Raw genomic sequence first — 242,431 nt, forward strand, 5'->3', positions numbered from 1 at the left:
TCTGCACATATCTGTCCAATTTGCCCAACACCATTTATTGAATAAACTATCTTTAGCCCATTTAATGTGCTTGCTGCCTCTGTCAAATATTGACTATAAAGGTGTGGGTTTATTTCTGGGCTCTCTATTCTCTTCCATTGATCTATGTGTCTGTTTTTATGCCAGTACCATGCTGTTGTGATTCCTATGGCACATAATATAATATAGTTTTGTTTGTTGGGAGATTTTTGATTACTGCTTCAATTTCACTAGGTGTAATCTGTCTATTCAGATTCTATCATTCTTTCTGATTTAGTTTTAGAAGATTGTATGTTTCTAGGAATTTATCCATTTCATCCAGGTTGTCTAGTTTGTTGGCATATTGGTGTTCCTATTTTCTTACAATACTCTGTATTTCTTTGTGTCGGTTGTTACTTCTCTTACATTTCTGATTTGATTTATTTGGGTTCTCTTTTTCTCTTGATGAGTCTGGTTAAACGTTTGTCAATCTTGCTTATATTTTCAAAGAATGAGCTCTTAGATTCATTGATCTTTTCTATTGTTTTTATTTTTAAGACTCTATTTTGTTTATCTCTGCTGGGATCTTTATTATTTCCTTCCTTCTACTCACTTTGGGCCTTGTTTGTTGTTCTTTTTCAAGTTCCTTTAAGTGTACACTTAGATTGTTTATTTGAACTTTTTCTTGTTTTTTGAGATAGGGCTGTAATGCTATGAATTTCCCTCTTGGGATTGCTTTCCCAGAGTCCCACAGATTTTGGATTGTTTTGTCCTCATTTTCTATTGTTTCAAGTCATCTTTTGATTTCATTCTTGATCTCGTTGTCGACCCATTCATTGTTTAGTAACGTGTTGTTTACCTTCCATGTCTTTGTGTGTTTTTCAGTGTTCTTCTTGTAATTGAACTCTAGTTTCATAGTATTGTGGCCAGAGAAGATGCTTAATATAATTTCAGTCTTCTTGAATTTATTGAGACTTGTTTTGTGTCCTAATATGTGATCTATCCTAGAAAACATTCCATGTGCACTTGAAAAACATGTGTATTCTGCCGCTTTGGGGTGAAATACTCTGAAGATGTCAATTAAATCCATTTGATCTAGTGTGTCATTTAAGACCACGGTCTCCTTGTTGATTATCTATCTGGAAGATCTCTCCATTGAAGTCAATGGAGTGTTAAAATGCCCCCACTATGACTGTTTCTGTCTATCTCTCCCTTTATGTCCGTCAAGATGTCCTTTACATATTTAGGTGATCCTGCGTTGAGTGCATAAAAGTTTACTAGGGTTATATCCTCTTGTTGGATTGTTCCCTTTATCATCATGTAGTGTCCTTCTTTGTCTCTTACTATAGCCTTGGCTATAAAGTCTATTTTGTCAGAGATAAGTACTGCTACCCCAGCTTTTTTTTCTTTCCATTTACATGAAATATCTTTTTCTGTCCCTTTACTTTTAGTCGGTGTGTATCTTTCTATCTGGGGTGGGTCTCTTGGAGCCAGCATATATATGGTTCTTGTTTTCTTATCCATTCAACTACCCTATGTATTTTGGTTGAAGCATTTAAGCCATTTCCACTTAAGGTGATTATTGATAGATACGTATTTGGTGCCATTTTATTGTTAGACTATTTTCCTCTCTTGCTTTTTCTTTCTGTTTTTCTTCTTCTTCTACTTAAAACAAACCCTTTAGCATTTGTTGTTGTAGTGGTTTGGTATTAACAAATTCCTTTAGCTTTTTATTGTCTGGGAAGCTCCCTGTTTCTCCTTTGATTTTGAATGATAGCCTTGCTGGGTAAAGTAGCCTTGGTTGTAGGTCCTACTTTTCATCACCTTGCATATTTCCTGCCACTCCATTCTGGCCTGAGATGTTTCTGTTGAGAAATCAGATAACAGTCTAATTGGTACTCCCTTTTGTATGTAACTACCTGCTTTTCTCTTGTGGCGTTTAGGATTCTCTCCTTGTATTTAGGCCTTGCCATTTTAATTATGATGTGTTTCAGTGTAGGCCTCTTTGGGCCCAACTTGTTTGAAACTCTCTGAGCTTCCTCTCTGAGGACTGGTGTGTCTTTTCCCTTCACCAGATTAGGGAAGTTTTTGATCATTATTTTTTCAAAACGGTTTGCAATTCCTTGCTCCCTCTCTTCTCCTCTGGTATTTCCGTGACGAGGATGTTGTGACACTTCATATTATACAAAATGTTTCTTACGTTCTCTTCATTTTTTAAATTTTTTTCTTTTTGCTGCTCTGCCTGTTTTTTTCTACCTTGTCTTCCAAATCACTGATGGACCCTCTCCTTCATCTAACCTACTGTTTATTCCTTCCAGTATATTATTTATTCTGGATATTGTATTCTTTATTTCTTACTGGTCCTTTTTATGGTTCTATATCTTTTTTCACGCTGTTGAGTGTCCTTATAATCATTATTCTTTTTTTTAAAGATTTTATTTATTTATTTTTAGAGAGAGGGGAAGGGAGGGAGAAAGAGAGGGAGAGAAACATTAATGTGTGGTTGCCTCTCACGCATCCCCAAATGGGGATGTGGCCACAAACCAGGCAAGTGCTGTGACTGGGAATAGAACTGGTGACCCTTTGGTTCACAGGCTGGTGCTCAATCCACTGAGCCACACCAGCCAAGGATATAATCATTACTCTTAACTCCCTATGTGATAAATTGCTTGCCTCCATTTCATCTAGTACTTCTGGAGAATTCTCTTCTTTCATTTGGGGTCTGTTTCTTTGTCTTCCCATTTTGGCTGCTTTTTTGTATTTGTTTCTACACATTACGTAGATCTGCAAAGACTCTGGTGTAGGCTTTTGTCAGACGCTGCTTGTGACTGGCCCAGGGCAAACTCTTAGAAGCTATCAGTGATCTACAGCATGTGGCTCTCTCTGCTGGGCCTGTTTGTGTGCAGAAAGCACCAGCCTATGTACCAAGGCAGGCTTTTATCAGCACCAGGCCTAGGGGAGATTCAGCTAAAGTCTCAGACCTCCCAGAGATCCACCTTAGTTATTAAACTAATTAGTGATATAGCGTCGAGCTGTACTCAGCAGCCCAGCTTAAGTTCCACAGTGTGGGGCAGAGTAATTCCATGGGTGGGGCTATTGCTTCCCCTTGGGCTGATGATGGGTAGAGGGGAGTGCTCTGCCTGAGCAAGATGGCTCCTGCAGTATGGGGGATGACTCAGCACAGGGATCCTGGCAGCTGCTCCCTCAGTTCTCTCCCCAGAGCCACCAGCCCCAGACTCGCCTCAAGCATCCACCCTGCCTTCTCTCTGCTGGAGCCTAGGGTAAGTGGCTGCAAACAAAATGTTGTGGGTTGACCATTTACAGGCTCTGCATTTCCACCCATCTCTCCCTGGCAGAGACCTTGCTGCTTTTCACAGCTGGATGTTTTCTGGGCTCCTTTCCCAGCTCTGGTGCTATAGGCTGAGGAGCCCAGCTTGGGGTTTAGACCCCACACTTCTCTGGAGAAACCACCCAGCTACTCAAATATCCCTTCAGAACTTCAGCTGCCACCCATGGGAGCCCAGCCAGCCCTCTCGTTCCTCCTCCGCACTCCGTACCAGTCATGTTGTGGTGAAGTGGTCTCTTCTGTCTGTCTTTGATTATAAGGCTTCTGTCCAGCTAGTGTTCAGTTGCTTCTTCAGGATGATTTCTCTACAATTTAGTAGTAATTCCAGATTGGTCCTGGGAGGAGGTTAGTGTAGCTTCCACTTACTCCTCTGCCATCTTGGGTCCCTATGGATAGTGTTTTTGGATTTATATATTTTGGGTTACACTTGAATTTCAGATAATTTTATGTTAAATAGTATGATAACTTTATATTTTGTAAAGTTCCTGGGCCTCCACAGAGCCCTAAGCCTTTTCTTATATACCTCGCTCTTTTTTTTCTTTTATTTATTTATTTTTCTTTTAGTTTTCTCCTCTTCCAACTAACTCCCCCCCATCATCCATGTAATAGGATACAAGAAAATAGCAAAGCATGATCAAGAGATCATCCTCTATTAAAGATGATAATAACATGAAAAAAAAAACAAGAAATAAAAACAAAACACAAGGGATTATGTACATTGTGAACAAACAAGAAATTCACAGCAAGGGCAGACAGCCACCATTTCCCATTCGTGCCTCAAGGGTTGGACATGTGCAGGCAGGTCTGGTACTGCAAACTCTCCTGCATTCACACCTAAGGACTCTTGTTTCCTACTTAATAGAAGGAAGACCTGGAGGAACACGATTGGGAGAAGAAAACAAGGAAAGAGAAAAGAGGTAAAGACGACAGGAAACAAAGGTCCATATTGCCCTTCAGAAAGCAGACCCCTTTCGGGATATTAGGAAGGAATAAATATGAGGAATTTTTGTGGAAGCTTAAAGATTTATTTAGCTTGACATTTCAATAGAAATTGAGACCAAAAAATATTTAACTAAATAATATGTTGCTTAATTTTTCCTGCTGTAAACTATATATGTAATAAAAGTAAGACAAATGAAACTATGGGAATAGAAACCTAACCCTCAATTCAAATGAGCACAGTGACTACAAAACATGCTAGAAAGTGACTTATCAATGAAATCTAAACTAGAGTTCATCAATATGTCAGATCATGGTATTGTTTTTTTTCTTCAGTTGATCATATTCCATGTTTTCACTATATCTGAAACACAGCAAATCAAATGTTATAAAAATGCAAAGGTGACTAGTAACGGCAACTGATTTGCTTTTAGATTATTGAAACTTTTTTCAAAATTGCAATTAAAATAATAAAAACCTGTAAAATTAGAACAAAAGCTGTCACTATTTCAAAATATAACTTCAAGTCAATTTTCTCTCATTTAAAAAAAATTGGAGACTCAAATATAAAAACATAGTTTATTTTTTTAGACTTTGGTAGTTTATTTTTACAAAATAGCAAACAAAATTGGGTTCTTTATAGTATTTCAGAATATGTAATACATATCGAAATATATAGCACTTAATTACAAACACATAGCAAAATCAGCATCACTTAAACGGCAACCGTATTTTTCATATCACTGGGAATTCTCAAGAAATAAACCGTTTTTAGCTTGGCTATGTAAATAGTCTTTGATGCTTTATGTCAGACAGTATTTACAAAAGCAAGTCTAAAAACTACCACCACTATAAAAGTGATGAGCTTCAGGATACAATTTTGTTTCATGCCATAATGCAGACTTAAAATTATGGAAAGCCAAAGGGAATTAATCACTTCAGTGCAACTGCAGTAGGTGGAACTACTTAACTGTGATTTAAAGATGTACACTCAGAGTCCAAAAGAAATGCTTTTGAATCTTCAGTTGTTGGTTTCTTTATGATCCAACCATCGCTTAATCAGGTGAGATTATGCCCCCTGATTATCTAACTGTGATACAGTGAAGTTGCATAGGGACTGTCTTCTTCTCTGGGAAAAAAAAAAAAAAGAATACAGCATAAACCAGTGTTTAAAAATGTATTCAGGACTTCCAGTCAATATGGAGGCACAGGCAGATATGGCTTCCCTCCTCGTACAACAACATCAAAATTACAACTAAAATATAGAACAAACATCACTCAGAACCATCATAAATAGAGTTGAATGGAAGTCTGACAACTATGGAATTAAGGAAATCACATCCATCCAGACTGGTAGGAGGGGTGCAGATGCAGAACGGGCTGGTCACATCCACATGTGGTGGACAAAAATTTGGGAGGGATATCTTGAGAGCAAGGAGTCCCAGCCCCACATCAGGCCCCCCCGCCCAGGGTTCTATTATCAGGAAGATAAGTCCCCACAACTTCTGGCTGTGAAAATCAGTGGGGATCGAGTCAGTGGAAGAAACTTCTGGAGCCCCACGCAGTTCCTCTTAAAGAATACACACATGGACTCACCTACTCAGACTCACTCTGTCTGACCTCCAGCACCAGGGTAGCAGCTTGAAAGGCACCAGTGGCATACTGGGAGAAACTAAAGTCTCTGGCATCAAGGTGAGCAGAGGCCATTGTCCTTTTTCCAAACCCTCCCCCGACACAGCCAGCAAGTTGATGCCATATCTGAGACTCCATCAACCTGGCAAATGCTGTTTGACCTGCCTTGGAGTTCCCCAGAGACTCCACCCCACTCAACTTATGGGCCCATCCAAGCTGCTTTTACATATGAATGACTGGTCTTGGCTCATGCTTCACAACTTCATAAATCTTCTCAAAAAACAACAGCTGGCCTCAGTGAGCCCCCAGGCCCAGGACTAACAGCAGCCAGCCTAGATTCACAGCTTGGCTTTGCCTGGGAATCCCCAAGCTCAGCACAACTAGCAGTCACCTTGGATTGCTCTATAGCTCAGGCAGGGTGGCCCTGGGCAAAACATAGGTTGTGGCAGAACTTGGCCTGCACTACCCAGGAAACCTCAGGGTCAACACACCCAGTGGACAGCTACAGACCACTGTCAGAGCACCACCACCCTGCTCCTGCACAGCTGATCCTCCATGTAGGGTGGAGGTTCGTGGTCTGTGGACCCAGCCAGTCCTTGCAGCTGACTGGCCTGGGTAAATCATTCGCATTGATCTGCCAACAGCAACCAAGGCTCAACTACAAGAGGAGGGTGTACTCAGTGCACATGGAGTGTGCACCTCAAGTACCCAGCTTGGGTGATAGGGGAAGCTGTGCCACTGGACCCTACAGGACAACTAGTACATTAGGCTATGCTACCAAGACAGAGTCAAAGCCCCTCTACCTAGTACACAGAAACAAACACAGGGAGGCTCCCAAAATGAGGAGACAAAGAAACGTGGCCCAAATGAAAGAACAGATCAATACTCCAGAAAAGGAGCTAAACAAAATAGAGATAAGCAATCTGTCAGATGCAGAGTTAAAAACACTGGTTATAAGGATGCTCAAGGAACTTAGTGAGGACCTCAATAGCATAAAAAAATCTAGCCAGAAACAAAGGATATGCTAATTGAAGTAAAGAACAATTGATAGGGAAACAACAGTAGAATAGATGGAGCTGATAGCCAAATCAATGATTTGGAACACAAGGAAGCAAAAAACAACCTATCAGAACAAGAAGAGAAAAAGGATCCAAAAAAATGAGGATAGTAAAAGCAGCCTCTGGGACAACTTAATGAATCCAACAATCACACCATAGGGGTGCCAGAAGGAGAAGAGAACGCATAAGAAATTGGAAATCTATTTGAAAAAAATAATGAAAGAAAACTTCCCTAATATGGTGAGTGAAATAGACATACAAGCCCAGGAAGCACAGAGAGTCCCAATTAAGATGGATGCAAAGAGGCTCACTCCAAGATACATCATAATTAAAATGCCAAATGTTAAAGATAAAGAGAGAATCTTAAAAGCAGCAAGAGAAAAGAAGTTAAGTTATCTACTGGGGAGTTCCCATAAGACCACCAGCTGATTTCTCAAAAGAAATTTTGCAAGAGAAGGGATTGAGAAGAAATACTCAAAGTTATGAAAAGCAGGGACCTACAGCCAAGACTGCTCTACCCAGCAAAGCTATCATTTAGAATTGAAGGGCACATAATGAGCTTCCCAGACAAGAAAAAACTAAGGGAGTTTATCATCACCAAACCATTATTATGTGAAATGTTAAAGGAACTTATTGAAGAAAAAGATTAAAGTATGAACAATAAAATGGCACTAAATATTCATCAACAATTGAAACTAAAAAACAAAGTAAGCAAACAAGAACAGAGACAGAATCATAGATACAGAGAGCATTTCAATGGTTGCCAGATGGGAGGGGGCTGTGGGGAAATGGGTGAAAAGGTGAAGGAATTAAGAAGTACAAATAGGTAGTTACAGAATAGCCATGGGGATGTAAAGTACAGTATAGGAAATGGAGTAGTCAAAAACTTATGTGCATGACCCATGGGCACGAACAATGGTGGGGGTTTGCCTGAGGAATTAGGGCATATGGGTGGAAGGGGGCACATGGGGAAAAAGCAGGACAACTGTAATGCCATAATCAATAAAATAATTTTTAAAAATCTGTATTCAGAAAACTAATACACTCTGGCCAATGTGGCTCAGTGGACTGAGTGCTGGCCTGCAAGCCAAAGGGTCACAGGTTCGATTCCCAGTCAGGGCACATGCCCAGGTTGCAGGCCAGGTTGTCAGTAGTGAGGCGCATGAAAGGCAACCACCCATCGATGTTTTTCTCCCTCTTTTTCTCCCACCCTTCCCCCTTCTAAAAATAAATAAATAAATAAAATCTTTAAAAAAAAAAAAGAAAATTAACAACTACACTTATCATACAACTTAATATCCACTTGCCAAAGAAGTGCCGGTGTCTATCAACTTATTGTGCGTGCCTTGAACGTTTTATGACACGCAAGTACGCAATGAGGTGTACCTTACTGACTGCATTTTTTGATTTCTCAGTTATTGTAAGAAAGGATGGCACTTGCTATATGTTTATATTTATTTATATATGAAATTTAAATCAAGATTTAAGTATTCTTTTTATACATTTATATTTTTAATATTTCATCTCTTAAAAGGATTTGAGATGCCTACAAGAAAGGGGATACACGTAAGATGAATAAATAGAAATTAAAAATCAGGATGAAAGAGAAGGACACAAATAGATTAACGATATGAAATCATACAGTGGTTGAATTAAGCACCAGTTTTAGTTGCAATCTTTCTGGTAGTCAGGGCAAAAAAGGAAACACGGTCGGTTGAGCCATTCTTGAAATCATAACGGAAGAAGGAAACCAATATTCTAGGAGAAAGAAAGGTTTGCCCTAGTACCAAATTAAAGAACAAAGGAAAAAACTCCATGAGATCTCATGTAAAAATCATCTGGGAACAAAAATTGCACAATGGCTTTGACAAATTTTATAAGGGTCAGTATTTTACAAAGTATTCTCTAGGGCACCGCTTCCTTGGAGGGTGTCAACTAGATGTCTCTACCTGGCTGCTGTCCAGAATCGCTAGCTGGACGAGTTATGCTATTAAAGCAAAGAAGCAAACTTTTCATAATAAACCACAATGACAAGGCATTGCAACAGATAAAGTCTTACACAGAATGCAGTGGCTCTGTTTATATCTCATATATTAAAAATGCCTTTCTGGAATTAAAATATAGTTATTCAAAGCAAAAAAAGAAAAGAAAATTTGATCAAGTAAAAATATCTTAAGAGCATATTATTCAGCTCCTGACACTTTACCAGAGTATTTTTACCTGCTTTCTTCTTTTAGTTTCTTGGCTGCCTGTGTTGATAACTTAATCTGCAAGTCTAGTCTCTGCAGGAAATCTCTGGCTGACACTTCCTCAGGCGTCACAGGCTGAACATCAGGTGCTTGAGGACTGGGAGGGGACGGGGCTTCTGCAGCCGCTACCAGCCCTTCTTCATGAGAAAAACGGCTGTCCACAGTTTCATTTTCGGGAGAATCAATTGAGTTAAGTCCATTAAACGACAAAGGCTTCTCCGAGATAACTGGGATGTTCAAAGTCTTCTTCAGAAATATACAGTCATTGGTAAAGAGTTTATTTGCCCTTTTAATCTGCTCCATCTAAAATATAAAAAAGGAAACAGAGAGTTACGAATAAATAAAAGCGGAAGTAGGGCTCATTACACACCACACAGGTAAAAATACGGGTAATGTATGCAAATGTATGCAATGCTCTCTCTGGATCTGAGATTTTTAATTTGGGTGTTGTCATCTCCTAAGATACCCCCAAGTTATTTCAAGAAATTCTGTCTCTTAATTTTAAAACAGGAAAGACTAATTTCCCCCACTATAGTAACTGCACTGCAAGAGAGCTTTTACCGAGCAGCCTTAAATATCCAAATTTAAAACAATACGGAATTTTTAGCATTTGTGTAATAAATTCCACTCCTATTTTAAAATTTCTACTATCTGATTTTTTTTAATTTGCTAGTGCTGTTATTTTACTTATGGGGTATTTCCTGTGTCTCCTGAATTATATGTGGCAAGCACAATGGACGCAGGCAGTGGTACAGGGACAAGCACCACTAGAATTTGGAAGGACGGTGTAGGCTGGGGCTGCGGTCATTAAAAAAGGCCTCACAGAGAAGGTAGGGTTCTGATTTTGATTCTTCTACCTTTAAATGGACCTTGAAGAATGTTTAGAAGTGGGACAGTTAAGGAAAGGAGGTGGGGAGCACTTTCCATAGTATCTCATTTTTTCTACTTAATGGAGTAGGTACTTGAAGAGGTGCTTGCACTTTACAAGTAAAAGAAACCACAGTCATAGAGGTTGTGTCCCACGGAGTCATAATACAAATGGCAGATGGAGAAGCTGGAGTTTAACACGGGTTTCTACAACCTCAAACTCTCTCATGGCCTTTGGATGACTCCTCCAGTCACAGAAATGGGGATAGGAGTCGGGGATGAAGGCGGAATGGACTTTACATACATTATTTAACCTCATTTAACCTTCACAACAGGTCTGCAATCTAGATATTAGCATCTCCTTTTCACAAATGAAGCTGAGTCAAAAGAGTTAAGTGGCGTGCCTCAGTCCACAATGCTGGTAAGTGCACCTAGGACTCAAACTGTGCTGGTACTAAGTGTGTGGAGAAGTGCCTACTCTGTTTTTTTTAACTTTATTTTTGTTGTTGAGACTATTACAGATGTCCCCATTTTCACCCCCTGTGCCCACCTCCACCCAGCCCCTGCCCCCCTTCCCTCTGGCCGTCAGCACACTGCTGTCTGTGTCTGTGGGTCACGCAGATGTGTTCTTTGGCTAATCCCTTCCCCTTCTTTCATCCAGCGCCACGGCCCCCTCTCTGCCCCGACAGACAGCTGTCAGTCTGTTGCATGTATCCATGCTCTGTTTTTATTTGTTTGTCAGTTTATTTTGTCCATTAGATAAAATACATACATAAGTGAGATCATATGGTATTTATCTTTCTCTGACTGGCTTATTTTGAAGTGCCTACTCTTACGTCCATCGCACCATATTATAAGGTATCTGCAGACTTCTCCACCCAACTAGCCAGGACTCGCACCATGCTAGGCTCTCTGCACTCACTGTAACATCTAATTTTTACCATGACTTTTTCTCACGAGGTACGTACTGAGCCAGTTTGGGAATCTGACAAACTTGGTTTCAGATTCCGGCTCTACCAAGACTGTATGAACATGAGCTCTCAGTTAGTTTTCTCACTGAGCCTGTTTCTTCCTGTGTAAAACAGGCATCTATTCTCAACAGGGTTGTCAGAAGGATTAAATGAGAGTTTATACACATAGGTGCAGAGAGGAGATAGACAGATGATAGGTGATAGATAGATGATAGATAGATAGATGATAGATAGATGATAGATGATAGAGAGATAGAGAGATAGAGAATAGAGATAGAGACTACTTAGCAGAGTACCTGGCAGTATATGGTACTTCCCTCCATTTCTAATGTAGAAATAAAGGCGCAAAGAGATAACTGACTGGACAAAGTACATATGGTTCTTTAAACACATGAGCCGGGATTTCCATCTGACTCAAAGGCCCATAATACACCAGGACAAAAGTTCATGACTAATGGGAACAAATTACGGAGATCCTTTAATGCCAAACTGATTGAGTGAAAAAAAATCGGTTTCTACTTCAAAGAGCCTGAAAAAACATTAGTTAAACAAATGCATTCTGTTCCTCCTACTTTCCTACTGTAAGTTGAATCCACACAAATAATACATTCAAAGCCTTCTTGTAAAGACATTACATTACAGTATCCTTTGTGTAGGGTGGGTGGCCTTTAGTGTTCTTGTTTTTAGTTAAAGGAGAGAAGGCAAAGGTGAGAAAGAGGGAACATGAATAGGCCAGTGCATTTTAGAGATAACATTAAAATCTAAAAACCCTAAGTATCTCTGGTCTAGTTTAGGCGCAGATGTAAAGAGCTGGATAACTTGAATACTTTATCCACAGCAGATTCAGGTACAGTCTAACCTGTCTTTAGTGTCCCTTGTATCTACCACCTAGCACCAACCTCTCCACCTCTCTTAGCCCATGGGCTTCCACTGACACGGAGCTCTCCCCTGGCTCCAGGGTGAGCCTGTGACTCACTCCAGTCCTTTGGTGTGTCACAGTGCCCTGGCTTTCATGAGAGGTCACAGTCCCATCTCAGAACAATTCAGGGCCACTGGGTCTGGGAGGGTAAAGTTCCTCTGTTTTTCCTTCTGGAAGGAGATGGGCCTGGAATTGCTAGCAACCCTCCTTCCTACCTCCTGGACCCTGACAAGGAGGCCATCTTGGAGGACAGCAGTCAGACCTGCATCAAAGCTTGCAGCTAGGATACCCTGGGACCTTTCATTTCCATTCGCCAATAAATGCCATTTTGTTTGGTTTTTTGCTTCGGCCAGTTTGAGTTAGGTTTTCTGCCACTTGTGAATGAAACAGCCCTCACTGACACAGTGCCCTCTGAAACGCTTATCGGCAGGGGCCTCCAATTGCTAATCGTCATTGTTTTCTGGGAATAATAACGGAGGACAGATCATCAGGATCTGACTGCTGAGGCAGGGCTTGGGATCCGTAAACTAAACTCCTTCAAGATGAGAGCTGTTACTTGTATAGCCCACAATCTAACAAAGATTGTATACATACTAAGTGCCTAGGATGGTTGGATGGTTTGATAGGTGGATAGATGGATGGATGGAGTAAGTCAGAGGGACAGGCATGGACGATAAACCCAGAGAAGTAACCAGAAATGGATAGTAAGTTGTGTTGTGTGGGTTATTCTCTAAGCCCACCCTGATCTCCCGATCCATCTCCCACTCTTCTTGAGCCTGTTCTGAACCCCAGGAGGCTGGAATCTTATCTGTACTACCCAAGCCCCCTTGTCCTTGGAATTCCTGTTGGTGTTCCAAAGGAAGACTTGAATACTTCAGAATACTTGAATACCAGAACCACCACACCCTGACTCCAGCCCTGCATCCCTCTATGACAAAATTCCTGCCAGGCAGCCCCCTGTGGGCTATACTGCTCCTTCCCCTGGCCTTAAGGCCTGGGGGTAATATCACCCTGATGATGTCAGTCTCAGGTGCTTCACCATCCCCTGTTGGGTCCCTTAGTTGTGCTCATACTTCTGTAAATGCCCTTTTATTAAACTCTCCTTGGCCACACCTTCTGAGTCCACTATCTACATCATGCCAGGATCCTGACTGATATATACATCTATCAATCACAGCCAGGTGGGGGGGCCAATGACAGGGAGCAGGAGAGAAGGTGACCGTAGGAGGCTGGTGTAGTCAGGGAGTCCACAGGGATTAAAGGGCAGGGCTCCCCTGGCTCTTGTTATGCTGATGTATAGTTGATTCACAAATAGAACTGCCTCTTTAACTAGCCCGTGAGCTTCCTTACATTGGGGCCGGAACTGGCACCTTCTCGGTGTTGTCCGTGAGCATTTAAGGTACATGTTGACCTTTATAGCCACACTCTAAGATGATACACATGAGATACCAACATCAAGGACACCAGAGATACCAAGACATAGTGAGCATCAAGGTGGAAACCAGTCTAAGGATGGGCAGTTTTGAGTAGGAAGGTGAAATGGTAAATGAGCCTAATATAAGGTAGTAGTTAGAATGTGGCTTTGGGGCCACGTTTTCTGGGCTTAAACGATGGATTTGCCACTTTAAGCATTCTCTATACCTGTTTTCCTCTCTGTAAACTCGGGCTAAGAAATGTGCCTTACACACAATATGATCCTTATGAGGGTTAAGTAATTTGACTCGTGAAAAGCATTTAGACCAATGCATGCATTGGACATGCACTGGACTAAAAATGTAAAACACTGTTTAGAATTAACATCACTGTTACAGTATCTGCACCGATCAGTCTTCCTCCTACTGATGCCATTGTCCCCCCTTCCTTTCTCATAAATACCCATGGCCTTCTTCTCCTAATCAGGCTTCTTTTTGAATTAACATTTCCCAAATAGTTATTCTTATTGATCTCAATAAATGCATGTCGCCTCTCTTGAAAGGTCTTTTGTTTTTAGGTGAACACTCTCCATTCCTCAAGAAAGACACACCCTTCCGAAGACATTTCAGGATAAACAACTAACACTTACATAGCACTGTGTGGCTTGCAGAATATTTTCATATATATACACAATGCTCATTTGATTATCATTTTTCAGAAAAGAGACTCAAATATTCTAGAGTTGTCTCCAGATCATTTTCCAGCAAGTGCCGGATCAACCACCCCACTGTCTCCTGTTAAGTTTCAGATTTTGGTGGTAATCAGACTCCTCCACTGCCACGTGCTAAGGGGAAAAGGATTTAATTCTTCTCCAAGCTATCTCAGAAGGATATATGACACTCCATTTATAGGAAATATCCAGAAAAGACATATCTATAGGTTAGGAAGTAGATTTGTGGTTGCCTAGGGCTGGAGAAGGGAACAGGGAGTAAGGGCAATGGGCCCAGGGATCTTTTCAGGGTGATGGAACTGTTCTAAAATTGGATTCTGGTGGTGGTTGTACAACTCTGTAAATTTACTAAAAGTCCTTGAATTGCACACTTGAGATGGGTGGATTCTGTGCTATGTAAATTATTTCTCAATAAAGCTGTTTTTTAAAAAAGAACACATGAGAATCTATTAAACCCCGCCAAATACTGAAGACGATTCTACCATACCTCTCACTACAAGGGGCACTATTTATTTATGGTTCTCTTCCCTTTGACCAGCAAGGGTCAACAATTTCCAGCAGCAGCAGGGGCTACAGTTATAAACATGAATGATTTACTACACTTACATTTCTAACTCCCAACACTGCTTCCCCTAAAGTGACAATCATTTCACCTTTTCTCAGCAAAGTGACTTCTGTTAGGGGAAGCGTCAAGAAGTGCCTGGGCTTGGCAACTCACTGGAAGAGAAAGAGAAGACCCTGGTAATAAAACAGGAAGTGACTACGGGCACTGGAGGCAATGTGGCCTCTGGAGAGGGGAGAGGACGGGCAAGTCGACAGGGGAAAGCAAAGAGATGAAAAATATTTATGCAAATAATAGGTCCCCTCGCTGCCTCCTAACCACTTTCAGTTTCTGTTCTGAACACTGTTACAGGGTTTCCAAACAAAGAGTTCACAGTGGCTGCCTGAAACTTGTTACTTTCCTCCAGAGGCTTACATCCAACTAAGGAGAGTAACATCACTGCAAAAGCCATAGCAAAACCTAGCAAACTAGGTTAGGAGAAGGGTCTTAATGACTCAATGCAGATAGGCACAGCCAGGGAAATTCCGGCCCAAACAAGCTCATGTCTGAGATTTGAACTTTACTCAATAGTTTCTCAACTCTGCCCAAAGAGTTTCTGTTTCCCAGAAACATTTTCTAAAATGCCTCTTACTCTGGTAAAGACATTCAAATCTAAATCTATGTTTAATTCAATATAAAGACCCAATGCTGGGGGCGGGGGAAGAAAGAAGCACCGAGTACCAGCTGCAGCAGTAGTTTTCTATCTGCAGGTTAGAGAGCCAGCCTCAAATCCAGCTTTGCAGTTCAAGGCAAGCAGAATGCATCCCCTCATTCAACCTGGACCCTGGGCCTCATCTTTAGGGGTCTGCTCAACTCCAGGGCCCAGTGACTTCAGACCAGTCAGGCTTTCCTGTGGATTAAATCCACACATATGTGGAGGGCCCACCATGTCCAGACTCAGGCTAGACACAGAATATACAGAGATAAATCACGAGCAACCTGGCTCTCATGCTGCTGTAGGCTGGTGAAAAGCAGTGGCTGATAAACTCACTGTGAATAAAAAGAGGACACATGTATTATCTTGTAGCCCCAGCATCTAGCACAGGCCCTCAAACAAACCAGCCTCAATAAGCTAAGTCAAAAAAAAAATGAATGTCAGTTGTTAACAACTATAAATGACTTTAGAAGAGTTGGTGGGAAGAGTCATTAAGATATTTTCTAAGTCACTGGCAGAAGAACTGGAGTCCTGGCCAGGTCCGCAATTTTCTTTCATATACAGAAGCTTCCAGAATCCCTTGGCCCATCTCTAGGGCAGAGACACTCAAACAAAACAGTAAACAAATAAGCAGAAAATGTATAGCATATCGACAAATTACCCAGAATCCAACCACTTCACCACTTCCTTCTCTACTGCTTTGGTCCAAACTACTATCCCCTCACCTACATTATTGCAAAGCCTCCGTTCTATCTGCCTTGGCACCCATCCCCACCTCCACTACTCTCATCCCACACCAGCCTATTCTCAAGCAGCTGCCAGACTGGTCTTTTTTTTTTAATTATTGAGTTTAGAGAGAGAAACATTGACTCGTTGTTCCACTTACTTATGCATTCATTGGCTGATTCTTGTATGTACCCTCATCGAGGATCAAACCCGCATCTTCAGTGTATTGGGACAATGCTCTAACCAACTGAGCTACACAGCCAGGACCAGAGTGATCCTTTTAATGCACAGCTTAGATCAAGTCACTCTTCTGCTCAAACTCCTCCAGTGCTTCCCAACTCATTAAGAGAAAAAGCCAATTCTTACAATGGCCTTTAAGGCCCTAAGTTATCTGGTCCAAGTACACCCTGTTGCATTCTAAGCACCAGCCATACTATACCTGGAACTTGTCAGTTAGGTTCCCACCTCAGGGCCTTTGCACCACTTGCTGTTCCTTCTGCCTGGAATATTCTTCACAGATATCTGCATGGCTTCTTCCCTCACCTCCTTCTCAGTGAGGGCTCCCATGGCCATACTATTTTAAATTGCAGCCACCTCCACCAGCCCTCCCTATCTCCTTTCCCTGCTTCATTTTTTTCATTTTGCTTATCAATACCTGACATATAACATATTTTGTTTACTGACTGTCTCCACGGACTAAAATATAAGCTCCATGATGGCATGGATTTTTATTCATTCACTAATGTATCACCAAAAAGATAGAAGCTAGAAAAAAAGAAAAAAGAAAAATTAGATGAATGATAAATATTGTTAGGAAAACAAGGCAGGAAAGGGGAAAAGGGTTGCAACTTGACACAGAGTAGTCAGGAAGGTCTCATGGAGGGCAGTTAAGCAAAGACCCGAAGGCAATGAGGGAGCAAGTTGCACAGCCAACATCAGCTACATGATTTGTAGGGCCCAGTGAAAAGAGCAAATATGGGGCCCTTGTTCACAAATTATTAAAAACTTCCAGGTGGCAACAGCAGAGCATTAAACCAAGTGCAGGGCTCTTATAAACATGGGGCCCTATGTGACTGCGCAGTCGCACACCCATGAACAGGGCCTGCATGCAGCTCTCAGGAAAAGTGTGTTCCAGACAGATGGAACAGCAAGTGCGAAGGCCCTCCAAGAAGGGACAGTGCTTTGGGAACTAGCAAAAAGGCCATGTATAAAGACATAAAGATTCCTGAGTCCCTTTTCCGAATATTCTGATCCAGTAGGTTCAAGGTCAGCCAGAATCTTTTCTTTTTAGTCTGTCCCAGGGCATTCTCCTATCCAGGCAAGTTTGAGGAACACATCTATTTCCACATCTTGGGACGCACACTGCTGCTAGTCATTGAGTTCCACTTCAGATAACCAGTTTCCAAGCTGTTCTCCTGCTAACCCAGGACTAGCAACCAGCTCTCCATCTTCGCTTCTTGTCAGAGTCTTTGTTCTGGGAAACTCCTTACACCTAAAATACTACTGGCTTTCATCAGTGTCCCCCACTGAGGGCCTGAGATCCTGTCTAGACTCCCAGCTGGTGGCCGGGGACCTGTCACCCACAGACAGGCTTCCCTGAGAGTTCCTGCTCTGCTAAGTAAGCCTGTAGAGATATACTCTGCCCTTGCCAGACATGGGATGTTCGAGTCAAATGTTTGCCTGGATTCACTCTTAATTTCCAGGTGCACCACGTTAGGTCTCTAAGTCTCCAACGTCTCATTACATTCTCCTTTAAACAATAGTTTAAATATATTGATGATCTTGGCAGTCGATATTAGAAACTTACTCAAATTCTTTCTGCTCAGTTAGGGAAAAAGGAAAGCCTTTCTGCCTTTATAGCTTCTACCTAAAAATCTCAATTTACAATGAGTAAATCCAGTTAATAGGTGCAGATATTAATTAAAGCAAGAACATCACTTCACTGTTACATATTATTACTTTCATTAGTTCTACATAATCGGTGGAAAAGTTTCTAAAAATTTCATCAGTTGAAATTTCATCAACTCTATAGGCCCTTAACTATAAAACTGAAATTTATGGTTCAGGGCCCAAAGTAAATAATATATATGTAATAAGCCAGTGGTTCTCAACCAAGAGTGAGTTTCTTCCCAGGGAACATTTGGGAATGTCTGGCTGGGGGTGGGGGTTCTACTGGCATCTATAGGTAGAGGTCGGAGATGCTGCTAAACATCCTACAGTGCACAGGACAACCCCCCCCCCCCAAAGAATCATCCAGTCCGTAATATCAATAGTGCTGCCGTGGAGAAACCCTGTAACAGGCTGTTCGTGACTATAGATTCTAGTTCATTATATTTCAGCTTAACATGTTAAAGTCAAGTCTTTATAAAACTAATGAAAAATGTGATTTACACTTTAACAGGAAGGGGTAATAAGGTTATGAGCAACGTTATCTATACAAGTGAAGAACAAGGGTTAGAAAGCATTTGATCTCAGGGGGAGACCTGCAGTGAACAGTTGTTTGGAAGCTCTAAGCAAGTCTAGTGAAACCATAGAGGGCAGTGGGCTGCAGAGACTGACGTGGGTAGAGAACACGGAAGTAGCACTTCTCTGGATGTCACGGATTCCTGGGTGCAGTCACCCTGGCCTAGGTGCTAAGACCCATAGAGACTAGACAGAAAAGACTTCCCTTCTTCAGTAAGAGACCTGATGTTAAGAGAGCTCTTGATAACAAGAGGATAAAAATATGGGTGGAAATCAGAAGTAATATCAAGAGAAAAGCAAATGTTTTATCACTGTGCAGATTCAAGCTGGCCTCAATGAATAAGCATACTTGGAAAATATCTTTACCTCTCATCTATCTCCTCACCTGTAAGAAGGAGATTAATTATACCTATCTCAAGGCTTATGAGGAAAATCAAATTAAATAAGAACAAGATGGAACAGGACAAATGTAATGCCTGGCACCTAGCAGGCATTCAGCAGAAGGTAGCTACTGTCACTTGCCAATTCTTTCCACTGGCTTTGACCCAAACCAGGCCCCATTAATGCACTTAACAGTTGTAGTTCTAAGCTCACATTTAGAAACTTCTAAGAGGGCAGAATGGGACAATCTATGGCTTGATAATGTCAGTACATGCCTGCTCCGCAAGATCTTTGCTCTCAAAATGTTTACATGACAGAAGGACCTGCTAGGTAAATACACCAGCTTGTATGTGCAAAATAGATTCCTCAGTCTCTGTTGTTTGGTCAAGGGCCAGAGTTTCACTTTGAGAGAGAGAGATATAGAGAAGATCACCTTTCTTCCCATAGCTGTCTAAGGTGCTTCAGGAAAGAACGTTGAAAACTGATACAAAACTCAAATGCAAAAAGGCCATCACATAGCTCAGAGTTAATTATAAGGAATTTTAATGAAACAATATGTTCCCTCAGGTTTCCATGCTCTTCCCAGAGGTGTAATGCAATATACCCAAGACAGACACACTTATAAATTTATAATAAACACAACTCTCCAGCTCACCCAGACCACAGTTCTTGGCTGCTGCTTAGCGACAGATGTCACATTCACAGCTGCCAGTGAGCCCAGGGGTGAAATTTCACTTCTAAATAAAGAAGCATAATCGATAGAACCAGGGCATCCTGCGGGAACAATTACCATTCCTGACTCATCACAGTGCTTGTTTACACAGAAAACAAAATCCTCTGCCCGAGTGCACAGGTCACTTTGGCTTTGAGTAAACATATACGTGGCGGCAAGAACGGACTGAAAATCGGGCGACCGCGGCTCCCGGTGATGCCAAAGCCCTGGTCCTCTTTGGCTTCCCTCACGCGACAGATCAGTCGGAGTCTGGGCAGGGCACCGGGAACTCGATGCACCCACCAGGGGAGGGAGCCCTGGCGGCCCGCCCCTCTGGCCTACAGGACCGGTTTGGGCGACCGTCGCCGTCGCCAGCGTCGCACGCGGAGCCAGCGCTGGGGGCCGAGCCTCCCGGAGACAAACGGCTGCCTCCGCGACCCCCACTACTCGCACGCCCCGCCCCAGACGTCCTCCACCTTCCTCCCCCGACCCTCCCCGCTCCCTCCCCCCACAGCCACCGCAGCCCGCGCGGCCCTCCCTGCTCACCGTGACTCCGTACTTGAGCGCGATGCCCTGCAGCGTGTCGCTCGCGCGAACCCGGTGCTCCACATGCCGCTCAAAGACGCCGGCGTTCACGCTGGCGGTGCTGCCGTACGAGCGGGTTTTGGTGCGGGCCAGGCTCAGCGACAGCTCGGCCTCCTCCGGCTCGGAGCTCGAGCGCGAGCGCGGCGGCGACGAGCGGGCCGGGGGCCGGGGCGCGCGGGGGCCGCCTTCCCGCAGGGTCAGCACGGGCGAGGAATCCGCCATGGGTCCTGCGGAGGCCGCCAGGTCGGGAAGCGGGCCAAGAGGGCGGTGCCTCCGCCTCTGCCGCCGCCGCCCCGCTTCCTCCTCACTGAGGCTGCGGACGGCTGTGCTGCGGGGGCGGCGGGCTGGAGGCGGCTGCGGGAAGCTGAAGGCCTTGCATGGCGGCACCCGCCCCCCCCCCACACCCCCCTGCGCGTCCCGCCTTCCCCGGGCGCATCTGCAAAGGGAAGGGCAAGACCAGCCTCCGCAGCGCCCGGCCGACTGCCGCGCTCCCCCGTGCCCACCGGGACGGGGAGGCCCAGTGCTGCGAAGAAAGAAACGGAGCTAAGACCGGCCTATCTTTAGGTGTCCTCGGCCCCAGGTGAACGCCGCACCAGGCCGACAGAGCCTGGTTGGAGCCCTGCCCTGACCACAGCAAAACACCAAAGCTTTTCTCTGTCCCCCCTTACTGATTCCCCAGCAGGCACCAGCCTTCTCAGACCTTCAAGTTCTCTCCGTGCTAAGGGTACTTCGCTCTCCCCGCTCGATTCCCTGGGTGCCTCTAAGTGTAGGTCACAGAAAACACGTATAACCTCTCCAGGCCCATCTGAACAGCCTGGATAGTCCAGTCCTTTCAACATTACACCAGGGGGATAGTGCTTCCAAGGCCTGGTGGGTGACCTCAAATTAACCTCCAATTGTTTGGGTTTCACCCTTCCCTGCACACCAGTACCAATGTCAGTCCTGGGCTGCCTTCAAAGTCTGACCAGCTACGGTCTAGTCTACTGGCTTACTGCTTAGAATTTACTATCTGCATCCATCTTTTTTTCCTTATTGATTTGGTTTCCTCTTTAATACCCTGAAATCATAACTCGCCAAAGTATTATCCTTAAATCTACCAAGGACCTCTTGTCTGTATTCTTCATCTTGAACACTCCGTACTCAACATTCTCGCATGTGATAAAGTATTCTACACAGGGTGGGTGTGCACTTACTAGAATCCAGTGCCCGGATTTCCGTTGTACTCTGGACAGCTCTCCAAAATGAGGTACCTGATAGGCAGATTAGGAGACCAGAAGTTTGATTCATTGGCTGAAGTTTCCGCATGCTTCTGTGTTGGACAGAGGCATAGGACCTAGAGCTCAGGAGACAAAGGATGGGAGAGGAGCAAGTGGTCCCCACATCATTCTCCCACTCAAAAATTCTTTAGTGGCTCCAAATGGACAATAGCATTAACATAACTCTCACTGGCATTCAAGCTATTCTCTCCATTTTTATTATCCATTCTATGGCCATTGCCAATCTACAACTCATCCTGTCTACTCCATATGCTTCTGCCAAACAGCCACGTGAATTTGCCCCTTTCTACTTTCATGCCTTGCACATGCTATACTCTCTATCTGCAATACTACTCTTCCAATATCTGTCTACATATTTTTATTTAAGGCTTATCCCAAATGATACAACCTCCATGAGATAGTTCCTGATTCTTACTCATCCCCTTCCCTCAAATGCCCAGTTGTTAATTGTTTTTCCATTGAACCCCAAGGTGGTATGTAACTCTTGCTTAGCATTTCATTTTGTTTTAAGTCAGGTGCTTGTCTGGTTGCCTCTATACATGCTTCTGGGAGATGAAACTAGATCTACTCATCTTTTTAGCTCGCAGTACCTAGCTCAGAGGCTTGAATAAAGCATCAAAAGTGGTTGAACTGAGGTGTAGTAAAAAGACCATGAAAACTACATTAGCTTAATTAGCAAGAATCTTCCATGCATGAACTCTTGGGTGGTACCCAGTGTGCCCATCCCAGGGCCCAAGAAAACCCGAGTTTCAATATATAGACAAGATCAGGTAATACTTCAGGAGAATAGAAGAAATTGCCCTCAAAGAGCTTACAATCTAGTAGTGAGAGAGCACATAATGTGTCTTCCAGTAAGGAAAAGTTTACTGAAGAGCCTGGGAATTTTTATTTAAATATTAGTAAACTTGTTTAATGATATGTTATTAGGTGTTCTTTGGAAAGGGTTCCATGATGAATTAATTGGGTAATGTCCAACAGTGGGGCAAAGGTGTAAATGGCCACTGTCGTGAGAAGGTATTTTCAGACTGCAGAACGATACATACAACTCCACAAAACATAACAGAATTTATTATAATTTACTTACAGGAATGTAGGGTCAGAGCAGACAGGTGACCCAGCAGTTCTGCACAAATTATTCTCCACTACCAGATCCCTATTACAGTACTTTTTTATAATGTAACTCAAGTACAGATGACTGACGAGACAAAAGGACAAAGGATGCAGTATGAGCCTGGGGCCATATCTCCTGGTGGCCTTATGGTAGATGAGGGTTTATTATCGGTTCTATCACCAGCTTGATAATGATCTGGGTTGTTATTCCATTCTGGCCATTACTAACAAAAATACTTATGACTACATCGTATAGAACACAGGTAACCATTAACTAGACACCGGTATGCTTACAAAGGACAGTAGGGGTAGTTAAAGGTAACAGCGTGATGCATGATGCAAAGACAGAGTTGGCTTTTGTTCACAACCACATCTATGCAGGGAACTATTGCAAGCTTTATTTCCCTTTTGGAGACTCACAATGCATATGAGAATACAGAAGGTTCTAGAAGTCCTGCAGTAAAGTAAACTACTGCATGTTGCTTGACACCATAATCCCCAAACTCGTTTGACCATGGAACCCCTTTTTTTACTCAGAATTTTTTAGGAGAACAGGGCAGAAGTTGTGACAGACCTAAATAAGGGACCAGGAAGATGACTTTGAAAAGTCAGAGATTACCAAAAGACAGAGCAGTAGGTACCTAAGTAACAGAAGGGGCAGAAAAAGAGCCGAGAAGGAAAAAGTCTAGGTGGTGATCACTTAATTCCTTTATAAAACGATCAAAGCCTCTGTAAAAGTGCAGGGAAAAGTTTCCACAAGGGCATAGAGATCCAACAGCCACCCCACTTCTCTCTTACTAGGGCTGATTTTAAGCTGTCCCTGGTTGTCTTCAATTTCTGCAGCCACATTAAATCCTGGGTCATAAAATGCTCTGAAATAAATCTCACATAATTCTCAGAATTTCCCCCGTGATTTATTTTTGTGATCGTCACTGTAGTTTCCTTTAAATCTAAGAAATTAATCAGCTTGAATTAATACTTAATTGATATTTTTATAGTTAGGGTTCTTTGTGAATTGTTTTTCCTTAGATATCTAGGTTGTTTCCAAATAGCTAGTCTTCCTGTGAATTTTATAATGATTTCCCCCTAATTCAAAAAAGAAAAGTTAATATCTACAATTTGTGTCTTAGATTGAATTTTTTGTATGTTTATTTTTACTTCTTCAACTTTGGCTTCATGTATACCTACAACACAGAGAAAACCTCACAATTAATGGTGAGTTATTAGAAGCGTTTTCTTTGAGGCCATGAATAAGAGAAGGAAGCCTTCTATTACTACTTCTACTTAATTTTGTTCTGCAGGTGCTGGCCAATGCAATAGGAAAAGGGGGAGAAATGGAAATGAAGAGTGAAAAGAAATGAATTGTTTTTTACCTGTAATGGACAACACATAAGTGTTTACAGGCAACACAGATAAGGTCTGCACGGGAACTGTTCAACCTTCAAAGTCAAGAGCAACATGCAAATGCCAACTGCATCAATCAATCAGACAATACAATAGAGGAAAAGATGACCTTCTAGATACCAGAAAAACATTATGAATAAACTTAACAAAAGAGAAACATGCTTTATATGGAAAAAACCATAAAATTCTATTAAAGGACATGAAAGAAGGTATACATAAAAGCAGAGATATGTATATGGCTAGGAAGATACAAAATGATGAAAATATCATTTCCTTCTCAAACTAATATATAAACTCACTGAAATTTTTACCAAACTCCTGTGGGATTCTTGTGGAAGGTAAAGGGCTAAGAAGAGCCAAGACATTAGAATGATGAAGGGGGACTTACCTTCACAGCCATCAAGACATAATAAAGTGATGAGAAGTAAACCATTGCAATAGTGCTGCTGGGATAGACAAATGCAACACAGAGGCAACAAAGAAAGCCCAGAAACAGACCCATACATATCAGAGAAATCGTCCTATGACAATAAATGCTGCTGGTACAAGCAGTTATCTATGTGGGAAAAAAGTGAAGTTAAATTTCTGCCTTATACCATATGCCAAAATCAATTACAGATTGATTACAGATACAATTGGGGAAAGCAAACCTAACACTTGTAGAACGGAAACAGAATCACAAATGTATGGGTTTTCATATGTGACAAAGGTGGCCCTGCAGACCGCCAGGGAATGATCTATGGAACATAGGATGTCGGGACAATTGGTTAGCCATTGGGTAGGATCTCTGCTAACCATGCACAAAATTTCATTCCAGATGGACCACACACTTAAATGTGAAAAATAAAAATTTAAAACTTTCGAAAGAATATATAGAAAAGTATTTTTATAATCTCAAGAGAAGAAAGGACTTCTTTAGTAAGACCAAAAAAATAAAGCTTTACTCATAAAAGAAAAGATTGATAAACATAACATTAAAGTTAAGAACTGCTGTTGCCCTGGCTGTGTGGCTCAGTTGGTTGGAGCATTTTCCCGTACACCAAAGGGCTGAGAGTTTGATTCCCAGTCAGGGCACGTTCCTAGGATGTGGGGTTGATCCCGGGTCAGGGCACATATGCGAGGTGACCAGTCATTGTTTCTCTCTCTCTGTCTCTGTCTCTCTCCAGTGAGCATATCCTTGGGTGCAGATTACAAAAAAATTAATTAAATTTAAATTAAATTAGAGACTAAGAAAAGATATAGGTGCCCAAGAAACCAAACATATTTGAATAAAATATTTGATTTATCCCTCGTTACCCAAATTCCAGCTAATTTTTATATGAAAATCAGGCACCAATAGATGCTGAAAACTAGGTATTCTTCAACATTTAAACTCTGGCTATCTGAATTGAGAAACTGCATAGATTCTGTTAGCAAACAATGTTTTATTTGCAACATATACAACTGTAATAAAGATTAATATCTAGAGTATTTAAAGGGCTAACTCCTACCTAACACACAAATAATCTAATGGCATAACTAGAATTTTATAGAAGAAAACATCCTGGTGTGAATAAACACATGAAAAGATGCTTAATCTTATTAATTATCAGAAAACTCCACATTAAGACAACAAAGGGTAACCAATTTACACTCAAAAGATCGGCAAAAGTTAAATTTGGCAAGACCAGTTATCAGTGAAGATATGAATTCTATGCACTGTCGAGAGAAGTACAGTTTGGTACAACCACTTTGAAAAACACGGCCATTATCTCGCAAAGCTGTGCCTGTGCATTTCCTACAAGTCAGAAATTCTAATACCAGAAACTCTATGTGCCCTGTTGAAAACCTCATACCTATATGTCAGGAAATGTGTGTGAGAGTGTTCATTGCAGCATCCTTCAGAATAAAAAACAAACAAACCTGGAAACAGTATAACAAAAAGCTGGAAACAATCATTTAACCATCAGTAGCAGAATAGATAAGTAAATTATACTATACTTACTGGTATACGATAATATATCTTAACAGCTTTATTGAGAAATAATTCACACACCATACAATTATTCATTTAAAGTGTGTAATTCAATGTTTTTTACAAATTTGTCTACCTATTAGTCTTTTAATCCTGATAAATTACATATAAAATTAGCCACTTTTTAAACCATATTTAAGTATTCAATTTAGTGGTATTAATTATATCCACAAAGTTGTGCAAACATCACCACTGTCTATTTCCAAAACTTCCTCATCACTCCCACCAGAAACTGCTACCACAAAGCAACCACTACCCACTCCTGCCTCCCCCAGACCCTGATAATTTCTAATCTACTTTGTCTCTATGAGTCTGCCCATTGTAGACATTTGTACAGGTAGAAACTTACAATATTGGTTGTTTTGTGGGTAGCTTATTCCACTTAGCATAATGTCCTCAAGGTTCATCCGTGTTGTAGCATGTATCACAACCTCATTCCTTTTATGGTTGAATGAAATTCCATTGCAGAGCTACATCTCATTTTGTTTGTCCATTCACCTGGTGATGGACACTTGGGTTGTTTCCACCTTTTGGCTGTTACAAATAATGTGCAATAAACATTTTTATATAAGTATTTATATATAAGTATTCACGTTCTTGCTTCTCATTTCTTTGGGTAGATACCTAAAGGTGGAACTTCTGGGTCATAGGTAATTCTATGTTTAGCCTTTTGAGGAACCACCAATTTTCCGTAGCAACTACACCATTTTACATTCCCACTGGCAATGTACAATGATTCCAACTTTTCCATATCTGTGCAAACAAATATTTTTTCCCAGTCTATGGCTTGCCTTTTCATTCTTTTAACAGTGTCTTTCTCCAAGCAAAATTTTTCAACATTAGTAACGTCCAACATCAATTTTTTGCTTTCATGGATCTGCTTTTGGTGATGTGTCTAAAAAGTCATTGCCAAATGCAAAGCCACCTAGTTTTCTCCTATGTTATCTTCAAAGAGTCTTAAAGATTTTTGTTTTGCAGTTACATCTACAATCCATATATTTTTTGTGAATGGTAAAAAGCCTGTATTTAGATTTATTCTTTTGCATATTGATGTTCAATTGTTGCAATACCATTTGTTGAAAAGACAAGCTTTTCCCCATTAAATTGCCATGGCTTTGTTGTCAAAGATACATTAACTGTATTTGTGTGAATCTATTTCTGGGCTCTCCATTCTATTCCACTGATTTATTATTTCACCAACACCACATTGTCTTGATTACTGTAGCTTCATAGTAATTCTTGAAGGTGCCTAATGTAAGTCCTCTGACTTAGTTCTTCTTCAGTATGGTACTGGCTATTCTGGGGCTTTTGCTGCTCCATGTAAACATTGGAATAATTTTGTTGATGTCTACAAAATAACTTCCCAGGATTTTGATTGGGATTGCATTGAATCTATAGGTCAAGTTGGGAAGAATTACTATCCTAACAATACTGAGTTTTCCCATCCATGAACATGAGATATCTCTCCATTTATTCAGATACTCCTTGATTTGTTTCATCAGAGTTTTGGTGTCCCCTTCATCTAGATACTATACATATACCTAAGTATTTTTTCTCCACTTGTTTCTCTGTGCTAATATAAATGGTGTTGGCCTTTTTCAAATTCCAATCATAGGAAAGCAATTGACTTTTGTATATTGACCTTGTGTCCTGCAGCCTTGCTATAATCACCTATAGCAACCTCACTCCAGGAGGTGTTTTTAAATGATTCTTTGGGATTTTCTATATAGACAGTTATGTCACCTATGAACACATACAGTTTTATTCCTTCCTTCTCCATTCGTATACACCATCCCCATTGCCAAGCCCCCGTTCTTATCTTAGTGCATTCACTAGGACTTCCAGTACAATGTAGAATAGGAATGGAAAGAGGAGGTGCCCTCACCCTGTTTCTGATCTTAGGAGGAAAGCATCTAGTTTCTCACCATTAAGTATAATGTCAGCTGTAGAGTTTTTACCAATGTTCTCAATCATATATAAAATTCTCCTCTATTTCTAGTTTGCTGGGAGCTTTTTATCATAAATGAATGTTGTACTTTGTCAAGTGATTTTTCTGTACCTGCTGATATGATCCTATGATTTTTTTCTTTAGCCTGTTGATATGATAGATTACATTAACTGATTTTTTTAATGTTGAACCAGCATTATATACCTGGAACAAATCCCACTTGTCTGTAATGTGTAATTCTTTTCATACATTGTTGGATTTGAATAATTTTGAGGACTTTTGCATCTGTATTTATGAGACAGATTGGCTTGTAATTTTCCTTTACTTGTAATGCCTTTGTCTCGTTTTGGTATTGGGGCAATGCTGGCCTCACAGAATGAGTTAGGAAGTAATCCTTCTGCTTCTGTTTTCTGGAAGAAATTACAGCAAATTGGTATTATTGCTTCCTTAAATACTTAGTAAAATTCACCAGTGAAACTATCTGGGCCATGATAAATCTCAAAAGATTAGGGAAGAAGTAAAGTAAATGGAGTCTAGAAAATAATACAGTAAATCAACAAAATTAAGTTAGCTCTTTGAAAAGATCAACAAAATTGGCAAACCTTTAGCTGGAATGACCAAGAAAAAAAGAAAGATGACTCAAATATCAAAATTAGGAATGAAAGAGGGTAAATCACTACCGACCTTACAGAAATAAAAAGGAAAATAAATTCATATTATGCATAACTGTATGTCAACAAACTAGATAACTCAGATGAAATGGATAAATTCTTAGAAAGGCACAAATGAATGAAACTGACTCAAGAAGAAATATAATCTAAATAGATGTAGAACAAGCAAAGACACTGAATTAGAAATTTTTTAATTTTCAAAAAGAGAAGCCAAGGCCCAGAAGGCTTCATTGGTGTATCTACCAAACATTTTAAGAATTAATACTAATCCTTCATAACCACTTCCAAACAAATAGAAGGGGAGGGGAACACTTCCTAACTCATTCTATTGATGTAAGGCAAGTGTTACTCCAATACCAAAACTAGTCAAAGGCATCAAGAGAAAAGAAAATATAGACCAATATTTCTTACGAATATGAACACAAAAATTTTCAACAAAATACTGGCAAACCAAATCCAACAATATACATTAATAAAAAAGGATTATACACCATGACCAAATGGAATGTATCCCAGAAATGAATATTTAATCTAACATCTGAAAATCAAAGTGATATACCATATCAATAGAATAAAGGAAAAAAACACATGATCATCTTAACAGATACAGACTAAGCCTTTGATGAAATCCACCACACTTTCATGATATAAGCGTCAAACAAAGTAGACAGGAACTTGCACAAATGAAATGGAAAGGAACTTTCACAAACTGATAAAAAGAGTGTTTACTAAAGAATACCATAAAGAAAATGAAAAAAAGAACAATTCAAAGAAAGGGAGAAAATAAATGCAAATCACATGTCTGATAAGGCATTTACAACTAGAACATATAAAAAATTTATAAATCAGTAATAAAAAACAAATAACCCAATTAAAACTTAGGTAAGGGATTTAAAAAGACATTTCTCTATAGAAGATATAAAAATGGCCAAAAAGCACATGAAAAAATGATCAACATCATTAGTCATTAGAGAAATGCATATCAAAATTAAAATGAAATACCATTCCAAATTCTCTGGATGGCTATAATTTTTAAGATAGACATTAGCAAGTGTTGGCAAAGATATAGAGGAATTGGAAGCCTCACACATTACTGGTGAAAATGTAAATTGGTGCAGCTACTTTGGAAAACAGCCTGGCAATTCCTCAAAAGGCTAAACATAAAGTTACCATATGACCCAGCAACTCCACTCCTAGGTATATACACAAAAGAAATGAAAATGTCTATCTATTAAAAACTTGTGCACAAATGTGCATAGCAGCATTTTTCATAATAGCCAAAATATGGAAACAACCTAAATGTCCATTAACTGACAAATAAAGAAAATGTGGTATGTCCATACAGTAGAATGTCATTTGGTAATAAAAAAAAAAAAAGAATAAAGTACTGATACATGCTACAACATGGATGGACCTTGAAAACATTACGCTAAGTGAAAGAAGGCAGTCTTAAAGACCACGTGTTTCATGATTCCGTTTATATGAAAGGTCTAGAATGAGCAAATCCAGAGAAGACAGAAAATAGATTAATGGTTTCCAGGGGCTAGGAATGTGGTGGGAAGGGGAAGTGACTGCTAATGTATATGAGGTTTCTTTTTGGGGGTTTGAAAATGTTCTAAAGTTAGATTAGGTGACAGTTACATAACTCTGTGAATATACTTTAAAAAACTGAATCGTACAGTTTAAAAGGGTGAATTTGTGGTCTATAAAATATATCTCGATGAAGTTGAACTTAAAAATGTAAGAAAGCTCCATCGCTCAGCTCTAACCATTATCAATTCATGACCAAGCTTGCTTCATCGGTACCCCACCCTGCCCCCCTACCACCACCACTCTCACACTGGATTATTGTAAAAACAAACCCCAAACATTATTTCTTCCAAAAGATTCAGTATTTTTAGTAATATTTAGTAGTATCTCTCCACAAGAACTCTTAAAATTTAAAATAATACCTTAATATAATTAAACATCCTATGTACACATTTCCCCCAATTGTCCTATAAATATAGATTTTAAACAGCTGCTTTGGACCTGGCCTATGTAGCTCAGTTGGTTGGGCATCGTCCACCAAACCACAAGGTCAAGGGTTCTATTTCCATTCAGGGCACATGCCTGGGTTGTGGGTTTGGTCCCCAATCAGGGCACATGCAGGAGGCAACTGATCAACCAATTAACTGATCATCGTTTCTCTGTCACATCAGTGTCTTTCTTCCTCCTTTCCCCTCTCTCTAGATCAGTAAAAGAAAATGTTTTAAAAGCCAGCTGCTTTGTTTAGGTCAAAATCGATTCACTGTATTTGGTTATTTCTCTTATGCTATATATCTATAAGCTCTCCCTTTTATTTTTCCTGCAATTTATTTATTGTTTGTCTTACAGAGTTGCCCACATTCTGGATTTTGTTGATTGCATTACTGTGATGTCATTTAACATGATCACTATTACATGGTGATTCACTTTTAGATACTTGCTGCCAATCACACTACAGACATGACTTAATTCACAGTGCCTCAACACAGCCACCAATGCTGTAGTGCTTACCATATTCTTTGCAGCATATTTGACACAAATCATCAAACGTAATCTGTGTAACAACCATATATGATAAGTATTACAATATTATACCCAGTCTACAGATAAAGACACTGGGCTTAGAGTGGTTAAAGAAACTTGGTCACAGTCAAGCAGGCAGTAAATATCTGGGTTTAAATGCAGGTCTTTCTAATGTTAAAACCCATACCTCTGTTTATTACATGATAATATCCCCATCCTTTGCCTGTGGGTTGTGGTTCTTGTTTATTTTTATCAACTCTGGGAAATAGTCCTTTAGTCCATCCAAAGAACTTACATTCATCTGTAACACTGAGGATGCTTTCAGATTCAAGTAACAGAGAACTCCATCTCCAGTTGACTCAACAATAAGGATATTTATTATCTCACATAACAAGAAATCCAGAAGTAGGGCAGACCAGGGCTGATTGACTTACTGACTCAACAACATCACAGACCCAGTTCATCCTATCTCTTTACTCGGACATCATCAGTGTGTGGCTTTGTCCTAAGGCTAGATCCCCTGATGGCTCTAAGATGGCTATTCCAGTCTCGGGTAACACAGCCATATGCAAAAACATCCCATGGAGACGGAGGCATATTTCCCTGTATGTCTGTTTAAGAGCAAGAAAACATTTTGCAAAAGGCCTTCAGCAGACCTCTCCTGAGGTCTCCCTGGCCAGAACTGGGTTACATTCCCACCTCTAACCTCTCACTGGACAGTCAAGAAGGATCCTATTCCCCTTGCCTGTGACAGGTAGGAGTATACCTCTGAGATGGTAATAGGGTCACCTTCCCTATTGGGTGAACACCTGTGAAGGCTTCCATAAAGAAGAAGAAAGAGGATGGAATGGATGTTGAGCAGGCAAGCAACAGTATCTACTACATGTTTCTAATGAGATATGCTACATTTCCTTTGTGAATAATAAAAATACTCCATTATAACAGCCACACAGAAGTTTTTACTTTCTATTAAGTGATTTTCACTGTTGTTGTACCAGCTTCCTTATCTGCATGAGGAAGAGACTAGAAAAGATGATCTGTGAGGTCCGTTTCAGCTCTAGGAGTTCTGCCTCAAATTTACATTTTCATTTTTTAAAAAGCAAAGTGAAAACTTAAACCTACTAGATGTAGTCCAGAAATGATGATGGGTTTCAGCTGATCATAGGTATGGCTGACATCCTTTTCTCCCTTAGAAATTTTTATTTTTAAAGTACATTTTATTGATTATTACAGTTGCCCCATTTTTTTCTCCCCTTTATTTCCCTCTGCCCTGCACCATCCCCCCTCCAACCAGCATTCCTCCCCACCCTTAATTCATGTCCATGGGTCATACATATAAGTTCTTTGGTTTCTCCATTTCCTATACTATTCATAACCTCCCCCTGTCTATTTTGTACCTACCATGTATGCTTCTTATTCCCTGTACCTTTCCCCCCAATCCCCCCACCTCCACCCCTTCCCCACTGATAATCCTCCATGTGATCTCCATTTCTATGATTCTGTTCCTGTTCTAGTTGCTTGCTTAGTTTGTTTTTGTTTTGTTTTTTTATTTTTAGGTTCAGTTGCTGATAGTTGTGAGTTTGTTGTCATTTTACTGTTCATAGTTTTGGCCTTCTTTTTCTTAGGTAAGTCCCTTTAACATTTCATATAGTCAGGGCTTGGTGATGATGAACTCCTTTAACTTGACCTTATCTGAGAAGCACTTTATCTTCCCTTCCATTCTAAATGATAGCTTTGCTGGATACAGTAATCTTGGACATAGGTCCTTGCTTTTCATGACTTTGAATACTTCTTTCCAGCCCCTTCTTGCCTGTAAGGTTTACTTTGAGAACTCCGCTAGGCTTATTTTTTTTTAAATTATTTATTTATTTATTTTTAGAGTGTTGATGGGAGGGAGAAAGAGAAACATCAATGTATGGTTGCCTCTTGAGTGCCCCCTACTGGGGACCTCGGCCAGGCATGTGCCCTGAGTGGGAATCAAACCATCAACCATTTGATTCACAGGCTGGTGCTCAATCCACTGAGCCACACCAGCCAGGACCTCAACTGATAGTCTTATGGGAACTCCTTTGTAGGTAACTGTTGCCTTTTCTCTTGCTGCTACTAAGATTCTTCCTTATCTTTAATCTTGGGTAATGTAATTATGATGTGCTTTGTTGTGTGCTTCTTTGGGTCCAACTTCTTTGGGATTCTCTGGGCTTCCTGGAATTCTATTTCCTTTGCCAGATTGAGAAGTTCTCCTTCGTTATTTGTCAAATAAGTTTTCCATTTCTTGCTCTTCCTCTTCTCCTTCTGGTACCCCTATGATTCGGATGTTGGAATGTTTAAAGTTGTTCTGGAGGTTCCTAAGCCTCTCCTCATTTTTTTGAATTCTTGTTTCTTCATTTTGTTCTGGTTGAATGTTTATTTCTTCCTTCTGCTCCAAATTGTTGATTTGAGTCCCAGTTTCCTTCCCTTCACTGTTGGTTCCCTGTATATTTTCCTTTATTTCACTTTGCACAGCCTTCATTTTTTTCCTCTATTTTGCAACCATACACAGCCATTTCTGTGAGCATCCTGATTACCAGTGTTTTGAACTCTGCATCTGATAGGTTGGCTATCTCTTCATTGCTAAGTTGTTTTTCTGGAGTTTTGAACTGTTCTTTCTTTTGGACCATATTTCTTTGTCTTGGCACACCTGTTATGTTGTAAGGGGAGGAGCCTTAGGTATTCACCAGGGTGGGCAACCCATGTCACTGTGGTGTGGTGCTGGATGTGGGGGAGGGGTCAGTACTTTCAGTCACTTCCCCCACTACCTACAAGCAAATTGGGCCCTTCTGGTGCTGATTCCCAGGTGGGTGAGCTTGTGTACATTCTAGGACCCTGTGGGTCTCTCCAACAAACTTTCCTGTGAGGCTGGGAGTTTCTCCCACCACCACAACTCCCACAGGTTTTTTCAGTCAGAGGTTTTTGAGGCTTTATTTCTCCTCACTGGAACCCTGGGTTGTGCCATCTGTCTACTTCCCCAGTTGTTCCTCCCGGTTTATCTGCACGTGAACGTGGGACCGTCCAGTCCCCCAACTGTCACCTCACTTGTCCTCCAGCTGCAGCCTTGCCACGCATCCTCTTGCCCCAGCTGCCCATCTCCACCTCTCCTACCAGTCTGGATGAATGTTTCTTCTTTTACTCCTTGGTTGTTAGACTTCCATACAGTTTGATTTTCTGTCAGTCGTTGTTTTTGTTTTTAAATTTGTTGCCCTTCTTCTGGTTGTGCCAGGAGGCAATGTGTCTCTACCTATGCCTCGATTTGGCCGGAAGTCCAGAAATTTTTAGACAGATTTAAAGAACTAAATTGACTGAAACTTATGGTATCTGTCCCTTAAATTTGAACATTAAAAATAGAAAGGTTATCTGTTCTACCTTCCTCACTCATCCATTAACACCTACTAGTTTTCAGCCCTCCTGGTATAGACAGAGATAGATTAGAAGTTCTTTTCATAATGTTTCCTTTAGTTTGGTGCCAACATCCTCCTGGAGCTTATACATGGCCCTGGGACTGTCAGATAGCTCTTGTATCTCTGCTTTGACTGCCAACTATGACTTTGAAATCATTTTTGTGCCTGCTTGCTTTCACAGTCTTTATCTGAATAATACTCCATTCATTTCATCACACACAGACATGTTACACTACTGGGTATGTTTGCTACATCAAATCTTTACTACTTTCTTATCTGCATAAAATCGCTGCCCTAGCTGGCATGGCTCAGCTAGTTGAGTGTTGTCCCACACAGCCAAAGGAAGGCTGCCAGTTCACTTTCCAGTCAGGGCACATGCCTGGGTTGCAGGCCTGGTCTCCAGTTAGGGTGCATGTGAGAGGCAACCGATCGATGTTTCTCTCACACAATGATGTTTCTCTCCCTCTCTTTCTTTCTACCTTCCTTTCTCTAAAATAAAATTTTTTTAAGAAATGCTTTATTATTTTCAGTGCATGCCTACCTTCAGTTTTCTCTGGGAAAACTGCCAGCTTGATCTGTAAGCAGTCCCATTATTTAACAGAAAGCTATGATTTGTAACAAGTCAAAGATATCATGTCTGTTACACAGGACATTAGGAATAACAACAGGAAAACATGGAAATGTGATTTAAGTTGGCTTGATCACACCTCCATTTCATTTAACTCTTTCCAAGATCAGACTTGTCATTCTGGTGAGGGGGCCCAGGGTGCCATCCATTACCGCAGTTGATGGTGGAAACCACACTGGTCTCTCAGTCAGCAGTGCCTGTGAGCCGCTGCTCATCATGCTAGTTCCAAAAGCCTTAGAGAATTCACGTTATTTTCTGGTGCGGCCCACCTGCTGGGGAAAGTATGGCCCTGTTCTGAAATACAGAAAAGAAAGACAGTGCTGTGGGTGCCTCCTTGGGGAATGCCAGAGTACCCAGGGTGGAAGGAGAAAAGATAGGCTTAATGACCAGTCAGATGACCTTGGGTAAGTCATATCACCTGCCTGTGCCTTTAGAACTCTGACTGGAGAAAGCTCTTCACTCCATATCTCACAGGTTATTGCAAAAATCAAGTGAGAACATGAATAGGGAAGTATTTCACACATGCAAAGTGGTGTTATTCTTTTTGAATAGGGAATTTCCTCTGCAGCACTTTTGTTCCCACATCATTACTGCACATGTCATGCAGATTATGATGCTGTTTCACCTCCATTCACCCTTCGCCTAGTTCAGGCAGAGATTACACCAGAAATGTTGCTGACATCCATCGTTTTTCTTTTTCTTTTAAAGGTTTTATTTATTTTTAGGGAGAGAGTGAGGGAGGGGCAAAGAGAGAGGAAGAGAAACATCAACATGTGAGAGAAACATTGATCGGTTGCCTCTCACATGCACACCAACCAGGGACCAGGCCTGAAACCCAGGCATGTACCCTGACTGGGAATCAAACTTGCAACCTTTCGGTTGACAGGCAGACACTAAGTCCGCTGAGCCACAGCAGCCAGGGCCTTCATTTTTCTTCCACTATGTCTCTAAGATGCAAATCCCAACACAGTGTGAAACACTGCATAGTAGCTACTTACAAAACTCAACATACCTTAAACTGTCCAGACAAATGTTACAAGCAGGAATTACACTAGAAGTATGGGTTCAGAAAGGAGATGGAGTCTAATTAGAAAAAGCTCCTGGAAGGTTACCCCATTATGCTGCATAGTTCGGTAATTAGTAATTTCCATTTTTGTCCTTTGCATCCCACTTACATGCTTCAAATGCTTCAAACACAAGCCCGTATATCATTGTAGCTCCCAAGAACCTGGCAGAGAGGACATTGTCAGGGATGAAGTGAACCAGCTGAACACCTGACGGTAAACTCGTAAGTTTTTAACATTTATTGGGTTAGAGAGAGGGAAAGGGGGGAAGAGAATGACAAGAAACATCAATGTCATTGAGAAATATAGATCGTTAATCTCACGTATACCGACTGGAACAGGATGGAACCCCAACCTAGTGTGCATGTGCCGGAACTGGGAATAGAACCTGCAACCTACTGATTTACGGGAAGATGCTCCAAGCAACTGAGCCACGCTGGCCCAGATATCTTTAACTCAGCCTTATATGCAAGGCTTTCCAGGTAAAAAGTATGCCTGGGAAGGTCCTTCCAACGCCCAAGGAAGGAACCTTTCCTGAGCATGTGCTAAGTACCAGACACAGGCGCTTTCTCCTATGGACCTAATAGTGTTTGGTCCTCAACACTCATGCGTTACGTCTACCTTACAGATGAGGATACTAAGGCTGTCAGAGGCTAAGTTGTTCAGCCACACATCTAATGAAGCCACCGCGTGCGCATGGGGTCTCACACACCCTCGCGCCCCAAACTTCAGATCTGCTCGCTCACTTCCTTACCCTCAAGCATGTATCCCAGAGACTCCGCACGCTTGCGCCCCAGGCCCGCGTAAATCCAGTAAAACCTAGGGCAAGCCAAGTCTGTATCTGAACCTGCTCTCTATCTGAACTGAGTCTTGACAAGACTGCCACGTTAAGGTGTTCACTCACCCAATTGCTCCCCACAAGACTGGAGAGTCCTTGCCACCCACCCTATCTGTAGTCCCTCGCTTCTCAACAGAGCCTGCACAGCTTTTCCCCAAGGCTGAGACTCTCCTCGCCTGCAGAGCGCTTACGGGGTCGGGATGTAGATTCTGGGAGACAACGCTTGCCGGGCAGCGCGGGAGTGGAGGCGGGGAGCGGGCAGGGGGTCCAGCGTCCGCGCGGCCGCGGCGCGCCGCCGGGACTACGCTTCCCAGCCTGCTCCGCTGCCGCCGCGCTCCCGGGCGCCGCTCCCGCCCACCCGCCGTCCCGGAGCCGCCTGTTGATCGCCGTGCTCGCCTGGCTGCGGCGACGCCCCTGCTAGTGGCCCCGCTACCTTGGGGCTGACCGACCGACTGACGGCTCGCCCCGCCGGCTACGGGATGGGCGCACGAACGGGTGAGCGCGCGGAGGGCTGGGAGGGGGCCGGCTGGGGCCAAGCACTGTCTGCAGCCCCGGTCTGCGGCGCAGGGGCAGCCGCTCCTTCCCCGGGGCTGGAGGATGCTCCGCAGCGTCGGCGGGGTCGGCCGGCAGGGCGCGGAGAGCGGGGCTGCCTCGTGCCTCCTGCGCTGGGCTGCGCAGAGGAGAGCTCTGCGTGGGGATGCGCGGGCGGGAGGCGCCTGCGGGCTGTGTGTTCCACGCCCTGCACTGCGGCTTCGCAGCCTCTGCAGCCCGCCGGGCCGCTGCAGGGAGGGCGCGGTCTCCTGTCCTCCCCGGGCTGCGGGGTTGGGTTTTTCCACGCTGGGCTTTGTTCCCCACTTTCTCCTCTCCTGTGAACATTTGACAAGCTCCTGGTTCCTAACTGATGCCTCGCTCTGCATCGTTAAAGCGGGGAAGGGTGGACTCCGGCTGGCGTCTTTCTCTAAGACCCCTGGAGCTGTCATCCGCAGGGAGTTTCCGCCTCTGAGCAAGCAGCATTCAGAGAGCGGCCTGATGCAGGTCCTTGAGACACTTACATTTTCCCTGGTTAAAGAAAAGGTAATAAGTGTTCTCTTGAGTCCTTCTAAATTTACCCTGTTGAGCTGCAGAAGCTTGATTTTTTTAATGCAGTAGTAATAATATTAACACAAGTCTTAAGTCTTCTCATGGGAATTTTTACTTAAAGTATTCACAGGTGGGAAGGTGATGCAGGCCAAATGCAAATTAGCAATGAAGTGCCACGGCATCCTCTTGCCCATTAGACGCCCGAATCACGGGGCACTTGGAAAAGCCATGAAAAGAACGTCGGAGCAGGTGTTGTTAGGACAGGTTCCTGTCTTAACTCTACGATTAAAGAGCTGAGGGACTCTGGGCAAGTCCCTTCACCTCTCTGAGCCTCTTGCATGTAAAATGGGACGTTTGGGTAAATGATTTCTAAACCTGTGTTCTCCCAAAATTCTCGTATCAGAACTGAAGGGAGGAGGGTGCTCTGTTCAACACCATCGTGAAGACCCTGATTGGGACGGAGCAAGTGGCTTTACCCGGGAGACGAGGAAAGATTTTTCCGGGCTTATGCAATCTAATTTTTTAAAAAACAAAAGTGATTTCCTCTATCTGCTCCCTTTATCTCACCCAGTAAATATGCATTACCACTGTTTTAATTTTTGTCGATTACTGTAAATTTGTAGGCAACGTGTTGTGTTTGTTTTTGATTTGCTGAAAGTGGAGTGATGAGATCTGCAGGTAAAGGGAGAAGCAGATGGCCCCCCAGGGTGGGCTCAGAAGTGGGCAAAAGCGCTGCGGGGAGGAAGCCCCAGCAAGAAGTAACCAGAGAGCACATACACTGAGGAAAGACAGGGCTGGGTGCTGATGGGTTTATTTGAATAATAAATACTACACAATAGAAGGAATGAGAGAACCAGAAAACCAGTGCAGTGCAAACCCTAATGTAACTGATTGAGACAAGGACTCATCCACAGTTACAGCACCTTTGAGTGAGCCCTGACCAGTGTGGCTCAGCTGGCCCGGCGTTGTCCAGGTCCCCAGTTCAGTTCCCCGTCAGGGCACCATGCTTGGGTTGCAGGTTCCCTCCCCAGCACATAGGAGACTCAAAGGGTTGATGTTTCTCACATCAGTGTTTCTCTTCCTCTCTTTCTCCCTCCCTTCCCCTCTCTAAAAATTAATTCATTAATTAATTAAATCTTTTAAAATTTCTCAGTGAATAGTTATTGGAGAACAGGATTTTCACATTTGTTCAAAGCATCTCACCACAGATTGTCTAGGAAACATGAGGCCTTACAGTGAAGAGATGAGCAAGTTATCAGTCCAGCCTGGTGATCAGGCATACTAGTGCCTAGAATGAGTCTCCTGTTGAGATGCAGTAAGAAGGTCATAACTTCACCCATGTGTGTTCCTGCCAAGAAGACTGGAGGAGGGGGGAGTATTGTAGGTTAAAGTACTCAAGTGATGTAACAACCAGTTGGGGTGTGTGAATGTTGGGTCCTAAATCAGAAAAAAAAATAGCTGTAAAAGATGATTGGGGACAATTGGGGAAAGTTGAATGTGTCCTGAATATTAGATAATATTATGGAATTACTTTTAATTTTCTTAGGTGCAGTAGTGGTACTGTGGCTATGTAGGGCCCTGTCCTTAATCTTTCGAGATGTGTGTCTTAGAGGCAAAGTGTCTTGACATCTGCAACTTTCAGCCGGTTCAGGAAATAAGTATAAAAGTCGGGGAGCAAGTTCAGAAGTACGCGAAGTGATGGTGTTTGGTGAATCAAAGACAGTGGTATAGACGTGCTTATTGCATTATTCTTTTAACTCTTTGTAGATTGAAACTTTTTAAATTAAGAAGTTGGGAGATATCAATAAAGTCAGTAAGTACATAAAGAGAAAGCACCGTAGAGGACTGGGTGGTTGGTGACGGACAGCTGCAGTGAGACTGTGGGGAACGCACAGCTGGGTCCCTTTCTTGGTTCATTCTGGCTACTGTGAGTCATTTTCTTAGGACACCCATCTCCTAACAGTAACCTCAAGGTATTAATAATTACCAAACCTTAGAAATTGCAGCCCTACCCAAGAACCATCTTGAAAGCACCGCCCCTTCCCTCTCTGTGTTCAAGACCTGTGTAAATGCAGAAGGCTCCAGGTGGCTGTTCCTTTTGTTTTGCGTTAGAGAAGTGTTGGAGAAAGAACAGGTCCAGCTTTTTGACAGAACAGAAGATGTAGGGTTTCCTCTCATCCCCTTTATTTGTAAATCACATGCAACCAAATGTGTCCTTATAGACTATTAGTGGTTCAAAAAGGTGCGTAGAAGGCATGTGTGAAAGAGACTTCCTATATCCAGACCAAGAAAACAGAAATAACTCTTAATAATGTTATACAGAACCTTTTGCTACAAGAATATTTTTGCTATACCTGAAATATATATATAAAAGATACTGCTTTTATGTTTGCCCTCCTGTTTTGGCATCAAGCTACCCCATCTCTTGCCAGTATTCTGGATTCCTCCGGTGACAGCTGAATAGAGACGGAATGAGAAGGTCAGCCCTAGGACTGTGGATAACAGGAGTTCGTGAAGGAGAGTACAAGGCTAGCCGTGCCAAGCTTGTACATAAGGAGTAAGAAGCAAATCTGAGGCATCAGCCCTAAGAAAAAAACTGGAAGCCTCTCATCAGAGTGGTTGGCTAGGTCTAGAGTCTAGGGAGCTGGGTTGCTCTTTGGCCCGTATATGCAAGGACAGCCGTGTCTGTTGTGTATTGCTGACAGCCATTTTGTCTAGGCAGGGCCTGTTCCAAACCAGTTGCTAAATATTTTGCCTATCATCTTGTTAAGCATTTGTGAGTCACAATAGCTATAAGTTATAACAAAGCACTGGTCAAAATCTGGGATACAGATGCCAGAGAACGAGGCAAGATAGATGGGTCAAAAACTATATTAGCAGGCAGAAGCCACGAGGGTACATGAGTCGAAAGATAAAAGTAGGGAACCCATCGTGCTAGTCAGGAAGTGAAAAGCTCATAACTTCCTAAAGACAAGGTGAGAGGAGATGACTAGCATCAATAGGCAGTTAAAAACTAGACCTGGCTGGTGTGGCTCAATGAATTGAGCACCATACTTCAAACCAAAGGTCACTGGTTCAATTCCCAGTCAGGCCACATGCCCAGTAGGGGGTGCCCAAGAGGCAACCACACATTGATGTTTCTCTCCCTCACTTTCTCCCTCTCTTTCCCTCTCTAAAATATCTTTTAAAAAAAAACCCTAAAAGACACAGATACCCAAGTGGAAGACAAGGAGGTAGACAGAAACAGGGACTCCTGGGAAAACAGAATAGGGCCAGACAAAGGGAAAAGGAAGCAGGAAGTAGAACCTGACCAGAGAATTAGAAACCAGGTGGCAGTCTGGGCAGACAGTAAGACTTCTGTGCTAAAGAGCTTCCTCCCCAGGCCAGGAAGTTTCCTGACTACTACTTGCCCTACTTCTTGCCCAGGTGGAAACCAATCTCATACTTTTGAAAGCCCACTTATGGTGCTTGCTACACCTGGCAACACTGACTCATAGGGTGCTGCCTCTCTATATTAACAGATAATGACAGGGATAACAGGGGGAACAAATACCCCAAATAGGAGATTATGCCCTGACCAAGGACAAATGAGAAGTGGCTTTGACTGAGGGTTTGCATGTGGTAGGCGCTGAACCCAGTACGCAGTTATCACACTTAGCATCCCTCCACCCTCTGAGGTAAGTACTGGTTTTTTGCCCATTTTGCAGAGGAAGGAGCAAGGCACGGAGAGGTTGTCACCACTCACGGATCTGTAACCATTAGACCAAGGGCTCTTTGACTCCAGGGCTCATACATTTAGTCTTCTGTGTTCTGAACCTGGAGAGGGATGGTCGCTAGTGGGCACATAGTTTTAAAAGGAGACTGTTTTCAAGCACAGTTTGAGCTATGCCAACTTTTGTGCCGTAAGATTGGCAAGTTAAGAACAAATAGTCTCAGATACAGACTCTCCAGTCTGGCAAGATCTCTTCCTCGTTCCCTTTAGCTGGTTCCCTCTGATTGCCTTGTCACATTTTTGCCTGGCATGCCTCCTTGTTCCAACCTATTCCCTGTCCTTTATCTCCTGCAAGAATTTTATATAATATAGCAGAAACCATTTGGCTGTTTAAAAAGAAGCAGACTTGACTGACTGTGCCATCCTCGAGTAGCTAGATTCCAAAATACAGGCCGTGTGCTCTGTACACATCTTTGTGTTTACCCACAGCTAGAAAGGAGTTAAATATAGATGATCGATTCGACTTTTATTGGAGGAAATGTTGATATGCTGATTTTATTCTGTTTTGTTTTAGAAAATGTAGATTTTGCTCTAGTATAAATTGGCCCTTGTAAAAATTCTGAGATATTGAAGATATGTGATAAAGAATAACAACTTCTCACCTACCGACTGCCCCCACCTGGGATTAAATCATCACCAGTACAGTTGGACCCCGAGTCCCCCTCTTCAATCAAGTCCCCCGCCCCTCCACTCCCAGTGTGGCCTGTCCTTTCTGTGAATAGTCCTTTGCATCTTTCCTAGATAGGTGTGTGCTCCGAAGCAATTGGTGGCACTGTTTTGCCCATTTAAAAAACTTTTCACCAGGTTTTTACAAGTAGTGTCTGTTGACTCTTTTGTAAAACTTACTCTCAGGTTTTGGTGGCGCCGCTTGCTTTGGCTTTGGTTGTGAGTCCTTGCGTCTGGGCGGGGCCCAATGGTGGGTACTTGCTGTTGCATCTGATTTTCCCTTTTCATACCAGAGTTGCGCAAACAAGGTAGTGGAAAGAGAAACAAAGAAAGCCACTGTCCTTGATTTCCTTCTCAGGGCTTATATCTTTGGATAATGTAAAAAGTTATTTGAGGGCCCAAGTCATCCTTCCTTCAGCTCAAGTCCCTAGTCCCGGTTTCCATTTTCCTGGCTGGCTCAGGGTGGGCGCCCACCTGGGCTCCCGAAGCCTTATCTGGCCTCGCTTCATTCCAGTGTGCACGTTAGTATCTTGTTGCGTGTTGAGCACCTGCCATGGGACAGACAGTCTTCCGGAGGTGAGGCTGTGGCAGTGCTTTGCAAACTTTCCACTGTGGCATCACTAACAGGGGGAGAGGACAAATGTGAACCCTTCTGGGCCCTGGGTGGGGCTAAAGCAGGCCAGCCATGAGCCAGACATTTGAGACTTGATTTTAAAAGCTACATGAATGCTGCATTCTTCTCCATAGTATATCTGTATTTGTTACTAAAAAATCATAACTAGCCTTTCCCTAAATCTTCAATTCTAAATTGTAGTCCAGGAGGATGCATGCACCTTTTATTTTTTCTCCTCTGGCTTTGAGATTCTCCCGGTACATTGCCACAACACATGCAATTTGTTTCACCAGGTAGTTACATAGTATTAATGTGTTATTGTAACTACTTAAATTAATGCATCTCTCACTGCTAAACCATAAGCTCAGTTGGGGCACAGGATATCATCTGTTTTGTTTACTCCTATTGCCCAGGCAGTGTCTGGAAAACGTGGGCTTTCAATATATATTTGTTGAATAAATATACAAACCTGAGCTGGAGAAGGAATATAAAGAATTTTGACATTGTCCCTGCCCCCTGAGAGTTTGTGGTGTAGTTGGAGAGAGAACTGTATATGTAACCTACATGAAAAGATAATGGGAGAGCAGGGGCTGAACTGCAAATTGTTAACAGGCAATTCAGATCAAGGAAGCAGAGCAACTTCTGTGGACCTAGAGAGCCTCAGAAAATTCCATGACAGAGCAGGAGGCAGTGGGTGTAGTGGAATGAGCTCTGGACCAGTGGGTCATTTGCCTCTCCGAGCTCATTTCCTTCATCTGACAGTTGTTGCACAATATTTGTTGGATGCCTACTCTAGTTCAAGACCCGTGCTGAGAGCCAGGATTATAACTGAAAAAAATTGATACAGTCCCCACCCTCACAGACATTAGCAAGGAAGACAAAGATAAAATACGCAATTGCAATAAAGTCAAGGAAAGCTCTGACCAAGGGGTGTGCCGTGGGGATGGGGGAACATGGCCTCTAAGGAGCTGAGGCTTACATTGAGGCTGGAAGATGAGTAGAACAGCAGTGAGCCGGGGGAGGAGTGGATGAGAGTGCTATGAGCAGAGGGAACAACATAAGGCTGGATCCAGGAATTGGAAGTGGTCCAGGAGCCTGGAGCCAGGAGGAGATGGAGGGAGTGCCGCACAGGATGAGCCTGGTGAGGATGACAGAGGCCAGACTGTGAGTTTGAACTGTCCTCAAGGCAACGGGAAGCCTCTGGAGAATTTTAAGTAACTAGAGCAGAGTTGTTGAAAAAGATCACTTTGGTCATTTGTATGGCGATTGGATTGAAAGGGGGTAAGAGGGATTGGGCAGTGCAGTAGAGTGAAGTAGGTGGAGTCTTGACAGATTTAGGTAAAGATAGGATTTGGTGATGGATGGCTAAACAGGAGACAAGAAAGAGAAGGAGTCAAGAATGCCCACCCATCCAGGCTCTGGCCAGGTAGCTCAGTTAATTAGAGGGATGTCCCGATACACCGAGGTTGCGTGTTCAATCCCCAGTCAGGGCACATACAAGAAGCAGCCAGGGAATATGTGAATAATTGGAACAACAAATCGATGTTTCTCTTTTTCCCTCTCTCTGTCCCCCTCCCTCTCTCTCTAAAATCACTAAGTAAAAATTTTTAAAAAGAGAGAGAATGGCTGCTTAGTTTCTGGGCCAACTTCCTGAAATGAGAAACTGTGAGGAGGAGAAGCCGTAGGAGAAGCCATTCGGAAGGAAAGATGATGAGAGCACTTCTGATGTCTGAGGAGCCTGAGGCAGCCAAGTAGAGATGTTGGTTCAGCAGAGGGAAATACATAAATCTAGTCCAGAGCAAAGATACAGATTTGGGGATCTTTGGGGTATGGATAATAATTAAAATTTTGAAGGAGATGAATTCCCCCGAGGAAAATGTATAGTGTGAGAAAAGTTCTAAGACAGGACCGTACAGCCTGCCAGCATTTAAGGCAGAGGAAGAGGAACTGTCAAAACAGATCAAGATGGAGAGAGGAGGAGAAAAACCATCTATGTTGCTGGACCGGATGATCTTTAAGGCCTCAGTCGGCTCTGACAGTCTGTGGTCATGACGGGGCTGGAATCTGAGCCAGGTCTCAAAAGCAGAGCACATGGCTTATTCATGAGAACAAAGAAGGGAATTCCAAGTAATATTACTATATCAGCTGAGGTCCCAATAAGAAACAGAGGACACAGGCAAACTGAAGAATTGGAAGGAATTTTAATAAAGAGGCTATTTATAAAGATGTAGGGAGGGTCTGAGGAATGCAATAAGGCAGAACTCTGGCCCTGGACACAGAGAGACCCTTCACCACCCGCAAGGACCGAAGTCAACCAGGGGAGGGCAGCTGTACAGAGGAGGCTGCCTGATGGGAGCTGTGGCCTCAGGACCCACCTCCCTGTCCTCTCCACCTGCCCTCCAGTTTCCTGCTAGTGCCTCCTATTGGCCAAACAGAAGCCAAACAGCAAGGGAGCCCACTGATGCAGTATAAATGCATCATCTTCCTGGGGTGCCGAGCAGGATGTGGAAGGGCAAACAAAATATCCAGAACAATTATGTTGGAAAATTGAAGTGTACGGATAAGAGAATATATTAGTTTCCTATTGCCACTGTCACAAATTTGGTGGCTTAAAACAACACAAATTTATTATCTTACAGTTTAGGAAGTTAGAAGTCCAAAGCAGGCCTCGTTGGGCTAAAATCAATGCCTTCCTTTCTGAAGGCTCTGGAGCAGAATCCACTTCCTTGCCTTTTCCAGCTTCTGGAGCCCACACACATTTCCTGGCTCTCAGCCCCTTCCTGCAACTTCAAAGTAATTGCATCACTCTTAACCTCTGCCTCCGTGGTCACATCTTGTTCTCCGACTCTTCTGCTTTCCTCTTTCCTCTTTTAAGAGCCCCTGTGATTAATTGGACCCACCCAGATAATCCAGGATAATGTCCCTATTTTAAAATCTTTGATTTAATTACACTGGTCCCTTTGCCATGTAAAAAGTACCTTCCCAGGTTCTGGGGATTAGCACGGGGACATCTTTAGGGGGGCATTATTCTGCCTGCCACATAGAGTGTGAATAAACCATTTTGACTGGATTGGAGGTCTGCCTAGGAAAGTAATGAGAAAAGAAAACAGGAAGTGCAGATCAAAGCCACATTACAGGAACTTTGGATGCTAGACTGTCTAAATTTTATTCTGTAGACAATAAGGAGTCATTGGAAGTCCTTCACCAGGGTCATGGCTTGTTAGCACCGTTAAGAAAGATGATCTGATCGTGGTGATCTGGGTGGCTCAGAGGGAAGAACAGAAACCTTTCAAGATGCAATTAGAGTAGTCCAGGCCCAGAGAGACAAAAGTCTGAAATGAAAGCGACAGGAAGGGATGGTGCGGAAAGTCCTGTGCGGTAAGATTCTACAAGAGGTGTCGACCAACTAGACCTGGACTGAAGGGCAGGAATCTGAGCTTTGGAAGTGGCTGACTGGTAAATTAATGGTATGATCTAGATTTCTAGAAAGTCAGGAGAGCAAATCTGTTTCAGGGGAAGACGAGGAGTTGGGGTATACTGGTAGAATCCTGGAATAGAAATACAAATGGAATCGTGTCAACTCTGGATATCATCAATTGTAAAACACACCAGTATTTTATGTACCACTAAGAAAAAATTAAAATGTGGTACATGCCTTTTTATATGTAATTTTTGCTTTATTGAAAGAGCTGTTTTGGACTTAGAGCTTTTTGATGTTTTTTAATTGACAGAGAACAAACTGCACGTATTGAAAGTGTACCGTTTGATAAGTTTCGACCTGTGTGTGTGCCTGGGAGACTATGACCACAGACAGGGTAATGAACGTATGCATAACCCCCAAGGTTCCTCGTGCCCCCTGACAATCCCTCCCTCTGTCTCTCCCTACCTCTCTTTGATCCCTAGCAACTACTCATTTACTTTCTGTCATGTAGATGAGTTTACATTTTCTAGAATTTTAGATCAATGGAATTATACCGTGTATATTCTTTTTGGTCTGGCTCTTTTTGTTCAGTATAATTATTTTGAGGTTCATCTATGTCATTGTGTGTATCAATAGTTCATTTGTTTTCATTTCTGAGTAGCTTCCATTATGTGAATATACCAAATTTGTTTACCCATCCACCTACTAATGATTATTCCGGTTGTTTACAGTTGTTGGCTATTGCAAATAAAGCTGCTATGAATATACATAGATTTTTTAAAGAACATTCCTGTGCATACATAAAAAGGAAAATGCAAGTGAAATGAATTGGTTGATATTCTTAAATGTCTTCCTGTTCAGATTCCAACTTTTTGAATCATTTTTTGACTCATAGTCATCTGTGTCTGGCTTTTTTTTTTGACACAGTACCTCCCCTATGCCATCAAGAATGGTATTTTTATAAAAGTTATTGATATTGGCTCTTAAATCATTCTATAATTATACAGAACCATCCTAATCGGGACATTCCTTTGGGAGTGTTGCTAAGTACACCTGAGTCACCACCTCACCCACTCCCTCCTCACTAGATTTTAAAAGAGTCCCTGGGATTTTTTCCAAATCCCTGATACCTAGTCTGCTAGTTTTGGAGCAGGTGCTTTTGATGTTTACGTCTGTGTAGGCAGTGACAAGTACATCTGGACTGCTGCTGCGTCAATGGTTATTGTAGGACCATCGACTATAAGACACATCTTAATTTCAGGATGTTAAATGTGGGAAACTGTGCAGCTTAAAATCTGCTAGGGCCCTGGCTGGTGTGGCTGAGTGGATTGAGTGCCAGCCTGGGAACCAAAAAGTTCAATTCCCAGTCAGGGCACATGCCCGGATTGCAGGCCAGGTCCCCAGTGCGGGGCAACCACACATTGATGGTTCTCTCCCTCTCTTTCTCCCTCCCTTCCCCTCTCTCTAAAATAAATAAATAAAATCTTTAACATTTTTTAATTAAAAAAAAATAAGATCTGTCAGGTAGTGTATAGTTCAACCAGTTCATTCATTTGGTGGCTAGGAGCCTGGCAGATTGAGATCCTTGGCCAGAGCCACAATAAATGGGTGGTAGCAGGGATCAGAACAAAGTGTAAAAGATCCAGTTGTTTTCTCTGACTTTAGTGGGATGGGTTTGGTTTTGTTTTTACTGGAATAGAGCAATTGAAGCAAAAAGAAGGTAGGCTGATGAAAAGGAGAGTTACATTATGTAAGGAAATGACCCATAAATGGAAAACCACAACTTGAATATGGTGAGCAGTTGAATTAATAAAGAGAAAGGAATGACATTCTTTACCTGCCAACCCATTTTTCGTTCTTACTGTTTGAATTACCTTGTTCAAAACAGGGCTTCTCAGGTCATTTCTCTACTTCAAAAATTTGCAGTGGCTCCTTATCTCCCAACAGAATAAAGCCCAGGTTTCCTGACAAGGCATGTAAGGAAGGCTCTTGACAGACGTCTTCCGTGTCTTTAGTTCTTTCCTCTCTCCTCCCCGTAACCCTCCCCTGTAGACACACCAAGCGGCCGTGTGCTCGCCGACACAGCATGTACTCTCGCATCTCTGTGCCTCTGTTTGTGCTGTTCCTTTTCCCTAAGAATGACCCTTCCCCACTCATGTCTACCTTACAACCTTTTCTGTCAACCTCAAACTCAACCTCTTTTTCACAGTGTCCCCTCAAATCCGAAACCCCCTTATCCAGTAGTTATTTCCCCATGTGCTTTAAACCTACTTTATACATTATTTCTATTATAACACTTATCAAATGATATTATCCTCTCTGTGTATCTCACTGAGCCACGACCTCCTTGTTTATCTTTGCATTCCTGTTTTCTAGAACTCTGCCTAGCAATTAGTGGGTATACAGCAAAAACTAACTGCCTTGAAAGATCTGACTGATATTAATACCTCCTAAGGAAAAAGAGTCGTTTGGACACATTGTTATTTCCTGAATGCAATTTTATCTTTCTAGGGACTGCCTGTAAAATCTTCCGCAAAAAAAAGAAGGAATTGAGTAAAATCTTCATTGTGAGTGGAGGTTTAGGGGTGAGATGGTATGAAGAAAGGGGATTGAAAGGAAAACGGACTAGGAGTGTAAAGAATTAAGCAGGGTGGCCCAGGAAACAAGGAAATGAGCCTTAAAAGAAAATGGGGGCGGAGGAAAGAAGAAAGAGGACAGAAGTGGAGAGGCGATCATGCAGCCAGGATTGTAGAATCTTGACTTAGTTTAATGGCAGGGGAGTCACTGGACAATGCTTCCTCACATGGACATTGCAAACTCTCTTTCCTGAATGAACCCCATTTTGTATTCTTCCCATCACTTCGTCTCTGAAAAGACACAAGTGTGCTTCTCACAACTGCCTTACAATTAGTGCATTGTTCCTCACTGTTTTCTGTGGAAAGCCGGAAGAGGCAGAGTAAGTAGTACGGTGGAAAAGCACTCACTACGCTGGGAGTCAGAAGGCCTGGCACATCCCAGTCCTGACACCTCAGGCAAGGTGCTACCCTTCATCTCAGAATCTCTATCTGTAAAGCTGGTTAGTAATGTCCGTCCAGGCTTTCTTTCCAGGTTGCTGTAAAGATCAAGTAAGTAAAATACTATGTAACACTTTGTAAGTGGTCAGCTTGCTCTGCAAACGAGGGTTATGTTACCTTTTTTTGTTGAATTAATCATCCAATAGGGAGACTCCCACTGGCCCTGTTTCCGTTTGTAAGTCCTGTCTACAGAGGGAGATAACGGTGTTTCTTTCTTATTAGGAGTGTTCTGAAGTCTCAGCAAGCTGGCCCGTGTCAATGTTCATGGCCCGTGGAAAAGGCATATAAGAAACCATGGCACTCCCTTTTCAAAAAGAGTTGGAGAAATACAAGAACATTGATGAAGATGAGCTTCTTGGCAAACTCTCAGAAGAGGAACTGAAACACTTGGAAAATGTTCTCGATGACCTAGATCCTGAGGTTAGTGGCCTGGAACTGAGCCGCGGGGTTAGTGACGGTCTGGGATAAATGACGGGGCATGGTCCTTACACAGTCGTGTAGAACTGCCTTGGCTTCAAATGCAAGATCTGTGTTCTTCCCTGATTGGCTCTGAGCCGCTTAGTTCTACAAACTTAGGGAGAACCTCAATAACCACATCTTTAATAGGATATGGCAAATGTATTTCTCAAAACAGCAGTTTAATGTAAATAAGGAAAAAATAGAGTCCATTGGTTGACAAAAGACTGGTCTGACTGGGGAAAAGAAAAGGTAAGACAGAAAGGGAACAGATCTTACCGACTTTCTTCTGTGAGTCACACTGTCTGCTGGGCACAAACGCCCCTTAGGTAAATTGTATCTTCACTGTTTCATACGTGAGGGGACAAACTAGGAGAAGTAGTTTACCTATGATCTCATACTAGTAAATGTCAGAGGTTTTATTTAAACCTGGTCTTTAACCCCAAAGGCAGATCTTTTTTGTATCTTGCTTCTTTAAAATGTATAAATAACTTGAAATCTATGGTGATCAAACAACAATAGGTAGATTAGAATAACTGTAACAATTATATCAAGTACACTTAAGTGGAGATTTTAATATTTTTGTGAGCTCTTAAAAAGCTAAGTACTGGGTTGGCCAAAAAGTTCATTTACTTCTTTTCTGTAAAATAAAAGACGTATTTTTCATTTTCATCAATAACTTTATTGATTTGGGTAGTTTCAGTATGTCAGCTGTCTCCTGCTCTTGGCTTCTAGTGGGCGGAGGCCAGGGCTGCTGCTAAACATCTTCCAAAGCATGAGACGGCCCCACAGCAAAGAATTATTTGGCCAAAGTGTCAATAGTACCAAGAAATTTCGCAAACCACTTTTGACATCAGTCTGATCAGTCACAGCACCTTCTCCATACACTGCAGAAATCTTTTCTTACATTTCAGTTGGGTTTTTACCTTTCTTGAAATAATATAGCATAATACACTGAAAATGTAGTGTATCTTCTTCCATCTTCAAAATTAAAATGGCTGCACAAAAATTCACCAATTTTGGTAAGTTTTTTTAATGCATGCTGATATGACAGCTGTCACAATACAATCTAACAGAATTGTTTCAAATGAGGTTAAAGGAAACTAAGCACTAGTAGAGCCATCGTATGGAGAAAAACAACAGATTTTTGGCCAACCCAGTAACTTATTACAGTGTTTGTTTAACAAGCACTTTCTTCAGCCCTGCTGGTATTATCTTAAACTTAGAATCAGAGGCATCCAAAAGAATGATTTTACCTTAAATAAAAATGGCACTAAAATTATTTCTGTGGTATTCTGATATGCCAGACACTTTGGATATTGTGTTTACTTTTAAAAACATAAGTATTCTGTTTGTATTTTTTATTTATTATTTATTTATTTTTTAATCCTCACCCAAGGACATGCATATTGATCTTAGAGAGAAGGGGAGGGATAGAGAGAGAGGGAGAGAAACATGATGTGAGACAGAAACATCAATTGGTTGCCTCTTGTTTGTCCCCCGACCAGGGACCAAACCCACGACTTAGGCATGTGCTCTGACCACGGAGCGAACCTGTGGCCTTATGGTTCACAGGACAACGCTCTAACCAACTGAGCCATACCGGCAAGGGCTATTTGTAGTTTTCACACTTGAGGAAGGAATCTCTAAGCTTAATCAAGCAGGTATCAACATATACCATAATATTCACTTTAAGTGCTTGGATGTTTCCCCAGAAGAGGGCTAAGAAATAAGAGAGTGCAGCAATATTGGCTCCTCTGGAGAATCTCCATACGCCTGCCTGGGAGCACCTTGGGTGCAGTTCCGGCCAAACCTAGGTGGGACCTGTGAAGCTGTGAAGGGAGGCTGGCCTTTTGCCAGCACATGTTAGAAGGCAGCTGCAGAAGACCCAGAGGCCGCCCCAGCCATCAGTGTTCTGCCTGCATGTGTTGGGAGCCCTCCTCTCAGCAGAGGATATTAGAGCAAGTAGGGTGTCAGACATGCCAGAGAACCCCACCATTACCTCACACCCACATCCCCACATTTCTGCACAGGTGTCCTTTTCCATGCTTCCCCCATATACAGCAGAGTGGGGGTGGATAACAAAGTATCAGTTGGGTAGACACCTTCCTTCTGGCTCACACCTCTGTCTTTGAATCAGAGTGCCCTGCTACCAGCTGGATTCCGACAGAAAGACCAGACCCAGAAAGCAGCCACTGGTCCGTTTGACCGCGAGCATCTCCTCATGTATCTGGAGAAGGAGGCTTTGGAACAGAAAGACAGGGAAGACTTTGTGCCCTTCACTGGAGAGAAGAAAGGTAAGGACCTCAGGTAGCACATCTTGGGGCAGAGGTACTCCTAATGTATTGTCATAGAAGATCAAACAAGGGAACTGACATAGGAATGGGAAATAAGCCCATGAATTGGATTCACTATTAAAAAGAATGAAGGCTGATGGATACATGTCAGTGTAGATATTTGTCCAGACCCATAGAATGTCCACCACCAAGAGTGCACTCTAATGTAAACTAGAAGCTTTGAATGATGTTGATGTTGATGTAGGTTCATTGATTGTAACAACTGTACCACTCTGCTGTGGGATATTGATAGAGGAGGTTGTCAATGTGGGGCCAGGGGGATATGGGAACTCTCAGTAGTTTCCTCTCTGAACCTAAAAGCTGCTCCCAGCCCTGGCCAGGTAGCTCAGTTACTTGGAGCATCATCCCATACACCAAAAGGTTATAGGTTTGATTCCCAGTCAGGGCAGATACCTAGGTTGCAGGTTCAATTGCTGGTTGGGGAGCATACAGGAGGCAACTGATTGATGTTTCTCTCTCACATCAATGTCTCTCTCTCTCTCTGTCTCTATCTCAAATCAATAAACATAGGTTTGGGTGAGGATTAAAAAATAGTAATAATAATACATTTTTAAACTGCTTCCCCAAATAAACTTTATTAACTAAATAAAAAAGAATCACAGAGGCAAATTAAATGAATGCTTAGAGCGTGATGGTACTCAAATTAGTTCTGTTAAAAAAAAAAAATCCTAATTCCCAAAGGAGAAGTTTTGGAAGTGTGATGTAGCGTTGTGCCTGAAAGAGGGTCCCATAGGCATGAGTGGTTTATCTTAGCCCCGTGCTTCACCGGCTGCAGAAGTCTACTCCACGTCTAGGCATTGGCTCTGTTCCTTTAGATGCTACCGTTAGAGGCTAGTGCAGCCATTCATTCATTCAGCCAGCATTTACCTCCTCTGCACAGAGCCAAGTGCCAGGTGCTGGGGCCACAGTAACACCCTGCCCTGGGAAGGCTCTGAGACGAAGTTCTGAGCTCTCTCCATACTCGGAGTGAGCTCAGAATTAAGACATGAAAATCCTCCTTCGCTTTCAACCCTGAGCCCCTTTGGAGGAAGAAGCGGATACCAGTTGCCTGTCCAAATTTTTCAGCTATAGACAGCAACTTGGGCCCACGGGCACTAACGAAATCACTGATAACCTCATGCCAACCACAGTCTTTTTGAAACATAAATCAGATCATGTCGCTTCCCTGCTTAAAGCCCCAAATCCTTACTGTGGTCCTCACAGTGCTGGAAGAGTTTGCCCTGCCCACCTCTCTGAGTACCTTCCCTCACTAAGCCCCAGCCCCAGTATCTTCATTCAGTTCCCCAAACCTGCCGAGTCCTTTTCCCATCTCAGGGCTTCTCGTGGGCTCTTCCCTCTGCCCCACATCCCTGTTATTTACATTCTAAGTCTTAACTTACATGCCCGGGCCTCCAGCTTTCCCTGACCTCTCAGTCTAAGACAGACCCCTTCTTTCTGCCTTGACACGCACTTCCTGCTTTCACAGCACTGGGACTGTGTTTATCCCTTTGTTTATTTTGGGTTGTGTGCGTTTTCCACATCAGATTGAGATCTCCGCAGCGAGGCTGTGTCTCTCTGGCATCCTGGCACAGAAACTGACACAGGGGCGGCACTCGATAGATGTGGGTTCGAATGAATGCCATCTCTGAGCGTCTGTATCACGGCCGCGGGGGTAGGAACACAGCTCCCCCGCCCGCATGAGTCACAGCAGTGCTGCCTCCGAGCACACAGCGCCTGGGCTCTCCTCTGAACCCTGCATCTTTGACGCATCACGCAGCACTGATCTTGTCATCTTATTAACAAAGTAAAGTTGAACAGTGACAAACCAGGCAAGTAACCAAGGATTGCCATCGAAATATGGAGCTCTTTCTATGGCAGCATGGTTGCTATGGGGCTAATTTAATTGTGAAAGAAAAAGTAAATTGTAATGTCAAATTTCCAATAAAATTCCAGTGAACATCCAGTATCAGCGTGGTGACAGAATGATAGAGGAAAGCCGTTGTCTTCTGTTCTCAGAGTAGAGGTCTGAGGAGCAACTGCGGTCAGTTCCCTCTCCATCCAGGTTAATCTACAGATGGTTCACAGGGGCGTTAGGAGTGCGGAGCAGTCTGGGTAATAAATGGGGATACAAAAGGGTGTGCACTGCACGGGTAGCTTAGGAGAAGCAACACAACTGAGCAAAATGAGCAGAGAACAAGTTTTCTGAACAGAGCAGAGGGCTCGGGCTGAGGAGTCTGCTTGGCCGCAGGAGGGAACAGCTGGTGGATGCTCTGGAAGCAGTGGGAAGCTATGGCGAAGGCCGCAGGAGAGGGGCCGCACAACCTCGGCTCCCTCAGTTACCGGGCTACGGTTAACTCTGCACTGTAGCTTTAGTCGCTGAGAACTTGTTATTTGGTTGGACGCCAGGGAATGGATGTGCAGCAGCAGTTGTCCTGAGTACTGATCGCTGTGGCCCACCTGTGCAGCTAGTGTTTAGTGTAATCTTAAACAGCACCAGGAATTAGGAATTTAGAAATCCTCATTTTGACTCTGGACCCAAGATCATCTGGATGACTCTAGAGCCAAGAAAAAAAATGCTTCGGGCTACAGATACTATGAAATTAAGTCTGGATAAGCCACAGTGTCTGAGATGCTATTGATTACTTGATTTTTTTTTTCCTTTTCTATCTCTGGCCATTCTCCTATTTTGTTTCTCAGTGTGTTTTCTTTGTTTCTGCGAAATGTGGCTGCTTATATGATGGTCAAAGGTAGAAACCTGTGGCCAGGGTACCCTAGCCTGAGCCACAAGGGGTGGGGCCTCTTTGGGGTGCCCAGTTCTGCCTGGCTCCTGTTTCCTTACCCAACCATTTGAAGATCTGGTGAACCATCAGGAAATACGCAGCCGCTGTGACCAGGGACGTGTCCTGGAGAGTTTTCATGAGGGAGAGGTACTGACTTTGGGTTTGACCCTTTCCTTTCCCATGGGAGTGGGGAAGGTCAGACTAGCCAAGGAGACCTGGAAGGAACTTGGGCCCCAGTTGGCTGAAGCTGGAGCCAGCTGTCTGTTCTACCCATGGCAACAAAGAGGAGAAAAATTGGAGGGGCGAGTCTTTAGGGAACTCTAAAGATTGAAATGGGGGAGACCAATTTCAGAGATCATGCCAAGAAGTAAAAGAGAAACCAACAGTCCAAGCCAGGAGGAATTGGAAAGAGTATGAGCAGGTCTGGAGTGTTGCTCTGGTGGCCCTGGAGTGTCTTGGGTTCGCCTTTATAAGCCCGCGTGGGATGTGGGTGTGCAGGTCGGGCTGCAAGTTAGGATGAGGAAGTGTGCCATCCTCCCAGCAGTGTGATTATTAGTCCAGAGGTTGGGTGGGGCGGGGGCATAGTGGATGTCGGCACACTCAGAAGTGAGCTGGGGCAGAAGAAATGCAATCCACCTGACAGCATGGAGTGGGAGGTGGTGGCAGAGGATGCGTGCGTGGGGCGGGGGGGGGGGTGCGTGGGAAGCACAGACTGCCTACTGCTCAGACCTCCACGTCTCTGAGTATGACAGCCCTGATTTTTTTTTTCTTTTAAATCAGGCTTGCTTTGATAGCTCAAGGGAGGTGGCTGTATCCCCAGGTCCTCCCTGGTCAAGTGATCCTAGCTGTAGCATCCTACTGGCTACAGTCTCAGTTTGCCCCTCAGGAATCCCCAGGGCTGTTTGGATGAATCTGGCCCGAATATCTGCAGGGTCCAAGACAAGAACACAAGTAGAAGCCCGTGTGCCATTTTTCTTACAAATATTTAAAATTAACAAACTATAAAAATATGTGATGTCCTCATACAAATATATCTAGGCCAGCACTCTTGGACTTCCAAGAGTTCCACACAAGGATGTCTGTCCACTGCTCGGACCTCAGGCACATGTGGCTGACGCCTCAGCCTCCATATCCAGGCTTCATTCCTACTCACCCACGAGCAGCCTCCCCTTGGCCTGGGGGTGCGCATCCCAGCAGTGTGACGTGCTTTCCGGGGGGTGGGCACGGAGAAGGGATTGACGCAGGCCCTGGAAGCAGGCTCGGGGCTCTTCAGGCAAAGAATTCCACAGTCCCAGGTGCCTCGGGTGTGGTCTCGCAGGCAGCCTCTGTTCCGGATGGGAATGGCCCTTTGTCCCACGACTCTTCCCCGGGTGAGGCAGAAGCAGTGGGGGGGGGGGGGGGGGGGAGGGCGGGGGGTGCAGCCAAAGGAGACCAGAGTTGGGCTATCCATAAAGTGTGGAGTCCATGGTAGGGCCCCCTTGCCCAGGTCTAAGGGCAGTGCCGCTGATGGATGGCAGGGAGGGAGGCAGAGGTCATTTCTCTCTGTGTTCGGAGACTGTGGGCTCCTTGGCTCTCGGTGTTGCAGAATGCAGGATTCCCCCTCTGACCTTCCTGCCTTCTACTAGTGGACTATTGGTATTGATACTGGCATCATCCCAGCCATTAAGGACTCCCAGCTGGTTGTGCAGTGACTTAATGACTCGGCTTCTAATGGCCAGAGCTGCATTCTCTGGTGGGGCCACTTACCCTAAAATAAGGCAGCAGCATACAGTGGTTTTTGTTTTTCTTCTGATTTCAAGGGAGAGTCTTTATCCCCAAAGAAAAGCCCATAGAAACCCGTAAAGAAGAAAAAGTGACCCTTGATCCAGAACTGGAAGAAGCTTTGGCCAGCGCCTCCGACACAGAACTCTACGATCTCGCAGGTTAGTCCTCAGCCCGGGGCCACTTTCCTGTTTGGCTCGGTGACCTTCAGACCAGCCCCCTGGCAGGAGCCAGCCTTTAAACTTCTTAGCTACCGATTTTTATTGTAATGCCTGGTTGACTTCAGCCTTTGAGGCCGTAAGACTTGCCACAGGTGACTCAGCCTTGCTGAGCAAACATTCTGCTGTATTTCAGCTCCAAACTGCCCCAGTATTATACCCCACCCACCAAACTCAAGAGTTTCTGGGAGGAATCCCAGAGAATGAAGGTGAAGGAGTACTGAGAACTCACACAATAAAATAGCAGCCCTTACACTTTCCTAGGAGTTTTCACATTTGGCACTTTATCACCACGAAATTTCCATGAAGTTCTTGCTCTTCCCCAGTTGTTGTTCCAGTTTGATCCCCACCAAGGGGTCTGTTAAACCTGACGATGGAACAGGCGTAATTTGCTGTTAACGTTCACAGTACAGGAAGTGCACATTCAGCCCAACCTGCTTACTTTTCTCTACTTTCCTAACAATAGTAACAGTATAACAAGGATTCGTATTGTTATTTGAATTGATTATACATGCAGATAGAAAAAGCCCCCAAAGTACAAAAGAATATGTAATGAAAGTCTCTCACCCTAGTTGCACAAGCCCCTCCCATTTCTTACATATCCATGGAGAAGGAGTCCGTGCACACACCAGCATCTTTGTGTATTGACGGGATGCACGCTTTTCCAAATGGGATGCAAATGTGGATTACTAGGGTCATTAGGTCATCACAGGAGAGAGGTGCTTTAAAAAACATTCCTCAGCTTTAGCAAGAATTCTCACATTTTTATTCCATTGGAAGACATGTTGTTATAATCTCCTTCCTCCCAGGAGAACCAGCTATGCCTTATCCTAATAGCATGTAAACCATTCCAGCTACATTTTCATTCCTTCTGTGGTATCTGTGGTCTGTATTGAATTCACATATTTGAATCCCTCTCAGCAGCCACGGCAGCAGGCGAGGCACCTGTGCCGCACAGTTAGGAAGGTACTTAGCAGTGACCAGCCTGCTTAGCCCTGTGGTTGCTGTGGAGGTATCGTGTTATGCTTACTGTTTCTCCTCAGGGTTGCCGCCTGGTCTGGACTGGAATTGCCCAAAGGGAGAATGCAGGGCTGGGGCTTAAATTCCCAGGAAATGCCTAAGAAGGAAGAAAGAGATAAACCACTAGGGTGATAATCCCAAAAGAAAACCGTCTTGTTTATTTGACTTAGCCTGTCTTCCTCTGCCAGTGCTCCCTCAGCACTCAGGAGGAAGGAAGCCCATTTAGGGTTGGTTGCATATCTTCTCCAGGGTGAGGAGAAGTAGAGCAGTCCCTGAGTGAATGGGCTGCCAGGCTTTGAAGGAGTTCAATGCCCTGCCCCTGTTACTGCAGCAGATCCAGAGCAGACCCAGAGCAGAAAGACAGGTGGCCCACCTAGGGAGCATCAGTTGACCTCCAAGACAGCAGCTCCCACAGTGGTCGTATTTCAGTGTGGTCACCACCCAAACCAGTCTAGTTTTCAGCTTGCCTGGTCTAGAGATTTGATCTTTTTATTGCACATAGCAGCAGTCAGATTGGGGCCAGGCGGTAAGGATTGATCTACTAGCCAGGTTCACAGGAAACAAAAATTAAAACTTGGCAATGGGAGCCAAATTGTAATTAGAAGTTATTAGTGAGTGTGGGGCCAAAGCAAGATACATTTTTGGGATGGTCTTAGCGGCCTGTGCTTATGAAATCGGGCATTTTCTCCCTAGACAATGCCAGGAACACTGCAACAAATTCATATTCACTAAGTGGAACTTGTAAAGCACTTAGAACAGTGCCTGACACATAGGAAGTCATTTAATCTTTGTAGCAGATAAAGTATAATTATTGGTGTGCTGGCCGCCTCCCTTCTTCTAATGTGTAGATTACAGTACAGTGATACTTGTTAACAGATTATCTATTTAGGGATCCTTCACCAGGTGACCACCTGTGATTTTATTAGCAAAGGGAAAGCTGGGTGTGCAGTTGCAGCTTCACCCTGCGTGGTGTGCCTGCTTGTTTCTCCCATACTGTGCTGCCCCCTGGTGCAAGTTCTGTGTACTACAGGAGGCTCAGAATCTCAACATGCTTATTGAACCTTCTATTGCGGGCATCTCTTTGATTTCCCACCCTGGGATGCTCTAGGTGAGAAAGGACAAATTCTTTTGGTGAGGCTTACATTGAAAGAGATTTATGATCCTTTTGCTCTTTGCCTCTGAAAAAATGTATGCCATCATCTCTATGATGTTAGAGCTTAAAATATCCTTCAACTAAGTCCTGCCTTCACATTTTACAGTTGAGAAAGCTGAGGAGTTGAATTTACTTTACTGGAGGTCTCAGCAGATTTTCAGTTATTTGGGGCTATAATTGGATCACTGTCCCCAAGATCCTAAATGGTGTCACAGGTATAGATGTAGAAAGACCTGTGAAGATGTACAGTGGTCTTGGAAGAAAGGTTTCATATTTTTTTATATATGTATGTATATATACACACACATACATATACACACATGAGCTTATTTAACATTATATATGTATATATATGAACCTATTTAACACAATCTGTATGAGCTTATTTAAATATTACGTGTATAATAAGCCTATATATAAGTTTATTTAACATTGTACATTACCAAACTCTATGCAAGGGAATGGGGGTCTGGCGATTGATGAACAATATTGATATCCTAACATGCTTTCCCAAACTTAAGGTCTATTTTACTGATTTTCTTTGCTTTCAGCTGTTCTTGGAGTACACAATTTGCTCAACAATCCAAAGTTTGATGAAGAAACACCCAACTCTAAAGGTGGCAAAGGACCTGTGAGGAGTAAGTGGACGGGCAGTCTGTGGTTCTGAGACTTGGGAGCCTCCAGGTCTGCTGGGAGGAGAGGCGTGTAGACTGGGCCTCCCAGTGAATCCAGACTTCTGTCTTGCAGGCTTTGAAGGTGGCTTTTGTCAGTTCACCAAGGATCACTGGGGTTGGGGCAGTCGAACCAGAATAGAGTAGTTGATAACGGGGGGGGGGGGGGGGGGGGGGGGGGGGGGGGGGGGGGGGGCTTTGTCTGGCTGTGTAACTAGTAACAATCAGTTGTTTTGTCCAAAACACACTTTCTTGGTAGGTCCCTTCAGTCAAAAGATAAAATTGCTGATAGAAAGGTTGCATAGTTCACACAGAATGCAGACAGAGTTTCATGTTTCTAGAGATGTTTTCATTAACTGTAGTATCTTAGATAAGTTCCTTTCTCTATTTGTGTGTCTTTGTCTCAGTGTGGATGCTTGTCATTAGAATTTGAATACCGACTTCCCCCAGAGAAGCAGGAAAGAACCACTGGCAGGGACTTGCTGGGATGGAAAGTGCCAGACCACTGTCTTCTCATCAGCGTTTCCTGGAGACAGTTCACTAGATTCTCCCACTTACTCAGCAGTCATCTTTCAAAGACCTACTATGTGTCAGGGGTGTTCTAGGCTTAGGTGCAAAGATAAAAAAAGATGGTCACTGCCCAAAGGAACTTACCTACTTGTAGTAGGGACAGACCAGTAATGAGGTAATTTTGGTACAGTGTGATCCAGTTGCTGTGAAAATTCACTGCAGAACACAGCTTTTCTGGGATAAATTATGTTTTATTCTCTTGGATGAAAAAGACGCTTCCAGCTCAGCAGCGTACTTGTAGATCATCATTTATACTGGGTAATTTACCCAGACAATGAGCAATATTTCTTTTATTTTCTTTTTGGTTTTTTATGCATACAGATGAAAAATGTTCAACATTAATATGTTTTAACAGCAAAGGGTAACATTCTGACAACATATTTTCTATTGGAAGTCTGGTATTTAACCTTCTTGGATTTTGTACATACACATGCATATCATTAACTTTATAAAAAAGATTTTACTTATTTTTTAGAGAGAAGGGAAGGGAGGGAGAAAGACACAGAGAGAAATGTGAGTCAGTGTGCGAGAGAAGCATCAATCACATACCTCTTGGACACCCCCAACCCCGGACCTGGGACCTAGGACCCGGCCCACAACCCAGGCCTATGCCCTGACTGGGAATTGAACAAGTGGCCTTTTGGTTTGTGGGAAGACACCCAACCCACTGAGCTGCACCAGTCAGGGCCACATCATTAACTTAAAAAAAAAAACCAAAACGTTATTTTTCCCCAGTTGCGTGGCTCAGTTGGTTAAGAGCATTGTCCCAAACACCAAAAGGTTTCGGGTTCGATCCCCAGTCAGGGCACATACCGAAGGCAACTGATCGATGTTTCTCTCACATCAGTGTTTCTCGCTGTCTGCTCCCCTTCCTCTCTCTTGAAAAATCAATAAATATATCCTTAGTGGAGGATGTTTTTAAAAACATTATTTTTTAGAGCAGTTTTAGTCTTACAACAAAAGTAAGAGGAAGTCACAGGGATATTTTATGCACCCCCGCCCTTCTGCATGGATTGATTTCAACCCATGTGGAAGTCACGGGTTGATAATTGGGGAAGTCTACCAAGTCTTTCATTCGTGGATCACGTCTTTGGTGTTATATTTAAAAATTCATCACCAAACCCAAGGTCATCTAGGTTTTTGCTTATGGTATCTGCTAGGGGTTTCATAGTTTGGCATTTTATATTTAGGTCTGTGATCCATTTCGAGTTAATTTTTATAGAAGTTTAAGGTCTGTGTCAAGATTCATTTTTCTTGCATGTGGATATCCAGTTGTTTCATCTTTTTTTATTGTATTGCCTTTTCCCCTTTTCAAAGATCAGTTGACTGTATTTATGTGGATCTATTTCAGGGTTCAATTCTGTTCCACTGATTTGTTTGTATATTCTCTCACCAACGCCACACTGTCTTGATACTGTAGCTTTATAGTACGTCTTGAGGTTGGGTAGTGTCAGTCCCTCAGCTTTGTTCTTCTCTTGCAATATTGTATTGGCTAGTCTGGGTATGTTACTTCTCCATATATACTTGAGAATGAGTTTGTGGATCTGTACAAAATAACTTCACGAATTTTGATTGGAATTACATTGAATCTAGAGGTCAAGTTGGTCAAGAACTGACATCTTGACAATATTGAGTCTTCCTATACATGAACATGGGCTATCTCTCCATTTAGTAATCTTTTAGTTTTTTCCCAAGAGTTTTATAGTTTTCCTAATGCTGGTCTTGTATATACTTACTCTGGCAAAAGTAACGCCTATTTGATTGTTCTTGGTCAGGTAACAATATGGGTGTGATAATTCATAGTTTTAATTTGAATGTTTCACCTACGATGTCATATGGTGTGCTTGAGTGTGATATTATTATGTTACAGAATTACATGCTTATGATTTTGTAATAAAAGATTTTGTAATAAAAAAGGAGTGTTATTTATGCCAGACTCTGTATTTTTGTCAGGTTTATACCTGAGTATTTTATTTTTCATTAGCTTTAAAAAATATATATGGTTCTCTTCTCTTACCAGTACATTAGGTTTGCTTGATTCTTTATGTGAATAGATGGCATCTTGTTGTGTGACTATGCTATGACCTATTCAGCCATTTCCACTGATGGGCATTGTATCGTGTTTCACTGTCACCAGTAATACGTCAGTGAGCATTCCTGAATGTATATCTTTATGTATTCATGCTGTTTTTCTATAGATTAGACTTTTAGATATAGAATTGCCGTGTTAGAGTTTCCACATTTTAAATTTTGACAGGTGTTGCCAAATTACTCTCCCAAAAAGCATGCACCAGTTTAAATTTCCCCCCATTGTTGCCAACTATGAATATCACGGTCTTTTACTTTTATTTCCTAATTAAATAGTATCTCATTTTTTATTCAGAGTTTAATTATTTTTATATTTTTAGTTGCATTACAGATTCTTTTGATATTACTTGTTCATTTTTAATTGGGTTTTTTATTGAGTTATAGGAGCTCTGTGTATATCGGAATGTTAACCCTTTGTTTGTTATATACACAAGTATATAGATATTGAAAACATTTTATGTTAAATGCTTTTGCAAAATTTTCCATTTTTTTGTCCTATTTTACTTCTCTTCCAATACCTTCCTCAAAACGAACACTATACAATGGATATCAGAGGAGGGTGGGGGATAGCCAAAAAGCCAGAAGTATGAAGGTTTGGGAGACAGAGAGATTCATTATTTCTCTTTTTGCATACCAGATCCCAGGGCTGGTTATTACAGTTATTGCCACCCGGGGGGGTTTTTTAGGTTTGAGTTTGCTGTAGGGTCTTCTGCGCTTTCGGCTCCATGCAGTGTCAGCTACTGAGACTTCTCATTGCGGATGAGAAACACCAGCCTTTGAAACTGTGACTCAGGCTCTCCTACCCCCATGCTCACTTAGTTGAGAATAATCTTACTGTCGTTGAGAACAAGAGTATTATTGGAATCAGTGCATGTGAAAGAAAGGTCATTTGGGGGGAAATCATTACTGATCTTAACTGGAGAGCCCTTACATTTTCTTTTTCAAATTAAAAACTTGTGTCTCAGATGTGGTCAAAGGTGAAAAGGTCAAGCCTATATTTGAGGAACCACCCAACCCCACAAATGTGGAAGTAAGTCTTCAGCAGATGAAAGCCAATGATCCCAGCCTCCAAGAAGTCAATCTCAACAACATCAAGGTATCTCATTACGATTGTTGTCAGTCACTTGATTTAGCGTGAGTTTAGAAAACTTAATGGAGGTTACTGATTACCTGTTTGAAATATTTTGAGTCACTGACTTTGAGGCAGGATATCTTATTCAAAAGAAGCAGCAGCTTAAAAAAAGTGATTTTTAGAATTCTTTGAAAACAATAACAGTTGCTGTGTTAAATATAGTGTATTAGTCATCTATCACTGAATAGCAGATTACTCCAAAACTTACAGTCTTAAGAGAATAAACATTTGTTATTTCACACAGTTTCTGAGTATCAGGAATCAGGGAGTGATGTAGCTGCGTAGTTGTGGCTCAGTGTTTCCAATGAGGCCGTAGTGAAGCTTTCAGCCAGGGCTCCAATCGTCTTAAAGGCTTGACTGGGGCAGGCGGAACTACTTCCAAGATGGTACACTCAGGTGGCTGTTTATAGGAAGCCTCAATTTCTTTTTTTTCTTCTTCTTTTTATTTTTAAAAAAGATTTATTTATTTATTTTTAGAGAGGGGGAAGGGAGGGAGAAAAAGAGGGAAATATCAATGTATGGCTACCTCTCCCATGCCCCCTAGGGGGGACCTGGTCTGCAACCCAGGCATGTGGCCTAGATTGGGAATCCAACCCGTGACCCTTTGGTTCACAGGCCAGTGCTCAAACCACTGAGCAACACCGGCCAGGGCAGGAAGCCTCAATTTCTTAGCACATGACCCTCTCCATAGGGCTGCCTGAGTGTCCCCACATTGTGACAGCCTGCTTTCCCCAAAGTGAGTGATCCAAGAGAAAGAGAACAGGCAGGAAGTATGGGGGAGCTTTGCCCGCAGAGCCCCCCATCTGCCATGGATGAGAATAAGTCTACCAAGGCATGATCTGCTCGGGGAGAGAAGGCGGCCGATCTCTCAAAGGAGAAGGACCAAGTGCCTTTTCCTCAATGGGCTTTTATTGGGTTAATTTGCACAGGAATACAGGTAAAGCTCATCAATCATTGTCAGGCAGTAAGGATCAAACAATAGATAACATACAAAGAACTATGAGGGCTTATTCTGAGTCAGGGTCAGTTAGCTAAAGGGCCATAAAACTTTGGGAAACAAACTCATTCATGCATGGACCCTTATCAGAAAATTGAGGGCATTCTTAGCAAAGCAGGTTTCACAGGATTTTATGTATTCTTTCTTAGGCCCAATCTCCCAGGGGAACCCACCCTTTCCAGCACAGGGCCGCACCCACCTCCAGCATTGTTTCAGTCTTCAGTGGAGCAGAGGAAGTAAGGCAGCCAAGAGATTAGGAGACTTCTTGCAGACAGAATGAGGACTCAGGCTATGTCAAAGCCGAGGGGTGAGGGTCATCACTTCCTTTTTCTGTAGCCCCCCAAGTCCTTCCCTGAAGGCCTCTCTGTGACCATGCCTGTCTTAGGTCGTCCCTCCCTTGAGGAATCTTACCCGTCATTGGCTAATGGGTCATGCACTGGGGGCCAAGCAGGGTGAAGTAAAGTGGGCAGAGGCAGCGCCCCTGCCAGGGAGATAAGCTTTGTCTCCTTAGTGGCTTATGGTCCCAAGGTCTCTCACTCAGCCTTAGCCATGGGGGTTACAGCTTCTGAAACCAGGCAGGGCGGTTCCCAACAAGGAAGCCACCATGCATTTTATGACCTATTCTCTGAAGTCATACATTGTTGCTTCCACTCTATTCTATTTGTCAGTGGGGCATGTCACTCTCAAATGGAGAAGTGTATGTGTGAGAGAGAGAGAACATTGACATCTACTTTGCTTCTTCCTCTTGGGCCAATTTCTAGCATTTAATACTAATAACTGACTTTTATTGAGCATTCACTACGTACCAGATTTCTTGCCAAATATCTGAAATTCATTATCTCATTTAATCCTTAGAGCGACTTAAGTTGCTCGCAGTCACAGAACTAGTCCATAGCACATGTAGGGCTCATGCCAGTCTCTAGCTGTGCTCCACATTGTCTCCCTCCCCAGGGGTCAGTCTGTGCATAAATGCTGTAGGAGAGGGAGTATGATTCATTTTGTCTATTCTGAAGAACTTATTATTAGGAGAAAAACACCAAACAAGTAATTAAAACACAATGCAGTAAGCCCCCAAATGTTATGGAATTACAGATAAGGAAAGCTTTGATCGTGCCTATGAGAGCCAGTAAACAAAGAAGGTGATGTTTTAGCTGGGTCTTAAAAGAAGAGTAGAAATTAATCAGAGAAGAGACAAAGAAATTTCCAGGCAAAGGGAAAAGCATGTCTAAAGGTAGGGAGGAGAGAAAGACCATGACATATTTTTAAGAAGAGCAAGTAGCTCACTCTGGTTAGACTGTAGAGAATGAGAGGAAAGGGGGAATACGGTACGTGCATTATTTCCTGGTTAGTAAACAGAAAGGCGGTGCCAGAATGTCATGGTGTGTTGCTGTTGGCTGGGGACGGCTTGGCGGCTGGAAGAGGGGTGGTGAGTGTCTTTTAGAGGTATATCTTGCAATTAGTCATCTAAATATTTAATTTACTTAAAAGCTATGGGTCCTTAGCCTGGGGTAATGGTGCTGCTGATTGGTTTACAAACTGCCTGTATCTTCCCCATCTTAGAACATTCCAATTCCAACTCTGAAGGAATTTGCAAAAGCTCTGGAAACCAACACTCACGTGAAGAAGTTCAGCCTGGCGGCAACCCGCAGCAACGACCCTGTGGCAGCTGTGAGTGCATTCTCAGACATGTAACAAGAAAAGATCAAAGTCATTAGACACGCTTTAATTTGTTTTATTAACAATTCTTAGATCTGGTAGATTTATTTTCTACACTGTTAATAAGCAAAATTAGTTATAATGAGACAATAAAACAGAACCCAGTTGTTAAGCACTTTGAATTAAGTAGAATTTTGTTAGCAATCCACTTTCAGGAGAAAGAAACACGATTAGATAAGGCATTTGGCTCAATATATATTTGGATTTTGCTCTGGGCTTAGTATAAATATTCTAAACTTTTGCATCTTTAGTAACATTTTGTCACAATCAGTGGATAGTATAAGACCCCAAATCCTATCGGAACTTGGCATATATACAAATATTAAAGGAGCCCTGACAGTTGTGGCTCAGTAGGTTGGGCATCGCCCTACAAAGTGAAAGTTACCCAGTTCGATTCCCGGTCAGGGCACATGCCTGTGTTGGAGGTCCCCAGTCAGGGCATACAGTACAAGAGGCGACCATCCGATATTTCTCCCTCATATCGATGTTTCTCTCCTTGTCTTTCTCCCCCCCTTCCCATCGCTCTAAAATAAATAAATAAATAAGTAAAATGTTTAATAATAATAATAATAATAATAAAGCAACACGTGTTTGGGAAGATCTAAAATACCATTAAAAACAGACAGTATGAAAATGATGGTGCTGGCACAGGGTAGACGTTTGAAAAACACTTGTTAAATCGAAGAGTGTGCCCTCCACCCTCTCAGCAATAAAGAGTATTTCCATGAAGACATAAGCACTCCTGTAAAAGAGAGACTAAGCTACAGAATTGATGTTTTCACCAGCAGTTATTACATACCTAATTTGTAAGTTGAAAGCAGTTTTGAACTTGAGACCTATCATTAAATTAGAAAAAGAGCACAACTAGGTCATTGGTAAGGCGAAATGAACAATTTAAGGATTCTTGTCTGTGTATGATTTTGCATAATCTCTGCCTTTAAGTAGGTTTGTTTTCAATGAAGCAAAAATATTCACAATGCATTTTGTATGTAAGGGACTAGAGGGATGAATAAAGAAATGATTTGTCACTCTTATTTAATATATTATTTAGAGTAAAATGGCAGAGATGGGAATAGTTTATAATCCACTGTCAATACTACTAGTAAATAATCTAAGCTACTCTAGGTTAAAAAGATAACTTTCTAAGTGAACTAAATACATGCCAAATATAATAATCTGTCTGATACTGTTTTTCATGCAACAACTCTATGTGTTGAATGCATACTGTGCAACAAACACACCATACAATTGTGAGGAAGAATTGCTGTCCTCCCAGGTGTGAAGGGAAAAGCCGCTTTGGGCTTTATGCCAAGATGGCCCAGCTCTCGCCTGGATGCCCCCAGATGACTCCCCTTGCAGCTATGCCCTGGTCAAGAAAGAGCTTTTCTATGGGTTGAAAATTGCTTAAGAGCTTCAAGACACTTTTCTATGTAAGGTTCAAAAAGTGATTCAATGAGCCCTTGAGGGGTTACTGTGAATGTACACAAATTAAATGTATCTGAGACCGTGTTATCCCCATTTTACAGATGAGGCAACTGAGGCTCACAGAGGTTAAGTAACAATTTAAGCTAACACACGATGTGGTCAAGCCAGAAAGTGAATTTAAGTGATCTATAGTCAAGTTAAGTTCACCATGTGCCAAGTACTTCCTTAGAACCACATGTATACAAGTGAATATTAGTAGAACTTGCCCTCACTGAATGCCAATGTAGAGAAAAGGCTCAAATACGTAAAAAGTGCTCTTATTATTAATAAGGATGCCCCAGAAAAATCAAGAGTTTAGCACAGCACTGTCCAATAGCAATAAAATGACAGCCACAAATGTAAACACCTGTATAATTTAAAATTTTCTAGTACCTCATTAAAAAACAAAAAGCAATAGATGAAATTAATTTTAATTTTAATAGTATGTTTTATTTAAACCAGTATATTCAAAATAACATTTCAGAACGTAAGTTGAAAATAGGAAGTATTTTACCTTATTGTTTCCATATATATATCTTTGAAATCCAGAGTGTGGTTTACATTTACAACCCGTCTTAATTCAGACCAACCATTTTTCCAGGGCTCCATAGCCACATGTGTCTAGTGGCTACCGTTTGGATGGCACAGGTTTAGTTAGACTGTGCAGAAAACTGCATTCTCCCTGTGAAGTGCAGAAAGGAAAACTTACAGCACAGGGGACCTGGCCCTGAGCGGGTCTGCCTAGGGCCAGCCCGTAGTGTGTGGGTTCTTGACTTCGTGTAGGAAAGATTTCACACCACCAGTGCAGGGGACTATAAGTGTATGTTTATTAAAGCTGGGGACAGTGAAACAAGAGAGGACATAGGGTAGAAGAAGCAACAGGAGAGCCTGGGCTGGGCTGCCTTAGCTCACTGGGAGGTCAGAGAAAAGGGGGCCTAGCGGACAGGTTCAGGGGATTAGTGTGGAACGAGCTGCCAACTGCCCATTGCTCCCCTGGTTGCAAGTCTTGGGATCCCTTAGGGTTTAGGAGATGCCACGCCTGTGGGGGGTGAAGAGGGAGAAGGAGAAGGGAGAGGGAATGGCATGGGCTGCTCCCCAGAGGGAGAGCACACTCTGGGTCCTTTGTCCTGAGGCTTTTCTCTCTTGCAGGTGAGGATTCTAAGGGAAGTCTCAGGGGAGGGTTTCAGTAGAACACTCATCAGTTTCCAGGTGCCAGGGCAGGGGGTCGTTAGTCATTGCGGCTGGTCCTGTCATTGTCCACTTGGTTTTGCTGCTTTTCTGGGCCTGCAGCTGAAATATAACTGAGGCCTAGATGCTATCTCTAGGGAGGGGGCCTTCTGTATCTGGCTGTAAATTGCTGGGCCATTTTGTTCAGCTTTCTGTCTCAGTTGCCCTATTTTCCTTGCCAAGGAATGTTCCTAGCTTCTTACTATCTTGCCTCAAAACCTTGTCTTTAAAAATGTACTTTTGCTCTAATTATTTCTATAACATTTAAGAAATCTAGTCTTTGTTTTACTGTTGTTATCATCCCCAGCATATGTAATAGATGCTCAAATATTGGCTGAACTGAAATGAACTTGGGCCTACAGCCCAGGGTTATGTTTGGCTGGGTCTCCCCTGTTTTGTTCAGTATGAGAAAAGTGTTTTCTCAAGTTTAAAAGAAATTGGCAAGATCTGGCTGCTTGCCAGGAAGCCCTGCAGCTTTTTTTTTTTTAAGGCATAATTGCTCTGACATTTTGTTATTCTAATACTGAAAGTAAACCCCAAAGCTTGAAGAGTCCATAAGGTCTGATGCCTTCCTTTCTGGTGCTCTAATTAAAATGTGTACATTGAATTCTAATTAATGACCTAGTGCTGAAGAAATGCACTTTAACTTACATGGTATATACAGTAAGGACAGTCCAAATCTTTGAAGCTTCTTTGTAGTTCAAGCAACTGCTTGACTAAAACACAGGGTCATTCTTCTCGTCCAGTGGTTCTCAACTCAGGGCAGTGTTGCCCTCCAGGGGACATTTGGCAGTGTCTGGAGGTATTTTGGCTGTCATTACTGGGCGGGTACTATTGACATTTAGTAGGGCTCCAAGCTGGCTAACCCTTCCACACCCCACGACAAAGAATTCCCTGCCTCAAATGTCAGTAGTGCAGAGCCTGAGAAACCCGAGTTGGATTCTTTCTCCTCTTTCTTCTTCTTTCTTTTTTCCTCCACAAAAACAGCTTAAATAGTTTAGAAGTTCCTTGTCCTATTCCCCAGAGCAATCACTGTCGGTTTGTTTTTCATTCTTCTAATTGTCATCATTATGACTTTAATTAAAGTGTCTGTCAATCCTGGCTGAATGTTAGTCACCTGGAAAGCTTTTCAAAAATGCAGCTATTCGGGCCACCAGATTCTGATTTAATTCGTCTGGGGTGGGGCCCAAGCATTAGCATATTTGTTAGGCTTCCAGGTCATTCTAATAAGCAGTCAGGGTAGAAAAACTAATGTACATACATCTTTATTTTTATTTATCATCTTAAATAATTTTTGATCCTCCATTAGAAAAGATGAGGGCATTTCTGAACTCACTTTATCTTCCATCCCTCTTTCCTCTTCTGTCACCAAATTTTAGTTATTCTATTATTTTCACACATTGGAGCGTTATACATTTTGTCATTGTATTTATGTTATGTATATAGATTGACTCCAGAATTTAAAACTTATCACTAGCATGTACAATTATCAGACCACATTAAGTATAAATATAAACCGACTTATATTTATATTTATATATAGTGGCACCTCGGTACTCGTCGTTAATTTGCTCCGGAGCTTGTGATGAGTGCTGACATCTGTGAGTGGCGAGCAAGCAAGGAGTGCCGAAGCACTCTCTTTTGCAGGCAGCATCGTGACTGGGCAAGTTTCAGCAAGTGCAAGGAGTCCCCATCGAGTGCCGAGTGCTGAAACATTTTTTCCTCATCTAAACGCAATGAGTACCGGGTTTGATGGGGTCTGAAGCTGACGAGTACCGAGTTCTGACTGTATTCGGTTCCCCAGGGCCTGGAAATAGAGTGACTAATGTTTATCTGATTCTTCTTTCCATGTAACTTATTTTTTCTTGCTAGAAACGTTTAGGACTCTCTTCCCTTAGAGTTCTGAAATTTCACTTGTGTGTCCCCAGTTATAGTCTTTTTTTATTCATTCTTCTGAGCCTCAGTGGGTTCTTTCAGATAGAGACTTGTAGCTTTCTTCAACTCTGGGAAGTTTTCCCCTATTACTTTATAGTTTCTTCCATTCTCTTGTCTCTTTTGTTGTTGTCCATGTGAAACTCCTATTGGATGAATGCTGACCTTCTCTTAACATTTCTTAACGTTAATATCTCTTAACACTTCTCTCATTCATGATGTTGGCTTTCCTAACATGTCCAGCAATCACGAGTCGCCCGTTCACGTTTCTGAATGGAGAGCAAGTGTGATTTGTGTAAACCGGGATCATTTCCTCTCAAGTTGTGTAGATCTCATTCACCACAGGACAGGCTATACATTTTATTAATTAACCATTGATTCTGCCCTCCTGCTCAAATATCAGCTCCCTAGGATAGGAATTTTTGTTTTCTTTGCTGCTGGAACATAGTAGATTAATAAATAGTCTTTTTTTTTGATGGAAGGATGGATGGATGAGTGCTTTTGTAAGCAAGCAGGTGAATTGACCAGCAGCCTTCTCTGTAGTGAGTATATGAGGAGCTGGGGGCAGCCCGCGGTCCCCACAACTGCTGCAGTTAGCAGGGCTTCACTCTGCGAGAATATTTCATCCCTGGGCAATAGCTGCCTCTCATCCACACTGTATCCGGGGATGATCTGGAGGTGCCTCCAGTGTCCGCACAGCCTTTCTCTATGCTCCTAGCACTTCCACTAGTGGCTCTTCCTGGGAGATGTTCCAGCAGTACATGTGCCAGCAGGTGCTCTTTTTAGGGGAAGCCGCAGGGAGGGATGAGGCGCTCTCCACCTGCTCTACTTGTTCCGTCTGTTCTTGAATGAAACGGCCCAGTCAGAACTTACTCTGGCATCTTCGGCAGCTTTGTGCTAATTTCTCCATGAGTCTCTTTTCTGTCTTTTAGCAATTCTTGGAGATAATGACTCTCTTTTTTTGTTTGTTTGTTTTCTTGCCCTGTGAGAGTTTCAGTTGCTTAAAAATTATATCTGCTCCTCATGAAGTGGAAAATGGGGAGCAAGGAGGTGCACGTGCGCAATCTGTGCCCTTGACCTGGGCGTCTCCGGGGGCCACTACGCTGAGTGATGACTTTGAGGAATTCTGATTTCCAGATGACCTGAAATAATGTGACTAAATCAGTAGTGCCTAAATGCTAGCCAGTGGTAAAGTTTTTTTAAATCTATTCATACTGTAAGGCCAAACTAAAATTATTCTGAAATTATGTGTTTTGCACATATTTCCTAATGTTAAAATGCCTTTTCTCAAAACAAAATTTGGTCATGGTAATAGATGCCAGTGATTTTTTAAAAAATGTCCTTACTTAACAAAGTTGTTAATTCTATGTCAGTATCTTTCTTTTTCTTTTTTAATTTTGCAGATATGTGAAATTGATAAATCTGGGCTGCAGGGCTGAACAATTTTTTGAATTGTAAATTATTATCTTTGTTACTTGGAGGTGCAAGAATGATTTAACTAAGGTTTTAAGTGCTGTAAAAAGTACTTATTGAATTTGGGGGTGGAAGTTTAGGAAATAAATCTTTAGCAACCCTAATTATTATTATTGTTATTATTATTTTGCATAATAAGGCTTTTGCAGATATGCTGAAAGTAAACAAGACCTTGAAAAGTCTAAACATAGAATCCAATTTTATAACCGGAACTGGGATCCTGGCCCTGGTGGAGGCATTAAGAGAAAATGACACCTTGACGGAAATCAAGATTGACAACCAGGTAAGCTCACAGGGCACATGTGAAAGGAATGCCATCGTGGAGTGAGGTAAGAGACAAAGCTACATCGCTTGATTTGATGTTCTGGCTTTCCTATAAATTATAACAGCTGGTGGTCTGTGGGGTAAGTGGGGGAAAGCATGTTAACAATTAAGCAATGCACAGTTGGGCAGCCTGAGACATAAAGATCCAGTGAACCCCCAGCCCTGGGCTGTCAGGCCCTCGAGGAGAAAGAGAGGAGGTGGGGGCAGAGGTGTGACAGCTGCTTTGTTCAGCCATCATCACTGTTGCCTCTTAGCAGGAATCAGCACATTCCTGTCCCAGCCTTGCTGCTGCCTGTCCCTGGGACTATGGCTGCAAGGAGAAAACAGAGTGGCCACTCCCAGAGACAGAATTCATGTCCCTGGATGGAGGTTGCCGGAGCTAAAAGAAAGAGCACACCAGGCTCTTGCAATGTGGTGCTGGCCACAGAGCCCATTTAAGGGAATTCGGGTTCTAGAAGATGGCCTGGCTCAGAATAGCAGCAGGCCTAGCTCACAGTGCAGTCGCAGTCTCAGCTCTGTGGCTACATTTCTCGGGTTCCCATCGGCAGCCAAAGCATGCTGCTTTTCCCTGGAGCTACCACTTCCTGTCCCCTGAAGAACTCTCATTTCCAGCATCAGCCTGAAGTGCCTCTGGAGTTGTTCTGCTGGCTTCAGCTGGCTCCCGCTCCTGGATAGCAAGCCTCAGTTCTCAGCATGACACCGTGCCCTGCCTCTTTGGCTGCAGGGAAGTGTCTGCAGTGGGAATTGGTGAATCTGAGGGATCTACACACTGTATAGTAGGAAGAAAGGGCCCTGGAATGGAACTAAAAAGAGGAGACGGCAAGGAGACTTGTACTGTGAGCATTCTCCTGTGGGTTAGTGGGAGGGACAGTGGGGAAAGTGCCTGTTGAGAGTGTCCCCTCATGTCTGGGAAATTTCCTGGTCTAGATCCTACAAGATCTGATAAAGCCTGAGGGTTCTACCCACAACTTTTGCCTGGCGACCCAAAACAGGTCCTGTGGACAGCTCTACTCTCCCTTTTTGCTAACCAGGACAAGGGGAATGTTCAGTATCTGCCCTCCTCCTGAGGCTTGTTGCCAGGGGAGCAGGAGAACCCACTAGAAGACAGGCAGCCTTCCTCACCCTCCCCAGCAGGGATGACTCACCAAAACAGCTTTCCAAATGCAGAGGTGTGGAGGGGAGCACAGGGAGTTGACCATACACATTCAGGGGAAGTTTGACGCTGTGTATCTTGGTATGCGTCCAGCTGCTAGTACATTAAGAAAGAGCCATCGAGGAGTGGGAGAGCAGGAAAACAAGCTAGAGAAAAATATGAAAAGGAAACAAGTGTTGGTTCAGGGATATTTACCAAATAGATTAAGATCAGGAAGAAGTTGAGGGCTCTTAGTAAATATTCCCAGGAGATCTAAGACAGAAGTGTACACTTTATTCCAAAGTATATTTAACTTTTTGTGTTGGTTTAGGCCATAGTGAAATCTTATCTCTGAAATAATGTTCCAGATACTCTGTTCCTAGTTCCTTGTAAAATATTATCTAGTTAGGGTTGCCAGATAAAATTTGAAACCAGGCAAGCAGCAATTAATTTTTAGTATATGTATGTCCCATGAAATATTTGGGATATACATCTACTGAAACATTACTTAGAATTTATTAAAATTCAAATGTAAATGGGTGTCCTGTATTTTTGTTTGCTAAGTCTGACAACCTTATACCTAGTGAATGAGCTAGAATCCTAAAAATGTAGAATACAGCAGCTTTTTAAAATGCATGTGAAGAAGACCCTGAAGCACAAAGTCTCTCTTAAATCCCCTCTAAAGCATAAACCTGGGCGTGCCTCTTCAGTTATCTAGGAAGGGCTTTATGTGATTTTCAATTTTATTTTTTTAATTATATTTTATTGGTTATGCTACTACAGTTGTCCTAATTTTTTCATTGCTCCCTTCTCCCCCACTCCCTCAGGCAGTACACCCACCATTGTTCATGTCCATGAGTCTCGTGTATAAGTTCTTTGGCTGCTCCATTTCCTACACTGTACTTTATATCCCCACGGCTATTCTATAACTACCTATTTGTACTTCTTAATCCCCTCACCTCTTCTCCCCAACATATTCTCCCACACCTCTTCCTGCATACCCATCCCCACACCCCCTTCAATCTGGCAATAATTAAAACACTCTCTGTAGCCATGATTCTAACTCTGTTTTTCTTGTTTGCTTCATTTGTTCCTTGAGCATCCTTATAACCAGTGTTTTTAACTCTGCATCTGATAGATTGCTTATCTCCATTTTGTTTAGCTCCTTTTCTGGAGTATTGATCTATTCTTTCATTTTGGCCATGTTTCTTTGTCTTCTCATTTTGGCAACCTCCCTGTGTTTGTTTCTATGTATTAGGTAGAGCTGCTTTGACTCCGTGTCTTGGTGGTGTGACCTAATGTAGTAGGTGTCCTGTAGGGTCCAGTGGCACAGCCTCCCCTATTACCCCAGCTGGGTACATGAGGTGTGCCCTTTGTGTGGGCTGAGTACGCCCTCCTCTTGTAGTTGAGCCTTGGTTGCTGTTGGCAGATCAATGGGAGGGCTTTACCCAGGCCAGTCAACTGCAAGGATTGGCTGTGACCACTACCACCAACCACTGCCCTCTGCAGATGCTCATCTGTGCAGGGGCAAGGTGGTGGTTCTCTGATGTTGTCTGTAGCTGTCTGCTGGGTGAGCTGGCCCTGAGGTTTCCCAGGTGGTGCAGGCCAAGGTCAGCCCCCACCTGTATTTTGCCTGGGCCACACTGCCTGAGCTATAAAGCAATCTGAGATGGCTGCTACTTGTGCTGGGCTTGCAGATTCCCAGGCAAAGCCAAGCTGTGCATCTAAGCTGGCTGCTACTAGTGCTGGGCCTGAGGCTCACTGAGGCCAATGCTGCTTGTCAGAGAGGATTTAGGAAGTTGTGAAGCAGGAGCCAAGACCAGCCATTCTTATGTAAAAGCAGCTTGGGTGGGCCTGTACGTTTGGTGGGATGGAGTTTCTGGGGATCTTCAAGGCAGGTCAGACAGTGTTAGCCAGGTTGATTGAATCTTAGGTACAGCACAAGTGTGCTGGCTCAGTGCGGAGAGGGGTTAGAAAAGAGACAATGGCCCCTGCTCACCTTGATGCCAGACACTTCATTTTCTCCCTATATACCACTGGTGCCCTTCAAGCTGCTACCCAGGTGCTGGAGCTCAGAGGGGATGAGTCTGTGTGGGTTCTTTAAGAGGAACTGCTTGGGGCTCCAGAAATTTCTTCCACCCACTCAATCCCTGCTGGGTTTTGCAGCCAGAAGTTGTGGGGACTTATCGTCCTCTCCCTGGAACCCTGGGATGGGGGTCCTGGTTTGGAGCTGGGACTCCTTACTCCCAAGATATCCCTCCTGAATTTTTATCTACCTCACTTGGGTGGGGCACCATACTGTTCCACATCTGCACCCCTCCTACCAGTCTGGATGGATGTGGTTTCTTTAATGCCGTCATTGTCAAACTTCCATTCAACTCGATTTCTGACAGTTCTGAGTGATGGTTGTCCTGTATTTTAGTTATAATTTTGATGTGGTTGTGTGAAGAGGCAAGCCATGTCTGCCTATGCCGCCATCTTGACTGGAAGTCCTAATCCCCCAGTATGCCTCTGAAATGACATCTCTGTACTTATAATGAGAAAGAGAATGAAGTTCTAGATCTGGAAAGTTCCTTGCTTTCTTCTACAGATGAGGAAATTCAGAGTCAATACTTGATTCCCACCCACAATTTTGTTCACTGACTTATAGAGTGTTAGAAGTAAATCTCAGTTTCCTCATGTGTCTAATGAAGGGTTTGAAATAAACTAATCTCTAAGACAGTTTCCTCAGGCAGGGTCAGCAGCTGAGACCCATTTGGTATCACTGTAGTAGGCACCTGCACCAGAATGAAGGCCTGCTGAGAACCTGCCCCTGCATGGGCTCCAGGTAAAAACATATAATGACTTAACGGGGCGCCCTGTGAGAAGAACAAGTGGTGATGCATATTCATGACTAAATAAATTTGAGTAGGCAAAAGAGATTACTTAAGGAAAAAACAGAAAGTTATCTTAAGAAATGTATGCATAAGCTTCTGTTTCTCTTTTCTTTGTATTGGTGGCTTAAAAAAGAGAACCATACTATCCCAATTATAAGAACTTGTGGTGCCCCTTTGTTGCCCTGTTTATACAATGCAAAGGACCTCAAATCAAAAAAAGAAAAAAAGATTCAGGCTGAGAAAGAAAGATGCCCTGTGTTATATTACTTTATCCCTTTCTATTATATGCCCCTCTCCCGATATAATTTTCTTCAACTCATTTATATCACCATCAGCACGCCATCCTCCAAGTTACCCAGGTGCAGGACTCCAAAAGCTTGAGATTTGTGAGGGGAAGTAAAGAGACCATTATGTCTTCCCTCTCAGTCAGTGCGCCATGAACTCCTGCTGCCAGTGGGTAGAACCCCTTTGCCCAGTCCGGGGCCATAGCTGTAACTCTGGCAGTGCCAACCTTAGCTTGGGTCTCGGTCCTTAATTCAGTCCCATTGTTTGAAAGTGTGTCATGACTTAAAGGTGCTCATGCATCTGTGAGGTCAGTATCTCTTACTTTTTTGCTGCTTCTCCCTCCCATAGACCCGCATGGCTTAGAATGCTCATCTCTCCCCTGTGCATTCCAAAAACTGTTGCCTTATTGGAAGTACCACATTCTGTGAATATTTTGGTAAGAGACTCATTTGGCAGGTTGTTGGATGAAAAGAAAGATGAAGAGTAAAGAGTTAAGCCCTAGAACTTGCCTAGGACAAAAAACTTTCTCCATAAATTTTTCTCCTTTATTTACTCCATACTTAAATTTTCCAAATTTAAAAGGTATGTATATTTTGAAATACATTAGAAAGCAACCCAATTGCATGATACTGGCACAAGTGTAGACTGGCAGAGTAATAGAGTCCAGAAACACTCAAGTATGCCTGAGAATCTTGTAGTGAAGTGTTATTTCAAAGGATGGAGGGAAAAAATTAATTAAAAGGTGGTGGGGAAATTTGCTAGCATTTTGGAACAAAATAAAGTTTGTGTTCTATTTTAATTCTTACACTAAAATTCATCTCAGATGAAATCAAGATTTAACTATTACAATATGCAAAATCATAAAACCAGTGGAAAAAATATCAATAGAGACTTTTAAACATGACATAAAATATAGGTTGATAAATTTGACCATATGATCATATAAACGCCTTTATAGCACTCAAAAAGAAAGACAAACTGAGCAAAGTATTTTCAGGAAATCTGACAAAGGGCTAATTTCCTAATATATGAGAAATTTGCAAGTCAATAAAAAATACCCAGGAACTGGAACCTGGGAGAAAAATGGGCAAATGACAGATACTAGTAGTTTCCAAAAAAAAAGAAACACAAATGCATGAGAAAACTAATTGTTCTTATTCATAATTAGAGAGAAGCAAATTAAAGTGATTAAATGTATACAAGTGACATATAAGTTGCCCCTACTGTATTGACAAAGGCGAAAAGATTGGTGATATGCCATGTTGGTTAGGGTAGGGGAAACAGTAACTCTCAAACACTATTAGCAGGAATAAAAATTGTCCTTTGAGGGTAAATTAGTAATATATCTAAAATTAAAACATGCTTACTTTGGGACCCAGCTGCAATTTGCCTTCCAGGCGCGCTGGCAGAAGCGAAGACCCCTGCAGCATCGTCTGCAAGGCAGAAATGGAACGCAGCGTGCCAGGCAGTCATTAGGACCCGGCTACGTAAATTACGCTTCATTGCTATAATGGAATGCTGTGCTGTTGGGTGAGGTAAACGTACATTTACCAACATGAAAAGGTGGGACTAATTTAAAATTAAAAACCTGCTTCAGAACAATATGCTAGTAGAATCCATTTCTGTGGGAAAAGCGTAGACATACATGAGATTACATAGACATGTGAATGCATAGAAACTGTTTAAAAGACTACATACTATGTGCTAAACTGGCTTTCTCTGTGGGGAATGGGAATATTAGGGGAAGGGAGCTTTTATAGTTTATACACTTCCTTTGATTTTTTCTAAACAAGCCTGTATTTTTACTTAAAAATATTTAATGTATATGTCATGAAAAAATATACTGTGTCCCTTTTTACATTTAATTTTAAGTTCTTATCTTTACATGTCACCATTTTAAAAAATCTACTTTTAATGTTGGTATTATTCTGTGTCTCACCTTAAAAGACAAGACAAATCCCTCTTTTCAGAAACATAAGAAACTTGGGGACCTTGCTGTAGCCCAGGAACCCCTTTGGTGTTTGAGAACTCACCTGGCTAGGGTTCAGACCACAGTAAAGCCTCGAGAGTCTCTGAGTAAGACTCTCCTGAGAGAGAATGGCACATTGATTGATGTTCTTTAATTATTTCTGGACATGGATCCCAGAATAGAAAACTCACTAATCGTACTGATGGCTGTAAGACAGTTTCACTATCTAAAAACACCTGTTTAAACTACAGATACTGGGGGTAAATTACACACACCAGATAGTAGTTTTGCTGTAATTTTACATCTGGTGTCATCTTTTCCTTCCTAAATTATTGGCTTAGTCTTCTCAGGTTAGCACGCCGGTAGATTTGACTATCTGTCTGTTGGGTTTTGCTTCTCGGCAAGGAGCAAAGGAGTACGGAGGAGAAAATATCTCAAGCTACTTTGCTCATTCAGTTGGAGATTTTTGCCTCTTTGCTTTTTTGTCCAACAAGTAGCCATGAATCTTTCCCACACAAGTAACTCTTTCCTCTTTCTTCTTGTCATGCCACCTATGTGTCTGCACCTGCGACCAGAGACAGCAGTTGGGAACAGCCGTAGAGATGGAAATTGCCCAGATGCTCGAGGAGAATTCAAGGATCCTCAAATTTGGATATCAGTTTACCAAGCAAGGACCACGAACGAGGGTGGCAGCTGCCATCACAAAGAATAATGACCTGGGTAATGCAGCCATAATACGTGCTGTTAGCTGTTAGAAAAGCGTGATAATCATTCATTTCTCCACTTCACATGTAACACCTTTCCATTCCACAGGCCTTTAGTGCCAGCCCTTCATCAAAAGCACGCTATTCCATGGTCATGGGGACCCTCCTCATCAGTACAGTGTTTAAGTTTTACTGTAGGGTTCTCTCGAGAATGGTTTGTTCTGTTTCCCAGATAGCCTGTGATTTTTGCTTGGTTTCCTTTATGTATTTGCTTCTCATTTACTTACTTATTACATGTAATCGCCCTGTGTTGTTATCCACACCCGAAGGTGGATGGACACAGGGACACGGAAATTCCCAGGTCACTTAGGTTTGAGTCCTGACGGGGCCCTGTGCTTGGGTTTAAATATAGTTATGTCTGATACTTCGGCAATTTACACGTGGAATGAATTAATGGAACAATGATAAACTCAGAGGTAGCTTTTTAGTTAGCCTTTCCTTAATCTTTCCTGCTGTCCACTCTTTGCTGAGAATCTGTGGCATTTCTTCTGTTAGAATGAGGTGGGGCATGTCCTAGTCAACCACAGTACAGAAGAATGGGACAGATTGGAAAGGCTTGATCTGGGGACATCCCAGCCACCTGAAGCAGCATGGTAAAAGGACATCCGGGTGCAGACAGTCCACTTGGCAAGCAGTCAGCCATAGCAGGCTTCAGTCCCCTGTTTGAGGTTCAGGGTCAGAATGCCAGAGCTTAGACAGGGGAACTGGGCACACTGTTCCACCAAGCACAGTGCTGGCCATGGGGAGGATTCAGATACTGGACGAGACAGAAGCTTAAGATAGAAGGGGGCAGAGTGTCCAGTTCCCTGCCCACACGTGCTTAGCCAAGACCCTGAGGCCCAGCCAAGGTGCAGTGTGTGGTATCTAGTGGCCAGCCAGGCATGTGGCAGTTCTTGCCTTCAGGGTGCAGAGGCTGAGGAAGCAGCATCCCAGCAAACAGATCTTTGGGGAAGGGTGGAGGCAACAGTTGGAAGGCATCTAGGAAAAGCAGAGGGGGCCCACAGCTGAACAACATGGAGACCAAAGGAAGACAGGCACACCGCACAAGACATTTGAAGTAATCAGGGAGGCCATCCTGAGCCCAGGAGCAGTAGCTGTGGGCTACACCTTTGGTTGGATTTTCTGCAGCCTCGGCAGCAGTAGGCTGGGCCATTTAAAGAGGGGAGATGGGGCAGGACCACAGCCAGGGCACCATTTTTGCCAAGTTCAAGAAGCCGTCCTCCTACCCACTAGAAGAACCTGCAGACAGAGAAGTGAAAGGGGGAAGAACTGGCTTGCAGATACTGGGAATGGGCAGCTAGGCAACTTCTAATCTCAGTTTGCTTGCCATCTGAATCATCCCTCCCTTGGAGGTTGATTCTTAGGAGGTTTTATTTTAAACAGGCTTGAAATTTTGATCTTCCAATAGCAGACCCTCTTGGTCTTCAAGCTATAATCAGAGTTAATAGACTGTGGATGTGTCATCCTGATGCATTAGGTAGAGCCAACTGGTGACTGGGTTGCAGAGAAGCTGAGGATATGGGCTGTGACCCAGAAGTTACTTAGAAGTTCACTACCTTGTGGAGCTGTCCTGGGCCTTCTCTATAGAAATGGGAAAGTGCTCACCTCCGGACTGTGAACTGTCAGACATAGGTTTATGGCAGTGCACATCTCACAGGACACTGGATTACTCTGTCATCCCCAATAATGATCTCGTTATTAATGATCTCATTATGGGGAATGACAGAGTAACCCAGTAGATAGTTGAATACTGAAATTTAAGATAACTGTATCTCCAAGTGTGTGGGATTGTTATTCTCTGTGATTAATGTTGCTTCTCTGAAATTTAAGGAGTATTCCTCTACTCTGTCTTTTTAACCTTTATTTCTTTTTTACCTAGTTCGTAAAAAGCGAGTTGAAGGAGACCGAAGGTAAATTTCTACGAGAGGTAAAGATTCACCACGGCAGCCATTTAAAAACGAACAAAAACTCTTCTCCTTCCCACTGGGACTGTTTTATCAAAGGTTGTTCATTTTCGTTAACCACACAACTAATAATTTAATTGTTATTCTTTTTTAGCACTCCTTATTTATCTTGGATTTTTAAATATATACAGTTGTTTTATTTGCTCATGGGCACCTCTGGCAACTTGCACCAGTGGACAGGTGCGAATCTGTAGCGGACGACAACAGTCGGAAATGATTTCACCACTTTGATGTTGGCTTGTCTTACGTCGTTACGTAGACTTTTTTTTAGCCACTGAAAGGAGTTGACTATATAATTGTGATTGTGAGAGAGGCCTGTCTCTGTTTACATGCATGGCTTTGAGTTAGGCTCAGTACGTCAGAAGTATTCTGCTGGCCACAGAAGGAATTACCATTGCCAATCTCACTGGATGAGAAAATGTGACCCAACTGAGCACAAAGTCTCTTAGTTCCAGAAATGTCACTAAATGCACATGTGCCTGCTGATCAGAAATCAATGGTGTCATCTTCATAAAAACAAGACACAGTGTGATACTTTTACACAGCCTTAGTAAATAAGTAAAGAAATGATTATTAGCCCACAAATACAGCTTCCAGCCAGACTCACAGGCAGCAAAATGAACTGCTACATCTACCTTTACTGATTATTCACCATAAATTCCATCTTTTACTTGACTCCCTGGTGGATGACTTTTCACAAAGCTGTTTTAAAGTTTTCCAGACATGATGGCTATTTTTAAATCTTAGTAAGAGGGAGACTTTTAAAACAGTACACGCCCAAATAAACCAATAATGATTGCGCCTTAATCAAAGTTGTCTGATACACATGACTGCATTATTTTGGCACATTTTAGAAGCACTTATGGCTTTTTCTTTAGTGTAGCAAGATCACAGAATGAAATGTGAACGTCCAAGTTAATTATACAGATTTTTGTCTATGTGACACGATCCATCCAGACATTGCAAAGTCAGGAGAAAACGTGAATTGTCACTTACCCAGGTGTTTGTCATCTCAGGAACGAGAGCCGGGAAAGCACAACTGAGGTGCTTGCATGATAGTGAGCAGTAAGCATTAATCTTCTAACCCAGAAGCGCAGCTCGCAACCTGCACTAAGGAAACAGGTTTTTGCTAACTTGGTGCCCAAGGCTGTAATTGGTGGCGCTCTGACAAGTAGCTTAATCCCTGCTCTCCTCTGGTCCTTTCAGCTCCTTCTCTTTTTTCTCTCCTCTGTAATTTGAGCCTTGGCAAAGTTGGCATCCCTTGTGCTGGCGACACCTGGAGCTAGAGAGGTGCTGATTCTGGCAGAAGGTGGGTCCAGTCCAGGATCTGTTTAATAATTGAGTGTTCCCGAGTTGCTTGAGAGCAGGCCAACCATTAACGTAAAACAATTCACATATTATTCTAGTTAGTTTGTAAAGCACATGGAAACCGTTTAGGATAGACAGCCTTTCTAAAATTAGACTTTTACCTGTGTTTCAAGTACTCACATCTGTAGCTCTAAAATCCTTTGAAACATCTCATTTTCTTGAGAATGTTTTACTTTTTATTTTTTTGAGGGACTAATGAGCAGAACATGTTGACATTTTTAGAACCCTAAAACGTTTTTTATGTCTCCCTACCTATAAAAAAAATACAGTACATATTATTTAATGGTTTTCAGTCTGATTTTTTACCTTCCCTCCTAATCACTTAGGTGTGGAAGGTGGGAGCCAACTTATACAGGCTTACTGATGATTAAAATTTCAAGAATTTTGCAAACTGATTGTTAAACACAGCCATTATAAAAATTAAATGGCATATACTTACAACTAAATATGCTATATTAAAAACAAAAGTAGTACTCAAAAATTGAACTGTTTTCTAGGCTCCTAAAACTGTTTGCACCTGTTGTGTCTGTGTGGCTGACACACTGCGCAACGGTACACTGTCCACACCTCTTCCAACCGCAAGTTCGGTACTTCTTGGTGGTGGTTTGGAATTGGCTACGGTGGGAGTATTTCTACCGAGGAAATTACCAAATACTATAATCAGGGCTTTTCTCCACTAGGTTGCTGGTTTATGAACATTCATCAGCAATGTATACAATTTTTTTTGGTATACATAAGTTTTGGTTACCATGTTGCCAAAGGGAAAAACATTTCTCTTCTGTGTCTTTTTCCCATCATTTTAGATTCATTGCAGATGTATTTAAGTGCTGAGTCCCTGGCATGCCCCTTCAAGTAAGGCTTTTTCCTTTCCTTTCTCATTCACTCTCTTTCTTACCTTTACCCCTCAGAAATCTGGGATTCTACAGAGTGTCTTCTGCCGCCCCCAGGTGCTATAGACTGGGGGCTAAAGCAGTTTCTGACAAACGCTGGCAGGAAGCAAGAAAAAAAAAAATCAGAATTTGATTGTAACTGTGCTGCGGTTGTTGATAGTATTAAAGCAAGGTAATGGGGTATTATCAAAATTTAGCACTCTTTCAGCTTGTAAAATAGTTGGGTCACGTGTAATAGAGTCTATGAAATCAAATATTTATTCCTAATTCTTTTATCTTAGTATTACCTGCATTTTAAAAGTAGTTTGAAAGGTGACATTTTCATGAGTATTCACATGAGTATCTTTATGTTAAAGATAACTATTAGAAAATAAACTTACATTTTTGGGAGCCTATACATCATTTAATTAGCCTAGGACTTCATCTCTCCATCTGCCCAAAGTGTGCAGGTAGAAGCTCCTCCACGATCATGGCGGTGCATAATGTACATACGATACTTTTATATGTATGTGTTTTGCCAAATACTATGTTGAGATATTTGGCGACATCTGGACATCTGATTGAAGGGAGATAATCTCTCCTCAGGCCACCTCCTTCCCTCTTGTAGACCTGTACAGGCCCACGTTCAGGTCATAATCACTCACCTGGACCTGCAGGCTCGTATCACATGACTCCTGAAAGATGGCTTTTAGGAGACGAATTCCGGAAGTCTGGAGGTCATGTCATTAGTCGAGCAGTGCATCTCCCCGTCTGATGGAAGTGGGTGATGGAAGCCAATGCATCGTCAGCAGCACAATTAAACCCCTTTCATCTTGGTAGGGCGTAATGTAAATAAATGTAGTGTGTGTGTATCGCCAAATATCTGATATCTAACTAGGTATTTGGCTACATCTGGACATCTGATTGAATGGGGTGCTCTCTCCCCAGCTCCACGTCCCTTGTCATTTTTAGAGTTTCTGCAGGCCCAGGTAATGTGAAGTCACTCCCTGGACTTTAGGTCACCAACCACCAAATTTTGCAGCATGTATGGACAATAACCTTTGGGAATAAGTATTAGAAACCTTGAAATCATTTCATTGTTTCAGCCCCAAATCTCTCCATATGCCTAAAGTGTAAAAGTAGGAGCTTTTTCATCTTCATCAACGTAATCCAGCCCCTTCCTTCCATCTGTGTTAGGGTATACTACATGAACGTACGTAAATACTTTGTACATAAAGATCACCCAATACTGGAAGAAGCTATTTGGCTAAACCTGGACAACTGATTGAAGGGAGAGGCTGTCTCCCAGTCCTGCTTCCCTTATACCCCTCTCAGTGTGGCTACAGGCCTCGGTCAGGCAGAGAGTCACTAACCTGGAGGGGCACAAGCAGCTCGCCCATCTGCGAGCGCACAGGTCATTGTACAGTGAAAGCCCACCTCCATCTCAAAATTCAGAAATCCTAAATGCCTGTGTTCCTCAAAACGATTTCCCTAAGGGAAGGCTGGCACACCTGGTAAAAACAACAGCAGCTTCCCTTCCAGACAGAAATGTGGTCCCTGGCAGGGCACCAGCACTGGGGAAACCAGTGTGCTCTGTGTACCTCACACTTGAAACCTGGTGTTACGCAAGCATCAGCATGCTGTAAATGTAAGGTGGCCCTTTAAATTCACAAAAGAGAGCAGATATTTCCCTTTTTCATGAGCGTGGTGTACTTAGCCCTCTCCTAGGCACTGTGAAGGAGACAGAGGAAGTACAAAATTCTGGACTGATATAATTTGATATGTGTTTCTTGGGCTTTGAGGGTAGAGTGCCTTTTTGCAAAGTGGACACCATCTCTAGTGTAAGTATTTATAGCATCAGCAAAGACGGGCCAGGGCAGTAAGATGTGAATACTAGGTTCTGTGGTGTGTTACCTGTACTCAGTGGAATTGTTTCTGGAATCGGGTTTTAAGTCACGATCCTGAAGCTTCCTTCCTCTCGTACACTAATGATGCAGTAATAGCTACTTTCATTTTAATGAGCAGAGAACTAAGATGAAATGTTTTAGCTCTGCCTTCCAGTAGCAGTTTTCCCTTGTTGCTCCTTATTTCAAGTCTCCCCATCACATACTGTACCATCTTCAAAACTAAAGGACTGAGACACATGCAAAGAGAAAGTATGAGAATGATGGAAACATCAGGCTGAGCCCTCTGGATGAAAAGCACATAACCAGCCCAGCCCCCCCGCCCCCCCACCGCAACAAACTAGAGAGAGAAAAGTACGCAGAACCCAGGATGGATTCATTGTTTCTTGCTATCAACTCTGGATTAGATTGGATTTCGTTTTGTGGTTCAGGAGTTGGGTAAAGTGGAGAGGCTGTGTGAGGTGGAGAAGGAAGGTGGAAATTAAAGGTTTTAATTTGCGTAATGGCAGAAATAAGCTCTGCTCAGTTTACCTCTTGTCCCAAGAGCTGATAACATCAGTGATTGAATATTCAGTAGGTGAATGGGGATGGAGTTCCAGTGTCTAAATTGGGAAACTGCCTCTGGGTACAGCTGTAGAAAGACTGGAAGTGTACCAGAGGTTCTCCCAATCTGTGATACATCATTGATTTGGGAGAAGGTGAAGGAGACTAGACAGACATTTCTCTGGTATTGTCCATGGAAGTCGTTCTGAGCACACTGGCTTCCTTAGTTGGTATGGTGGAGGAGCACCATAATAACAGATTAGAGAATGACTCCTCATCCAACACTAAGTCACCAACACTTAGCAGGTATATGATCATGGGCAATTCATTTAATTGCCTGCCAATTACAGACTATACAGGGGGAAGAGCACTGGATTTGGAGTCAAGAAACCTGGACACTTGGCTCCACACTTCCTTAGCTGGGCGACTTTGAGGCAAGCCACTTAGCCTCTCAAGTCTAAGCTTCTTCAGCTGTTATAATGGGAATAATATCTTCACTGACTACCTCACAGAGTTGTGGTGAGAACATAGTAAGATGGAAAATACTATACTGGAAAGGACTATACAAAAGTGGAAGATCATTTTTATCATCTCTTCACTAACATTTCCACTGCCTCTTGAATCTGTTTTATTTTCTTCTGACCAACAATTACGTCTTCCACATTTTTTGAGTATGGTGACTAGAAGCATGAGTATGATGGAGGGGACTGGAATTACTTCATTTTTCACATAGACACGGGACAGGTGGTTGGTGGGGGCAGTGGGTGTTACATCCCAGTGACGTGTGTAGTCAGGCATTTTCCTGAGTCACTCTGGCAGTTCTTTGGGACATGGGTCAGGGCCCTTGCCGAGAGCCTAAGGCTGGACACCTGGGGGAAGGAGACTGATTTGAGGAGAGGGTCTAGGCACTGCTGCCCTCCCGTCAGCTCTGTCACCTCTCAGGATGAGACAGGCTATGACCCGAGATGTGACAGAAGGCTAGGAGAAAAGACTGTCCTCAGGGCTCACTTGTGATATCAGCTCTCCTGGGCAGCAGCTGCCTTGTGATCACCAGCAACCTTAGCCCTGCCCAGTATTATCTACTGCGGAGAAAGAGCTTGAAGCATAGCCTCGTGGGACTTTTCATAAGCACTTGGAGGCAATGACTATCTCATCAAACTTTGTACCTTCAGTAGACTCTAGTAAGGTGCCTTGTACACAATAGGTGCTTAATAAATGTTGCTTGAATTCAATTGTCCTCCAGCTCCAAAAAAAACCCCAAAAAAAACCCCAAAACATGCTCCATTTGCCACCATGTGGTGTTTTTGGAAAACAATACTGATTTGGCTATCAGCTGTGTGTGGCTTTGGGCAAGACTTCCATCTATCTTGTCTTCGTTTCATCCAGAGAATGGAGAGGAGTAGGTGCTCTCCTAGGCCCCCCCAGCTCCTGAACATTACAATCCTGTGGTTCTAAGATGTTTCCTTTGCAGTTTCGTCTCTCTTCAGAAGGCTTTGTTCAGAGGAACGGGTCTGACCTTCCCAGACAGTTAGTTGTCTGTTTGTCTTCAGCCGTTTTTACTGTCTTCAGCATAGTTCTCGAGGAACAGCCTTTTCTGAAAAGATATTTTAAAATACCTAATTTTTTCTCCTCAGGGTTGGTGGTGGAAAGGGGGAAATGCAGAGAAGGAAACTGAGCACAGTAAACACCATGTTTTTCATAGGTTTTTATTTAAAGTGTGTGTGTGTGTGTGTGTGTGTCTGTGTTTCTGAGAGCATATTGATTGGGTAACAGAGAAGCCAATCAGAAGTACATGTGCAGTTGAGAGAGGCTGGCCCAGTATTAAAAATTCCCCATGGAGGATCTAAATGTGGATAGACGGGAATTGGCCATATGATGAAATGAGATGGAAGAAAATGTGCATTTTAAGAAATTTTATTTTAATAGCAAACGTTGCCAGTGACAATCTTTAGTTAAGAAATTGTTCTGACCTAAAATTTTTATCTCTGCCACTTTGTTTTTTTCCCCAAAAAATACAACTCCACATGGAATATTTATATTTTAATTAAGCCTTTATCTTAATTCTGTTCCATCTATTCAAGGGAAACAAATAAGCATTCTTCATTGCATTTAAAAATGTAAAATACTCGCATGCTATCATTCTGTAATATTTTTCCAGTTAAGATGCTGTAATGTGTGATTTATGTGTACCTGTATTATTTTGTAATCTGGCTAAACCTATATTGGCGACACTTATTTGGCTAAGCAGTTATTGGAAAATCTATGGTTTCATTATTTCATTTGAAACTTTTCAATCAAAGGTAGACATTTATTATATTTGTTAAGGAATTAATGACTAATTTGCTTTTTAAATGTGAAATTGAACAGTGTTAGGGAATTAAATGTGTGCTAAAGCAAAATGTATGATGCGTGAAATACCTTTACCCTGATCCCAGCTGACACGAGTGAGTGCAATGTTTGACCCTGTGGAATTACCCAGCCAGGCTTCATGCTAAAGTAAATGTGTACTGTTTTAGTTAATCGGGATCTTTTTGCTTTGGAAGATATAATCTATTCATTTGTGTCTGAAATGAAATTTCCAAGTGCAGATGTGTACGGAACATTAGGAATGAATAAACTTCCCTTTTAAAATGAAAGTAAAGACTGATTTAATCTAGTTAATTTTTAGGCACATTGTCTCTTTAAAAATAAGTTATTGGCACCATGTTAGATGACTCTGTTTGCAGAAAGAACTACAAAGTCCCCTTACTGTGAAGATAAGGAGGAGACAGACAACCGGAAGTAGCCAGAGGGAGAAGTGAGAACTCATTATTATAACAAAAATGCACACATTTAGATAAACTTCTAAAATTTATCAGAATAAATGGGAGCAAGAATACAGATAACCCATATGGGTTGTGTTTCACCTTGAATTTTTTATATTAACTTTGGATTTACTTGTTTATAAGCTCTCCCGGGATAAAAATCATAAAGGTGCATTATAAAGGTTTGCCCTGGAAAATTAAGAAAACCTACTTTTTCTGCCCTCCTGCTGAACTCTGCTTAACTCTTTGTCACTGAAACTGATGACAAGGTCCAAGAAGGAGCATATAAGGCCTATTCTCATTTTCATTTACTGCTTCACACCTTACCATGGACAAGGAAGTATAGTAATTATTTTATGAAAAGAATTTCATTCTATGGGGCTGTAATGAATAGGAATCATAGGTACCAACTTTGGGATCACACTTGCCTAGTTTAAATCTCACCTGTTAATTGTGTGAATTTCTGCAAATTACATAGCCTCAGTTTCTTCATCTGTAAAATAGGAACCATAGTCATACTGCACAGTAGCACTGTTACGAGGATTAATATAGAAGAATGCTTGTCGTACAGAAGGCACTTGGGTATTACTATCCTAAATTCTAACCTAAATAAATATGCATGGATTTTAATGCCAACAGAGTTCTCCTTTTTATGCTGACAATGTTAGGCATTTAAGCAGGACTGACTCTTACTAAATTTAACATTTCCTTCGGGCAGACAGGCCCTCCTCTGTCACCCCACGTATTGACTAGAAGCAAGACAGAGCTGACTCGGGAGTTACTCCTGACCCACCCTCTCATTCAGCTCTGCTCCTGATGGCTTCCCTGATGTTTCAACTTGTTTGTACTTGCTCTGCTTTCTGGGTGGCCTCCTTTGGATTTGGAAGTCTGGCACGGGCCTGCTGTGGGTTGGACTTGACTCTGCTACGGACCACTCCTCTCTGAGTTTGATCATTGAGGCTTTTTCTGTGCTGTGTGAAATGGTGCCCCACACCCTCTCTGCCCCAGCTACCAACCCACTTCCTGCTCAGGGAACATGCTCACAGCCTCTAGCAAGCATCCCACATGTCACAGGACCTCGGCAGGAACTAGATGTACGTGTGCTTGAATTAGGTTGGGCTGTGCTTCAGGCCCAACCAACCTAATGATGTAGGAAAATCAGGCCTGTGCACGGCTCCAAAGGTTTGTGTGTTAGAGCGTGTCTTTAAATCCTAGACCACTGAATTTATCAATCCCGAGCAAAATTTCAGAAAAGCGTATCACCCACTTTAGTGGTTTATAAGCGCTTAGAAGTGAAGCAGTTATCTCCAAGAGGCAGCACAGATCCACTTAGAATAAGTAATAGGAGATCATGAGAATCTGGTCAAAAGAACAAATGTATTTGGATTTTAGCAAAACATCTAACAGTCCCAAAACATCCTTGAGCAGTGTGGGCTGCAACAGTGCAGCTAAATAGTTAAATGACTAGTTTAAAGTCTTTTTGGACTTGTGACCACAAGAAAGTGCTCATGAATGGAAGAATTTCAACCAGAAGGGCTTAGTAGCCACTGTAGGGCTCTTTCTGTGACATGTTTTTTGCAACAGTTTACCAGTAATTTGGATGTGATATTGATAAAATACCAAGTGGGTCTCTAGCTGGTGCGCATTGGAAGGGACAAGGAATACTCTGTCGGGCTTAAAATATCTGGACAGGCCAAAGTATAATCCTGTGTCTACTCAGATAAAAATTTAATACAGGTAACAATACAGTTGTCTACTTTTAATTCAGAAAAATCAACTATAAAAGATAGAATGGGAAAAAAATGACAACTATCATCTGTGTGGATGAAGACTTTGGTGCTGACTGAAAGCTAACTGTGAATGAGCAGTAGAACGTGCCGGCCTGAAAGCTAACTCTGTCTGAGGCAACACTGGAGAAAGAGTCTTTCTTGGCTCTTTGGCCTGGGCTTTGGGCCTTGCTTTTGGGATGCCTGCTTCAATATTATTTCCACCATCCTTAAACTTTGGCATGTTTAGGTATAAAGATTATTCTTACATGTTATTATTATACCAATATTTATATTCAGATACAGGCAGACGTTCTAGATGTAACCTGAGTAAAAAATCTCATTTAATTGTTAAAATTATAGAAAGTATAAATGTATAGTAATTATTGAATAAATAAAATGCTATAATAATTGCTAATTGTTAAAGGTTGATATTCAAAATCAATTGAAAACAAAAATTATTAAGAACTTTCAAGTAGATAAACAGGGAAATAGGCTGACAGTTACTATAAATACAGAGACTGTATTAGGTAGGTAACTTAGGGAGACCATTAGAGTTTTTAGCCAATAAATATTTACAAAACTTAATAATACAAAGAAGAATAAACAGAGATTACATCATAGCTCCGTTCTTTGTGGAAATGTTTGGGGCGCCCAGCATTTACAATGTAAAGCCAGAATTTCATTCTTACTAATTCCATTTGGGACGCAGATCTCGTGCATCCACTCTCCTCAGCTGAAGTCTGCCTCTGTCGAGACCCTAGGAGAGTCGAACAGCTGACAGAGCTGGGAAATTATCATTTCTATACTTGTGAATATTATATATATTGTTAGTATACAATGTTAGGCTTTGTAATTTTAACACAAACGTTTTAAATAAGGATATTAAAATAATAATTTAAATGTTGAGATAATACTTTAGGTTTATTTGTCTATCCTAGAAGTTTATTATTTAATAGTGATATTTGTCAGTAACTTGGCTTCAGCTGAAAATGTAAATTCTCAGCCCTTTGGAATTTGGCTGAAATGTGTATGTAGCGCACCTCCAGTGGAGGTGTAACCGGGTGTGAAAATATGAGGCATGTCAAAATTAATCCCCCCCCCCATGGCACTAGGGAAGTTTGGGAAATAGGCATTTGAGATGGACAGTGAACACGAGGCTTCTAATGGGCACAGGCGGGGGGTGATGGGGAAAGATATTTCAAGCCAGAGTTTCTTCAAATTCTCTTGTGTATAATTGTATGTCCCAGCCATGGTATTTGTCTCCTGATTCCTACCTCCCACTGCTCTAACTAACCAATCTTCCAGAACAAAATCCTTACCTCTTAGTTTCAAGTTTATATCTTTAGTTTTTCTCAGCTCTCCCATAAAATGTATTTCTAAAAAATACTTAAGTGTATCAAGGAAACTGTTTCCTAAAGGAACCTTTTGATAACAAAGTTGCTTCAGGCATTAATTTGCATATGATGATTCAGTGTGACATTGCTTTATGAGTTCCTCTAGCTGCAAGTTTAAAGGTAACACTAATTAGGGCTTGTAATACATTGAGTAGAATTGCAGTGTTGTTTCATCAATCACTTCCATTGTAACCCAACTCTGAAAACTAACAGGACTTTACTCTGTCCCTTCCTCAAATATTTTACCTAACAGTCTCAGATTTGTTCTCTTTCATATGTTGAATTTAAACTGTTTTCCTTTACTTGAAGTGGTATTGAATGCATGGGGAGTGGTGCCACACCGTTTCTATTTCAGAGGATCACCTTTCACTGAGTAAGCCCGTGCAGTGTTCAGCTCCTGCTAGGTCAGTCTATATAGTCAAAACAAACCTAAACTTCAGTTTACTTCTTGCTCACATTGCATGTTAGCCTCCGTGTTTGGCTGAGTCTCTGATGCATGTGAAGTCTCATTCTGAGACCCAGGAAGGACCATCCTGTGTTTAGGATGTGCCATTCTCTTGGTGGAGGGAGGCAGATAAGTGAGGAACACAATGACTCTTAAAAGCTTCTATTCAGCCCTGGCTGGTGTGGCTCAGTGGATTGAGTGCTGGCCTGAAAGCCAAAGGGTTGCTGGTTCAATTCCCAGTCAGGGCACATGCCTGGGTTGTGGCCCAGGCCCCCAGTAGGGGGTGGTCAAGAGGCAACCACACATTGACTCTTCCCTCCTTCTTTTTCTCCCTCCCTTCCCCTCTCTAAAAAATAAATATATAATAAAATCTTAAAAAAAAAAAAGAGCCTCTACTCAGAGCTGTCATATTGTCACTTCCACTCAACATTTCATTGCCCTAAGCAAGATTCACATTTGTTTGAAGAGAGAAGGAAAACCCCATTACCAGATAAGAGGCACTGCGGGTCACATGGCAGTGCGAGGGGCTATCTCTTCCTCAGAGGGCAGCAAATATTTGGAAGAACATTTCAATCTACCACAGACATTTAGTGAATTTAGCTTTTCACTTCTTTATGTAAATATAGTGTTCAGGTTTTGCCTTTTATTTTCCTCTACAAGAATTGTGTTTCTCTAATTGTAAGCTAATAATGGCAACCAATAAAAAATAGTCCTTTGGAAAGAGAACTATGTCTGCATTTCAGGCTGAGTTTCACTGGGTCTTGTCCTGTGGAGTCAACTCACTCTATACTGGCGTTTATACCTGCATCAGGTCACTGGCAGGCATTTACCGGCAAACTCTCTGGCTCTGTGCCCCAAAATGAGAAGTGGAGGGATGGGGAAGGATTCATTATTCATTTATTTACAAACATTTATTGAATACCTACTGTATATCAGACACTGTTGCAGAAGCTAGGGATAGAGGGATAAACGTCATGGTCTTTTTTGAGCTTATGCTAAGTACATAAGCAAGATGCTGTTAGCTAGTGACACATGCTATGAAGCCCAAAATGGGGAGAAAGACTGAGTGAAGTGATCATAGAAGGCCTTTCAAGAGTGAAATATGAGCAGAATCTTCATTAAAAGGAAGGCGTGAAGCACGCGTATTTGGGAAGAAAGGCATTTTCCTGTGGAGTGCAAAAACCTTGGGGCAGAATACACTTGGCAGGATTGAGAAGTCTGTCAGGGAGGCCAGTGTGACTGGAGCAGAGTGAGGGAGTGGGGAGGGCATAAAATAGTCGTGTAAGGACTTCCAGGGGTGGTAATTTGGGGTTTTATTCTAATATGATGGGAAGCCATGGGTGGTTTGGAGCAAGAGGGTGACGTCTGATTTGTTTTCAAAAAGATCATTCTGGCTGCTGGTATAGGGAATAGATTATAGCAAGAGTGAAAGCACCAAAAAAGGTTCTGGGCTGGTTTTTTTTTACATTGTTATCCGATACTTGGATGTTATTTTTAACACCCTGGTCCCATATGTGGTATTGAATGTACATGTTTGTAGATTCGTGTTTGTAAGCCTTGTGATTCCTATATGTCTAAAGAACATTTGTCTGAAGAAAGGGGGAAAATCAAACACCAAATAACATTATTTTGCAAAAAGAAACTAAAATAAAATCCAGACATTTGTTAGGAAAACCTTAGTATGAATAACAAAAGGAGGATATATATTTAATGTATGCCTAAACCCCATATTGGAAGGTCAGGATGGAAGCTTGTAGATTAATTCAATCAGACACTGCAGTGAAAGCCGTTTCTGCCTAAAAAGCAAAGCAAAAGGAGCCATATTGCAGAGGGAAATCCTTAAAACAAACCCTAACTGACCCTGGTTGGTGTGGCTCAAGTGGCACCCAGTGGACTGGGTGCCAGCCTGCGAACCAAAGGGTCGCCAGTTCAATTCCTGGACAGGGCACATGCCTGGGTTGTGAGCCGGGTCCCCGGTTGGGGGCATGCAAGAGGCAACCACACATTGATGTTTCTCTCCCTCTCTTTCTCCTTCCCTTCCCCTCTCTTTAAAAAATAAATAAATAAAATCTTAAAAAAAAAAAACCAACCATGGTCCTCTGCTTTGTTCAAGAACTCCATTTTGTTAGTTTCCCCTGGAGTGATGACCCAGTGGTGTGGCAGGAACTCATAGGAGACTTGCTAGTAAGCCAGAGCACCTACATACTAACTTAAGATGACAAATAGGACTGTAAAATGAACCAGCTATTAATTTCATCCAGTCAGTCAGAGTGCCATCTTCCTGTACTGTGTTAGAGAATTTTTTCATGTAGTTTGGACGTGGTCACAGGTTATTTCACTTTAAAGAATTGGATGGGATTTAGGAGATACATCAATCGATTTAACAGTGGAATGCACACTAGCATTTCAGTCAGGATACCTACATTTTATTACTGGATCTCCAATTACTAGATGTGTGACCTTATTATACAAATTATTGTACCTAACTTGCCTAGATCTTAGTTTTCTCCTTCATAGAAATGAAAGATACTGATACTTTCTTTTTAGGGTTATTTTGAGGATTGGATAGCTACTATAAGTGAAGTGTTGGCATGCTGCCTGGTGTGGATTAGTACTCAATAATTATTAGTTGAGCCTGAACGCTGTGGGAAGTTGCTCTCAGAAAGCTGTTACCACCAAGAATATTTGAGAAAGTGATTCACACTAAGATGCAATAGAGGGACTTCCAGTCAACAGGGCAGCATAGGTAAACACGGCTTGCCTCCTCACACAAAAAGGTGAAAATTACAACTAAAATATAGAACAACCATCACTCAGAAACATTGGAAATTGAGCTGAATGGAAGTCTGACAACTACGTAAAGAAACTACATCCATCCACATTGGTAGGAGGGGTGGAGACAGGGAACGGGCTGGTGCCACACGCACATGTGGTGGATAAAAGTTTAGGTGGTACTTCTCGGGAGTGAGGAGTCCCAGCTCCACACCAGGCGGCCCGGCTCAGGGTTCCAGTGCCAGGAAGATAAGTCCCCATAATTTCTGACTGCAAAAACCAGAGGGATTGAGTCAGTGGAAGGAATTTCTAGAGTTTCAAGTAGTTCCTTTAAAATAACCCACACAGATTTAATCAGACTCACTCCCTCTGAGCTCCACCTCTGGGGTAGCAGCTTGAAAGGCACCAGTGGCATGCAGGGTAAAACTTGAAGTGTCTGACATCAAGACAAGAACTAGGGGACAGCTTTATTCCACACAGAAATGCAGACCATTGTCCCATTTCTGAACCCTTCACCAACAGACCTACAGAGCCGGCGGGCTGGGCCATATCTGAGACTCCATCAACCTGGCTAATACTGTCTGCCCTGCCCTGGAGATCCCCTGACTCAGTCCCACCCAACTTACCAGCCCACCCAAGATGCTTTTCGATACGAATGGCTGGACTTGGCTTACGCTTCACAACTTCCTAAATCCTCTCAAATAAGCAACAGCCAGCCTCAGTGAGCCCCCAGCCCCTATACCTCTTGCTAAGGAGCCCCAGGCCCAGCACTAGCAGCAAACAGCCTAAATTCACCACTTGTGTTCAGCTGAGAATCTCCAAGCCCAGCACAAGTAGCAGCCATATCAGATGGTTGTGTAGCTCAGGCAGGATGTCCCTCAGCAAAACACAGGTGGGGACTGACCTTGGCCCACACCACCCAGGAAACCCCAGGGCCAGCACAGCTATTGGACAGCTACAGACCACATCAGAGCACCACCACACTGCACCTGCACAGCTGATCCTCCATGGAGGGTGGAAGTTGGTAGTCAGTGGTCACAACCAGTTCTTGCAGCTGACTGGCCTGGGTAAATCCTTCCCATTGACCTGCCAACAGGAATCAAGACTCAACTATAAGAGGAGGGTGTACTCAGCCCACGCAAAGGGCGCACCTCAAGTACCAAGCCTGTGTGAGAGGGGAGGCTGTGCCACTGGACCCTACAGGACACCTACTACATTAGGCCACACTACCAAGATGGAGTCATAGCAGCTCTACCTAATACATAGAAAGAAACACAGGGAGGCTGACAAAATGAGGAGACAAAGAAACATGGCCCAAATAAAAGAACAGATGGAGACTCCAGAAAAGGAGCTAAACGAAATGAAGATAAGCAATCTATCAGATGCAGAGCTAAAAACTCTGGTTATAAGGATGCTCAAGGAACTTAGGATCTCAACAGCATAAAAAGATCCAGTCAGAAAGGAAGGATATACTAATTGAAATAAAGAACATTTACAGGGAAACAACAGTACAGTGGATGAAGCCAAGAATCAAATCAATGATTTGGAACATAAGGAAGCAAAAAACTACCAATCAAAACAACAAGAAGAAATAAGAATCCAAAAAAATGAGGACAGGGTAAGCAGCCTCTGGGACAAATTCAAGGGTTTCAACATTCACATCATAGGAATACCAGAGGAGAAGAGAAAGATCAAAAAATTAAAAATCTATTTGAAAAAATAATGAAAGGAAACCTTCCTAATTATGTGAAGGAAATAGACATGCAAGTCCAGGAAGCACAGAGAGTCCCAAAGAATATGAATGCAAAGAGGTGCACTCCAAGACATACCATAATTAAAATGTGAAAGGTTAAAGATAAAGAGAGACTCTCTTAAAAGCAGCAAGAGAAGTTAGTTAACAACAGTGGAGTTTCCATAAGATTGGCAGCTTATTTGTTGGGAATTGCCCTGCCTGGTTTCAGAAGCTGTAAACCCCCATGGCAAGGCTGAGTGAGAGACCTTGGGACCATAAGCCACTGAGGAGACAAGCTTATCTCCCTGGCAGGAGCACCGCCTCTGCCCACTTCACTTCACCCTGCCTGGCCCCTAGTGCATGATCAGTTAGCCAATGTCAGGTAAGATTCCTCAAGGGAGGGACAACCTAAGACAGGCACGATCATGAGGTGGCCCTCAGGGAAGGACTTGGGAGGTATGGAGAAAGGGGGTGATGGACCCTTGCCCCTCGGCTTTGACATAGCCTGAGTCCTCATTCTGTCTGCAAAAAGTCTCCTAATCTCTTGGCTGCCTTACTTCCCCTGCTCCACTGAAGACTGAAACAATGCTGGAGGTGGGTGCGGCCCTGTGCTGGAAAGGGCGGGTTCTCCGGGGAGATCAGGCCTAAGAAAGAATGCATAAAATCCTGTGAAACCTGCTTTGCTAATACCCTCAATTTAAATAAGGGTCCAAGCCTGAAATGAGCTTGTTTCCCCCAAGTTTTATGGCCCTTTAGCCATCTGATCCTGACTCTAAATAAGTCCTCATAGTTCTTTGAATGTTATCTATTGCTTGATCATTACTGCCTGACAATGACTGATGGGCTTAATCTGAGAATGTGGGTCTTTGGAGCCACTGGTTGCTTACTGATTATAATAATGCTCTGTGTATTTTGACACATTTGCAAATTATTTTCCCAGGGTGGTGTGAGAGACCAGCAAGTAGCAAGCTTTGTGGGATCTATAGCGGTCCTAACTAAAAACAAGGGGGGGGAGGGGAAGTATAGAAGACCATTCTGCGTGGTGTGGGCCCAGCTCTCACTTGGAAAGGCCAGTGGAAAGCGAGGTCTGGCACACAGGACCCACACCCATGGATAGGTTCTCCAGTGGGGAATCAGGCCTGCATTGTACCTAGGCCGCTTTGAGACTTGCTTTTTGCTAAAACTCCCTCACCCTGAATTGAGGCAGCAAACGTTCACTGCATATCTTTAAAGTAACTTCCTAAAATCTATGCTAACCAGTTCAACCACTTTTCCCTTTACATTTGCAAATATCCTTCTTTTTTGATGTAATTAGCAACAATCTCTCCTTTGTTTTCTGTAAAAGGTAACCACCTAAAGCGAACCTGTGCATAGTAAATGAGGACCATCCTCAATGGAATGGGCCCAGAAAAGAAATAAAAACTCGTCAAGGCAAGGGTCAGGGCGTTCTTCTCTTGAGAGAGTGGCCAAGGCGCTCTGAGGTGCATGGAGGTGCTTGCCCCTTGAGAGAGTGGCCGTGCCGTCCCTTTTCCTCCACAGGACTCGGTAGTCCCTGTGTATTTGTCTTGTCTCAGCCACAACACCACAGACACTGTGGGCCGGTGTCCGCATCACATAAGACTGTCAGCTTATTTTTCAAATGGAACTTTGTAGGCTAGGAGAGATTGGTGAGAAATATTTAAAGTTGTGAAAAGCGAGGACCTACAGCCAAGATTGCTCTACCCAGCAAAGGTATTATTTAGAACCAAAGAGCAGATAAAGAGCTTCCCAGAGAAGAGCAAACTAAAGGAGTTCATTATCACCGAACCAGTATTCTATGAAATGTTAAAGTGACTTATTTAAGAAAAAGATGATCAAAACTATGAACAATAAAATGGCAAAATATACAAATCTATCAACAATTGAATCTAAAAAACAAACCAAGAACAGAGACAGAATCATGGATACAGAGAGTATTTCAATGGTTGCCAGATGGGAGGAGGGTGTGGGGAATGGGTGAAGAGGTGAGGGGATTAAGAAATACAAATAGGTAGTTACAGAAGAGCCATGGGGATGTAAAGTACAGTGTAGGAAATGGAGTCGCCAAAGAACCTACACATGACCAATGGACATGAACAAAGGTGTGCGGATTGTCTGAGGGAGTGTGGGGTGCTGGGTGGAGGGGGGCAAAGAAGGAAAAATTGGGACAATCATACAATCAACAAAATATAATTTAAAAAATAAGATGCAATAGAAAATAAGATGCAATAGCCACACGATTTAATGTTGTTGGTCTTCTAAGAGTATTTGCAATTTAGGAGGAGTTTTTTTTCTTATAAACTCCAAATCATCAGTTATCTTTATTGCTGTGATTAGTGGGTACTAGTTGCATGAAATTGCAGCATGTTTATTTTACCTAGGGTACTCCTTGCTCTGAGTGAAGAGGTAGATGCCAGGAAAGGTTTAGCCATTAGTTGGTTCGCACTCTGCAACGTACCTCAAGGAGGCATTTTAGTCCTCCTCCTGGCTACATTGTTGTAAGAGGTCTATCAAAGCTGAACAGTACTCCTGGGAATGGTTTACTCCTGAAAAGCAGGGTAAAAAATTCCGAGTGAGTAAATGAATGAATGGAAGGCCAGCCCTGTTCCCTCTCCTCAGAGCCACAAAAGGCAGTCAGTCATCCACTGTCCTCATGTTCCCTTCCAGGCTACCCATCAGTCCCAGTTTTCTTGTCTGAACAGCGCCCTCTCACGTTAGCCCAGCTCCGCCTCCAGGTGCAGAACTTGAAGTTGGAATGCGAGAAAGGGAAGGGCCGAAACTTCAGGGGAATGCAGATGCTAGCGCTGCGACATCATCCATGGTTGCAGGCCTAAAGAAGATCACTGGAGTAACTACGCCCTTGAGATGACATACTCCTGATTTATGCCCCTCTTGTGCCTTAGCTTTTGTTTGTTTACCAATCAGTTTTTTATAACAAGTTCAAAGGACTCGATGTCATGTCCTCGCATTAGCTACTTCAAGAGCACATACAATACAAACCCTGCCTCGTGTGTCTCTTTAGTAAAACTCAAAGAAAAGAGGAAATCAATGTCACAGAGCCTCTAGCTGCTGCTCATAGCTCCCAGAGGGTCAAGGTTAAATATTTCCACGAGTAGAGAGCGTTGTCCCAGGCTGGAGTTAGGCCCGGTATCCGTAGCTGCTTCCAAAGTCTTGCAGATCTTTTTGTAAAGACCAGGGCTCTGCGCTGAGCTTTTACCCCTTCGCTCGAAACTACAGTTCCCAGGATGCCCTGCGACCTGAGAATGCGCAAGCGCATGGGTGACGGAGGTGGGGAACTAGCCGCACCGACAGCGCGGTCGAGGTGGGGGTGCTGCTGGCTGTAGATCCGGCAACTCCCTGGGAGGCAGAAGTAGGCAAGACCGGCGGGTGCTGGGAACCGAACTGCAGGCAGTCCCCGCGGGTCTGTGAAGTAGTCATTGTCCCCAGCGGGCGCCAGTCAGGTGAGTCCAGCCCGGTGCTTTCCAGGAAGTCCGTCTACGGGCGCGGGCAGGAGTCGCACCGGCCATGGTGGCTCAAGAAGGAGAGGTTGCTGCCTTTCAGCCGCCTGCCTTGGTCTCCTTCCCTACAGGTCCCTCTCGGGGAGCGGGGGGACGCTGAGGGCTGCTTCGGGGCGACCGTACCCGGTGGGGCCGTGGGGCGCGCTGGGCGTCGCCTGCGGTGGAGGCGCGCGAGCCCTGAGTTGATGAATCAGTTGGGGGCCCGGCCTCCCCGGGGTCGGAACCGGCCCCTTCCCGGCGCTGCCCGCAGTGTGCAAGCTCTCGGTGCCTATCCGTCCTTTCCACCCCACCCAGGCTTAGCTCGGGGAACGATCTTCTTAAAAGGGCTTTCTCACCAGTGCTCCTTCGAAGGCTTCTTCTTGTTGAAAGTGAGAAGGAAAAAAAAAACCCTTTAGGGCACACCCTTTTTTTTTTTTAATTGAAATCTGACTTGTCTGGCATTTGCCGTTTTGATCTGTCTGCTCTTAGAATAAATTCCTGGCTTCCGTGCAGCGCAGCTGGGTCCGGCTGTGAAGTTTGTATATTGATTTCTTTTGAGGACGTGACTGGGTCGTTATATTTTTGCCTACGAAGATTGGTATGTTTCCCCTGCAAGCCTGCATTCTGATTATAAACAAATGAGAAACAGCCGCAGGACTTTTGTTTCTTGTTTTATGTTTAGTTAAGAATAGCGTTTCCAACTTGCCCTTGGCTTCTCTTAAAACCAAAAGTCATCTGGTAATGAACACTGCAGTAAAACTTATCCCAGGAGGTCATACTTGAACAGGAAATAAGCCTGTGGAGATTTAAATTAGTTATGTGCGGTCTCCCTTGGTTTGTAACATTTTCATGCAGCTCGTGTTTCTTTTTCTCAGAATCCTTTAGATTATTTTTTCAGCTGATTAAATTGATTAATTAATTGGCCTGTCAAAAAAAAGTAAGCTTAGAAAAATAGTTTTGTTCAGCTTCATTTACTTGTGCTAGTCTCTTCCCCGTCCTAGGCACCTTTTTACCCTATCACTTCTTTAAGAGCCCTCTGTCATTTTATTAAAATACTTAGAATCCCCTTTCTAACACATTCCTACCGAAGGAACAAAAAGGAAATTAAAATATCACATCCAGTATACTGTATTTTGCCATGTATACTGCGCACTTTTTGCCCAAATTTTTGAGGGGAAAATAAGGATGCACATTATACATGGGTAGTACTAATTCTGTATCTAGATAAATGTTTTTAATATTTTATTTATGCTTATGCATTAAGTGTAATTCTATAAAGCAATTATATCCATATGCAATATAATACCCTTGAATTTGATCATTGGTTTTGTTTCTAAATACAAATAAATAAAAAGTGGAATTAAAAAATTGAAAGAATTTTTCCTGGAATTTTGGGCTAAAAACGTGGATACACATTATACACTGGAGCACATTATACACAGCAAAATATGGTATTCTGACTTTCAGGTTGCTTACCAGGATTTTTAGCTTGCTCATCTTTAAAATGAGGTTGTTGGACCAGATGACCCCAAGATTATTCTGACCCTAAACATCTCTGATTTTTAAAAATTCATTTATATTGTTCATTCAAGAAACATAGGCCACATTGTCATTCCAAACCCTGTGCTAGGCACGAAGGAATAAAAATGAGTTCTGGAGGATGTTACTGACCTGCTCAATTTCCTTTAATCATATTTTTATGATTAATTCTAAAATTTTGTTAAAAACCCTTCAGGCCAAATTACTCTGTAATTCACTTCACCTAAAGTTAAATATGAGCAGTTCAAATCCCATTACAATGATTGAGTTTCACTCTAGTCAGAGATTTTTCAGGTCTCAGCTGCTGGCCCATTTAAATAAAACACAGGTTCTGTACAACAGAAAGGACTTGAATGGTGTAGGGTGGTACTTCTCAAATGTGAACGTGCATAAATCACCCAGGATCCTGTAGGTTTGAAGTAGGGCCCTAGAACCTGCATGTCAGATAGGGAATGCCATAGTTACTGTCAGAGAGAAAACTGAATATCCAGGGTCGGGAGATACTGTAGGTGCTCATAGCTTTGATTACATGCATAGTAATGGCTTTTTCCAATTACTAGTCTTAAAAAATAGTCCTGTTCACTCTAACAAAAATAATTGCTTTCACAAGTTTTTTCTGTTATTTCTACTCTCTCCTTCGCTTCGCCTTTCTCTTTGCTGAATCCTCACAGAGTTTTCTCCTCTCTCGTCCTCTTCTACTCTCAACTGTTTTCATTCATATTAATTCAGTAATTCATAGATTCAGCGTGTGTTTTGCCACGTCCTGTACAAATCATTGTCTTAGGCTCATGGTAAATACAGACATTAAGACATGGTTTTTGTCTGAGAACTCAACTTTCTTTGAGGTTAGGCACGTGTACCTGTTGATAGTTCAGAGGGCTGTAAGAGCCATCTGTAGGGAGTAAAAACGTGGTAGGAGTTCAGAGGGGGAGATCTTTTACAGTTGTGGGGATAGGAAACAAATGAAGTCATCTTTTTTCCACTCACCGATCACCTGTGTCTTCCCAGGCTATAGCCTGTATATTGTTTGAGTGTGTGTGTCATATCTACAGTAGAATACCGTGCAATTCTGTAAATTTATTTATTTGGACCCTGAGGTGAGCTGGGTGTATGAAAATCAGTTAGATCTGAGCAATATTATAGGGATGGTGAGAGGTGGTGGGGATAAAAATACACCTGGATAGAGACTAGCACAGGGAGGGGAAAGAGGAGGAGTAAGGAAGGAAGAGGAGGACCCAGTAACACAGGAGGAGGAAAGGGCTCAGGTGGGTTTTCAGGGGTCAGTCTGATGTTCACTGCTTTTGGTATTTAGGCTCTGTTATCAACTTTTGAAGATCAAATTAGCTGCCAGACTTTCTTCATGCTTTTCAGTTCCCCTTCAATTTAAATATTATGGGCTTTCTCTTAATTAAAATAATTGAGGAGAGCATTATTTTCTAGGCTGTTACAGTGGCCAAAGCACTGTTGTCTGTCATTGATCTTTGTTGCTGACATTTGATTTACATGCCTTATTCTCAGTTTTATCTCAAGCCTCTAAAATCACAACTATAAAATCATATTGAGAGGAAAATGGTATAAAAATAAAATTCTACTGGACCTCTAACAGTCCATTGGGTACATGTATTGCAATTCTGAAGACTCAAACTCAATTTTCTATTTATGAATAATTTAAACATGAACACATATCTACCCACACTTGTCTGTAATCCATTAGGTTGTTTATAATAGTGAAGGAATAGAGATGTGAATAACTAAAGTGGAAAAAATTGAAAATGTATGTGCACTAATATAAAATTCATTTGAAACAAAGTCTTTAAGCTGTGCCTTGAAGCAGTCCTACTTTGTATTTTGTGTGAGGTGTACTTAACACTCAGTATAATGCACATATCCTGTGTCCAGTTCAAGGAGTTCTAGTAATTTTATACAATAACTTCCAACCAAAACAAGCTAGAAAACTTAAAAAATTTTTTTATTTTTTAAAATATATTTTATTGATTATGCTATTAGAGTTGTCCCATTCCCCCCCACTTTTTCCCCTCTGCCCTGCACACCCCCTCCCACCTGCATTCCACCCCACCTTAGTTCATGTCCATGGGTCATACATATAAGTTCTTTGGCTTCTTCATTTCCTATACTATTCTTAATCTTCCCCTGTCTGTTTTGTACCTACCTTTTATGCTTCTTATTCCCTGTACCTTTCCCCCGTTCCCTCCTCCCCTTCCCTCCTTTCCAGCCATTCTCCTCACCTACCCTCCTCAAAGGCAGCCACTTTGACACCGTATTTCTGACACCATAGATTTGTTTTGCCTAGTAATGGACTTCACATAAATGGAGTCTTACAGTAATTTGTGCTTCTTTGTGTCTGGTTTCTTTCATGTAACTATGTTTTTGAGATTTATCTGTGTGTTTTATGCATGTGTTTTTTTTTTATCAGTAATTATTCATCACTGACTGTTGAATGTAGCCCAGTTTATCTATTTTTCTCTTGATGGTTGGCTTATTTCCAAGTTGGGCAATTATGAATAAGGTTGTTATGAACATTCTTTTACAGTTCTCTTTTGGATATGTTTTCATTTCTCTTGATAAATACCTAGAAGTGGAATTACTGAGTCATAGGGTAGGTAGATGTGTGTTTTAACCTTACTAACAAACTGCCAAAGTGATTTATGTATGAGTTCCAGTTGCTCCACATTTTTTTAAAAGATTTTATTTATCCATTTTTTTAGAGAGGGGAAGGGAGGCGGAAAGAGGAGAGAAACATCAATGTGTGGCCACCTCCTGCACGCACCCCCACTGGGGACCTGGCCCACAGACTGGGAATCGAACCTTCGACTCTTTGCTTTGCAGGCCAGCACTCAACCACTGAGCCACACCAGCCAGGGCTAGTTGCTCCACATTTTTAATGTCACCAATATTTAGTGTTGTCAGCCCTTTTTATTTTAGCCACATTAGGCGTAAAATGGTACCTCTGTGTGGTTTTAATTTGTCCATTCTGGACATTTTATATAAGTGGAATCATGCAATATGTAGTCTTTGTTACCGTCTCCTTTCACCTTTACGCACTGAACAGTTCGTTTTGAGAATCACTGAAATACAGGCGGAGTTCCTTCAGAGACGTGCACCCTCTTCCTGTCAAGATACACACTCTCTCCGCCACATACACCCAAACACCTGCACACACTCACCAAAGAGAACTCAAACACACCAAGACGAACTTATAGACTAAGGTAACTGATGCCCAGAGGCAACCCTTTACAATTAACAGTCTCCTGTCCGGCCTGCCTAACCACTGTCACTACAAGAACACCAAGTGAGCAGTTCCTGACATGTGCGGGACAAGGAGGAGGCTGGCTGGACGAGAGTGAGTGAGAGCCTGATGGCAGCTTGAATTTAAAGTGACTTCTGGCGTTCGAGGCAATTCTCAGAACTTTGGGTTAAGTTTTTTTTGACCAGCTAACAATTGCCTAGTAGGTATATATTTAATGTGTCTATAGGTACGTATATAAACTTGCAGTTGGTTCCCCAGCCTGTTGCACAGAGCAAGCCCTTTGAGCAGGATATTATTAATGATAATTATAAAGTAAGGGATTTGTATCTGGGAAATTATAACCAACAAAAGATTTTGTTTCCCTGGGTGTGGGGTTATCATTTTAATGTGGAATTGTTAAAGGATATTTACTTGACGTGCACATCTGTGAAAAGAGAGGAGGGCCCTCAGACGAATACATTCCAAGTCTGGCATCAGCAGCCGTTACCCCAGGGCAAACATGGCACAATTTGGTATAACACCAAGATTTATTTTTGTTCATGGTGGATTCACGTTAGTATTCTTAAATGACTGCTCTTTTTTCTTTTTTCTTTTTCTCTCTAATACGGAGACTGGGATGCTGTGGCAGAAGGGTGGGGGTGTGTTGGGAGGTAGGATGGGGGTGGGGAGGTGAGTAAGAAAGCTTGATTCTATTGGGAAATATCAATGAGTATGTGATTATTTGAAAGTCAAGGCCCCCTCCCCACCCACTCCTTTTATTTTTCTGTTGTTTGTCCCTAATATTTACTATTTCTTGGAGAAAATCACAGAACTATACACAGAAATGAACCACACCAGATTTCACATTTTCCCCTCTGCAGGGCCTTTGGTGCAGCTCGGCCCTTCTCTTAGTCATCAGCACACCCTCTACACCTGCCCCTAGTTTCGTGAGTCCCCATTGTCACTCCGCCTTGTCAAACCATCTCACGGCCTACCCTCCTAAGACATAGGACAACATCCCGAGTGAACTCCTGGGTATAGTTTGCTCTCCCCCGGAGAACAGTGCTTGTCACTGCATTCAGCCCCTTAGCCTTCTCTCCTGCCATGGCCTCTTTTCTTCCTTTTTCCACTGCCACAGCCTTAGTTCTGGCCTATACCTTTCTAGTAGGACACATTTCAAAGAAATGTTGGTTTAACAGTTGCTGAAAGATGTGGAAAGATTTGAACGTGAGAAAAAGGGGAAAGCAGTACTGCACACCAAGTGCAATGGACGTGTGATCTGAGGGCTGGAGGCGGAAAGCGTGGAGCTCTGTTTGCTTCCTTGGCTGTAATACTGGGCCTGCGAGAAACACTCCTTCCCCCTTGCTTTTCTTCCCATCCTTTCCCTGTCTCCTTTCCCCTGTACTTTGATTTGTTTGCTTAGTGTATACTTCTCTCCACCTCTGTCTAGCTAAATGTATCCTTCCCTGACCACCCACAGCGATCTCTGAACTTCTGTAGCACTAATTTCAGTACTACTTTTTGTCAGTTAATTACATATTGCCTTGATTTTTTTTTTTTTAAAGCCTGTCTCATTTTCCCAATTGGAGTGTATTAATCAAGGCTCTCAGGTCTCAGGGAACACAAACGCACTCAACCTAGCCTGCTAAGAGGGATGGTGGCAGGGCTGGCAGTTGTAGTGGTCGTTACTGTGTGGCGATGGAGCTCCCTGGAGTGACCGACCTACAGCTGGAACCCAGAGCAGCCACTGGGGAAGTCCCTATCCCTCCTCCTTCTGTCTTTGTCTTGCATGGACTCTCTTCAGCTTTTTTCTCTACCTCTCTGCACCCTTCCAGAATGTTAATTTGTTTTTTAAAAACTGTGCTTTATCCTATAATCTTGATTACTGAGTTTTGTTGCCATCTCCAACCTTGCACCTGAGGCAAGTGCCTCCCTCCCTTGCCCTCGCCCTTCTCCATTCTCTCCTGTATAGATTGGCTTTCTCATGGCTTCTGCTTCCCCCCTTAGCTTCAGCTTAAATGTGCTTGGCTTGCCGTGATGCTGTCTCCAGACTGGTTAATACATGATCTCTCAACTGAGGTTTTGTTGCCCAGCTTTCTAGATTCCTGGAGAATTGAATTTTATCTGTCTTGCTTGGGTTGGGGGTAACCCCTTTACCAAACATCTGTGAGGGAGAGGGCATTGTTCTGTGGTTGCTTAGGCTGTGTACTTCACAGGGCCTGCTTAAGGGTGGTCCCAAACAAGGGGGTTTAGGGTTGATTGTCCCCAGACATTTGGTACCAGAGGTCAGGCATCTTTTTTTGTATCTGCACTGCATCTGGCAGATTAACAACTAAAAAGTAGGTGTGTTTCTTATTTAGTATCTGTTTATCACTATGACTCGCTGACCATTTGACCATTATGATTAACTTTTGGGCATAATAGTCTAATCAGCAGTATTTTTAATATTTAAAATATTGGGTTGGCTAAAAAGTCCATTACGTTTTTTACATAAAAGACACATTTTTCACTTTCACCAATAACTTCATTGATTTGGATATTTTGAGTATGTCGGCTGTCACCTGCTATTGACTTCTAGCAGGTAGAGGCTAGGTGTGCTGCTAAACATCTTCCAATGCATCAGACAGCCCCACGGCAAAGGATTATTTGGCCAAATGTCCGAGGACCAAGAACTTCACAAACTACTTTTGACACAGTTGATCGGTCACAGCACCTTCTCCATACACTGCATATATCTTTTTTTGTGTTTCAGTTGCATTTTTACTTTTCTTGAAATAATAAAGCATAATACGCTGAAAATACTGCATATCTTCCTCCATCTTCAATATTAAAATGGCTGCACAAAAATTCACCAATTTCGATAAGTTTTATTTTTAAATGCACGCTGACATGACAGCTGTCACAAAACAATCTAACAAAATTGTTTCAAATGGAAGTTAAAGACAACTAAGCACTACTAGAGCCTAAACAAACTTTTTGGCCAACCCAATAAGTTCAGGTTCAAATTTATATCCACTATCGAGAATTTACATATCCTTGGTCAGACTCTTTAGCCCTTCCGAGTCTCAGTTTCTTTATGTATGAAATGGGGGTAGTTATATTCTGCAGAGTTATTATGAGGAGACATATATGATAAAAGTACCTGGCATATAATGGGTATGCAAATAAAAATGGATTCCTTTCTTTTTCTCTTTATTATATTGGAATGTAGCATATGGCCTCTTTGTTAATCTGAGAAACTCAGGTAAATGAAAGAAATATGTTTCTAAGATGTAAGTAAGATACAGACAGTTTTATTCTGTCACTTAAAAATGTTTAGAGTTGGTGTCATAACTGTTAATTTTAGAACTATTATCCTGCACCTCTGTTTGGGGTTTGTAACTGTGCTCTCGGCATCCTCCTCTCCTCTGCATTAGATTAAGTTGCCCTTCTGTGTGGCTCCCTGATTTCCCTTGTTGACTGTCACAGGAAGAATGTCCTTTAGCCTTCTTTCAAAGAACCTGTGCCAGAGCAGACCTTATGACCCTGGGGGTGGTAAACCAGGCTTCTTGGCCAATAGCAATGATTTCTCAGACTTCCCTTCTTTCATTAGTTCTGCTTTTTCAGTATCACATCTTAAATACTGCTTTTCTTTCTACCTCCAACCCTTCCATTTATTTTTTTCCCCCACAAACTATCTCCGCTAGCTGTGTGGTTTTCATTATTTCAGTTTTATATAGTTTGGATTTATTGTATGTATACATGTATTTTTTAAAAGCTATATTTTGGCAGTTTTCATTGTCATTTATAATGAACTCTCCTAACTTAATATGAAAAATTGCAGTTTTTGTACCAGAAGTTTTGTGCCTTCTGTCATGAAACCTGCGAATACCCTTTCTTTACTGGATTGTTGTTGGGTGCTTCCCCACATGCACATCTCCAGATCGAATCACCAAAGTTTCTTTCTTCAAACAATTTTAATGTATCTTTTATCAAGGTATAATGTCATAAAACTCATCCATTTTAAGTGTACAATTCAACCATACCAGAAACTTTTCCCATCAGAAACTCTTTGGGGCTCTGGTTTCTAAGGGGATAGTCATCGTGCCCTTTTCCAAGATCACTTGTGGTGGGTTGCGTGGATGTTGTTCCTGGCTGCTGTGGGGCTCCTTCCCAGCACCCCATCTGTTGGTTACTGCTTCCGTTACTCATTCGGGATGTGATGGCCCTTCATTAAGAGTGAGGTTCTCTACAGTTGGGACACGGGGTCGAGGTGGTGGGGCAGTGCCGTTTCCTTGAAGAATGGCCCTCCTCTGCCTGACTGACTAAGGGAACACATCTCTCTAGGTGTTCTCCACCTGGTGAGAAGTAATCTAACTCCAGGGCGCACTGAATTCCTTTGATTGGTTCTGTATTTCCCACCTCCCAAGTGAGACATCAAGACACGTTATGCAAAAGGTAGGCAGGTGCCTTCTCAAACATAACTGCCTCTCCATATTAGTCTGAAAATTAATTTAATTGCCGTATATGTCCCCAGGCCCCTGAGACTGTTTAGAGTGGAACCAGTGTTATATACCTAAGAGTCACAAGTGTGCTGCTTCTCTGGTGTGTACAAATGCTTTCACAATGTAGGAGTGAGGCACAGTCCACTGAGGAGCATGCAGTCATACCAGTTAGGGCACCGGATACCGGAATCAAGTACTGGGACAAAATGATATGGTGCACCCTGCACATTGTAACCTTCAGAGTAGAAAAGAGAGTAATTAGTAATTAGTTAGGGTTGGAGGAGCTAGGAAAGGCTTTGGAGAAGAATGTATTTGAGCTAGTCTTTGAAGGGCGTGTGGAATTTGGATAAGATGGAGAGGTGACATTTGGGGATGGGGTAGGGAAGATGGTTAAAGAGGAGTGCACACAGTTGTGGGAAACAAATGAGGTGAAGGTGTCAAGGTGAACTACCTAGGATATTTGTGAGACCTGGAGGAAGCCAGGCTGTTTAGAGCAGAGGATTGCTAGTGCTAATTGTTATTGAAAGTAAGAAGGTGGAATTTTCTCAGGATCTCCTGAGAAACTGTCAAGCTGCAAACACCTAACAAATAAGAAAAATTTCTAAACAAAGGGATGATGTGTAACAGCCCTGTTTCAGGAAGCAGAGTCAGGTGACTATGATCAAGATCTTTAGAGCAGGAAAACGTGAGCCTGCGTCAGGCCAGAAGTTTATTTGTCCCTGGGGGAGAGAGTTTGGTAAAGCATTGTTTTTACTTCCTCTCTTTATGAGGCTCCAGAAATGTGACTAGGTCCAGAGACATGGGGCTTTGAAGGGCTGCTCAGAACATCAGAAAAATTAAAGTTACTTCTCCTGATGTTTGCTTATGGAAAAGGAAAAAACACTGCCAAACTGGCCTCAATCCCAGTTTCAGAGTTTCCTTGCGGGGGAGGGGAGGAGGTTGATAATCTTTTTTTATTTCTCTTCCCACAACCAGTAAAAAAAACTGAACAAAAAACAATCAACTTAGGTACAAGGATCCAATATTTAAAAAATCACAGTGCAAAGAGTGCCAGAGTTTCAATTATTTAGGGACTTTGGTCCCAAGCTGTGGAACTTGAGAGAATATATAATTATATGTCACTTTAAATGAGTTTTGCTATTTGTCTCATAGATTGTTAGTCTTTTTTCTTAATGTTCTGAGATTCTTTTCCTTTTCATTGAATTTATTGGGGTGACACTGGTCAACAAAATTATATGCGCTTCAGGTGCACGATTCTGCTGCACACCTGTACACCGAATTGTGTGTTCACCACTCTGAAATTCTTTTTGTACGGCTCTTTGATGGCTAATGCTTTTGTTTTGCTTTTCTGCCAAAGCACTTTTTGTTATTACCGGTATCTGTGTGTGGCATGCATAATTCAAAAGTCAAAGACGGTATTACTGTTTTTTTCATACACAGTGTCACAATGCAACAAGCGATTGAGTTCTTTAAATTAAAAATAAAATAAATGCAGATGATACAAAACGCAAAGGACCACTAGGTTTATAGTGAACACCGAGTGAACACTCTCCCTGTATCTTCGGCTCTCCAGCTTGTCTCTGGTTCTGTCTGTCTCCTCAGAGTTATTCCCAAGGCACATTTTAAATGCTGGGTGATCTTAGACTTTTAGATTTGGAAGGATCTTAGGCGTCATTTCTTTACCTTCTTGTGATATTAGAAAACAGTGGGTCAGATTTGAGGAATGGATGTGGATAAACAATGGGGTTGGGTGGCCCCTCCAAAATCCCTTAGATTATCACTGTTTAAAACTAGACCCTTTATGAAGCCGGTTTCCCAAAGATCTCTTTCTAAATTCCAAATCTATTTTTTTTCTTTTAAGGTTTTTTCTAATATTTTCTAGTACTGTCCTATTCTTGAGTGTCTTGGTTTTCAAATTTAATTAAAGTAAAAGCAATATTTAGATGCTTTTAAATTCATTTTAAAGAGAAAATAAAGAACAAGGCAGAAATAAATTAGTACTTTAGTATTTTTACTGTATTAGTAAAATTTATATCTAATTTTGTGATTTTTTGCATTCATTTCTATGATTTATGATGTGAGAATTCATGTTATAAAAACATTTCTAATTTTATTATAGGAAGATAGGAAATGATGTAGAAATTTGCTCTTTTTAGTGACTTTAAAGGAAAGCATTTATTAATTTGGTCATTCCACTTTAACCATTTTTTTTTTTTTTAATACTTAACCACATTGGCCCATGTTTGACTTCACTGTTAACTTTTTTTGTTGTTTAATCTATCTGTTTTGGTTTTTCAAGTCACCTTCCTGAAGTATTTCATGTTACTGTTTTTGTGCTTTTCTAGCATGATTCAGCTTTCATATTTTTCCTTCTTAAGTATTGTTCATCTTAGCAGTGATGAAAATAAGTTAGCATTTTTCTCCCCAGAATATTGGGTTAAATAATGTTTTCTTAAGATCATAGACTTAGAGGTAGAAGAGAGACCTGAGCCCACTGAGCCCAGAGCTAAATAAACAGGCTTCATCCCGTTGCCCCTTCTCTCTCCTCTGCCCCTTCTCTCTCCTCTGTCGGATAGTGGCTGCCTGAGGCTAGGGCACAGTCAGCATCTGCAGGGGCGAGGCTGTTTGCTTTGCAGTGTCTGTCATGGACATGGAACAGTCCATATTCAGAACCGGGGCTATCTGTGTTTTGGCTATACCTCAAATAGCCCAGGAAGCTGAGAAGTGAAGTGACCTACTCAAAGTCACAGAGCCCATAATTCCATAGATCTGCTCACCCCCCAGTTCAGTGCTGGGAGCCAGGTGCTGGGCTTTTTTCTCCTAAAGAATTCTGGTCTTCCTTCTGGATTTTGTTTTTCCTTTCGAGTGAGAATTGAATTCTGTTAGGTACTTAAGTTTGTCACAGTTTGTTCAGGAAGGACTCAAGTGTTCATTGGGCCATCTAAAGATAGAGAGGATTCTCCCTATTTTAGCGAAGGAAAGAGGCTTGAGTTACAGCTAGCTAAAATTTAGAACCTTTATTTTTAAGACTGTAGGCTTTCCCCTTAAATGTTTAAAACGTGCTACCATCTTATTTCCATTACAATCTAACCAGACCTGTCCTCCCCCCACAAGAGGGAAAAGGTTGAATTTTGTTAGAAAGAATGTCTTTTATTAAAGAAAGATTGTTGGTTCATAAGACTTGGCCTGGAAGAATTAAACCACTAGTAGATGACACAGGGTAGGGAGATGCTGTGAGAGCTCTTTATTTTCCAGAGTTATCTACGTTTTGGCTGGGATTGTACAATCACAGACAAACAACTCAATACACACGTGGCAATAGTAACTATAGTGTATGTGTTAGTAGTTATTTTATGATCATTGACTTGGTAAATCTTCATATTAAAAATATCCTCTCTGACATTTTCCACATCTTGTGGGCTTATTTTGGTGGTTTAGATTAGTTCTTATAATCCCTCAGAGCACTTTCTTCCATGCTTTACCAAAACCTTTTTAAAAGTCTGTAGACTCTTAGGACAGCTTTCATACAAAATACTCGATGCCTTATTAGCTGTGAGTGATCAGATCTGCAAGTATTGCCCACTTCAGTCATGCCCTTCTCCATCTGCACACATGCTGTTCAGTGTGGTTGATTTCTCCCAGGGTAGCCTCCTCATTTGGAGGTATGTTTTTCTAAATAAACAAACTTTCAGTTGAATAATGATGCAGTTCTTAATCTTCATTGTGGTACAGATGTTGGCATACAGAATTGCTAGGGGTGGGGTTCTGCAGACCCCTGGGTGTAAAAAGGAAATGGAGAGCGAGGGGGCATCCCAGGGCTGGATTCTGTTCCGGGCGCCATGCGGGCTGTTCTCGAATGCTGGGCGGTGGCGGGAGAAGGTCTGAGGGAGAATCAGGTTTGCTTTCACTATGCGCCCAACTTTTCTGGTCACCACTTTTGTAAATTGAGACAAAGAGAAAGTTTTTCAAAAGAAAATTGAAAAACATTGTTCTTAACATTTAACATCAAATCTGCAATTCAATATTGTAGTCTCTGTTCCTTGTTTTTGCCATATCTTTGATTTTTGTGATCTCTTAAATTCCAGTTTGAGAAAAAGGAGACCTAGAACAAAATCTATACTATGCAATTTTCTCAAATTCTTTTCCTCTCATTCCCATGGTTCCTTTCCTCTCCCCATGCCCTACCCTCCAGGTCAGTGCCTCCCCTCCCCCAGAATAGTACATTAAATGAAAGAGGCACTTAACAGATGTATACAAATATACATACATGTATTGATTTGAAGGTGGGAAAATTGGTAAGTTTGAAAAAGGAGAGTTTTTTAGAATTAAGGGAAAAATCTGGTCTGAAGCCCAGGAAGTTCACAAGAGATGAAACTTGTGTTCAGTTACCTTTTGTTCACTGCATAAAACTCAGCTTGCCTTTAGCATGGTTTCTCTTAGACCTCGCCTCGTTTATTTTAGGACTTTGTGTTCAGTCCAGTGCTTACTAACTTAGTGGATTAAGAAAACTCTTGCAAGAGGAAGAATGAGTCATAGCGGTACTTCCCTTTGGGAGAGAAAGAGAAAGAAAACCCTCAGATCAGTCTCCATTATATACGAGGAATGGATTCAGCATTTTGCTTGATGGCTGAGCAGTGATAAGCTTTCCTTGCAAGTCACCTCATATCATATTTGTTTTTGCCCACAGTGTGACTGGTAGAAGGCTCTTTTAGGTTAACCAGCAGAGATAAAGAGTTCTGTAACCATATTACCCTGGGAGACTTCATTCATATGATGTCATGTCTATTTAAAATTTTTTTTGTTTGTAACAACTTTTAGAAAAGCTTCAGCATTTCCTAATGTACCCAGTCTATTAAAAAAAAAAAAAAAGAAGAAGAAGAAGAAAGAAAAGGAGAAAAGGAGAAGATTGAAAAACATGTGGTACTGAGAAACTGGGTGTGTTAAGGGTGTGGCCCTTGCACATTTGTCTTTGGTATGCACAGACTGGGCCCCTCTCTGACCTTACCTTGTCTCTGCTGCTGCAACTCCACCAAGAAAAATTAAAAGACGAGTCAGCTAGGACCAGGAGCTGCTTTGCCTACTTTGAGCCAGAAAAGGAAGTGGGGTACTCACAGGGGAGCCACAAAGTCTCTCAGTACAGTCTTATTGAAAGAGTGGTTTTGAAGTGGTATGAGTAACATGTTAACTTTTTTCTTGTAATAGTCACAGATATGACCTGCCTGCTTTCTACTTAAAGGTTGTCCTCAGTGCCCTGGCCAGGTAGCTTAGTTGGTTGGAGAATCATCCCTACACCAAAAGGTTGTGGGTTAGATCCCCAACTGGGGCACATACAGGAAGCAACTGATTGATGTTTCTCTCTTTCTCTCCCCCACTCCAACCCTTCCATTCTCTGTAAAATCATTAAACATGTCCTTGGGTGAGGATTAATTTTTAAAAAATTGTCTTTTAAGGTTGCCCTCAGTAACTTGCTTCCAATTAAACCTCTTTTTTGTTGGGGCCCTAACAAGTTTTTCTGGGCTGCCCTGAGACTTCAGACTCTGTTTTCCTACCTATGCTTTGGGGATCTACAGATCTCAGTTTTTTAAAAATTCAAGATGTTTTCAATAGCAATAGCAGGAAAAACAGGGCCATTTAGCTCATCTCATACGTGGGTTGGTTAGTTTCCGTGAAACTTTTACACAGCATAATCAACCACCATTTTCTCAAATTCTGCATGCAAAGCAACTACCTCACTCAGATTGCCCACATTTGGGTCAACCATAGCATCCCAAGAACTCCAACAAAACTCATTATTTAATGTACTGTCTTTCAGGCTTCATTGTAGAAGAGCCAGTGAATCAAACAGAAGGATAGATCTAGAATCCAATTTATTTCCTTTAAAAACGGTTTTTACTATACTTGTATATAGTATATACAAGTAACACATACTATATACAAGTAAAATAAAATGGTTTTCATTTTTTAGAAGTAAATACTGTGTACATAGTGCTTTGGATGAGGTGGACACAAAGTACATTTTTTGGTTATAATTAGTGTTATCTAGAATCATAAACTTATAAAAAGGAAATGACCTTATGAGACTTAGTTAGAACTCCCTTGCACTTGAGGAATCTGCTACACACTATCACTGGCAGATATTGATACTCTTCAGCAGAGCCAGGAATGGACAGATGACTTTCTTTATTCCAGCCTTCTGCATCAAAGAACGTTTCTCAAACCAGCAGAGATGAAACTCAAGCCTAACATTAAAGAGGGGGCAGTGTTTAGATACTTTTAAATGTTAAAATCTCCAGGCAGAGATGACTTATTTTTAAATTGTTTCCAGATTAATTCTGAAGCCAGATCCAAACCAAAAAAAAAAAAAAAGGAATGTTGATTTGAAATTTTTAACTAAAGCAAATTGAAGCAGAAACTTATGAAGTTATTGGATGGTGAACCATAACCAGTTCAAAAGATTACATGGATATTTATCTAGAGGGAATATTTTGATTCTAACTACTATTATCTAACATATGTCAACATGAAATACTTTTCTTTAAAGATAAACATACGCACTCACTAAAAGTCTTCTCTGCCATGGAAGGATAATGAGACTACCAGCCACTAGTCACCGTCTGAAACGAAAAGACAGGGGCTGCGCTGGTTAGGCACAGCCTCTCTGAGCGAGGATGACCAGTTTCTCACACAGGGTTTGGGAAGCGTGGAATTCCCCAACTGGCAGACTTTTCAAGGCCATAGTGACACCATTGTAGAAGCATGATTATTTGGGTGAGTCTTTTGATTGGTTGGCTGACACTTAGAGTAGTGTTTACTGAAGAGAATCTCTCCGTAATTGGCTGACCTTTGGAAGCGAGAAGCTGAAGGTGATTGATTTGCTTACAAAGGTAAATTGTTAGGGTTTTGTTGTTGGTTTTTGTTTGTTTGTTTGTTTGTTTTGATGACTTGTTAAAATGGCTGCAGAAAAATCCTTTTCTATGTTTGTGGGAACTTTAATTTTCAACATTAAATACATATAATTAATTGCACAATGCAAACATATACAGCAGGTCCTTGAATAATGTTGTTTTGTTCAACATTGTTTCCCTTAAGACATTGAGAGGGTAATGTAAGAACTTAACTCTTGTTTATATCAATTATCCTATTGGTAAAATTGGTTTCATTATATGTAGTTTTGCCTAAAGTTGCAGAACTTATTGATGACGTTAAGTGAGGACTTAGTGTATTTAAAATTCTTTTGAGGCATAATTCCAGGGTAAAGGGAAAAAATCTTAAGTGGGCAGCTTAATAAATGTTTTACTTATGTATATACTTGTGTAATTACAACCCAGTCCACAGCACATTTTCATCACCCAAGGATGTTGTCTAGTGTCCCTGCCTTTTCCATACCTCCTAATAGCTACTTCCCGTGGGTTAGTTTTGCCTGTTCTTGAATTTTATGTGCATGAAAGCATGTAGCATGCATTCTTTTATGTCTAGCTTTTTATATTCCTTTCAACATAATTCATGTGAGATTCATTCATGTTTTTGCACTTATCAGTAGTTGCTCTTTATCTCTATTTATGACTATCCCACAATTCCTTTGTGTATTCCCTTGTAATGGACATTTTAGTCATTTTCAGTCTGGGGATATTATGAATAAAGCTGCAGTGAACACTTTTAAAGATTACTTTATTAACATAAATAAGCATTTTTCTTGGATGTATAGCTAGGAGTGAAATTGCTTTGTCATTATGGTGTGAGTTGTTTAGTTTTAGTACATACTGCCAAGTAGGTTTCCAGTGTTTGAATCAATTTGCACTTCACCAGCAATTTACGAGTTTCAGTTGCTCCACATCCTTGTCAACACTTCAGCTAGGCCTTGAAGAATGTGTAGGGGTTTGATTGAGGGCAGAGGTAGATGAGAACGAATGCCTTCATTCCAGAGAGAGGGAATAAAAATAAAGGCATAGACACCTAAAAAATTCATATTTGGAGTATAGGCCGTGTGATTGGGCAGTGGCTGGAGATAATATTGGAAAGCTGTCTAGGACCAGGTTTTGAACTTTGTGTTTTATGCTGAGGAACTTGGACTTTATCTTGTATGTCAGGGGTTCGCAAATTTTTTTCTACAAAGGGTCAGATAGGGAATATTTTAGGTTTTGCACACTGTCTGTCTCTGTTGCATTTATTTAACTTTGTCATTATAGCAAAAAGAACAGCTATGGACAATACATGTGACTGCGTTCCAAAAAAGCATTATTTACAGAAACAGGTAGCAGGCAAAATTTTGCCCACTGACACTATCGTTTGCCTAACACTGCTATAGGTGATAGAGGGCTTTTTTTTTTTTTTAATTGTTTTTCAAGTACAGTTGTCTCCATTTTTCCCCACCCCACCCATCCCCACCTCCCACCCTTGATCTTAACCCCTTTGGCTATGTCCATGTGTCCTTCATACATGTGGTAATACGAGTCTTATAGAAGGTTCTTGAACCAAAGTACAGTGTCACATGCATTCACTAAAGAGAGAACAGAGAAGGGTGGAAGACCCTGAGCCTGCCCCCTTGAAGTAGTGATGAAATGGAGGAAACATCTCAAATAATGAGAATATATCTCTGAATCATGTAGTTTCAGTTGTGTATGTGCGGGTTTTTTAAATATAGTCAGTGTCAAGACCTTACTCTCTCTAAGAAATATGAAAGTAGAAGAAAATAGGTGGAGATCCAACAGGGGTGTCCGACCTTTTGGCGTCTCTGGGCCACACTGGAAGACAGAGTTGTCTCCAGCCACACATCAAATACACCAAACACTAACTCACACCGATGAGCCAAAAAAAAAAAAAAGGTTTTAAGTAAATTTACAATTTTGTGTGGGGCCTCATTCATTGCTATCCTGGGCCCCATGCGGCCAGCAGGCAATGGGTTGGACACCCCTGGTAGGAGAGGCTTTAATTTTTTTAATTATTCAAATAGAGAGCTAAAAGTCTCAGAGAAAGGAAATTGCTGAAAACCCATCTGAAAATTGGCAGGTCCTAGAAGTCTAGTGTGAAAAATAAGGAGGACTCTAGAAATAAGTAATACTTGAAAAGGAAGTTGGTTAATGGGATGAAGAGTTTTGCCCAGAATGTTCCAGGAGTTTCCCGGTGTTCCTGAGTAGAGCCCCCACTAACTAAAGTCAGGTGAAGCAGTGGCAGAGTAAAAAGGAAAGCATACCATGGCAACAGCCCCTATAGACTTTGGGGGCTATTTTAACCAAGGTTTTCAGCCTGTGAATAGGACAAGATAGGCTGCCACAAGAGTGTGAACCTCGTTATCGGAATTGACATGCCGTGAGCTTTCTAGAGCAGTGGGTCTCACAGTACCCTTCCGGACCTGGGCCACTTGGGAGTGTGTTAGAAATACAGATCCTCAGCCCTGCTGCAGACCCCGTGGTCAGGAGAATGAGGGCGGGGCCAGGAATCTGGGTCTCAACAAGCCTCTGCAGGGGTTTCTAAAAACTGCTACTCCAAAAATTGAGTAAGGAGGAAGAACTAAACAGTCTGAACATAACAGAATTTCAAATTTAAAAATTTTCTACTTCTTAACTTATCTGGCAAAACTTTTTGCTTATGTACAAACTTCTTCCGTGTGTGTGTGTATTTTAACTGTGAGAATATAATACTTAAAAAAAAAACTGTTCCTGTGATGTGTAAATTATCTTTGTTACTTTTTTATTTAATTGTATTTTACATTGGCTTGGCAATCTTAAAAAGTTCCTATAGACGCGGGAAAGATTTAAAATACTTCTCTAGCACATAGGATTCACTTCCTCATCGTTCAGAATTTGTTTCCCCTTCCAGTAGACGGATGTCAGAGCACAAGCAAGCAAGGCCAGGTTCTCCCTGGGACAGAAAGCAAAGCTCTGTTTCCAGAGTTTCCCTTCCTGAGGAGTTTCTGAGCTTCTGCTAGGAACGATTTCAGTACATAGACATTCCTCAATAGAGGAGGGGAGGAGAGGGAAGTATAATCACGTTAGGGAATCTGAGAATGTGAGCACCTGATGAAAGAATGCTACTGTTAAGTTTTCACTGACTTTAAATAGGATGAGCACCAGTTGTTTGCTTTGGATTGAAGCTTCTGGGAGACTTTAGTGTATTACCTGGAATTTCTTGCCCCTTGGCAAAATTTCATTATATGAATCGGAAATGGCATTCTACTGCTTCATAAAGAAAAAACCAAGCCAATTCCTTAAAAATTAAATAAAGATCACTTAAAAACATTTTCATAAAAAGCCCAGTAAGAGTTGAAAGAAAATGAAAAAGGGTTTTTTTAATATATAACTGATGAAGATTAGTATCCAGAATATAAAAGAGCATCTGTTTTTTTTAAAGGTAAACAGCAATAAAAAAATGGGCAACAGATTCTTCACAGAATAAGGAACACCATTAGCCAATGAACGAACATAGGAAAAGATGCTCCACCTTATAATCCAGCAAAATGCAAATTAAAACCACAGTGAAATAAAATTTCACATTCACCAGAAAGGTCAAAAGAAAAAGAAAAACCTGTTAATACCATCAATTACAAAGGATGAACAACCTGAATTGTCAGGTACTGAATCTTCTAGGACTGTAAGTAGGTATAATAACCACTTTGAAAATAGCTTGACATTACCTGGTAAAGTGGAGTATAAGCATACCCTTATATGAGTAACTTTGAGAAACTCCTGCATGTGTATACCAGGAAATAGGTAATAAGATTGTTTATAGCAGAAAAATAGAGGGGAGGAAAACTACAAAAACCTCAAATATATTCATGTATACTATGAATACTATACTAACTGAATACTATATAGAAATGAAAATGAAAGAAGTATAGCTTTAGGCATCAACTCAAAATAATCTTAAGTGAAAAAAAGCAAGCCGCAGCAGGATACATACTATATGAGCCCATTTATATACAGTGCAAAAAAAGAGGGGGTAAAACTAAAACTATTAAGTATAGCTACACTTAAGGCAAAACCGTAGAGGAAAGCCAGAGAGTAAGTAATTCAAAATTCAGTGCAGTGGCTGCTACTTTGGGGTATGGAAATGCCACTGGCCAAGGGAATGTGAGGGTACTAGTAATGTTCTCTTTCTGAAGATGGGAATGCATAGGCGTTCGTCTTATTTTTTAAGCAGTAGTATATAAAGATGCTCTGTGTGACAGATTTTACTTTGGGTTAAAGAGTGCTCTATTAGAGTAAACTATTTTAGTCTCTCCAAGGAATGCCATGTTTCTTACCTGTTGAACCTGGGTGGCATGTGTATATGTATACATTTCAAAATACACACACACACACACACACACACACACACACACACACACACATATATATATATAATGCTTATTTTGTGTATTTATGTATGTGTGTACACAGGCCTTATTTTGGATCACAGGCCAGCACTCAGTCCACAGAGCCACACCAGCCAGGGCTATTTATTGCCATTTAATTGTTCATATTTTTGAGCTTTTTCTTTTTCTTAAGTAAGTCCCTTTAGCATTTCACATAATAATGGTTTGGTGATGATGAACTCCTTTAGTTTTTTCTTGTCTGGGAAGCTCATATCTACCCTTCAGTTCTAAATGATAGCTTTTCTGGGTAGAGCAGTCTTGGAAGTAGGTTGCTGCTTTTCATGACTTTGAGTATTTCTCACTAATCCCTTCTAACCTGCAAAGATTGTTTTGCAAAATCATCTGACTGTCTTATGGGAGCTCCCCTGTAGGTAACTAACTTCTCTTGCTGCTTTTAAGATTCTCTCTTTATCTTTAACTTTTGCCGTTTTAACTGTGATGTGTCTTGGAGTGGGCCTCTTTGCAGCCATCTTGTTCGGACTCTTCTGTGCTTCCTGGATTTGCATGGCTATTTCCTTCACATAATTAGGAAAGTTTTCTTTCATTATTTTTTCAAATGGATTTCTAAATTTTTGCTTTCTCTCCTGCTTCTGGCATCCCTATGATGTGAATGTTGAAACACTTGAAGTTGTCCCAGAGGTTGCTTACCCTGTCCTTGTTTTTTTTTATTCTTTTTTCTTTTTGTTCTGATTGGTTGTTTTTTGATTGCTTATGCTGCAAATCATTGATTTGATTCTTGGCTTCATCCACTCTACTGTTGTTTCCCTGTAAATTTTTCTTTATTTTAATTAGTGAATCTTTCGTTTCTGATTGGGTCTTTTTATGCTGTTGAGATTCTCACTAAGTTCCTTAAAAATCCTTATAACCATTGTTTTGAATTCTGCATCTGATAGATTGCTTATCTGATAGATTGCTTATCTCCATTTTGTTTACCTCATACCAGAGTTTTGATCAGTTCTTTCATTTGGGTCGTGTTTTTTTGTCTCTTAATTTTGACAGCCTCACTGTATTTGTTTCTATGTATTAGGTAGAGCTGCTATGACTCCCTGTCTTGGTAGCGTGGTCTAATGTAGTAGGTGTCCTGTAGGGTCCATGGCACAAACTACCCTCTCACCCAAGCTGGGTACTTGAGGTGTGCCCTTTCTGTGGGCTGAGTAAATCCTCCTCTTGTAGTTGCGCCTTGATTGCAGTTGGCAGATCAATGGGAGGGATTTACCCAAGCCAGTCAGTTTCAAGGATTGGCTGTGACAACTTACCACCAACCTCTGCCCTTCATGGAAGATCAGCTGTGTAGGGGCAGGATGGTGGTGCTCCGACATGGTCCGTAGTTGTCCACTAGGTGTGCAGGCTCTGGGGGTTTCTAGGTAGTGCAGGACAAGGCCAGCCCCCACCTGTGTTTTGCCCAGGGCCATGCTGCCTGAGCTATAAAGGAATCTGAGATGGCTGCTCCTTGTCTTGGCTTGGAGGTTTTCAGGAGAAGCCAAGCTGTTAATATAGGCTGGCTGCTGCTAGTACTGTGCCTGGGTCCACTTAGCAAGAGTATGGGGACTCACTGAGGCCAGCTGTTTCTTATTGAGAAGATTTAGGAAGTTATCAAGCATGAGCCAAGACCAGCCATTCGTATGGAAAAGTTAGTTAACAGTTTTCGTGATCCCATGAGCTAGGTAGGATCTCGAGGGCGTGGCCAACAGTGTTAGCCAGGTTGATGGAGTCTCAGTTATGATGCCCACCTGCCAGGTCTCTGGCTCTCTGGGGCTAGGGCTCAGAAAAGGGACAATAGCCACTCCCCTCCTTTCTATTTGGGAGAAAGCTCTCCCTGGCTCTCACCTTGGTGCCAGATACTTCAATTCCTCCCAGTATGACACTGGTGCCTTTTAAGCTGGAGCTGGAGCCAGAGGGAGTGACTCTGAGTAGGTGAGTCCATGTGTGGGTTCTTTGAGGGGAGCAGCTTGGGACTCTAGAAGTTTTTTCCACCAACTCAGTCCCTGCTGGTTTTTGCAACCAGAAGTTGTGGGGACCTACCTTCCTGGCACTGGAACTCTGGGCTGGGGATCCTCACTCCGAAGATACCCCTCCTGAATTTTTATCCACCACTTAAGGGTGTGGGACCAGACTGTTTTGTGTCTCTGCCCCTCCTACCAGTCTGGATGGATGTGGTTTCTTTAATTCCGTAGTGGTCAGACTTCCATTCAACTCTATTTCTGACGTTTCTGAGTGATATTTTTCCTATATTTTTATTGTAATTTTGTTGTGGTTGTGCCAGGAGGTAAGTCATGTTTACCTACATCGCCATCTTGACCTGTAGTCCTCTCCCAGACTATTATTTTTAATTGAGAAAATACATTCTCAGGATACTTAGTAAGCTCGCTATCTTAACGTTGGGAGTACAAAGTGGAGGTTTACCAAACTTAGTAATGACAACAATAACAATAAATTTTTTTAATGCAAAAATCCAGGATAACTGCTAAACCTTTGGGGTTCTGGTAGAACAGGTGAAATCAAGACCTGGCTTGAGCAATTATTACAAGAATGCCTGACATTTAACATCTGCATAAGCACAGTTCTGTTAATTTGCTTTTTACTGGACTCAGGTGGTTGCTAGTCAAGTTATTAGCTGACAGACCCCTGTGATGAACCTTCCTTTCTTCTTAGGAGATCAAAGCACAAAAGGATCCATAAAATGTTACTGGTTTGAGGAGGAAAATATGTTAATTAAAATATTAATTGGGAAAACATGGGGGGAAGGAGGTAATAAAGAAAATAAATCTAAACTTTGAAGTACTGGGCGTTTTGCAGCCACGAAAAAATGTGCCAAATCTCTAACTCTAGAGAATAGTATTTTATTTACAAAAGGAACATTTTATGAAACAAGTGACCCACATGTATGGCTAGGACTTATAGATGTACTTTACTTTTCCTTCACACTCTTTGTGGGACTTATTTTAAGTACCCTTCCCTATAGAACAGCCCTGCGGTAACTGGAAGGATGTTGCTTACTAAGTCACCTCACAGCTCTTTGGGAGAGATCCACATAGGAAGGAAATGGTGAAGGTCCTTTTCTATATTCAGATTCTCCTGACCAACTTTGCTAATTAGTGGATGACATAGCTCAGCATGGTTTTGCATATTTTACAGGAACAGTTTCAGAATGCTGTATTTTTTCCTTTAAAAGTTGCTTTAGGCCCCAGGTAGTATGGCTTTGTAGATTGAGTGCTCGCCTACGAACAAACGAAAAGGTGACTGGTTTGATTCCCAGTCAGGGCACATGCCTGGGTTGCTGCAGGCCAGGTCCCCAGTTGGGGGTGTGTGAGAGGCAACTAATCAATGTATTTCTCCACATCAATGTCTCTCTCCTCTCCATCTCCCTCCCTTCTTCTCTCTCTAAACATAAATAAATATTTTTAAAATAAAAGTTCCTTTAAATTTTTTTTAATGCATGTTTCAAAAAATGTTTTTTTCCCAATGACAAGATGCTGCCCCTCCCATGGTGAGTGCATTAGTATACCCGCTATGTTAATACTGAGTCACAAATAATGTTCTAGTAAAACAACTAGTTGTACCTTAAACATATTGTGCTTAAGTAAAGTACTTTGGGAGCATTCATTTGAAAGCCATTGATGGGGAAAAAATGTATTTTAGCACAAGTTGTAACTTTTTTCCCCCAAAACTCAGTTATCAGAAAATCTAAATTCTATCAAGTAGACATTTTAATGGGTTTTAATTTTATTCTCCCCTTCCCCTCTTTTTTCCAGTTTATTTTTGTTGTTAATGAAAGACAAAAGATAAAAGCAATGAATGATCTATAGAAAAAGGTGGCGTGTGGTACATGGTCAAAGAATATATGACCTGTGGAAATTATATTTCACTTAAACTAATAGATATAAGTGGGTAGAGATGGTATTTTAAATGTTTTTGTTTCTTCTCTCCATAGATTTCAGAAAAAGGAGAAATCACTTCTGACTTTAACTGAATAGTAAGAGCTCAGTGACACTGGAAACAATGGCATTACCATTCCGGAAGGACTTAGAAAAGTACAAGGACCTGGATGAAGATGAGCTCCTTGAAAAGCTATCAGAAACAGAACTGAAACAGCTGGAAACTGTTCTGGATGATCTTGACCCTGAGGTAGGTGCTGCTAATGAAGAAAAACAAAATAATTTTTTAAACCCTTTGAAACTAAGTAGCTGCCTTTGAGCAGTTAGCTTTTCTGGGACTTTTCATTGGCACCTCTTTATTCAAATGAACTTTTTGCCTCCTCTCTAGTTCCCTACTTCTACCTCCACATCTTTACTGACATGACTGTTCCAAACTGCTTTCTGCAACATCCTTATTTTCAAACTTCTGAAATTTTCTCTCCTGTAAGAAATAGTTTCTCTCAGGGCAGGGAGGAAGGCTTTTGGTAAAATGCAACAGATTAGTTCTTTGATGTATGCCAACTTCTGTGCCTCTTCAGAGTTTATCTGTTCCAGATGGCTGCAGTGGAGAGTGTCTCTGGAAGGTTCTTTGTGACTTTGAATCTAACCAGTGCCTTTCTGAAAGATGCTGACCAAACAGTAATTTTCTGGTCATTGGTAGACTAGATCTAAATAGACTCTCAGCAATACTGCAGCCCGTGTGAGCAGACCTGAATATATATATATGTTTTGATTTGCAAAGTGGATGTTGTTTGTCTTGTAAATGACACAGGCTAGAGACCCTTGACCCTTGAATTGTAATGCCTGGGTATGCATTGGGGGAGAGGTGAGGCAGTGAGGAGAGAACTCTAGGTTATGGCTGCTTCACCTGAAGGTAATAGTTACTAGGCTTCTTTTCTTTACCAAGTTTCTTCATGCTAACACATCGATTTTTAGTGCCTCTTAGGATTGAAATAGAGTTTGTTTTATAAAATTGTTCTTGTTACTAAAATTTGTTTCTTGCTAGGATGTTTTTGAATATTTACTGAGAATACAGTTCTATTCTCAGCATTGCTTTAGCACTTGGATAAGGTATCAGTACCACAAATCTAATTCCTTAACCATAATTGCTATTATAAAGAAAAGTTCCCAGTTCACGTAAATCTGGGGGAATACTTAGAATAACAGTGCTGTTTGGATCATGTCTCAGCATTGTCTTCTACATGCAGTTCAGCCTGGTAGATCTATTTGAATCAAATGGTAGGGACCAAAGAGTTCGTCTAGCTCAGAGTTTCTCAACCTTAGCACTCTTGACATTTGGGACTGGATAATTCTTACTTTGGAAGCTGTCCAGTACATTGTAGGATGTTTAGCAGCATCCCTGGCCTCTACTCACCCTGTACAAGCCAATCGCATACCCCCTCTGCTTTAAAATGCACCTGGAATTTTGTTCTAATCAGGTGTGTGGTAAGATGATAGACAGGGAGACAACTGCCTTGCAAGAAGAGTTTATTACAGTAGAATAACAATAAAAAAGATTTAAAAAAGAAATGCTTTATAAAATAAAACAATTTTTTAAAATAAAATACTTTAAGTATTGTTTGTTTTAAAAGCAAGAGTTTATTCCTTACAATTCCCAATAGCAGGAGTCACACTAAGCCATGCAGGGCCACATGGGGCAGCGCCCAGGTTGGTTAGGAGCTAGGAACAAGCATGACCGTGAACCTTTATTGTGGTTTATAGGAGAAGTAATGGTGGGTGGGGCAGGCAGGGTAGGCAGAGTTTGAGCAGGTTTAGGACTGAGTGGTTTGAATAAATTCAGTGGGCGCTGGGCTACAAGAGTTATCTCTAGTTGTTCAGTACCTGGCCGTGGGTGATTTGGGGCAGGGAAATACTGGTTTGGTGTATGGGAGATAGAGATGCTGGGGGTATGGGCTCTGGATTGGTTGGTTTTCACATGATAGGCACATGACTCTTAGAAATTAGCCAGCTCAGGAGGGTGCAGGCGTTTCAGGGTTAGCAAGGCCCCAAGATGTCACAGCTTCATAAAATAAAAAACATGATTATATTGTGACAACCAAAAATGTTTCCAGACATTGCCAGCTGTCCCCTGGGGGATGAAACTACCACTGGTGGAGAAACATTGATCTAGAACTTGCCCTCTGTTTACCGATGGAAAACAAGTTAAGTGACTTGCCTCAGTTATTACATTTAGCAAAAGAATTGGTACTGGGTTCCTCACTGTCTGATTGATCCCTAGCAAAGTCTAGTGGTCTGTTAAACTAAGTGAGTCCCCTTTAACTCACCTTCTATGCTGTGTGTCTAAAAGCTGATGGTTTAGATTTTCTTATTTGCAAATACATGGCCTGCTTTTTGTATGGGAAGACTTGAGTTCTAATCTCTGTATATATTTTATAAATCCCCCAACCCTAGTTGCAACTCCCCCAGCCTCAAATACTGTTAGTTGAAACTAGAGGAGCAGTGATGTTTATTGACAGCATGCCACTTGTTGGGTGACATGTTTGGGAAGAGTGCCATTAAGGACCAGGTAAGAAAAGAAGAGGTCAAAGGCCCTAGCAGTTACTTCAGCCAGAGAAACACCACTGTAACTTACAAAGTCTCAGAAGGTAAACAAGAGAAGAAAGAATAAGGTTAGGTATGGTGCCTTGTTATATTTTGGAAGGCTGTGTAATGTTTGGTGGCAGTCTTGTTAATGATATTTTTAGTTTTTAAAAAAGGAATTATGATCCATTAACTTAAAGTATACTTCTAATAAAGCTTTTCATGGATTTATAGCCTCGAAAGCCAGTTAGCTATCATTTATTTTGTGGTCTAAGATTGTATTTAAGGAGCCAGAATTCCAGCTGACATATCGATTTAAAGTGTAAATTTCATACGGACTTCAGTGGGTGGGTGGAATAAAGCCACTCTTATCCCTACCACCATGAAATAGCAGTATGTACATGAATGCCTTTTTGATGGCCTAAAGGAAATAACTTTTATTAATTTGTCTTAATGAGCAATTTTCTTTCAAAGTATTCTCAACTCGTTACTCAATAAATATTTGGGTGGGAGGGATGCAGCCTATAGATACTAGGTACTGCTCGAGGCTTAGGGATATGAGTGAGCAAAACAAATGTGGACTTTGCCCTCCGGATGCAGGCTGTAGGAGTGGGGGGAGTTAGCATTAATCAAATAATCATGCCATACTGATATAAGAGCATATAATGGGAAGCTGGGAAAATCTTCCTTTGGGGGGAATGGATCTGCGGTCTGAAAAACGGGTAGCAAATAAGGATGGACAGGGCATTCTGGGGAAGACCTTGTGGTAGAAGGAAGTACATGGCCAGTGTAGGGGGGGAACAAGGTCTAGTGTGGCAAGATCAGAGAGGGTGTGGGATAAGGTTAGGATAACCCAGTGGGGTGGGAGGGACGGATGATGAGTTTCCGGAACTGATTCTGAGAAACCAGTGGGAGGCTAATGTGATACTCCTTCCCAGCTTGGATTGTAGTTTAGACCAAAGTAGTGGTATTATTGGAAATGGAGAAAATTAAACAGACCAGTGATATTTTTTAGGAAGTAAAAATGGATAGCACTTGATGGTTGGTTGGAAATTGATTCTTCCTGTGAAGCTCGTCTTGATTTCAAAGTCTGAAGCTAGAAACCTCGTCTTTCTTTTGTATGTTCCCATAGACAGTTTTTGGTACAAAAACATACTTGGTGTGGGGTGGGAACAGACTTCCTTTGTGTTTCACCTTTGTAGGTGAGCTTTCTGTGTAATGCACACCATTACATGAGGAGAACACAACGGTGAACTGTGTGAAAACTTGATGGATCTCAGCAAATGGCCAAAGTTGAAGTGCTGTATTTTCTAGTTATAAAATGAATATTTGTTATTATCATTATCCATGTAAGATCACCCTTCATAACAGCCGTAAGACACAGTCTCATTGCCAATATTGAGAGGTGTTGCGAAACAGGGTTGGCTCTTTGATGTGACTTTTGGCTTCCTCCCATTTTCAAAGCAAAGGAATACCCCAGGAATAGGGAGACAAGGCAAGGTCACCTCTTTGACTTCTGACAAGCAGAAGGATGGAGCTCCCGTTGTCTAGTCACCGTTTACTATTCCTGGACTCAGTGAGAATTCCAAGCAGAGGCTACAGGAGACAACTTTAATCCATCATCACCCCCTCCTCCATGCTCAGTCCCTGCTCTCAGAAGGACTGTAGCCATGGGAAGCCCAGGGACATAACTTATGCGCAGTGGTTGCTGCAAGTACATCCTAGTGGTTATACACACGCACATACATACACGTAGAGTTGACGCTTTCACGTTGTGTTTAATCTCCTGTGCCCTGCTGTGTGGTGTACGTGTTTTTATCATAAGAAAGTCTTCACACTGAAATAAAAGTCATTGTGAGGACTATGATATGTATAGTCACTTAACATCCTTTTGTAATGGAATTACTGTTATTAAGCATTAAAAAACTATTTTTTATTACCATTCCAGGACATTTTAAAAGTAAAAGGGTGTTCTGCTAGTAGAAGAGTATTATCTAAAGAAATGTATTTGCACCTATTTCAGTAGTAACATAAGTGAATACTACCTAATTAAAGAAAAAAAAAAGAACTTTGGAACACTTCACATTGCAGCCGTATGTCCTGTAGTGAAGTGTTTAATGCCTGCGTCACATTCTAATCTATAATTCTTCCTTATCTGAGTAATGTACGTAAGCATATAGCATTGGCGTTCTCGGTGGTCATATGGTTGACTCGTTCTCTTCGGCAGAATGCCCTTCTGCCTGCGGGGTTCCGGCAGAAGAACCAGACCTCGAAGCCCGCCACGGGGCCGTTTGACAGAGAGCGCCTTCTGTCCTATCTGGAGAAGGAGGCTTTGGAGTACAAGGACCGCGAAGACTATGTGCCCTACACTGGGGAAAAAAAAGGTAAACACAGAATTTCGAAATCATTATTTACTAGCACTTGATTTTTCTTTTTTTAGAAAGGTCTGGAGAAAAGAATATTTGTGGAAGTATATCGTTGATAGCCTTAAAGAATGATGGTGTTGACTTAAATTATTAGGTAATTTGGGCATTTTATTTATGTTTTTCATCAACTCAGCCAGTAAGTTCCTTCTGAATTATTGCTAGGTTTTATTACACAGCGACCTTATATAACACACTTTAGTACTCTGTTGTGACAGATACTGAAAGTGTACTGAGGTAAAATTTTTAAATCAGTAGTAAATCATACAATGGAAATGGCATGGAAGTGCTGTTCTCGTCTAACTTCTGTCTTTACGGTGGAATGCCGTCAAATAATTCAGGCCCTCTTTTCAAAGACCTTTTATAGAGGGTATTCTGTAGCCTTCCTTAGTAATTTATAGTCATAATTGTCAAGACTTTGTAATCACTATTTTCAGAAAACTTTGCCAGTCCAGCTCCCTCCCATTGCAGGTTTTGACTTTAGGTAGTTGCAGGAGAGCCTGAGTGCCGCTCTGTTTTTAAAAGCAACACTTAACATGACATGGGTCAAGTTTTTCAGCTTTCAGTACAGGTGGGCCTGGGAAGCCAGATTCTGCTTGCGCTCTTATTTAGGATACCGCGCAGGGGCACTGGGGAGTGGAGGGAGCAGTCGTAGAGCTAAAGATCAGCTCTTTCAAGCACTGTTTTCACATCTGACTACTTGGTGGTCTGGGCAGGAATCATGATTAGAACACAGTGCTTTCTCATAATGAGGCGTTAGCTTTATATTTGCAAAGGAAGCTCTTCTCAAGAATTTGGCCACAATTCTGCCACATGGCTACCCCTTAGCTGTAAGGGAAGCCTAAAATTTTATTTGAGCATTCCAGCCTCTGTAGTAGAGGAAGACTAGTAAATAACTTTTGAGTAGGTGTTCACAAGGTCTGCATCAGTCCTTTTAAAAATTATCTCTTATACCCAATCCCTCTGCTCTTTCTGTAGACCCCCACTCCCCATTTCTAGTTGAGAATCACTCCCTTAGCTACTTGGCACTAGTCATGGTTCTCCAGAGAAACAAAACCAAAAGGGTGTGTGTGCAAATATAAGTGTAAAGCTAGAGAGGGAGAGAGTTATTTTAAGGGATCAGCTTACGTGATTGTGGAGGCTTAGTAAGTCTAACATCTGTAGGATAGGCCAGTGGGCTGGAGACCCTGGGAAGAGTAGCAGTTTGAGTCCAAAGACTGTCTGCTGGCAGAATTCCTTCTTGCTCAGAGGAGATGAGTCTTTGTGCTATTAAGGCCTTTAGCTGATTGGATGAGGCCCACCACATTATAGCTTTACTTGAAATTCAAGACTTAAATATTAATTTCATCCAAAAACACCTTCATAGAAACAAACAATATTTGACCATATCTGGACACCATGCTCAGCCATATTAGCACATAAAATTAACCATCTGTTACAGGTGGTAACGTCATGCTCCTCAGGTGTTTGGGGCCAGAAAAGGATTTGAAAATCAGTACAAAGTTTTGAAGTGTGGAGAAACTATGCAAAAACATCAGTTCTTTTGTATTTGTCATAAAAAGACTGCTAGCTATATTTTCATCTGCACAGCCAGCCATACCTATGACACTACTTATAATTTTAATTTGTTTATATAGAACGTAAATTTATGATAAGTATTAGTTGATTACTTTTTACTACTATGTGTGTTTCAGATAGACTCTCGGGTTACACTTAGGAAGAAGAATGGAGATAGAAACAGAGGGGGAAATGTGAGAAAATGAGATTGCAGGAAAAAAAATATGGCACTTGAGGACAAGAAGAAAAAATAAGAGATGTGAAAGAAATGCATTTGTCCTAAAAGAAAGAAATTCATTTGACCCAGGAAGCTTCCCACTATGCTCTTGTTTCATAACCCCGTTACCTAGGAAAGGATCTTGGAGGATTAGAGGAGGTAGAGAAGAATTGTAGAAAATAAGAAAATATCAGAGTTGAGAAATTACAGAGTTGAGGAATGTGGGTGACAATAGGGATATCCTTAACTGTAGAATGATTGTTTTTGTTTCCTTCTTTCTCACTTCAGGTTTTAGCCATCTAAAACCTGAAAGAGATAAATGGAGTTAGTTGAAATAAAAAGCAAGTAATTTTGCATTCACAATCAGTAGTGTTTTTCTTTATACATTCACTGTTTTTACTGCTATTTATAGCTATACTTGTCTGTTAAATACTATTTCTGGGCAGCTATGATGTGGCGATTAAGACCAGGGCATTTTTAAAATAATGAACATTTTATTGAATTATAACGAGTTATAGAATATGCACAGAAGGATGCAGATTCACGAGTTCGGTAGTGAACACACCTGTATACTCACAAGGCAGTATCAGCATCTCTAAAAGATCCCTTTATGCTTACTCCAGTCTCTTGTTTCTTCTTCTCGAAGGTGACCACCCTTACAGCTTCTAATATGATAGATCAGTTATGCCTGGTGAGAAATTCATGTAAATGAAATCATACATTCAGGGGATCTCCCTTGCCTACTTTATAAAGTTTTTGTGAGAACTAAATTTGTTAAAAGGTACAGTGAAATAACTGTAAAGATCATTTACAGTATAATCGTTGTAAAAGATCATATGGTGATGTCATAACCAGACAGAGATTTCCATTCTGTCTTAGAGGAGTTGTCCAGAACCAGAGAGATGAGTTTTTGAGTTTCAAAAGCAGTGCATCTGATCGAAACAAATACCCCACCACCGTAGACTGGGTGGGGTCTAGACTTACTAAAAGCCATGTTACAGTGCTGTAGACCTGCCGAAGAAGGACAAATTCATCTTCCACATTGGGAACTTTGGTTGTAGAACTCTCCTTTGAAACATAGCTAAAAGCCAGCTCTAATCTTCTCGAATTCACCCTAGGCACTCATCCTTAAATTAGTTAGCCTTGGTTACCATTAGTCACTAAGAGCCCTCCTTTCCTTGGGTCTTATTCCCAAGATCTTGATCACATTCTAGAAGATCCTCAGAATAATTCGTCTGTGTTATTAGCAAATATCCCAGTCAAACTAGATGTGAATTCCCTCCTTAGCTCTGAAAATCCAGAAGGCTCCATGACCCCTTACCCCGAACACCTAGGTCAAGTCCCAAGTTTTTACTTAACCGCTTATCTCACAGGAGATAGACTTGCCGATTGAGGGTGCCTTCCCAGGTAGTAGAGGTTCTTCATTCCTCATAAAGCAGTTGGCAAGCCTTTCTCTCTTAAGAAAGCAGAGGCATTGTATTGTTTCGGTGTACTTGCCTGGTTAGAATTGTAAAATGTGCCATTGGTTTCTTGTTTTTCATACCAAGATGGCTGCTCCCAGAGTTTCAGTATTCGATGGCTGTATTAGCTTTCTGTGCCAGGGAATGTTACAGCGATGCCACTCAGTTCCTTGAACGTCTTCCAAAATCACATAAGGACCCTGTAAATTACTTTTAAAAGTCAATCAGATGACTACTTAGTGTTTTTTAAAAGAAAAAAATTGGAAAACGCTAAAGAAGTAGCTATCTGATTATTCAAGTCAACTTTCTCATGTTCTGAGACCAGTTGAATGACAGTTGATTATATTTGTTATTCTTTCATTTTAAGGCACACCCTCTTTCTGGAGCTAAAATGACATAGAACTGGCATGACAGAGGGAATCCCCATAAAACTGAAAATTGGATAGGTTAGGATTTTTCATTTTGACCACAAACAAAAACTATATACTGTAGTTTTACCGTGTATAATGTGTACTTTTTGCCCAAATTTTTGAGGGAAAAATAAGGATGCACATTATACATGGGTAGTACTAATTCCATATCTATATAAATGTTTTTTATTCTTTTATTTATGCTTATGCATTAAAAGTGTAACTCTAGAAAGTAATAACGATATCTGTATGCAAAATATGGATAATACAATAATGGAATGCAATCACGTTTTGTTTCTAAATATAAATAAATAATTGAATTAAAAGTTTTAAATGAAAGATTTTTTTTCCTGAAAGCTTGGTCCACAAATGTGGGGTGCGCTTTATACATGGCAAAATATATTACTTGTACCAAATTTTGTCTTTCTAGATCATCTCAAAATGTTTTTAAAAGACCTGATATACTAAGGACACTTGAGTGCTGTTACATATAGATAAATTAGTAATTTCATTTTGTGATTTGTGAAATAATTGTTTATAATTGTATATTTTACAGAATTGAAAGTGAATGTCAACTTCTAAGGAGAGATTAATCTAAGTGAAGTTCAAGGCATTATATCTTCAATGCATTTGGGGGAATAGCTTGTCCTACCTACACCAGCAAATGTTCTGCTTTTAATAGTGTAGTTTTACTGACAGAAAAAAAAAAGTATTAGGCAGCTAGTAAGGCACAGCTGACAAGAGATGTTTTAAGGATAGTTTTAAAATGCATTATTTATGGTAGAATCCATAATATACATCTGTTCATCTAAGTCTAACAAGCTCAGGGTGGGAATGGTATCAGGGTGTCAAGTAATCTCGACAAAGTTCAAAGGAAATGTCTTTTCTATGAGACTGTTATATTCAAAGAAACCAAAGGGTTGAGAAGATTAAAACAGTAACAATTCAAATATATGTTCCTTTTACTTGAAGATATAATATTAAAATGTTGGGAAGCTTTTCACCTCTTTCTCCTTGAAATTTTACACAATTTGTAACTGAAGCATTGAGCGAGACAGGGTGAAGGGGAGGATGGATGCATCCAGCTCTTTTCTCATTCCCAAGAATGGCAAAAATGCACAGATTATTATTTCCCATTATATTTTTACATGTCTTTAGTATTCTGTCTCCAGGATGGATGAGGCATAAGACACTTGCCATGATTTTGACACCTGGAGAAATAATTTGCCCAAGTCTTTACTGTTTTGCACTGACTTGCTTTGCTTCGCTTTGCCAGGAGTCCCCCTGCCCATTTCTAACAGCACACTTTACCCTTACTTAGACTAAGACTTTTTCCTGGGTGTCCCTGAGTTCATGGAGGGACTGTGCTGTGTCTTGCACACTGCACGTGTGGGTGTGCCAGCCAATTCCACTTGCGCTTCTTTGGCTCACCAGGTTGGGCTCCTCCCTTCCTTGCATAGCACAAGGGCCCTCCCTCCCTGTTGGCCTCTGGGGTAGAGCCATCTACGCTTTGCATTGTTTTCCTTTCTCCTCCCTAAGAAAGGAATGCCTTTGGGTTTCCTTCTCACGAATTTCATATGCCCCACCCTGCTTACTAAAGGTGAATTGAACCAGATTGCCTTCAACTAAGGATTTCCCATATACTTTTCAAGTTATTTATTTACAGTTACCTTAGCTTTCCAAAAAAAAATTACTGCAGTCACTCTTTTCTAAAAGAGGCTTTCTTCACCTTGCTGAGTACATGATTTCTTTGGAGGAAAGTCAGGTCTGACCCCATAGTGGACCAGAAACATGGCGGTTGTCACCTTTCCAAATCAACAGGATTATGTGACTGCCAGTGGGCAATTGTTTCCACTAGGTTCAGGGTAAAGACTGGCTCTTACTTTGTACTCACAGCTTATGAGTTCTAAATGTCCCTTAAATACGTCTAAACATTGGTCTTCCCAGGCACTGACGCTAATATTTGAAATGGGCTGCTTAAATGAGTCATGCAGATGCTGGCATTTCCTTTTCAGACTGCTCATTGTGTCTTTGAATGATTCACTCATTAATCTTTAGGGATAAGAAGTTAGCCAGATAGGTTTTTCATCACTCATGTTACCGTATTTTGCTGTGTATAATGTATACTTTTTTGCCCAAGTTTTTGAGGGAAAAATAAGGATGCACATTATACATGGGTATAATGAATACATACCGTGGGTATAATAATCCCGTATATATGCGCGCAAAAATGTGGGTGCACAGTATACACAGCAAAATATGGTAAGAGCTTGTTTTATGGGAAGCTTTCCCTGGATAACCATACCCACTCTGGATATTCTTTTCCCTCCAACATGTCTGTATGTAATTCATATACCATAGAATATGGCCTTTAATTGTTCCAGAATCATATACCATGGGGCTCTGTTAGGATTTTTTTTTAATTTTTAACTTAAGGTTGTTAGGTCCTCTGGATGAATTGCCCATTTTGTTATTATGATATGACCCTCTCTATCCCTGGTAACACTCTTTACTCTGAAATCTACACTGTCTGATATTAATATATTAACTAACCTTGCTTTCTGTTGATTAGTGTTAGCATAGTATTGCATGTCTTCTCTGTCCCATCAGTGCTTTGTTCCTTTTCCTTTTATTGTATATATCACGTCTCTACTTAACTCTTGAACATATGAAATATAATAACTTTTAATACCCCTACTTGCTAATTTTATCATCTGTCATTGCTAATCAGTTTTGATAGATTGATTTTTTTTCTTGTGGATCAAATTTCCCTGCTTCTTTGCATGCTGATAAATTTTATTGGATACCACACATAAATTTTAACTTGTTGGGTGCTGAATATTTTGGTTTTCCTGTGCATATTCTTGAGCGTCATTGTGGGAAACAGTTTGATGATCCTTTGGGGTCTTGCTTTTAAGACTTCGTAGACAGGACTGGAGCATTATTCAGTCTAGGGCTCATTGTTCTCTGGTGCTGAGGCAAGACCCTTCTGAGTTTTCAACCCAGTGTCCTGTCAGTTATGAGATTTTCCAGTTTGGCTGGTTCTATTCCCAGCCTTGTATGAGCCCAGGCACTATTACCTCGAATATTTGGGGGGGGGGGCGGTATTTTTTTTTCCCTATGATCATTACTCTGCTGAATACTAAGAGGTAGTCCTCGGCAGGTCTGCAGAGCTCACTCTCTGTGTAACTCTCCCCTGTCTGGTGCTCTGTCCTGCAAGTGCTGGCTCCCTTGGTCTTTCTGGACCCCAGCTCTGTCTCTCAGTTCACGAGTTCCCCAGACTCTGCCTGCGTCCCTGTGCCCTGGGCCACAGTGAGCTGGGCAGTGATCGGGCTCACTTTATTTCTCATCTCTTGGGGATCACTGTCCTTGGTTGCCTGGTGATCAGTGTCTTGCTAATGTTCACATATTTAGTGTATTTTTGGGTTGGTTTAGTCGTGGGTAAATCCTGTCCCTAATACTGCATCTTGGCCAGAAGTCGTCTCCAGAACCATGTACTAGAGATAGTCTATATCCCCAACTAGATTATAGATCCCCAAAGGAAAGGATCTCTTGTTTTATTCCTTATGGTGTTTTTCTAGCTCATCATCTAGTATACACAAACTCTGTAAACATTTGTGGAATATTTATTGATGATCATATTGCAGTATTGAGCAGGTGTCATAGGTGTTGTTGGGTCAACAGATGCCTTTCCAGGATCTGCCCGTCATCCTTTAGTTTGGTTAACTTGAGGTTTGTGTGCTTCCTGTCAAAAGGTGTATCCCAAGGTCCACTGTGACGATTATAGTGGCCTACTTGCCTTGAATCTTCCCTGGAACAACAAGGTAGCTTATAAATACACAAACCTTAAAATTAGGGCCTTTCACCTCTGTACGAATGAAATAACGGAGAGCTGTCTCTGTTTTAGTTTTTATACTTTATGTACTCAGCAAGGATGGGAGCTATGACTTAAGATATTCTTAACATTGTAATAGCTATAACCTGAAATCGAAGCAAAAGCGGTAAGAACTAGTGAAGAAAAGTCCTGGCAATAAAGTTAGCACAGTACGTAATATCTCTTACTGATTTTGGAACAATGATTAGGATCTTGGCAAGATATTCCTTTCCCCTCCCCTCTTGGCACAGACACGGGTTTGGATGAATGCCATACATTTAAGTTATTATATGAATTCTTATCTTGGTTCCTTCTGTTTCCTTAGCTGCCATTTTATAGTTGCAGAAACATTACTGAACTATTTTAACATTTTTAGCAACCAAGAGTCATAGCCCTATTTTTGTTTGTCTTGTTTCCTTGGTGGGGCGAAACATGTCATTCATATTTGTCAGAGATTTTTTTCTGATCTAGTCATTGTTTATTCTCATATTTTGCTGCAATGTAAAGAACTGTAATTTCAGTGTAAAAAAATCCAGAGTTAGCCCTGCCTGGTGTGGCTCAGTGGATTAAGTGCTTGCCTGCAAGCTGAAAGGTCGTGGGTTCACTTCCCATTTGGGGTGCACGCCTGGTTTGCAGGCCAGTGTTTATCGCCCTCTCTTTCTCCCTCCCCCTCTCTAAAAATAAATAAATAAAATCTTTTTTTAAAAATCCAGTGTTAGGGATTTTCCTAAATAAGGAAATTGAAGTCATTTAAATAGTATGCTGTCTGCTGAAGAATAAAAGTATTTTCTCAGACATTGTGTTATTTTCAAATAAATACAAATATAGTTAAGGGTATAGTTAACTATACAAATAGTTAAGGGTTTTGATCAAATTTCAAGGAGAGGAAAAGTAAAATTAGATCAATACAGGATAACTCATCCTAATCTTTTTTTTTTAAGATTTTATTTATTTTTTTAGAGAGGGGAATGGAGAGACAAAGAGGGAGAGAAACATCAACGTGTGGTTGCCTCCCACACGCCCCACTGGGGACCCAGCCCACAACTCAGGCCTGTGCCCTAGACTGGGAATCAAACTGGCGACCCTTTGACTTGCAGGCTGGTGCTCAACCACTGAGCCACACCAGCCAGGGCTCATCCTAATCATTTTTAGAGCTATTATACCAGTAAGTGCTTATCAACCTGAGTAGGTAAGAATCAGAACCATAAAAGAGCTTTTTCAAGAATATCCATGCCTGGCCAATCCTCACTCCCTGAGTTTAAGAACTGCTATTATAGATAGTTGGTAGGGTCTGATTTTCAGTCCTCCTGGGTTGCTAGTTTGTTTTGGAACTCTCTCTCTCTCTCTGTCTCTCTCTCTGTCTCTCTCCCTCACCCCCCCCCACACAAACATGCAAGGAATTCCAGGGGAAATAATAATAAAGAATTAACGTGTCTATTATGTTTACTATATACCAGTTCCCTTATATATGTTAAATCATGTTATCACAGTGAAATTGAGATTTCTGTAAAGAATAATCCATAATTTGAAAAAACATCAGATGCAATATCTTAATAAAATGGAATACTAATAATTGTGTTAATAGATGATTTTGAATAAAAGCAGTATCAGATTTGCCCATTTTCCTGCCCTTTGCAAAAACACAGGCACACTGTACATAATACCTCCACGGCTAAGAAGTAGCCCAACATTTCATGCACCCTATAAGACCCTGAGAGCAGAAATCAAATTAACCATTAGAAAGATCTATTCATCAATGTTTCATAGTAATTAAGATTTTTAACTTAAATCTAATTAATATAAGACTGATTTAAATGAACACATGTTTAGAAAAGTGTTTTCTGTTACATGGGTTCAATCCAACAGTTTGCTAATTGTGTCTTTCTCAGGAAACTGCTGATTTTGACTAAGAAATACAAACACCCTGTATGGCTGAATGTTGTCTCAGAGAATTATCTTTTTATTTCCTCTTTGCATTTTAGGGGTCCAAACACGAATTTACTTAAGACAACCAAAACAAATCCAAGTTTAATATATTGGCTCCATGGTGGTGTTTTCTTTGTTTTTTTTTTAACATCGTTATTAAAATGCAATCCACATCATAAAAGTTATCCCCTTGAAGTGTACAATTCAGTGGTGGTCCGTACATCCTTAGAGTTGTGCACCTATCACCACAGTCTTCAATTTAGAACATTTTTATCATCCCAAAAAACAACCCTGTTAGCAGTTAACCTCCATTCCTCGCTCTAATCTCTAGTTCTAAGAAATCACTGATCTCCTTTTTGTCTCTATAAATTTGCCTACTCTGGAAATTTCACATAAATGGAATCATATAGTAGGTATTTATGATTGGCTTCTTTCACTTAGCATGTTTGGAGTTTCATACAGGTTATAGCATGTATCAATGCTTCCTACCTTTTTATGGATGAGTAATATTTCATTGTATGGATATACCACATTCTGTCTCTCTTTCGTCAGTGATGGACATTTAGATTGTTGATTCCTTTTAATTATTGTGAATAATGCTGCTATGAACATTTGTGTACAAGTTGTTGTGTAGACACGTTTTTATTTCTTGGGTATATATCTACAAGTGGCAGTGCTGGATCACATGGTAACTATGTTTAACAATTTAAAGAACTGCCTGTCTGTTTTCCATAGTGGCTGCACCATTTTATATTCCCACCATCAGTGTATTAGGGTTCCAGTTTTTCCACATCCACATCAGCGCTTGTCTGCCTTTTTGATTATCGCTATTTTGGTAGGTGTGAAGTGATAGTGCATTGTGGTTTTGATTTTCATTTCCCTAAGAACTAATGATATTGAACATTTTTTATGTGCTGTTAGACAGCTGAGTCTTTGGATAAATGTTTCTTCAGTTCCTTTGCCCATTTTTAAATTGGTTTGTCTTTTTATTATTGATTTGCATTTGTCAATCAGCATTTGATTTATTATCAATAAACATTTTTTATATATTCTAGATATGTTACTTATAAGATATATGATTTGAAAAAAATTTTTCCCATTTTGTAGGTTGCTTCTTCACTTTTTCTTTTTCTTTTTCTTTAGATTTTATTTATTTATTTTTAGACAGAGGGGAAAGGAGGAAGAAAGAGGGAGAGAAACATCAATGTGTAGTTGCCTCTCGAGTACCCCCCTCCTGGGGACCTGGCCCAGAACCCAGGCTTGTGCTCTGACTGGGAATCAAACCAGCGACCCTTTGGTTTGCAGTCCGGCACTCAATCCACTGAGCCACACCAGCCAGAGTGTTAATTCACTCTTTTGATGGTAACATTTGTTCCACAAAAGTTTTTAATTTCTATATAGTCCAATTTATCTACTTTTTCTTTTGTTGCTTGTGCTTTTGTTGTTATATCTAAAAAACTATTGCCTAACTCAAGGTTATGGAGATTTACTCTTATGTTATTTTCTAAAAGTGTTACAGTTTAAACTTTTAAATTTAGGTCTGTAATCAATTTTGAATTAAAGTTTTATATGGTGTGAGATACAGGGATCCAACTTCATTCTTTTGCATGTAGCTACCCAGTTGTCCCAGCACCATTTGTTGAAAAGACAGTTCTTTCTCAATTGAACTGTGTTGGTACCCTTGTAGAAATTCAGTTGACCATAAATATAACAGTTTACTTCTGGGCTCTCAATTCTTTTTCATTGATCTAAATGTCTTTCCTTATGCACCATACACTGCCTTGATTACAGTAGCTTTATTAAGTTTTGGAACTGGAAAGTATGAATTCTTCAACTTTGTTCTTGGTACCTTGGATTTCCACATGAATTGTTCATCACTTGTCACTTTATGCAGATAGTCAGCTAAGATATGTTAAGGGTTTGTTGGAGTCTATCAGTTAATTTGGGGAGAGCCCCTTAGATTTTGTATTCTTAGTACTAAACTTAAGTTCTACCTATTTTATCCTTTCTTACAAAAGTAACTTTTCTTTATTTTTAGTTTTTATAATTAGATTTTACATGTACACATTAAAAGATAATTCTTATACTGTATTAGTGTTGAACTAACCATGAAGAAATATGAAGTAATTACTTTTTTGTATTGTTACAAATACAACATTGTGTATAGGCTAACTACTTCCACAGCACACTCTCTGTGCAGAGAAAATATGAAGAGGAAGGCCAGGAGAGCCCTTTTGGAGCTGTATTAAAAAAGAGAGCGAAATTCTATATCACAGAACAGTTTTTATAAGCGCTTAGAAATTTCATTTTGTTTTGTTGGTTTTTTCTGAGGAGATATATTTTGTAAGTATTAGCAAAACTTTATGTATGAGGAAAAATTAGATATGAATAATAACTCCATGGAATGTGGATGAGGATTCCAAAAATAAACATTTGACATTGTTATAATGCTTTGGATTCCATTGGTCCCTAGAATAAGACATAGACAGTTATCTGATAGCCTGTGTGGTTTTGTTCAGTAAGCAAATGACATAATCCAGTGGTACTCGACCTTTGCTGCTGTGCACTGGAGTCCCTAGAGCACTTGTGAAAATCCAGACGTCCCTTCCAGCACACCAGACCCATTAAATCAGGATTGCTGAGGCTAGGACTTGGCCATCAGAGTGTTTTAAGTTCCCTGGATGAATCTAATGTACAGGCACCACTGGAACCACTGTCGTAGCCGTCCAAAGATGCGCAACAGGTTGTGCTCAGGAAAACATAACCATCCTGAAATGGCAGTTTAAGGTATGCCGTCGGAGTTATTTGCACTGATAGTATCAGCCACTGTGAAAAGTACTATGGAATTACCAGGGGGTAATGATTTGAATTTGCCTTCGTGAACCAGTAATAAAGATTATTTAATAATGCCCAGAACTCTAAAATTTTGCACTGAGAAGATCATTTCTGCATACCACCATATAGATAGGCATTTGTTTGAGGGGAAAAGTCCACTGTTAAAAAGTTTAAGTTTGAGCCCTGACTCGTGTGGCTCAGTGGATTGGACATGGTTCTGCAAACCAAAAGGTCACTAGTTCGATTCCCAGACAAGGTTGCAGGCCAGGTCCCTGGTTAAGGGCATGTGAGAGGCAACTAGTGGAGGCTTCCTTCCCTCTCTTTCTCCCTCCCTTCCCTGGGAAAAAAAAAAAAGTTAATAAAAAAAAAAATAAATAAATAAAGTTAAGTTTGAAAGCCACCAATTTATTGGAAGAAGCATTGGGTTAAGAGTTTGGGAATCTGTGTTCTAGTGTTCACTCTGCTGTGTAACTTTGAACTTTAAATTATACTTTATAAAAGTAGTAGTGGAACTGGAGGTGATCACTAAATTATTTACTCAACAAGTTGGATTGCCTGCTGTGTGCTCAGGTGATAGTTGCACATCTCTTAAGAACATTGAAAAGCTCCCCCAAACAGAAGACACACAAAATACAGAATGTGGAAGTGTAGCTGTAGCGAAATGTTCGGGGAATTAAGGGAGCACAGAACTGTGCTTCATCGGGTTCAATATTAAGACAAATGTATTCATTCATAGGTCCCTTCTTCCCTACTAGCAGAACTCATCTCTGAAATACACTGAAAGCGGCAGATTACAGCTGGGGCTTGGTTGTGTGACCCAGACCTGGTTTGTAACACTAGGGGAGAAACCTACCTGACAGTTTTCTTTATAGAGTTGACAATTGAGAAAGTGCCTTCCCTTCCTTCCTTCATTCCTTTGTTCCCTTCCTTCCTTCCTTCCCTTTTCTTCCTTCCCTTCCTTCCTGACCTTGTTGCATGAGGACCTGAATGCAAGAGGTCCTTACTTAGTGTAACAAAGCTTACCTTGAGACTGATGGGCTAAGAACAAAGGCCTTATAGCCAAAAAGAAAAATGAACAGAGCCTGATCTTTAATGTCAGCATTGAGCTGCTGAACAGCCACATACCTGGGGACTTTTAAGTGAGATAAAAATACTCATGGTTTGAACCCTTGCTTCTTTAATAGTAGTCTGTGGATTAGCAGTATCAGCATCACCTGGGAGGTTGATTAGCACTACAGAATCTCAGCACTCATGTCAGACCTCCCTTAATAAGATCCCTAAGTGAATGAGATGCACATTAAAGCTTGAGGATCATCAGCTTAAATGCTTTTAATTGGGTATTCTGTTAAGTGTAGTTGAAAACATCCTAGAGGAAAGAAGGTGAAGGGATTAGTCAAAAAACATATATGCGTAACCCATAAACATAGGACAACTGTGTGGTGATGGCCAGAGAGAAGGGGGTGGGAGCTGGTTGGAGGTGGGCAAAGGGTGGAGGAATGGGGACATCTGTAATAGTCTCAACAGTAAAACTAAAGTTTTCGAACGTCCTTATTGTTAGGAATACATTGTGGATCGACCAAATGCCATTTTTTAAATAAGAAAATCCTTGATCAGAAAGACTTGATTCAGATGTAGAAAGTTGCAAAAGACTTGTTATTCTCACTTTAACAACCAAAACAAGCAGTTTACTCTGTGTAATCATGTTTGTTTAAAAAAAAAAACACACAAAAAACCTATCAGAACTTGAGAACACAAATCCAAATGATTCCAGAAAGTGACAAGCCCCCTTCATAAGAGGTATGAAGAGCTGAGGAATTTTGCAGAGACTATTTTTCTTCAAAGAACTAATTAGAAATGCTAAAAATAAAAAATACAATATCAGAAATTAAGATCCTTTAGATGGCTTTAACAAAAAATACCTGACCAGCCTTGGTCAGGTTCCTGGGAGCAGTTTGTATTGTTTGTATCGTGGAAGGATTCCTTATTTGCACTAACTGATAGTTACCTTGAACAAGAAGTACACAGCTCACCGCACTAATTATGAGCCCACAAACATTCCGTTTGATGGAGCACTGCGTCGATTCATCAGGCCACATATCCTCCCCCGTTTCCCTGGTAGGTTCCTGATAGAGAACAAAATAACTGGCGCTTCTGTTAATTCATACATAGGCCTTTCCATGTTGTTTAGTTAGAATTGTCACCTGTCTTGGGGGAGAAACTAGAGGCAACCTAGGTAACGGAGTCCCTCCCGTGTGTGAGTGCCTCTTGTTTGTTCAGCTTGTGCTGCACCTATATCATTATTCTTTACTATTCCCTTAATATTTTTAACCTCGCCTTGAACATGTAGTAATAAAATACCGACTTTCACATAACAAATTCTCTTGTTTTCTAGAATAACTAGTTTCTTAATCGGTAACCTTGTCAGTGTCCATCAGGCCTCAGGAACAGTGATGAAAGTGTCAGACTGCCACTCAGGGCATGCAGGAATTTCATTGCAATTAGAACCTGAATTTCTGGAATGCTTGCTTGTGCCATCCCCCAAGGGACTGGAACAATTTGTTGCTTAAGAAATAACGTGAAATTTCTTTTAATCTTTTTAAAGTTTTATAGATTTTTATGTTTACTCCTTTATTCATTATCTTTTGATTCAGTAAAGTAACTCAATCATAATTACTCCAAAAAGAGCCTATTTATATTTTCACAACTGGGAAAATTTCTTAGGTTTTTTCCCTCCAACTTCTATGGTATTACCCTGGAAACATAAATCCATGTTGAAGACGAAACTAACGTATTGTAGATGTTAATCTTCACTTTTTATTTTAGATTCAGTTGCACATACTTTTAATACTTTTTGGTAGAAGAGTAAAATGCTAATGAGCTTATAGCAGTAATAAATTAAGAAACCACTTTATTTTACAGGGAAAATATTTATCCCTAAACAGAAGCCTATACAGACTCTTACAGAAGAAAAAGTATCTCTTGATCCAGAATTAGAAGAAGCTTTGACAACTGCTTCTGATACAGAATTGTGTGACCTCGCAGGTATCTCCTAAAACAGATTGATTTGTGAATGAATGTGGAGGGGAGGGGAATACCAGACACACCTATATACATCTATACACATGATACAGACGCTTCCTTAGCCCAGCAAAATGCTGTTGAATCAGTGACCACATACTTGGCTTTATTTCTTATACTCTAAATCTGAAATAAAGAATTCATTTCTTTAAATTTTCTCAGTGGTGACATTTTTGTTAATGGAATTTATTGTATTGTTTTACATCTTTTCCCCATGTTGCCCATTTTGAAAGTCTTCATAAAAATCTTTCATTAGCTGGTGCTCAACTAGAAGCTGTCCCGTGTGAGCCCCGGAAAAGAGTCACCAGGGTCGACTGCTGTCCCATTTTATCAGAAAGAACCTGCTTTTCCAGTTACCAGGGTAACTGGAAAGCAGATGAGACTGTCAGCCCTGAGCTGTACTCATCACTTTCCCAACCTCTCTGAAGTGTGCATGGAACTCTCCAAGCCTCCCTGTTGTTTTTATCATTGCCAGTTCCTTATAAGGACCAGAATCTTCCCCCATCTGTTCCCACACACACCCATTTTCCGAGATAGAAAAACACGGCACATGGGAGATCTTAGTCCCAAGTAACCCTAAGAATAACACATTTGAAAGGATCCGTGAGGATTCTTTGGGAAGGACCCAGGAAAAGGACAATCAAGCTGTTTTGCCACAGCCAGAGCAGGTGTTATATCTGCGGGACAGTGAGGGTTGATGGATTTGTAAATTCATCAGAGTTGAATGGGCCAGGGGCACACTATAGCTTCTGCCTCGTTTTTGCAAAAGGGCATCAAAAACAAAAACCAAATTTATTTCTCCAAAGTGTCATTTGAGGGACATGCTCCTTTAATCTTAAATAGGAGAATTCAACTCTACTTTGAGTATTCTACTCTTAGCTAAAATATGATTGTAAATTATGACGAGAGTTAACAAATGTAAAAATACTGCAGGTTAAGTTGAAAATCTTCATTCTTTCAGATTATGTTGCTAGAAACCTTGTGAGGACAAACAGCAAAAATAGATCATTTTAAACTTTTTTCTTAGCCACCAGATGGAGCTACGTGTAGGTTTGCGTTTAGGGTTAGGCATGCTCCAGCTATGTGTCTCAATTCAGAAATGTGAGAAAAACAATAAGGGCATTGATGAAAACGGGATTGTAGGTGATTTTTAATCATGTTGTGTCCCCCTTTCTGGATGCAAAACTCTGTATTTAATTGAATTTTCCAGAGAATGTTAAAATCATTAATAGAAATTTTGGGTTATAAAAATAATTTGTCATGTTTAAAGCTGATGAAAATAAAAATAACTCTCTTTTTCTATCTCTCTAGCTATTCTTGGGATGCACAATTTGATAACAAATGCACAGTTCTGTAATATAGTGGGAAGTAGTAATGGTGTTGACCAAGAACATTTTTCAAGTAAGTATTTACAGTGCTTTGTAAATTCTAATCCTTTGTTAAACATATTTTGTTTTCTCCATGTATTAACTTCAGTGTATACATTACCAAATATTATGTGTATGTATTAGCAACCTAACAGTCCAGTTAGATGGTATTGATATAGAAAACCATTAAAAATAGAATATTAGATATTTTTACTTAATGAGCCAGCAATTGTAATACGAACCACTCTAACTTCACTAATAATACTGATGCTAAACAGTATGAGTGCTAGTCAAAGTTGACTTTTGGTTACATTGTTTTTTCAATGTTACTGATTTTCAGGAAATCTATAACAATGCTGACAGACTACATTATAAAATCAGATTAAGGAGAAACCACAGAACTATTCAACCCCTAAAACTTCTGGTCTGAGGCAAAATATTAAATAGCCCAAAGCAAAGCTTTTTAAAAAGTTTATGTGTAGGATGTTTTAAAATTACCAAAGTAATACATACTTTGTGTAGCACATTTAAAAAATACTTAAATGTATAAGGTAAGAAGTAAAAGTGTCTATTCATAGCCATCATGCCTTCTATTCCCTGCACCCCTAATTCTGTTAACAATTGGGTGTATGTCCTTTTAGACTTTGTACAGTGTTTGTATAAACTTACATATATCTGTGTGTGTAGTCTTTTTTGTTTGTTTGTTTACACAAATGGGATCATACTATAGATATTTCTTATAACTTAATTTTTAAAAAATAATACTGTGGGCTGATGTTCTGAATGCTGACTATGGGCCATGTTGTGTGCACAGCTCTTGAATAGGAAATTGTTCTTGTTTAATCCACAACAATCTACAAAATAGGTATTATTCTTACTATTCTTTATTTGCACATGAGGGAGCTGAGATTTTAGAATGATTGAAATAACTAACTTGAATGTCACGCAAAATCAGTGGTGAGGATTTTAACCCATGCTATACAGTAGCAATTGTCAACTGGTATGCCACAAGAATTTTTAAAATATACAATACCTGACTCATTAGTCAGGGGCGCTGACCTCTTAGACTGTCAAGTTAAAAAGTGACGAGAGCTAATACAACTATAGCTGTCCGGTGTGAATGAATCAAAATTATGCCTGTATTTTTTTGTAAGATCAGCAAAAATATATATTTTTTAGTGCACTGCAGAATTTTAGCAGTTAGTTTGTGTGTGCCGGGAGATAAAATAAGCTGAAAATCGCTGCTGTGTAGCATATCACTTAGCAACATGTCATGTTCCCTGGTTGGTACATGCAGAGCTACCTCACCAAACATCGGTATAACACTCCATTTTATGACTATTCTATGGTTTGGCCATTCCCCATATTTTTTAACTTTTTGTTGTAGAAATTTTCAAGCGTGCATAATAGAAGAGAGAATAATATATTCATCACCCAGTTTCAGCTCTTTCTAACATTATGCCAGCCTTTTATCATTTATTGCCTGCCTCTCTCCTCACGCTTTCTACTTTTCTTTTTTTCCTGGAATATTTTAATGCAAATCCTGTTCATTTGTATTACTTTACCCATAAGTATTTCCATATGTGTCTCTTACAAATAAAGACTTTCCTTTTAACATGCCATTAGCAGGCTTAAAAATTGGTAATTCTTTCTTATCATCTGATATCCAGTCTGTGTTCAGATTTCCCCTGTTCTCTCAAAAACTTCATTTCACAATTGGTTTGTTCAAATCTGGATCCAACTAAGGGTCACAGATTGCATTTGGTTGTCATTTGGTTTCAGTTTTTCTTAATTTCTTAATAGTTCCCCTCCTCAGCCTCTTTCCCTCTTTCTTCACACCATTTTTTTTTTAAGATTTTATTTACTTATTTTGAGAGAGAAGGGAAGGGAGAAAGAAAGAGAGGAAGAGAAACATCAATGTGTGGTTGTCTCTCACATGCCCTCTACTGAGGACCTGGCTCACAACCCAGGCATGTGCCCTGACCGGGAATTGAACCACGACCCCTTGGTTCACAGGCCGGCACTCAATCCACGTAGCCACACCTGCCAGGGCTCTTCACACCATTTTTAAGAAACTGGGTTATTAGGCTCTGACTAGTTTGGCTCAGTGGATTGAGTGTTAACTTGCAAGGCGAAAGGTCGCTGGTTCAATTTCCGGTCAGGGCGCACTCCTGAGTTTCAGGCTGGGTCCCCAGTAGGGGGCACATGACAGGCAACCATTTGATGTTCCCCTCCCTCGCTTTCTCCTTCCCTTTCCCTCTCTCTCAAAATAAAATAAAATCTTTTTTTAAAAAAAGGAAGAAATTGGGTTATTCTGTAGAATGTTCCACATTCTAGATTTGGCTGATTGCAACCGGGTGGTATCATTTTATATGTTGCTTTATTTCCTATGTTTCTGTAAACTGTTATTTATTTTCTAGAGGGTTGATCAGATTCAGGTGCAGCTGGCTGGTTTTTGTTTTTTTGGTGAGAATGCTTCCTAGGTGGTGATTAAATCACAGTAGGTAGCATATCAGGTCTGGTCATACCGCGTTGGGGGATGAGTTAAGGGTGGTCAGTGGGTTCACATTTCGGCAGCCTGATCCATCCATTTAAAGTTCCTTTCACAATGGTTTCGGCAATCCGTTGATTGGATCCATTATTTCATTAGGGAGCAGATCTCTTTAAATACATGCATTCTATGGAGTGGGGAAAGAAATCATTTGGCTTTTAGAAAATTTAGAATTGAGGAAGAATTTGTTCAACTTTCCATTCAGTGAGGAACCTCTTCTCCACCCCCTTGATCTGCCATGCTGAAGAAGACTGCCCTGTGGAGCTTAAGGGAGAGGGAGCCCACTCCATCCTTCTAGCAGAGCTGTTAGGAAGTTCTTTGTATTGAATCAAGTCCTGCCTCCTGGCATTCTACACCTCTTCTAGCCCAGCCTTTCAGAACAACCTGACATTTCTCTCTTCCACAAGATAAATCTGAAGACAACGAGTGTACTTTCCTTTAACATATACTTTCAGGCTAAATGTATTCAGATCTTTCTACTGTTCTCAGGAAAACACCTTTGTCTAAGTCGATCAGGCTGCTGCGTGTATGTGTGTGTTCAAAAAGAACATGGTGCTGTTAGAGGGAATTTACTGGGTGAGTAAGCAGTGTACCTTGTCTTAAGATGAGTTCTGCTCCTAAAAGCTGGAAGCTAGAGGAGGGCAGATGGGAATAACTAAGCCCGGCAGTGACCCTGTCAGTCTTTCCATGTCAGTTGTTCCTAATATTTTGTGGTCATTTGACTTGGAGAATCTCACGCTAGAGGTGTTCTCCCCAGAAAACTTGTCCATAAAAGTTTGCCTTTCCAGGTGCTCATAGCCCCCCACACACACATCAGAGCACACACACCTCATTAGAGGGTTCAGGACTTCCACGTCCCCTTCCAACTTTGCATAGTCGTGTCCTGGCCGTGTGTGGGGGCCTAGTATATGTGGTGAAGGATTGCGGGTAGGAGTGAAGGAAGAAGGAACTTTTGGAATTTCTGCCTCGGTAGCTCTTCTGTGTATTATTACCTCTCCGTCTCCCCATCCTTTATTCTACACTTCTTCCTAATAGAGTCCACCTCTTTCCCATGGTGTAGTCCTGCCCGTGAGAAGGAGAGGTATTCTGTACCTCTGTTACCTTACTCTTCTCATCAAGGCTGTGTTTCTTCAGGTCTGTGATTCTTACTGCCTTTACAGTAATTGTTAGTCAGATCTCAGAAACGGGTACGAAATGTTAAATAAAAATAAATGGGAGCATTGGCCTGTGTTATCAGATATGTTTTAGTGGTACAGATATCTTGTAATAGACCAAGAGGTAGTGAAAATGTTCAGTTTTGAAGGCTGATATATTTCAAATAAAATGTTGAATTATTTTTGCTGTATATTCCCTGAAGTTTTATTTGCACACTCTATGTGCCAACACACAAAGGATGTAGAAATTGTGGGAAGGAACTTTAAACTAGTCCGACTGGATATGTGTATGTGTGGTGTGTTAGCAAGTTGATGTATGCATCCACTGCAGATAGTGTCAGCCACTGAGACTCCTGCTCTTCTCATTGGTTACTACAGATGTGGTCAAAGGTGAAAAGATTCTTCCAGTATTTGATGAGCCACCAAATCCAACCAACGTTGAAGAGAGTTTAAAGAGAATTAAAGAAAATGATGTTCATCTTGTTGAAGTCAATTTGAATAATATAAAGGTAGGTGTGCTAAGCAAAGTTTTGAATTGCTGAGTCAGGTGGATCTAGGATGAGAGCGGGGCAGTCTTGATATAGTGTAAGTCTTTCTGTTACTACTTAAAGGTAAGGTTTTTGCTCCTAACACTGTGGTAACACAGATTCCTCCATGTTTCAAAAATTGAAGTAAAGTAGTGTTTCCCTGACTTGCCTTTGAAAAGACTCTCATATGGAAATAAACTCCACCAGCTGGTCAGTGTTACTCTCTGTGGCCTTCACAGTACTGCCTACTTTTAAAAGCATTTAGTGTTCTGGGTTTTCTTTTTTTAATCAGGTTCCCCGAGGTGTAATTTATATATAGTGAAATTCTCCCTTTTTGGTACCCAGTTCCGTGAGTTTTGGCAAACGCATACCTTTGCACAATCACTAGCACAGTCAGATGTGGAACATGTCACAGCCCTTTGTCCTCATTGTCTGCCTCCAGCTCCAGCCTCTATCACTGATCTGTTTTTCTCTCCGTCATTCTGCCTTCTCCAGAACGTCCTATAAAGGGAATCATGCAGTACAGAGCCTCTCGCGTCTGGCATCTTTCAGTCAGCATGATGCACGTGAGATTGATTCATGTTGTCGCCTGTATATCAGTAGTTTGTCCCTTTTGTTGCTGAATAGTGTTCTGTTGTCCGGATACGGTGTGACTTGTTTATCCATTCATCAGTTGATGGACATACAGGTTTCTTCCAGTTTGGGGTGATCATGAATAAAGCCACTGTACACATTCACACGCAGCCTTGCCCAAACATGTTTTCATTTATCTGGAGTATTAAATCCGGATTTATCTGAATTGGGGGGAGAGGGAACATTTGGAAATTTTAAGAGCCTAGGGAATAAGTCCTCCACACTCCTTTAGTGGGTGCACCCTCCTGTGGGTGGAGGAAAGAAAGCCTCTGGAAAAGTTAATGTCCCCATAGTTGGTCATTAATTTTATTAATTCTTTAAAAATTCTTTCTTCATCTCTGTAAATCAACAGGAATGATCTGAAAATAACCAGGCTACAGGGAATTGAAGTCTTGGGAGTACAGGGAAAAATTAGTGCCTTCTAGAACTCTGTCTTCCACGTTTCGAGTAGTATAGGGTCAATCTCTCTTAATACCTTGTAGCTGAAACTGAGGGACTAAGAACAGTATGTCTTCCGCCTCAGGAATCAAAATCATTAGAGTTGCGCTCCCACATCTTCCTTTTGGAAAGGTAGAAAATGGATCCACTTTGAATACTCAGGTGTTTCTTACAATATTAATAATCAAATGTAGACTAGTGAGAGCTTCATTAACATGAATACTAGAGAAATGGGGATAATATACTCAGCTCGAGGCCGACAGTTCATGCAGATGTACTGTGGTAGTGGAGTCGGGTAGATATGGAGGGAGCAGAGTTACTCGTTTTCATTTGTAGACCAACTTTTGTGTGTTTATATAATTCCTGAGAAGATTTTAATGAGAAAAGGTAAGTAACAAATATTTACTTGATTAATGGACCGAATGCCCTGAAAACTGAAATGTAATGTTTCCCATTATTGTCTTTCTAGAATATTCCAATTCCAACCCTAAAAGATTTTGCAAAGGCTTTGGAAACCAACACACATGTGAAATATTTCAGTCTTGCAGCCACGCGAAGCAATGACCCCGTTGCTATTGTAAGTAAGCTACTTTTTTTTTCTTTTTAATGTTTCAGTTACAGGCGACATTCAGTACTGGTTTCAGGTGCACCGCCTAGTGGTCAGACGTTTCTTTAACTTACACAGGTGCCCAGCTGGCACCGTACATAAGTGTTACAATGTTGTTGACTGTGTCCCCTGACTGTCTTGTAACTACCTATTTGTACTTCTTAATCCCTTCACCTTTTTCACCCAAACCCTTAACGCCCCTGTGCTCTGGCGACCGTCAGTCTGTCCTCGGGAAGTTAACTGCTGACGATGCTGAAATTACAACTACACACCCGGGTGTTACAGAGATGGCCAAGCTGGGGTTTTATGAGCGAGATTTACTCCCTTTTTTCAATTGATACTTAGCTCTCTGTTAAGCAGTACATGATTTACTGCTCTTTTATGTTTTTTCCTGTATTTCCTTTCTATAATTTATAATAACATAAATGGAGACATGCAGTATATGCTATTCTGCAGTTTAATTTTTCACTCAACAGTATGTCTTAGAGATATTCTCATGTCAGCACATAAAGTTCCGCACCAATTTCTCAACATCTACAGAAGATTCCATTTATGGATCTGTAATAAAGTTGGGTTTTGTCCATTGCTTTTTCTGTTTCTGTTGAGATGATCATACTGTTTCTGTCCTTCATTCTATTAATATGATATATTAGATTGATTGGTTGCTGTATGTTAAGTCCGCTTTGCATTCCTGAGGTAAATCCCTCTTGATCACAGTGTGTGTGACCTTCTTCTTCACTTGGCTCTAAGGACATCACTCACTTTTTAAAAAAGATTTTATTTACTTATTTTTAGAGAGAGAGGAAAGGAGGAAGAAAGAGAGGAGAGAAACATCAGTGTGCAGTTGCCTCTCATGCATCCCCAACGGGGACCTGGCCCACAGCCCAGGCATGTGCCCTGACTGGGAATTGAACTGGCGACCCTTTGGTTCACAGCCTGCACTCAGTCCACTGAGCCACACCAGCCAGGGCATATCACTCACTTTGATTCTCCTCCTGCCTCATCTGGATATCCCCTCTCTTGTCCTTATGCTGGTTCCCCCTCTTCTCCCCAGCCTCTAAACATCGGGACAGCTCAGGGCTTGGTTGCAAGCCCTCTTCTTTTCTTGGTCTGCATTCATTTTCTGGGAGATTTCATACTGTTTCATTGCTATGTATTATCTGTATGTGCTGATGACTACCATTGTTATCATCTCCAGTTCAAACCTCTCTTCTGAACTCCATACTCTCGTCCAACTACCTACTCAACAGCTTCATTTCGATGTCTAACTTCTAGACCAAACAGACCAAACTTCTAGTTTCCATCCCATCCTGCTTCTCTCACCCTCTTTCCTTTCTCACCAGATGGCAACTCCATTCTTTCATCTGCTCAAGACAAAAAGAAATGGAGTCACCCTTGATTTTTTTCTCTCATAACCTTAAATATATGTCCAACCCTGTCTTCGAAATATTTCTTGAATGCAGCACGTCTCACCATTGTCACAGCTACCATCCTGGTGTAAGCCACCACCTCTTCTCATCTGGATTATTGCAGGAGCCCCTGATTGAGCTGCCTGCTTCCGTCTTACCCACCCCAAAGCCAACTCTGCACAGCATCAAAAGTGACTCTTTTAAAGCTTAAATTTAAGTATCTCGTTCCTATATTCAGAACCTTCCAGAAGCTCCCTATCTCACTTCAAGTAAAAATCAAAGTCTTTTAATGGCCTTATAAGGCCTTGCATGAGCAGACCTCATCTCCCTTACTTGTTCTTCTTTCGTTCTGCTATAGCCATACAGCCTCCCTCTCTTCCTCAGAGCGGCCGTGCAGACTCCCAGCTCAGGGCCTTTACTCTTGTTCCTCCTGCATAGAACTCCCTCCCTACTGATATTCCAGTTTCACTTCATCACTTTGAGTCTTTGCTGAATGGTCACCTTTTAGGTGAGGCCTTTCCTCCACCCTGTGTAAAGTAGTAACTCCAGCCTACCCCCCGCACTCCCTATCTGCCCGCCTTTGCCTTTTTTTTCTTCCTCTATGGCCCTCTTTACCATCTGGCATTACATTTTGTTTACCATTATCTAGGCCCCCTGCTAGAATGCAAGGCCCATCAGGCATGTTTTATTTCTGAATCTACAGAATAGTACTTATCAAATAATAAGCCATAAGTGATACTTGAATAAATGGATGTACAGAAGGATGAATAAGGGATTTGCTCCAGGTCATATGCTGAGTTGTCACTGATGGAAAGCACAGGTGTGTAGATAATCTGTCCCAAGTTCTTTCTAGTATCCCTGCCCCCTCCCATTGCCTTTCTTTAAGTTGACTCTAAACTGAACTTACTCATGTTTCTGGAGTTTGACCTTGTGCTTGACCCCTCTAAGGGACTGTTTTATATAAACTCACTTATATTCTAACTTCTCCCTTTCTCCCTGCCTCCCTCTCTTCTTCCTCCTCCTCTCACAGATTTCTGTTGGTGGATTAATTACTGTGGTGGTTATGAAGCACCGAGTCAAATGCCTAGCACCACCGTATCCTGCGAGAAAGGAGTGGAAGCGGTGGAAGACATAGCGTTCCTCGAGGAACGAACATGTAGTTGGCCCCTTCTTCTCCGTAGTCTTCGTGCTCTTGCAGTTCTAGTGACCTGTGATCTTTTTCGGCCGTGTGCCGTAGGCAGTCCTTTTGGTCTCTGCCTTGGAAATTGTTCCATGATTTACCCTTATTTTGGCTTCACAGTAACCCAGCTGCACCAGCATCCAGATAAGAAAAGACGTCCCAAAGAGACGTTGAAGTTAGTCCTACACAGAAACTGACAGAGAGGATGAGAGACAGGAAAAAGAAACATAACAAAGGGTGTGAGTGAACATAAGGATGTAGACAGCAGAGGAAAATGTTACCAACAGAGGATTAATTACATGTGACAAAAAAATCTAAAGATCGTGACAGCACACGTACAAAGGGATACATGCGAGACCTGCGAGGCAGGCGTCAAGCTAAAGCAATCTAATGAGAAACATTAAGGCAGTTGTGTTAATTAGTATATTTGTTAATGGCATGTACAGTGTGTAATAGGTGCTGTCAAATTATAATCGCCAAATATTTTCTTTAATTTCTAGGCTTTTGCAGATATGCTGAGAGTGAACAAAAATTTGAAGAGCTTAAACGTGGAGTCCAACTTCATTACGGGAGCTGGGATTCTAGCACTCATTGATGCTCTAAGAGATAATGAGGCCCTGACAGAGCTCAAGATTGACAATCAGGTCAGTGTTCTGCGGCGGTAACGGTAACGGGGGGAGCTCAGCCCTCACTGCTGTATAGGGCTCAGGGGCTCGGGTATGTGGGAGGGGGGCTTCCAGGGAGCCGTTCGGCAAGGTGGTGGCATGAAAGGGGATGAGAGGACATTGGAGGCATCCAGAATATTAATTTCACGTTTTTGGTATATTCATGGAGTTGTGCAACCGTCACCACTGCCTAATTCCAGAACATGTTCTTCATTTCAAAAAGAAACTCCATACCCATCAGCAGTCACTCCCTATCCCTGCCTCCCACTAGCCCCTGGCAAGTGCTAATCTACTTTCTGTCCCTGTGCGTTTGCCTATTTTGGACAGTGGTCTTCGAGTCGGCCTCCTTTCCCTCAGCCAGATGCTCTGGAGGGTCACCCTTGCAGCACGTAGGAGTGCTTCCTCATTTTTATGGCTTACCAATACTCTGTTACATGTGGGTGGTGCCTGAGGTTGGAGTGTTAGGAATAAAGCTGCTGTGAACATTCATACTCAGGTTCTTATTATATGAACATGTGTTCTCACTCCTTGCGGGCATGTACCTAGGAGTGGCATTGCGAGGTTGTGTCGTAACTCTGTTTAACTTTTTGAGGAAGGACCAGGTGTTTTCCACAGCAGCCGCACCATTTTGTATTCCTACCAGCATGCCTGAGCGTCCCAGTTTTTCCACATTCTTGCCGACCCTTATTACTTTGTGTCTTTTTTATTATAGTAGTCCTGTGGATATGAAGGGTATCTCCTTGTGGTAATTCACAATTTTTTGATACCTGTATGATCTATAATGAACTTTAAAATTTTGTTTCTCTTGTGTACAATTAGTTGAAAGAATAGACCAATGGAATTAGCATGTACCTCAGTGTCTTAGACTTGACTTATTTTGAAAAGTATTTTGATCTAATTTATTAACACTATTCTTTATTTCTAACTATTCCAGAGGCAGCAGCTGGGGACGGCTGTAGAGTTGGAAATAGCCAAGATGCTCGAGGAAAATACAAATATCCTTAAATTCGGATATCAGTTTACTCAGCAGGGACCCCGAACCAGGGCAGCTAATGCTATAACGAAAAACAATGACTTAGGTAAGACATATGCAATATCAAATCCGATTTCTGAGTTATGCCATTAAGCTAATGTACTGGAGAAGCTTTTTTTACTTTTAAAACATATCTTAACAGAGAGATTACTTGGCCTTTATTTCTAAAATTTGTGTGGTCCTTTTTATACTGATTGAATCAGTTCCGTTTAAGTGAGGTTTTAGGTGATATTGGGTTGGTCGGTGGGTAAAATGTACTTCTGTGACAATCATATTTCACAGCTTTAAGTGAATGATTTTCTACAACAAACATCTGTACTTCCTATAACAAATATTTTCTCAGCTAAAATATTAGGTCACTCCTTGGAACTATTAAAATAAAACAAGTATTCAACATTACAGGAAAGTTTTTGCCCTTTTTATCAAACAAATGCAATTTTATATAATAGAGAATAATTATAGTTTTAATCCAAGTTTTTTGTGGGTTTTTTAAAAGATTATTTTTAGAGAGTGGGAAGAGGGGAGAAAATGAGTGAGAGAAACATTGATATGAGAGGGAAACATTGATGAGAAAGAGAAACATCAATAGTTTGCCTCTCATCCACGCCCTGTCCACGGGCCAAAGGTACAATCCAGGCTTGTGCTCTGACGGGGAATCAAAGTGGCGACCTTTTGCTTTGTAGGGATGACACCCAACCAACTGAGCCACGCTGGTCTGGGCTTAACTGAAGTCATACTCAGTGGTCTGTTAACGTTTGCTGGACTTACCCAGTCTCCCTAACTCTTCCCACTGCATGCATCTAGGTCAGTGGTCTTCCTCTCTTTCCTCGTTCCCATTGACCTAATGAGGCTGTGGCTTCTGCGTGAAATAAATTTTGCAGCCAAAGCTGGATTAAAAAATAGGGTGCTTATATTCTGTTTCTACATTTCCAAAAATTGACTCTTCTTTTAAGTTTGGTTAAGTTTGGTGGTCATTGAAATATTTTAAAAGTTGCATTTAGACAAGAATGTAAACCTTCTAAAGGGAGTAACATTTCAAAGTAAGCCTGTTCTTTTAAGTTTCAGCCATATTTGAATTTATATTCTTTAAGGGTTTAGAGTAGAAAAAATACACCTTCATTCCTTTAATCCAGACCAGTGTGAAAAGTACTAGTTCAAACCCTTTCTATTCTTTGATAAGTATAGTTCCCCATGAAATAGTTTCACCTCTTGCTCTTTAAAAGAGAAGATTGGCAGGTTTTGGTGTATTTTTTATTGTAAATGTAGTTCACAAAGTCACGCTAATTGTTTTAGTATTGGTTCACTAGTTGGTTTCTATATTGTCCTTCAGGTATTTAATTTTGCTTTTTAGAGTAATGTTTCTCAAGTCTGACTGAACTTTATAAATACTTGGAAGACTTCAAGAACATATAGATTATGGCTCTAAAAAGTTTTTACCTAATAATTTAGTTATAATTTATTGTAGTTATCTATTTTCAAAGAGTCCAAGCTTTTGGAGGGCAAGGGTATGTCTGTTGGTTGAATCCACAACTGTCTTAAAACCATGCCTGACAATATAGGTACTTAATAAAGATTTATTAGGTGAGTAAGGAAAGTGATAGAATTTGAACCCTGCTCAAAGTTACAATTGGCACCTAGCGATAAGCCAAAAGTGTCCTCTGAAACTATCTTGGCTCTCCATCCATCCGGGGCCCCACAAACTTGTAGCCCCAGCCGTCTCTGTGCCGCCCCCAGCAGGCAGGCGATCCCAGCAGTTATCGCAGGAGAGCTGCCTGGAGAGCTGCGTCTGACCACGGGGACGCCAGCTTTTGCAGGGCCTCAGCAGCCCTGCTCTTCAGAGGAGCCCTTAGGGCAGCACTTTGCTCAGATTTCTGTAAGAAGAGAAGTGGGGGGGTTCATTTTTGACAGATGGAAGATGAGGAAACAGGAACTATTTCCTAGGCTGCTTTAGGTTGATACTGGGCAGTTGAGTTGCTGTCCTGGGCCCGTGTGATAGAGGCCACTGAAGAAGTTGTGGTCTGACACGAAGCAGAACTGAGAGAAAGCAAACAGCTTTGTGCTGAGGCGCTCTAGACCCCTCCCAATCTGATTCATTCTTATCTAAAGTAGATTCTCAGATGGGAAGTGAGAATAAGGACATTCCTGGAGTGCGGATTTGCATGAATAAAAGCTCAGATTTGTGAGCAGGCAGGCCACTGACCGTATTTTGCCGTGTATAATGCACATCCATATTTTTTCCCTCAAAAATGTGGGCAAAAAGTGCACGTTATGTGTGCAAAACACGGTGCATGCTGAGCACAGCCTGAAAATTTGTGAGCTGTCATAGCAGGATGCTGCCTCCAGAGTAAACTCCAATGAGTACTTGTTGCTTGAAGCGAACATAAAAAAAGCCGCGTCAGCAGATTAAGAGGGCTGCTGGGGGAAGGCATTAAGATAGCATGGCAAAGAACTTAGATTTCTTTGGGATTTGTGAGCCATCATAGACAACTGAATGCAAGATTTCAGCGGTAGTTCCAGTGCTCTCCCTCCCAGGAGCACGCCCAAGCCTCCCCCCACCACATCCCCTACCCCCGCATTACCTTTTGCCTCTGCACCTTGTTTCCTGAGCCCTTTTCTTCTCCCGCTCACTTCTTCTACCTCTGTGACTTTCTAAATAAACTTTGTCTTATCTGAAGGGAAAAAAGGATAGTTCCAAAAAAGTTTGTATTACATTCTAGTGATAGGGACTTACTCCCAATTGACTGATCACGCAATACTGAGAACTTTCATTTGTGGAGTGGGTTTTGGAAAGAAATTGCCAAAGAATTGATAGTGGGGCCGAATTTCTAAGCCTCTTATCTGGAGGCTGAAAGGAGGAATTGCCAGAAGGTGACGAGTGGCACCACAGGACAAAGAGGAGCCAGAAGTGGCTCTTTGCCCCTCTTCTGCTGCACTGTGCTCCCAGCACTCAGCTTGATTCTTTTCAGCCGGACACTTCGATCTCTGCCTGTAGATCAAGGTGGTGAGCCTGAAGACCGTGTTTTCTTACACGCAGTCTAATGTGTAGTCCCTGGAGCGAGGGACCAAAGAACAAACCTTGAAACTTGCACAGAACCTCTTGGTCACACAGTATTTCTTCACCCTGCAAATAGGGCTGCGTCAGATCTTTCGTGCCCTGATTCTGATAGTGTCTTTCCCTCTCTCGTTTTCTTAGTCTCAACTATTCATTGAAATAATCCCACTACTCGCCATCTCTCCAGCCAAGAAGTGTCACAGCTGTAACAGCAAGAAGGTCGTGGTACACCTGCAGTACTCGGCTGAACTGAGTCTCATACCCTCTGTTTACCCGGCTAACCACCTGCTTTTCTCCACTGTTTGCGTTTGCTCCACTTTGTCCTTTCAGTCTTGCTTATGACACTTCTTTTAATAACATGCACTTGAACCCCTGAAATGCTCTGCCAGTAACATCCAAACCCTGCTGCAATTCAAAGTTTTCTTGGAAATGTTCTACCTTAAAGAATTACCTGTTTTGCCTTTCAGATACTTCTGTATTTCTCAGAGATCTATATACATGAAGTAGATTTGTTTTTGAGGACTAACGTCTCCATCTGATTTTTTTCCCCTTAATATTTCAGTACACCTGTGAAACTCGTGCTATATTAACATGAACTAAAACTAGAGTCGGGGGGTACTTAATTAGATAAGTATAAAAATGTTCATAGGAACTTCATACTTTAGTCCTCCTGGGTTTTGTTTTCTAGCTGACACTCAGCCAGTGGCTGGATGAGCTTTTGTGTACATGACTCGAATGTCTGGTCTCATGTGCTGAACGCCAGTAACGAGCCAGCAGCGAGAATAGCGGGAGCGCAGAGCATCTGCGGCCCAGCCAGGGGGGCAGGTGCCCCTGGTGGCTTTCCATTCCTTTGTCAAACAGAACTTCAACCTAAACAAAGGCAGTTGCCTACCTACTTGCTTCCATAGACAGAAGAGTATAAAATTAATAGACAAAAAAATCTAACTTATACTCTTTGGTAAGTGTATCAAAGTCAATAATGTGTAAATGTAAATCCTCTCTAAAAGCTAAATTGGCTTTCCTCACCCCAAAAAGAAGGCCTGCTAGGACCTTGGGACCATCCCACAACCGTGGGTGATGGCACTGAGTACTCTTTATCGAGTACTTCATATGTCCTCAGCACACTAAGTAGCGAGTCAGCCTTTAACTTCACAGCCATGAGTTACAGATATTACTGTTCTCCTATTGCAGGGGATGCGTTGGCTCAGAGAGGTTAATTTCCTTGCCAAAGAGCACACACTACAAAAAAGTGACAGCCACGATTCACACCATTTGTTGCTGACTCCAAATCTGTGCTTTTTGTCTTCTCTAAATAAGGTGTGGCCACAATGCTGAGGAGCCCTGGCCTGGTGGCTCTTGGCAAATGCTCTCTGGTGACTGATAGGTGAGAGTGAAGGTAGCCAGACCGTAAAGTTACCCTGCTGCTAGTGAGCACAGCCTAATGGTTTAGGGTCACCCGTCCGTGGAGAGACTGGGGGTCCTCGGATGTATGTACCTTTCTTTACTCCGTCAGCTGCACTAGCCGGCTGGCCTCCTGGCAGCCAGGGTTTGTGGTAGCCAGCTGTGGCCTGACCGCATTACCAGGGTCTGAGGTTTCCATCATTTTGCATTTGTTGTTTGGTCAGAACCCCGAGCCAGCTCACTTTGCAGGGGACAAGAGAAGGAAAATTTGGAGAGCAGTAGCAAGTCACTTTTTAAAATGAATGATGAAACTATTTTTGCTATGTTCTTTCACAGACTAAGGTAATAAATTGTAGGACCTAATCAGAAGAGCATGCAAATACATGTAATACTTTCTAATCCCAGCTTCATCATTTATTAATCATTTTTAATGGAGGTGTAAACTTTCTTTAATAAACAGATGAGGCAGGCACCATGACTTGAAGGTGATTGCTGACCATTCTGTTTTAGATTCTGACGTCGTGGCTGTGCAAGCGCAGGTGAGCTAACACATGTGGTTCTCATTTCGAAGCCCCTCACTTCTCAGCAGGCAAATGACAAGGAAGAAGAATGTGAATTTTTTATTTTAACGACCATGTGAACTGGAAACAGACATTTCATTTCAGACGACTATAGCTGGGTTATACAGAAGCTTGTTTGTAACAAGCAGGTTAGGTTTGTACAAATGAACAGGGATTTCTAACATACCTTCTTTTCTTTTTCTCGTAGTTCGCAAGAGACGAGTTGAAGGAGACCAGCAGTAAGCCCGCCACAGCATGTATAACCTTTGGAGGACTCTGAAAGGTCATCAAGGGCTCATGCTGGTGACACCAGATACAAAATTTGCCTGGGGAGAAGGGAAAAGACTGGAACTCTTTCTTTATTGTTTTTTTTTTTTTTTAACTACATGTATATTTTTTTCTAGTTTAAGTTACCAGTTTCAAATTATAAAACAGTAGGTGATATTTTATATTTTAAAGCATTATTTTTACTTTCTGCTAAAATCAGTTTAAATTTAGCTTAATTGAGAGGTTTATGATGGGTCTTGGTGAAATAAAATACAATTATAAGGAAGTTAGTCACTTATGTAGAATAATATGAACAATCTAAGGACCAGTCTTTTTTAAAAAAAAATCAAAAAGGGATGTTGGCTGATGTCCGAATTGCTGTCGCACCTCTGAGGTACACGGCGCTCCAAAGCTCTCCTTGTTTCGGGACCTGGAGAGGTTTCATGTTTTAGGATATATGAACTTGGCAAGAGTGTGCTTTTTGCTTCTCTCAAGAAAGCACAATGCCAGAATTTTTAAAACAGACGACTCAAAATCCAGTCATCTGCTTAGAAGCCAGAGAAATGTCTAGGAGAGAGAGAATGCATTCCAGCTCACTGCCCATGTCTGACATGTCTTAGCTTAGTAACACCTGAAGTTTTAAGAGTATAGTGATGTCTAAACTCTTTACAGTTTTTCACTTTAATAATGTGGACATTATTAATTTTTTCTGCAAGCCCATAGTAAGAAGCATCTGAGTAGGGAAGCCGTTTCCTTTCCTGTAAAAGGCAGGTAGCCAGCGCTCGGTTATGTAGGGTAAAAGGAAAAGGAAATCAAAGACAGTAAACGCGATGGTAGTGAAGTCTGAGGAGCACGCAAGAACGGTCATCTGAACTGATAGTTGCTGCAAAGTGAATTAGAAATAGGCACGCGTGTAAATCACGTGTTGCACACACAGTGGGGTGTTCATGTGTACAGTTCAGGATTCCATAAACAGTATTTAATCACCACTCACTGCAGATTTTCCAGCCAGTAAGGAAAGCTGATCTTCTTCATAAATCCAAGTTTTATTATCTGTTTCCTTTCATCTTGTGCTTTTTTTTGTCCATATCATGTCAAAGTTATTTCTCATAACAGAAGTTGCCTTCCTGTTACTCCAAGTGTCAAAGTGGACAATTGAACAGTGTACTGTTTTGGGAAGGCTGACTCCAGAACCGCCAGTGTGACAGAGGATTTGGACCTGTGTCCTCGCCCTGTTTCAGGGAGCCTCTGGGGCAGGAGACGACAGAGGTGTCACAGCTACCGAGGGGGGAGTCAAAGGAATCTAGCGACCTTGGCCTCAGAAACTCAGGCCTGGCTGTGCCATTTACAGGGAGATTTTCCTAAAGGGAAGAATCTCATATCAGAGTGGCAGAGGGGTTTGCTGTCAATTTTTTTAAATCGAATTACAAAATGTCTGCTCCTTCAGTTTAGGGTGGACAGTTTATCCCGGGAGCTAGGCAGCTGCTTGTGTACTGTGGTATAAACCTTCTCAGCAGGGCGTGCTTGTTTCTTTGAATCAGTATTCAACATGTTAAAAGGGGCCAGAGATTGACTTTGCACTACTTCCTTTCAGTTATAGGCTGCTGGGTTTTTTTTTTTAAGTTAGCAAGTTTTCTCTCTCTCTCTCCCTCCCTCTCTCCTTTTCATATACAACTTTGGAAATGTACTTGATTTTAGAGACTGCACTGTTCCCGCAGGGTGGGAAGCCAGCACGGGGCAGGTCCAGGAGGCTACCATTACCTTTGAGCAAAGCTGCCTGCTGGCGCTGTCCTGTCAGCCCGCACATTGGTAAAGACGTTATCCCTTCCTCCCGTGAGGTTTTTCCTTTCTTGACATAGCTAGGCGAGACCTTTCCCAGAACTGTGTGTCATACTCACGGGCAGTATCTTTATCACTTATTATTTATCAGAGTATGCAGAAGTTGAGTGTTTCACTTACCCCATGCCATTTCTGAGCTATAATAGTTCATTATATAACTGTAGAAAAAGACTTCATAAATAACATTAAACGTGAATGTTCATCCAATTGAATACAGAAAAACCTTTCAAGAATTGTAGTTACAGGGGAGAAAACTGATGTTTACTTTGATCTTTAAAAATCTGGCACCTCTTAACCTTTTAGTAACTTCTACAGTGCTCTAAAATTTGTAATAAATTAGAGTTGTGAAGTAGTCTTGACTCTTAAACCAAAGACCTTAATTAATCTTGTAGTTTAACTCATTTCAACTTCTCTGGTTATCTAGTCAAAGAACATTCTTTGAGTTTTTAAATTGCCATTTTCTAAAACCTTTTAACTACTCATTTTAGAAAAATTTATATTCATACTTGTCCAAAGTTCTAATTTTCTAATATGTCTACATGAAATTATATGTATTTTTAAAATATTAATTACTAATGTTGATATTATTAAAATGGATTTTGGTGCTATATACTTGTAGCTAGTATATAGAAGTCTAAAGTACCGGAAAAATACATTTTCTAAGGGTGCCTGTCATTTAAAAGACCAAATAAACATTTCGTGTTTTAAAAAATTAGCACATTGTTAGAGATTTCGAGGAGGATTATCTTGATTGTTAAATTGCAAATTCATATTATTTGAATGAAATAACCCACATACTTGCTTTATGCAATAGGTGCACTCTGGAAAAGTTACATGTAAATAGAACTTTGTATGTTGTTTTTCCATTGATAGTATCTTATGTGTTTTCATTTAAAACGGAATTCCATGACATTTAAACAAATTATAAAAGAAAAAATGTTGTGATAAAATGTTAGTCATATTCTATTCTAACATTATATTTAACCATTGCTGCCATTAAAACAAGATGAAAAGATTCATGGGGTTTCATACAATCTTTTGCTTTTAGCTCTGTGTTCCCAGGGCTGCCTCACCCCTCCTAAAATCAGGAACCAGCACTGCTTCCCAGCAGATCCGAAGAGCATGCTTTCTCTGGAGTCCATAGCAACTCACGTTCTCTGCAAATTTGTGTACTGTCGGGCTTTGCTCCTTCTTACAGTGCTGCTTCGCTCCTTTAAAAACTTATTTTTCCAGTTTTATTGAGACGTTATTGACACATACCACTGTGTTGGTTTAAGTTATTGAACATGATTTAGTGTGTGGATTTAGAGACATGATCACCACAGTAAGTTTAGCTAACATCCATTACCTCGCATAGTTTAAAAAATTTTTTTCCTTGTGATAAGAATTCTCAGCAACTTTCGAGCATACAACACAGTGTTGTTAACTGTAGTCACCACACTGCCCATTACACCCCCAGGACTTATGTATCTTCTATCTGGAAGTCTGTACCTTTTCACCCCCTTCACCCATTTCCTCCATCCCCCCCTCTGCCTCTGACAGCCGCCGAGCTGTCGTCTGTTTCTGTAAGTTCAGTCGTCTTAGATTCCACACGTAAGTGAGATCACACGTTATCTGTCTTTCTCTGTCTGACTTATTTTACTTAATGTCCTCGAGGCCACTTCACTTCCACGGAAACTAGACACACAGGTGTGGCTCCCGTTGCTGGCCTCAGACGGCAACGAGATTTGTCTGCTGAGAAGTGTTAGAGAGAGTGGCCCCTACACATGCGCTGGCGCACACACATCGCGTGCAAATGTTTGTAATTTCCAGTAAATGCACATTTTCTAGTTTTTAGTCTTTTGTATGAATTGTATTTGGTTTTAGTTATGTTTAAAAGTTTGGGGGGGGGGAAGCTTGAAAATCACCTTGTTTCGATGCATCATTTGTCACATCAAATAGGTATTTAAATACATTTTTAATGCTAAAATATCCAAAATGCTCTAGGTGCTTTATTTTTTCAATTTTATAAATAAGTGTTAAATTTTATAATACTGATGTCTAAATATTACAAAATACTACCAACCTGGTTCATACTAGTGCAGTGAAGCTTCCTTCGAAGATACGTACTACAGGCATTGAGAACTTACCACTTCATACTGGAATAAATAATTTCAATAAATTTTGTCAAATACCCTGTAGACTTTGACTTTTTAAAAATTTCTTCATTTTGGATGTTCTAAAGTTCATTCCTTACACACCTCTTCAAGAACAGGCTCATTAATTTCCCTGAATTATTCTATCCCATCCTATTCAGTTAAACATAAAATTGCCAATACCTGAACATTTTTACCCATAAAAATAGAAGTTCCTATGGTTCCAGCCAGTACTGTTCATAAAATTGCACTGAGTTGACATGTGAAGAAGCAGGGCCCTACGCTACAGCATCAGGGGCCTGACGGGGATCGGCCCTGCTGATAAAGTGGAGAGCATTCTTAAAGTAGAGCAAAAGCATCTCTTACCAGTCACCTTACCCACCGACCCAGCGAGAAAGTGAAATGTGTAACGGGTTTGAGGAAACTTTTAGGGGTAAGTGTCCATTTATAATTTTCACAGATCTGAAACTTAGGGGAAGAAAGAAATGCCCCTTGGATCTTCAATGTTGGCTGGTCTGAGGATGGCTGTTGGATTAGGTTCACTTGCAGGAAGCCTTGATGCCTGTTCCCTTTGGCAAGTTGGAGGCTCAGGTGCTGTCAGGTAACGTAGCTCCTGCGAGTCCCAGTGTCCGTGGTGTCAGGAACTGTGGCCATGGGGAGACAGTGCCCTTCCCTTCATGTTCTTTTAGGTACCAAACAAGTGGCCGGCCACATGTGGACCCAAACTCGCCAAACATCTTTTATCCTTCCAGTGTTAAGCTTTCCTGCATGTCTGCAAAGGTTGAGGGCCTCGAGATTCCAGCCTGATTCCCCCAGCCCCGTCCCGATTGCAGGCATGGCAGACCCTTATGGCCACCCCAAAAAGAACAGCTGACCCGTGTGACCTCAGTATCATGGAGGAGTCAGAAGACTCCATTGTGTCTCCCCTTCAAGGACAATTACAACTCAACAAAGGATCAGCACGCTGCTCAATACACAAACATGGCTAAAGATCCACACGTTGGGACACGTGAAGGGAGGCATGTTAGAATGAGTAGGAGAGGTGGGACGGGAAGGACGTGGATGGTGGCCACAGACGCAGTCCAGGGTCTGCCACGGCTCCAGTGACCGTAGTAGCAGTGGAGAAGTTGGGCTACTGCCCTCACACCATAGCCTGGACAGAAGAGGGGCAAAAGCAGCTTCCCTCGCAGAAAAGGCACCCCCCCTCCTCCCCACTGCAGCAGAGTCCAGGAGAGGTGGCAAAGATACAACAGCCCTGGCTGGTGTTGCTCAGTGGATTGAGTGCCAGCCAGGAAACCAAAAGGTCACCGGTTCAATTCCCAGTCAGGGCATGTGGTTGGGTTGTGGGCCAGGTCCCCACTAGGGAGCAAGCAAGAGGCAGCCACAAATTGATGTCTCTCCTGCCCTTCCCTTCTGTCTAAAAATCTTAAAAAAAAAAAAAAAAAAGAAAGAAAGAAAGAAAGGAGGGGGGGCAGAGAGGGGAGAGAGAGAGAGAGAAAACAGGCATCTGGGAGGGGGAGCTGAAGATAACAAGCTTGCCTTCCCTGCCCCACACTCCCTGGTGAAGAAAGTGGATAAGTTTTAATGGTGCCTGCGGCCTTTGCTGGCAGGAGGATAGAGCTGGCATATATGGAACTTGCCCTCCCTGCCTCACACACACCAGCAGAGCTTGGTAAAGAAAGCTGAGATACCCCAGCAACATAATCAAAAAGAAAGTACCCTACCTATCAACCTGGATTGTTGAAAGCAAAATACCAAACAAGAAAAGGCTTTATTACCTAAACTGTGCAGGAAGAGAAATAACCCATCATGTACCATGAACAACCAAGGTAATGGGAACAAAGTCTCCACGAACCAAAATGAAAGTCACGGGCATAGTGATTTAAGTGACGGAGAATTCAAGACTGCAGTTATGAAGAAACTCAACTCTATACAAGAAAACTCAAAAAGGCAGTTCAGTGAAGCTGAGAAATAAAATTAATGAACAAATGACCAAAGAGACTGAAACCATGAAAAAAAACAAATTCTGGAGCATGAATATATATGTACCCCTATGTCCATTACAGCATTTTAACAATGGTCAATACATGGAAACAACCTAAGTGTTGTTTGGATAAGGAAGAAGTGGTACATATATACCATGGAGTACTACTTAGCCATGAAAAAGGTGAAACACAGCTATTTGTGACAACATGGATGGATCCTTGAGAGTATTGTGCTAAGTGAAATAAATTGGACAGAAAAGGACAAGAACCATATAATTTCACTCATGTGAGACATAAAATGCAACAGGAACAAAACAAAAAAAAGTTAATACATACAACAGAATGGTGGTTACCAAGAGGGGTGAGGGTAGAGAGGTGGGGGGAGGATGAAGAGAGTAAAGGGGCTGAAATATATGGTGACAGAAGGAGACTAGATTTTGAGTGGTGAGCCCACAGTACAGTATACAGATGCTGTATGAGAAGGACATATACCTGAAACTAATGTTAATCAACCAATGTAAGCCCAGTAGATCTAATTTTAAAAAACGTAGGGAGGGACTTCCAGCCAAGATGGTGTAGAAGACATGGCTTGCCTCTTTGCTCAATCATATCAAAATTATAACTAAAATATAAAACAACCTTCACTCAGAACTATCAGAAATTGAATGGAAGGAAGTCTGACAACTACGGAATTAAAGAAACCATATCCATCCAGACTGGTAGGAGGGGTGCAGACATGGAATGGGCTAACCCCACATGGATGTGTGGTGGATAAAAATTTGGGAGGTATATCTCAGGAGCAAGGACTCCCAGCCGCACATCAAGGTTCCAGTGCGAGGAGATAAATCTCAACAACTTCTCACTGCGAAAACCACCGGGGATTGATTTGCTGGAAGATAATGCTGAAGAGCCAAGCATTTCCTCTTAAAGAACCCACCACTCATACTTACTCCCTCTGAGCTCCATCCACCACCAGGGTAGCAGCTTGAAAGACACCAGTGGCATACTGGGAGAAATTGATGTGTCTGGTATCAAGGCAACCAGAGGCCACTGGCCCTTTTCTAAACCCTCCCCCAACAGAGCTACAGAGCCGGCAAGCTGGTGCTATATTTGAGACTCCATCAATCAATCTAACACTGTTTGACCCACTGTGGAGATCCCAGAGACTCTGCCCCACCCAACTATGGGCCCACCCATGCTACTTTTCCATATGAATGGCTGGTCTTGGCTCTTACTGCACAACTTCCTAAATATTCTCAAGAAACAGCTGGCCTCAGTGAGCCCCAGGTCTGAAACTAGCAGCAGCCAGCCTAGATTCACAGCTTGGCTTTGCCTGGGAATCTCTAAGCCCAGCACAAGTAGCAGCCATCTCAGATGGCTTTACAGCTCAGGCAGACTGGCCCTGGGCAAAACACAGGTGGGGGCTGACCTTGGCCTGTATCCAGGTAACACCAGTGGACAGCTACAGGCCAGATCGGAGCACCGCCACCCTGCCCCTACACAGCTGATCCTCCACAGAGAGTGGAGGTTGGTGGTCAGTGGTCACAGCCAACCCTTGCAGCTGACTGGCCTGGGTAAAGCCCTCCCATTGATCTGCCAACAGCAACCAGGGCTCAACTACAAGAGAAGGGTATACTCAGCGCACCTCAAGTACCCAGCTTGGGTCATATGAGAGGCTGTCACTGGACCCTACAGGACACCTACTACTTTAGGCCACACAACCATGACACGGAGTCAAAGCAGCTCTACCTAATACATAGAAATAAACACGGGGAGGTTGCCAAAATGAGGAGGCAAAGAACATGGCCCAAATAAAGGAACACATCAAAACCCCAGAAAAAGAACTAAATAAAATGGAGATAAGCAATCTATCAGATGCAGAGCTCAAAACACTGGTTATAAGGACGCTCCAGGAACTTAGTGAGGACCTCAGCAGCATAAAAATGATCCAGTCAGAAACAAAGGACACACTAATTGAAATACAAAACAATATGCAGGGAAACAACAGTAGAGTGGATAGAGATGAGAATCAAATCAATGATTTGGAACATAAGGAAGCAAAAAGCCACACAAAACAACAAGAAGAAAATAAGAATCCCCAAAAATGAGGATAGTGTAAACAGTCTCTGGGACAACTTCAAGAGGTCCAACATTCACATAATAGGTATGCCAGAAGGAAAAGAGAAAGAGCAAAAAATTGGAAATCAATTTGAAAAAATAATGAAAGAAAAGTTCCCTAATTTGGTGAAGGACATAGACATGCACGTCCAGGAAGCCCAGAGTCCCAAACAAGATGGATGCAAAGATGCCCACTCCAAGACACATTATAATTAAAGTGCCAAAGGTTAAAGATAAAGAGAGAATCAAAAGCAGCAAGAGAAGAGAAGTTGGTTACCTAGAGGGGAGTTCCCGTAAAACCATCAGCTGATTTCTCAAAAGAAACTTTGCAGGCTAAAAGGGATTGGCGAGAAATATTCAAAGTCATGAAAAGCAGAGACCTACAGCCACAATTGCTCTAGCAAACTATCATTTAGAATCAAAGGGCTTTATCTGCCCAGAGAAGAAAAAACTAAAGGAGTTCATCATCACCAAACCATTATTATATGAAATGTTAAAGGGACTTATTTAAGAAAAAGATCAAAACTATGAACAATAAAATAGCAATAAATACGTATCAACAATTGAATCTAAAAAACAAACTAAACAAACAAGTACAACAGAGACAGAATCATGGATACAGAGAGTGTTTTGACAGCTGCCAGATGGGAGGGGGGGGTGTGTGAATGGGTGAGGAGGTGAAGAGATAAAGAAGTACAAATAGAAGGGGTGGGTAGGATCAAGGGTGGGAGGTGAGGATGGCTGTGGTGGGGGGGAAATGGAGACAACTGTACTTGAACAATAAAAAAAAAAGTGTAAATAGGTAGTTACAGAATAGCCATGGGGATGTAAAGTACAGTGGAGGAAATGGAGAAGCCAAAGAACTCATACACATGACCCATGGACATGAACAATGGTGTGCGCGTTGCCTGAGAGAGAGGGGGCTGCTGGGTGGAGGAGCGCAAAGGGGGAAAAATCAGGACAACTGTAGTAGCATAATCAATAAAATATAATTAAATTTAAAAATCATGAAAAAGTGGGAAAAAAGAATAGCTGAACTTACAATTGTGCTCGTACCTCTGTGTTCTTGATGAGCCTGTAACTTGCCTTTTGGGAGGTAGTGCTAATGATGGGTGTGTTTACTACACATCTGTGAAATTATTCTTGAAGTAGAAAAGGGAGGGAAATACAATGTAAATCCAGGTTTTCTGCTATTTAGCAATAAAACATTTTTAAAACATCTAATGAGTATTTAATTCTCAAAGGTAGAGGAATATAAACATTAAATCATGACATATTACATGGTCAAGTCCAAACACCACTGATTTTGAGGAGACTGACTTCAGAGGAGGTGAGTAACCTGCCCGAGATATTACCGATGGCTTGTTCAGTCAGTAAGTACTTACTAGGTACCTATTACATTCCAGCTACTGCACCAGTCACTACGTTAGAAGTTAAATCTTGTGTTTTGTCTCCCACTGCTCTGTGCGGGCTGTTTATTTTAAGCAGGCATTTTGGGTGTCTTTTTCCATGAGGTCGCTAATGTGCCTGCTCAGCATTGTGGCTGTGCATAGAAGATGCTGACTTGTCTCAAAACTGATGATTTTTCTTTACTTGGGAAGAAAAAGCTTTGGACAGCAGTCTTCATTTCCTTACACCTCAGCTCCCACATCTATAAAATTGGAATAACAGCCCGGCCCTTCACGTTGTTCTGAGGATTGGAGTTGGTAAGGTCCGCAGAGCACCCGGCAAAGCACCCAGAGTCCAGTGAACCCTCCCCTGCTGAACCTGCTCTTCGAAGGTCACAGGGCCATGCGGGCAATGGAAAGTTAGTGCCAGGCCAACAGAGACGACAGAGCACTGAAGAATCCGAACCCAGCGAGAAAGAGCAGGGAGCACATCCCAGAGGAGGTGTACCAGCAGGAAACCCAAGCTCACCTCTGGGCCCCCCAGGGGACAGGGTGAGGCCAATGGCAGGAGGGCACAAAAAACTAAGACCCAGAGCAAACAGTTACAAAACGGATTTTCTAAAGTCACGGACTTGCTTCTGAACATTCTGAACGTCCTTTATTCACAACTGGCATTATGCAAAAGCGACTCAATTCATCACTTCCAACAAAACAAGTCATTTCATCATTAAAACAAACTGTTGAAAACAATACAGACAATGAGTACACGTTTCAAGCTTCTGACATCCTCTTTCTCTTCTCCCCCCGCTTCCCCGTTTCTGGCGGGTTCACCTCCTGAAAAAACATGAGAGAGAAGAGGTAAAATACACTATCAGACGTTTCTGGAAATTTTATCAAAAGTGGTTCAGAGCTCACTGAGGAGAGCCGGACTTCACAGGAGAACTCGACCCCGCGCTGGCGACCCGTGTGTGCGCGGAAGCTGTTTCTAGCAGCTTGGCGGAGGAAACCCGTGCTTCCCCTGGAGGCGCTCATCGCAGGAGCGACACTCCTCACTGTGCTCACTAGGATTTCTGTCCGTTTCTTGAAATACATCCCTCTGCTTCCTTACTACGTTACTCTCTCTGTCTAAAATTCAGTTTTTTAAAGCTTATTGATTATTTTAAAGGACTGCTGGAGGTTTATGTGCTCTTAAATATATATATTTTTATGAATGAATGAAAATGAATGCCTCCCTTATACAAATGACCATTTTTTAAAATGTATTTATTTATTTTTAGAGAGAGGGGAAAGGAGAGAGGGAGAGAGACATTGATGTGCAAGAAATGCACCAATCAATTGCCTCTCACACTGTCCCTGGCACGCCTCCAACAGGGGACCTGGCCTGCACCCCAGGCATGTGCCCCGACTGGGAATCGAACTGGCGACCTTTCAGTTTGCAGGCCAGCGCTCAATTCACTGAGCCACACCAGTAAGGGCTAAAGGAAAAATATTTTAGTAACATGGAAATGAGGACTGATGCAACCACTGTGGAAAGCAGTATGGACTTCCCTCAAAAAACTAAAAATGAACTGCCTTTTGACCCATTGATCCCACTTCTGGGAATATATCCGAAGAAACCCAAAACACTAATTCAAAAGGACATAAGCACCCCTCTGTTCACTGCAGTGTTATTTACAATCACCAAGATTTGGAAGCAGCCCAAGTGCCCATCAGTAGGTGAGTGGATAAAACAACTATGGGACATCTACACAATGGAATTCTACTCAGCTGTAAAAAAGAAGAAAATCATACCCTTTGCGACAACATAGATGGACACGGAGAGCATTATATTAAGTGAAATAAGCCAGTCAGAGAAAGACAAATACCTTGTGATCTCACTCATGTGTGGAACGTAGCGAACAAACTGAACATGAAGAATAGAGACAGACTCACAGATGGAGAGCAAGCTGACAGTTGTTGGAGGTGGGGAAGGTTAGGGGTGGAGGGAGTGAGCAAAACGGACTCAAGGACATGGACAACAGTGTGGTGATTGCAGCAGGGAGGGGATTATAAGGGGGATAAGTAGTAATGGAAAAATACAATTAAAAAATATATTTTTAAAAATGTAAAATATATTTTTTAAAAATATTACACCTAAACAATAATTACTACCCAGTAATTAGTAATTACTAATAATTACTAATGGTAGTAATATTACTACCATTACACCTAAACAATAAAGACGCCCAGTTACCACAATGAACATGGTGGACCCCTTGCTCTCCTCACTGAACTCTTTCTCATTCTCCAGACAAGACCTGGTGTGTAAGGGCCCTGAGCCTTTCTCACAGGCCTTTCCATCTCCCTGGCACGCCCGCCCTGGCCGGTGTGCCCTACAAGCTAAGACTCTCCCACACCCACCCGAGAAGGACCAGGGCCGCTCCAGTCCTGCCACTGCTCTCATCTCACGAGGCTCAGCGACGCGCTCCTGGGCTCTGAGCTCCTCTTTAGAAGTTGGCTCCTGGGCACAGAGCAAACCCTTTGGAATTAACAAATTTGCTTTTACCTCATCGCTGGTGAGTTGCTTTGTTCTCAGTAATCCTTGAGCTGTTTCTTCCTCTGATCCCACGTCACTGTCTGATGAATAGATTCTGCCTTGTTCCTCTGAAAGCAAAGCAACTACAGTCGTGAGACTGACTGATCTTCCAAGATGAAGACCCTTTCATTACTGCATTTTTCTACTGCTGACAATCGTTACTTCCCATTGCACATTTTTCCTTGAGGAACCAACAATTTTTTTAGCGTTTTGATGAGAAGGTCTATACAAGGGTGGGGGTAAGAACTCTGCGCCGAAGTGCGCTTTCATGCAGCAAGCAGACTACAGGATGTGCAAGCAAGGGAGGCCGGCGATCCGAGCACTGAGGAGACTGCACCTGCGTGCACCCGCCGCGGCGAGGCGCTCTGGGCACCAGGGCTACTGCGGTAATCAAAGCCTGCACGTGTTCCTCCACGCCCACAGCTGTGCGCACGCTTCTGCCCAGCCCCGCGTAACTTCCAGACACGCTGAAATAACTCAGACTTGAGAGGTTTTGTTCTCAGGCTGATCGCTTTTAAACATCAAACACGCTTTAAGCACACATTTTTTTTTTACCTACCAAGTTTAAATGTTGGGTCCTTAATTTTACAAGAAGGCAAACTGCCTCTTGTTACAGTTTCCTCCATAAGGACAGAATTGTTTCATTTTCTTTCTTTTGCCTTATTTTTACAGTGGGACAGTGGCCCTAACAAAAACAAACCAACGAAAAGACCATTGTACTGTGGCCCTGAGTAAAGAACAGCAGGTCAGGGAATGAGAGCCCAGCAGAGCAGGCATAGGCCCTGTGGCTCTGAGGTGCTGTTACCGCCACACCCAACTCACCTCCGAGTTCCCCGAGGCACTGGTTTTTAATGGCTTCATCACTTTCTTCCTCCTCCTCCTCCTCCTCCTCATCATCATCATTGTCATCATCAATATCATTGTCGTCGTCGTCATCATCGTCATCATCATCACCGTTGTCACTGCTGGACTCCTGGTTAGGGACCCTTGGCCCCTGCTGCTTCTGCTTTTCCAGAAGAGGGATTGTCCCCTGGTGAGTAGAAGCCCGCAAACGTTCTTCTTCTTTCTGTAAAGATGCAAACAAACCACTGAACTTAAAAATGAACAACTTCTGTGCCTGCTTGAACCTAATTGCACTCTATGTCCTCTGTCAGGACCGTTCTCTCCATGACACTCCTGTTACCACGCAGTGACCTCCGTGTTTCGTTCCAGGGCGTGAAGGCCGCACACGGGCGAAGGGGCAGAAGGCTCCCCCACACTCACCGTCTCAGCAGAACTGGCACAGGCACAGCCTTGGGAGCTGCAACGTGCCCTCTGCTGCCAGGCAGGGCCCAGACAGCAGCAACCAGCCTAAGCAATGCTATCTGTGCCCAGCGGACGCCTGAGGGAGGCTCTTCCTGCCACCCCGACACAGACACCTGACTTGCCCAGGTTCACCAAACCACCACAGTGCCCAGACATTCCTGCCTGGGGCCCTCCACCAGAGAGCTAGCTCCCCACAGCCCCTGCCGACCGGAGGTGCAGGTAGGAGAGGGTCCCTGAGCCCCAAAGTAGGGCCTTCACCCCCTTCCATCTGCCTGGCATTCCCCACGTTGGGGTGCACAAGGCAGGGCCAGTTTCAAAGGAGTCAGGAATGTCCTTTTGACCTTCCTGAGTCACTTCTTATCTGGCTGACACAATTTTGTGACATCTGTCAAAGGCTACATGTTTTAAAAATTACCAGTTTTCCTCTGAAATCTCACAGATCGGAGAGAGAGCACCTGAGTGTCTGATCTGCTGTATCTCACCTGCGGCCGTTGACATTACTGTGGTTAAACACTCGTCAGAAGGTTAAGCCGGCTCCCTGATAACTACAGGAGATAAATTGACTATGGCAATAAAAATGGTGAATTAATATTCTGGAAAGCACAGCTATTAATACCCAAAAATCCCGGGATAAAGCTTAGCCAACGTACTTTAATCTTCTCTGTGCGCTGGCATTCGGGATCAAGACCAGCTATTGGTAAGATTCTAATCTTCTGTGCCCTTGAGTATCTGTTAGCGAGCGGCAGGGTCATCTTTTTAAGTGTGGCATAGTCTGTGGAGTGAGGTCTGCAGGAAGTGAACAAGAACGTCTGGTTACTGAGAACATTTGGAGGCGGTCGTACCACACAAACAGCTGTGGACAATGACCCCCTTTCCTTGAGCAGAACAGAGAGGCAGCGCGGCGTGTCCTGGTGCCTCTGAACCTCCCTTCTTCTCCGCCTCCCAAGAAGTTCCTCCCTCCGCCCTACCCCTGGAGAACAGGACGGGGTGAAGGGGGAGGGGAATCGGAGGAGGAGGGGAGGACCATGGCAGGGCCGGGGGTTTTACAAAGAAACTATAATCACAGAAGAGAAGGGCTATGAAATCTCAGTTCCATGAGGGAGGCGCAGAGGCTGGCAAAGGTGCAGTTTAAGAACTGAAGACAAGTTCCTCCCTCTGAATAAGATTGGAAGGAAGGTCAAAACAAGGAGGCAGGTCACAGTGGCATGGGGGCCTTGTGACAGCTCAGGCAGCCAAGATGGAGCAGGAGGCCCCGGTGCAGAAAGCACTGCCCTCCTGACTGAAGGGAGGTGGACGACAAGGACAGCAGAGCGAAGGAAGGGTGGTCCTCAGGAGGGAGCATCTGAAGGAGGAGGGCGCGATGTGAGACACGACGGCACATAAGGAATGAGGCCGCCGGTCAGTGAAGCGCAGAGCCAGCGCAGGGCGCGGGGCACCGCGGACACGTGCACGCTCAGAACCCTTTGACTTTTAGGATGCCGCGGTAGAGGAGGTCATCAGGAGGTTGGATTGAGCAACATTTATGGTACCAGGTCTCTGCACTGCGTGATGTTTTTAAAAATCCTTGCCCAAAGATATGTTTTTATTGATTTTGTGGAAAGAGGAAAGGGAGGGGAGAGAGAGAGGGAAACGTCGATGTGAGAGAGAAACATTGATTGGTTGCCTCCCGTATGAACCCCAACTTGGAATTGAATCTGCAACTTATATATGTGCCCTGGCTGGTAATCGAACCCTAAATCTTTTGCTGTAAGGGATGATGCTCCATCTAACTAAGCCACCTGACCAGGGCTTAAGTGATACAACATTCCTGGGAGGCGGGTGCTATAGTTCCATTTTATAGATGAGGAAAGGAAACATTAGTGAGATTGAGACTCTCCTCACGCTTCCACAGACAGATGTGAAGCAGGCCCTCTGAGCTATCCAGTAGTCTTTGAAACAGAACAAAAGATTTATCAAGTATAATTTATACACCATGAAATCCACCCATTTTAATATATAATTAAATGATTTTTAATTTAGACAGTTGTGAGGGCATTACCGCAATCTGATTTTAGAGCTTTTCCGCAACCCCCTAAGAAAAGCCTTGTGCACATTGTTACAGTCTTAAATGCTCCACCTCTCAAGGACAGCTGCCTGACGTGCCCTTCGGACGGAGGGCGTGGGAAGGAGCGCAATGCGGCGACCGGGGAAGGGGCCGGAGCACAGGCGTGCACTGCACTGAGCAGCTGTCTGCGTGGGGTCCGGCAGCCGCCTGTCACACCATCTAGCTCTTCCCTTTCCTGGACTGCACGCACGCACCAACGTTCTCATGGTCTGTTGGCTTCCCAGGTAAATTGCAGTAAAGAGAAAGCACACGCTGACCAGCAGAGCGGCACAGACGAGCTTTCCAGGCCTCTTCCCAGGCGCCTTGATCCTGGTGAATTAATACCGTGGCCCTCTGGTTTATACAGCTTTCTCACGGTGGTTTGTCCGCATGAACTGGCCCCCTGGGAAACTGCAGCTACTGCAGCAAAGGTGAACAACAGGATGGGAACCAGACCCTGGTCCTTGGGGAACTGCGCCTCGAAATGAGGTCACTAGGGCTGAGTTGGGCTTTTGCACAACCTCTCCCCCTTGTTGCTCTTTAACCGCAAATAACGACGCATCGGTAAGATTAGTTACCTAAAGGTGAGTTTGTATTTAAAGATGGCTTGTCCCCGAAGGCCAGTATCTTCTCTAACAAACAGGTGGGTGTGGTTGCCCTGCAGTGGGGCTTTGTAGACATCGAACACTTCACTGCCCAAGTGCAGGGACAGGCTGGAAATGAGAAACAGGCCCGTTATGAGGGTGGCTAGTTAACCAGGCCTGCAGCTTCCATTCCACCCCGTTAGCCTCACTTAGAACGCTGTGGGAGCGCAGGGGCCTGTCCTCATGCTGAACTCCTAAGAAAAGATACTGCACATAACTAACCTGTCTCCTTTCCAAGCAAAAGGTGGTAAAAATCCATCCTCCTTTCCACTTGAAATAGAGTCATTTTCCTAGTCTCTACCACTTCATTAGTAAAACATACAACTTTGTAAAACACATCAGTGCAAAATATCGAATAGCTTACACATGGGAACTAACAGGTAGATGAACACCATGGACTGAACCGCATCGGGGTCCGGTTCTCGTCTCCCACCGGCACAGCACTATGGCTGCCACCCCATTTTTTCTCTCAGCTTTCCCGACTAATACCAGGGGCATAGATTGTGTTCACGGTTTAATGAAACAGGACCCCAAATGAAGGTCCTACACAGACAACTTTGCACGCATCCCAGGCCTCCCCCTGGGTGTTTCGGTACTCTGCAGGCAGCTGGGGCTCACCTTCCATCTGACCACTTCACTATCCGAGCGTTGCTTTCTTTGATTTCATTTCCTGCTTCATCCTGGCGTGTCCTCCATCGGATAGTATTTTCCACCTGGCTCCAAGCACAAAGGCGTTAGAAACCCAGCGTAATGGGCTTCCATGTTTTTTCCCTCAAGTGACTTCTAATCATGTGCCAGGAATGCATGGGGATGATAGAACAAGCTTACAAACAGTAGCTGATCGAGTTACACTGACACCCTCCTGCTACAAAGGCCTAGAGGTACTGGTTAAACCAACCAGACGTTACGTTACATCTTTTCTGAGCCCCAGTTCATAGCAGTGGAAGCAGAAGCTAAAGACAAGGCAGGATGGAGCTGTTCTCAGCACGTGAAGCGCTCCAAGAGGAGAAGAGGAGGCTTTGGGTCCCCTCAGGTGGGCAGTTGAAGCTGAGACCTCCATCTGTGGCAGGGCCATGTGAAGGGCTTTGAACCCAATGAAAGAAGGCTAAAAAAGTGCCCACTGGCATAATAAAACAACAAAGCTCTGGGCATTACATTAAAAAATATTTTTAAAGAATAAACGAAGAATTAACAACAAATTAAAATCTGAGATTTGTGCTTTGCCCTGTTTCTTAGTTCAAGTTCACCCTACCCATATGGTAGGAACTCCAAGTCCCAGAAGAAGCCTCGAAGTGGGTGCTGCCCGCGGCTGCCACGGGAGCCCCGACAGAAGCGTGCGTGGAACACCGTGGGGCAGCGGCAGTGCTGGACCGTCCCGGGCCTTCTCGAGAGGGGCTGCCTGGACACTAGGCCTCTTTCTGTGCACAGTCTGAATTTCCATGAAGGACCTGAGATACTCCTACTGTGGGGAGTCGCTAGGAGGTAGCCCCTGTAAAATGTGCAGGCAGTTCCCTGTCCCCGGCTACATTACCATTTGTCTCAAAAGAAGTAGCTAACAATTTTCAAGAATTTTTGTCTTTACTTCTGTCAAAAAACTACAACAACAAATAAAAGGTTAGAAAAGTGACAATTCTACAGATTAGAAAAAGATGATAGCCCTGGCCTGGTAGCTCAGTTGGTTAGAGCATTGTCCCCATACGCCAAGGTTGTGGGTTCGATCCCTGGTCAGGGCACAGGCAACAACCAACCAACCAATGAATGAAAAAGTGAAACAACAAATCAGTGTTTCTGTTTCTCTCTCTCCCTCTCTCTCTCCCCCCAGCCCCTTCCTCTCTCTCTAAAATTAGTAAAAACATTTTAAACAAAAGATGATATACCTTTTCCCCTAAAAATATTCTGAAAAGACATTTAATTCCTTGCATAAAAGATCATTTCATAAGCTCAAGTCTCAAGTTAGTATGCCTGCATTGTATTTTATAAAAGGAAAAACTTACAAAAAAAAAAAGGATTTAAGTGAACTGGTACCTTTATTTTCAACCTGGTTCTTTCTTCCTCGTCAAGCACTTTCTCATCTGCAAATTCATCTTCATAATACTGAGGATCGAAAGGTCTAAAAATTGTTTTTCAATATCATATTAGCCACATTAGTAATAAATATGATTAATACTATAAGTTATAATCTTTACAATATGCACCAATATGTTTTAAAAATCACAGTAGACCAATCACTTCATGTAAAAAACTTCAAGGAAATATGAAAATTACTATACATTCTTGAAATTTGATTTTAAAATATATTACATGAAATAAAATCCAAACATGACTTATAATTCAAAGTTTTCTTTGCTTGATAAGAGTATCTTCTAAAATACAGGTAACACACGATCTATCTTTCTATATTTTTAAAGAAAACTGTCCTGTTTAATTGCACAAGAGCTTACATTCATGCACCTGTGTAAGTCGTACCAATCAACACTATCTTGTCCAAAAATCATTGTCTTTCTAGATTCACGATGGCCTTTTTACTGAACATTTGTGATTGGCAAACTTACTCTCATTTTCTGATGTTTAAGCTTTACACTAATGAAAAATACCTTTATTGCCTGTGGTATCTGTTTATATACAAGAAAGTGCCAAAATGCTAGAAGTATTAGCACTTAAACTCACACCAGTAACCCATCATTTTTCTATCATAGAACACCATAAACTTTTTTTCATTTACATGAGAAATCACCCATCTCAGCAATTAGCTGGCTCATTATAAGTAAGAAAAACCATTTACATTCTACATATTTTTATTCAGTATCTTGAGTAAAAAGAAAACTTTAATCAGTTCTCTTACTTGGGCTCTATGCTGAGAAATTTGGGTAGCTTAACAAAGTACAATTCATTTCCTAAATCAGAGTCGAAATGGGGAATTTCTATTTCCATCCTGGCTTCAGAAATCGGCACTTCCTCCTGCTGGCCCTGGGGCAGTCTGTGTACATCCTAAGAGAAGAATCAGAACAGTCAGGGCTCGAAGTGACACCAGACAGGTGCAGGTTTGACCTGAAGTACATTTAGACACAGGTTTAGGGATAAAGCCATCAGCACCCCCTGCAGGCCTTCCCTAAAATTTCATCCTCTGCATCCCCCAAAACCCACTAGAGTCAGTAGCCTGCATTACCATGGAAAAAAATTGTCGATTTTGCCCTGGCTGGTGTGGCTCAGGGGGTTAAGCAGCACGCCTGCGAACTGAAAGGCCGCTGGGTCAATCCCCAGTCAAGGCACATGCCTGGGCTGCAGGCCAGGTCCCCGGTAGGAGGTGTGCGAGAGGCAACCAATTGATATTTTTCTCACACATTGATGTTTCTCTCCCCCTCTGTCTACCTTCCTCCCCCTCTCTGTAAAATGAATAAATAAAATCTTTTTAAAAACTTTCTATTTTGCTGACATTCTACTTTGTGTAAGATAGCAAAGAAGTGTGAAATTACGCAACATCTCAAGGTTAAGTAACTATTAAAATCAGACAAGAATATCAAATAGCACACACTTCTTGACACAGGTCTGAATAACCTGGAAATCAAAGGTTTTTAAATTTTGAGTCCTCATAGTCTGGCCCCTAAAGTTTGATACCAACCTCATTCTAAGCAGTTCCTTCTTTGCCCATTAATATCCAGAAAAAGTCAGCATAGCTAATTAAGAAAGTCACCCATTCACCAGACTGCCACCCAGTTACCCACGTGCCCTCCCCACATGAGGGAGTCGGACCCATCAGCCTTGAGCAGTGGGACCAGTTGGGGGTAGTGACTGTACTTGCCGCAGGCTGTCCTGGAATAAGCAGTTGATTGTCGTCATCGCTCTCTGAAGAGATGTCGTCGATGTCCCCAAACAGATCCATGGCTCTACTACAACCTTCAGTGTGGGGGGGAATGCACAGCCTTCACTTCTCTGAAAAACCCTTCACATAGTTCTTAGACTATCATTCAACATATTCCCAAGATCCATACACCAAAACTCGACAAACCTAACCTCAAACTCAGAAGGCTGATGCAAATGTCTATAGAGACGGAAGGTGACAAATTTGGTCAGCGGAAGCAAAGTCGCTGTGACAGACAGCTTTCCAGGTGGTTCCCAATTCCTGCCTCTGGTATCCTTGCCCTGGTGGGGTCCCCTCCCACTGTATCCTGGGTGGGTTTGTGATCGATACAACTCACTTCCAAGGCCAGGCCACGAACTGTGGCTTTTCTGCCTCACTCTCTCTCTTGGGTCACTTGCCCTAGAGAAAGCCAGCTCCCTTGCTGTGAAGGCACTCAGACTGCTATGGAAAGGCCGTGGTAAGAACTGAGCCTCCCGCCAAGAGCCAGGGAGCCAGGGAGCCATCTCGGAAGCAGCCCCAGGCAAGCCGTTAGATAATACAGTCTCAGCAGGACCTAATGTCTCAATTGCAGCCTCCGGAGAGACCCTGAAAGACCCTGAGCCAGCAGCACCGCCCCGCTAAGCCGCCTCTGGCCCTCAGAAACTGTGAGTTATATAGAAAATGCTGGTTTTGAGCTGGCCCTCCAGGGGGTGTCGTTTGAGCAGGGGAGGGGTGGTATGCCACACACAGGAGGTGTGTTCTCCCACAGTCCAATCTCCCACAGCCTTTGGGGTCCCTCCACACGATTCCAGGGAAGCTATGACATCTCAGCTTCACTAAAGGAAGGTAAGTAACTGTTGAGTTTGTTGCAGTTAACCACCCACGTATAGACCCATGCCCAGCTACGCGTGCTAACGCATCAAATTCAGAATATTCAAGTGCAACCAGATCGGCCAATTGGGCCCAGATTAGTGTTACAGTCGGTCCTTCACCTCGCATTCTTAGAATGCACTTCCATGTGTGTTCCCCAGGTTTCTGCCTGTATTTATTAGCAAAATCGTGTAATTCTTTTGGTGTGTACGCTAGTTCTTCTAGTCAGTTTGCACTTTCTTTGCCAGTGACGATACCCTAGTGATGATGGGTCTCCTGGTTCAGACAGCACTCAGTTGAATGAGTCCTGAGAGTGGAAACGGACCCAGGTGATGCGGTTCCAGCGTTTTCCAACAGGAAAAGGCTAGTTTCTTCAGAAAGTACAGGGAGGCAAGATGCTTCTCACGGGCAAGGGAGGCTCAGAGAGACCAGGAAATTTGAGTATTTTAGCTTCATCTGAGTCCAGATTTCCCCACCCCTAGCTTCTTTCTCAGTCAAATGTCCCTTCTCTTGAAAGACTTGGAGAGGCTGTGAGTTCAGTGGGTGAGGTAATTCTGCAACTGCACCATCAAGTGCTGTTTGCTCTCCCAGCTACCAGAGGCCTCCAACTAGAAATACGAGATTGTTTCAGGGCTGTGACAAAAGCTCACTGCTTCCCTGACCCGGCCTGGAGCTGCACATCTAAGAGACCTAAGCTTGTGATTTTCTCTAAGTGCTCTGAGCGGTTAGAAGTATCCATCCCACAGAGCAGTGGTCCCTGTGGAATGAGTGTAGCAGCCCTTGAGCCCCAAGGGGGCGACCGGATCCATCAAGATGGCTGTGCACACCGGGATCACCCCCATCCCCGTCGGTGGGGGGCCCAGACCTGCGGCCAAACCCAAACCAATCTCCAAATCTCATCTTTGAGGATTTGTTTCCTGGGCAACCCAGTCAGGTCCTAGTTGGGCAACAGAAAACATACCAGTTGTCTGTACAGACAGGATTTAATAGAAAACATCATTAGGTTTAGAGTTGTTAACCACGTTACAAAAAGTATAAGAAGCCTAAGGGGTTACAAAAGTAGCAAAGTCGGTGAAGAACTTCCACCGTTGAAGACGAGGGAACAAAGAGGGGGAATGACTAAACTTCACTCCTACCTGCGGGAGTGCCCAGCTGTGCTGCCGTCTCTCAGGGGAGCGCAGTGGAGCTGGCCCTCCAGGCGCTGGCAGCTCTGCTCACTGGACCAGCTGCCGTGGGAAGGAACTGCCTCTTCGGGGGTGAAGAAGTGCTGGCCCCTGCAAGGCAACAGGAAGCCCCCAGAAAGTACCATAAACAAACAGGAAGGAGCAATCTTGTCCTGGCTATGCAGGCCTCCAGTCTTTCTGTGGCGCCCCCTAACAGGGGGCCGCTGGCGAAGCTGAAACCTGATTGGCCCCAGCATTGCCAAGCTTGGTGTACTAGGTGGGTTTGCAGATGAGAGACAAGAGCTTACTACCTGACACCCAAGTGCCTACTAGCTAAAACAAAAAAGGAAGAAAGATAGAAAAATAAAACTATGCTTCTTGGGAAGATAGTCTAGAAAAAAGTCAGTGCGTCAGTTCACAAAACAATCAGAAGTATGAGACACTCATAAAAAAAAATTGTCTCCTAACATGGGGTGTCAAGAACAGGACAGATGGGAGAGGTCCACCTTGGAACTGTTCAATAAAGGTAGCCAGCCATTCTAAATAATGGCAAGGACACAGTGTTCCTTCCTGAAACAGAACTTTTGTTGCTCTACTTTTACACTTGCTGCAATTAGTTGAATGTTGTTTTACTAACATGTGCAGTATTCATATTAGCACACATTATTTATCTTTAAATAAAAATTGTATACACATCGAAGTTACTTTGGGGAATGCTGGTTATGCGATCAAATTCCCATGCAGGGACTCAGTCACACGTATTTATGTAAAGAACAGTTTACAACAGTGTAGAATAATTCAAGCTCATTTGGGTGCAGTTTGTATTTTAATTCATGAAGGAGCATGCATTTCTGTTTAAAGTAAAAAGCTCAATGATAAAGATGAAGAAATAGAACTTGACAAACTTCAATTCTGCCACTCTATGTGATTAGTTTCTGTGTTTAAATTTTTTTCCACTGTACAGACATTTGAAAACTGCTAGAATTAATCCTAGGGGAGGAGAGAATTGAAATTTCTGGAATTTATTGTGAAAGTATATTTTATGAGTCACGGTCTATGGATCCTATGTGTGAGACTGTCCCTAATGAGTATCTGAGGCTTTATGAGAATTCCTTGAAATTAAGATTAATGAAGTGTTCTTTGATAAAGTAACACTTTGTAAAGTAAAGTAAAAAATGATTGACTCATCTACTTATGGTGAAAATGAGTATGCATTTAAAAATTCAATTGTCACACAATCATTGACAAATCTGTAAAAGATAAGTCTTGAAACAGAAACTGTGGTTTTATCATCCACTACTGTAACAGGCTGTTATGTAGGTGCAAGTTTTTCCCCTGTTAACAAAATCATTATTGGCCCTGGCTGGGCAGCTCCGTTGCTTAGAGTGTCATCCCCATATGCAAAGGTTCAGGTTCGATCCCTGGTCAGGCATGTACAAAAATCAGCCAATGAATGTATAAATAAATGGGACAACAAAATGATGTTTCTCATACTCACTCTCTCCCATTCTCTCTAAAATCAATAAGTAAAGTTTAAAAAATTATGTAATTAAACAATATTAAAGCTTTTTTTTCTTAAAAAAATAAAATTATGTTGCCTTGGAAAGGGGAATCAGAATAAAGGCTCTTGAAAGTGATGCAGAGGAGTTTCAACTTGATAAGCCAAAAACAGCAAAGGGACTGAAGGTTTCTGAGTTAGGAAAGTGATTCAGCATCTTCTTCCTGATGTCACTTTTCTTTCTCTATATCCCGATAGACTTCCCACAGCCACCACGCCCAGACTGTACTAAGCGCACTAGGAAGGAGGTGAGCTAGAGTCCACTCTGTAAGGGAAGAATAGTGTTATGTAGAAGCACGCCACAGAAAAGACGTGTAAGTGTGAGGGGGTGGATTTAAGACATACCTGCAAATTCTTTGCCATTCCTACCATCAAGAAGTGCCAAGCTTCCTACCCTTTGAATATGGACTCGTACTGTTGACTCACTTCCGATGAACAGAATGCAGATTTCTACGTGACTTCTGATGCTCGTCACGAAAGGAAATACCAAGAAAAGGTAACATGGCTTTCAACTGGCTTGCTCCTTTGTGGTACTCACCTTGGGTGAAAAATACAAGGGGCACCAAAATCTCAGTAATCGAGATAAATAATATTGCAGTATTTTTTAAACTCCAAGCCAAAAAAAAAAAAAAAGAACAAAATATCAGAATTGTAAGGAGAGAACCCAACCAGCTCTGTACTTGCGCAGACCTCACTTCCTCACTCTAACCCAGCCCTGTCACATCCCATCCTTTTTCAAAGGTCTCACGTATTTGTTTCTGAACCAGCCTAGTAGCGCAGAAACATACTAACAAAGAGAAAAATCATTCTTCCAGTAATTTCTCAGCATGACACGCCCCGCTGTCCAGGCAGCAGTGACGTGGTAAGATGCAAGCAACCCGATACCGCCTGTCAGCCACCTGTGTGATTTCCTTACAGACCCAGCTTAGTTTGCTCCAATGTCTCCTCCTCTTGTTGTACCTGATTTTATGACAGGTTTTCATCTGAGTCCATTGGGGAATGGGCCAATTCTGCTTCTGTTTCCTGTCCAGGAACCGCTCTATCCTGAAAGGCTGGTGAAAAGATATGGCAGGTGTCAACCACACACACCACGATGGCAAAGACTGAGCAGATTCTGTCTGCACATAAAATACTGACATTTTTTGTTCATCATGGTTTTTTACATTAATTTTAATTTTTTTAAAATTTTATTTATTTACTTTTAGAGAGGAGAAGGGAGAGGGAAACACGCAAGAGATACATCAATTGGTTGCCTCTCACACACTCCCACCTGCACAACCCAGGCATGTGCCCTGACTGGGAATCAAACCAGCGACCTTTCAATTAGCAGGCTGGTGCTCAATCCACTGAGCCATACCAGCCAGGGCCATTAATTTCAATTTTTAAATGTTGCACTACATTATCATCTTGGTGACTGCAGTTGGAATCCCCAAAATTCATGTGCGCCTGAAACCTTAGAATGTGATTTTTATTTGGCAGTAGGGTCTTAGAGATGTTAATTGGTTAAGATGAGGTCACACTGGATTAGGGTTGGCCCTAAACCCACTGACTGGTGTCCATCTGAGAGAGGGAGCCCTGGAGATACAGGGAAACACAGAACAAACACACAGGGAAATAAGTCATGTGAAGACAGATGCAGAGATTGGAGTTATGTTGCCACAAACCACAGGTAGCTGGGAGTCCCCACAAGCTAGGGCAAGGCAAGGAAGGCTTCTTCCCTAGAGCCTTCAGAGAAAGCGTGGCCCTGACCACAACTTGATTTGGGACTTCTAGGCTCCAGAACGGTGAGAGAATATGCATTTCAGTGGGTTTGAACCACCCACTTTGTGGTACTTTGTTATAGCAGCCCTAGCAAACTAATACAGTTACGGACTTTTTGGTGCCCCTTGAAACTCTGCACCCCAGAAGAATGCCTCACTAGCCTCATCTGGTCCTGCCCACGAGGCTCCTTCACGGGGGGGGGGGGGGGGGGGACAGGGTGCAGCAGGGCAGCAGCAATTCACTAAGACCTAAGACTCACCACTAACAAAACCAACTTGTCTTGGGAAAAGTTGATTTCTTGAACAGAGATTTGTTTTTTAAAAAAAAATTTTTTATTACAATTAAAATTACAGAGGAGCAAATCAATTCATTTCAATCAAAATAACTCATGTTTACATATTTATAAAACAAACTGTACAATAAAATATATTAAATGTTTTCACATTTTGTACTTCAATCATCATCTTCTTCCTCTTCATCACTGATCACATACTTCTTATGCTTTTTATTTGCTTTATCATCATCTTCTGCTTTTCTCTTTCCAGAAGGTTCACCTTCCTAAACAGATAAAGAAATTTTTAAATCTAAATACCAACAGAATGTTTCTAGAAATGTTTATTAAAAGTAGCTCTGAGATGAATGACTATAAAAACTCAAAATAACTATTTTAAAAAGAACATTCACCAGATGAATAAAAACAGTAGTCAAGGTCATGGCCAGTTTCCAAACCTACAAGTACTAGGAGACATTCAAGTGACAACTACACAGAGTAACTACACACTATGAAGACGCAGAGAGCTGAGGACTGGCCGAGATACCTCTCCTTTCCATTGTCTTCATGTTTCCTCATGCGTCTTTCCTTTTCCCACCGTTTCTCCTTCTACCCATTTTTCTACCTTTGAAGTAACTGAGGTTTTCCAAAGTTTTCACTGCTTTCAAAAATAAGGGAAAACAAGAAGCTCTGTTTGTCTCCTCTTTTGTAACTTAGGTCCTTTTGGGGAAGGGAGATAGTTCAACAACTGCATGTCACTGTGCTACCCACTTTCGTATCTGATATTTACTGTAAGACATCGACTTTACAAGGCAGCAAGCGGAAATCCTGCTGCACAGGTGAGGAAACCGTGAGATGACGTGCTCCAGGCTGCGTACGAGGGAAAGGGTAGCACCAAGCTTCAATAATCCAGTTCATTCTAATCTAGACTCATGCCCTTTCCCCCAAATATCAAGAAATACTGTGACAGGCCATAATGGTGGTTCTCTGGCATGAGGAAATTGGGGTCTGAAAGCCCCCCTGTGTCTCAGAGGCACACCCACGCTCATGGCATTCAGGCGGGGCTTTCGTGTGCACATATTGGAGAGGGACCTGGAGCAGGTATGGCCCTTTCCTACCCTCTCCCCCTGTAACCCACAGCCAGGACCTGACCTGGAGTAATGTGAGGAGACAGTGGCAAGAGATGGGAGGTCCAGGCAGAAGCAAAACCTTTGGTGTCACGAAGAGGAAGGGAAGGGTCCTGGCAGACCTAACAGAGTATTTGGGTGAGGAAGACAGGGCGGTTGCTGAGACAGACGGCTGGGAGGCGTCTGCAGAGACACCTGTACCTCGGGCAGGTGCATGTTTATAATTGCTCAACCTCAAGAATGCTATTTAATGGATCACATTTTAAAATCTCCTTTCTGAGAATACTAGGAATAAAGAGAAATCCCAATGCACTTCTCAGTTTTCACTCAGTCTCCGCTTGCCAAGAAATAAAACAGCATCTGTTCAGATGAGGATTCCCATTTGCCAACAGTTCAGCACACTGTAAATGCATCATTAAGATGTTTCCTACATAATTTAAAACAAATATACTGCAGAATAATTTAACAATTTCTATCTAGTTATCTTCCATAGCATGCCACTTCCAAGAATGATTGAGAAATATTCAATGTTGTAATGTTGTAATTAACAAACAATAACGCAAGAACGGAATTCTACTTCACATGAGAAAAGAGCTTATTATAGGAGCTCAGGTCACAGAGGGCCAAATTCACCAAAATACACTGAAACCATGGATAACAAGAACATACATCTATTTCCTGGATCACAGAATAATCTTTTCAATAGCCCTCCCACTGAAAACAACTAGCAATGATGGGAAAACATAAACAAATCAATGAAATGGCAAGGAAACAAAGTATGATCAGAGGTCAAAAAATGAGGGGAAACCAGACCCCACAGAGAGAAGTACAGCACTAAGCAGGCTTTCTCCTTGAAGACATTCACCCAACTCTGTGACCCTGAGGACAGGAGACAAAGGCCAAGTGGAGCGGGTTAACAGAGGCCCCAAGAACTCCCTCTTCAGTGTGATGGTGACCCAGAAACACGCCCAGGCCCGCTTCTCTGAGGCAGGGGTCGGCAAACTGTTTTGGTAAGGGGCCAAATAATAAACGTCTTAGTCTCTGCAGCGATTCCACTCTGCCACTGCGGCAGGAAAGCACCGACAGACAACACGTAAATAAGCACGGGTGGGTTCCAGTCAAACAGGCCAGATTAGATTAGTAAGTGCGGTGTATTTCCCAGCCCCTGTTCTAAATGACTAAAAAGAATAAATTCTAATCTGAAACATCAGAACTAATTAGCAGGGGATTTAAAAAAATGCTAGGGAAATTCATAACCATAAGTCAGAAATCATACTTCCAGGTAATCTAAAAAGACCTTACTCCCAGAACATAGTTTAGAATGGGCCCAGGGAGCTGCTATCCAATGCAACTGGCAGCGGGAAATATAAATCAATTTGGGAGAAAAATCAATCACTCTGGGCCTCAAAAACTTCCATTGATCTGAACTAAGTAAATGATTCAATTACAGAACACACAGAGAAATAAGTCATCATGAAATGGAGCCAGCAGAAGAACGGTAAGTCCTCAATGTCAATAGGTTCTGCAACTTTAGGAGAAAGGACGTATGATGACACCAATGTGACCGCAGGCTAACTGATGTGCACAGAATTCATTCCTGTGGCAGCACAGCGATGAACTGCACGCTGAAACGCCGCTCAGCGAAACATTATGAGGACCTGTGTGATAGGCAGCAAAATCACACATGTAAAGATTTCAGTCACTGGAAATAGCAGACATGAAAGATCGTATATATAAATAAAGTTTAAAATATTTAAAGACAAAAAGGAGAAACTGAAAATACGAGTTAGGAGCCAGAGTTTTAAAAATGACAATTTGGCCCTGGCTGGTGTGGCTCAGTGGACTGGGCGCCAGCCCGCACACTGAAAGGTCACCAGTTTGATTCCCGGTCAGGGCACATGCCTCAGGCTTGTGCCAAGTCCCCAGCTGGGGACATGTAAGGGGCGACAGTTCGATGTATCTCTCATGCATCAATGTTTCTCTCCCTCCTCCTCCTACCCTCCCCCTCTCTCTAAAAAATAAATAAAAATTTAAAAGATTTTTTTTAAAAAGGACAAATTAAAAAAAAAAGAAAACCTAAATCCCTAGCAATGAAAATGAAAACAAACTAAAAACTCAATGAAAGGTATTAACACATAAGACGCAGCTGAAGAAAGAAGTGAATTAGAAGCAGGATTTGAAGAAATAGCCCAGAATGCAGAGACAAAGACACGAAAAATATGAAAGACAGTTTGAGAGTTATGCAGGGTAGAGAAGGAATAACATGCTCTAATCAGAATTTCACAAAAGGGAGAAAAAAGGATACAGAAGTAATATCTGAATGATTAACAGCTGAGAAATATTCAGAACTGATAAAAAGATACCAATCTACAGATTAAGAAGTCTAACAAATTCCAATCACAAAAGAGATATCACAGTATAATTCCAGAACACCAGATTAAAAAAAAAATCTAAAAGGACTTAAATAATATAAATAAGTCCTAGAGATGTAATGTACAGCATGGAGAATAGAGTTAATAACACTATATTGTATATTTGAAAGCTGCTGAGAAAGATCTTTAAAATTCTCATTCCAAGAAAATTTCCAACTATGTGTGGTGATGAATGTTAACTAGGCTGACTGCAGGGATCATTTCACAAACATACGAGGTCTGTCCAGAAGCGTCCAGCCATTGTTAATAGAACTAGAATGCTTTGTGCGGCATCAATGTACCCTGGCACCAAAGAGAATGGACAGGAACATGCATGTGTGAACAACGGCGACTTCACTGTACTAGTCAGCAGGGGCCGGGGGCCGTAGACACCAATGAGTGAACATGTGTACTGTGTGGCTGTCACATTCAAAATGACTGGGTGAGTAGAGTAACGAACCCGCATCAAGTTTTGCATTAAGCTTGAATATTCCTCTGCAGAAACTATTCAGGTGATTCAGAAGGCTGTAGCTATGGGCAACTGGTGATTGGCAGCTTCATCACGATATCATGCCCTCTCATGCATCACATCTTACGCAGTTTTTTTGTGAAACATCACATCACCCAGGTGACTCAACCCCCTACAGTCCAGATTTGGTGCCCTGCGACTTCTGGCTTTTCCCAAAACTAAAATCACCTCTGAAAGGGAAGAGATTTCAGACCATTGATGAGATTCAGGAAAATACAATGGGGTAGCTGATGGCGATTGGGAGAACTGTGTGAGGTCCCAAGATGCCTACTGTGAAGGGGACTGAGATGTCACTGTCCTATGTACAATGTTTCTTGTAGCTTCTTCAGTGAATGTCTCTATTTTTCATAGTCCATGTCTGGATACTTCCTGGACAGACCTCATACATATAGCAATTGAACCATTATGTTTTATATCTGAAACTGATGTTATATATGTCAATTTATATCTCAAAAAAATTTTTTTTAATTTACTGCCTGTATTCTTCTAATTGGAAAAGGATACTATTAAGAATATAAATGAAAAGTTACTTTAAAGTAATCTATTTCAATAACAAATTGTAAATTTATGTTAATTTCTTGAGTTAATATTATTTCAAATACTATTTCACCTGAATAAAAAGAAACCAGCTTTTTCTACCTTAAAAATGATTCCCATAACTTAAAAAAATATATTGAAAATAAAAATTAAAAAAAAGATACGCCCCCTGATCTACCGCACTGAATGATCGCTAGTTCTCTAGTCCAGCCCTGGTATCTCGGGGTTGCAAGTTTTTCCTCTCAAGCCTTTCCCTGTACCTGGCAGGCCCACCCTGAGCAGTACACCCTACACGCTAACACTCTTTCCTCAACAGCCAGGGAAAGGTCCCCTCCTCTGAGCCTTCCAACACCCACCCAAACAGGCAGCAGGCCCTCGTCTGGGCCACTCCGAGTCTTGTCACTACAATTATCTGAGGTTCAATGACATGTGTAGACAGCTGTGGTGCTCCTGAGCTGTCTGGGAGTGCCTCTTCATGCCAGGAGCTCCTTGTGGGTATGGAGTAAAGCCCTGGAACTGAATAAACTTGGTTTTACCTCATCACTGGTGAGTTTCTTTGCTTTGAGCAATCGTTGAGCCTTATCTTCTTCCGATCCTTCATCACTGTCTGATGAGTAGATTCTGGCTCGTTCCTCTGAAAGCAAAGGAATGAGCTCTGTGAGTGACTTTCAAAGACAGCTAGCTATTCATTTCTGGATTTTTCTTCTGACGAATTTCTGTAGTTCCTTCATTTTCCCAGAGGAAGCAAATAATTTAAAGTGTTTTGATTCAAAGATAAATGTAAGTTTAGAAATGTTGCAATAAAGCATTCACCCTCTCAAAAACCAAGAATGACTCATGACCACTTTAAATATTGAAAAGGCTGTGTACGAGGTGACTGAAGAACAGACACCACTACTCTTCCAAAATAAGCTATTAAAGCCCAAGCCGTTCTTTCATGGGGAGGCAGTTAATTACAAAATAAGCTTAAGATATAAGCAGGAGGTGGTTTCCTGGTCCTCTGAGGACCTTTTGTTGCCAGGCAGACATTTCAAAAGGAGATGTAGATGAGCAGTGATCTCCGATGCCCCGGCCCAGGCGAAGCTTGGGATGGAACAGCAGTAGCCTACTCCAGACGCGCCCTCTTCCCGTTACCCCTCCCTGCCTACCTGACCACTGGACAAAACTAAGTGTTAATGTGTTCGTCTGTTAGGCTTTACATCTCTGGGAAACTGAACATTACAGAACTCTCCCCTTAAAAGCATCCTCAATTTTTTGTTTTTATTTTGTTTTTTAGTGATTATTTCCACAATTAATGCTTTCGGTGGGAAGTTAGCACTAACAAACAAAAAAAATAAATAAAAGGTCTCTGTACTACAGCTCAGAACTAAACAACTGGTAGGACGGAAGCACAGCAGACCAGAGGCGACCACTGCAAGGAAAGGAGAAAGGAGTTTTACAACAGTCACAGAAGGGGAAATTTAAGCGTGCTTAAAATTTATCCCTCAGTACGGACAAAACTAGAGTGCACGGTCATCCATGGTAATGCCCTACAGTGAACAGCACCCCCAAAGCTCTGACCAAGCTAATCTGGGGAGGATTAAAGCCTCACTGTACAGATGTAGGACCCACTATTCAGAGACGTGAAGTCACGTGCCCAAAGCTGAGGAGTGGTAAGAACAATGACAACACTTTTAGGTAACATCTATTTAGCACTTGTTATGTGGCAGGGACTGGGTGAAGTGCTTTATATGTACTATATCCTTCAATTTTCAAAACAACTTCATGGTGTTTTGTACCAATTAGTAATTTCTAAAAGGTTGAGAAAAGTTACAAATATAACTGGCAAACTTTCAAGCCAGAAAAGCAGAAGCTTAGCGACAGTCTGAAAGTGGGAGCGACAGCAGTTTCTACTTTCAGGCTCACCTAAAAGAGTTCTGCAATGATTAGTCATTAGACCGTGAAGTACACCACCCCTTAAAAGTAAAATGTCCAGCGATTGAGCATTCAGAGCAAGCCCAATGCAAAGATAAATTCCCGAACCCTGAAATGAAATTTCTGCACAAACTCACCTCGAATGCCCCCTTTGTACCGGTTCTTAATGGCAGCCAAGCTGATGGACTCCTCTCCTTCCTCTTCCTCATCGTATCGATCAGGTTCGAGGTAACTAGCACTCAGCCCCCGCTGGTGCTGTTTCTCTCTCATTCGGCGCTGCTGAGATTCCCTACGAATAGAAGCCCGCAAACGTTCTTCTTCTTTCTGTAAAGACGCAAACAAACCACTGAACTTAAAAATGAACAACTTCTGTGCCCGCTTGAACCTAATTGCACTCTATGTCCTCTGTCAGGACCGTTCTCTCCATGACACTCCTGTTACCACGCAGTGACCTCCGTGTTTCGTTCCAGGGCGTGAAGGCCGCACACGGGCAAAGAGGCAGAAGGCTCCCCCACACTCACCGTCTCAGCAGAACTGGCACAGGCACAGCCTTGGGAGCTGCAATGTGCCCTCTGCTGCCAGGCAGGGCCCGGACAGCAGCAACCAGCCTAAGCAACGCTATCTGTGCCCAGCGGACGCCTGAGGGAGGCTCTTGCTGCCACCCCGACACAGACACCTGACTTGCCCAGGTTCACCAAACCACCACAGTGCCCAGACATTCCTGCCTGGGGCCCTCCACCAGAGAGCTAGCTCCCCACAGCCCCTGCCGACCGGAGGTGCAGGTAGGAGAGGGTCCCTGAGCCCCAAAGTAGGGCCTTCACCCCCTTCCATCTGCCTGGCATTCCCCACGTTGGGGTGCACAAGGCAGAGGAAGGATATGAGACGTCAGGGATATCGTGGTGTTTGCTCTGTATTACTACATACGACTCTAATTCTGTTGCTAGACATTCCATGCAGCAAACTGTTTCATTAAGTAAAATGTGGTTGTACTGAATATACCAGGTCCAGCAGAGGTAAGGCCTGCTTGAGTGTGGTTGGTAGGGTAACAATATGGGTGTGATAATTTATAGTTTTAATTTGAACATTGCACCTAAAATGTCATATGGTGTGCTTGAGTGTGATATTGTTATGTCACAGAATTACATGCTTATGACTTTGTAATAAAAGATTTTGTAATGAAAAGGGGCGGTATTTGTGCTGGATCCTGCAGAGTAAAAACCACTGTCAGCAGGACAGGGCTCAGGAACAAGCCAGCTGACCCGTTGCGCATTCCCGTGGAGGGTGGGGGAAGTGGAGAGCTTGGGGGGTTTCTCAAGGTGGTCCAGAAGGGTCTTCCAGTAATGTTGAGACAAGTCTACAGTTCCCTCTGGCTCCCACGAGGAAAAAAAGGTGGGGAATGGAGCAAGAAAACACGAACACTTCAGACTTCAAAGCCAATGTCCCTCCACACCACTGAGTTAGGCACTGCTATTGAATCTGGTTCCGTCCGCCTGCCTCCTTGAAGAAAATACAAGGAGTGAAAAGGGCCAAATCTTCCACAGAGCCTGACAACGAGATTACTAAGGAAGACCCCGAGGCAACCAGAGCCCTCGGCCTCAGTGCGCCCTGCTGCACTAAGGAATGAAACCTCCTGAAGCACTCTGGATCAGAGAAGGCGGAGGAGAGCCAGGGAGCCTGCACCACGGCCTTCAGCTTCCCCAAGCAAGTAGGGCACAAAGGCCAACGGTGTCAACACACACACACACTCCACCTCTGAGGTGCGATGCCCTACGGCCGAATTTGTGTCTCATTGACAGGTGTGTCAGGTTTGAAAACCCACCAGGCAGGATGCTATAAACTGCCCTTAAAAACCTCATCTCCTCTGCCTGATTCTCTGTTAGGCACTTTCCCATCAATCCTCTGTCCTATTTTTATTCTATTTTAGACTAAATCTCTTCCATTTCCACTGGTTTTTGACATGCATTCTAAACCAGACACGATTTGGTCATATTTGAAAGTATCTGCTGAAGTTCAGACTCTCTCAGTCACCGGCTGCTGTATGGCCACCACCGCGCACCCACTGCGCGGCCCACGTTCGGGGCGTGGACCCGGCTCCTTGCTCATGCCAGCTGGAAGGAACGAAGGTGGGTCAACCAGAGGTGATTAACAAACGCTTTGGGAAATGCTATTGTTAATATACCAAAAATCCCAGAATAAGCTCAGCAAACGTACCTTAATCATCTCTGTGCGCTGGCATTCGGGATCACGACCAGCCATTGGTAAGATTCTAATCTTCTGTGTCTTTGAACATCTGTCTGCAAGTGACAGGGTCATCTTTCTGTGTGTGGCACTGTCTGTAGAGTGAGGTCTGCAGGAAGTGAACAAAAGGTCTCATTATTTCCCACACATGTTTGTGAGCCAGTCATGTCAACATCACAAACCAAAGGGCCAGCTACCATTACTTAAGTCTCTAGAAAAAATAGGCAGGGACGCTAAAGGGAACATAGCAGGTGGGAGATTTTGAACTTTCTTCGTTCTGCGGCTCACCGAAACAGTATCTGACAAGTTAAGTGAAGAATGGAAAGCTGGAATCAAAAAGGCTTTACAAAGAACAATCACCCTCTAAAAACAGTGTATGGATAGGCCCAAGCAGCATTTGCTGAACACTAAGTGCCAGGCACTGTGCTTTGTGTTTGAGATGTTATATGAATTCGTGTTGCAGCTACTCGAAGAGATAATGATTACATTTTATAAAGTAGAAAACCAAGGCATAGAGGGGTGGACAAAGTTGCACAAGGTCACACAAGTAGAAACAGGACTCAAATACAGGTTTATCTGGTTCCAAAGCCTATACTTTTGACTATTAAAATTCTCAAACATCTAAGTCCTGACCACGAGTATTGAGCCCTTTCAAACATGAGCATTCCCGAAGGAGGATGATCACTCAGTGCGAAGGAAAGAAAAACACGAACACTTCAGTGTGGAGTCTACAGTCTGGAGCAGGGGACTGCTCACACCAGCTGACCCGAGTGTCCGGGGCTGTGCTGGGGATGTACCCTGGAGTGGTCCTGGATGAGGCAGCCTCAGGGACAGGAGGACCCCAGCCCTCACGCCTCCCACGCCCTTCCTCTGACTGCAGGCACACTAACAACCTCTAGTTATCAGTCCCCCAGATCCATCCTACCACAAAGACAAGACACACTGCCTAGCAAGTATTCCAGGCCTTTGGCAGTTAGAGTAGCCACTTGAAATTAGTAAGTTGACATTCTGGTCAACGTACCATATAACAGTCTTTTGTAAGTTTGGTTAGCATGACCTGCTTTCCCGTGAAACAGCAACTTTTACTGCACTGGACAAAATAGCCTTTGAACCAAGAGAGCTAAGGACCAGATCTTGGCCTTTGGCAAATTATACTGTGAGATCATGCCAGTCAGAAGTCAGGCATTCTGCACATCTGTATTTTGCTGCTTTACTGTAAGGAACAGTGTACACTGAAGAACAGTTACCTGAATGTGAGTTTGGTTTTAAAGACAGCTTGTCCCTGTAGACCGGTACCTTGTCTTATAAACAGGTGGTTGTGGTCGCCCTGCAGTGGAGCTTTGTAAACGTCGAACACCTCATTGCCCAGATGCAGAGACATGCTGCAAAGAAGGAACACCTCACGTATTAAAAGTTACAGAGCTTTCCTCCTACCATTTTACTTCACTGAGAATGTGATTCAGTTGCTGCTTTCTCTCCTCACACAGAACGCAGAGGAATAAAGGCATGATGTAGCAAACAACCTACCTAGCAGTACGACGTGCTGTGACACTGACTCAGCCTCTCCTACCTCCCCAGTGAAAGGCAGTGTCTCTAAAATGTCAGCTCGCAGTGAGCAGGGCACAGGAGGAGGGGAGCGGTGTACCTTTTCCAAACCACTGTGCTGTAGCCAAAGAGGATGATCACGCTTTCAGCCCACTCTATCGTCTTCACCGGCCGGAGTGACCCTCAACCACCTACTTATTTCTCTCAGGCTTTCTATTCAATGCTGGGGACTAGGCGCTAGAAATTCTTTACTAAGAGGTAACCCACTAATAAGGTCTTACTTCAAAACTTGATCCCTCCTAGACACATTCTGGGTAGTACTCTGCAGGCAGCTGGGGCTCACCTTCCATCCGACCACTTCACTATCCGAGCATTGCTTTCTTTAATTTCATTTCCTTCTTCATCCCGGCGTGTCCTCCATCGGATAGTATTTTCTACCTGTTTTAAAGCGTAAGTGCCTTAGAACACTATATTTTACCCTTTTTTATCAAGAAGCACATAATCATAAAGTAAGCCTGTACAGGTAGTGACAGAAGAACATAAGACACGGAAGCCCTCTAATTTTAATCACCTAAGATGTTGAATAACTCAACAACAAGAACAGAAATTATGCTTGAGTGAATTTCTGAGCTCCCAGGGCTGGAACCACGGAAGGAACTGAGGGCCAGAGCACCTGAGCAGACACTAAACCTGCAGTAGCCCTGGGGGTTTTAAGTCATAGCAAGAGCTACTAAGACAGAAGGTAAGGCTTGAAGCCATGTGAGGTAGCAATTTAGAACTGCAACTCCCTGTATAAAGCAGGTTCTCTCACAAGGCTACAAACCATATAAATGAGGGACCAAAACACTATGCCTACCAACCTAGGGAGCTAGGGAGGACCCCCCGCATATGGGTAGGCAAAAAGAAACCCCAGGCTTGAGCAGATTTAGAATCTAACGTGATCTTAACTACATGGAGGGGAAATACCAGGCAGATGTAAAAAACATTCAAGAGCTTCCGACAATGAAAACCACTGTTACTGCAATTAAAAACTCAATGGGACTTCTGGGAAAATGTAGTACACTAAATGCATGTAGTTTATCACTGCTGCATGCTTGAAACCCACTAATGGAGCAGTAAAGAATTTAAAAAGGATACACTCACAAGGATAAAGAGAATGTGAATTAAGATGGCAGCAAAGAGAAGCCAACACTGTGAAAACTGACAGCTAAGGCCATGCTTCCCTGGGCCCAGTCCCCCAGCATCAACCCTAAAAGCAGCTGCTCCCATTTCCACTAGAATTTCTGGATTTCCATTCTGTTAGATGTGACCGTGTTTGCAACTGGCTTCTAATGGTTCCCTTCCAGTTTTCCCCCTTTCCTTCTATATTCCTCATTAAATAAATAAACAACTATGAGGCCAGCTGATTAAAGAACTCAACTATATGCATGAATTAAATATGATGTCATTCTTTATCCAATTGGAAATAATGAGGATACAGTGGCGTGGGGAATGTAGATTGTCACCTCGACAAACATTTGAGTGAGTGCTCGGTACAGGAGAGTTTCTTACACAGGAAGTATCTAATAATCCTTCATTAGCTTTGTGTATATTTAAATTTTTCTTAATAGCCCTGGCTGGTGTGGCTCAGTGGATAGAGTGCCGGCCTGCAAACCAAAGGGTCGCCAGTTCGACTCCCAGTAAAGGGCACATGCCTGGCTTGCGGGCCAGGTCCCCAGTGGGGGGCGTACCAGAGGCAACCACACACTGATGTTTCCCTCCCTCTCTTCCTCTCTCTCTGAAAATAAAATATTAAAAAAATAAATAAATTTTTCTTAATAAAGTACACAAAACAAAGTAACCTGTCATGCTCTGACTGGTATGGCTCAGTGGTTTGGGCATCAGCCCACAAACCGAAAGGTTGCCGATACAATTCCAGTCAGGGCACACGCCTGGGTTGCAGGCCAGGTCCTCAGTTCGGGGTGTGCAAGAGGCAATGGACTGATGTTTCTCTCCTTCTCTTTCTCCCTCCCTTCCCCTCTCTCTAAAAATAAATAAAATAAATCTTAAAAAAATAATACCTGTCACTGATTCCTTCCTTCCCTCTCATACAAAATATTTAGCCACATATAAATATGGAAACACATATGGACTATTGAGAAGCCACTTTTGAAAAATGCTTTCTATTATGTAAGGTGATTCTAATAATAATAACAATAAAAATGATAATAATAATGCTAGGTCTTTCCCTGTTGGAGTGAAAGACACATTAAGGTATTTTCTAAAGACAGAGGATTTCACAGAGGTACGTACATAAACTGTACCCAGTTCCCTGTGCCTTAAAGGATTAATTACCCCACCAACTCACTCTAAGAAAGTTCAGCCTAGTCAAGAATAGCACTCATGAAACAAAGGGTCTGGTGCCATTTTCCATCATGTACCAAGGTTTTAAGACAGTAGTCGGTTAAACACCAACATTTGGAACTCTAGGCACCAAAGTTTTAGAGAAAATATTTATTTCTAAACTTCAGTGCTTCTGCTAGAGTCTGGTGTTACATGATCTGAAAATACAACAGATATACTAATGCATCATGATAGAGAGTAAGGGAAAATGTAAAAACCAATAAAAAGTGAGCAAATAAGGAACTACCCCATTAACTTCTACAAATGATGGGAAATAATGACAAGCAGTAGAATAATGCCAGAGGCACTAAAACAGGCATGAAAAATAGATACATATGTTCCGAGGAAAAATAGTAACAGATGGGCTAATGGGAGCAGGGGAGAAGCAAGGCAAAGGGCACAGAGAACAACAACAACAACAACAAAAACCACTCTAAGCCCTAAACCTATTAATTCTGTGACCTAGGGCAAGTTATTCGTACCTTTATATCTCCATTTTCTCATGTGATTTGCATCTCCCTTAAGAGGGAGGAGTGGAGAAATTTTGTGGAAAAGCTTTGGAAGCCCATGCACTTTGGATGGAAACTATCTGTGTCAAGCTTCTTTAGGTACTTGGGGATCTATCACACTTGAAGGGACGAAATTGTTCTAAAAGTTCAGCTCTTGAATTCTAAGAATGCCAGACTGCCACTTCCTAACATTCTAACACCATGTACAATATTCACTGAAAAGTATTTACAGGAAATCCTTCAGATTTAACAATTCAAAATGCACAGCTCATTTTAGTATAATGAGTGAAACTGCTTCTAGTTCTTTGGTACAACTCAGCGAAAGCATCTGCTTAATCTACATCCACCTTCATTAAAGGAAGATTAGAGGCACTCCTTGGACAGATGTAACAAGACTGCACAAGATAGCAAAGAGAAGCATCAATAGGAATTTAGGACAATAAAGAGTCAGTAGAAGCAATCAGAAGAATACAAAGAGAGCCATGGGGGAAGTGTTAGATATGAGTAACAAATTCCCCTTTTGTACATGATTTATTTATTCACAGATCAAAGAGCCTGGAGAATTTACTCTTGCAGGAGGTTGCTACGACTTAACCCACAGTGCATATGGAGATAGTTGTTCGAAACACCAAACCACAGTACCATTTATTCTAAAGGAAGTATCTAATAATTTTTTAAAGCATCAAAAAAGTATAATAGCAAGAAAAGTGACAGAAAGTAATGTATTTACAAAGCAAAAGCTATATATTTTCTTCCTAAAAAATAATCTGAAAAGGAAGAAAATTCATTTGTTAATAAAACAGATTTTCTTTTTCTTTTTCTTACTGAATTTTCTGGGGTGACATTGGTTAATAAAATTATATAGGTTTCGGGTGTACAATTCTACAGTACATCATCTGTATATTGTATTGTGTGATTACTACCCCCAAAAAAATCATTTTCAAAGGCTCAAGTCTCAAGTTAGGGTCTCTACGTTTTACTTTATTAGAGAAAAAAAGAAAGGAGTAAAACATGAAATGGTACCTTTAATTTTAACCTCGTTCGACCTTCTTCATCCAGCATTTCTTCATCTTCAAATTCATCTTCATAATACTGAGGATCAAAAGGTCTGAAAATTTTAAAAAATAAACTATTAATCATATTTTGTAAAGAATATTATCACTGCTATATAATAACACATGTATTAATACTACTATACTAAAAACATCATAATATAAATAAAATTCATAAAGGTCAAATGTCTTCATGTTCAACTTTAAGAAAATATTCCAATCATTGCACTTGCTTGAAATTTGGTATTAATACATGTTGCTTGAAATAGAGTGCAAGCAAGGCTAACTATTCGAAATAGTCTTTCTTCTTATATAAGTCTTCAAGGAATAAGTCACACATTCTCTTGCTTTCCCTATCATTTTGCTTGGGGAAAAAAGTTTCAAGTCACACAATAACTTGCATGTTAGTAGAAAATAATACCCACAAACACTATTTAACTGTCCCAAACTATTAGCCTTTCTGGATCCACAATAGCGGCCACGGTGGACATTTGCTGTTTCTCTAACAAACTCCCTACTCTCAATTCAGCGTTTTCAGGGCTGTACTAGTAAAAAACACTCAAAGGTTTATGATATCTGTTAATGACTAAGTATCAAACTGCTAAAAACAATGACAAGCATTAGAAATCTCCTTTATCAATATAATAGTCCCTACTTTTTCTATCACAGAGTATCTTTGATTTATTTCTTCCGAGTTGCATGACCAGTTTACCACTTTGTGATCGGTCAACTCATCTAAAATAAGAAAGATGTCAACATTCCGCATATTTCTACCCAACATTTAGAAACTTTTTGCTGATCCCCTTACCTGGGCTCCACACTGAGAAAGTTGGGCAGTTTAACAAAATACAAGTCATTTCCTAAATCAGTGTTTACTTTGGGTATTTCTACTTCTATTCTGGTCTCAGGAATTGGCTCCTCCTCCTGTTGATCCTGAGGCAATCCATTTTCATCCTAGTTAAAAAAAAGTCATAGAGTTTCAGAGTTTCATGGGATCTCAGAAATGGTCTAGCTCAACCTCCACCCTTTAATCACGTAGGTAGGCGAGAGCACATTGAGACATTACTACAGGGCTAAAGCAGCCCTCAACCCCCATTCCTACCCACCCAGCCCCCAAAACCTCATGGGACACAAGATCAGCTTAGAAGCATCCACATGAGAAAATCTCGTGTGGGAAGTCTGTCTTCCACATACTCACCAAGAGAAGTGAGAAACTAATCAACACTTCAGTAGGAAGTTATGAAGTCACTCTATCGATTAAGACCAAAGATTACCAACACGGCACACAACACACTTCTCAGCATGAACAAGAAAAACATTTAAATCAATGGTTTTCAAATCACAGGCCCTTGCAGTCTAGTCCCTTAAAACATGGCACCAACCTCATGCTGGGCTTTTTTCTCTTCTCTTGTCTTCTCCTCTTGTCTTTTCTTCTCCTCTTCTCTTTTTCTTTCTTTCTCTCTCTTTCTTTATTTTTTAACCCAGTTTCCCCTAGTGGTAACACCTTGCAAAACTACTGTACAACATCACAAGAGGAAGCTCGCCCTCGGAATCAGATACAGAACATTTCCGTACACAAAGATTCACGCTGACCTTTTACAGCCACATTCACTAGGTTCTTGCCCTCACTGCTCCTTAATCTCAAACAACCATTACTTTCTCCTCCATTTCTGTAACTTTTGTCACTTCAAGAATGCTACGTAAATGGAATCATATAGTATGTAACCTTTTGGGATTGGCTTTTTTTTTTTACTCGGCATATTTCCCTGGAACTTCATGTATCAATAGTTCGATCCTTTTTATTGCCTCAGTACAGATGTGCCAGGTCAGTTATTTCTACTCCCCCTCAAAACCAAGAGTTCCCTACATAACAAAGTCACCTGTTCATTGTACTTTCATACTGTAATTCAGTTCTCAACTTGCTCTTCTTGCTGTAAGAGAGACCCTTAGTCTCAGAAACTTTTTAATTAACCTTGAATAAGGGCCCGGTTCACATCAGTAATTTTACTTACAACAGGCTGTCCTGGAGTAGGTGGTTTATCTTCTCCATCACTACCTGAAGATATGTCATCTGCACCTCCAAAGAGATCCATGGGTCCACTATTATCTTCAATATAGGAGAAAAATGCACAGTATTAGTATCTGCAACAAAGGTTCTTCCAAGCTATCACTTCAACATATTCCCAAGGCTTCTGGGCCACATCAGGAAAGCACCCAAACACAGCTCTGAGCCTGGCTCTCAAAGATCTGACTACAATGTCTGTGGAGAGAGAATGGGGCAAATCCAGTGAAAGGCAAAGCTGCAGAGGAGACACTTCTTTCTCCATCTACTGCATCCTTGTTCTTCTTAGTTTCCTTTAACCCCAGGAGCCCAAATGTCCTCTACAGTCCATATACTCAAATTTGGGGCTTAAACAGTCCATACTGGCCTATTCTCTACCTAGTCCCTCAAGTTTTGAAATTACAGGTCCACCCTGGCTGGTGTGGCTCAGTGGACTGAGTGCCAGCCAGCCTGTGAACCAAAGGTTGCCAGTTCAATTCCCAGTCAGGGCACATGCCTGGGTTGCAGGCCAGGTCCCCAGTTAGGGGCACGTGAGAAGCAACCACACATTGCTGTTTCTCTCCCTCTCTTTCTCCCTCCTTTCCCCTCTCTCTAAAAATAAATAAATAAATAACATCTTTTTAACAAAACACACAAAATTACAGGTCCGTATCTACCCAGGCCCCTCTCCTCACAAACATAACTTCACCTGGCAAAACAACAACAATAATCTGTAATAAAGCAATAAACCAAGGTGGGTAGTATAGGGGTGAAGCGAGATAGGAGGGTGAGCAGAAAGCAGACTGCTTGAGATTGAGACCATAGAAGTGTTAAATTACTGATGACATAGCCTAGGATAAGACTGTGAGCTCCTGAAACAAAGTGGAGGGCGGATCACCGACAAAGGAGAGGCGGCCTACTAGAATGGCCACGATCCAGCACAACGACAACAACAAGTGCTGACAAAAAAGTAAGGCAACAGAACGCTCATTCTTTACCGGTGGGAATGCAAAATGGTGCAGCTACTTTGGAAGTCTGGCAGTTTCTCACAGAACTAAACATAATCTTCCCAAACACTCCAATGCAAATCCACTCCTTGGTATTTTTACCCAAAGAACTGCAAACTTATATCCACCCAAAACCTGCACACACATATTTATAGCAGCTTTATTCATAACTGCCAACACCTGAAAGCAACCAACATGTCCTTCAGTAGGTGAGTGGATACACTGTTACTTCCAGACAACAGAATGTCATTCAGTGCTGAAAAGAAACGAGCTGTCAAGCCATAGAAAGGTATGGAGGAAACTTAAATGCATATTACTAAGCGAAAGAAACCAATCTGAAAATGCTACATACCGTACGGTTCCAATGATACATTCTGAAAAGGCAAAACTATGGAGACAGTGAAAGATCAGTGATTGCCAGGGGTCAGCAGGGAGGACAGATGAATATGCAGAGCAAAAAGGATTTGTAGAGCAGTGAAATTACTCTGTGTGATGCTCTAATGAAGGACACATTTGTCCAAACACTCAGAATATAAAACACCATGAGTGAGCTCTAATACAAAGTGTTGACTCTGGGTGATAGTGATGTGTCAGTGTAGGTTCATCAGCTGTAACAAACATTCCCTCTGGTGAGGAATGCTGACAAGGGGGAAGGCTATGCATGTATGGGTATACAGACAATTGCTATACATTGCCCTCAGTTTTACTATGAAACTTAAGTTGGTCTAAAAATTAAGTCTTAATAACAATAAAGAGGAGACAAGGAAGGTCAGGTACTAAAGAGTTCATCTATATGATTAAAAATCACAACAACTACAAACCTCCCACCAACACTCTCATGTCCTTGTGATTCATTTTGTTCTTAGTCGTACCACTATCCAACATACTACATGTTTAACTTACTTCCTGTGTTGCTATTATCAGTCTCCCTGCCCTCCCCTGGCCCCAGCTGATTGTGAGTCATCCTAGAGAACGGACTTTATCTGTTTTGATCATTGCTATATTCCCAGTGCCCAGAACAGAACCAACACACAGAGGATGCTCAAGAAATAACCGTGAACAAAATGAAAGAATGAACATATCCAATTCTCCCAACAACCCTATAAGATGGTTAGTATCATCTTCCTTTTACAGATCAGGAAATCGAAGTGTTGCAATTAATTTGACCAAAATCATATGGTTGGAAAGTGGGCTACAAAGATTCTAGCCCAGATCATCTAATTTCAAAGTCCACGCACATAACTACTAGTTATAGATCCAAAGAGCATGCTGTTCTGTCGTCCAGCTCTCCTTTTCTTTCTAGTTGCCTGTATAAGTATTTGCTTTCGTATGTTACTTATAATAATTTACATAAGCTATTTAACGTTAACGCTTATTTACCATTCAGAATAATGGTTGTGCATAATCAAACTATCAAAATTGTTTGCTGTAACTTTTATGCTAACATCTTTATGCATAGTAATTTGCCATTTGAAAGTCATCCATAGAGATGAAGAGGTAGATCTTCTATCCTTATAACACACCTACCTGATCTAACAGTGGTTTTTATGAACTCTTCATCTAACCCACAGCCCAAAGAACCAGGTTCTTCATCTGATATTAACCTGTTAAGAACTTAAGAACAAGCTGTTCTGGAACTGTCATTCAAACTTAAGCATGAACACTGCCACCTCTGCCTGAACCAGAGCCTCCGCCCCTACTGACAGATTCACTCTAACTGTAAACGAAGAAACAGGTCCATCAAGGGAAACGGCATGAGCAGTTTCTCCTATCTGTACAACTATCCTACGTACACTAAGTGTACCCACACTAAGCATGCACTATAGTTAAATGCAGAAAGAGGAACAGAAATAAATACATAAAGCAGAAGTAACTGAAGTACCTTTTGGTACCTCAGTGTCACTATCCGCTTCTGAATCAGATGCAATTGCATTCTTGCGTTTCATTCGCAAAACTTCATCTTCACTATCGCTGCCTCGCGCAGACTCTGTAAGAGTAAAATGAGAGGTTCTGCATTATCACAGTCACATCATAACTTTGAATCTTGTTTTAAAAGCAACACTGGGGATAAGCAAACGGTGGTGCCCTCATGCAATGGAACACTACTCAGCGATGACTACGAAGGAACTACTGATACACAAAACAGTATGGATGCATCTCAAATGCATTGTGCAAGTGAAGAGAAGCCTAAGGGAGAGAGAAAAGGCCACAAACCGTATGATCCCACTTATATGATGACATTCTCAAAAATGCCAAAACTAGTGACAGAACAGACCAGCAGCTCTCAGGGGTCGGTGCGGGGGGAAGGATGTGACTACGAAAGGGATACTATGAGGGAGTTTTTTTAGGGTGACAGAACTGTTCTGTATCCTGCCTGGGGTGGTGGTAGTTACACAAATCTATATGCGTGTTAACATTAAAATAATTGTACATATATAAATAAAAATCAACTTACTGTAATTTAAAAATAAAATTAATAAAAAGAACATCGGTTTCTGTAATCGGAAGTGAGAAAAGCAGTACTGAAACTTGTGATTAAATTCATAACTCATCACAGAAAAAAAGAGGTAAAAATACTGCAATGGAAGAGAAAAACACATCATGTGCTGGATGGTACAACTGTTCCCCTAATTGTAAACTTTAAGAAAACCAACTGACCCACTGCAGAACTAGTTAACAATTAAGCAGAACAACCAGCTAGCTACAAGACTATGACCCTAGTCTTAGGTCAGTCTGCTAGTACTTGGGAAGCAGTACACAAGCCTTAACAATCCTGACAACAGTACTAATAACTCCACCCAGAACTAGTTACGGAATACTTACGGCAGTTCTGTAGTCCATATGGACATATACACGTTTCTGGAAGTTTTCTGACCTCCTCTCCCAAATAATGACAAAATGTGGTCTTTAATACTACCCTATGACATATGTATTACAGGAGAAAAAACCCTTCCCCTGATATTTAAGCTAAGAAAATAGAATTACTATATAATTCTAATCAGTCACCTACAGAAATGAAGCAATCCAGATATTCCTTCTGAAAGACTTCCAACCCAATCACGGTGACTTTTATATAATAAAAAGAAAAGATCTCTATATCTTAAAAAATATTCTACATCAAGAATGTGTTAACTTGAGCAGAATAGTATAAACAACCATTATAGAAAGGGGTCCAGAGCCCAAGGCTCCAGTATGCTCCAGCGGATGCGTGTTCTGACCCAAGCACATCTCCCTAGGGTAGGAATGTAGGCTTCAAGCTATGGTAGCATCTTGAGATCCTCCAGCTCTTTTTCGTTTTCTGGGTGTTATGTTCCCCAGGCAACCTTCTGATTATTATAAATTGGCACCCAGTGCAGATTTTCCCCAAGGGAAGAATACTCTGAGAAGAGAAATAACTGATTATCTTGAAACAATTTTGCAATTCAATTTTTATAAATTAGTTTCTGTGAATTTAATTATTTTGAGTCAACTTGGAGCCTAATTATCTCTGAATAATCAGATTTTGTACCTCAGAAAGCTGAGCTGAAACATGTTGTTCACATCTCAGGAGAGCTACCCTCTGGGGACGCTTCAGTGGTATTAGTGTTTTTCCCACCGAGCAAACCTCTTCTTGCCGGAGGCACGCTCTTCAGTTACCCACAGCAATGGAACCACCTCTATGCGTCATGTAACTACTCTCCCACCATACATTCTTCTCTAAGACTGTTGTCTTTAAATTATTTTCTTCCTGATCTATCATCAATTAACAAATGGAAGGGGAATCGAAATAATACACAGATTAGGAAACTTTCTCAAAAGCAAAATGCACAGAGTTAGAAAAGGCTGAAATGGAGGGAGAGGAGAGAAAAAATAGGGCACTAAAGATGAGGCTGCAAAAAGAATAAATGGGATCTATCTGTATCTAGATGCTTCCACTAACCCATTTTGACCCTCAGAAATGAATTACCTGATTTGTGGTCCTGTTCTTCCTCATCATCTGAATGCCTGCGCTCTTCATCTGAGGCCTGTGGCCGTTCATCATCAGAATTTTGCATCTTCTCCTCATCAGACATCTGTGGCCGCTCATCGTCATCAGAATTCTGTTTCTCGTCATCATTATCAGAAGCTGCTGGCCGTTCATCATCAGAATTAACCTTTTCCTCCTCAGACAGATGTTGCCTCTCATCATCTGAAAGCTGAGGCCTGTCCTCATCGTCTGTGTTCTGCATTTTCTCATCATCGTCAGAATTCTGCAACTTATCTTCTTCATCAGACCCTTGTGCCCTCTCCTCATCATCGGAATTTTGTATCTTTTCATCATCTGACTGGTCGCTTTTATCTTCTCTGCCCCATTTGTCATCATCCGAAGGTGCTTTTTCAGAACCTTCTGCCTCTGAGTGATGGCTACCCCCATCTGATCCATGACCTTCATCTTCATCATCGTTGTGGCCTTCTGATCCACTGTGCTGCTCTACATCCGAAGGGTCGTTGTCTTCGCGGTCCGAGTGCTCTGAAGGTTCTGACCTGTTGTCTGATCTCTCAGAGCGATTATCACTCCCACTCTGACGAGAGGCTCCCTCATCCTCACTGTCGTCTCCAAACAGTTCCTTATTACTTGGTTTTCCTGAATCACCTCTTTCATCCTGATCGCTTTCACTTCCAGAGGCATTACTGCCAGAAGCCGCATTCTCTTGATCAGAATCCGAGTCTGATCCGGAATCCGAATCTATGGAATCATATAAACACTGGGTGATGCCAGCCAAAAGGCAGCGTAAGGAACACCAAAAGCCCATCCCAACATAAAAGCAATGCAAACACTGCCCCAAAACTGTTAGTATGAGTTTTCTTGGCACTCTGGAGACTAGCCAAAAGTTGCAGCAACCAAGAGAATGCTTAACAGGAAAAACCAGCTAAATTTTTAGAAAGAAAACAGAATTTTGTGGCACTTTACAGTACCCTAGACACGCTCGCCACCCAGCACACCCTGCCACCTGCTCCCCAGCTCAATGGTGCCTTGAAGATAAGAGCCTGAATTTCTGGTACACACACCACTATCGAGGGGGCAGAAAGGACCTCATTTAAAAAGAATCACAGGCCCTCACTGGGCAGCTCAGTTGGTGAGAACATTGTCCAGATACACCAAGGTTGCTGGGTTTTTCTAAATTTTTACTTTTTTTATTGTACTTTTTTCCATTATTATTCATCTCCCTTATACCTTCTTACACCTCCACCCACCCCCTCCCCTAGGTTAATGGTTTGATCCCTGGTCATGGCACATACAAGAAACAGTCAATGAATGCATCAATAAGTGGAAAAACAAATCGACGGTTCTCTCTCTCTCTCTCTCTCTTCCCGTCTCTAAAATCAATCAATCAATCAATAGTGCCCATCAGTAGATGAGCAGATAAAAAAGCTGTGGTACAGCCCTAGCTGGTGTGGCTCAGTGGATTGAATGCTGGCCTGCGAACCAAAAGGTTGCCTGTTCAATCCCCAGTCAGGGCACATGCCTGGCTTATGGGCCAGGTCCCAGTTGGAGGCATGCGAGAGGCAACCAATCAATGTATCTCCTGTATATTCATGTTTCTCTCCTTCTCTTTCTCCCTCCCTTCCCTTCTCAGCCATCAAAAAAAAAGAAGAAGAAGAAGAAGGAAATCTTACCTTTTGTGACAGTATGGATGGACCTGAGAGTATTGTGCTAAGTGAAATAAGCCAGGCAGAGAAACACAAGTACCATATGTTTTTACTTACATGTGGAATCAAATGAACAAAATAAATTAACAAACAAAATAGAACAGACTCATAGAGACAGAGATCAGACTGACAGCTGTTGGCGGGCTGGATGAAAAAGTTAAAGGGAGTAAGAAAACAACAAAAAACCTTATAGACACAGACAATGGTATGGTGATTACCAAGACGGGGGGGAGGGGGTAGGGAAAGTAGAAGAGGGTAAAGTGGAGATAAATGGTGATGGAAAGAGACTTGACTTGGGGTGGTGAACGCACAATACAATATACAGATAATGCATTACAGACTTGTGTACCTGAAACCTATATAATTTTATGTACGAATGTCACCCCAAGAAATCTGATAAAAATAAGAAAAGAAAACTAGTAGCAAAATGGCAGAAGTCCTCCCTTATCAGTTATTACTTGAAATAGAATATGGATTAAGCTCTCCAATGAAAAGGCAGAAATCTGCAGAAAGGATTTTTAAAAATGATCCATCTATAAGCTGTCTAAAAAGATTCACTTGACTCCCTGGCTGATGTGGCTCAGTGGATTGAGTGCCAGCCAGTGGAACCAAAAGGCTGCCAGTTCATTCCCAGTCAGGGTACCTGCCTGCATTGCAGGCTAGGTCCCTGGTTGGGAGCATGCGAGAAGGAACTGATCAATGTACTCACATTGATGTTTCTCTTCCTCTCTTTCTCCCTCCCTTCCCCAATCTCTAAAAGTAAATATCTTAAAAAAAAAAAAAAAAAAAAAAGATTTAGTTTACAACCAACACGGTTCCATGTAAACTACTCAACAACCTAGGAACAGAAGGGAGCTTCCTCAACCTGATGAAGGGCATCTGTGTAATAACCACAGCTAACACTACATGAAAGCATAATGCTTTCTCTTTAAGGTCAGGAACAAGGCAAGGATGTCCACTCACCACTTCTATTCAACACTGTACAGAAAGTTCTAGCCAGGGCAATTAGGCAAGAAAAAAGACATCCAAATTGAAAGGCAAGAGTAAAGCTACCTCTATCTACAGATGACATGATCATATACGTTGAAAATCCGAAAGAATTCACACACACACACACACACACTATTAGAGCTAACACATTCAGCAAGGTTACAAGATATAAGATTAACATACGAAAATCAGTTGTCTACACTAGCAATGAACAATCCAAAAATGAAATTAAGCAAACAATTCCATTTCCAATAATATCCAAAAGAATAAAATACTTAGGAATAAATTTAACCTAGTAGGTGCAGGAGTTACACAGACGTTTGTGCATGAAAGAAACACTCTGGGCCCTGGTACAGAGTCTACCCCTTGTTATGCCAACACATTTGTCAGGCATAGTTACTTTCCACAACTCTTTCAGCACAGGGAGATAATAAAATACGCTAGGCACAACAGGAATTCCACTGTCACATCCACACTACCTTAAGGACCAACAGCAACCCTCACGGGCAGATTTGGAAGTAAGTCCTACCGAGTCCTGTTATCTAATGGTAAGATGAAAGAAAGACTTAAAACACAGGTGGCAAACACAAGCCGGGAGGGCCGAATCTGGCCCTCCACCTTATTTATCTGGCCCAGCACCCTGTTTCTACCCAGCAGCAGCACCAAGCCCCTTGCCCCTAGTTAAGGAATAGTTACATTTGTACAGTTCTAAAATTACATTCAGCCCGCCCTGACTGGTGTGACTCAGTGGATTGAGCTCTGGATTGCAAACCAAAGGGTTGCTAGTACAATTCCCAGTCAGGGCACATGCCTGTTTGCAGGCCAGGTCCCCAGTAGGGGGCGTGTGAGAGGCAACCACACATTGATGTTTCTCTCCCTCTCTTTCTCCTTCCCTTCCCCTCCCTCTAAAAATAAATAAATAAAATCTTTTTTAAAAAATAAATAAATAAAAAATTACATTCAGCCCTTTGAAGGCAACCATGAGGCTGAAGTGGCCCCCGGTGAAAATGAGTTTGACACCCCGAACTTAAAAGAAGGTAAAACATGAAGCCCAGAGAAGCAGCTACCTCCATATAGAGTGGGAAAGCACTGTAAGACACATGTTACTAAACTATTGTTTCTACCCATCTAATTATTTATCAAATATGCATTAAGCATCAATGTAAGCTGGTGGAGAAGGGGGAACACAGAGACAATCTTTTCACCATTATATCCTCAATACCCAGCAAAGTAGCCGGAACATGATAGGGGATCAATAAAAACTTAATTGAATTAACAACTTCATGGAAGTGAGCTGTGGGAGGGTTCACATAGAAGTGTGACTTGAAGGGCAAATGGGATACGGACAAGCAAAAATGAGGGGGAAATGAAAACATGAGCAAAGGTAGTGGAACAAGAGGTAGTATATAGGACTCTGTATTTCCAGACTCATCCTGTCTAGAATCCTGGATAGAGCCCTCAGATTAGATTTCCACCTGGTACTACCCTTACTACACTCTTAAAAAATATATGTGTGTGTGTATGTGTATATATATATGTATGTATACACACACACACACACATATATGTATATATATAAATTGGAGTCAGAGGGAACAAAAGCAACCACAATAATGCACTTTGCTCAGGGAAAATGTAGATAAAATTACTTTGAGCCTGGAGGGTTGCAAGAATTCTGAACTTGGTCTTGGGTCCCTTTTCACTTCAAATGAACTCCTATTCATATTTCAAACTCAAATATCCAGTCCTTGTGTCAGAAATACTTCCATGCACCATAAACATTCATTCAGTCCATCAACACTTCATCTCTCCTCTCCATTCACAGACCCCATACGCTCCTGAATCTAATACGACTGACTCAAGAAATTCTCGAGTTTCTGCACAGACTATCAGAAGACACATTCTCTCGGGTGTGCAACGCCCATGCATACCCTACCCCGGTATCCCAATCCCTCCCAAGCCCTCCACCCAGACATCTCAAACTACCCATCACACCACGGTCTGTCTGGTTTTATTCAAGAGGGCATTCCCAGCTCCTTTGTAAACTTGTCCCCCCATTCCTCATATTCCTGAACACCTAATTCCCATTTACTTACAAACAACCCTTACTCTGCGCTACCTTACTCAAGACAGGTCAAAGTGGGAACCCAGGTTCTGCGCCTTCACCCCTGCACCATGCCCCCTTCCCCCTTCTCTCCACGCACTGCCAAGGGACCGCATGCTCCCTGAACACCTGGGGCAGCTGGTACCGCCTGGATTGCAGGGGGCGCTGAGGCAGGAGTGGAAGAAGAGCGACCCCTCGCACGTAGCGTCGTAGCGTCCGCAGACCCGGAACAGGACCACGGTCGGGCTCTGGCAGCAGAAGTCTCGCCACGCGCCCCTCCCGCGAAGCCCAGGCGACCCCACCTTTCCGCTCAGCATCGCTGTCGGCGTCGCTCCCGAAGAGGTCCTCCATATCCGCCATGGCCGCGCACGTCCGCCGTTGCCTGGCTGGAGGCTGCTCCGCGACTGTCTTTACGGCACTGAACCAACGACACGCGACAGTGTCGCAAAGATCCGCTAAAAGGCTTCTTTCTTTTTGTGACCTAGTTTCGCGTGCCCTATTAACGTGTGTTTGTCGACCCTTTGTGTGTTCACACGGCGGACAAACCCCGCCCTTTCATCGATATCTCTTATTGGCAAAGATTCTCACCGTCCGGGTGTCGGTTATTGGTTTGTGGTTATTGGTTATTGGCCCGCGCCCTAGAAAGCCGCCAACCGTCTTAAACCTGCCAGGAGGCGGGCCTCAAGGCCTTTGTTTCCTACGGACGAGTGGTTCTGAAATTGTTGAGAATTTCAAAGCGTTTTATTATATGTGGGTATCTGTTGCTATTTAACGAGTTAGTAACCAGAGCATAAATTTTAAAAATTCATTAAAAAATAATAAACAGGTTAACATAAATAGTATGTTAAAATTTTAAGTGACTAAGTTTTCTAAGAAAAAAATTAGAAGAGTGAAATTGTTTCACAGTTTTGAAAATATCTTTAATGTCTGCTTACAAGAAGCTGAATTCTCATACCTGCTTTTACAATCACTCTTAAAAGAAGACAGCTGAATTCTCGTACCTGCTTTTTCATTCAATCTGTTAAAAGAAGACAGCTGAATTCTCATACCCGCTTTGATACATTCAGTCTGTTTTGGTTAATGGCATATGAAGAAAATCTGGCCTCATGCAGGTATGTACGCAATTGGGAAAGGCTCTTTCAGAGCCCCCGCCAGAGAGAGGGTCTTCCCCGGACCACTCTTTTGCGACCGCAGCTTTAGAGCAGTGTTATCTCACACATTAAAAATTCCCATCCTTGCCCTGGTGGTGGAGTGACTCAGTTGTTTAGCCTGCTGTCCCTACACCAACTGGCCACGGCCCGGATTCCCTGTCAGGCCACATACCTAGGTTGTGGGTTCGAACCCGTCTGGGCGAATACAGAACGGGCGGGGTGTTTCTTTCTCTCAAGCAACTCATGGATGTTTCTTTCTCTCTCCCCTCCCCCTTCCCTCCCTCCCTCTCTCCCTCCCTCTCTCTCTCTCTCTCTCTCTCTCTTTTGTTTCCCCTCCCTGCCCTTCCCCTACTTCTCTCTAGAATCAATAAACATATACTCAAGTGAGAATTTTAATTCCATTCTGATCCAGTACACACATTATGTAAAATATTGAAATAAATATTTCACAAAATAATACTTCCCTTTCTGCTAAGATGCCGTCTAAGATTTCCTATTCTCCTTTATTTTATTCCACTTAAGCTTTTTTTTTGGTCTTATTTTTAATGCTGGCAGGGAGTGCACCCACTAATTGATTTCGTGATTTGCTAATGGAGTACAAACTACCGCTAAAACACTGTTCAGAGGGTTCCATTGGCTTATTTTGCAGAGAAAAAGTTTGATTTTCTAGAAAACATGACAATTGTATATTGGAAAATCAGGAGTAATGGGTATCATCTTGCCTTATAGAAAGCTCAAAATAAAATGAAGTGACTTGCATAGGTTAAACAACTGGGTCTCTTTTGAAAGCTTAAATTTTTGTTTTTAAAAATGTACATCCTGTGTTAAATTATTACCTAATTAGGCCAGTATGAGGATTTTGACCTTGGACAAGCAACATGGGTTTTTAGTTTGGAGATTATGGGACATATTTTTGTTGCAAATAAGAGTGTCTGGCAGGGTTCCAATGGGAAAGAAGTGGGACTGGTGTGTTATTATCAATCCTAGAGCTGTTGTGTGTAAAGTGGATCATGTAAGAGTAAGTAGATGGGATCACTTCAAAACTTTGTGGAATACTGAACCTGGCTGGTGTAGCTCAGTGGACTTCGAACCAAGGGTCGCAGGCTCAATTCTCAGTTAGGGCACATGCCTGGATTTCGGGCCAGGTGCCCAGTGGGGGGACGCACAATAGGCAACCACACATTGATGTTTCTCTCCCTCTCTTTCTGATGTTTCTCTCCCTGTCTTTCTCCCTCCCTTCCCCTCTCTCTAAAAATAAATAAATAAAATCTTTAAAAAAATAAAAAAAACTTTGTGGAATACTGGAAAAACAAGTATTCTATTTAATTGAGATTCAGTTTCATTTTCATGTAAAGTACTGTCCCATACAGGGAACAGACTGACAGCTGTCAGAGGAGGTGGGGGAGAGGGAACTGGATGAAAGAAGATGAAGGGATTAGCCAAAGAATTTGTATGCATAGCCCTCAGACATAGAATGGCCAGAGGGAAGGGAGAGGCTGGGTGGAGGGGGTTAAAAAGGGAGGAAATAGGGGCATTTCTAATAGTGTCAAAAATAAAAATAAAGTTAAAAAGTGCTAGTCTTGAAAAGTGCATTGATTAAATCTTAAATTGAATTACAGTGAGGCATGCTGAAGCACTGTGCCCATATCATGGGTAGCAGAATTAATGTGTTTTTCCTATATGGATAATTCAAAGCAAATAATTTTTAGTACTTTGATATTTTTTGTTTTTGTTTTTACCATATATCACGCTGACCTATTCATTGTCGTTCCTCAGATGGGATATAATACAATCAATTATATTTCAGCTAAATCAATCACAATTATTTTCCAATGTAGCTTGCGTGAGGTCACACCCAGATCACTTTCATTGATGTTTGGACTGTTAAAATAACCTTTTCATTTATGAGCAGAGATAGAAAAGTTCATCCTATTGGGTTTGTGTTTGACTAATTCAGGTGTAAGGTGTTAAAAGATAATATTTGTTTAAGATTATGTATTTATTTATTTCTAGAGAGAAGGAAAAGGAGGGCAAGAAAGAGGAGAGAAACATTGATGTGAACAAGAAAAAAATTGATGGTTCAAGTACACACCCCTTCCAGGAACCAAACCTGCAACCCACACGTGTGCCCTGCCTGGGAATTCAATTGGCAACCTTTTGTTTTGAGGGATGATGCCCAACCAACAGAGCCACACTGGTCAGGGCAAGGTAATTTCTTGATTTCCTCCCATGGGGGGGAACATGGGGAGGAGAATTTCATCTATTAGGTGTGTAAGATTGAATAAAGGAACTCCATAGTAACTTTATCTTGTTTCCTGGCTTTTGAGAGGTTGTCTCTTTTCCCCATGTTCTGCCTTCATAACAAGAAGAGAGATCCTCAGAATAGTGACCTTTGAGACACCAGGATAACCCAGTCAAAGCGCAGAGATTCAACTAGGTTAATTGCTTACATTACAATACAATGTATACATTATGTTTTTACAACGTAGCAAAAATACTTTTAAACTCATAAAATATATGCTCATATCAAATAGAAAAATAGGAATATATGTTTTTGAATTTGTAAAATATCTTTTTTTGAAAAATATTTATTTTTAGAGAGAGGGACAAGGAGGGAGAAGGAGGAAGAGAAACATCAATGTGAGAGAAATACATCCATCAGTTGCCTGCCTCTTGCCCACCCCCCCCCCCGCCCCCGCCCCGGCCAATGCAGCCTCAGTGAGAGGCCCCAGCCCACAACCCAGGCATGTACCCTGATTGGGATTCCAACCCATGACCTTTTTTGGTTCTCAGGTTGGCACTCAATCCACTGAGCCATACCAACCAGGGCTAGACTTGTACAATATCTTAAAGACTTAAAGGAAAAACAACAGCTTGATTAAATAATACATTAACTGAAAACTCACTCCATTGACGGTGAACTGCCACCCCGTAAGAGAACTAGGTGACTTATTTCTGAGTACCGTGGAAGGAGCTAGTCTTTGGAAGGGGCGGGTTGATCTGAATTAAAGAAAGGAGGAGAGCAGTCCTGCAGGAAACAGTGGGGCAGCTTATTTCTGGGAAGACACCAAGCCTTTACTCACTCAAAGTCTGCCTTTATTAGACTCTTTTCTGAATTGGGCCCCTGTAATGGGTGCTATCGGGATATAAAAAATAGGAATATGAAAGTAATAGCAAACTTGTTTATATATGTAAAAGAGTTTGGGGGGAAATGAAACAGCCTAAAATATCTAAAGAATTGTAGTTTCGGAAGTAAATAATAAACCATGTGCAGGTGCTGAAGAATGGAAAATCAAAAAATGATCATTATGAATGGGGGTTCGTCAGAAAAGGTTGTTTACCCAGTGCTGTGGGCTGAATGTGTGCCCCCCTCAAAATTCATGTTGCAATCCTAATACCAGGTGGTAGGAGGTGAGGCCTTTGGGCGGTGATCAGGTCATGAGGGTGGAGCCCTCATGGACAGGATTAGTGCTCTTATCAAAGAACTCTCTAGCACTTCTGGCTGTGAGGACACAGGAAGAACAAGAAGAGGTGGCTTTGAGCCACCTCTCACTGAAATGCAACCATACTGGCCCCTTGTTCTTGGATTTCTGGCCTCCAGAACTGTGAGAAATAAATTTTTACTACTTATAAACTACCCAGTGAGTGGTATTTTGTTGTAGCAGCCCAGAAAGACTAAGACAGATAGGATAATTCAAGCTAGATTGATGAAATAACAGGAGGGAACCCAGTTTTCAGGACATAAAATTGAGCAGAACATAAAATTTAACCAAGCAAGACTTCAGTTAGTTTATCAAATCTATTCCCTGATTCACATGAAGTTTCAGAACACTGGGCATAAAGAGAACATTTAAAAACTTCTAGAGAGAAAAATAAGCTGACAAAGAATCTGGCATTAAAATGACATTGGACTTAACAAGTCTGAAAGTTAGAAAACAATGAAGAATTGTTAGAAAACAAAATCATCAAGAAAAATGATCCATGCTAGAATTCTATACCCATCAAACTATTAAGTACAAGGGAAGAATAATGATAGTGGGCAGAAGCCTGCAGCTGTGTCAGCATTTTAACTGCCCTGAGGCTGTGATTCTTTGAAGAAGCCCAGGTAGGCTACACTGACAGACCACCCGGAGAGGCCCTGAAACTGTGCAGAATGCTGACAGCCCCCAGGGCTTCAGATGCTTGCCCTTCCCCTGCAGTCTGAAAGCAACCTCAGTGAGAGGCCCCAGGCCACAAATGCCCAGCTGAGCCTTTACTCTTGTCTCCCAGAAACCAGGAGACAGTAAGTGGGTGTTGTGGCATAATGCCTCTGTTTTGAGTAGGTTTGTTACACAGCAATACCAATTGGAAGAGTTACTCAGAAATTTTACAATCTATGAATTGTAGTCCACAAAAATGAGGGACTAAATGGAGGAAAGGAAAGCTTTACAGGCAGGAAACCCAAGATTGGAAAGAGGCCAAAAAAATTAGAAGGATGATAGTTGGGCCTGCAGGCCTCGAGCGCGGCTGGTCCAGGTTGGAGCGAGAGCACAGACGTGCCGAGAGCAAGCAGGCTAAGCAGGAAATGGACTAATACAACATCTGCTATATTTACTCATCAAACAGGATTTTAGTGCTGTCTCTGTGTCCGAAACTGATCTAGGCGCTGGATACAGCAGAGAATAAAGTAGACCAAGTGTCTGTTCTCAGAAACTTGCGTTTTGGCGGAAGATGAGGCAATAACAGAATACACTGTACTTATAAACATATATATATTTATACACACACTTTAGTTTTGTATATTTGATATGTTTGAATGTTTTGAATGGGTTTTTTTTGTAATTAGCATATAAAAATCTTTAGCTGACACATTAAAACTAAGCAAACAGAAAACCAAGGCGATTATTAACTCCAAGAAAAACAAGATGAATGTGCAAACGGCATACTGTGTGGTTAAGCTGATACTAATGACCCATAATACCTTGTGCCAGGCACTGTTTTAAGTGCTTTTTATATATAGGTCCACAGTCTTTAATCCCAAAACCTTGGAGCCAGATGTGTTTCAAAAGTCAGAACTTTTCCCAGACTTTAGAAAGGCAATACAGTACATGTATATTGTCTTTATTATTTAACATATCCAGTTGTGTCTGAGCAGTGCCCTATAATCAAAATTAAATTTCTATGGTAAAATGTAACCATACATTTTAGTTTGGATGAAAATCCAAACTAAAAGAGATAAACAAAACTTGAAATAACTTTAGGTTATTCCAGGTAGCATTTACCACCAAATGAATTATGAAAAAATTTTCCATTTCAGAGTTATATGGATTTCAGAGTTGTGGGTAAGGGCCTGTGGACCAGAACCAACTTAACCAATCCAAACAACAAGCCTCTAAGATAGACCCCATTACATTCCTATTTTATATGTGAATAACCAGAAGGAAGCACAGAGAAGCGAAGTGGCTTTGCCATAGGCCACATAGCTGTTAAGACTTGGTTAGTCATAATATTGTAAACACTGAATATTTTAAGTATAGTAGTAATACTTGACTTTTATAATGCCACACACACTCATAATTTTAGTGAGGAATATTTTTATGTTTTGATATGGAAGGATTCAAGGTACCTATGGAGAAAAAAATTCTGAATAGTGCGTGTATGAAGCTGCCGTTAAAATTTAAGTGTGTGTGACATGTAAAAGGCTAGACGATCTCTGGGAGACTGCAGCAGAAGCTGGAAGCAGCAGAAGCTGGAAGCAGCAGCTGCCCCAGAGGAGAGGAGCTAGGGGGCTAGAAGGCAGGAGGAGAGAAATGTCACTTTGTACTGTGTACCTCTTTGTACTATTTGAATTTTGTCCCAAGTAACTGAATTCAAAATTAAATTTAAAAGTAGTAAAAAGATAGATACTAAAATGTCAGTACTGCCTATTTAACCCTGGATGCTAAGATTTTCTTTTATTTTCTTCTTTTCTGTTTTCTAAATTTTCTGCAATGAACATGGATCAGTTTTAGCATAGGAGAAGAGAAAACCTTCTTTGGGGAGTATGTATATTCTTTACTTCAACTATATTTTTCTTACTAATTTGGTATCTAGGATTCTATGACTATAGACATGTTCAGATTTGAAGAATGTATGAATCTGGGGTTCTTGGGCTAATAAGTGAAAGTCGTTGTTATTGTCATAATCCATGGTGGTCCTCAAGTAATTATTTTTCTACAGGAGCTCTTTTTACTCAGCTGGAGTTATAAAAACTATTTAAATGTAAAGCTTGTTACCTCATGGAAGAGTCTTCAGGCTATCAAAGAAACATCTCATAATAAAATTTAAACTGTTTTCCAAAAGATAGTCTTTCCCCAAAATTTGTTTGCTCTCATTGTTATTAATCTAACTCACTTTCATAAGATTCAAGTGTCAGCTCCAAAGCACTGCTACATAATTATGCAGATGTGAGTTTGGACAGGCAAATATGAGCTTGGAAATGTCCCAGTACACGTCCTATGGTAATCTGCACTTACGTTGAGAAAAAAGAACAAAAGGTAATGAGTCAGAAACTATTTCTTAGGACTGAAGCAAAGGCTGTCCCTTTGAAACCTTTCCTCTTAAATCTGTAGTTAAATATAGGGACTGGCTTCCTTGAACAGGGAGGATTTAGGTTCCTCCCAGAAACTTAAGGGTTACCAGGGAGCTGTGTCCTTAAAAGACCCAAACAGCAGACCGGATGAGGTCAGTGCACTCACCACTACTGAGCCGGAACATCAACTTCTGGGGGAAGGAATTGGAAGGAACAAGAAAGGAGGACACAGAAAGGGGAGGGCGGGCCACTGTGGGTGTGGGTGTTAGTAGAGGAAGCTGAATAAGTAAGTGACGTGCAGCAAGGATACCAAAGAAACTGAAAATAAGAAGTACGAGGACATGGAGAAAAGAAGAAAAAATTAATGAAGAAGACAGGGAAAGGAGGAACCATCCACAAGAGAAGAGGATAGAAAAGACATTTTTTAAAAAACAACATAATGAAATTGCACTAAGATGGAGGTCTATTGAAACAAAAAGGGGAAAACCAACAGTATCACCAATGAGACAGAAAAAAAATTAGATTTTACAGACTCCCCTGCCAACCAATATACTTACATATCAAAAGGAACCACTGGAACAGATTTGGTTCAAACATAAAGAAAACTGAGAATTTGAAGCTCTCAGAGGGGAGGGGGTTGTAGGGCTGGGTGAAAAAGATGAAGGGGTTAAGCAACCCCCCCCAACAAAACTCATAGACAGACAACAGTATGGTGATTATAAGAGGGAAAGGGGCGAGAGAGGTAGAAGAGGGTAAAGGGGAGATAATTGGTGAGGGAAGGAGACTTGACTTGAGATGGTGAACACAATGCGGTATACAGATGTATATATAAAATGTACAGCTAAAATCTGTATAATTTTATTAATGTCACCCCAATACATTCAAATTTTTTAAAAAATGAAAATTTCACTTTACAACAAAACCATTCTGATTAAATCTCTTTACTAGATATCCTTATTCAACTAGTTATTTAATTTTATTTTAGATAAACAAATTTCAAATTTTTATTTTATTAGAATTTTTTTTGTTTTCAATGACAGTTGATATACAATACTATGTTAGTTTAAGGTGTATAACCCAGTGATCGGACATTGTATAACTTAGTGATCACCCTGATAAATCTGGTACCCATCTGACAGTGTAGAACCATGCGAGAACGCAGCACAAATGCAGAAATAACATTTCACGCAGGGTGGGAACCCTTAGCATGCAGGCTGTATCTGACCCTGAGCATATGTCATCATAGAGGGATTTCTAAAGGAGATACACTGCATTTCATGCTTCCAATTGCAAAAAAAAAACCCAACCCGACAACCAAAAAACAAACAAAAAGTGAGTTATTAAAACCCTTAATGGTAATATGGCTAAAGGCCACAAGATGGTGATAGTACACTCAAAATTACACACACATACACACACACACACACACAACCACCCCCTTGCCAATTTTCCTCAGCAAAAAATTGGCTCAGTGGAGAGGCGGTGGTGTGAAGAGAAGAGATTTGAATATCTAACTAACTTTAGATGGTAATCAAAACACTTCTTGCAACAAAACTTGGAAGTATTTTTCTTTTTGGTTTCTCTTTTTTTCCCAATTAAAAAAAAGCAGTACTTTTAAGACTGACCAACACTGAGGAAATGACTTTTCAACTACAGGTACTCTGATTTTTTTTTTGTTTTGTTATCTACTGATGAATGATACACTTAAACTGTTCCCTTTAATTGTTACCTTTTGGGAAAATGTTATTTTTTTCCTCCAGCTCCAAAAAATGAACTTTCCCTGAAGAGTCAAGTGAAGACTTTATTTCCTTGACTGCAGTTTATTTCCTTACTTATTAAACATTAATCCCTTACCTTAAATTGGTGTGACATTTTAGGTTAATAATGATTCACATTGATGTATGGATACATTTAACTTTCCAGCATGCAAAGACTCATGCACATACCTTTTATCTGCTACTTAAAACAGAAACAAAATTCAGATGGGGGAATAAGCGAGGATCCTGGGCCTGAAATACCAAAGAAGTAATTAAAGGGAAAACAATCTAAAGTTTTTTGAAAGCTATAAGATCCTATTCCCAAAAACAATATTAGTCATTAAAAATATTTTTCTTTTCAGCATCAAGTAAATTCTTAAAACAACTTTAAGTTCTAAATACTGACCTGAAGTAAATAGTATATATCAGAATATCATAAAAATACTCTTATCTTTGACTCTGTAACTCACTATCAAAGAATTTATCTCAAAGAGATTCACATGAAGATGTATAAGGGTATTTATTATAGCATTATTTATAGAAATGAGAAATATTGGAAATACCATATTAGGGAATAGAACAAATAAATTATCAGACATCCATAAACTGAAATACATAAACTGATATGTAATCATTTAAATTGTTTTTCAGAGCATTGTCATATACTAGTGAAGGGAATATAAAAATGAGACAATCTTTTGAAAGGGCAATTTGGCCCTGGCCAGTGTGGCTCAGTGCATTGAGTGCCGGCCTGCAAACCGAAAGGTCACTGGTTTGATTCCCAGTCAGGGGGCGCGCCTGCATCCATGGGTCAGGTTCTTCATCTGAGAACGTGCAAGAGGCAACCGATTGATGTTTCTCTCACACATCAACGTTTCTGTCCCTGTCTTTCTCCCTCCCTTCCCCTCTCTATAAAAAGTAAATAAATAAAATCTTTTTTTAAAAAAGAAAAGGCAATTTGGTATTATCTGTCTAAATTGTAAATGGGTATACTCTTTGATTCAACATATCTGTGTCTAGAAATTTATCCTGAGGAAATAATTTGACAGATAGGCAAATGTATATGGACAAAATGTTCACTGATTCAGCCTACCACAGATAACCGTCAGAGAGAGTTCTGTGAGTACACAGGGAAACTCTTCACGGCCCCCATCCTTCTTTCTCCACTCAGTTCTTTCAATTTCAAGGAAAGAGTAGGTGGTGAGAGGGGTGACTTATATCTCGTATTAGTCAGTGGTCACTCTATATTTATAGGATCTTTAAAACAAGTACATTTTTAACGAGCTAAGGAGAATAAAGGCACAGTTAAAAGCTGTCAAAAAAGGTAGGAGAAGCTTAACCTTCTTCAGGAGGATCAAGCATGAGGAATAGAACACAGAAAGTTCATGTTCTGGGCTAGTGAACACATCAAGATTAGTGGCGACAGCCTAGGAAGTGAAGCACACTTAAGACTCACTGGGTGAAATAATTCATTGTATATCTACAGTGTGCTATTGTCATACATAAAAGAAAGCTACAAAATAGTTAAAGATATCTCTGAGTCAAAGAGATTACAACCTAATGATTGCCCTTGCAATAAGCAGTTAAAATGGAGGGAAAAATATGACAAAGCAACCTGGCTTTTTGTACAATGCCTACTTTGGAACATCTGTTCCAAAATCTTATGAGAATCCAGTCTAAGGCCAACGCAAAAGAAACAAGTCGGGTCCTGCCTGGTGTGGCTCAGCGGATTGAGCGCTGGCCTGTGAACCAAAAGGTCACTGGATCATTTCCCAGTCAGGGTGCATGCCTGGGTTGTGGGGTGGGTCTCTGGTTGGAGGTGTGGTAGAGGCAACCAACTAATGTTTCTCTCCCTCTCTTTCTCTCTCCCTTCTCCTCTCTCTAAAAATAAATAAAATCTAAATTTTTTTAATTAAAAAAAAAGATTGGTCTCCTACTGTAGTTACATAATCCCCATGGGGAGTGATGAATTAGGGCCATCTCTCTGCAGGTGAAAATTTGATTTTCTTCACTGTGTGAAGTAATACATATGTTCCAGAGACACTGTCAATATCTAATAACTTCCAAATGGTGTACCATTTGGGCAGGATAAAAATATAAGTTTCCATAGGCAAATATAAGTTTGCTTTGAGAATTGATTTTTTTTATCTCTTGGTATACTAACCCAACATAGGTATCATGTTGGGAAAAGATAAACACCTTCACTTCCTTGCCCTTTAGATGATAGAAGTAAACATCTTTCTCTCTTATGAGGTAGAATATTTAGGTTTCAGACCAGAAGGGACTACTAGGAAGTTGGGTTTTGAAGAGTGTACTATGTAAGGAAAAACTAATATAAAATATATAAACCTTTATTATGTTTTGTTATTTTTAAATCTTTACTGTATTTTTTCCAATTACCATTTAGTCCCCTTATGCCCCTCCCCCATCAGTCACCACACTGTTGTCCATGTCCATGAGTCCTTTTTCCTTTTTGCTCAATCCCTCCACCCCCTAACCTCTCTGCACCACTAGCTGTCATCTGCTCTCCATCTATGAGTCCATCTCTGTTTTGCTTATTAGATCAGTTTGTTCATTTGATTCCACATACGAATGAAACCATATGGTATTTGTCTTTCTCTGACTGGCTTATTTCACTTAGCATAATGTTCTCTAGGTCCATCCATACTGTCACAAAAAGGTAAAATTTTCCTCTTTTCTACGGCCAAATAGTATTCCACTGTGTAAAAATATATAAACCTTTATTATGTTTTAACTCAACAAATATGTGTAGAGCCTCTACTATGTGCAAGGCCTCCAGGGGTAAAGAGATGAAAAAGAAATAGTTCCAATACCCAAGGAACTAGTTCCCAGTCTCCTAGGAACAATAACCAGAATATGTCAGGAGCAGATATGTGTCATGGACCACTGCAAAATTCTCTGGGGGTCCAGAGCTGGCAATATTGGCAAAGGCTTGGGTGGGAGGGAGCAAAGGGAAGTGTACCTGGCAGGATGTTGGGCTTCGACTTGCAGAGAAGCAGCGAGAGGACGGGTCCGGCAGGAGCACCGGGGTGAATAAGGGCACACAGGTAGAACAGGTTGGACGCATTTTAAGAGAAGGGACTAAATCCATTCTTAGTGGGATCTCGGGTCTATACAACTTTAGGACATTTGAAGTAAACCCTGTGGGAAAAGTTCTAACAAAGTTAGAGTCAACTGAGGTTCTATTTAAACTAACCTAGCAAGATTAACAGAGTTCTGATAGAGGGATAAATGAAATGGAAAAGAAGTTGAAAATATTGAAGCAAGATACCTTTTCCCTAATATGCATGCCCATTTCTACATATTATCCTGAAACCGAACTGAAAAGAATGGTGAGAGAAGGGGGTTTTCAGGTTAGCAGCGTGAAAATTCAGGTTGCTAAACCTGAATGTATGTATTGACCTGTTGTGTATTGACCTGCGTGAGCCAGGATGGTTCTGGTAAGGGAGATGGTGGCCAGCATAGATTTAAAAAAATGGGTTGAGCAGGCAGCTTTGGCTCTCTGAGCACATATGAATTTAACAGACATGATGACAGAAATAGATCTAGCCAAAAGCAAAAATGGAAGTGAATCTCAAAAAAATGATTCTATTAAAAATGAACTAAAAAATGAAGTAATGGTCTGCCACTTTTTCCTCCACCTTCCAATTCTCTGCCCTCCCCTTCCTGCACAAATCGATCCAAAAACCATTACATGGGGGCCATGCAAGGTGGGTGTCCATGGTAGGGGTGTGAAGCCATGGTGGTCAAGAGGTGTGAGGAGGGCATCTGAAAAGAGGTCAGCCTGGTGCAGGTGTCAGAGCCCAAGAGGGGTGAGAAGGGCATCTGTGTGATCTGATTGGGATGAAGAGGGTGTCTCTACAAGACGGGGGATACCAGTGTGGTATCCTGAGCAGAGTGAGAAAGGAGTTTCCACAGAGGTACATGCTGGTACCAGGTGTTGAAGCCCAGTGGGATTGCTATCCACATGGGGCAGGGAGAGGGGAGAGGAAGAGAGGAAGCATAGCAAGGGTGCAGAGATCAAGATGGGTGACTAGGGCATCCATGAAGGAAGGCCATCTGGCACAGGGTATCAGACCAGGGTGAGGAGGGTGACTATGCAGGGGGTGGTCCAGCTCAAGGCGTTGAGCCCCCACCAAGAAGGTACCTGGGCAGAGCAGCAGCTCAATACAGGGTGAGGAGGGTATCCAGACTAGGGGGAGGGGACGGTCACAGGAGACTGTGTACAGAAGGCTTCATCATGAGTAAGCAGTCATGTTAAAGATAATGGGAATCAGGTTTCTCACTGGTAGAGATAGTAGTTACATATATGAAAAGTGAAAAAACAAGAATAAATTAGTTGGGCCCTGGCTGATGTGGCTCAGCAGATTAAGTGCTGGCCTGCAAACCAAAGGGTTGCTGGTTCGATTCCCAGTCTGGGGCACATACCTGGGTTGCAGGACAGGTCCCCAGTAGGGAGTGCATGAGAGGCAACCACACATTGATGTTTCTCTCCCTCTCTTTCTCCCTCCCCCTCTCTAAAAATTAAAAAAAAAAAAAAGAATGAATTAGTTGGTGTTGGATTGGAATTGGAGATATCTGTGTAAACCCATGATTTTGAATATATAGATAGATATAGAAATACACATAGAAGTAAATGTGTGCTTGCATAAGCATATATGAAATACTCATATGTATTTATTCAACACACGTATATTTCATTACCACCCTACCTCTGTTCACCGTAAGGGCCTGAGAACAGTGACACCTCAATATAATGAAAACACCTAAGACTGAGATCTTAGTTTCTTTGTTTCTTAAAGATTTTATTTTATTTTATTAAAGATTTTATTTATTTATTTTTGGAGAGAGGGGAAGGGAGAGAGAAAGAGAAACATCAATGTGTGGTTACCTCTCACACAACCCCTACTTGAGACCTGGCCTGCAATGCAGGCATGTGCCCTGACTAGGAATCAAACCAGTGACCCTTTGGTTTGCAGGCCATCACTCAATCCACTAAGCCACACCAGCCAGGGCTGAGATCTTAATTTCTAAATGCCATTCTCCACCAAAAGGAACAAGAGCTCTTTGGAGAAATGGCTGTTTCCAGGGTTGGGGCAGGGAAAGTACAAAATAGTCTTGGACAACCTTGAGGAACAAGCCAGAAAAAATAAAAAGAATGATGGGGATATGTCAAAAGGATAAAGAAACCAACTTGAAGGAGATTCCACTGACCAAATGTGGAACAGTTAGAGTACCAAAATAATCACAGTAATGGATTATAATCCATTGAGTGAAATAAGAATTCCTTAGCCAATACGGACATAAATAAATAAAAACAGGAAGTTTGGTGAACAATGAGATATTTACATAGCCTCAAAGTATTTCCCCAACAACATACTTGCTTACCAAGGCGGGGAAAGAGTAACTATAGAGTGGAAAAGCCTGGTGGACACCACCTTAATCACGTTAACACCATCAGTAATGGGACAAATTAAAGTCATGTGCCACCTGCTACAAGGCAATGAGAACAATGGACCGCTTCTCTAAGTTCTGCCAAAGGTGCACAACCTGAATCTGATCATGAAAAGGCCTCAGACAAAGCCAAACTGAGGGACTTTCTACAAAAATAAGTGGCCTGTAATCTTAAAGAGTGTCAAGGTCATAAAAGTAAAGATTAGGGAACTGTTGAAGACAGAAGAATACTGAAGACACAACTAAATGCAATACATAATTTCTGGGCAGAATCCTTTTACTGTAAGAAGAACATTATTGGGACCACTGACAAAGTTTGAATGGGGCCTGAGGATTAGACAATAAGATGTCAATGTCAAATTCCTGATTTTGAGAGTTGGACTGGGTTATGTAGATGAATGCTACCATTAGTAAGAAACACACATTAAAAGTATTTGGGATGATGAGGCATTTTCACAGTTTGGACTCTGCAGGAAGAAGACTCTGAGTCAGAGTTTGGTGTCTAGGATGTTTATTAGGGAGTGCCTCTGAGATTAACACCTGTGGTAGGGAAGAGAAGGAAGTAGGTTTAGGAGGAAGGAAAAGAAAGCTGTGTGTAAGGAAGGCCCAGCAGCCTCAACTGACCCTACAAGGATCTCTGGCGCTGAAATGGCTCTTCAGCATTGTCCCAAACCAGGATGAAATGTCTAGGCTCTAAAACCATCCCTCACCCTGGTTGGTGTGGCTCAGTGGATTGAGCACCAGCCTGCAAACCAAAGGGTCACTGGTTCAATTCCCAGTCAGGGCACATGCCTGGGTTGTAGGCCAGGTCCCCAGTGGGGGGTGCTCAAGAACCACACATTGATGTTTCTCTCCCTCTCTTTCTCCCTCCCTTCCCCTCTCTCTAAAAATAAATAAATAAAATCTTAAAAAACAATAAACCCTTGACTTGATTAGTGATGTGGGCTGTCCCCCAAAGAGTGTATGAGCTTTGATGAGGCATCTCTCTGCAGCTGTAGGAGTTGATAACTGAAGGCTGTCTGCCAGACAGTATCCCAAGTAGATGGGACAAGAAGACCTTTTGCAAAGGGAAATTGCAGTGGCTCATCTCCCTCCATGTTCGTTCCCTGTGCTGTTGCCAGATCCACTTTTCCATATATGCTGAGGAATAGCTGCTCCAGGTTTCTGATGAGCCTCTCCTCCTGGGGAAACTTAGAAGAAAAGCCTTCACCGCTGCAGCTGTTCTTACATTTGCAGTTAAAACTCAACAGCCTCCTTCCTTTCTTAATATCTCTCATTCTCAGCCTCACTTCTCTTGGCCTTGGTGATTTACCTGGGGACATAATCTCGATTCTCATCCCAAAAAGGTATGAGTTCTAGTTCCCATGTCCTTACTCCATTATCCATTCGCCATTGCAATGGAGCAAGGGAATAACAAGAAGCATCCAAGTAGATTGTCTGGGTGCTAAAATATTCTTCCTTACCCTTGTTGTACAACAGCAGACCTAACTCCTCCTGATTGGGGTTAATACTCCTGCCAAGATTTTTCCTCTACTTTCAGCCCACTTGTCCCTGGTGGAAATATTCCCCTTTTAGAAATCAGATCCTCTAACCCTGCAGAGTCCTGAATAGCAGGAACAGGAAGCATAAATTCCCTAAGGGGTCGTTGAGAGTGATGATAAAGAGGACCACTCCTACTTCCATATTTTGCTTCTCAGACTCATGTAGAGGGGTGCGCAAAAGTAGGTCATGAGTGTGCGAAATGCAGAGTTTATTCTTGTCTTATTTATTAATTGTTTTATTTTTCCTTGCAAACAACTAGCCTACTTTTGCCTATCCCTGTGTTCTTCCTGTTGGGGATGCAGCACCGTATAAAGATCTTTGATTTGATATGTTTAATGTATCCTGCAAGATGGCACTCACAGAGCATTGCATCCTAGCTAACAGTTCAGCTGTGCTTTCAGCAAGACATTTCAGTGCTCTATTAGGCTAGGAGAGTTAGGAAGCTGCAGTAGCTGATACTACCAGTAGGTACTATATCATGGGTCCATTCTCACACCTTCTTTGCTTTAAATTGGGTCCCCTAGTCTGGTGCAATATTATGTAAGGTCCCTTGCTGGTGAATCAGTGTACAAGCCCAGAGTGAGGCCTGAAGGTAAGACTCTTACCCAGAATATCTCCATTCCTGTCAGAACAAGTCACAGGCCCTTTAAGGGTAGAAGGGTCCCAAAGTAGTCAACTTGCCAGCAAATGATGAGTTGGTCTTCTTGAGGAATGGTGTCATATCAGGAGCTCAGCATTGGTCCCTTTTGCTGTCAAGTTGGACATTTGCCAGTGGCAATAACTTGATCAACCCTGATAAGTGGGAACGCAAGCTGTTAGTCCCAGAATAGCCTCAGTCTCTTCTACTATGGCTACTTTATTTGCTTATCCACTGTGCCAGCAATAGTGTGGTCAGGGACAGAGGCAGAATCAACTGGCTGAGTCATTTTGTGCATGAGGCATTTACATCTGCCATTTTGCTTTCTTTTCTATATGCCATATCCTTTTGTTCTTCTATTTCTATATTGTTGCCTTCTTTTGTATTAAAAAGATATTTTCTTTACATTTTTTAAAATCTTCACCAAAGGATTATTTTTAGAGAGGAAGGAAGAGAGAGAAAGAGACATTGATGCAAGAAAGAAACATCAATTGGTTGCCTCCCGTATGCACCAGGACTGGGTGGGGATCGAAATGCAATGTAGGCATGTGCCCCAACTAGGGATCGAACCCACAACCTTTTGGTTACGGGATGACACTCCAACCAACTGAGCCACACCGGCCAAGGCAAAGATATTTTCCAATGTACCATTTTAATTCCCTTGTCAGTTCTTTATGTATATGAATTAACTCTTAAATCTTAACAATCTAGTTCAGAATCACATCAACTTAATTTCAAAAGTATACAAAAGCTTTGCTCCTAAATAGTTCCATTGTCTTTACCCTCTGTTTTCTTTGTTTGTACCCTTATTGGTTGTCCATCTATTTTTCATCAAGTGACACTATGTTTTTTTTAATCCTCACCTGAGGATATTTTTTTTTATTGATTTTAGAGACAGGAAGAGAGAGAGAAAACATCGATTGGCTGCGCCTAGCATGCACCCTGACCGGGGATCGAACCTGCAACCCAGGCATGTGCCCTGACCGGGAAACAAACACGCAACATTTTGGTGTATGGGACAATGCTCTAACCACCGGGCCAGGGCTAAGTGACACCATGTTTTATTAACTATCTCCATAATACCGTGCAGGTCAGGTGCCCCTGGGTGTCACTTTGATCTTGCCACTCATTATCATAATTATGTCCACATGGTTTCTGACAGGTGCATGATGTCATCTGGCTCAATTTTTTCTGGATTTTATGATCTCCACTGATAATAGGAGCTCAGCTTTACAACAGCATCCCCTACCACACGTCCAGCCTGCAAAAACGAGCCACCACTGAACTTCATAGTGATACAGGTGCCCTTTCACCAATTCATTCTTTTCTCTTTTAGAAAAAGGGGAAAGGAGGGAGAAAGAGAGGGAGAGGAACATTGATGTGCAAGAGAAACATCAATCGGTTGCCTCTTGCACTCCCTCCAACTGCGACCTGGCCTGCAACCCAGGCATGTGCCCTGACTAGGAATCAAACCGGTGACCTCTCAGTTTGCAGGGTGCGGTGTTCAATCCACTGATCCACACAAGCCAGGGCCCACCAGAATGTTGTTTATTACTTTGGTAGATGGTGTACCCTCCAGGTCCTCCTGTGGAACAGTCATCTGGTGAGTTTTCTGTCTTTGCAGAGTACATCCCCACCAACATGCCCACTGCTGTGAGTTCTTTTTTAAAAATTGAGATAGCATTCACATACATACAATACACCATTTTGAAGTGTACAACTCAGTGGTTTTCAGAATGTTCACAAGGTTGTAAAACCATCACCACAATCTATTTCAGAATATTTTCATCAACCCCAAATGTAACCCTGTGCCAATCAGCAGTCACTCCTTATCCTCCCCTACGAACAGCCCTGGACATGACTAATTTACCTTATGCCTCTATAGATTTGCCTCTGCTGGACATGCGTATGAATGGGATCATACTTTGTGCAGCCTCCTCTGACTGCCGTCTTTCACTTAGCATAATGTTTTCAAGGTTCATCCATGTTGTAGCAAGTATTAGAGTCTCGTTCCTTTTTACAGCCAAATAGTATTCCATTGTATGGATTTAACATACTTCATGTATCCATTATCAGTTGATGGACATCTGGAATTTTCCACTTTTTGGCTATTATGAATAATGCTGCTATAAATACCAGTGTACAAATTTTTGTGTAGATGTATGTTTTTATTTCTCTGGGGTATACCTTAGGAGTAGAATTGCTGTGTCAAAAGTAACTTTAACTTTTTCAGCAATTTGTACATTAAACATTTAGTTTGGTTTTCTCTGCCCTCCCACTGCAGGTAACAAAGCTTCTTTATATGCTACCAGAGACCCTCCAGCTTTCACACTCAGTTTTCAGTTGCCTAGTAGTCTCTCTCTTAGCTTTTTGTTTTCTTCTCCTAGAGCTTCAAGAGAGCTAAGCAATAATCATCCAGTCCCATTGTTGTTATAATCCCATATACTGTTCCCGCTAATACATTCCTTAACTAGTGAACTATCTCAGTTCACCACTGGTGAAAGTTTTCATAACTGCCTGGCACCCTGTGAAAGGGGCTATCTGTGCCCCATCTATCACCAGTGGCGAAGTCCTCCTAGCAGCTGGGTGTTAAAGTGATCCAGCTTGAAAAACCCTTCTTGTCCACTGTTCTCTCAGGCCTCTCGTGGCTCCAACTGAGGCAGTTTGGGTTTTCCAGGAAGCAGACTCAGGTAGACTTCGAGTTCAGGGTATTTATTTGGTAGAGCTCTGGGGATCAGTATCTGTGGACGGGTGGGGAAAGAAAGAGGATTGGACAGAGGAAGAAGCGTATCTGAGATGCAGGCTGATAGTCTCAGCTGACCCCAGTGAGAGCTCTTGAACAGAACTGGCCCAAGGAAGTTGTCCTGCACAGGGCTGAAACAGCCAGGCATTTCTATCCTTGCTGTGATCAGTCACTGGATTTGGGTCACCCGGGAAAGGGGCCTCTCCTTGGGCAACGTGGGTCTCTGCAGACGAAGCACAGTGGGAAACCATGAGGGAAATGGGAACTGACAGCCATGTGCTGACCACAGTCCCCACGTCTGGGGGACAAGTCCTTCCTTACAGGGCAGCTGGTCAATGCATCTCAATGTCCACCACAGGTATCATGTTATCAACTTACTCTCAAATTGTTCAGATAAAACCCAAAAAGTTCATCATGCTATGTGTGCAGATTCTCTGGGAGCTTGAAATACTTTCAAAATAAGTAGCTGTTGTTTTAAACGAACATACTTAAATTGTGACTAAGGAAACACCTTAAAAGGAGCCTCCTGTTGCTGATACCAAGAAAGGAGCATGATGTTGAAAGATGAGAATTCATTTGAATGAGTAAAACATGGATCACCAGGAGAGTTGGTAGGAGATAAGGCTGAAAAGGCAAGTTTAGGCTTCATCCTTGCTTATGCAACAGACCTCAGAATAGGACAAGAGCAGAAAATACCTATTTCATCACAGGCAGACTGCCCTTCAATTTCATCTCACCATTTCTGAATAGTCTTTTCCCGATTACCTGCTTTTTAAATCATTTATTTATTTATTTATTAGAGGCAGGGGAAGGGAGGGAAAAGGGAGAGAAACACTGATGAGAGAAACACCGGATCGGTTGCCTCTCGCACACCCCCAGGCGACAAAGCCTGCTCATACCAGTCGAGGCCCAGATTATCTCTAATAGCTATTCCATATCTCCCTCTGCCTTTTGTTCCTTTCCTCTCCGAGGCCATCATGGAAGTTGCAATGTGGAGATGTGAGTCTTTGTTCAACTTCCCCATACTGGAATGAACATTATTTTTAGGCTTAATTTCTGAGTCATAGAGGGAGGAGGGAAAGAACCATTTTAATCTCTTTTCCTCTCCTTCATAATCTGCTGTACAGCTAAATCATGTTTTAAAATTTTCTTGTTCCCTCTCCCCAAAGAATTGTTTGCCTTTTATTTTTCCTTTGGAACAGCATCTATAAACCTTCACCAGAGGCTTCTAAAAATGGAAGAAATTTTTCTTTGATGAGTGAACCACAGGCTAAATTAAAGGAGATTGCTTTAAACTGCTGTCATGTAAGTAAATCTATTTATTATAATCGTGGTTGCCGGGATCTGAGAGGTTATATACAGTTACTCCTCTTCCCCTTCTTGCTGTCTCCTCAGCTATGCCCACCTCTGGACTTCCCCTTCTGTCTCTCCTAGGCTGGGAGTAGAAGGAGGCGCTCTTGCTTTCCGTGGAGAGATGCAGGCCTTCTACCTTTGCACTAACATGCCTGAGCATGTCTCAAGCTCCACTGTTTGACCACATTTCTTTGAGGGATAAATATGGAATCAGGAATGCTGCACTTTTTAAAAAATGCGTACCAATTTACACATTAAACATTGAAAAAACGCCCTACCCAGCTAAGTTACCAAGAAAGTGGGGAGAAAGCTCTATGTTGGATAAAGGCACTTAAAGAATATCTGTGGAGTGAATTAAATGAAAGAAGAGAAAGCTGGTTTAACTTCAGGAAACCATGGTTTAAACAGTCAGGTTTTGGATGCAGGTATTAATAACGCCCCTTTTTTATACAGTACAGTCATTTAGCATTTCCAGAGTGCTTTTGCACACAGTATCTCATGTAATCCCTGGAACAATTCTGCCAGGGAGGTGAGGCAGGTGTTATTTATACCATTTAAAAGATAAGATTAAAAGACTTGCCTGGAGTCTAACAACTAACTAGTAAGTGGCAGAGCTGGGCTCAGCCCGGCCCAGGTCTGCTGACTGCCGTTGGTGCCAGAATACCAGGTGGATTCTTTCACCTTCAGAGTGGAGCCCTCAAGGGTTACTGCTGGGGGATTTGTCTATTTAAAACTTCCATGGACTGTCTGATGGTGGGCTTGTAGAAGAAAAGTCACTGGGCTGAGATGTCCCTAAGCTCTCCAGAGAAGTAAACACAAAGCAGATGGATCTGAATTGAAGATAATTGCACAAAGCTATGTGAATGGACAAAATATGCCAAATGAGTTTCATTCTGTACTGATTTTGGATAATGCATTTAGGATTGTTAATCTGAAGTACACTTAAAAGAAGATGAGCTTTGGGCTGTTTTAGTCCAAAAAGAGAACCACAAGTTATTGTTGTTTCCTAAAGGCATATAACAATAAAATGCTGGGCATCATTGTTGCTAAGAACATGGAAGGAAAAGAGGAAAGATTTGCCCTGACCGGTGTGGCTCAGTGGGCTGGGTGTCGTCTTACAAAGCAAAAGGTTGCCAGTTCATTTCCCGGCCAGGTCCCCAGCTTGGGGTATTGCGCTTCTCTCTCACATGGATGTTCTTCTCCCTGTCTCCCTCCCCTCTCTCTAAAAATAAATTTAAAACAAATACTGAAAGCTTTTGACACAATTGTTTTGTCCTATATTTGACAAAACAGTAATGAAGCTGTACCTGGAATCATTCAGGTAATTCTGCCCAAAAACTTAAAAAATGAGTGTAGTAGATATACTAGATCATAGGAAGGGGCAACTAAAATAATCTAAGGAGATTATTATACATTTCAGAAAGGTGAATATTTGGAGGAAATCTTTACTCACCTTTCTGAAGTCATAGAGGTCAATAGCAATATTCAAAACCACTCCATTTTCAGCAAACATTTATTGAAATAACACTATATTCAGGCACTGTGCTCAACACTAGAGTTTACAGTGAGTTAACATCAAAGTTCGCTATCATTGTCAGAGATTATCAAACTGGATGAATCTTTAGCTCAATTCAGCACAGCTTTTCTTGTGTACTAAATGGATTAGCATCTGGTTTACTGTGCGTAGTCTCCGGGGTTTGGTTGGTGGGTGTCGGCTACCAGAGACCATTCAGCCCTGGTACACCTGCATTCAAATTCTTCAATCTGAAGGACTGGACTCCTCATACCACCCAGAGGAAAATGTGAAGTTATGACCTAAAACATTTTTTTTGTTATTTCTTTTATAAAAATATATTATATTGATTATGCTATTATAGTTCCGTTTCCCCCCCTTTATTCCCCTCTGCCCTGCACCCCCCCCCCACATCCTTCCCCTCACTTTAGTTCATGTCCATGGGTCATACTTATAAGTTCTTTGGCTTCTCCATTTCTATACTATTCTTAACCTCACCCTGTCTATTTTCTACCTACCATTTATGCTTCTTATTCTCTGTACCCTTTTCCCCCTCTCTCCCCACTCACTCCCCACTGATAACCCTCCATGTGATCACCATTTCTGTGATTCTGTTCCTGTTCTACTTGTTTGCTTAGTTTGCTTTTGTTTTAGGTTCGGTTGTTAATAACTGAGTTTGTTGTCATTTTACTGTTCATAGTTTTTATCTTCTTTCTCTTAGATAAGTCCCTTTAACATTTCCTATAATAAGGGCTTAGTGACGATGAACTCCTTTAACTTGACCTTATCTGGAAAGCACTTTATCTGCCCTTCCATTCTAAATGATAGCTTTGTTGGACAGAGTAATCTTGGATGTAGGTCCTTGCCTTTCATGACTTCAAATACTTCTTTCCAGCCCCTTCTCGCCTGCAAGGTTTCTTTTGAGAAATCAGCTGACAGTCTTATGGGCACTCCTTTGTAGGTAACTGTGTCCTTTTCTCTTGCTGCTTCTAAGATTCTCTCCTTCTGCTTAATCTTGGCTAATGTAATTATGAAGTGCCTTGGTGTGTGCTTCCTTGGGTCCAGCTTCTTTGGGGCTCTCTGAGCTTCCTGGACTTCCTGGAAGTCTATTTCCTTTACTAGATTAAGGAAGTTCTCTTTCACTATGTTTTCAAATAAGTTTTCAATTTGTTGCTCTTTCTATTCTCCTTCTGGCATCCCTATGATTCGGATGTTGGAACATTTAAAGTTGTCCTGGAGGTTCCTAAGCCTTTCCTCATTTTTTTGAGTTCTTGCTTCTTCATTCTGTTCTGGTCGAATGTTTCTTTCTTCCTTCTGGTCCGAACCATTGATTTGAGTCCTGGTTTCCTTCCTGTCAGTGTTGGTTCCCTGTACATTTTCCTTTATTTCACTTAGCATATCCTTCATTATTTCATCTAATTTGCGACCCTAGTCAGCCATTTCTGTGAGCATCCTGATTGCCAGTGTTTTGAACTGTGCATGTGATAGGTTGGTTATCTCTTTGTCACTTAATTTTTGGAGCTTTGATCTATTCTTTCATTTGGGCCATTTTTTTTTTGGTCTCGGCGCGCCTGTTACAACGTAGTAACAGGTGGAGCCTTAGGTGCTCACCAGGGCGGGGTAACCCACGTTGCTATGTTGTGACATTGTATGTGGGATAGGAGCCCAAGAGGGAACAGCGCCACTTCCCCCACTACCCACAATCAAAATGGGCCCCTCTGGTGCTGATTCCCAGGTGGGTAGATTTGTGTACATTCTAGGCCCTTGAGGGTCTCTCCAACAAACTCTCCTATGAGGCTGGGAGTTTCTCCCGCTGCTGCCTCAACCCCACAGGTGTTTTCAGTCAGAGATTTGAGGCTTTATTTCCCTGCACTGGAACCCCGGGTTGCGCGGTCTGTCTGGCTCCTCAGTTGTTCCTCCTGGTTTATCTGCACATGAATGTGGGACCGCCTGGTCCACAATCCTCCGCCTTGCCTGTCCTGGTTCTCCAGCAGCTGCCTTGCTGCGAGTACTCTCCACCCCAGCTGCCCGTCTCCACCCCTCCTACTGGTCTGGGTGAATGTTTCTTCTTTAACTCCTTGGTTGTTGGACTTTCATACAGTTTGATTTTCTGTCAGTTCTGGTTGTTTCTTGTTTTTAAATTTGTTGTCCTTCTTTTGGTTGTGCGAGGAGGCACAGTGTGTCTACTATCTACACCTCCATCTTGGCCGGAAGTCCTAAAAAATTTTTTTTTAAAAATGTGTGGTTGCCTCTCATATGCCCCCTACTGGGGACCTGGCCTATGACCCAGGCATGTGCCCTGAATGGGAATCAGAACCAGTGACCCTTTGGTTCATAGGCTGACACTCAATCCACTCAGCCACACCAGCCAGGGCAAGTTATGACTTTTAATAACCTTCTCGTTAATGTTTACTTGTTTACCTGGGTCTTACAGATACCATTCTTCTCTAAGGTCTCAGCATTCCTGAGCTAGGAAGGTACAGAGAGTCCCTGTAAGACTGAGCTATGCTCCACTAAGTTGATTTCTAACTTGGTTGTTAGAAACTGAAAACACATTTTCCCCAGAGAAACGATGTGACAAATGCTGGTTATTTCTCAGGCCAGCTCTTAGAAGCCCATGTAGCACACATGCAGCTGGACCATGAGAGGATGAGAGCTGTGACCCACAACATTGTTTCTATGGGAAAATGTGCTCCAGCAGCAGAACAAGGTCTTCCTTCCTCCCCCCACTTCCTACCTCCATGAGTAATGAATCTAGTGTATTTATAATAGGAAATGCTGCTCCTGAGTGTGGGCAGCCCGGCATTATGGCCTTGGATGCCTTATCCACAGGGCGGAAATGTATTCACTCTCTCACCTCTCCTGCCCTACCCATCAGTGAGGGGGATGAGGACAGGTGGGAAGTCTTCCCTGACCACCTTCTTCAGTGTAGGGCTCCTGGGATTCTTTTGGGGGATGAGGGTTCAAAGAATCATAATTTCTGGCGCCACTGGTTCGAAAAGTAGGAAAAAATGCAGTTAAAGAATTAAAATATAAAGCTTTTTTCCTTTTTTCTGGTCTCTTCCTCTTGACATGTCATGGTGTTATAAATTTAGATAGATAGTTAACTATGATAACTATTTAATATCACTCTAAGTAAGGAGAAATAAAAACTTTTATTTATTTATTTTATTGTTCTATTCCAGTTGTCCCAATTTTACCCCATTGGTTTCCCCTGCCCCCTCAGGAGAATTTTAAAAATTTAAGTTATTAACATGAATTTTAGAATTAATTTTTATATTGTACAATGCCAGTTTAAAATACAAATATAAGAGCATTTAACTCCCACATGAAATCACCTAAATGACACAATTCCAATTTTGTAGCTTAAAAGTAGTTCCCCTTACCTGTAGGGGACATGTTCCAAGACCCCTCATGGATGCTTGAAACCACAGATAATACTGAACCCTAAATATACTATGTTTTTTCTTTTCTGTTTTTAACTATGTTTTTCTTATACATACATACCTATCATAGTTTAATTCATAAATTAGGTTACAATAAGAGATTAACAGTAAGAAAAATAGAACAAGTATAACAATATAGTATAATAAAAGTTATGTGAATGGCTTTTGGGCCATTATTATGTGAAGTAGGGTTACCTGAACATAGGCATTGTGATACCTCAACAGTCCATCTGGTAGCCTAGATGGGTAAAGTGTGGGCAGCTGGTAGCATATACAGCACTGACATGGTGGACAAAGTGATGACTGACATCCCAGGTGGGATGGAGCAGGATGGTTTGAGATTTCACCATGCTACTCAGAACAGTGCACAATTTAAAACTTATGAATATTTACTTCTGGAATTTTCCCTTTAATATTTTTGAACCATGGTTGACCACAGGTAACTGAAACCATGGAAAGTAAAACCGTGGATAAGGAGGGACTACTGGAAAAAGGAATGGGTGGTTCCTTAAAAGATACAAGAGTATTGTTACCAGAGTAAAGTACACTGGATGCAGGGTAGCAAAAAAACAATGAACTCTCTTACCCTCCCTGTCTCCAACCTCCTGCTCATCTAATCTCTCCCTCCCATTCATGCCAGAATTATTGTTCTAAAAAACTAGTTGTATCATCTAAATTCCTCTTCTACTACCTTTAGCATAAATCCAGAAGTTCTGGCATCCAATCAAGGCCTTCTCAATCTGGTGCTAACTTGTTGTCTTCATTCGCCTGGGCCTGTCAGACTTGCCCCATTTTCCAAAATGTGCCCTGCACATTCATTCCTTTATACACTCTGCTCTCTCATCCAGAAATGTCTTTTTCCTGATACTTTCTAATGGAGTAAAGCCCAGCTCAAATATTCTCTCTTCCAATCTAACATTTCCTAATGTCTCCAGTTGTCATCAATTGTCCTTCTAACAAGTAATTTGTATCTCTGTTGAGGAAGCATTCATCTCAAGCTGCCTTATGGTGTACTTACCTGTTCCTCTCCTGCATTCTTCCACTAAAACAGGGCTTTTAAACTCTTCTAATAATAGCACAGCTCATAGCAATAATGAGCAACAGAAATACATTTTGATCCAATTGGCACACTTATATATACCTTATATTTCATCAATTTTAAGAAGTACTTTTTCCATTTTAATATTGCTGAAATCAGGATGTAGCAATAGGCTACTATATTTTGATAGGGTATTCACTTTCTCGATAGTATATAAAATAATGGCATATCACAATTGATGACATTGTAGAGTTGTTGAAATATGGTACATGATTGAAACAAAAGTTCTGCAAAACAATGTTTACCCTTTGTTATGGGTGATGCTCTCTAGTTTTTTGTTCTATTTCATTAAGAAGAAAATGCTGGTCATAACCCACCAAAATGAATTCATTATTCACTTATGAATTTGTGGAAAATTACTGAGAACTGAATGCCACACAATAGGATTAAAAACTAAGACTAACTGCATATTTTACAATGTAACTGTCTGCATAAACATTAATTTCAAGAAATTTGCCCAAGAGAAATTGCAAATAACTTAATTTCAGTTTCTGGAACTTCCTTGAAGTCCATTTTTATGAACAAGACTACTGACTGACCTTGCTTTTATCAGGGTAGACAGTCCCCTCCTCAAACCAGATTACTCTATTAGGTTTATCAAACAACTGTTTACTCTTCTAGGCTTGCTTCAAGACTGTCCCATTCC

The 242,431-nt window shown here is 41.8% G+C and overlaps 5 protein-coding genes and 2 long non-coding RNA genes across 10 annotated transcripts; 3 read left to right on the forward strand and 4 right to left on the reverse strand.

Annotated features, from left to right (window-relative positions):
• Positions 1 to 4,325: 4,325 nt before the first annotated feature.
• LYSMD2 (LysM domain containing 2) lies at positions 4,326 to 20,627 on the reverse strand. 2 transcript variants are annotated; one of them, XM_053929133.1, is made up of 3 exons: positions 20,206 to 20,627; positions 9,193 to 9,524; positions 4,326 to 5,406 (listed from the first exon to the last, which is right to left on the reverse strand). In XM_053929133.1, exons 1-3 carry the CDS (start codon positions 20,464 to 20,466, stop codon positions 5,352 to 5,354), a joined length of 648 nt encoding a protein of 215 aa, XP_053785108.1. In that variant the 5' UTR covers positions 20,467 to 20,627; the 3' UTR covers positions 4,326 to 5,351. The 2 variants fall into 2 exon arrangements, with proteins under 2 accessions (XP_053785108.1, XP_024423061.2); XM_024567293.4 differs by having other exon boundaries at positions 4,330 to 5,411; positions 20,206 to 20,626.
• A 16,918-nt stretch (positions 20,628 to 37,545) lies between these two features.
• Positions 37,546 to 89,441, forward strand: TMOD2 (tropomodulin 2). 2 transcript variants are annotated; one of them, XM_053928332.1, is made up of 10 exons: positions 37,546 to 37,677; positions 50,031 to 50,228; positions 52,405 to 52,561; positions 57,180 to 57,302; positions 60,084 to 60,170; positions 63,827 to 63,957; positions 66,551 to 66,658; positions 72,942 to 73,085; positions 79,964 to 80,108; positions 82,032 to 89,441. In XM_053928332.1, the coding sequence occupies exons 2-10, from the start codon at positions 50,103 to 50,105 to the stop codon at positions 82,064 to 82,066; spliced, it is 1,056 nt and encodes a 351-aa protein (XP_053784307.1). In that variant the 5' UTR covers positions 37,546 to 37,677; positions 50,031 to 50,102; the 3' UTR covers positions 82,067 to 89,441. The 2 variants fall into 2 exon arrangements, with proteins under 2 accessions (XP_053784307.1, XP_053784308.1); XM_053928333.1 differs by lacking the exons at positions 79,964 to 80,108; positions 82,032 to 89,441 and adding an exon at positions 78,817 to 79,515.
• Positions 68,624 to 83,187, reverse strand: LOC128781362 (uncharacterized). Its single transcript, XR_008427325.1, has 3 exons — positions 83,113 to 83,187; positions 74,272 to 74,425; positions 68,624 to 68,852 (listed from the first exon to the last, which is right to left on the reverse strand). It is a non-coding gene; the product is annotated as an uncharacterized lncRNA (long non-coding RNA).
• An 11,556-nt stretch (positions 89,442 to 100,997) lies between the features above and the next one.
• On the forward strand, positions 100,998 to 165,972 carry TMOD3 (tropomodulin 3). Its single transcript, XM_024567721.4, has 10 exons — positions 100,998 to 101,195; positions 125,783 to 125,976; positions 130,534 to 130,690; positions 145,928 to 146,050; positions 147,398 to 147,487; positions 151,537 to 151,667; positions 153,226 to 153,333; positions 156,453 to 156,596; positions 157,552 to 157,696; positions 162,872 to 165,972. The coding sequence occupies exons 2-10, from the start codon at positions 125,851 to 125,853 to the stop codon at positions 162,904 to 162,906; spliced, it is 1,059 nt and encodes a 352-aa protein (XP_024423489.1). The 5' UTR covers positions 100,998 to 101,195; positions 125,783 to 125,850; the 3' UTR covers positions 162,907 to 165,972.
• Positions 165,973 to 171,851: 5,879 nt separating this feature from the next.
• Positions 171,852 to 187,485, reverse strand: LOC112311041 (RNA polymerase-associated protein LEO1). Of its 2 annotated transcripts, none has more exons than XM_053928430.1 (11): positions 187,392 to 187,485; positions 184,847 to 186,969; positions 182,802 to 182,896; positions 181,845 to 181,990; positions 181,028 to 181,112; positions 179,621 to 179,715; positions 178,937 to 179,071; positions 176,926 to 177,061; positions 175,793 to 176,036; positions 174,941 to 175,038; positions 171,852 to 173,229 (listed from the first exon to the last, which is right to left on the reverse strand). In XM_053928430.1, the coding sequence occupies exons 3-11, from the start codon at positions 182,880 to 182,882 to the stop codon at positions 173,167 to 173,169; spliced, it is 1,083 nt and encodes a 360-aa protein (XP_053784405.1). In that variant the 5' UTR covers positions 182,883 to 182,896; positions 184,847 to 186,969; positions 187,392 to 187,485; the 3' UTR covers positions 171,852 to 173,166. The 2 variants fall into 2 exon arrangements, with proteins under 2 accessions (XP_053784405.1, XP_053784406.1); XM_053928431.1 differs by having other exon boundaries at positions 184,847 to 184,984; positions 187,392 to 187,477.
• A 1,031-nt stretch (positions 187,486 to 188,516) lies between these two features.
• LEO1 (LEO1 homolog, Paf1/RNA polymerase II complex component) lies at positions 188,517 to 214,935 on the reverse strand. Its single transcript, XM_024568041.3, has 12 exons — positions 214,822 to 214,935; positions 209,702 to 210,460; positions 207,638 to 207,742; positions 204,720 to 204,814; positions 203,516 to 203,661; positions 202,679 to 202,763; positions 199,108 to 199,202; positions 198,467 to 198,601; positions 197,193 to 197,328; positions 195,119 to 195,305; positions 193,604 to 193,701; positions 188,517 to 188,750 (listed from the first exon to the last, which is right to left on the reverse strand). Exons 1-12 carry the CDS (start codon positions 214,877 to 214,879, stop codon positions 188,646 to 188,648), a joined length of 2,004 nt encoding a protein of 667 aa, XP_024423809.1. The 5' UTR covers positions 214,880 to 214,935; the 3' UTR covers positions 188,517 to 188,645.
• A 135-nt stretch (positions 214,936 to 215,070) lies between these two features.
• Positions 215,071 to 218,361, forward strand: LOC128781384 (uncharacterized). The gene is made up of 3 exons (XR_008427339.2): positions 215,071 to 215,631; positions 217,684 to 217,878; positions 218,269 to 218,361. It is a non-coding gene; the product is annotated as an uncharacterized lncRNA (long non-coding RNA).
• Positions 218,362 to 242,431: the final 24,070 nt, after the last annotated feature.

Source organism: Desmodus rotundus, chromosome 7 (genome assembly GCF_022682495.2).
Source record: "Desmodus rotundus isolate HL8 chromosome 7, HLdesRot8A.1, whole genome shotgun sequence".
Taxonomy (NCBI): domain Eukaryota; kingdom Metazoa; phylum Chordata; class Mammalia; order Chiroptera; family Phyllostomidae; genus Desmodus; species Desmodus rotundus.

What these genes read in the sequence shown, in the direction of transcription:
- TMOD3 (XM_024567721.4), top strand. Translation starts at nt 125,851, where the DNA reads ATGGCATTACCATTCCGGAAGGACTTAGAAAAGTACAAGGACCTGGAT. An exon ending in TCAATTTGAATAATATAAAG is followed by an intron (nt 151,668 to 153,225) that starts GTAGGTGTGCTA and finishes TTGTCTTTCTAG; the next exon opens with AATATTCCAATTCCAACCCT. An exon ending in GCAATGACCCCGTTGCTATT is followed by an intron (nt 153,334 to 156,452) that starts GTAAGTAAGCTA and finishes TTTAATTTCTAG; the next exon opens with GCTTTTGCAGATATGCTGAG.
- LYSMD2 (XM_053929133.1), bottom strand. Translation starts at nt 20,466, where the DNA reads ATGGCGGATTCCTCGCCCGTGCTGACCCTGCGGGAAGGCGGCCCCCGC. An exon ending in CGCTCAAGTACGGAGTCACG is followed by an intron (nt 9,525 to 20,205) that starts GTGAGCAGGGAG and finishes TTTATATTTTAG; the next exon opens with ATGGAGCAGATTAAAAGGGC. An exon ending in AAACTAAAAGAAGAAAGCAG is followed by an intron (nt 5,407 to 9,192) that starts GTAAAAATACTC and finishes TTCCCAGAGAAG; the next exon opens with AAGACAGTCCCTATGCAACT.
- LEO1 (XM_024568041.3), bottom strand. Translation starts at nt 214,879, where the DNA reads ATGGCGGATATGGAGGACCTCTTCGGGAGCGACGCCGACAGCGATGCT. An exon ending in CTACTCCAGGACAGCCTGTT is followed by an intron (nt 203,662 to 204,719) that starts GTAAGTAAAATT and finishes TTTTTTAACTAG; the next exon opens with GATGAAAATGGATTGCCTCA. An exon ending in TTTCTCAGTGTGGAGCCCAG is followed by an intron (nt 202,764 to 203,515) that starts GTAAGGGGATCA and finishes TAAAATTTTCAG; the next exon opens with ACCTTTTGATCCTCAGTATT.
- TMOD2 (XM_053928332.1), top strand. Translation starts at nt 50,103, where the DNA reads ATGGCACTCCCTTTTCAAAAAGAGTTGGAGAAATACAAGAACATTGAT. An exon ending in CTTCACTGGAGAGAAGAAAG is followed by an intron (nt 52,562 to 57,179) that starts GTAAGGACCTCA and finishes TCTGATTTCAAG; the next exon opens with GGAGAGTCTTTATCCCCAAA. An exon ending in TGGCAAAGGACCTGTGAGGA is followed by an intron (nt 60,171 to 63,826) that starts GTAAGTGGACGG and finishes CTTGTGTCTCAG; the next exon opens with ATGTGGTCAAAGGTGAAAAG.
- LOC112311041 (XM_053928430.1), bottom strand. Translation starts at nt 182,882, where the DNA reads ATGGATCTGTTTGGGGACATCGACGACATCTCTTCAGAGAGCGATGAC. An exon ending in GTGCCTCGGGGAACTCGGAG is followed by an intron (nt 175,039 to 175,792) that starts GTGAGTTGGGTG and finishes CTTTGCTTTCAG; the next exon opens with AGGAACAAGGCAGAATCTAT. An exon ending in AGCAACTCACCAGCGATGAG is followed by an intron (nt 173,230 to 174,940) that starts GTAAAAGCAAAT and finishes ATGTTTTTTCAG; the next exon opens with GAGGTGAACCCGCCAGAAAC.